Here is a 245,219-nt window from a genome sequence, read left to right on the forward strand (position 1 = left end):
CTGAAAACATATTAACTTCTCCATTTCTTAGGTCTCATCTCCTTCCTCAGATGCCAGAGGGCTCTCTACATCTTCAGAACTTCCAATCTGTGTCCTCGACAGACACAATAAACCAAGACAACAGAGCCAGAGGGTGAGGCAGGGCTTGGTAAGAGACATCAGGACTAACATCAGAGCCACTCAGGAGTGACACTGTCAGCTTCTGCTGCCACTCCAGCATCCCCCTGCTGATTCAATGCCTGCTGAATCCCACCTGGGCTCCTGAGGAGGAGATCCAGCAAGCAGGAGAGATGTGGAGCCTGACAGTCACTGCAGGTACTGAGCCCAGAGGTGCTGGGTGGCAGCAGGGTGGCTGTGGGGTCACACAGGGCAGCCAAGCTGAGGCTGAAGGTGTCCTGCTGGCCTTGCTTGGTTCCCCTGCCAGCAGCAGGAGAGTTGTGGGATCACAGTTGAGATTGTCTTGATGTGAAGTTAATGTGAAACTGGAAGTGGTCCTGAACCTAGGGAGTTCGGGTATGGGTTTGTAGGAAGGATCCCTTCCCTTTTCTACATAGTGTTCATTTTCCTCAGTAGCTGGCAGGTTCAAGTAGGGGCCCAACTCGAGGACACTGTTGCTGTTTTTGCTGTTTGCCCTCTCCTACAGGACCTGACTTCATTCACATCCATCTCTAAAAGCAGAAGTGAATGCCAGCCTATGGCTGTGGCTGGCACTGACTGTGCAGGGAGGCAGGAACGCAATGGCAAAACTCCCCCTGACGTTCCCCCGACCAGAATGTTCCTGTTTGCTGGCTGGAGGCTTTGCAAAGCCTCAATTTGATGGCTCCTGGCTGAGCAGCCCACGCCTACCCTGTACACAAAGTGCCCTTGCCAGAGTGTGTAACAACCTGTTCTTCCCAGGATGGATTTCTCCAGCCATTTTTTGTGCCGAGGCTGTTCCTGCCTCCTCCCACAGGTCAGCTCCTCCATCGTGGATGTGTCCACAGGAACCCTGTGCCAGGGGCAGGAGGAATCCTCTCATCCACCCCAGCACCCAGCTCATCTGCTCTCTGGCCCTTTGTTGGCATTTATGCACCAAGCTCTCAATAACATCAATTTTAATGAGTGCCAGCCTTTTGCATGCATGAAATCACCAATATGCTGTAGTTATTTTTGGTCTGAGGAGGAAAACAGGGAAGAAAGGAAAAAAGAAGGTTTTGTGAGCCAGGTCTAAGGGTACATGAAGAAACAGGTTTCTTCTCACTGCTAAAAATCAATTTATTTTAGTTTCTCTGCAATTGTGCCGGCTCTTCACATTTTCAAGTACAGCTCTGAAGCGCTGATGCAGTGGAGCAAAGGTTTGAAGAGCTTGAATCACAACAGCACTGTGAATAAAATGCCCGATTTTTTTCTTATTGGAAAAATTAAAAGTGACAGCTTCAAAATTGGTTCCACTGCTTTGATTGATTAGACAGAATATTTAGCTCAGAATGATTATGACAAGATTTTCTACAGAGGCTCATGGCTGGGATGGAAATTAATTTGGAGAAAAGGAGAGGAGGAGTTGTTAAAAAGAAATTATTCTGCTAAGGAAACTGTTTATCCCCAGAATCTGAGATGAGTAATCGCTCCATATTCAGCCTGATCTCAATAATTAAATATTCTGTGAGTTTCTATGTGATGACAAAGGATAGGGGGACAGGTAGTGTTAATAAGGCTTCACAGGTGTCTGTCCCCTACTCAGGGCCCAGCAGGTGGCCTGTCTGTAGGGAATATCTGCCTGGAAAACCTGCCCTGGACCAAGGGTTGGGGTTCAGCTGGAGTCCTGCTGGGGCAGGTGGGCTGGAGGTCACCCACTGGAAGCTGAGGGCCCTGAAGGTGCTGTGGCCACAAGGGAAGTTCAGGTAAGAGCTGGACCCGCCTCTCCAGCCCAGGGCCAAGCACAGCTTACAGCAGGCACACACAAGGCTGCTCCAGTGTCTCCAGCTGCTCTCTTGCTCTGGATCCAGCCTGGAATGGGAGAGCTGAGGCCACCTGGGAGGGAGGGGACAGGCAGGCTGGGCTGTCACCCAGGGAGATACCAATAGGAGAATCACAGAATGATTTGGGTTGGAATGGACCTTAAAGCTCATTTTGTTCCACCCCTACCCTAGGCAGGGATACCTTCCACTATCCCAGGTCACTCCAAGCCCATCCAGCCTGGTCTTCCAGGGATGGGGCAGCCACAGCTTCTCTGGACACCCTGTGCCAGGGCCTCAACCCCACACAAGAGGAAGAATTTTTCCCTTCTCATTTAGAAGTGATTTCCCCTTGTCCTGTAACTCCAGGCCCTTTAAAAAAGTTTCTCTCCATCTTTCTTGCAGGCTTCCTTTTCAGGTACTGAAATGCTATAATTAGGTGACTCCAAAGCCTTCTCCTTTCCAGGCTGAACAATCCCAATTTTCAGCCTTATAGCAGAGGTGCTCCATACCTCTGTCCTATCTCATGGCTCTATCCTGCTGCTGGTGTCCTGCCTTTGGCATTTATCCAATTCATCCTTGCTCCTTTCACTAAACAGGCAGAAAAGTGTTTCTACTCTCTTCACTGGCTTATTTTCCTTATTCCATTCTTTATCAGACAAATGCACATTAAAGGGCCCAGCCAAGCCCAGCAGACTCACAGGCTGGAACCTGCACATTGTGCATCCAAGACAGAAACGGGGTCCTTCAGGAGAGGACTCACGCTCCTTGTCCAGCATTTTTAAATTTCAACTTGAAAAATAGTTTGGAGTCTTTGGGTTGTGTGGTGTGGGTTTTTTTTTGTTGTTTTTTGGGTTTTTTTACATTTTAGGTTTTCACATTTCAGACATTCTTCCTCTTAAAATAGGTACATAGTTTATGAACTAAAATATAAAAGGACTGTAACTGCAGAAATGTGAAGTAGGTACTGTATATGGAAGTAATTGAAAGTGCAGTTTATATTTTTCTTTATACAGAAAAGCTCCACTTTGACCAGTATCAGATATGGAACAAGGAAACTGCAGAAATAAAGACAGCCATAGCCACAGGCCACAGCTGCAGCCACAGACCAGCACAGCACTTACAGGATGTTTTTCCATGGGTGTCTCCTGTCTCACACACAGGGAATCCTGGATAATCCCCACATATCTTTTAGGACTGTGTGTTGGCCAGCACATCCTGGTTGGAAAGAGTAATGCAGATGTAACCTGGGTGTTTAATCACATGTAGGAATTTAGGCTGTGCTGGGGCCACATTGCAGCAGCCCCAAGATCACTTTTAGGTAACAATCCACCTAATCCACACTTTCCAGAGACAGGTCACTCTTAGGTAACAATCCACCTGACTCTTCTTGGCCTGGCATCTGTTCTGTCCAGGTGTGTGGGGGCAAGCAGAGCCATGGCTGGGGGAGGCTGTGCCTGCAGCTCCTGGGCTAAATTGAGCTGCATCTTACAGGGACCTCATGTTGTGAGTGACACGCTCATCTCCACACCTGTGCTTCCACTTTGGGTTAAACCTGCCACCAAAACAATGCTGACTGCAGCTGGGGACACGCCTGGAGCCCTGCCAGGTAAGACCTTGGAGGATTTCTCCATGGTGCTGCTCACCTCCATCCTCTCCAGCAGCAGGAAGGACCACAGGAAGGTGGTGCTGCAGTGCTGGGGCCCGATATTGCGCTGGTGCACGGCGATGGATAAAACACACCTAAGGGAAAAAAAAAAATACATATAAAAAGCCTTGCTGGAGAGATGGTTTGCAGCGGATCCAAACCCTCCCTGCAGCCCAGGGCTGGCTGGCCGCGTTCCTCTAGAGGGTGCTGCGGGCTCAGCCTGCGCTGCCCCGGGAGGGGCTGCCCGCTTTGCTGGGAGCCTGCGAGCCCCCACCCCGCTCTGCCAGGTCCTGCAGGTCCCTACAGGTCCCTACAGGTCCCTGCAGGTCCCTACGGCCACAGCCGAGCTGCGGGACGAGGCTGCAGCTAAACCACAGGAGCCCCGCCGGGCCCCGTCCTCCAGCCTGGTCCTGCGGGGTGTCCCCCACATCTGGCCTTGCAGCTGGGGGCTCGCAGGTCGGCATCTCCCCCTCCCTCTGAGCACGGTCACGCTGGGACGTTTTTAAATGAAGTACTACGCGTACCGTGACTTGTCTGGCTTAAATGCATTCCCTGCCGAACGTGTCCTTCCCAGAGGCTGCCTTGGCTCTCCAGTGGCTCGCTGCAATATGTATCTCCACTTTGTTTCCTTGCAGACCATATCTGTATGACATCGATTGTACTGGCTACGAATGCTTACAAACCTATTTCCTGCTGCAGGATGATCACATTATACAAAATTACACACTCTAGGAATTTCTCCTGAGATCCAGCTGGGTACAGGCTGGAGTGGCGGAGGAGCCGGAGCGTGTGCGGAATAATGAATCACTCATTCAAGCTGACTTCAAGCTCTTGGGTTGTGCGAGCATGTGGTGAGCTGCACTAGCTGCTTACTGCTCCAAAAAAAGCCTGAAACACCTAAATCATTCCAAATTTGGTTTCCACTGTGTGTACACTTTCTGGGTCTTGCCATTTCATTATTATTGTTTTTACCATACCAGAAAGGTTTCTGCAGAACTTATTCTAAATGTCACAGCAGGAGAAGTCTCCATGAGCTGAGACATGCTGCTCCAAACAGAGACTATCTCAGCAGGAGCAAAATCCATGCCCACAAGGTTCCTACCCTCGGAAGAGACACAGTATTGCTTGTCCTGTGTCACTAGTAGTGATGGCAGCAGCAGCAGCATTGGATGGATTTGCATTGCAGCACCATGGGACACCTTCCCAGGATGCTGGGATGCCAAGGGATCTAAAACCTCAGCATTTCCCTGGCTTGGAAATCTCACAGCCTAAGATGGGACAGAGCTGCCTGGAAATCATGGAGATGCTGTTTGCCCTCGAGAAGGGCATGCAGAGTTTTTCTCTAAACAAGGAAGCTGATGCTTTTCTTTGACCCACTGCTGGATCTGTCTAGCCAAGCCATGTGCTGTAGTGTCACGGGAGGGACATGGAGATGAGCACGATGAAGCCCCTGATGAGGAGCACAAAGCCCATCAAGCTGTGCTGGCTGTCCCTGAGAGCAGGGCACTGGCACAGCTGCAGTGCCAGGGCTGCAGTGTGGCACACTGCAACACCAAGAAACCTGACCCTCCACCTTCCTCCTCTTCCTGGCCAAGCTGCTCCAGGAGCAGCTCTCTCCTGCCCCACGCTGTTTCCTCTGGCCTGGTGAAACACCTCTTCCCTGGTATCCAGCTATGTTTTATCCACTGTTCCATCATTATCTGCCAGCTCAAAAGGCTGGAGCACGTTTGTTAGCTAAAGATTTCCTTTTAGGGAGCTGGCGGCAGATTATCCTGGCTGTTTCTAGCAATGTGTAATCTAAGCTGTCACCCACATTTCCAAAATTTTACTTCTGGCAAGGCTGCAGCAAGGCTGGAGTGGAGCTGAGGGGTTGGAGAGCCTTCCTCACGCTGGATGGATTGTCTCTTTGACCTGGAACCTCACCAGTCCCATCACCTCCACCCTCAGGTCATCTGAATTTAACTTCAGTTTTTTTAACCTTCTCAGGGATCATATTCTATTGCTTTCCTTAGGCTATGACTTCCAGTTGTTTATTTTAAAATAAGAGCTAAAAGTCATATATGGACACATGGTTCCAAGACCTGCAAAAGTGCTGAATCTTGTGAGAGCTGGGAGAAAAATCAAGCAAGCTGCCTCCACAGAAACACTTCAGACACACCATTTGTAAGACCCACAGTTGCCAAGCAGGCTTGTGTACTCCCCTTTTGTTCATCATAACTTTTGTTTATATCAACTTCTGCAAAGGGAATTTAGCAGAGGATTTACTGGCACAGAATTTTTTTACAATTTTCCCATGTGGCACATCCACACACCCGGGTGTGTTTTAGAAAGTGCCCAGCCTCTTGTGATAATCTGAAGAGACATTTCCCTTCAGTGCCACGTGAGATAACGTCACTTTGACCCCATATGTTTCTTTCTTTCTGACTAAATGGCTGCTGTGCTTAATCTGAACTCAGTATAAAGCTGATGTGCTCGTTATGTTCTCACATTCCTTTATCTACAAAGCCAGGACCTGAAACAAAACCCAGGCAATTCTGTAAGGGCAAACACAACTGTTTTGCATGCCTGGAAGAAATTGTTGTCTTACAGGTTTTTTCATTATTTTAATGGGTAATCCCAGGCCAGCTGCATCTCAGCTCTAATACTAGATCAAGTTAGAGACTGAAAAGTAATGAAAAACCAGGCTGAAAGACAGCCTGCGTGTTTCATGAGCTCAAGTCCTATTTTTCATAAGCAACCTGGGCTTTTAGTAGCCTAACTGCCCTCTACTACCAGCTGGACTAGCTCTTAATGCTCAGTTTTGCAGAGGAAAAGGCTAATTCTCTTTCAGTGAACAGCGTATGTCAGCTACAGCAAATGCAAACCTCAGACTTTGCTGTGCGTGTCCTCTGGTGCTTCTGAGAGCTCACAAAGGGCTAAACCCACCACCTGCCTGTGTGGAGGATGGTGGATTTTCTGTCAGGATATGGCTAACCTGCTTCTTAAGATGTTGTGTAAAGCACTGAAACCTTCTATAACTATTAAATAATTCAGAGAAATTTTGCAGAGAGGTCCTTTGTGGGGTTGTCAGCACCTCCCCTCTGTGCATTTTGGTGAGATGATGTGGTACAGCATGGCTTTATCCCCTCTGTCCAAGCATGTGGTAGAAGGGAACCAACAGGACACAACTCACCACAATCAGCTTTGGTCAAGTAGGACTTGGGAGTGGGCTGGACCACTGACTCATTTTTACATCTCCCTTGGCAAGCACTGGGGAGGACGATTCTTACTGTCAGGACAGGTTGGAGCTCTTCCAGTATCCAAGGGCACAAAAACTCCCCCTGCCTTTGCCACTGTCCCAAGCCTTTCAGCTGACTCCTCGGCAAAGGCTGGGTTAGAAAAGCACCAGTATCAAAGCACCACTAACAGAGCATGTAACAACAATGTGCTTGGTTTTGGGAGATGACTCAGCTTTCCAGAGCCCTGCACTGAACATGGCTGGAACACCACAGTGCCTCGGACAGCAGCAATGGACAAAGAAGTCACTCTTCAGTCGCTGCCATCTGTGGTGTGTCTCTTCCCAGTCATCTCCATGTGCTTTTAGACTCTTGTAACTCTCGGGGGTGGCAAAGGTCTTGGCAACCTCTGTTCAGGCTGCAGTACTGCATGTGCTAGGAGCCACAAACTGAGGAATACAAATTTCTGAGTTAATTAAATATATAATGACATTTTTTTAAGTCTCTCTAATACTGTGGCTGCTTTGAGCCTGTAGGGGACAGAATTTCAAAGGAAATTTTCCAGCTTATCCCTCCCATTCAGAACTGGTGCACAGAGGAACTGGGTCTCAGTCATGTCTTCATCGTTTGGGGTTGATGTAATTTGCTTACCAAGGTTCTCCTGAGTGTCCTGTCTATTCCCAGCTGATGGTTTTCTTGTAGTAACCTACTCATGAGAGCCCAGACTGCAGGCTCAGATGTGGGCAGGGCTTCCCCCTGCTCCGAGGATCAGCCCACTCTTTTCTGCTTTCTTAACTGAAGATGGAGTCACTCCAGTGAACATGCAGAACGCCTTCAATAGATATTTTCAAAACCACACAGTTTCCTGCCTGGTGTTTCGGTAGTTATTCAGAAATCACATGTTAACACTAAAGTCATCAGCTTGTTTAAATGTACCCGTTTTATTTTGATCTATATATCCTCTTGCTGACAGGATATATAGGTCACACAAGTGTGACAGTGCTTTTCCCATCTTGGATGCTCCTTCATTCCCAGGTTCCTACTGACCAGTAGAAGGTCCCCTTGTCCCTTCCTCCTGGGTTTGCCTGCCATGGGTACAGATGTGTCAGTCAGTGTATATGAACTCCACAGGACCCCCTGGCCCAAAGCCAGCCTCCATCCACATCCCTGCGGCAGGAGGCCTTCCATATATAAATCCAGACTCAAGTGCCTCCTCTCTGAGATGGTGAAGTGGTATTTTTGGGTGCTCTGGTAATGATTTTCTCTTTCAGCAAGTCAGAAAAACTTTTTTAAGCTTTTCCTTGTTATGACACGACCTAGAACATCCCCCTCCTTCTTTTTTTTTTTTTTAAACCATTTTCATCTAACTCCAGGAGGAGTGCTTTCATAGACTGCCACATCTCCATGAAGGCATGAGGAAGTAAACACCTCTGAGCAAAGCCTCCCCAGAAAGGCAACAGCAGTTGGCTCAAACTCCGTCTTCCTACTCAAACCTCACACTTTAAGCTCTACTCAGACGATTATTTCAACTTGCTTTAAGTACCTCCAGTTGTTTTCTGACTTGCTTCTGCTTTGAGCCCTGATGATGAGTGGCAAGCATGAAAACACTTGCAAAGTCTATTCTGTAGTTTAACTTTTTACTTTTCTATTTTTTTGTGTGTGTATAAAAGACTTATGCCTTTTGAAGGGGAAAGTGGCAAGTATTCAATGTGCATCCAGCATGGCAGAAGCATCATGTGTTTGTGGCCCTATCTTCTTTGCAGAATAAATCTCACAGCCATTGTGAAGACACTGATAATTAAAAAAAAAAAAAAAAAAAAAAAAAAAAAAAAAAAGGGGAAATCTGGAAAAATATATATGCCCAGGAGGTTCTGGACCTGTATTGCCTCCAGTCTCACAGGTCTCAGAGAGCCCTGTATGCCTGGCTGCCACCAAAGCCCTGTGGGACCTTTGTTGTCAGTACGTTTGCCAACTGCAGCTCCAGTTTCGTAACCCCTTTCCCAAGGAGAGATGTTGAACACTACCCACACCTCAGGATAGATTATAATTTCAAAAAAAAAAAAAAACACCTCACTGATCCTGAAATGTGTCTTAATTAACTCTCAGCAATTTGCATTCGACAAAAGATAGAAGCCAGTTTCTCTTGTTCTGCTGATCTGTGCTTCATGCCAGATGGGGGTGGCTTCGGGTCAGGTGTTTCCCAGACCTGGGGCTGTCTTTGGGATGCAAGGCAACCCAGGAGAGAAAAGGGAAAGAGAAAAAAATAAATACTGGTTTGCTTAGGGTAGCTCAGCTCCAGACTGATCCGCATAAAAAACGTATTGGGATGATAAATAATTTTGATAAAAGGCACTTGACAAATGGAGCAGCTGTTCCACCCCGAGGATGGGGCTGTAAATCCAGTATTTATAGGCAGGGGGCTCCCAAAGGACTTCCCTGCTGTGGCAGGTGGGTTCTGGGGAACATCCCTGTTCTGGCAGCTCATGCATTCTGGATCTTACACATACTAATATCATCCCTGAGATGCAGGGCAAGAAATTAGTATTCCTCAGCAGGACTGTGGGGACGTGGCTTGCTGGGGGCAAGGCCATGTTAGGTTTTCTGCAAGCAGTGCAAAAATGGGGTTTTGATTGGTTTCTAACCAGTCGCAATTGGCACATTTTAAATGACTATAAAAGACCTGACACCCTCCTGAAGAGTAGGGTCGCCCTTTAATGTTTTCTTTTTTCTTTGTAGATGAGGCACAAAGGAAAGAGGTTAATTGACAAAAGGAAGTCCTGCATCAGTAGTGTGAAGTGTTCCCAAATAGCAACCTAAAATCGTATTGCCAAAAGGACATGATAAAGCCCTGATGCTATAGCCAGGCTGAGGAGAGAGACATCAGCTCCTGCTGCATCTGCTGGGGAACCACACACATTTTATTACAAACATCTCTGCTTTAGCTAAAACCTGAAATTTTACATTTAAATTTTAGCATTCTGGTAAATGATACAGAGTGTCTCAAAGGATGTGGGTGCTTGCTACCCTGGAGAAGCCTTCTTCAGCTCAGGCCAGGCACAGAGTGAGTCTGAGCTACATAAACCAGGCACGGGCACAGCAAGCACTCCTGCTGCTTTTGGCAACATACTGGGGGTGGCTTCCAGGCTGGAGTGTCCTTGGTGGCTTTGGTCCACAGTGGCAGTCCTTAAGAGAAGACAAAAGCAATGGCAACAGAAGGGGCATAAAGAAAACCCTGTGCTGGTCCTCAGCATATATTTTGCTCCCTCAAATATTTTGGGGAAGAACCCTGCAGTGCTGTGGGTGAGTTAACCTGGAAGTGAACCATCCCCTGTCTCTTTCCCCGTGGTGTCCCAGGAATTTGCTGTTTGAGTGTACCACTCTGTTTCCTGATAAGAATATGTAGAGGAAGGGTTTTCCAAAGAGCCCTTGTTGATTTTCCATTTACTCCCCAATCACAGAGGTTTGTACTTACACAATGCTTGAGTAAGGGAGTGATGCACTATCTACAGGGGATTTTTCTTTTGTATACAGCTATAGGAAAAATCCTGGCAGCAGGGTTCACTCATGTAGTCCTGCTCTGCTCCAAGGATGCAGTGGAAAAACACTTCTCTCCCTGGAGAGGAACCCTCATCAGCAGGAGGACGAGCAATCAGTAAGTGATAATGAATCAGTTAAAGTGCATTTGAGATCAATAGATGTCGGTTAGGACACATGTAGCCAGTCATTTCTGAGTCTCTTTTATCACAGCTGCATGTTAGCCTAAACCCCAATTATTATGCATTTTATGGAGTATAAATTTTTCAGCATTCTCTGTTTAGTTTGGGCAGAGTCCTTTAAGTACTGTCTTACAAGGGTTAACAGCGGGGCAAACCAGCCTGGACTTAGGACACCAGAAAAACTGGGGCTACATGGTCACAGAATTATTGTGGAATAAATCATATGTTGGTGCCCAAACATGCTTCCCTGTTTGCTTCATTCCTCATCTTGATGATCTTTTGAAGAATGATCCAAAGCCCAAAGCACCTGAAGCTGTTGCTAATTGGGCAAGGGCTTATGTGTCACTTAGATTTATTCATCCTACATACACTCCCTCACAATATAATTAACGGCGATGGCACTGTTAGATAATTAAATTTAGTTTTAGGCAGAGGTCAAATGACCTGGATAGCTTATATGGGGGCTGATGCCCTTCAATGAGTAAATCAAAAATAGTTATTTCAGGGTCCTCCACTGCTGACAGCAGAGCTTTGGGTCATTAAGGTGCTCATTGCTCACCAAGGCCTGTGGGAAATATGGAATTTTCACATGTGCCCACTTTCCAAATGGAAATGAAATCAGAAAAACAATGACCTGTCACAAAATGATCCCAGTATGTGGCAGAAGAAATGGAAATGGAGCTGATAAGGGATGTGGGGACTGAGCTGGGAGGGCTGTGTGCTTCTTCCATGGTTATTGCTTCATGAAGGATGGGGTGTTGTAACTCAGTTCCTTTATTTGGCTTGGTGGTGCCCTGCCCATGCTGCGTCTCACCCACAGCTGTGCCAGCGCTGGCTGGAGCTGGTGTGACACAGCAGGGTCCAGCTGCCATGCCCAGGGGGGACCTGCCAGGTAAAAACTGAATCTTGTGCTGAAATTACTCACGGCAAAATATTTTGAGCCACTTCAGCTGAGTACTTTGTTTTGAGTCACAGTGACTGTAACTGAAAGGTTTCTTTAGACGCTCCTGGCATAAAAAAAACCAACAGTGCACAGAGAGACACAGATAGATTGGTAAATGCATAACTAAAAGAGTAACAAATTGCAAATTTAATTTTTTGATGGAAAAAGCTTCCTGCTCAGTTTAAGCTTTTCCTGCAGCCTGCCTGGGCACCAGTACAGCCCATGTAGCATCCCTGGCATCTCCAGAGGTCACTGGGTGCACATCTCCCCTCCATGGCTCCAATTTTGCCCCAAGCAGCCTGGAAACAGTAGCACTCTCTGGGATTTTCCTGTCACTTCCCTCTATTGCTTTATGCATTTCTTATTTCAGTGATAATAGGAGGGTCCTCTACATTTTTCCCATCTCTATAGGCAGTGGATAGATTGTAATTAAATCACAGCTTAGTTTGGGACTTGGCACTCGTGCTGAGAGATCAGGGCAATCTGTCTATTTGCAGGATTAGACATATCTATCTATATATATGCATATATTAATCCTTATGTTTTTCACAAATAATCCTGTGTGTTCTTGGATGCAAAGCACATTAGAGCAAGCCAGCATCCTCTCTCATCCTGTTTGTTCCTCCCTTCTCTGCCTGAGAACAATGACGGCAGGAGGAAGTCTCGCATTGGTTTGTTACCAGTTTCCAGGCAGTTTTGCTTCCAGCTCCCCAACTACAAGCGCAACATTGCAAATCCTGGGCTGGAACAGACACAGACAACATCTGGTCTAGAAAAACACCACGAAAGATTGGGGAGTTTGTTGAGTTTAGCATTTAGATCAAAATTACCTCTTTATATGTGAGTGAGGGCTATTGACTGTGCACGATATTAAGGAGTGATGATTTGTAGCTTGGGAAAAGGGGTTAAATCCCGGCAGCCTGCCGCCACTGCGGGTGATGTGCAGCCCCGTGCGACTTGGGCAGTTCATCACCAAAAAGAAATCACATTTTGCTGTGCCCTCGCAGCCCGGCAAGCTGAAACGCCGGCGCTGCAATCAGGATTAGTAAGTGATAAGGCAGGGATGCAATCCCCCGGGCAGTGCGGGCTGCCCAGCCAGCCGAGGGCAGCGGCAGCACCAATCCTGATCTTTTCTGCGAGGTTTCAGCAGCTCCTTCTGGCCTTTTTCCCTCCGTGTCCCTCAGTCCTGCCTGGTGAGGCTGCACCTCCCGCACCAGCAGCCTCCCCACAACTGCACGACTCTTTGCAATACCATTTATTATTACTTTTTGGAGCACATCTCCAATCAGAAAGTGTAAGAAAATCCCATCCGCCTGCCAGTTGACTCATGTGTAGGGTTTCCGCTTCCCAGATCTGCATATTGTAAGCTCCTGACACAAGTTGATGTTGTAAGTACAGCTTCCATACGGTTCTCTCAAAGGCAACAGATTTTTTTATACATATATATTTATATACGGCACCTGGTTTGGCAGGAACCACATCCGAAAAGGGGAAATAAGGAAAACTAAAAGCTGACTCTACCTAGCTATTGCTGGCTTGGGAAGCGGTTTGGCCAATTACAAACACAGCATCAATCTCTTATTCCAATTAGGATCAGCCTGGGAGCTGGTAGTGCTGGGATGGCTCTCGAGTGCCGAGGGAACAGCTCGACAACCGGCCAGCAAACCCGGGTGTGACATCCGCATCCATCTGCAAAAGGGCCAGATCCCACTGAGCATCTGAGGAACACCAAGCAGGGGGATGCGTGGCTGCTGCTCTGGCCTCGGCGCTTCCCACCTCCTGCCTGGCAGGATTTGGGCTCAGCACCTGAACCTGGGCAGCTTTTCACCTCCTGCCTGGCAGGATTTGGACTCAGCACCTGAACCTGGGAAGCTTTTCCACCTCCTGCCTGGCAGGATTTGGGCTCAGCACCTGAAACTGGGCAGCTTTTCCATGTTCTGCCTGGCAGGATTTGGGCTCAGCACCTGAACCTGGGCAGCTTTTCACCTCCTGCCTGGCAGGATTTGGGCTCAGCACCTGAACCTGGGCAGCTTTTCCACCTCCTGCCTGGCAGGATTTGGGCTCAGCACCTGAACCTGGGCAGCTTTTCCATGTTCTGCCTGGCAGAATTTGGGCTCAGCACCTGAACCTGGGCAGCTTTTCCACGTCCTGCCTGGCAGGATTTGGGCTCAGCACCTGAACCTGGGCAGGTTGTGGGCAGCTTTTCACCTCCTGCCTGGCAGGATTTGGGCTCAGCACCTGAACCTGGGCAGCTTTTCCACGTCCTGCCTGGCAGGATTTGGGCTCAGCACCTGAACCTGGGCAGCTTTTCCCGGCGCACCTGACAGGCACCGCTGCGGGCTCCTTGTGAGGGGAACCCAGGCGGCCCGGGCGCTGCGCCTGTCAGTGTCGGGGGGGATCTGCGAGCTGCACGAGCCCGTTTGTGCGCCGCTGGGCGCGCACCCCGGAGGGTCCGGACGCCCTGAGGGTCCCTCCGGGTCCCTCCGCGGGTGCCACCACCGCCACCACCCCGGCCGCGTCCCCTCGCCCTCCGCCGCCACCGCCGCGGTCCCGGCGCGGCGCCCGCCCGGCCCTGAGGGGGCTCTGCCCGCCCCCGCGCGGCGCCGCCCCCTGGCGGCGGGTCGGGCGCCGCCCCCGCGGTGACAGACAGGGGCGGCGCGGGGCCGTGCGGGCGCGGTGCGGGGCGGGCGCGGTGCGGGGCGGGCGCGGCGATGCGCCGCCGCCGCCGCCATCCCGGCGCAGCAGCCCGCGGCGAGCCCTGCCTGCCTGGCCGCCGCTAGGCAGCCGCGCTGCGGGCGGAAGGACAGGGGCGGCGGCGGCGGCTTCTCCTTCCCGGCGCCCCGCATGAGGAGAGGCGTTAAATAGCGCCAGCGCCGCGGCGGCCGCCACTGCCCGGTCGGTGGCGGCGGGGCCGCCTGGCCGGCGGCGGAAATATGGCGAGCGACTCTCCGGCGCGGAGCCTGGACGAGATAGACCTCTCGGCGCTGCGGGTGAGGCGCAGGGCCGGGGATCGCGGGGAGGCATGCGGGAGCGGCACCCCTCCCACCCACCCATCCATCTATGCATCCATCCATCCATCCATCCATCCATCCATCCATCCACCCACCCACCCACCTATGCATGCATGCATCCATCCATCCACCTATGCATGCATCCATCCATCCATCCCGCGATGGCGGGGAGATGGGGCTGGGGGTCTGCGGTGCTTGGTGTGTGTGTGTGTGTGTGATGTGCGCCTGCACGTATGTAAATGCGGGTAAGACAACCCGTGTGCGCGTGCATGTGCGTGCCCGCCGCCGCGTGTGCGCGCATCCACACGTGTGTGCATCCGCACATGTGTGCGCGGATCTGCGGGTGTGCGCATCCGCACATGTGTGTGTGTGTGTGTGTGTGTGTGTGTGTGCCCGCCGTGCCCCCGCAGGTGTGTGCGTGTCCGCGGGTCCCACCCGGACACCGCCGCGCTGCGATCCCCCCGTGGGCAGGCGGACACGCGGGGATCGCGGGGCCGGGCTGCGGAGCTGCTCCCCAGAGCCCCGCTTTCCCCGCCCCGGCCCCGCAGCCTCTCTCCATCCCTCTCCCGCGGTGTCCCTGCGCGCTGCCTCCTCCTCACCCCCCTGGAAAATGAAGCCCAGCATGTACCCTTGAAATGTCAGGCTCGTCAGACGTGTCAGCCGCGGCGTGGGCTGTGGCCTGATGTCCCCCCTGGTCCATTTCTCGTGTAACTTTCTTCCTTTTCCCCATCTTCCTGGCCGTAAGAACAGCTCGTTGGGAACGAGCATGGGGAGTCATTGAGAGAAACAGCATTTTTGCGGGAGGCAGCAGCCCGGCTGCTCCTCGTAACCCGCTGCATAGACAAATAAATCAAGCAAAATCCGCTGAAGACTTGAACAAGTGTATTTTTAGCAATGTTATTTGCTTCAGTGCAAGAAAAAAAAAAAAAAGAGAAGTCTATCTTTATTCACTTGCCCTACTTTCTTTCTGGTGAGTTTCTGGTTGATTAATAGTGTAAATGATTGCTCAGCAATACACGGTGTAGATGAGATTGGAATGGGGGAACCATCTGCCTTAAAAACAGACCTGGAGCTGGTTTCCCCTCTTAGGTGGAAGCTGGGAGAGAGGGAGAAAGGTTGCTGAAGCCAGTGGAGTTAATTCAGGAGACCAGTATAATTTAGGGAGCAGAGGGCCCTCTCCTTCTTCCCCACCCTCTGTTTTTTTTTTTTTTTTAATTTTTTTATTTAACATCTGTGCTGGGAATTGTATTTGAACTAGGTTATGATTTCTCTTTAAAGCCGTATCCAGACGTGCTTAAGTTGTTTTGTTTTTTTTTTTTTTGTTTTTTTTTTTTTTTGTTTTTTTTTTTTTTTTGGTTTGTTGTTTTTTTTTTTTTCCCTGTTTGTGGCTTTTTAATAGCAATGTGCACCAGCTACAGTCAGGGTTTTGTTTTCGCTTTAGGAGGAAATGTATATTCCCTTCCTCCCTCCCCCCCGAGACCCAGCGGCAGCTCCTGGTCGGTGAGCAGAGCAGCGCTGGCATTTCAGGGTAACCGGAGACAAGGGGACCCAAAACCCCGACTGACCCCGGGCTGGGACAGCAAACCCTGCTCTCCTGCCCAGCAGTGACTGTTCTGCCAGCACGGGGCTGCTGCCAAATCAGCCCTCTGCCCCCTCCCAGGGGGACAGACCTGCTGTGGCACTTTCCTGTAAATGATGAGAGATGTGGTGGTTTGCAGACGAGACAAGAATAGGAGCTTAATTTGCCAGGGAATAGATCTTCTTCTAAACTAAGCTCCTCCAGCACTTAGAATAATTGTTAAAGGTCGTAAATTCAGCAGATAGGGCACGAAGCGTGAATCATTCCATGGGGTCTGAATCAGAAATCGATAGTAAATTTGCTGCCTGAGCACAAAACATGGCAGGGAGGAGTAATTCCCCAAGCCTTGCAAAATTTTTATGTATCAGAAAAGAAATGTCACTTTGCAGTGGGTTTGTAGATGAGTCTGGGTGTAGGAGATGTTGCTTTTGTGCTGCTTGTGTGTTTAAAGGGGTGAGAGGTGACTCTGTGAAATGCTGGGAGCAGGTAGTGACTCAAAAATCTGGCGATTTGTTCCCAGCAGCAGGGAAAGGAAGCGCTCAGGACACTTATCTCTGAGTTTGAGTCACTGAAATGTTCCAGGAGGCTGAGGCTTACGAGCCACAGGCAAATCTGTGTCAGAAAGGTCAAACTCTGCCTGCCAGTCTGGCCAGTCCTTTGCTTTGGCTTCCCTCCTGCTGTCCCAGGGAAGGGAGGTGTATTTGCAGGATGGCAGCGTGCTGTTGTGAAGGCTGAGCACAAGCAGAACCCTGCACACCATCATTCAGTTCAGTTTGCCACTGCCCAAGGGCTTATGAGGTGGGATTTATAGATCTGGGCTGGAAGGTGACATAGGAGGTGGCAGGAGCTCCCGTTTTTGCCACACTGCAGAGTTTATTTTGGCCACACAGTCGGGCTCCACCGCAGCAGTGCATCTGCTTGATGTGCTGGAGGCTGGGCCAGGAACAAAGCACTGAGTTCTGATTAAAATGCACGGCCTGGTGCATCGAGTAAGTGCACTTGGGGCTGGCTCCTGCCTTCTCTGTGACACGTTTCTATCCATCACTGGGCACCGTGCTCATTGCCGTGGTACCCAGCAGTGCCCCTGTGGGTGCAGAGGACTGAGTGTGCCAGGATAGGAAGGATTCTTAAACCAGAAATTTTCCAGTGGTGGTGCTGGTAATGAGGATCGTTAATGTAGCAGAAAACTGTAATTTAAAACAGTGAGGCCATCGAACAGGTAGCGCTGCATATTATACTGACAAGGGGATAAGATAAATTACATTATAATGTTCTTTTGTGTGGGCAAGGAGATATTTTTGCTAGTCCACTCAGCATGTTTAATAGCCGGATGACCTGGCAGTGCTATTAGCAGAATAATGATGAACATGGGGATTCGCACAGGCTGTTGACAGGCACGTTGGAGAAGCAGATTTTTGCAATAAAATGAGAGAGTGTGAGGAGGGATGCAGTGGGCCATGGTCTGTGGTGGGAAATGCACAGCTGATCCCAATAGGAGAGAGCAGAAAGATGGGGCTGGGTTTGGTGGTTTCTCCCCCCTTTTTTTTTGTCTCAGTGAATGCAAGAGCCTGTCATCTCTTGCTGAAGGCAGTGGCCTTGATCCTTCTCAAATATTCAGGTCAATAGCTTTTCCTCTGCTGCATCCATCTGCAGGGCTGGGCCTCTGGCTGATGTACTCAGCAGTGGCACTGGGCTCTTCTGCAGTAGCTGCCACAGCTGGATTCATCCGAGTTGCTTTGCAAGGTGTGTGGGAGGTTTTAAAAGATCTCAGGGAGGAAAACCTTTCCCAGGGAGCTGATAACCCCTGGGTTGGGTCTGGCTTGGGGCCAGCAATTCCTCTTGCTCACAGCTGCTCCTTGTCTTGCAGGCAGAGGCTCACCTGGGATGTTCAGCTTGGCTGAGGGTTTCCTGCAAGGCAGGGAATTTAGAAAGAGCCTTTTTGAGGATGAAGCAAAGCATCTTCGTGTACCTGGATGTTGCTTTTGTTTTGAACTCATTAACAAACACCAGGCTTTTGTTATTTACTTTGGTGAAGTGCTGACCATGCACTCTCTGGCAACTGTATCCTAAAATCGTTTATTGTTTTGGAAAAGCCTGGCCTTTAATGCTCAGGCTTGGAGAGGAGACAGCACAGAATTTAAGGAGCCAGTGAATATTAGCTGTTGCTGGGAAGAATTGGATGAAACCCAAAAATGTCACTACTCTTCCTTTAGCTTGCTTTGTATAGAAGTGAAGTTTCAGTGGCCCTTTGTTTGCATTAGTTGATCACTGTCAATGAAGATAAAAGCTGACATGTTAAAAACCCACAGAACTCAAACATGCTGGCATTGTCCTGTTTCTAGAACTCTGTCAGTTTATGGCGTATTTCAGCATCATTAAAGATTTAGGAGGAGCTCTATTGTGGGATAAGCGCTGCAAGCCACCACTCAGGAGCATTACTCTGGTAGCATTATTTTAGGTTTCTTCTTCCAGCACCTTTTTAAAAAAATTCTATAGCTCAACAGAATTTGAGCAGCTTTTGTAAAGGTCACCTTCCTAAATAGAAAGAGGAACAAACTTGACTGGAGATTACTTTTAGAGATTAAAAAAAAAAAAAAGATATGAAAAGCTTATTTTGCTGTGTTGTACATGATAATGCTACTTTGCAAAATTTGGGGGAGAGGTTCAACAAATAAATATATACATTCATAGTTCCTGAGGAAAGACACTCTCAAGAGTATTCTATCAAGGACTTAATCTGTCCTCTTCCAGTGTCATTCAGTGCACGTGTAAGATATGGACCATGACAGTATCCATGTGCTTTTTCTATTTTGGAGTCTTTTGAGTTCAAAACCATAAAACTTTGCAGCAGCATACTGGTCTCTGAATCACAGAATCATAGAATAGTTTGGGTTTGAAGGTACCTGAAAGCTTATCTAGTTGCAAAACTCCTGACATGGGCAGTCACACCTTCCTTTAGACCAGGTTGCTCCAAGCACTGTCCAACCTGGCCTTGAACAATTCCAGGGATGAGGCATCCACAGCTTCTCTGGGCTTTATGTTGCAGTACCTTACTACTCTCTGAGAAAATAATTTATTTCTAACATCTAATCTAAATCTTTCCTCTAATTTAAATCATCCCAAAGGGATGGCAATGTCCAACTCCATTCCTTGAGCCATTAGTACAAATGTATCCTTTATGCACCAAATGCATGTTCTTGTGGGTGCTCATGAAAAGTTACAATGGGAAAGGGTCTGTCTTCTGGCAGATCTTTCTCTGGGGTGGATTGTATTCTTTTCTCTGCCTTTTGGAGTTGTGCAGCCCAGCAGTTACTTCAGTTACTCTTCAGCACTGATCTCCCTCACCTTTGCAGTTCTTCCACAACGCAGCAGTGGTGGAAAACACAGTGTATGGTGTTTTTGTAGGCATGGAGAGTTCTCTGTTCCCACTAGTGTTCCTTTGCTGGGCAGCCATAACAATTAATAATTTGGAGTGAATTTATATATATGCTTGAGCAGGCTGAAGTTTGAGCACAAGCACTTTGAAGCAACAAAGAACATTTGATTGGTGTGCATATTTAAAATAAAGGGTCTGTTTTTAATCTATGTGACAAGCAGGAGTTAGAGGAGGTTTTTAACCTTGCTACCTGAAAGTACTTTTTATATGCCAGGCTTGTTGATGTAGTGGTACAGTCTGTATGGAGTGAGGGAGGAAGCAGTTTCCATTTGATCTGAATGTAAATCCCCATGGATGAATCAGCCAGCTGTGGAAGAGATGTCCTTGGAAACCATCATTCATGTGAGGCCAGGTCAGGTGAAAGCTCCTGGGCTCAGGCTCTGAGCTGCTCCCTGCAAACCCTTGCCTGCCTCCTCCTAATGCACCCTTACCCTTTACAAGGGTAATTACAGACACCAGTGGGAGTTCTGTGACTCTGACCTGCAGGCCAAGGACGGGGTATTGATCCCTGTCTCATTTCTTCATGCCTCATCTAAAAAAGGGGTAGAATCCTGCTAGATTTCCCATGCTTCCCCAGGGAAAGCTACCAGCAGGCAGAAGGGTTCATGGTGTGGCAAAACAGCTTTGGCAGAAACTCTTGTGCCGTGGGGTGTGGAGAATGGTGTTGAGGGTTCAGGACCTACCACCTGAAAGCAGCTGCTTGCCCTGGGCTGCCAAGGGAGCACACATGCTGTTTTCCCTTGCTGCCAGCTACAGGAGACCAGGAGCCTCGTGGAGCGAAGGGCAGACTTGCATTTGCTCTCTCAGGACTTTGGCTGCTGGTGGCCTTCTTGGCCCTGACTGCTCTGCAGGTGCAGAACCTCCATCACGTGAGGTTTCTGTTTGCTGATGCTCAGGTGCCTTCTTTGTTACCTTTCACACAGCCATTAAAGCAGGGTGCAGATTGAAACCCACAAGCCTAAGTCATTGGTAGCTCCATTGGGCGAGAGGTTGTGTTTCCCACTTAGAAAGCCAGTAGCTTTAATTTCCTTCTCCCCAGCCTCCTTCCCCCGTCCTGTTTTGTCACTTTGAACTGTGGCTGCACATTGAAAGTGATGGTCACTCTGTTCTGGGCTCAGGAAGACAAGTTATGTAAGTGAGATTTGATGTTTTCCATGTAAATTGTTTATGATTTCTAAAGGAGTGCTGGCCAAGGAACATGGTCCTTGGAAAACGGATACTCCCCCTCTCCCTGTGTTCCTCCTCTGTGGCTGCTTCTAGATGAGCCCTGCAAAGGGTTGAGCATCCCCTTCCTGCTGTGGGATGAGGATGCCCAGCACGTAGGCCCCCAGCCCTGGGGAGCTCCTGCAATGGCTCATGAGTGAAAGGAGAGGAAAAGCCACCAAGGTTGGAAAACACTGATAAGAAGTTTAGTTGGCACTCAGTTCTATCTCTCTGCACACTTGATTTTTATTTTGCAATGGCCAATCAGGAAACCTTTCCCGTTGATCCAGAATGTCACTTTTCTGTGTTAGTTTGCTGCAGTGCTTGCCAAAAGTTCAAGGTTGCGTGTTGGTAATAAATGATGGTGATCAGGAGGGCGGCACTGGAATGGCCAGGTTGGATACATCTCCTGCTTCCCTCCGAGGGGAGCCAGCAGCCTGTCCTGCCCCCACACTCGGAAGCTGAGTTACCCTGGCCAGCAAAGGTGTTCCCTTTGCTCTGCTGTGGGTAACCAGCTCTGCTCTGCCACAGCAGCCCTGTCAGATACTCTTGGCTTTGTGCAAACACCCCCCACTGCCAGTCAGTGAGGTGTCACCTGGGCAGGTGACACGGTCCCATCCTTTCTAGGGATGCACTCAGATGAAAACAGCCCTGCCCTGTGCAGGCACGGTCCCTGCCTGGTTTGTGCTGCTGTGGGCAGTGAGCTGCTCCTCTGAGCAAAGCCTGAGCAGTGCAAGCCCAACATCCTCTTGGTTCTGAGTGCTCCTGCTGCAGCGAGGGTGGGTGTTTCTGCTTGTGTGAGTGCACCTGTGGTTTTCAGCTTCAGAGTGCACAAAACCTTTTGTTACAGTTTTTGCTTGTTCCCTCCAGCAGTGGCATTTCAGGGTGCAGAAAGTGTTTTTTTTTTTTTTTTCAGAACAGCAAATTGTTCTAAAAGCAACGCTCTTTAAAAGCCAGGGATATTGTCTCACATGCATATTCCTTTATAACCTAACAAGAAAAGTAAAAAATTTATGTGGCTGACAGTTTCCCCTCCCTTTCCTTTTAAAAATTCCCTTTTCTCCTAATTTTGAAACTCAGCAGGAAAAAGCCTACTGCCAGCTGAGTCATGTGTTTAGTGCATGACAGAAGTGACTGTTTGGGATCATGCCCTTAATCTGCTGGATGGTGACTTTAGGATACATTGGAGGTGGTAGAGCCTTTGCTGAGGAAAAGATCGCACAGCTTGAGCCTAATAAAATGTGTCTAATAACTGCTGTAGCATGCTATAGAAATACAAGAGATCAAAGCTTCAGAGGCATTTATTTTCATAATTTGTGGGTCAGATCCTTGCAGGACTAATTGGGTGCTGTTTGATGTCCAGGCAACAATAGAAAGCTCCCTGTACATCAGAATATATTTGTCTCTTCCTCTTTCTTTCATACAAAAGCAAAAAAGCTTACTGTAATTTTGAGATAAAGTGGCAAAAGTTAAAGTGCAGGTCTCCTCCCTGCCTCACTGCAGTCTTTCTTAGCAGCATTAAGAGGGTAGTGAGGCACTGGGACAAGTGCCCAGAGAAATGGCAGATGATCCATGCGTGGAAGTGTTCAAGGCCAGGTTGGATGGGGCTTGGAGCAGCCTGGTCTAGTGGGTGGCATCTCTGCCCATGGTGGAGGATGAGCTTAAAGGTCCCTTCCAACCCAAACCATTGTATAGTTCTATTACAATGGGGTCATATAGCTGATATAGTGGCCAAAACAAATGTATCTGCTTGCCAGATGTTGATTGTTTTAATTAACATCAGTGCTTCAGGAGCACTAAGCCTCATGGCTGTTGCCTACCAGGCTACTGTTCCCCAAAACATGAGCCAAGATGAAACCAGAGAATGAGCTTTGATGGTGCAGCTCAGTGCACCGCCCCAGCTGTGGCTCACTAGTTGTGAATCTCTGGTGGTATCTCAGCACTGTGGTTGGTCACCCCCAAAACACAGCTTTGGGCTTTGCAGGGCACTTACAAAGGTCTTTTATTTATATGTATTAAAATAAAGGATACAAATATAAATGAAAATAAGCCTGGCTCTAACTGTTCCCTCTTGAGTGGAACAGGACAGCAGAGTGTGGCTATGAGTGGCACAGCTTGTGTCCCTGTACCTGGCAAGTAGACCTTCTTTAAAACAGGCCAAAATTTTCCAGGCTATTCACCCAGATGAGAGATGCTAAAACAGCCATGAGACGTGGCTGGAAAGGAAGGTGCAGTGCCCTTAAACTTGTGGGGTTTGTGTTTTATGTTCCCACTGAATATTCTTGCTGGGTGTTTGGGGAAGGGGCTTCTCTCAGCTGTCTGCAGGTGCCACCACTTAGGGAGGAAAGAAACATGGGTGTGCAAGGCAAATATTTCTGGAGAAGAACCAGAGGCCAAAGCAACAAAATGAAAAGGACTTTAAATGCATTTTCTGGCCATGCAGACAGGCTGTCTTCAGTGCAATAAATCTTCAGCCTTTATGTATTGATTAGCTTCAGTAAATAGTGTGATGACTCTGCTCTTCCCATTGCTATTCTGTGGGGATCTGTGTGTTAGTATGGCTGAAGAGGCTATAATAGCTAAATGGGATTCCAGTAGTGAGAGCAGTTTACAGATGCTCTCCAAAGTGATCCTCGCAGCCAGTGTGACTGTGTTTGACTGCTGTAAATGTAAACAGAATGCTCCACTGGTGACCAGGCTCATAATGGCCATGTTTTCTAATGGACAAAACTGTTCTCTGAGCCAAATGTTCTTCAGTGACTGTGCCCTGCCCTGGCAGGGATGCTGTCTGCACCCGGTCCCCTGGCTGGGGACCTGTGATGGACATATTCTGAAGAGGAGAGGCTGAAATACGGGGCTGCCTGGCTAGAAAATGGAAAATGGCCAAAAATGCTCCTTTTTACACCAGCCATGTAATAATTTCTTCAATATTCGTATGATGCTGGGCATAATCTGAAGTGATTTTGCTTGTTGAGCTTTGTCCCTGCTCCTGCAGCCAGGTATGTGATATGGCAGCCTGAAGGTGGCTGTTTTTGAGCTCTGGGCAAACCCCAGGGCCCTGGGCATTTGCTACAATAAAGCATGAACACAGCAGGAAGATGGCAGGGGCAGCAGCTCATTGTCCTTGTGGAGCAGGGATGGATGGAGAGCTGCTTTACCTATTAGTTGCCATAGCTGGAAGCCCATCCAGAAGCCTTTCCATTGGCATCTCTCTGTTTTGTGACTACCTGTAACAACATCTTGGTGAAAGAGCTCTTCCAGAAGTAGTTTGGACCACGAGCTGAAATCCCAGGTTGCTCTGGAGACAGTTGAAGGAAAGATAAGATGGAGCAGATGCAAAATTAGCATAACAATACACCTTTAATTCAACTTGAAGGAAATAATTGAAGACTAGTTGTCACTTACATTTGTGACCTCTGCCAAGATGACTCACACTGCAATATAATATGAGTCACTTGTTAATGATGGCCTGTTAAGGAGAAAGTGCCAAATCCTTGTAACTTCTTCACTGTGCTCTGTAAAAGCCAGGATGGGTGTTCAGGATATTATTGCCTAGAAGTAACTGATACTGAAGAGCACTGAAGCATCTTTACTTGCCTCTGGGTGACTCTGGCATGAAAAGGCAAAGGTTCTGAGCAGAAATGCTGCTGCTTCTTTGGCCTTTGTTTAAAAGAGCCACAAAACACCGTGTACCTTTCCTCCCCAGTGCTGCCTTGACATGCTGTTGCCCAAGGGTGGGGACCCTGATAATTTTCCTTCCTGCCAGATGGCTCAGCTGGCTGGCCAGAAGGCAAGTGCCTGCTGGTGGGACAGAGGGTGGGAAGGAGGGAGGTGGGTTAATGGGTGCTCAGCTGTGCATGGAGCATGAAACCTCTTACAGAGCATGGGGAGGGAGGTCTTGGAGGCATCCTGGCTGATGGGAGAATGTGAAGGTAGGAATAAAAGACTCTGTGGGAAGGTCCCTGAGGTACCACTGATGCGGAGCCCTGGGCTGGAGACCTGCAGTCAGGAGCCTGGGGGAGAAGGGTGAAGAGCCTGTGGTCCCTTGCAGGAGGGCTTGGCCAGGCACAGCTTCCCCGTGAACTCCTCGCCTCTGACGTGTGAGAAGTTTTTTATGGCCGTAGGAACTTGTGGTGCTCCTGCAGCAATTGACTTGAGCACTCACTTGTTAATCATCTACTGGCTGTATTAAATGCTTCCTCTTACTGAACTAGTGTTTTTCCTTAATAAATGAGATTTCACAATCCACCAAAGTGAGAGGCTGATGTGGAGGTGCTTGTGACCAGGGGCAGGAGCTCACCAAGAAGTGACCAGCTCCTGTGCTTGGGAAAGGGTTTCTCAATTGACAGAAGCCTCATGATTTTGTCTGCAGTCATGAAATTCTGTGAAGTGCTGACACCAGAAGTTAACTTGAAAGGGGAGTATTTTTCCCTAGATCTCATAATTGTAGAGAAGCATGGAAAAAGGTCTTCCTGAAAGATCATAATCCAAAGGGCAAATAGAAGACTTCAAGTAGTTTATTGAAAATTCAGAAGAAAAAATGGATATAAATGTGTGAGGCTTTGCCTGCCGTCTTCCCCAAGTGATAAAACAGAGATCCCTGAGCTGCTGGTGCCATGTTTTCATTTTGCAGGTGAGAAGCTGCCTTTCCTCTACCATCCCTCTCTTCTGCCACCTGTTCCAATGTACATCTTGCCCTCTGGACTTTGCCTGTTGGCAGTCCAGACAGGACTGGTGTCCATACAGGATCTTGCTGCCTTAGGCAGCACCAGTGTGGGCACAAGGAGGCAGGAGGGTGGTGGTGAAGGGCTGTGGAGGAATGGACCTGAAGCAAGAGAACTTCACAATTGGATGTTCCCGTCAAGGTAGTCTAAGTCAACCAAAGAATGTTGAATGTACGAGTTAGTTGCATGGCAGAAAATTGTGTGTAGTACCTTAGGAGTAGCTCTCTCTGAGGGGTGGAGGAATGTAACTTCCTGAGGAGAAGCTGCCAGCACAGTGGAGCCCAGATCTTGAGCACATCTGTGTTTTGTCTTGCTCATTTGATTATGATCACCCGATTCTTTATCAAGTTCCCACTTTAGCATAGCGCTCCTGCCACTGTGGGAGCTCTCAGGAGCTCTCATCATGCCTCTTGAATAGGCAGAATTTATCATGTGGTTGGACTGGAGGCACACCTTGCAGGTGGGCAGGCCTTACCTCCCCAGAAATGGAGCAATGTGGTTGACCAGTGAGAAAGGGCAGAAGTTCAAAGCTGAGGATGGTTTCTCAAGGCCCTTTCACCATAAATCGTGGACTTGTTTTCGCCTGTTGATGTGACCTCTTCCGTGCTGCTGGGGTAAAGCAAAGTGCCTGCACAGATGAAATGTCCTCGAGAGAAGATGCAAAAGCTCTGCTCATTATCAGAAACGAGTAAAACTGCTCCAAGCTAATATGGCTGCCTAAAAATAGAAGCGGTGTTAGGGGGAGGGGCTGTCTTCTGTGTTCATTTGCCTTTGATTTTCATGACATTTTGCTGCTCTATATTGTGTGTCTTGTTCAGGAGACTGTGTGTCCTGGACACACTGGAGTAATTCACCAGAATGTGTGTTTGTGTCAAAAATCATCATGAGGAGACTGAAGAGCTTGTTGGGGGTTTAGCAGTTAACTGGCAGAATGCAGTTATTCAGGTTTGCTCCCTCTCCTCCTGCCCCTCACGGGTTCACAGTGTGTCCCTTGCTGTGATCTTGAAGCCTCTCCTGAAGGAGTGGGAGGCCTGAAGAAGGGGATGTGACTGGCAGTGAGGCTCTGGGATGGGGTGGATCCCTGGTGCTGTGAGGTGGTGGGAGCAGAGGACATCCATCGTGTGTAAATCTTGCCAGAGAGGACAGTCCTACCTCAGTTGAAGGTTGCAGCATCTTCTTTGCAGCTAAGGAAAAAAAAAAAAAAAAAAAAAAAAAAAAAAAAAAAAAAAAGAAGAAAAAAATTACTTATGAGACTTAATTACTGCATTATTGTTATTCAGTATTTAAAGCCCAAGTTTCATAACTGCCTTGTGATATCAGCATTCATGTTCTTTGTCAGTATTATGCAAGTAGCTCACCTTGTGATCATGAAATACTGAAAAGTGCTTTCTAATGCTCACCCTCGTTTCTCAACGAGTTCATAAAACCTCTTCTGCTTTCCATTAATTATGGAACAATGGGACATTTTCCTCTTAAAAACAGCTGAGCCTTTTTTGTTTTTTCTTCAAGTTCTTAAGCCAGCAGCTCCTCTGAGACCTTTCTGTTCTACATGGCTAGACCAGAGTGGACATACCTTCTGTCCTTCACTGCATTGTCTTTTGCCACTTGGGAGAAAGCAGGAGGTTTGTGGACCAATCTTAGGGGCAGAGGTCTTGCTCTACTGAAGCAGTTCCCGCTGGTGCTTGGCTGTTTCTGGCACTGGTGTGGTTACTGTGATCTGTCTTTAAGGTTAACTGAGGCAGCTGGGAAAGATGGGAGCAAGTCCAGTGGGGATAACTCTATTTCCTTCCCAAAAGAACTGAAATACTAGCTTGCTTGTTGATATTCATTTGTTTTCCAAGTGGGAGTTTGTTTAACACCACAAGAAGCCCTTTCTGTCCTCCAGCAGGAGCTGTGCAGTGAGACCCTGGCAGTGCAGCTCTGTTTTCACCTGTGCCAGGTCTGGATTTTCCCCACCTTCCCAGATTTTGCAGAACACTGAGAGTAGACCTCTAGTTTTCCTCAGTCCAGTTCTGCCACTCAGTGGCATCCAGAGAAAGGCTGGGATGGGGAGGATTGTCCTGGTCTGTGGAGATTACTTGTGAGGTGGTTCTGCAGGTGACTCTCCAGAGGTGGTGGGGTCTCTTGATATTGTTGGGAGAATCTTCAATGATTTCCTTGACTTAAGAGATGCAAAATTTAATCTTTCCTCTGAGCTTTCTCAAGAAAAAGGAAATTATTGTTTTTTCTCTTCCCTGTAGGGGGAAAGGGTTCAGATGTTTCTCTGAGCACAGATGTGGAGTGTGCTGAGCACACTGCAGAGGATGAGTCTCCAGGCTCCCTGGCCAGTGCTGTTTCTCCCCTCCTTCAGACTTTTCCTTATGTACACATCTGGAGATCCATAACTCTTTTCACATGCTAATACGGTCTTTATAGATAAGATCCCCTGTGAGGAAAGGAATGCTAGGACAGTCTCATAGCAGGGGAAATCAAGGTGAGGAGTGGTCAAACATCTTCCTTAGATTCACTTTTGAGCCATGCAGCCCCAGCAGAGCTCAGAGTAGAAGTCAGACCTTTTGGCCTCTCATCTGTGTTGCAGCCATTGAACTATGCTCTCCTAAGATTAGATAGCCTGTGGTTTTAGTGTCTGCAAGTCTAGATGAGCAAATTCCTCTGGATAAATGCTTTTCTTGTATGCTTGCCAACACAGAGTGATGTTTGGGACATGAGGGAAGGGAAATAACTTGCAGGCGTCAATTTTCAGGAGATGAATCAGATGAAGAGATAATACCCAACAGGTTAGAGCTGTTGGAGTGACTCAGTGGTGAGGATCACATTCTGTGTCTCTGGTTTAGACTAAGTGATGTGGGGAACCCAGGGTGCAGCTCTACTGCCAGCAGCCTACCATGAGTTTGGATATTATTGAACAGTCTGGATCTCTGGCAGTGATGAGATATGGCACTGGAGTTTGAGCCTTGGGATGGATGCTGAAGGGATTGGAGTTGCATAAGTACTTGGTGTTACCTGAACAAAAAGTCCATCCTGGCTTTGCATTCCTTGCAGTCTGGGAAAGCTGAGAGTTGAGTTGGTTTCCCTGCATAATGAACACTCCTTTTCAACACAGATCTTCAGAGAAGGAAATTATGGCAAAAGCTTCTTGGTGTTGTAGTAGTTTGTCTTTCTTGCTGTAGCCTGAGGCTGTAAGGTGGACCAGAGCTCAGCTGAGCACATGCTGCTTTTGGCTTACAGTGAGAGTGCAGCTCTCCCCTCCCTTCTGACCAGGAGAGATGGTGATGGGCCAGCTGGGTCTGCAAGGAGGGATGAAGTGATGCTTTCTGAGGATTTAGGGTGGCCTGGCAGAGTTTGTTATACTGTTTATTTTGCTTTCTGTGGTGGTGTGTGTGGATTTGATTTCTGGTTATGAGCATCCTTATCTGCTTCTGTAGCCATTAGCTCTCTGTCTTGCCCATGTGGGAAGCTGTAAGCTACTTCATCCGATAAGGCTTTTCTTATCTGTTCTGCTGTTTATTGTGTAGAATTGAAATTACTCTAGGAACTATAAAAAAGAGGATGGAGCCTGGGAATTGCAGCTGAGGAGTTGTGCTTCTCTTCCATGCACAGACTAACAAGATGTCAATAGAAAGTATGAATGTCTCCATGCATCAGCCAAAGCTCAGTTCTTGGTCACGTATTATTTTAACAACAAAACATATATCCAGAGATTTCCTTTCCTTACTTTGTGCAGCATCCTCACCCTGTTTGGCCTTGTAAACTCATCAGCCTGCTTGTGAAATACTCAGTAAAGTTTAGGCTGAGTTTGCATCACTGTCAGTGGGTTGCATCTTTTTGGAGTGACTTTGATCTTGCTTACTCTGTGCTGAGTAATTTATGGTCCTCTCCCTCTGAGAGTCTGGCCCTTGCAGGCTCTCTTGTGTCTCCTAATCGTCAGCATTTAAATTGTATTAAAGCTGCTTATCCCAGTCTTGTGCTTTCTTAGAGTCATTAACACCTCTGCAAAGAAAGTGTAAAACTCTAGTAAAGTCAGCTGGTAGCCCTTTGCAGTGGTTTGAATGGTTCTAGAGGGAGCAGAGGGCTGGATTTCCTGTACTGAGGAGGGTGTTCGGGAGGGGTGCTGGTGGTGGTGGGGAGCACCCAGGCATGGTGGGTTCACCCTTGGGAGGCGGTGGTCCCCTTCAGCCTGGGGTCAGGGCTCCTTTCTGCGTGTGAGAACCTCACACCCACCTCAGGGTTTTGTTGAGTTGTTGAATTCTTCTCCCACCATAACTCCCTAGAGGCCAGAAGCATCCATCTCTCCGTGTTTGCTGTGCCTCATTCAAGGGCATGTCTCAAATGGGTCAGCAATTTTCTTGTCTATTCTGTTACCTCTACAAAGAGATGTTCAAGGGTGATCCTGCCAGGAAGTCATCCAAGAAAACCCAAAGCTGGCTTTGTTCTTCTCCTTATATATGTTCCTGTGCAGCAGCTGTGCCACAGTGATCTGATCTGCCTGGTGGCCATGGAGAAGTCTCACTCTTTCTCTCATTGCTTGGTCTGTCAAGCCAGTGGAGCTCTGCACTAATTAATGGGAAATTGTCATGACTTAAGTTAGTCTGGTAGGAAAAACTAATAGGGGTGAATAATAGCACAAGCTACATGGGAATCAACGTTTTTCTCCTTGGAGGCTGTAGATGTAATCCACTTAATATTCTGTGGAACACAAGATTAATATTCTTCAGCATAATATATTTGAGGGCTTTTCTTTTTAGTTTGCTGGCAGAGAGGCATTGCTAAAGCTGAGGGCAGGGGATTAGGAGAGGGAGAAGGATGCTGACCCAACTTCCAGAGGATTCAGAAACAGCAAAATCTGGCTAGAGGAGATTAAACTTCTTCCTTGCTAGAAGGACTTATGCAAGAAGTGTGCCTCACACTGGGACAGCCCCTGTTGAAACCTGGTAGGGTGTCTTTCAGCTCTAAATTATTGGGGAATAGATCTGATTTGCTTGGACTGTGTGGTGTGACTCTGCTGGTGGGCTCCCAGTGCAAAGCTGGTGCCTACAGAGTGTGGAAACCAGCTCCAGCCTTGCACTTGTCCTCCTTCACAACATAGTTTTGCCATGATTTTCACTCACAGAACTGCTAAGCTTCATAGAGGTTCCTTTAAAATAATAATAAAGCGAAGCCCCTGTTCTTTTTCTTTCACAGGATGGAAAGAATGCAGTGAGTTGCCAAGCTTAAAGAGGAGTAGATACAGCAGAAATAAATAAATCAAGACCATTTATTTTAAGTTGATTAATCTGATATGTTCATAGTTTTCTAAAATAAAATCTAGCCCCAGAGAGTTTAGCAAATCAAATAACAACAACGGCAATTAATTTAGAAGCAGTTACTAATGTTTCTCATCCTCTTTTCAGATCTTAAACACTCATGATTAATCTCACATCTTATGACTGTGGGCCAAATCCTCGTGGGGATGTGCAGTGTCTCTCTTGGGCTGAAGGAGGTGGTCCTGAAGGGCTGACCCCATTCTTGAGTATGGGGAAGGACTGTGGGCAGGGCTGAGAGGAGTGGCTGGAGGTTGCTGGCACCTTGTGCCTCTAGGAGGAATAGGTCTGACTTGTCAGTTGAAATTCCAATTATTATGGGCTTCCCTGCCTGCTTTGTTTTCCTGTCTTGTACTGGTCTTCAGCAGGCTGCTCCATGTGCTCTTACAGGGCTTGCTGAGCTGCTGTGTGTGTGTTTATATTAATGTTTCCAGCCTGCTTGTGTGAATTAATAAAAATGTGTGGAACTCTGCAAAAAGCCAGGTAATGTCACAGCTGGAACCAAAGCTAGCAGAGAGCTTCCAAGACACAGAGGTGTCACAGGGCTCCAGTTTGACAGGGAGCACAATGGGTCCCATAAAGCAAAATGTGGTGGTTGGATTTATGGCACATCAAGGTGACTTGCAAAGCAAAACCTGCACATCTTCCTGGGACATCTGGGAGAAAGGTCCCTTGCCTTGTTCTCATCCAAAGTTCTGTTGTAATGCAGATATCAAATGAACTAAAGTAAATAATCTGTATGCCCCTGTCAAGTTTAGCGTTTCAGAGCATTGGGGTTTGAAATAAAAAGCATTTCCCTCAATTTCTGAGAACATTTCGCAATATGGGATCCACCAAGAAATACAGAAGACTTGCTATGGGAAATATTTCACACTGGAAAAAAATTCTTGCAAATCACTTCAGCAACTGTGGACCAACCCTGATTTTAGGCTGTTTGTTTGACATGGATCAGGCAGGAGCTTACTTTTTACTGTGGGACCTTGATTTCCACCCAGTTTGAGTGTCTGTCATAACCAACCTTTTGGACTTCTTGCTGGATCTGGCATTACTGGAGACAGCCTGTGAAATGTAGGAGAAAAGGTGAGAAGCTTTCCTTTCCCCTTCCCCACAACTTAACTCTTGGGTAAAACATATATTTCTAAATTAAAACATGCAAATTAGTATATATCTGATAGTATTTTAAATAATTCTGCTGATTTGTCAGGACAATTCAATGTAAAAGTGAGTTTATAATCCAAGATTTTGGCACCTTGTTGGTATAGTTGTGGAGTTTTGGATTTTTCTACAGTCTATCCTGCAGAGTTCTGCTCAATAATTTAAAGTTATTTGTTCCCCCTATTGTCCTTTCTAGAAACTGCTGCCACTGGAGAGTTATCTGCCTTTCTTGCTAGCCAGCCCTTGTAGAGGCACATGTGAGGAGCTGATGACAAGTGACAAGCTGTGGGTAAACTCTTTGAAAAGCACAAAACCAGCAGATAACTCCATCTCCAGATGATTTGTGAAAACTGGGCTGATGTGAGAAGCTCTCAGCTGAATCCAGCAGGGAGGTGGTGTTCTCCAGGCGTGTGTATAGGGACAAGAAAATATGGAAAAGTAATGGCAGCTGCTTTAATCTGGGATTCAGGGATTTCTGGAATGCATGCCTACATGCCTGGCTGTGTGTTGGTTGTTGCACAGATCTCTGCTGTTGAAGGCTGTAGTCCACGGGTTGTTGATGCTACAATCCTTTCATCCCTGACAAGTTTTCTGGTCAGCTCAGCCCACAACCATAACTGAAAAATAGACATAAGAGATGCAAAACCACCTAGTTTAAAAAAGCAAAATGTTTTAAGATTGCTTTTCTGTTCTTGCTCCAAAATGCACCTGAGAGCGAGATATTCTGTTTTAAGCCATCCCTCTGGTCATAACTGACCGCAGGGAGGGAGCGAGGCTGTCATTTCTTGGCAAAGGTGGTCCCAGATGGTGACCCCAGCAGCCTCCTGTGAGGCAGCAGTGCCTCAGGAAGGTGCAGGCTGGCTTCTGTCACCCCTGCAGCCACAATCAGACGAAGCCACAAGCGTGACCTGCTGTTGGAGACTGGATGCTTGCCTGCGTGTCAGGGGGTGCTCCCTTCTCTTGGCACGAGCTTGGCAGCAGCCGTGCTTTGCACAGTGCATCTCCAGGAGTGGGATGTTCAGAGGCTGTAGTTCCCAAAACAGCTGCCTTGGTAAGCAATTAAACCAGCTCCTCCGAGAGCCCATAAACCTTTGACAGCCTTTAGTGGTAGGTAACAATTTCAGCTTGATGCAAACATTTGCTGGCCAAGGTTGAAACTCTCTTTATCAGAGGGGTGAGAGCTAAACATTTAGGAATAATATCTTATTAGTCTGAAACTACATGAATGACTTCCAGTGAGGAGAGTGTCCAGCTGCTGTACTCTAATTGATGTCTGCATCTGAAGGAGTGTGGTACAATGCTGGTAGTGACTTTAGATCTTCTGGGGGCTATAGATGTGATTTATAATTGGCACTGCAGCTTTTTAGAGACACTGAGCTCAGCCAAGCCTTTTATATATTGCCTTGTTGAAGTTGTGTGCTTGAATTAGGCATATGCTGAAGGGGTTGATGGTGCTGAGGCTGCATTCATCTAGCAAGGCATTGAAAACCTTGGGGTTCACTTAGCAGTTGTGCTTTTGCTGATGCTTCTGGTTTGATTGGCTTCTGGCTCTTCTGGATGACCACTCTGCTGTGACCTGGAAGATGGGCTTGTTATGCAGCTGAAACAATTAATGGACTTTGTCCTGGTGATCTGTGGAATGTCCTGTAGAGCTTTAAAAGGCTGAGAGGAATGGCTGCTTTGGAGGGAAACTAACTCCAAATGAAGAATAAGTACAATTGTCTTGTCTTGAGGGTTATTGAATATCTCAGCATTTTCTTACCATGCTGAGACTCACAGAGGCCACATGTTCATTTTCATTAGCCTCAAGTCAAAACTTGCTGCCTTTTGCTTGAATGACATCAGGAAAGTTGAACTCACCTTGTTGCTAACCATGCTTTTGAAGGAGTAGGAAGGAGGCTTGGACCCTTGTTTTGATTAATGTAAATGTGTAGCTTGTGGGTGGCTTTTCCTTGTCCTGGGCTGCTCTGACATGTAACGTTGGAGGAAGGTTAATTTTATATATATCATTGTTGTCCTCTCCTGGTATCACTAGTGCATCTTGGTCTGTGGGACCCACCACTTGCAGTGCTAGAGCAACATCATTTTGGTTGGAGAAAGCCATTTTTTTTCCAGGTCAGAATATGTGTTCCTTATAGGCTTAGAGCTCCCACATTTCATATTTGTGGAGAGGGTACAGAATGGCTGCTTTTACTTTTGACATGCTAGAAAGGAGAAACTAGGTCAGAAGAACTCTAATTTTATGTGTGCAAGTTTCAGTCTGTGAGCAGGAAATCTGGAATACTCGGTTTACTGTAGCTTCAGTGGCTTGGCCTCTGCAGAACCAAGAGGGAATGAACTGTCTATGTGCATAGGGGATTTTGTATTTTTCTTCCCTAAGCACTGGTATTGGCTATTCCTTTGCTGGCTGGGGACTACAAATCTACACTTACATCCTAAATTGAACAGGTAATAGTTGAAGAAGTAATACAGTTTTATTGACTGAAAAGCCCAATGTGGTGATTAGTTCTTATTTAATTTTGCTGCTGCCAGCTATTGGCAGGTCTTAACATTCTGGAAAGGAAAGAGATGCTCACATAGTGGCTGAGCTTTATTGCAGTAAGAAGCTGGAGAGGAGAGTGCTGGAGACATGGGAGAGTGGATTTATGGTTCAGAAAGGGGGAATGGACAGAGCACAGATGTGGCTCTCAGTAGAGCCTGGAAAAGCATCTCCTGGTGAGATGCTGCAGAAAAGTGGTTCAAATAGATTTGTAAACAGACTTCTCAGCTGTCCAACTGAGAAATTTTTCTTCTGCTAATAGCTTAGCCTTGAGAGCAGTTTTTCTTAACGCTGAGTAGTAATGCTGTTTCTTGACTAACATCTTCTTTTAAGTTACGTAGCTGGGTGTTTGGGGGTGAGGGAGGACGAACTGCTTCTCCAAAATGAAAACAAAGCCCTTGGGGAGTTCATTATTACCCTTCCAAGTAGAGCAGCTTGTATTGCTTGAGTAGGCAGGAGGTGCAGTGGTAGATGGCATTGATGATAGCTTGTTTTGTGAGTCTCTGGATGGGTGGGCGAAGGAGGGGAGGGTACCAAAGCTAGCAGGAGAAGGCGTGAGATTAAACAATCCCTGTGAGGGCTGAGTAACATCCAGTAGTCCAGCATGGTTCTGCTTCATTGCTTGGCTTTTATCTCAGAAATACCTGTGCAGCCTTTTGAGGTTTTTTAGTGCTGCTTTAATTAATGGGCAGCCTTAGGGCTATGTCTGTGTGACTGAAACTTGAAAAAGTCATGTCCCCAGCTTCTTTTTTAGAAAGTTCCCAGTGACTCAGTGTTTTGTTGCCTTGGCCTCTGCCTTCCTGCTTTGTTTGCTGCTGTCTGCAGCTATATTAACATTCCTCCCTGGCTTATGTAGTCCATCTTCATATTGCTCATAGGGCTGTTAACTAGAAGTGCCTTGGAGATGGAGACAGCCAGCTGATTACTAAAAAGCAGCTGCGTCTTCGAGTGCTCTTCAAACCCCTCTATTTTTCTGTGAACTGCATGTCGTTTGGGGTAACTTCCCCAAGGTGATCTTGTTTTGTCACACTGCACAAGTGCTTAAATTCCTGCTGTAGAAGCCAGTGCAGAAAAGTGTTGCAAAAGGAGTGAACTGATGCCCCTTCAGAAGGAATAGCAGAGAACTTTGTAAAGCTTGAGGTTACTGGGGTCCTGATGCATGGGAGATTGATGGCTACTTACAGAGTTTCTAAAACTTCCTGCTAACATGAGGGATGGCTTCACAGAGTATGGCCCAGCCAGCATTTGGTCTTGAGGAAATGAAATCTGGGCAGATGTATAGTGTGAGAACAAAAGGCTGCATCCTTGTACTCATTCCTTGCAGTGATGCATAATCGGAACGTTGCCCTGATGATAGGTTTGCCTATTGAAGTCTACTGCTGAAAGGCTTTTCTCTCTCTCCTGCATTCTTTGCAAAACCTTTCTTACATTCTGAATCAATGATCTTTCACTTCTGGTTGGAGCTTGGTAGGGTTGGAAAACCCAACTTTCTCAGGGCATTTGACACCTCGAGACAACCATTTGGGTTGACAGTGCTGCCATGCCAAGCTGTGTGATGCCAGCTGGGATTATGGCTTTCCTAGGCTGTCTGGGCACTGTGGCATTGCCATTAGTTTGCAAGAGCCAGCTTTTTGGGAAGAATGACCCTTAGCTGCTTCCCAGTGCCAAAATTTCACCTTGTGACTGCCAGGACTTGTCTAGGCAGAGGCACCTGCACACAGACAAAGCTCCCTGAGTCTCGTGTTTAGGGTGATGAGTAAATGGCTTTGTAAGCCTGCTTTAGTTTTTGTGGGATCTCCTGTTGAGGCTGTTCTATTATGGAGATGTAAGGCAGAGGTTCATAATACCCTGATGCTTGGGAGCATTAGTTGCACAGGCTTTGTATCTTGGTGGAGATGAAAAAAACTCTTCTCATGCCACAGAGCTGCTTTGGCTGATTCGTGCCTGGGGACACTCCTCTGTTACTGACCCATAACTGCTGCCTCTGGTTACACAGTGCTTTTTCCTTCTCTAGGGTTGTAACATTTGCTTAATGACTGGGTAGCTCCATGGTTTTTGGCTGGAAGTTGTCATTAGCTGCTAGAACTGAGGGACTAAGTGCACAATGATTACAGAGGCTCCAATCTCTGATTTCCCCTCCTGTGCATCCATAGCAGTCATGGTTTAATTGGTGTGCCCCTGGGTTCCCCTCTCTTGAGCATCTTTCCACTGTCTCTTCATGTAACCCTTCCTGTTACATCCCTTTTGTGTGGGCTAGAAGAGAGAAAAATGAGTCTCCTTCAAGGAAAACAAGCAGATTTGGTGTACAAGCTGTGTATAAATATTTCTCATGTTTATGAACACCTGCATGGCAGTATGTAAAGATGGCTAACTTGTGTTGTGCTCACTAACAGCACTTGTGTTGTGTTCACCATAGCCAACACTGATACACACCTGCAGCCCTTGGCCCTTGGGTGACATAGCCCTGGGTGTGGATATTGCTCTCTGAACAGTCTCCTCAAGCAAAGTGTTGGCTCTTTTATGCCTTGGACTTGTTGAGACATTGTGGTATGGGCAAGCACATCTTTCAGCTTTAGTTCTGTGGGTCTGGGTTAGGCAGATGGGAGGGAGCATTTTTAACCAGGAACCTGCCAGCCCCGCTGTGTGCTCCCTGCTGATAAGTCTTCAAAAGGGAGCCCTGTTTTGTTGCTGAAATTTGAATATATCCTGCTTTATCACCCACACACAGAAGTCCTTTTTCTGATAATGCACTAGTTTCAAATACAGTTTATTGAAATAAAGTGGACTTTATTTTCCCTTACCCATTATACTGGTGGAAAGGATGATGCCTCTGTGTTTTTCTGTGTCTTGGACCAGTTTTAGCCACTGAAACGTTAGTACCACTGATTTTCTTGAGAGATTAGTAGAAACATAACAATTTCCCACTTGAATTTGAGCTTGTCCTGGCTTTACCTGTGGCAGCATGGTCATATCCTGGCACAAGAGGCAGGTTGCACCCTAGTCTGCCTGGAGGAGCACTGGGTCTGCACAGCCCTTGCTGCAGGTGCTACTCTGTGAAACATTTCCCATCCCATGGGAAGGTGAAAAGTCCTCTTGAGTGTTTTGCTGCTTCACAGAGAGCCTGAGTTTGCTCCTACATCCCCTGGCACAAGTTCTGAGTAGCAGGGAGAAGGGAGGAACCCTACCTTAGTTTAAGGGATCTTGGCAAAGTCCTGGTGCTACTACAGCTGTACTACTTTCTAGTTGAAGTGAACCTAATGTAGGGCTGAAAATTATTTGTGGCTTTGTCTTAAATGCTGTTTCTCTCCCCCGTTTTAAACAATGCACCTTTTTTGCCTAAATGAACAGCTCACCTCATTCTTTCCATTTATTTGTGGGCTTGTTATTCAGTGTAGCTGTTTCCATTTACACGAGGTACAGTAGTTCTTGTGAAGGCAATCTGGGGTGTGGGAAGAGCACAGCCTCATCACCTGTGTGTCCCTCGTGGATGGAGGAGAGGGCATCAGGATGGAAGCAGCCGTGTGGGATGAGCTTTGCAGCCACCCCCAGCCAAGTGCAGCTCGGTGCTGGTGTGAGCCCTGATCTGCAGCACAGGCTATATTTGGTCTGAGATTATTCCCTGCTTGGCCTGGATTGGTCCTGGTTGGGACTCTGCAGGGTGGATTTCTTTTTCCCCTGGCTAACATCATGCATGCTATGTGCCTTTTTATTTTTCTCCCTCGCTGCCCCCTCCAGCCTGCCTGAGCTGCTCTGGTACCCTCCTGAAGCATCTCAGCAGGGGCTTTGTGGGATGTGCAGGATGTGCCCCTGGTACCAGGGACAGCCTATTCCCCAGCAGCCATTAAGATGCAAATCTCTTTTCTGTGTATGAATTGGTCCAGGGGAGACCAGTGGGAAGCAGGGTTTTTTTTTTCCCTTGCCTCCACCATCCTTTGCTGTGTGTTTTCTGGAAAGGCCATTAATATAATATTATTCCTGGGTTCTAATAGTGGCTCTTGGGGAGAAGCTTTTCCCTTTGACTGCCTGCTGCATGGGCAGAGGGCAGGCTAAGGAGGGCAGTGGGTCTGGGAGGAGAGATCCAGCCCCCTGTGCTCCCTGACAGTGCTGGTGCTCCCAGCGTGTTGCCTGTGCTCAGGTGGAGCTGCCTGGGGCAGCAGTCAGGGGAGCTGGGTCACTCCTGGCTGTGCTGAGAGATGCCCAGATACTTTGGCAATGCTTCTGGAAAAATGCAGGGAGAAAACAGGATGGAGAGGGGACACTGCAGCAGAGAAACTGCCTGGCTGGTGAGAGCCAGGATGGGATGTCAGGAGCAGAAGGTGTGGGTGATGGGAGCCACGGGGGAAAGCCCTGGCTGGCACAGAACTGCCCTGGGCACAGTGACAGCAGAGGCAGGTGTGGGACTGGCATCACAAACTAGTGATGGATGGACTCAGGCAAACCTTTTGGAGCCACAAATGTGATTTTTGCACATGTAAGAGCAGTGAACCTGGGATGGTGGGGTGGGGTGCTCTTGAGTTTTAAGGTTTGTATAAAGAGGTTGGAAAACATATTAAAAAAAGGAGTTATTTTTATCAGAAATGGCCAGCTGCATCTCTGGATATTTCTCCAAACCTCCTAAGCATATGCCCTAGGCACAGCTTTCTTATGCCTTAATTTCCTAGTGAATATTCAAAAATAGATATACTTGTAGCACTGGAAAAGCCTCTTTCAGAGTTGTGTCAGCGCTGACACAGAGAACAACCCTTAGGAAAGAAACTCAAAAAATAAACAGCAGCTGCTGCCATGTTTTCCCTTTCCCTCATCTCCTCACCCAGTGTGGAAACCCGGTGTCAGTTCCCTTTCCCATCCATTCCTGGCATTTCCCTGCCTGGTACCAAAGCAGCAAAACCCAGAGGCTGTGCACACCCTGCTGAGATGCTGCATGCTGGAAACCTGTGTCCAGCCCAAGTGTCTGGGTGCAGGTGTGTGTGCACCAGGGCAGAGGAGTCCTCACTCAGCTTCCCTGCCCTTTGCTGCAGATTGTCCCACTGAAGGCTGAGTGGGCTTCCCACCCTGGAGTACCCCAGAGCTTCCCAGGCAGCCTGAGGAAGCTGCTCATAAATGATGGAGGAAGAGCAGAAGGGGGATGTGGCATTTCTGAATGATCAGAGGGGTTGCTGTCACCCTGCCATGGAGCTGTGCCAAACCCTCACCACTCCATGGCAGCACACGTTCCTGGCTGGGTGGAAAGCTGCCCCAGCCACATCAGGACTCACATTAATTTTGTGACACTGTTACTGGATGAACCTGGCTTCTCAGCTTCTCACAAAAATCCAGTGTTTGTTTGACTTTTGGACCCACAAGCATCTTGAGTTCATGCAGCTTTGTAGTGAATGAAACCTCTGTGTCTGTAACGGGGTGGTGGGTGGGTTCCATCTCCCCTCTCCTCAGGAGTGCTGCTGGCTGATCCTCCTTGGGAGGTATCCCTGGGAGCTGGTATCCCTGGGCTCACTGGGATGCCAAGTCATCCAGCAGCTCAAGTGACTCAAAACCCAGCAGGGAGGATGAGGATGGGTGGTGGTGTGGGAGACAAAGTCGCCCCTTGGCTGGGTGGGCTCAGGGACACACAGACCCCAGGGATGTCAGGATGCCTCCACATCTGCCAGCTTCCAGGGGGATTGTCCTCTCCAAAACTGGAGTGGTGAGTACAGGAAAAGGAGGAGGAGCAGGAGAGTATAAGTGAAGCTTCTGGAAGGGGAGAACCCACCAAGAGAAAACAGCAGCACTGGTTATTCCTTCTTTCTTTCCCCACTCTCCCTCGTACCTCAGTGCTCATGTTGTCTTTGGGCTGTGCTGGTGGGTGCACGTGTGTGTGTGACTTCACTTCCCTTGGCTGGGCACATGCCAAGTGCAGAGTTTCATGCTTTGTTGCCACCTTTACAAAGTATTGTGTGCTCTTATAGCATTGCCTTGGATCTGCTCATCTCAACAGCCAAACGAGGATGTCAACAGCCAGGATGCACCAAACCAAAATTGCCCTTTGGACCGAGTAACACTAATACTGCTGACCTCAGGAACAGACCTGGAAACCCCTGCTTTGAGCCCCAGAATGGCATCTTCCCAGTTAGCTTGTTTTATTCCAAAGCTGATGCATAAGAAAATCTAACTTCTAATAACAAATGTTTGCTCTTGCATTTAAAACATGCACTGAGTGTTCATGGATCAAGCAGATGGCAGTCAAATGGGTGGATGCTCACTCAGAGGCACTTTCCTGGCATCTCCCAGCCCAGGAGCTGGAGCTGGGCAGCTCTGGGCAGGTCTGTGCTGTCCAAAATACTGGGGCTGCCCACACAGGGCTGTCACCTGCACAGTACCAAGCTTCTGCTCATTGTCCCTGTAATTCCCATCCCTGGTCTGCCTGAAAACCTTAAACCACTCAAAACCCTTGTCAGAGAAATGCTGACCTTCATAAAACGTTTATTTTATCAGAAGTCTATAAATATTGCTTATTTTATATTCTTTTTCTTTTCTCCTAGGATCCTGCAGGAATCTTTGAATTAGTAGAGCTCGTTGGCAATGGTACCTACGGGCAGGTCTATAAGGTAAGAGTTCCAGCTGAAGTGATCCTGTTTGCCTTGGCTGTGTGTTGAACATGAAGCATCCCAGCACATCACCTTGACTAGACTTTGACCATTTCAAACCTGACAAGAAGCCTTGCTGAGCTCTGACCTTTTTGGGCTTGTGTGCAAGTACCGTGTAGCACACAGAGCTCTTACAATAAGCAATTCACATTAGTTCTGAAACTGTCACAAGAAAATGAATTGCTTTTTTTTTTCCCCTTTCCCCCCAGTTGCTTTTTATTGATTAGATGATGAGGAGGGAGTGAGAAGTCTGTGCTTTAATAGCTAAATCTCGATCTCGTCTAAGAACTGAGTTTATGGCTGCAATAGGCTGCCAAATGAGTTTGCTACAGTCTAGTGCTCTGCCTGAACACAGGCTGGCTGCCACCCTTTCCACTGGCAGGGACCTGCTACAGGATTAAAAACACTGTTAAAATGTTTTTATTAAAGTGCCTGTGACAGTCAGTAGGATTGCTTTAAATTTTTCTAAACATCTAGGAGCAGCAATCCAGATGAGAATAGTGAAGGGGCTGTGGAGAGCAGGATTTCAAAAGCATGAACTTCTTTACAAGAATATTTAAAAGGCCCCTCTGCTGTATTATGTCATCTGTCTCAAACACTTCTTAGCTTGGGGAATATCCAGATTTTGTTATCTTGGTGAGGTCTTTTTATGGACTGTTCTCGTGCATTTGGGGTGGGATTGAATTATTTCTAAGTCTGGGGTTATCTGTGTTTATATATGGTGGGGAGATGTTTCTTGTCATGGTTGCATGAGGAATTTGCCAACTTTTATGGTTCTGCTGGGAGTCAGTACCTCCTCTGGGCCTCATTCTCCAAGAAACTCCTGTTGTGTGGGCACAAGTGCTGTGTACACGTGTACTCATGCGTGTGTGGGCACACTGAGATCCTGTTTACCCGTCATGCCCATGTTTCATTTTGACTATAGAAAAGAATATACTCATGTGCTCCTACTCTGTGGTTTTGGAGACACAGCTCTTGCTTGTCGTGCTCTAAGAGACAGTGAGCTGCCCCTGCTGAAGAGAATGGTGTTCAAAGAGCCAAGATTCCCCATCCTCCTGCTGCTGTAGACTAATCCTGTCAGTAGAAGGATCAAGGGATTGAAGTGAACCGAAGATGAACTGGAACTTCTGGAGTTTTAGATTTGTGAATTTTTGAACTGAAACAGATTTTTTTTTTTAAATAACAAAAACAATGGAAAAACAGCCCCACCCCAAAGCTGTTCTTATCAAGGTTATATTCCAGGGAGTCTTTCCCTCTGGTATTCATTGTTTTCCCACCATGTGCTCCCTGCCACGGGAGCTCCCTTCTGAACTGTTTTTCTTCTCAGCTGCTAAAATAACGGTGGAAGGTGACCTAATTTTAACTGGTTCATATTTCTAACAATCCATGGAAACTATGTGCCTGTAACGGCCTTTTCAAAGCGTCGTGTTTTTGTGGAGAGCAAAAAAGGGAAATAAGCTGGTGCTGCTGGTTGTGTGGCTCAGCTGATCGGGTTTCCTCTTGCTGGTTTCAATTCTTTCTGTGTGTTACCTCAAAGGGGGAAAAAAACACCCAGAAATGTCCCAAGTGTAGGCTGAATGTTTCTGTGTTCCTTTTTCCCTTGTTGTACGAGGGGAAAATCCTCCTCCTAACTGTTTTTAACGTGCTGGAGTAACTGGATTGTCCTCGGTGTGATTCACGTGGTGCCGGTGCCAGACGGGATGGTGACGGGGGTGGAGGGGAAAATGTTGCTGTCCAAACCAAATTAGTAAGTATTGAGGTATGAGCTCAGGCTAAGCCTGACTTCACAGCTCTCTTAAACTGAAGTCCTGGAGTAGCACACGCTCTGTAAACAAAAGGAGACTTTGATATAAAACATACATAACTGTTTATGGTGTCCCACCCTAAAACCCGGCATGGAAATAAGATCTCTGCAATTCTTTTTCTCCAGATACCACCGCTCTATTTATCTCTTGCAGCAAAACAAATGGATCAACTTTCAAGACACACAGACCTTCTGGCTCCATTCTAAATCAGCCCTTAGAAGTGATCCATACCTAGGAGCAGCGTCCTCTGTAATTAGATGGTTGTTCCACTGCCATTCCAAACCCTTCTCAGGCAGGGCTGGACTGTTCACAGAACCATTCAGTTTGGAAAAGTTCTTTAAGGTTGAGCCCAGACAATAATCCAGCATTGCCAAGCCCACCATGTCCCTAAATGCCACATCCGCACATCTGTTAAATCCCTGCAGGGGTGGTGACCTACCCTGTGTGCTGTGTTACCTGAGGTGCACCATTGCTGCCGTCCTAGAGGCTGTGTGTGCCTCTGGTTGTGTTTTTGGGTTTTGGTGCTGGCTGCCAGCCCAAGCCCTTGTGCTCTCAGCCAGGAGCAGTCACCTGGTGAGCATCACCCCCCCGCACTTCTCATGGCTGATCCCTCTCTGAAGTAAGAAAAGCAACTTTGCTGTTGGAAAGAGGCAGAAGTGAGATGTTTATTCCAGCCAGGGGATGATGTTTTATATCTGTGTGCTGCAGCCTTGATATCTCCCCTAGAAAATCTGATATAGCACCAATGTCTTAACACTGCTACATGGCCACGTTTGTGCTGGAGACTACAGGTGTCCTGGTGATAACCAGCTGGCCTGCCCAGGACCTGGGGGGAAAATGTGCAAGGTGCAAACTTCCCATTGATCCCATGGGATAAAGGGTATAGTTATGTTTTTATATGAATTTGCGGGCCCAAAGTTGGGCAGCTCCTTGGGGGCTCCCCTGGCAGGGAGACCCTCCTGGAGCAGCTCTGTGTCAGGAACAAGAGACAGACACATTGGACTTTTTCTGTCTTCAGCTTCTGTTTATTGTTACCTTATCAAAACTTCAGCATGCTGTCTGCACCAGACTCTGCGTGCAGGAAAAACAGCACAAAAAAATGGCTAACAATCTCTTGTTGCATGGACTTTTAAGTCTAATCAAAAACTAAACTACCCAATTAAAAAGTGACACCTAAATTATTTTCCTTTCCAACCCAATAACTGACCCCTTAAGACCTGCAATGAGGACTTTTCTACCCAATTACAAGATAGCACCTAAACCCAAGAAGGAGAAGGAAGAGGGAGAAAAATTAACTCGAGACAACACCCTATACCCTCCATCTTGAACCTATAACATCTATAACATATTAAAAATGCTAACACCTAAATTTCTCATCAATGTGGTATACTAAAGTACTCTCTACAATCTATTTCACAGTTTTGTGGTTTCTAATTTATCTTGAGGTCTAGGAAACTTTCTCAATGAAAGTCCTGGGGGTCAGGACACTGCAGAGCAGACAGAGAAACATTCCAGGCACCCTGGGTTTCCACATTCTTACAGCTGAATGTTCTCCCAGCCCAGCAGGTTAAGGAGCCTTGAGAAGTGTCTGGGGGTGCCACAGTAACAGGAGCCCTCGGAGAGCAGGGATTCATTCATGGAGCCAGCCTCAGCATCTGCTGTGTTGGAGAGGCTGGGGAGCCCCTGGCACAGCACATCCTTCTCCTTGCTCGTAGGAGGGGAGTCATGCTGGCCAAGCCTGGTGCACCCTGAGAGCTCCCAGGAGGGCACCCACTGCCAGAGCTGCTGCTGCTTTGGTCCTGCTTTCTGGCTCATGGCTTGAAGATCCCTTTCAGGTGGTTCACAGTGTTTCTGTGAATCAAAGCCTTGTTTTCTGAGCCTTGTGCTTGAGGCAAAGGCCACGGGTTCTGTTTGACCTCTGTATTTTCAAGTAAAGGTCTTCCTTTGCTCAGAACAGCAGGTTAAAATATCCCTTTGGTTCTTCCCAGCTCTGGCCATACCCCAGTGACACCTGGGCACTGCAGGAGCCCTCGGCAGCGACCTGCTCTGCTCTCACTTCTCTAACCCCAGCCACAAGCTCTTCACTTTGGAAAATTGCAGAGAGAATAACATTCCTTGTTCACTGCTTAACAATCGCTTGTGAATAGCTCGATTTTTATTTTAATGAGGGACCGCACTGGTGCTCATTTATCTCTCTAATTGAATTGGAAGCTTTTCTTTATTTTCTAATAATCCTGCATCTAATGTTACAGATTGTAAACTGGTTTTGATGAAAGACCGAGAGCTTGCTAGCTTCTGTGCCAGACATTGTTGCAGCAGTGAATTTTTGTGTCCTTGGATTTTATTTTTGTTATAGGTGTTTAAGGAAATGACTATCAGGAATACAATGTGTTGGACCTGGGGAATTAAGCCTTTGCCTTACTGTTTTTTAGCTGATGACTGAAAGCAACTCTAAACACAAAACTCACTAGGACCTTTCAGAGCATTATCTAAACTGTGAGCAAATGCTGCTTTTATGTCCTAGACCATTATTACTGCTGTTTATTTCTACTCTGCATGAGAGCAAACCAGTACTTCTTAAAATACGGTGTGTGCTTAGATTGCCTGGATAGATCAGAGCCACAACCAGTGGGGTGTCCAGCACCAATAAATAGATGGGTTCAAAGGAAAAGGACACTGGGCTACTCAGAAATACCTGCCCAATAGATGGGTGCAAAGCTTGGGGGCACATGCAGTGGGCTACTTACTAAGTAAGTGGAAAACCAGAGCAATCCCCCAGTGTTTTTATCGGCTTAGCCATGGCCATTCACACAGTGGCCCATGGATGGTGTCAGCCAGGAAGGATTTTGATGCAAACCTTCACAGTAATGAGAAAAAAATCCAGGAAATAGATCAGATGGTAACCTTTGTACCTCACATCTTGTGTATTTTACAACATGGAATTAAATGATGTTGAGATTGCATATTCATGTGCTTCTTCCCAACTGTGCCAGGAGGACAGCGGTCATTAGTGCCAAATGCTGCTTTGCCTGCTGCCCTGGGGATGTGGCTCTCCATTTATAGCTTCAGCAAGGTTTTATTTTATAGGGTACAAGATAGAGTATGTGGGCACCTCTGTAACTGCACAATAACTATTGATTGCTTAATTATCTGGTAAATGCCATATAATCACCAAGCTATTACACAGCAATAGTCTGTGCTCTAATTTAGAGCTGTGGATCCACGTGCCACCCGTGTCAGCTGTGGCCCTCCAAGGAGCTCTTTTACCATCACCAGGTGGTGGGGCAGGGCAGGGGAACCACCCCTGGGAGCCACCCCAGGGCAGGCGGAGCACCTCTGCAGGTTCCTGCCCATGTCCTCTGCCAGCCCAAGTGGCAGCTGTTGGGAGAGAACGTGGGTTTTGCAATTGCTTTTTGTTGTACTGTTGTCTGTCCATCTGTCTGGGGTACAATACACGTAGGAAAAGGTTGAAGAAATGCATCCCAAGGTCTTTAGTCAGGACTTATTTATCGCCCAGCTGGTATTTGCCTGAAGTCAGGCCCAATCCACCTGGAGGCAAATGCCCAGGTTTGACCTAGTGGGTGGAGATGTTGATGTGTGGGTATTAGGATGTGACTCAAATATTTGAAATCTAAGTCATCACCTGTTCTGGAGAGCTGGGAGCAGCAGGACTGCTGGGACAGTTTGGTTCCTGAGACAAACCTGGGGGAAATCCCAGGCACCAACCTGTGTTTTGTAGTGTTGTTTTGGAGTTTGCAGATGCCAGAGGAGGAGGGGTAATGCACGTCCTGTTTGTGCACTCCATGCACAGTGACATCCTTCCTCCTGGCATCCCCAGGCATTCTACCAGTGCAGGTAAATATCCTAAAGAAAGACTTTTAGAAGACTCCTTTTTCCTTTAATTTATTTTTGAGGGTAGATATGAGAAAATAAAGTGGAGTCTGTGCCATGTTTAACTTGCCTGACATCTGTCTCAGTCTGGCTGCTGCTGATCAAGTGCTGGGCCCTTGCATCAGTCCTGATGAGAACAGAAACACTACAGGTTCCTGGGTCATTATTAGGAATTCAGATAATTAGCCTGAGTGAAGAATGACAGTAATTGTTTTTAATCATCAGTTGGTTTATTGTCTTCCTTTCTGAAAGGCTGATGGTCAATAGCTCGATAATTAATCACTGTTGCTTTATCCGCGTGGAAGAAGCTACCATGCTGCACACAATTAATATTTCCTGGGGATTGTTGCTGTAAAGAATTAACTGTAGTTTACACACACAGCTTTTATAGCTGCAGACTGACTGCTGTGCCTTGCTTGAGAGGCCAGACTGAACGTGTGCACAGCAGTGCCTGCAGAGCAGTGGTGCTGCCAGCCATCCTTGTCCCAACACCTGGCCTGCAGTGCTGGGTGCTGGTGCTGAGCACACCAAGGGCACCTGGTTCCTTCACTGGCTGCTGAAGGAATTCAGAGCCCATCATCTTGCAGCCTATAGAAGCTACTCTAACCCTGTGATGTTGCGAGGTTGGGTGTGACTTGAGCATTGGTGGTTCTGGTGCTGTATCCTCAGCTTTGGGTCTTTTTTAATGTTTTCAGGCTCTTCAGAAGTTGCTTTTGGTGCAGGGCAGGCTGAGTGTAGCCACATGTGTGTGAACGTGTGTGGCCTTCCCTCCTCATGCTCTGATGGTCACTGCACATGAGGGTTGGTCCCTCTGGTTTGGGAAGCTGCCTGGCTTTCCCCATGGTTTGGTGCTGCTCTCAGAGCCTGCTCCAGGGGTCTGAGGCAGGGAAACACTTTGTGTCTGCCCATTCTGCCCTGTCCCGGGCTCTTCTTTCCACTGGGATGGTTTTGGTGTTGGCTGGAATGCTCACATCCACATCCACACACAGCCCTGGCTGCTCATCACCGTCAAGGTCAGGAATGGTCTGAGTGTGGAATGGATTTACAAGACTTACAAGCTGCTTTATAATCCTTCTTTATTACAAGCACAGTATTAAATATTAAGCCATTGTTTCTGCTGGGATAGCTCCATGTGCCAGCAGAGAGGATGCTGCTGCTGCTGTGTGGGGATGCTCACCAGGGCTGGGGTCTCCACTGCTTCCACAGGCATCACCTCACAGGTGGTGCTGGGCTTTTATCAGCTCTTTCTGGGTTGCAGGAAGGGGCTGGGCTGGAGTACTGGTGTGTGATAACTCCTGTAGCCTTATCAGAAGGAAAACGGGCAGCCTCAATTTATCAGCTTCCCCACGATGTTATAGTAGCTCTGGAGGAGAAGGTCCTTTCCATGCTGACTCAAATGGAGTGTGTGTGTGTGTTTCTGAAATGCAGATTTGGTTTTGCCATGCAGGCAAGGAAGTCTGAGCTGAAAAATGCTTAAAATGATGCTTCATTCTTATTAAAAAAAAAAAAAAAAAAAAAAAAAAGGCAAAAGCTTTGTTACCAGAGCAACTGGTACATCTTGTGCTGCTTCATTTCTCTGAAACACAGAGTGAGCCCTCAGCCCTCCCTCCCCCCCCCGACAAGAAACCAGCCCCCACACACCTACACACCAATATGTCACATTAGCTTTGCTGCTTTCTGAATAATGGAAGGGAAAGGTGCCTTTCCAGTCCTAGAGAATGCAGGTTATAAAAGGTGATTAAAGATGTTTCTGTATTACCTCCCTTTAAATCTGTTCCCTTTCCCTCCCTGCTGAGTTTGTGAAGGGAAAGGGCAGGGTGAAGGTCAGGAGCAGGCTGGTGTGTCTGTGGAGTGACATTTGTCCAGTCTGCCTTGCATTGCTGGATGCTCTGATTCTGTAAATACTGCACAGCTTTGCAGGGCAAAAAAAAAAATATCTGCAATGCCTTAGGGTTAGAAAAGCTGCTTTTGAAGATGCCAAGTAAAGTCAGTGGTGCTGCAAAGCATGGGGAATGTGGTGGTTGGGTCTGCAGTGATGTTTGTGTGGGTGCCAGGCATGGACAGGGACAGAGGGAGAGCCTCCTCCTTGGCCTGTGGGCATTATTGGGAGATGCTTTGTGAAGCAGCTGCTTGTCAGATCATAGGAGCAAGCACCACATCCAGTGCCACATCCTCCTGTCCCAGAGGAATGGCTGGGCTGGGAGCTCAGACTTGCCTTTTGTCAGATCTTTAGTGAGGGCACTGGAAGTCACAGGTGGGGGTGCAGTGTGGGGGAGGTATTGAGAAAAGAGCCAGCTTTCAGAACTGGGGTTACTGGGGGTGTGAAAGCAGCACTCTGTTTGGGGAGGGGTGGCTTCTTGCCTGCTGAAGCTGCCATTGCTCTGCTCACTGGAGTATCTTCCCAGCAGCATTGCACAAGGGTGTGGCTGTGGCTGGTGGCTGAGGTGTGGATGCTGCAAGGCTCGGGTGGGTTACAAGGAACATTTGCTGTTGGGTTATATCCCTCTGATGGGAACCCTGGGCTGCAGGGCACAGGTGGGGAGCCTCTTGCTGGTACCTGCTGTTTTTTGCAGCTGTAAACTTGGATATTTTATTTAAGAAGTAACAGGCTCTTCTGGTGAATTGGAGCCTGGTGCAGTGCACAGGGAGCTGGGGGCCAGGACCTCACTGCTGTGGACTTCTGCAGTGACCTCTGCTAAGTGCCTCCTCTCTTCTCCTTTCCCATCCTTCTTTCCCATCCCTGTCCTTACCCCATTCCCGATATAATCAGAAACAGAGCAAGGCTGGGGTGGTTTGGGGGGCAGAGCTGGGAGCTGCTGGGTGGTACCAGCATTGGAAATGAATCCCTGAGGTGATGGGGAGGCTGGATGCCACTGCACCAGCATTTTGGAAACAATGCTGGGAGCAAGGCTGATTCCCAGGAGCAAGTACAGCAGCTGCTACTAGGTCAGCTGAGGAAAACAACCGAGAGAAGCACTGAAAAATAGGTTTTGGAGCTGGGAGGTGTTTTGTTCCTCCCAGCTCTGAAGGTGCCACTCTCAGCTAGGAAGGCACTTTTTAGAAAGCTTAGAGAAGGGGATGGGAGGAGCAGCAAGCTGTAAACGCTGGTCCAGGCTGTGGATTTGAAGCATTTGCGAATGCTGTGGTGTTTGTCTTCAGAGACGTTTCTTGCTTGTCACTTTTTTCTGTCACTCCAGATTTTGATGCAGCTTGACTTGTGGCTGACCCTGAGGACTTGGAGGCAAGCAGGGAGCCAGCTGGAGCTGTGCAGTTTCTCCTGGTTATGCTCACTGCAGAGAGAATGGTGTCTCTCTTGAAATCTGCCGTTTATTCTTAGGTTTACCTGGGAAGCCCTTTACACTAATTACCTAAAGATGGAAAGTGCCAAGCAAACACAGCCTGCTTCCAAATGTTGTAGGATTTTTTCCCTTTTCTTGCATAGGAATGGCAGATTGGTGTAAATTTTTTTTTTTTGTTTTGTTTAAGTCTTCATATTTTTTGTGTGTCTTTAGGTGTCTTAAATTCTTGTGTTGAAATGTGCACAAGGAAGTGTGTGGCTAGAAGCCCATCCTCACATCCCTTGTCTCCAGCCCATCTGTGTAGGTGGCTGGGAAGGAGGTTACTTTGGGCTGCAAACAGTGCTGCAATTAGCTGGAGAGGGATGTGGGGGAACCTGAGCCTTTGTTAGCACAAGCTGTGGTGATCCAGCCCAGAGAGTCCTGTCAGGTGCCACAGCCATCTCTCCCTGTGCCCAGTGCTTGCTTTTGGGTGTGGAGCATCCCAGCCCATGTGTTTACACAGTCACCTGCCTTGGGCTGGGCTACAGACCTGTGCACTGATGTCCCAGTGATTGTTGTATTCTCAGACTTCCCTCCCCAAGCTGTTTTTGCTCCTCACTGAAGCAGGGCAGTGCTCTTAAAGAAGTGTTGGTAAATGCTCCTTTTTCATGTGTCCCCTTGTTTTTCCCAGCAGAGAGGTTATGATGGGATGCATCTGGGAGACTCAGAAGTGGTCCACAGGCTTGCAAGAGGATGAGAAATTCAAGTGCTGGGTTGGGGCTGGTGGGTTTTCTCTTGGTGTGAATCTCTGATTTAGTAGGGGCTGTAGGATCCTCCTGGGTTGTTGGGCTGTTTTATTTGTGTGGTTGGGGGTTCCACCAAGAGTCACAGCAACATCAGCAGGAGGAGCACCCCGGAGTGGAAGGGATGCTGTTTTGCTCCAGTTTCTAATATTTACAGGGATGTTTGTGACCCATGGCAGTGAGATTAGAAAAAGAATAGCCTTCTGCATGCCTCTTCTTTTTTAACCCACTGTAAAGGTGAACCTGACAATGAATGATACTTGAAATGACCTGGGCATGAAGGGACAAAAAGGGAGAGTGAGGTAATCCAGCCCATTATGTTCAAAAATGGGAGCTGTGGAAGGGAGAGTTTTGTAAAGGACAGAATTGGGTATCAGATGCCTGTAGTTAATTTTACAAAGCTGCCCACAGGCCTGGTCTGGAAGCTGTGCTGGCTTTGTTAGCTCTCCCTGGACCCTAAGATGGAGAGGCAGGAGCACCTTGGCTAGGCAAGTGATGAGCAACTGTCACTGGAGGAGATGCTCCACCTGGGCTGCAGGGAGCAGGTGATGGTCCCATCTCATCTCATTTCAGTGGATGTGGCCTTAGCTTGATGTAATTTTTTCCCCCCAGTTAGTGCTGAGTGGGGATATTGTTTCAATAAGTCTGTTTTATAATAAACAAACGAACAAGTGGTTTTAGTTCCTTACAGTTCTTCTGCTCCCTCGAGAAATGGTTATTAACAGGGTCAGTGTGAAGAAGTGTATTTTATGTTTGCCTGCATGGCATCTAGAGCAAATGAGGTGAGGATTACACAGTAAAACAGCTACATTAAAAAATACTAACTTGTAGATGCCTAATTATTAGTTAAAAGGTGTGATTTGTTCCTCACAGATTGGTATTGTGTTTTCCTTTCTATAACTGCTGTGTGAACTTCAGGGAGGTTCCTTCATCTGGGCAAGCAATCTTGAGGTCTGCAGGGTTTCCTGGTGGGGGCCCTCAAGTTTGGGATGGTATGGGAATCTCTGACACTGACCTCTCAGTTGAGCTCCTCCTCCAGAACCCCTGTTGTAATGGTAAACAGTAGGATGGTTGGAAAGGAAAGCTAGGAATTCATTCCAAGGCTTCTGCTCCCTGTCCTTAACTTTCCTCATGTGTAATGGCCAGGGCATTGGGCTGGTGGGGCTTTGTGCCTGCATTCAGGTCCGTATCTTGTGTGGCAGTGTTGATTTGCATTTAAAAAGCCCCCAACTTATGGTGGCTGTTGCTGAGGAAAGGTTGAACGTGCAAAGGAAGCAGAGGTAAGCAGATGTGCTGGGAGAGACCACCATCTCTTCTGCTCTGGTCTCTGGGGCCAGCAGAGTGAGATGTGGACAGGGAGCCATTTCATCCTTCCAGCTTAACTCTTTTCTTCTTGCTTTCCATCCCCTTTTGAAAAGATGGGAGGTTTTCAGCATATCTTGCTGTTTGTAAGTATTTATGCTAATACTTTCCTTGGTGTTGTAATTTCTTCCTGGGCAAAACCATTATTTGAGAATAAAATGCCTCATTCAATGCCTAACTTGAACATTCAGAAGTCTCCAGCCAACCTCCCCTGTCCCCACCTGGGACATAAAAAGAGTTTGAAACTCTCACGGACAACACGGAAGGCTAGAAATGCATCTTTGTTTTCCAGAGGTAGAAATTCAAAATCAGCAGTGATCAGGGCTTAGGAAAAATTGCAAATTCCACTGGACTTGCCATTAGTCTCCTGTTTTTTTGGAGCAGTTACAGGCTGTAGTTGAAGTGGGCAGCACCAGTGGAAATGCCTTCGCATTCCTGGACTTCAGAGATTTTCCCTTTCACACTTTAATTCTGCAGGTCCAGGATCAAGGCCAAACCTTTTCTTTTCTACATAACTAATAGAAAGACAGCCAATTCAGCAGAATTTCTTTTAACAGCCTGTTCCAGATGAGTTGTGAATTGTGTATGTGAATGCCAATAGGGCTAACACAAGGGGTAGTTTGCCAAAGAAGATGGAAATCTTGTGTTAGAGAAGCAGGCTTCTGAAACACTATGTCAGGTTGCATTTTTGGACTCTGCAGAAACATTGTTTGCTGTAGTCATGAAACTGCCCAAAATACAGGAAAGTCTTGATCCATGGCACTGAAGGACAGCATCCAGTGGGTGAGTGCTGGTCACACAGAAAACACTCAGCATCAGCTGAAAATCCTGCAGCAGCTCAGCAGTGAGCTGGGCCCTTGCATACCTCCTGAAAGAACTCCTTCAGTACTTTTATTTATTTTTTAACTGACAAAAGCCAGCATCTGTTGGGATAGTCATGCTGTGGTTTGGAGGTACTGTGCCTTTAGCATCCACACCGATGTGGGGGCTGGAGGGAGGGGTGGTGGGCATCACAGAGAGGTCAGTCAGCTGGGCAGTGGTCCAGGGCATGGCTGTCCCTCAGCAGTGATGCTGTCCATGCAGTTCAGCCCCAACAGGAGCAGCTGGATTCAAGGTCTGTCACTGTTCACCCATTAAAAGCCACCGTGGATGGAGGGAGTATAGTTCCTTCATGCTGGCTGCCTTGTAACTCCTTGCACTGCAAATGGATTTGCTGAGCTGGCTTGCTGGCTTGTGCAGTCCCAGGAGAGCCAGGTTACAGCTTTCTGCTTGAGGGAGAGGCTGGTTCTCAAGCTATTCGTGTGTCTTTGTCCTGGGCTGACTTGGGCTCTGTGAATCATTGGCATTTATCTTTGTGCAGAGAAGGCACAACACATTTGCTCACCCAAGTTAAGCACTACAGCACCACCTCCATCTTCCAACCTTTTCCTCCCTAAACCAATCTTAGTGGTTTGGTTTGGCTTGGGTGTTTTTTACTTGCATCTGCCCATAGGAGCTAAAAGTTGGCATGGCCAAGGAAGTTTGGTGCTTTCCCCACACTGTTCCACAGCAGATACAGGGGTGCAGAGTGGTGCCAGCAGCTGCAGAGGGCACCTAGAAGGGGATTAGCCAGAGGGCTCACAGAGAGCACAATTTTGGGCTATGCCATGTGTCTAAGATCACTCTTCTTCTTCCAAATCCCTCATCTTTCTTGTAGAAAGAGCCCTAATTGTGTGATACAGTTCCTGGGGTTGTGTTTAGTGAGGACTGACTCTATCAGCAGTTGGATTTAAACCCAGTGGGGGCAGTGTGCTTAACCCTCAGCTGGCTGAACCCTGGCAGTGGAATGTGCCTGCCAGGGAGGGTGCAAGAAGCTCCAGCCAGCTGTGAGGGCATCCCACATCCCTCAGGAGGGGTTGCAGCTCCTGGCATAGCCACAGCAGTGTGTGCCTTTGCCTCTGCTAATTACTGCCTTCAGCACTATTCCAGTGCTAGGGAATGTTCCTTGGGCTCGGGGAGCCCACAGCTGAGTTGCCATGGGGAGAAATCCAGTGACAGGCAAGAGCAAACACTTCTGAAAGCTCCAGCAGATGCTCCCAGTATTGAGTTTTTTTTCTTCCCTCACTGGTGACTGTCTAGAACATCTTTGGGAAGGCACTTGAGAAGAAATAAGGTAATTACATAATTTAATAAGAGGTGTGAGAGTGCCATTCTGAGCACACCAGCAGTGTGGAGGAGCTGGGGCTGGGGAACGTGACTTGTCTTGCACAGGAGAGATTAATCACATCGACTCCTGGGAGTCAGGTCTGCTAGAGAGGTGCTTGTGTTGGATGCACTGTTCATATCACTCAAATTAGGCTGTGTACAAGAACTAATAAAAACAGGAGAAGAGAATTCCAGCAGAAGGGATCAATAACTTGAAAACGTTTTAATTCAAAACTAGAAAAATGAGAGAGGTTATGGACAAGGAGAGTATGTTAATAAAGGAAAATGAGTATTTGTTACTGCTGGTGTGAAATAAGATAATTTAAAGAGATGTTCTAAGTGCCTTTTGTCACAGTTAATGTCTTTTGTTAGTTATCCAAGCAAAATGGAGCCTGTGACTTTCAATTTCAGGGTTCTCAGATGATCAAAATACCGTGGGGCAGCTTGATCATCTCATGCTTTACTGGAATGAGGTCATCAATAACTTTTGCCTGGGTGTGATTTACACAGTTGTCAGTGTCTGAATTGCCATAATATGTCTCTGCCCGGGAAAAATGCTGCATTTGGAGGGGGGGAAAAACCAACAAAGCAGAAGCTCTCTGGGTAGTTGGTTCACTGCTAATAATGGATACAGAAAAGTGATTACTTGTGATCCATTCAAATAGAAGGGCTCAGCCTCTAAAGCTGGAGCTGTGGAAGCTGTTACAAGGTCAAGCAGTGTCCTTTAAGGAGAAATAGGTGGCAAATACTGTCAGTGGCAGATAACACATCTGCAGCATCATGAGAAGTACATCTGAAATTAAGATTAAAGGTGCTTTGCACTCGTATGGAGAGGGGGAAAAGAGAAGATAGAGATGAAAGCAGAAAAAAGAGGATTAGCTTTTGGTGGGTGACAGGCAATAGCTCTGGCCAGGGGGAGATTTAAGCAGCAAAGTGCTCAGTAACCCAGGGAATTATCAAAGGTTTCTGCAGCTGCTTCCAACTGATGGTCTTCAAGAGCCCGAAATTCTTTTTGTTTGAACCTTTGTCTCACCCTAAGCCTGTGTGTTTATGTGCACATGCAAAATCTCATCTGCATCCCCACATGTCAAGCTGGGAATGCAAAGACCAGAGGCCCTGGTCATCCTCACCTGCAGGAGTCTGCTTTAATTTTAGATGTCTTAGTTTACACTGAGGCAAAAGGGGACCTGACCTGCAGCTATGCTGGAAGACCTCATTCTTTTGTTGACTTACACTGTGGGTCAGGGCACCAAGAGCTTCTAAAAATGAAGTCATTGTGTCTTGGCAGATGTTTTCAAGTCTCTGCTTTCATAAGCAGGGTCTCTTGACTGATGGGTATGAGGCAAAGTTAGCTTATTTTAGGTGTTGAAGAGGATGGCACTAAGTTTTCTCAGTCTCATGATGCTGAGAAACCCTGGTTTGTGAAGATGGGTTTTGGCTGTAACCTCTTTGTGGAGTAGAAGGACTTTGACTCTTAAAAACTATGGTATGGCAGTGGCTTCACAGGTAGGAAGTTTGGATTTTTGTTTCCAACTTAAATTTGATCCCAAAGGAAAACACCTTCCCTGAAGCAGGAGAGATATCCAGGACATCAAGTGTGCTTCTCCTGCACCTTGGGAAAACACCACAGCCAACCAAAACCTGTGAGGTTTTCATTCAAAATGGACCCCTCTGTTTCTGCAAAAGCTTTAAAATGTTTGGGATTTATTCCATTGTGGAAAAAAGAATGTGTTTGCAAATCTCAAGCATTTGGGGGAACACTGTTGGTTTTCTGGTGGTGATCAGTGATGCCCAGGGCTGCTGGTCTGCAGTTGTGCTTGATTCCTCTGTGGCATGATGCTCACTGACATCCAGATTATCAGGTCCATAAATACCCAGGCATCTGGGAGGCCTTCCTGGTGTCTGGTCTGTAGCTGACCTTTCATTTTGCTGGCAGAAAACAAAGATTAGCCTTGAGATCAGCAGACTACAGTGAAGATTGCACATCCATGCTGCCAGATAAAAATAGAAACAGAAACTGGAAAAGGGAAATATCATATCTCTTAAAGATCATCTGTGTGCTATTAATGTACCAGTGACCAGGCCTCTCCCTGAGCTTGTGAAAGCTTTACCTGCATAAAAAAGTTGTGTCTGAACTACAACAACCTCCCAAGTTTGTGTCCTTCTTGTACATATGTGGACCTTGCCTCCTCCATTTTCTCAAGTGTCCAACCCAGCCTTATCAAAGGAGCATAGTATTTAATCCAAGGCAAGCCTGAGAAGAATAAACTACTTTGGTTTTCATAGTCTGGTACAAAATTCTTTCTGCATTTCGTGGCACTTAGTTATTAATGAAGCATTTGTTCTGTTTGCTTAAAAACCTCCCAGCAGCCAGCATGTGTGTGCTATGGAAATTATTTGTGGTTTGGTTAAATACTGTTTAACTAGGAAGGGGAATAACTGAAATTAGTAGAGGAAAAATAAGTAACATTAACCCTCTGTAGGCTGTTCCCTTGTTAATTATTTTGGTGATTTGGCTCTTGAACTGAGCGTGTCACTGTTGTAAATGGCAATTTGGGATGTGGACTTGAACAGTCACATACCCCCGAGTGCTTATTTTATGTGGCAGTGGTCCAAAAAACTGCCAGCATCCTAATTAACACACTTTTTCAATGGACAATATTAATATTCATACTATGATAATGTAAAATGAGTAATTTGAATAGACAGAATGCCTTGCACTCTCTTGATCTCTTGTGGATTAACCTACAAAAGGCCACTGGCACTCATCCTTTCAGGCCTTAATGGGTACAAAGGCTTCTAATAAAACTTTGGAGCAGAGGTACCTAGAAATGTGTAGCAGATATAGTGCATGTGGTAAGGATGGTGATAATTTGTTAGAGTGGTGAAGGAAAATGTGAAGGGAAATGGTTGTAATAGATGAGCACCTCCAAATGATGGAGGAGTAAGGCAGCTCTCAGGGGTGACTGGCCCCACAACATCCATCTAAATGATGTCAGCCTGGCAGCAGTGATGCAGGAGTCCCTCAGCTCAGCTGGTGCTTAGAGGAAAATAGTTCTGAGGGGGAGAAGGCAGATATATGTCTGACTGGAAAACAAAAGACTCACAAGGCTGGTTTGTTTTATTGATGTCCGCCATTAGAGGCTACCACAAGATCTACTGCTGAGTTTAGAAAAAGGAATGGAAGTGCAGAGAATGCTGTGAAAGAAAAGGGATTCACACAGGGGAAAAAGCAGAGGTACAACTCTGTGGGAAGCAGGAAAGACTGGATTTAGCAAAGAGGTTGAGGTGAGGATTTTGGGGTGCGTTTGGGTATTACAGAAGGGTCCAGGTTACTTCAGTCACCTGAGATATGTGCCCTGTGTGTGCACAAGGCATCCTATAGCAGACAACCTCTGCCTCTCCCAGGGTCTGACTGACCTTGAGTCCCCAAAGGAAAACTGGCTTTGGGGTCATTATTGAGGGGAAGCTGCTGCTGAAAAAGCCAGACAGGTCTCAGCACATCTTCAGCACTTGGAGCAGAGAAGGTGTTAGCTGGGGGAATGAGCTTTGCACTTGCTCCATCCTAAAGAGCCCTTGCTGGTGCAAAGAGTGGAAAGGAAGGAAGTCCTCTGGTAGCTGCAGGTTTGGCTGTGGTCCCTGCAAGGCTTTGGGATCCTGCAGAGAAGCTGGTCTGTCTTCAGCAGCAGATGAGAAAACCTGTGTGAGTCCAGAATTGATGACAACAAATTTGAGTGGCTCAGTGCAGGAACAAGATCACTTTTAGAAGCATCAGGGGAGACTTTGAAGAATGGATAAAAGGGAGCTGAGTGGGCAGGCAGCTGTGGACACAGATTACCTGCACCCAGGATAGTTTTTAGTGGCGTCACACACAATCTGTGCATTCTCAGGGCCTGGCACTGGTCGTGGTCTCTTCTGGAGGATGCAGACACACCTTAGATCTCAACGGGCCCAAGGCATCTGTGAGGAGCAGTGTTTTTCTACAGAGGAAGGTCATTCTGTAACGCTACAGGATGCACTGTTGTTTGTGTATGTGTAGCTTTGGCTTCTGAATGAAAACTTAACCATGGAAACTGCAGCTGCTCAGTCAGAGCAGCACACCCCTATCTGCAGAGCCTGGCCTGATTCTGCTCTGCTGGTGGCATCTTTGTGTCCGTCTGTGGCCTGTACAAGCTGTTGGAATAGGGCAAACCACTTTTCCTGAAGGTAACTCATCAGCCCCTCTGCCAGCAGCCAAGATGGGGAGACAAGACTGAATTACCCAGCTGACTTCAGGTGCTGCCTTCTGCCTGGGGGTAGGACCTAAAGTGTTTCTAAGTGACTGCCCAGGCTGCATTTCTTGTTTGGTCAAAGATGGGTGGCATCTCCTCTTCTCAAACCCTTTCCAATACCTCTTTCTATGGTTTGTTCAAGATGAATTCTTACCTTTGGTACCACCTGTGGGCTCTTCCCATAACCTGGGATTTGGTGCATCCCATGCAAACCCTGAATATGGACGATTTACACTCCATTGCACTTTCAAACCCCATCATGTTTGTGCCAGCACCAGTGGCTACATTAGCTGTCACTTGGTGAATTGTGTTCCAGCTGGAGCACATGCCCATCTTCATTAAATAATCATCCTGAGAAATGGACTCATAGTACAGAGATCTGCACTGAGCTCTGGTACCTGGAGAACCAGGTCTGTTCCATCTCTGTGAGTCTGTTCCTATCAGCTTCTGGGTAGGCAAGTTCCCATAGATATCAGGAAGACTGCCACTTACTCTTCCTCGCTCTGTTAACTCAGTTTAATATTAATTATGATAGATCTTACTTTGTTTTTTGAGGTGAAAAGAGACAAGAAGTATGTTTTCAGCCTATACCACAGATTACTTGAGTCTCTAAACAAAGGACTCACTGGAAAGGTTGGAGACATCCCATTAGCTGAGAGCTCATGGAAAAATTAGAGGCTTTTAGAGCCCAGGTTAGTATTGTGAATTAAACACTGGAAACCTGTTTTGTTATTACAGCGTTATGTGAACTAGCAAACCTCCTACAAGGAGGTTCTGATTGAATGAGTGGAAAATAAAAGTCCACATCCCAAATGCTTCTCCAGGGTGTCTGTGGGGGCTGGGGCTGGCAGGCTCCCCATCAGCTCTGGCTTTTGCCCTCCCTTGAGCAGAAGATATTTTGGCGAGCAGTGAAACAGCCAGTAAGGCAAAAAAACCCCAAAAACCATAGAAAGGAGAGAGGAATAACAATACATCTAATACTCAAGGCAGTTGGGAGGGGAGGGACGCTGGGCAGAGTGCTGCAGAGCTGTGACTCACAGGCAGCTCCGCTCCCGTGCCGAGCCAGGCGAGCGCAATCCTGCAGCATCTCTGCTGCCAGCCTTGGCAGCTCCTGGACCTACCTCCAGGGCTGCCCTGCTCCCCTCATCCCCCTCCACGCTCCTTTCCAGCCCCTGCCCAGCCATGGGCACAGGGGATGCTGCCCAGGCCAGCCCATGCCTCTGTCCTTTGCTCCAGCGAGATCCAGGAATGGGAATTGTGTGTCTGGGGCGAGGTGCCCGTTGCTGGGCGGCACTGCTGGGCACCCTCCTGCTGGGCACATGCTCTGCTGAGCTGAGCTCCCTCGCTGCTGCTTCCATCTGCCCGTGCCTTTGCTGCCAGGGTTCATAGAAGTACCGAAATCTATTTTCCTGCCCGCGCTTGCTTGTCCTTAGGTGTCCTCTTTTTGTAGAGCGGTTTCATTTAATTGATTATTTTTCAGAACTTTTGGGAAGAAGCCTCAGAGAAGGTCTTAAAATAGAGAAATCATGTAAGTTTAAATATTTTTGAGGAAGGCTGGGAAAATATTCTGCAGCCTGCTCTGTGACCTTTCCATGTCTGCTAGGAGGCTGAGATCAACTTGTTTTTGAATAATCCCCCATTTGCAATGAAAATATGGAAGAACTCATTTGTATAACTGTATGTTTTGCTTCAAGGTGAACAGAAGTCTCAAATGTACTGACTGGTGGCAAGCCAGGGCTGATGCCAGGAGGGTGTGTCCATCAGAACACCAAGGCATGCATAGGGCATGATTTTTATTTTCATTTAATCTCACAAGAAGGCTACAGTTAGCCAAGCCAGGCTTAAGGTCAAGCTCAGCTCCACCTAAACGCTCTCATGGTATTTTATTCAGTTGAGCTTTAGAGGGTTTATTGCTTAATTTTTTAGCCTCAAGCCAGAAATTGTTTTCCCCTTTTTGCAGGAAGGACGTTTTCTCAGAGATCCTTTGCTTTGCTGATGACGGAAGGAAATTCTTCTGAGCCAAAATATTCAAATTATGGTTTCCTTCTAGAAAAAAAATATTCCTTTTTCTTTTTTTTTTTTTTTTTTTTTCTCTTCACTGTAAAATGTATGTATAACACAATACCTGTCTGAGGAATGTGCCCTATTTTTTAAGCTTTGGTTCCCATTCTGGAGTTTTGCTTTGTTTTTAACATGTCTTTGCAGCATGACCTGCTGCTGTTCCAGCTAGCTCTGCTCACTCCACATGGAGACATTTAATGAGAGGTCTTCCAAGGCTCCCCTTTCTCAGCCACATGCCTTTTCCTGCCCTGGCCTGAGGTGAAGCCTGGCTGCTCCTGGAAGATCCCGGAGTGCCCTTTGTGGGAGCAGCTCGTGGCAGCGGCTGCTGAGGTGACAGTGCCCTCCATTCCAGCTGGAGCAAAGCTGTCAGCCAGCAGCCTGAGAGGAGCACAGAAATGAACTCTTTATTTTCTAATTACAGTTATTTTGGCAGATTGTTCTGAAGGGTCTGTAACTGATCTCTGCTGCGGTGACTTTGGCGAAGGGTGGCTCACTCCAGCCTCGCCTGCAGAGCTATGTTGTCCTGCTGCAGCATTCTCAGCCTTTGTCAAAACACTGTTCCTTGCTAATTTTTTGTAATGGTGGAGGTACTTCAAGCTGGGACTGAGCAGACAGTGAAAACTGCAGTGGAGGGATCTGTACGTTCATCCATCCTTCCTTGCCCCCCCAGGCTCCCTGGCTGCCCCAGGCAGTGCAGGTAATAGAGATGCTGTTCTGGAATAGCCACCCTGATGTCAGGGTTAGCCAGGGAGATGTCAAAACACATATTGTTTTGAACAGAATGAGGTATCTGCTTACAAAGCAAATTACTTCTCTTGGTTAGTTGAGTTCCTCACAGCTTTGCAAATTCTGGGCTGTGTAGAGATATGAGGCACCCAGCTTGCTTGGTGTTGCAGTGAGGAGATCACCTCTGTGGTTATTTAAGGATAAATCAATCAATGCTCAGTCTCATCCATATTTGCTCTTAATGTGTTTATTTACGTGCTCAGCCCAGCCATATGAAAGCCTTTTTAGAATTGGGGGAGGAAATGCTCCAATCAAAATAGAAAATTACTTTCCACAGCATTTTATCTTAAATCCAGTCTCACTAACTGCTCCAGGACTAGTTGGGTGTGATGAAGAGCTAGGAGATAGACTATTTCAGTTTCTTTTTTTTTTTTTTTTTTTCCCCCTGAGGAGACAGAGGAGGGGAAAAAAGCTATCAGGGCTCTTACACCAGCATGTGAGAGGGAAGCCCCAAGGAGTTTGCTGCTGCCAGGGTGGAGGCACAGGGGCCCCAGCCCTGCACCTTGGGGTCACATCCTGGCCTGTCAGAGGAAACAATCACTGTTCCTTCACAGGGACAGAGGATGCATGGTGGCAGGACACATCGAGGCAGGCAGCTGAGGCATGGCTGCAGCAAGGGGATGCTTGGGGAGCAGGGTCCATCACCCTGCTGCCCCCCAGAACATCCCTGCCCACCCTGCAGGGCTTCAGATCGGACCCAGCACAGTGGAGCAGGCATCACCTCCAGCAATTAAGTTTTCTTCATTCCCATCATCTTTCAGTTCTGAAGCAGCACTTACATTCATATCCATTTTTTTCCCTGGCTTCTGCTGCATTTGTGCCAGGGGAACCTTTTTGGAGAATGCCTTTGACAGAAATGTGTTTTCTTATCCCTTGAAGCTGAAAGCCATAAAGAAAGAATGAGCTTAATGAACAGACCTTCCCGAATCACCACCTTGAAGCTGCTCATGTGAATCAAAACTGGCTGAAAGTAGGTCATATAGTAAAAATGAATTAGGCTTACTTCACATTTTATTGACTCTGCCAGTTTTTCATTCATAGAGGCTTATAGTTTGGAATGTGTCTTGTCTTTGTAATGCTAGGCTGAGGTAAAAGGGGAGAGTACTGTTCCTTATTCCCTGCCTTTTGCTTCGCAGGTTTCTGGTGGCTGATTATATGATGGCTGGACTTTCTTATTTATTTGTTCTTTTATTCTCCTGCACTCAAGAACTCCTTAAGTGATAATCAAACTCCCATAATACGTTCACAAGTAGGAATTCAGCCTGGTCCCAAAAGTTTGTGTAACACCTAAATTAATCTTAAAGCTTCTGAGAAGGGTTGAAGTGGTGAGGTAGTGTCAGTCTGCAGGCAGAGGGGTTACACTGGAATCTTCTCCTTGGGGCTGGGCAGCAGGATGGCATCGTGTGGGTTAGCACAGGCAGGGATCAGTCCTCTGCTTCCAGCCTCTACCCCTGTGAGAAATCCTGGATTTCGGGGTGGTTGGACCTACCTCACTGTCTGGCAGATGATGGGCTCCACCTGTTAATTCATAGTGTGGCTCAGCTGCATCTTGGGCAGCTTATTCAGCTCAAACTTTTAATTTTGGTGTAAATCCTTCAAGCGTCAGTGGTTCCACTGCTCGACCATCAATCCCTGCTCGTGATTAATTACTCTCACTCATAAATGATGCTCTTTATTTCCCATTAGTCTTTGTCTATTTTCAGTTTGGAGTCATGGTCTTGTGGTCTTTGTCTGCCATTTTCTGCCTCTGTCTGGAATTGTGATTTTTCCTGAAATTTCTGCTGGGATTAAACAAATTGGTCTCAGCTTTAACAAGAAGCTGGGAGAAAGGATGGAGAGAAGGCAGAAACATTGCAGTGGTGGGATCCCTGACTCTGCGCATGCAGTGTTCATTTAAAAGACATTTTTTAAGGGAGACACATAATACACAGTACTGAAGCACATTTTGTCTTGTCTTTAGGATTTCTGTTGTGGCTAATGGCAAAACTGGGAATGAGGGCAGCCTCTGTAATGATGGATGATTTTTTCCTGCCTTCCTGTCTCTGTTGCCTACTCCAGATGGTACATGCTTTAAGGAGGTGAAAAATCCCTACTGATAAATTAGGATTTGTTTGCAACCTTTTCTCTGCAATTACAGCTAACTGCTTTGATCTCAGCTGAAGACCTTTATCCAATGACAGAATATAAATCTTCTCTACCTGTGGTTTCATAACTTTAAGAAATATAGCCAGAAACAGTCTGGGTAGGAAGAGAAAGTCCCTGCTGGTAGCCCTGTACCAGCTGACTGGGGAAGGCACAGCAGCTAGTACAAGTAGCCTCTGTCCTTATAATTACTGCTGGACAATCCACACATTACCTAAAATCCCAGCTTGAAAAAATTAAACTATTTAATCTTGTATAGTACAATGTGAGACATAGATGAAGGCCTGTAAGTAAGCCACTATTCTACACCAGAAAAGACCTTCATTGAGCATTATGTGAACAATAAATCTTCCATTTTCTGTTAAGAAACAGTAATTACAGAATCTTCAGCTGCGATGGGTATCTCCTGCTGACAATAAAAGTCTGTCCTTCAGCACATCATCAGCATCTTGGTGATGGATGCTGTGGACTACACTGTAAAGATAATATAAAATACGGTCTGTAGTATGTGCTGGCAGCCCTTTTTTAAGTCTTGTGAGTACAGATTGGGAAGGTGCTCTATGTATACAGGAATATGTCTTGTTTGTCACACTTTCTGTTTTTAACAGATCCAAGATATTTTTGCTGTTTGGCTGTCTCTTGGTTGCTAGCAAGGAACTCCAAGGAGGAATGCTCTGCTCTTTGGTAGGTAGGAAGCTGCCTCAGCAGACATGGCAGGGAGAGATGACCTCTTTCACTGCTTCAGCAGCAAAATCAAAGTGGAAAGCTGAGTGGATCAATGGAGCCATAATCCAGTTTCCCACCATGGAACTGGGTCATGGGAAGCAAGGGCAGGTTGTGGGCTGAGCTGTGACCAGGAACCTCCTGTGGGTGCAGCTCCAGCACTCAGGGACACCTCAAGGTCACATCCAGCTGCTGTTCCTGTTCAATCTGATGAGCACTGGCTGCCCTACAGTGAGTATTGGTATGGGAAGCAGGTGGGGGGGTCAAACAGGAATTGTTTTCTATATCCATAATCCATCATCATTAGGCTGATCTGGACATTTCTGGAAGGCAAACTTGGAGTCTTTGGCTCGGGATGTACAGCTGGAGGCAGCTCTGCTGCCCAGGCTGTCCCTGGAAGGAGGTTCTGCTGTACAGGAAATCTTGACTCCACATATCATGGACCCAGCAGGACCATAGAGTTCCTTATAGAAGCTGTTGTGATGAGCTGGTCTTGGGCAGAAATGGAAGAATAATTGTGATGAAGTCAACGTGAAAAAGGAAATGTTGCCAAAACCGTGCAAAAGTGTGCTCCTCAGCACTAGCTTGATGACCAGCAGGTTTTGGCTCTGCTTCCAGGCTACTGAGGGCTCTCTGGCTTTAAAGGTGGATTCCATTTTTTTTATGTTGAGGAAGACAAGAGCTAGATGGACTCTGAGCTATTTTAAATTTTCAGACTGTTTCTTGAGAGACTATTTCTTAAAAAGGGTTGCAATCTTATTAAATGGCTGTACATCCAAATTTACTGACAATTTTGAGATTTTTTTTTCTTGTTTATTTCTTTTTTAATGACCTAATGGTTTATAATCCTGCAGGAGTCGGATGGCAGCAGAGACTTGGTCTCTGTTTTGGAGAATGCTCAGGTGGATGTGATTTTCCAGGAATCTCGTTACAGAACCTCTTTGATTCTCCTACAGTTCAGAGCAAATCAGGGTCAGGGTGTCAGGTTGTTGCCTGCTTTGGCTGTAATGTTGCAGCACTGACTTTTTCATGTGCTTGAGACTTGAAACCACCTCCATAAACATTGGGAGGTACATATGTGCCTCCATCAGTGGTGCTGGGGGCTTTGGCCAAGTCCTAGCTGGGGTTCTTTTAAGGAGACTGCAATTAGGCAAGCAGGTGCTGTGCTTTGACCCTCAGTTTTCTCTCTTCTCTTCCATCTCCCAATCTATTCTTAAGCCATGGTGCATCAGGCACATAAGGAACACAATAATGGTTTGAAGAGAGTATATTAAATAGATAAATGGCTAACTTTTGTCTTTAGTAGCTTCATTTCTTTCCCCCCCTTCCCTCCTGTAATGTATTGTTTCTCTGTTATTTCTTCTTTCCCCCATTTCCTCATTTATTTATATCTCTCCCAGACTGAAATTGCCCTAGTTACAGCTGTCACATCCTCACTTTGTGGTGGTCTGATTTGGCAGCCCTGTTCCCTGGTAAAACTTACAGACAAATGAGGGCGTTTAACTCACGGCATCCTCTGGTTGCTCTGTACTGTCACAACAAGATTAGAGCAATTCACATAAAAGTAGAAAACCCAGCTGTCTTCTAGGAGGAAAGTCTATTCCTCCATTCCTTCACAGGGTATGAAGATGGAGGAGTTTGCTGTGGAGAGCTGCAGCCCCTGGAGTTGCATTTCCATGTTTAAGCCATGTTAAGTGTGTGCTGGCTCCTCCTCTTAGTGGTGGTTTCGTGGTGTTCTCTGTCCATCCTCTGCTTGTTTTTTGGAGTTGGAGTCAACTGGGCACCATTTCATTGCTGATGGTTTAAATCCCAGCCTGAGCCATGCTGTTCCTTGGAAATGAGCAGAAATAACTCGCTGCGATGACTGCCTAAGTAATTCACTCTTGGAGGAGCATTCTTTGTGCTCTCTCTGAAGCAGTGATGAGGAAGGAAGCAGAATGCTTCTCCTGCACAGCAGCACTTTGGAAAACATCTCCACTTCTTTTTCAGCGACACGAACAGATTCTGCCGGCCATCTTAATGTTCTGCTACCTCCTGTCCAGTGACTGATGTGATCCATTTCTGATTATACAGTATTTTTCTTCCTGTCAGGAGCAAAATTTGGCCTTGCCTTGTGGCTGGTGACAGAGGAGCTCCTGGCATTTCCTGAGATGACTCATCTCTCACCATGTCTATACATTTGGAATGACTTTGAACTCTGTGGTGCTTTGGTAATTAATTTGGCATCTTCCTGAAAGGGCTTTCAACAGTGACTCCTTGTGACTTCTTTTGCTGTGTAAGTCATTGAGCTGTGGTCATGAGAAACTTTGTGGAAAGGGGAACCTTTTTGGGTTTCCTTGCTGCAGGATTAGTCAGATAACGCCCAGTGGGCTACATCCTGAAAAGGATCAGATGTGTGTGGTCAAAGCACAGGACTGAGATTGAAGAGCTGAATGTTTCTGCTGTGTGACGTGGTTTTGGTATTTTCAGGGCCGCTGTCGACCTTTCTGTGGCTCATCATTGCCATCAGCCCAACAGGGACATTCCTCACTTTGTTACAGTTCTTGGTAACTGATGCCAAAACCACATTTTCTAGCCAGTCCTTCTGACTCCCTAGGGGATGCTGAATGGGCTGGTCAGCCTTGTGAAGCTCTGGGGAGGTCCTTGGTGTAGCCTGTGGGTTGGGAGAGGGGTCATGGGGGACCCAGGTGCTGTGCTGCAGGAAGGCTCCACAGGCATGGATCTCTGCAGGCAGCTATGCCTGTGACTGAGGAGGAGCTTCACAGCCTCCATGGGGCTGTGACCTCTGCGTGCTGGCACTGGCTCTGCATTCCTGTAGCACTGGGGGAGATCACATCCCTCATGGAGGAGAGTCAGTCCTGAGCCTGCTTTTGGCAGTGCATTGAGGGGTTAGGGTACTGCTGCCCTTGCCTTCATGAATTTGTGGCATGTGCCCCACCATGGCATGAGTTTATGAATGTGAATTTATGAATTTATGGCATGTGCCCCACCATGGGAGCAGCTTCTAAAATCTGGGAAGCGTGGTAGTTGGTTGTTTGGGAATACACTTGGTTACAAGAGCAGCCTTGTGCTCTTAAGTGAGCCATCCCATAAAGGAAAGGGTGGGTTGCTGTGATAAAGCACTGTGATCTGGTACAGATATTGCACTTATTTCAACATCTGTTACTCTGTTAGGGACCACACTGCTCAGTAACACTGTGGCCACACAGGGAGAGCACGGGACAGAATGAGCAGGTGAGAGATGAATTTAGCTGGAGGTGGTCCAAGAAGCACCCTTTAAAATATACTGGCATGGATAGAAAAAATTCCTGCTGGTTTTAAAACAAGTGGAACAAGTGGGGACAGAGATCTCCCCGTGCCCTCCAGTTTGTGGGATATGTGTGTCCCCAGGCCAGATCCTGCTCCATCCATACCTGTCTGCATCACAGGCCTCTCAGTATAAGAAAATGAGAGTCCCTTTTCAGAGTGGCTTTGAAAGATGCTGACCAAATACCCGGGACCTAGCTGTGATCTTCACAGAATGACTTTTGTACAGACAGTTTGATATGAACCTCTGCTGTGCCACTATGAAAAAGCTGGGATTTTTACAAAAACTGCTGTTCATGGAAATAATGTAAAAATTTTATTGGTTGTCAATACATGAAAGCCCATGCTGAAAATGAAAACTCATCTTAAAAACTGCTCTCTAAATTATACCCAAGTGGTGTTTGGAACGTTCTGCTCAACCTTTTTAATTAAAGACTAAAGTCTATGAGACAATTGCTTTGCATCCCTCCCCCCATCCTTTGCTTTTTTGGCTGTTTCCTTAAAACATATTCCTTCTGTTGGGAGGAATGACTGGATTCTGTTGTTCCTTCCTCTCCCAAATGTCCAAAGGTATGTTATTTTCTGAGTATATGCAGTGGGATGGGCTTGCTGTAGGAGCAGCAGGACTTGTGGTCCCTTTTTCCCAGAGAGCAGCAAAGCCCAGTGGGTACCATACCCTGACCCCAGCCTGTGGGTGAGTTGCCATGGCCAGATAATGTGTCACCCAAAAAGCCTTGGCTGTTACACACCCTGCCCTTCTGCTTTTACTGGCAAGGTGGTTCCTTTTGGTCCATGGAGAACTGATGGTCACCTCAGGGATGACCATCACAGCATTTTAGTGCCCTGTTGTGCCAGAAACCTCCTCTTTGGCAAGCATAACTTTTTGTATCTTCCTTTGCCTTCTCATCTGTGGCTGTGGGGTTGTCAGTGGTGTTGTACGTCCTGGTGCTCCTGCAAGTGCTGTCAGTGCAGGGAAAGCACTCAGAGGCTTTGATGTGTCAGGTCAGCTGAGCTCAGCATAGCGTGAGGGTTCAGCTGTGCCACCTCAATAAACAGCATTTTACCCAGTCAGCTCTGCTCTTCCTGCCTGCTCTGAGAACAGCCAGAGATGGGGTCTCTGAGAACAAAAAGGCAGCAGGGATGGGGAGAGATGAGGGAGGGACTTCTCTGATAGACAAGTGACCATCACAGAAGGACCTTGCATATTGCTGGTTCCTATTGCCTGTGCAAGGAGCAAAACTCTCTCTGTAATCTGTTCTTTTTCTTCTTAATCTCTTATTGTCTATTTTCTTCATGATACCTTGTGAATAAATGGCATCAGTACTGGGATTAAAGTTCAAATAAGAATCTCCTATAAGATTGAGACCATTTTCTCTTTTGAAGGCTGTGCATCTACACTAAATGGCTTAGGAGTCAGGGAGCAAACGACTGTAATGAAAAAAATTGCTCTCATGAACCACTGTGTTCTCACACCCTGTTACAGGATAATCCCAGAGTGTGTTCAGTGGTGTATTTGCAAGAAATGGATGGGCAGAAGGGACTGTAGGTGGGACAGGTGCTCTTATATCACACAGAAGGAGAGAGCAATCTCATTCTGGCTGTTCAGAGGAGCAGAATGCACCTATATCACAGCAGCAAATTGAAAAGTCGTGGGTAGAAGATTAGGTTTACTAGCTGTAGAATGCCTCCTGGAATTCAGATAGAGCTGTGCCATTAATAGAGCATTAAAATTTGATAGCTCTTGGCTTTGTTAGAATTCTGAATTTACAGCTAGTTACTGGGGTGTGCTGTGGACCTGGAGGAGGGTCACCATGGTGGTTAATGGAGTGTCCACCAGCATTTCTGTGCTGTGGCCCTGCTCCCTCCTGTGGGTCAGCTCCAGAACCTGGGTGGCCATGATCTGTGGTGGCCCTGCTTTGGACAGGGCTTGGAGTAGATGGAGGTCACTTCCAACCCATACCCTTGCACGTTCAAAAAAAAGTCAGGGTGCTGTTTTTGTCTGTGGAGTCAGCAGGTGTGAGGAGCTGGCTGAGCTGAGCAAGTCTTGGTTTAGCTGTGCTGCTTTCTGACTGTCCCCACATGTGAGGTGGGGTGACATCCCCACCAACAGGCCAGATTAATGTCTGATTTCTGCACCATCAGTACCGGGACGTGTGTTCTGTTTGCCTGTGGACAGTGGCTAATCACTGGGGAGCCAAGGGAGCATCACACTGAGCACCGTGACCTTTTCCTGGCAGCACTGGCTGGACACCATTGCTGCTGAATTCAAGGCACTGGTGTTTCCCAGGCAGGGCTGGAGGTGGGAGCAGCAGGGCTGGCAGGGCACACTGCATGCCTGAGCACAGCACACATCATCCCCTCTGCTCGCTTCGGAAGGCTTATTATTTTTAGACGAAGCAGGAGATGGGAATGTGCTGAGCTGGCTCATAAGACCTGCCAAAAAAAGAACATCTTTCAGGACTTTAACTTCCATCCCTGTGTCGACAGAAGAGCAATCTACCTGGAATTGATAAGTGGTATTGCTTAGATTCACTAAGACTTTTGTAACACCTCCATAAGGTATGAAATCTATTACGACTGTTGGAGGAAATCTGTCAGGATAAACATTAGGCTTTAACAATAAGGCAGGTGTTTTGCACCCAGAAAATTTAAGTATTAGACTTTTAATACTAGTGCTAAGAAAGACCTAGGTGCTTTATGGGATAAATCTTGGCAGCCCTGTCTGCACTGGGGCTGTTGGTGCTCCTGGCATGCTGTCAGGCACACAGCCCTCTGGATGAGAAGAGCAGTGGGAAATGCCAGAGTCCTGGTGCAAGGAGAGGCAGAGCTGCTGGCTCTAACATCCATGGGGTTAGGACCCAGTTTCATGAGTTAAATCAATTCTTGAGTTGCTTCATGAGTTTGTAAATTGTCCTCTCCATCTTTCCAAGGTCCTGTGATGCTCTGCAGTGGTCGCAGGTCCTGCTGGGCAGTGGGAGCTCCTGGAGGACACTGGCTGTGGGTGTTTGCCCCTGTCCCAGCACATGCCACAGCCCAGCAGCAACTGCAGAGCAGTTTGTGTGACAGGAGGAATGCGAGGCCTCCCGCATGACGTGCACCTTCAAATATGCTCCTTTATTCTTGGCCCTTGCAACCAGCAGATAAACTCCTGACTTATAGGGTAAAGACAAACAGCAGAAGCACACCCTTGAGTTATCTGGGGTGACATTATTACTGTGACGAAGTACCTTGCAAGGACGTTATCACATTGTTTTGCTCCATTATAAGGTCAGCAATTGAGGGCTGAGTCAAGGAGGGATATGGCATTTTTGTTTTGCACAGTGAGCTTAATAGGGATAACTCATTTTTTTCCCAGTGTGACAAACGGCATTAAAAGTTTTTAAGACCTGTAAAATTAGGAGTCAATTTAAACTGTATGGAGTAGAGGTAGCTTTTTTATTTTAGTCTTTTTGTGTACCTAGTCAGCAAAGCATTTAGAAGTAGTGTTGGCTGTAGCTTCACTGAACCAGGGACAGAAGAACCCCAGGTTTGTAGTGAGAGGTAATGTCTTTTATTAGAACAGCAGTTTTTAGCCAGCCTGGAGGAGCTGCCGTAGCCTTGGGGCATGCTCAGCCCTTTCCTCAGCCTGGGAAAAGACGATGAAAATATTTTCAGCAGACTGTTGACCGTGTTAGGCAGGATCTAAATCAGCTTCCTGGGGCAGTGATTCAGGTAGGGTGGGAAAGGCTGATCCATCTCCATGCAGAATGGGTGGGATTTGTCTGCTGCCGTAAGGAGATCCAAGATCCCTGGGTCAATGGCTGATGCGAAACCCACTGAGATTGATTGGAAGGTGTTAGGGATCACTTGTGTTTGGGGACAGAGCCCAGGCAGCCTTATTTATGTCCCCATCCCATCTGGCTGCTCCCACAGAAGACAACTTGCAGGTGTCCCTGGGAGCGGGAGAGCTGGCTCAGCCAGCTCAGCTTTCTCCTTGGCTATCAGTGCTTTACTTCCATAAGTGAATGTTTTCTGCCAGAAAAATGTTCCCAGCTATATTTTTTCTTTCCACTGGCTTTATTGAAACACTGTGCCTTTCTTCTCCTGGCATCCCAGCTGGTGCCTGCCCTTCCTTTGGTGCATACCAAGTCCTCCCTTTGTCACGGAGAGGGGATGCCCAGATGCTCTTGCTCAAAACTGGTTTACATTAGGAAAAAAAAAATACACTTTTCTGCAAATTAAAAGTTTGCTTTCCATGGAGAGGCTTGAATTTATTTTCACATAGTATCTTGGTGGTTTTTAGGGGGGTTTGTTACGGGGTTTTGAGGGTTTTTAAACTACCTTTACTTGGTGCCAGCCCGGAATTGAGCATGAAAAGGATGATATGCTTTTTAGCTGAATTTTCTGAAGAAATGAAGCTGCTGCCAATGGCATGGTTATCACTGAGTCTCCTCTGTCTCTGAATCAGGGGAATTTCCAACCTCCCAGCTCATGCCAGCCAGATTTAGCAAGAGTAGAGGTCCCTGGGACCAGCGAGTGTCCCTAAGACAGGTAGTTGGAATGAGCAAGAGACCCTGCATGCTGCTGAGGGAACAGCTGCAAACACTGACATTATTGAGCATCCAAGAATTTATATTTATGAGTGGCAAAAAATAGTTTTCATAAACTGCAGCGCCTGTTTTTCTTTTCCTCTTTTTAATGAACAGAATGGCTCGTTTATTCAAGATGCTTAAAGGGCCTTGTGTGCACCACTTATTTAATGGCTTGTAGTGAGCCTTCATGGGAAAGTGACCTAGTTCAAGTCCCCAGAGGCTACTGCAATAAAAATGATTATGAATAAAACTGCTCTTATCACCATATGGCAGTTTCAGGCATTGCACATCCAGCATCTGCAGCGGTTTTGTCCAGAAATGGTGAGCTTTTTCTTAAATAAATCTATCCAGCAAAGGCAGCAGAGGAGGGGTTGCCATTGTTAGTGTTCCTCCCTTGAACCGGCAGCAAAATCCTTGGAGGCTGGAAAGGGGAGGATGGGGTTTGTTCTGCAGCCTGCCCTGGATAATGGGCTTTGGGGAGCTGAAATCCTCCCATGGAACAGAATCCCTTTTGCAGGTGCAGAGCACTCTACTTTTTCCTTATAAGCCCAAGCAGAGATTTAATTGCTGCTCTTCAGAAGTGCAAAACAAGAGAATGTAATAATTAGAGCTGTCAGGGTGTCCTTTCTTTCATGCTGATGCTGACATTAGCTGGTTTAAAGCCTATTTTTAACCTCTGCAACATTGAAGACTGACTGTGTGTTTTCAGTCTGGCTTTATTTGTTTCAAACTTTGTAAATTTTAAGTAGTGTAAAAGGGAAGAAGTGAGGAGAAAGAGGGAAAACTGCATGAAAAAAGAAAGGAAAGAGGAACACCAAATCAAATCAAATGAGAAATGCATTGGTAAATTATGTTCACCTTATAGTGAATTTTTTTTTTTTCTTTTTATGAGCCTGCAAAATTCCTTCTAACTGGAAGTTGAAAAATCTCAAAACATAAAACCACAAGTGCCTGGTAAGATCAATATTGTGTTTAATGTACCTTCAGACAGTGCCCTGGATAAAGCAGGCAGCACAGGGACTGTTTTTCTTCTTCAGTAGTCATGGCTTTATCCAGCTTCATCCCTGACTTCTCTGGGAGTTATCCTGATGAGCCAACAGCAGCAATAGGAAACCATGATGTGCTGATTCAGCACTTTGCATATATTGTCTATAGGTACATACATGTGAGTGGATATCTATGTACATGGATTTAAAAAAAAAATAAATATATATATATGTGATAAGTATTACAAGTGAGCCACTGCTGCCCTACAGCTTCACTGGGGCAATGGGAATCCACTGTTTTTTATTGGAGGCTTACAAAAGGCTGAGCTGGTGAAGATGCACCCATGCAGGGCACTGAGGATTTTGCCATGTTGTACTAACGGGTCTCTCCTTATCCTGGAGAAATAAACCCAAAGAACGCAGTGAAGCTGGGACTTCTTGGGATGTCAGAAAGGTCACAGTCTTTTGGTGCTGGTTAAATCCCTCATTTAAAGTGAGTCAGGGATGGAGGAAGAGCAGTGTGGTTGTGTGGTCTCAGTCTTGCTAAATTAGTGCCAGAATGGGATGTTCAGACAGTCTCACCACATGGCTTCCCATATATATTCTCATATATTTTTCTCTGTCTGGCATTTAATTATTATTTTTTTTGGTACCTGTCACTGCTCCAGCAGTAACTGGAGGCTGTAGGGAGAGGTGGGGATGGTTGTGTGGTGGAGGACTCCTCTTGGATCCATCCAGTGATGCCATGAACTCTGCCACACTGCTCGTTAGATGGTGCAGTCCTGTGGCTGTAGCTGGACAGTCCCAGTGAAGGCAGTGGATGTCTGCACAGAGGTATATGTTAGTTCCCATGTTGTTACAGGAGAGCACAGAACACTGTCCTGGCAGTAGATTTATTGTATTTTTTGGTGTTTCTTGGCATGGATGGCTCATTCCTTACTTGCCCTCTTGGTTCCTTGCAGATGGATTAGAGCGTTGTCGTGCCACTGCTCCTGGCCTCTTTCTTATGCAAGGTATTGACATCCAAAATACAGATTTCTAATCCTAAAATTACAACCTGCTCTTTCATAATGTGAAATCAGTTAATCTCCAAATAGTTCCCCAGCCCCTCGTTAGTCACTTTGCACTGTTAAACTCGGAGGCATTAAAGCACAAATGTTCTGCACACCCACTGGTTCTGAACCTGCTGGCCCCAAATGAGGATGGGGTAGCAAAGGATGGAGCTTTCCAGCTCAAGTGGGCTCAGTGCTGCCCTGAGGAGTTGGTGTCTTCACCTTTCCCTTTCAAAGCCTCTTGGAGTGCATTGTGACACCCAGTGACCCTGACTTTCCTCTTACACTGGGGAAAGTGAGATACTGGAATTGCTGGGAAGTACCGATCTAAATCGAACCTGAGAACTAGGATTGAAAACTTCTTCCTATAAGGCTGGTCCAGCTGTAGTTTGTGTTCTGTAACCAGACCTAAGCCAGAATCTGGCTCCCTCCATAATGAGCTCAGTTACTTGCCCATTGTGAGCTCCATGATTCTAGAAGCTCTTGAGTTTTGGTTTGTTTTCCTGAAAGATCAAACCAGGACTGTGCTGTTAAGATTACTGATCTGTTTTATCCTCCCCCCCCACTCAGTAATCAGGAATGAAATGGGCATTTCTGCAGGCACCAGAACTAATAAACCTTATTTCCGTTGTATTTATGTCTCTTGGTTGATTGAATACTTCCCTAATTAAATTAGGATTCTATTATGTCTGCTTATACCTATAGTCTCTCACTCCCATTACTTTTTTGGCAACACTGAGGCTGCTGTAATTGACTGGAGAAAGGGGCCAGCAGGATTAAAAGCTGTTGGAGATAAACCTCGTGAAAGGCTGCATCCAGCATCTTTTGCCACCCAGCTGCCTGTTGCCATGAAGTTGGCAGAAAATAATTATCTTTGATGTCTTTGAAGTTAGCTAATAGTGTTAAAGCTCCCAAGTGCACACATGCATGCACCCACATGAGTTGAATCCCAGCTTGTTCCTGAGGAAGCTGGGATAAAATGGAGGAGGGATGGTATCTTTTTAGTCCCAGCTGAGCTTGGAGGGTTTTGCTCTGGAAGGTGAGGAATGTACATGGTCGGCACGTTGAGGTGTGGTTTGGCAAGCGTGGAGTGGCACGATGAGTTGTGCACTTGTGCCGTGGTAGCACAGCGTGAGAGGGAAAAATGGGCTTGCAAGTGGACACTGAGGGGTTTTTGTGTAAGCAGCAGCTACTCCCAAATGTGGTCTGTACACAGAAAACCAGGCTGTACCTGGAAAATCATGTGCCAGAGTGCTGGGGTCACTCTTACTGGTTTTGGGACAGGTGGGAGATGGTTGTGCCTGTCTGAAAGAAGAGGTGTTTCTCCAGGAGTGCACGCATCAGTCAGAATAAATGGAGTGGAATAGCCCCTGGAAGGCTCACTGGCCTTATTCCTGCCTGAGAAGGGGTGACATGACACCTCTGAGCCAGGAGACCCTCCAGGCTGGGTCTTTCCATGCAGGAACCCTGCAGCATCCTGGGGTGCATTTCAGGAGCACTGCAAGAGCTTCCCATTCAGGTGTGCCCCAGATATGGCAGTGAGCCCTCTGTCCTGTGACAAGGTTTAGAAAACAAGTTGGTAGGTTGAAAGGTGCTGTGATATCTTCCTCCATATGTTATGAAAATCATGGAATGATGGGAATCCTTGCTGGAAATCCATCTTCAGTCTGAAATGTTTGTGCCAGGTTTAGTAGCATAGAAAATAACGTGAAAATCAAGGCCTTGCATGGCAGATACCCATTTTTGAATGATTACATGGCAGCAGATCTCAATTAACATTTTTTTTTTAAGAAACAAAACATAAATTTGCAGAAACACAACCTTAGGACTGCAGTAAAAAAGCGAGTTACCTGAAAAATGTGAATCTTTGTTTGCCTGTATGATGAAATGTTAATCTCAATGCTAAATACCAGTGTGGCAGCACAGCCGGGTCTTGGAAAAGTAATTACATAAATGAAGAATGTTCTCAGCCCACCTTCCCACCTTTTTTTGCCCTTTTTTAAAAGTATGTATATTCTTCTATGGCATGGAACAATTTTGCAGCCTTGGAATTGCCATTTATTCATTTTCCAGTAACTAAATTAGATGTACTTCTGCTTTTCTGAATTAGCCTGTTTCATTTGCCATGCTTTTAGGTACTTTTAGCTCTAATTTGTGTTGTGTCCAGGTACTACTGTCAGAGAAGAATGGGTGGGGGAAGGAGGAACCCTTCCATCAGTCCTGTCCCTGCACCCTTCTCCAGATGAAACTGTGGGGTCAGTTGCTTTTTACCAAGTTGTTCAGCTTGTATTTGAGATGGATGCCAGGTACCAGGGGGATACGTGGTGTCAGTTGGATGCCTTGCCAGGACTGTAGTGGAAATGAAACAGGGAAAAGCAGAGTGTTAAAAACAGAGGAAAATGGAAAGACTGAAAATAAAGGGGTAAGAGGAGGAAGGAAGTGAGGAGGCAGTAGGGGCTCGTAGGACTTGGATAAGCTGCTGTCAGACGATGCTGCAGAAAGCCTGAACTTGTATTTTTAGGGACACTTGGGTTTATACTTAACTGTAAATAGTGGGTTTGGGGGAGAAGAAGAGAAATGACTGCTCTTCCTGCCACGTGCTCCACTAGGCTTTGTTTCACTTCTGTTTTCCTTCCTTGGAACCACAGCATTTGCAGAGTGAGAGGTGTTGGCATCCTCCCACCCCATGGCTCCTGGGACTTGCCCCAGCACAGCAGAGCACTTCCAGGTGACACATGAGCCAGGGAATCACCGTGTACCACCCACCTTCTGGAAATCTGCTTTTCCCACTCAGTCATTCAATAGCAATTTACCACATTGGCAATCTCTTGTCATCCAGGACCAGGTTTGCTGTATGTTGGAAGATTTTCCCTAAGTGTTTGTGTTTTGAGTGGCTCTGGGCTCAGAGCAGAAGAGCGAGGGCTGGGTAATCTGTGTAAAATCATTGAGGAAAACAGGATGCTTGTTTTGGAAAGACTGAGCTCTCAGAAAGAGGAAATGATACGAGATTTCCTCAAAGGGATTTCAAGCTGTCCAGGAATTTCAGGGGAGACCAAGGTCTGCTTTCCTGTTGTCACATGGGGTGTTTTTCACTTCTCCTTTCTGCCTTGTATTTTCATAGAAATTGAACACATTTGTGCTAAGTCACAACATTGGGCATTACTGATAGTTCTGGCAGGTTTTATGAGCACTTTAGAAAGACTCTTCCCCCATCATCATTGACAGAGGATGACTTTTATTTATCATTAGCATAAGCCCGTTCAGGAGGGAAAGGACCATGGTTTTGTAGCACATTAATAGGCTGCTAGAGATGGCATGTCCTGAGCAGGTGTGAGGAACTCTTCCCAGACTGCAAGTGCTGCTGAAATCTCTCACTCTTAACAACTATCCCCCATGACCACAAAACCCAACTTGCAGTCAGGGGACAGCCTGGCTTGGCCATCATTCAGGACAACTAGTGGTGACTGATCTCCTTGCATGGCTTTGCATCTACATCAAGGCAGTTTATCCTCTCTATATTTACATTTATCTTCAGGGTAGGTTTTATTTGCTGAGCTCCATTTCTTCCTGGTCCAGTACATAAATGCTTTGAGAGCCCGAGAAGACAAGGAAAGATACTGCAATAGAAATTTATTGGGGTGCTTGTGTATGAAAAGGAATAAGATTTATTCTCTGGTTCTTTTTGATCTGGAGAGTACTGGGAACAGCAGCCTTCAGGGAATACTTCAGCTCAGTTCTTTCAGAGACAGAAATTTGGAAACCTGGAGGAAGGAAACAAAATGTTAAAAGCTTAAAAAAGATTAATGGAAAAAAAGAAAGAGACTTGTAGCACAGGTACCTAATCCAGTTGAGATATTTATGTCAGAAGTTTTGATGATGGCTCATTCTTTTGTCTGAAATTACTCATCTTCCTCCTTTGTTTGAAGCACTGGAGGCTCATGGCTTGTAGGCAGCGAGGATGAGTTGTGGCTTCTGCAGTCACCTCCTGTGCAGTCCTGGGGCTACTGCCAGTGACTTCTCAATCACATCATTACTGTGAGCATTAATCACAATTATTCACTTGCAGTTAAATAGCCAGGATGGATTTTAGTGGCCTTGCAGGCTCTCTAGAGTGAGCTTGGTTGGAGGCAACATCTGGAGAACTTGGGGTCAGCAAACCTGCTCAAGTGAAAGGCAGGAGCAGAGTGCAGGAGAGGGGGGGTCTGAGTTATGGGCAGTGTCTGTCTGGGTGTGCTTTTTCCCAGTAAAAAGATTCCTCTCCACATTTCTCTGGCTCATGCAACTTTTAAATCCCCAAATAGTGGGAAGGGGAGGGAGGAGGTTTAAAGGCCAGAGTGATGGGTGGGTGCCAAGCCAAATGCTGAGGAGCACTTCCATCTCTCATGGAAGGACTGAATGTGTTTTAAGGCAGTGCTGCTGGCACTGTGAGCATCTATAGGGGAGGAAATGGCTACATCAGCCAGACAAAGTGGCCCAGTGTTGCAGTGGTGTTCATCCAATCTTTACTGACCTGAGAGCTTTGGGTTTGAGGGAGAGGTGTAAATACCCGGTGCTCAGCTGGGTCCCTGCATCCCATGTGCTTTCTGCTTGTGTTACCCTGACTTCCACCAGAGAGCACTTGATTGGGAAGTCTTGCTCCTGATGTCTTGCCTCTAGAGGGTGATGATCTGAATAGAGACAAGTTGGGCATTGGGAGGGAGCAAAAATGGTCTACCACATTTGTTGTCCCACTGTGTAATCTTACATTTTTGTATGACTGACCAAATGGCAGATGGACTTTGGAGCAGGGGTGTTCTCTATCACACCCTGAACACAGGTTTTCTCTTCAAGAGTGATGCTTGAGTGGCCCTTGGGTCTGGCTCTGGCTGCAGCTCTGCAGTACTTGTGAGAGAAATCTTCCACCCATTTCCTTGTGCTGTTCTTCCATGTTAGTCATGTGTCCTCCTGTTCAGCCAGGACTTTCCTGATACAAAATAAGCTCTTCTCCTGAGGAGCATTTTTGTTCAAAGGGATCTGTGTGTGCTTTTGTGAGGTGAGGGAAGGAGCATCTTTCATCTCTGGAGAGGACCCAGGTGGCAAACACACCCAGGAGAACGACCAGAAGTAGTGACACATCCAGAGGTTTAAGTTCATGACCTCCTTAAGTTCATGCCTTGCTGTGAACATCATCTGCTTCTCACAGTGCTGCTCCTGTCTGAGCAAATGCAGCCCTGGAATTTCATAATCCTCTGGGAGTCTCACAGCTCCCTTCACCCACTCAGGAGTCCCTCAGCTTCACCTGTTGCAGAATATGAGGAGCACTCTCTGCCTCATTTTAGCCCATCACCTGCATCCTTGGGACAAGAGGAAATGGCTTCAAGTTACATCAGGGGAAGTTTAGATTGGCTATTAGGAAAAATTTCTTCACAGAAAAGAGTTGTCAGGCATTGGAACAGGCTGCCTAAGGAAGCAGTTGAGTCACTACCCCTGGAGGGATTTAAAGGATGAGTAGATGTGGTGCTCGGGGATGTGGTTTAGTGCTGGACTTGGCAGGGTAAGGTTTACAGTTGGACTCGTTGGCCTTAAAGGTCTTTTCCAACCTAAACAATTCTGTGATTACTGAAACAACATCAACAACAAAAGAAGGGCCAAGCACATCTTGTAGGTCCCTCTGGGAAATGTGGTGTCCATGGAAAAATTAGAAACTAAATCCCAGGGTGATATTTCTGCAGCCGGTGTGTCCTGCTGAGCTACAGCTGTGGGAGGGATGAGAAATACCAGGCGATCTGACAAGTCAGTTTTCTGCTCCAAAGGCAAAGGAGCAGGTTACATTTATGATGGCATTTGTGCAGAAAAACACATCTGTCCGTGGGCTTTGCATTGTTTTTTAGGGCATTAGAAAAGGGGTTGATCTTTTGCTCTCACAGGCTGCTCATTTCCTCCCTGATGCTGGTCAGAAATTGGGTGATAATAATTGAATTTTATCTTTTACCCTTCACATTTAAGGGAACCTTCCTCTGTTCTCTCATAAAGCTGGCAGCTCACTGTGTACTGATTGGAGACAGTCAGTGCTGCACTGGCAGAGATGGCTGAGGCCAGGGTTGAAGCTGCAGAAGCCTGAGTCATCTTGTGAAGCAGATCAGTTTTTAATTACACTTTTTAAGCAGTCTTGTGGAAATGCTGTGTAGAAGCATTTGAATTAAAAATGTAAAGAAATTTTGTTGGATTTATTTTTCCTTGTTAAGTCTTCTGGTAAAACAAAAGCCCTTTGCTCTAGAAAAAAAATAATTAAGAATTGATAGACTGCTGTTGTTTGAAAGTGTGAATGCAGGGTATGGCTGTGTGAGGAACAATTCCTGATATTCACTAACATGTCTCTGCACTTAGGCAAGGCTTTGGAGGCTTTTTGTAATATGGCATCACCCACTTGCATCATCTTTATGGGGTAACTAGTATTATTTTGCCCATTTTACTGGGGGATAACATTGAGCAGCAGAGAGCCCAGACTCTCACCCAAGGTCAAGAGCACTTGGTGGGGATCCAGGAATAGCATCCCTCTGCTTGCTTTGGCCTTGGCCTTGCATCCCAGGAAATTATCTCACACCACACATCACAGGCTGTGCTTTCTATCCTTTCTTGGACTTTAAGACTCCACAGTGCACTTAAAAATCAGCATTAACTCAATCAAGGCTCCGATGTAAAGGAAATTTATACTCCCTGGTCAGTGTATACCAGAACTTACCCCTGAATGTGTGTTTGAAGGATTGGACAAACTGACAGGTTGGGGTTTTTCCCCATGGGGAAATGCAGGGAGGTCCTTTCCTGTTCTTGCATGGTGGTGGCTTCTACAAATGACCTTTTCCCACCCAGTTAGAGGTGAGCAGTCCCTGAATAGCAAGCAGCAAAACCAAACCTGCATTTTCTCTGACAGCCAGCTCCTACTGAGGGGAAAGACCTTGAAAATGAAAGAGCTTTTTAATATGAATCTGCCTGTAACTATTGGTGATTTCTGGTGCTTAGCAAGCATTGATCCTACTGGGAAAGGGTTAAAAGCCCTGGCAGGAGTGGTGTTGTCCTGGCTGTAGGGAATGGGATTTCTGGGTGGCCTGAGCTGCCTTTAGGTAGGAGCAGGATGCAGCTGGTCCAGAGTGATGCTTCTAAAGCTGTATCTTACCAGTTTCTTTCTCTTAGTACAGCTGAAATTGCAGGTTTGTGGCGTGACTCAGTGCAGTGCCTGGCCTTGGTTCCTTCCTGGCGTGCCTACAGCATGGCATAGTCTGTGTGGATTAGCTGTGGATGAGGTCTCACGCCAAGCTTTTCAGATTTCCACTAAGATCTTTATCCAGTGGAATAAAAGGCCATCACCCCCTGCCCATATGTGTTCTCCCTGCAAAGCTGCAGGCAGCCTTCGTGAGCTGCCCACGTTCCTGCAGGCAGCTTTTTGGGCTGCTTTGAGAGCTTTTTTGGCTGCTTTGTTCCACTTTGCAAATAACTGTGAGTAAAATCCATAGCCTTCAGTCGGTTCCTTCAAACTGTACACCATCGATTTGTGTCTGTACGTGTTATTGCTCTCTAAGCAGGGCCCTTAATGGCTGGAGAGCCCTCCTGCCTTGATAACCACATCAGGCAGTGGCTGCAGTCCCAGAATTGCCAAATAGTGACCTGCTGTGCCAGTGCTGGGCTCGTCCCTCATGTCCCCAAGTGCTGAAGGTGGCAGGGACACACGGTCCTTTCTGGCTTCCTCCCACTCACTCCTGAGCTGTGCTGTTCCCATGCAATCCCTGCTACTGGCTTAACCTTCCCCTGCTAATCCCAACTCCTCCTCCTCTTCTCCCTGCTTTCAAATCCCTGGCTAAAGCCCCTCTCTGCTGTGCTGCCTTGTGGAAAGGATGGATGGGGGTTGTGTGCAGGGCAGGGGAGGGTCTGCTGGTTTGTGGGGTCTTTTAGGGCTCACTCCTTTCCTGGAGGAGCCCTTGCACCACAGTTTCTCTATTTTGCAGGGAAATGCGGACCTGGCTGTCCTGGGAGGAGGGTCCTTTGCCACACACATCAGGTCTGTTTTGCAGGGAAAGGCAGTGACCTGGCTGCCTTACTGCTTCATAGAAAAGCTTTTCCTTGCCAGTGCAAGGGTAGGAAATCCTGCTTGAGAGAGGAGGCTTGGAAATGGAGAAGCTGTAGAAGCAGAGTAGTTTAATCCACTGATCGACGCTGTTGATCCCAGCCCTCAAGGCTGGCTTAGAGGGTGAGCCACAGAGGGGCTGTTCTGCAGCAGAGCCAAAAATCCCATCTTTATCCCAGACAAAGCAGCAAGTGCACATGTCACAGGCAAAGCAAACACAATGGTGAAGGGGTCTGTGTGTCATTCATCAGCCTCCCTTTTCCAATAAGCTGTTCTAAACTTCTGCTACTCAATACCTGACTTGCTTGAAACATTGGACAACGTGAAAGCTTTGATGCCTCCCTGTGCAGCCAAATTAGTATGTATGTCACAGAGGATTGCTCTAGGCATGGCTGGGTCTTTTAAATCAGTGGAACACAGGCACTGCAAAATGTTTATTGACTCCTGACAGTAAGTGACTCGGGGTAGATGGGATGGACAATAAGTTGTCAAGGCTGCTCAGGGCAGACAAAAAGCCTGGAGGCAATTCTGGATGAAAGGCAGTGTGATGTCCATCTGCCTTCAAGTATGTGAGGTCTAAAATTGATATTTGAGCTGACATAGATGGAGAAATGTGCAACACAGGGTCTGCAGTATCTCGAGTTACAAAGTCATTGGGATTAGGGGAGCACCTCAGCCCTCCACAGAAGAAGATCTGGGGTTATTTATGTCATCCTTACACTCATTTTCCTTACACTACGACCTCAATCACCCAAGAGATATATGTGAGACCTTCTGGCAGCTGTGGCATTTCCTCCTAAGCCCCATAAAATGTAAGTACCTTTATCAGCTTGTTTTTGTTACTTCTACCACCCAGAGACAGGGACTTGGAGTCAGCTCACGATTGATGAATGAGTGAAGCCTGAGTGTATGAATTGGCTCAGGTGCCAGTCAGCCTTGCCACGTGGGCCTGAATCAAGGGGATTAGATCTGTGCTGATCCAAGGGTTTGCAGGACTGGAAAGGCTCAAAAAGGCAGGCAGTGGAAGGGTTGTAAGGATGGCTTGCTGAGAAAGTGGTTCAGGGTGCTTGAACCACTGTACATAAATCCTGGTCATGGTGGGCATGTTCAGCTGTTACCATCATTGGGACTGGACCTCAGAAGTCCCCAAATTTCTACTGGATTTGGAGGGTTAGGGTTGGTGCACAGATGAACTTGGTGGATTTGTGTTTAGGCTCCTTTCTACAAGCAGGGAGCCGTGGAACAGGTGGAGGTGACAGAGATGAAAGCCCCACCTGATAACCTCTGCTGAGGTGTCCAGAGAGATCCGTGGTGGGATCTCATCCTGGGCCACCACGTCTGTGGAGAATCAGGGCTGTGGGGGCATGTGGGGTAGCATGGACAGCTACACTGTGCTGTGAGCTGAGATGGAAGAGTTCTGCCCTGCAGTTACATGGAGAAACACAGGGAACAGGAAAAACATGGCTGGGAGAGCAGGCTGGGCTGCTCAGTCAGCTGGGGTGATTCATGGGCACATGGACACGGTTGGTTTGTGCCATTGGCAAGTCAGTGAAATGCAGTGGAATCCCTTAATGAAAAGCCATTGACAGCCATAGACTTACATTTCCTGAATTAAATGGCAAGAAAACACCACAAATATTGGGCTTTCCTTCTCATTCAGTTTTCTTTAAATAGCCACAAAAAAACCTCAAAAAACAAAAAACAAACAGATGCCTCTGTGTTACCTGGTTCCCCTGTTGCTGTCTCCTGCCACCAGTGCTGTCCATCCCTGCTGCCAGAGAGGATGCCAAGCACTCAGGTTCACAGAAAATGGTTCTCCCTTGCTGTTGTTCGTTGAAAAATCACCTTGCACTTCACATACCACCTCCAAAATTGGATCTTGCTACTATGAAACTAGAGCCAAAGTCAAGCAGATGGCACTGCAGAGGTGTTTCCAGAAACTCCATTTTCATCAATGTGTGTAGTGTTTTTTCCAGAAGGGCCATTTTTAAAACTCAGTTTGCAATACAGTTACTGATGTGGGGAATGGCTTAAAGAGCAGGTGACAGTTCAGATGTTCAAAAGCAGCTGTTTAACGTGTGGGACAAATAAATGGGGTACCAAAAACCTGAGGAGACTGAGGGTTACTGTCCACAGGTGTTCTGGGATGGATTGCCACGGGAGGCAGCAGCACACATTTGCAGGCACTAAGCCCTGTCTGCCCTCCAGCAGGGAGCAGGTTAGGAACAATCTCTTTTGAAGGGAATTATTTTTCTTGCAAGTACAGAAGAAATAGCAGCAGCTGCCAAAGCAGACAGTGTTGTATGACCAGACTATGCTGGTGCCCCTGAGCTCTGGGTGCAGCAGCTCGTTCTCATCCTGAGCTTTTGGTCTGAAGTCATGAGCAGCCCCAATCATTACATTACATCCCTGGTGCCCTGGGATGCCTTTTCCTGTGTCCTGCACAGAGCCTGCTTCATCTGTGGTGGGATCTGGTGCCTGAAGATGCTGGGCTCATGCTGGAGTTTGGGTTTGAATGTTGAAGCTGAAGTGGTTGTGGCCACAGTAAAGCCTAGGTGCCCTGGGACCAGGCAGAAATGGGTGGCTGTGTGTTGCAGACAGCAAAAGCGTGTGGAAATGGGGATCTGCCTGGCATTCTGCAGATGTGACAGCTCCCTGCTGCAGCCCAGACCTGGCCAGGTCTGTGGTGGCACTCTCAGATGCCAGGCAGCCGTGCTCTGCTAGGAAGGTGCCAGCTGTGGCTAGCCTGGCCCATTGGAGGAGGCTGGCTCTTCCTTGGGAGCCAGGCATCTCTCTTGAGAGCACTGGGTGGTCCAGGCAGTGCTCCCTGCATGACTCAGTGCTTCCCACTGGGAGGAAACCTGGTGCTGCTCTCAGGACGTGGCCTCTGTGAAAGGGTGCCTCGTGGGTCTCCTAAAGGCAGATTTAATTTTAGTTATGAATTCTGCAGTGTTGAATAGGCAGCGACGTGAAACAGAAGCACAGTGGGGGTGTTAAGGGGTGGTAATAACATGGCTGTCATGAACTCACGTTGTTTGGAACAGGCTGTGCTGCCTCCTTTTAGCTGTGAAAATGTGCACTTGCAGAGGAGCTGGGGCAAAGGGAGGACAGGCTGTGTGGGAGGGGAAGGAGCACCCCAAGGCTGGCTGCTGCCCTCCTTGCCTGATGGGCTGCAGGTGATGGGCTGCTCCCCTTGGCAGAGAGCCGTGGGGATTGCCCCGTGATGGATTTGGGAATGCTCACAGAGGGCCTGGGGAGGCTGCATGGGGCTCAGTGGTAAATGGTGGCATCCCTTTCCTTCATCCCACTGATTACTCTCTCAAATCCTGCTGCCTTCAGTGTGGGACCAACTCAATGAATATTTTCTTGAGACACTGCTTGTCCTTTTGGGTTTTTTTATATATACATTACTCTTGGTCAGGAGCATGTCTGCTCAGTCCTTTGGTGCCTCAGGTTTCCATAGGCTGCTCCTAAAACCCACTTTTGGTGTATATTCTGTTGATGATCTCCATCTCTCTGCTCCCTGCTATGGTGCTCAGCCCCCTCCTCTTCCAGCCTAGACCTGCTCTTGTTGAGGCTTTGACCTCCCTTTCCCTTTCCAGGAACCGTTGTTCCTGGGTTCTGGGAAAGCCCTGACAAGTGCAGAAACACCTTGAAATCTGCTCTTCTGCAGGGTTTACTGTGACCATGAAGAGCAGACCTTCAAAAGCTGCATCTTCAAACACTTGTGAGTAAAATCTGTCACAGTCCTTGGTGTGACCATGGAGGAGATGCACAGCCTGACATGCCCAGTGTGCTGGTGCTGAATGGTGGCACAGAGAGGGGGGACAGGCTTTCTAACCAGTGTTCTTCCCTGGGTGGAAATTAGAAATGGGGCAGGCCATATCTAGAGGAACCATCTGCAGAAGCTTCTGGAAAGATTCAGCTCTCTGATGCTGATTTTGGACTACTTAAGGCAATGGTTTTATCCATGGAAGAGGGAAACCTGCTTCTTCCTGAGCTGGAGGTGGGAGTATCCAGCCTCACTGGAGCTACAAGAGGGATAGAGGATGGAATAAGTACAAGCACTGGCCTAAGAGATGTGTTTCCATTATATAGGGAACATAAAACTGTAGTCTTGCTCACCTATAGGCTGTAGTGCATGTTATTTCTGGAGATGAATAATATGCTAATTTAACAATTTAGTTTGTTAATCTAATAATCCTGCCTTCTTTAACGTCAGAGCTATTGTGGAGCTGCAGTAATGGAATTGCAGCTCTGCGAGCTGCAGGGTCCTGATCAGAGCTTGGATTGATACAGAGGATTGGAAAACACTTCAGTCTAAAGTTCAGCTCTGTTGGGTCAGCACAGAGCATTAGCTTGGCCCTCTGCAATTACAGGCATCTGTGCTAGGAGCAGAGTTAGGCTTTTCCAATGGGAAGCTCTGGTTGTTCAGTCCAAACTGAAATACTAATAAAAATGCCCAGCTAAGCACCAAACAAAGAAAAAAAATCCACTTTGTTTCTCTTTGAGTTTTTTGAATTATTTTCATTATTTTATTCTTCAAAACCTTGGAAAAGATGACAGGTATAAGGGGAGGATTGGCTGTGGGTGAAATTTATGTTTGTCCCTCCCAGTGAAGGGTCTTCTGCTCTCCAGAAATAGCCCAAAGGAGGGTAGCAGGCTGGGCAGGGGTGAAAATCTGTGCTCAAATGAGCAACCAGTGTTCTGCAGGAGAGCAGAGGAGTGACTCTGGAGCCTCACCTGGCCACCAAGCGAGATGTCAAACACTGGATGCAGCTTCTTTTGTTTTTCTTAGCTTTTCCATGTCTGGTGTCAAAGCCTTGGAGTTTCAGGTGTGCCATGTGTATTGGAGGATGCCATTTGCAGAGTGCTGACGTCTGGGGAAAGGGGGGCAGGTTCAAGTGGAGTTTGCCCCAGGTGGAAAGGAACTTCAACAAGTCAGTCATGCTCCTTTAGTGCCTTGGGGCAGTGGGATCACTCTGAAGCTCTGCAAATCTGTTTGTAGCCCAGGAAATGATGGAGAGATGGAAGGGTGAGGAGGGAAGGAAGGAGACTGCTGCTGTGGTCAGCTCCTGCTGTAGTAAAGCAGAGATGGGGCTGAATCCCTGGGCAGGGTGAGGGCTTGGTCCCCAGTCTGCAGGGATGTCCTGAGTCCCCACTGGCTTGAAATCCCCCTCCCAGTCCTGGAGTTAAGTGCAGGCAGCAACAATAAGGTTTGGCCCATGATGGCTCTGTTTTAATCAAAGAGATATGTTACTCTTTGTTAAAATAAACATTTTCCCCATCCTGTTACATGACTCAATTTTTCTTATGCTGGCCTCCAATGTTTTAACTACCTTCTCAGATACATGGATTTATTTCAGATGTATTTGAAGAGATCTGTAAACCAAGTGCAAAGCTTGTGCACGTCATTTTTAGACAGCTTGTTTTGGAGATTGCTGAATTTTCACCCTAAAATAAGCCTATTTTGTATATCAGTAAGTATTTTAGCCCCTCAGACTAGTTGGAGAGAGGATTCTGGCACCCTCAAGATTGCTTTCAATGGGAAACCAAGTACATAAATGTGCCTGTACTCTGTAAAAGCTGAGAACAAATCATTCCAGGTGCTATAAAATGGTGTAATGTACAGCAGGATGGCAGTTCAGCTTCCCAGCTTCTGTCAGAAGGCAGAGCTCTTTCTCCCAGGAAAAATTGCATTTTTCAGTGCATTAGTGCTGAAGTGCCTTCATGCTAAAAATCTTGGACTGAGTCCCTGGATTGCCTTGAACTACAGGAAAACAAGGAACTGGCAGGACCTAGACCATGGAGCTGTGAGAGGTTCTGGCCCATCCCAGGAGATCTTAACTGCAGAAGATCTTGGATGCTGAAGCAGAATCTGGAGGAGCTGAGTCTCACCAGTGGACACCTTGAATGGTGTCATGTGCAGAAGTAGGGCTGGGCAAAGAGTTTTTTGTTGCACTTTACCAAAAATTACACCTGGACACAAAAAAGTGATCTGGTGACTTCTAACCTGGTAAAATCTCTGGTGTCCTGTGCTTGTTGTAGGAAAAATATGCAGGATGTGATGGTGCTGAGGATGTGCTGGTGCTGAGGATGTGCTGGGTTTGGAGGCAGGGGTTGGACAGTAGAAAGGGTGGTGGTTGGGCTGCTGGCACCAGGCTCAGTATTTTAACTGTAACAGAAATGAAATTGAAGAAATTTATTTGGGAGTCTTCTCTGCTGCCGAAGTGTGGTGATATCTGGACTTTTATGAGACTTTTTGTTGTTTGTCCCAGTTCACAGAGATTTCTGTATGAGACACAGTGTTCCTCAGTGGTGAGGGCTGTCAGACCCTGCTGGTCTGGTCCCAGCAGGGCTGTGCATGTGGGAATTTCATCTAATCCCACTAATATTAATATTTACATGCAGCATTACTAAAGGCAGTGCAAAATTGGTTGGATTGTAAGTGTTTTGCTGTGAATCACCGGGCATACAACATGGTTACTCCATTAAGTGGCTGCAGTGGGGATTTTGGATGCATGGGGCATTGGAGGCTGCATGTCCAGGCTGGGAAGTATAAGAGATGTTGCTCTGCCTGGCAAAAGGAAATAGGAGCTCTGCATTTCCCAGCAAAGTGACAATTCTGGTTGTGTCCCACTGGCTGCAGCAGGTGGTGGGTCATTTATTTTGTTGGATGAATAAAAGCCGACAGCACAAGTTAAGTAAATATGATGGAATACATTTCTGGGTACAGAAGCTGCAGTTTTTGCTTAGAGGTGAAATCCATGCTTGTGCAAGGAAAATTTAAAAAAGCAACAATCAATCATCCTCTTTCTGTCCTTAAAATGTGGACTTCAGTTTTGGGCCAGGATATGCTGTTGTTCTCTACAAAGGCTGATATTGAGGCCAGGGTTTATTTATTTAGTAAACATAATGCCTGAGTGCATCAATTGATGTTTAAAAGCATTTACCAATGTTCTGATTGTGTGCTGGTCCATTACACTTTATGGAGTGTGAGGACCACAACCTTTGAAGAAAAAACTCGTGGTGCTTGCTTCATTTGTAGAAATTAGTCTTAATACTTGACATTATCAAGTTAGTGATAGTTGATATAACATTTTGAGAGTAATTAGGAGCATGAATTTATGCTCAGATGGATGTTCAATTAAAAACTGTGGCAGCTTTGAAGATCATGCTTGAATAATCCTGAGGCTGAAATGTGGGTCTGTGCCCATGTGAACATCGACAGCGAATCTGGAGAGGGGGGAATGCTTTAGTAGCTCAGTTTTCCTCTGTATGTTTTATGCCATTGTAGCCATCAGTGTAACTGTGCTGAATTCACGGAGTTGAAGAGCCAGAGGCAGAACCTGCCTTGGGAAAGAGATGCTGGAGGATGTTGGTGTGTTTGGGCCTCTGGGAGCTGTACCCCAGCTGGTGCTGGCAGTGCTGCTGCAAGCCTTGCAGTGCTGACTGTGAACAGCCAGCATGGGGCAACCAAATTCCTTCTGGAGACCTCTTCCCTTCCTCTCCTTGTGTTTCTGGAGGTTCAGTCGCCATCCCACGTGAGTGAGGAGGGAACATTGGGAAAACCCATGGTTGCATCCAAAGCAAAGGTAGTGCTGTGCAGGAGTTGGAGCCCTGCAGCAGGACGGGGGTGGTGGTGGGATGTGGTGGAAGGTTGGTCTTGGGCAGTGATCCTGGTTCCTGTGCACCTCTGGCTCTTCTCTACGAGCAGAGAAGCAGCTCACCACCCACCAGCCACCACCAAGCAGATGTATCCTTTCCAGCATGCCCATGGGGGCACCAAAATGGAGGACTTTTGACAAAGTGGGGATTTTCTTTGAATCACAACACTTCTTGCCTGTTCTGAGCCACATCTTTGGTGTTGAGGAGGCAAAGTTGAGCAGAGGAGCAGGAGTAGGGCTCAGTCTTAAGGTGGTTTTTGGATGGATGGTGGCTGATGGTGTGTGATGGTTTAAAGGAAAAAGACACTGTTGAGGTGGTGGTTTAAAGGAAAAAGCAACAAGTTTTGGGGGTTGGAGGACACACAGGAAGTAAAAGCATCACAACAGAGCTTTTTGGTGCTTTTCTTATATTGACACCCCAGTCCTCTATTTTAGCTTTCTTAGAGCAGCACAAATGAACACTGGACAATTTAACACTTGACATTAATTAATTCCCAGTTTCAGCTTGCCTTGGCTTTGGCAATGGTGGTTCCACTTCCTGATCCAGCTGATAATTTGGAGAGACTGCAGGGGCATGGGTGCTTCTGGACTTGCTTCCAGGCTTTGGGCACAGGCACTGGAATCTGCGTGGCCAAGGTGCTGATGCTGTGAGAGGGGTTTATTGCTCCCATGGCATCTTTTAATAGGTACAGGTTGGATGTTGATTTATTTCCTCTGTTGCATCTCTCACTTCCAGTTCTTGGTGTCTTCCTCCAGCCTGTCTGTATCTTTATTGCAAATTCAAGGACATCTGCAGTAAGGTAATCAACTGGGTTTTCTAGCCTATTTATGAAGGTTTCACAGCTAGTCTCAGTGCTGGGCAGTAGGTTGAATTAAAAGGGATTGTTGACTGGTGAGGAGATGCCTGTTTTCCCCGGATGGCTTCATCTGCCAGGGTGAAGCTCTACAATCCATTACTGTGAACAAACTGTAGAAAAAGCAAACCTTTGCTACAATATCCCAGGGTGAACACTTACTGGTTCTACTCCGCCTGATTTTTGCGTGACTAAGTGCCCCTCATGGCTTACATTAACATATGTTTCCAAGTGGTTTATTTTGTTTTGGTAAATGCTTACACGATATTAAGTTGTTACCATTGTCTGTAAATATTTGGGAGGTGTACAAGGAGGCAGCAGATTCCTGGGAGAAGGATGCTGTGGCCACATAGGGATCCCTTTCCCCCTGGCTGGTACTGAGGGAAGCAGGAGCACTTCACCATGGCAAAGCTGGGGCATTTCCTTAAAATACAAAATCAGGTGGTGATGCATCACATGAAGGCAGGTATAACTCCTAAATCCATGGTTTGGAATGCCCCAGCTTGCTTCTCCCTCCTCCTCCTCCAGCTCACAGGAGATGGGGCATGCCATGGTCCAAGTGTTTACCCTGGTGGTGCTCTGTGGGCTTTAATTAAAGTGTCAGTACATGTGGGGACTTCCTGAGCAAGCCAACAAGGACCAATTTAGGAAGAGGAGGATTTGTTTCTGCAGATCATGCTGTCTAAATAGATGGTGTCTAGCGACGTGCCCCTCCTTCCCGACGGCCACATCCAGGGGATGCTTCAGCCACAGCCTGGGGCTGCTGGGCTGTGGTTTTATAACTTTTTATGTTGCACATTCTTTAAAGTAAAGCTCTTTTTCTGCTGCTAAAACATGGGCTTGCTCAGGACATATAAATTGTGTTAATAAATGAGCGAGGAGCCCTGGTGGGTGAATTGGCTTCCTGGTGAAGTCATAAATTTGGAGAGGATGATGCTGCCTTGCTCCACAGCCGGCGCGTGGGTTTGCTTCCCAGCGCCGTGCCTGGAAACCTGAGGGACCAGGGAGAGGTTCCCATGTCTGGTAATTTAGGGTTCTTGGGCTGAGATGGTGTGAAAGACCATCTCCAGTCTGCAGGAGGGCTGGGAGACCTGACACAAACCCCCGCTCATCAACACACACACTGCTGTGGGGGCAGGAGGAGCCTGCAATTTAGGAAAAGCTTCTATTTTTCCCTGTTTCTGCTGCTGCAGCTTTGACCCCTCTTTGCCTCTGCTGCTGTTTCTGTCCTTGGTGTGTTAATTATCAGTGCTGCAGGGCAGGAGCTGCCATTATCTTTGTGTCTTCCACACCATATCTCACAAGATGGGGCCTTGGGCAGCTCCCATAGTAAATAGGGATATAAAGTGGGAAATAGGGATGCTTCCTTTTGCCTCCCAGCTCTCCTGTTAGGATCAGCATTTGCTGGCTTTCCTGGAGGAAAAACCTCTTTTCCTCAGGCTGCCTGGTTTGGAAGCAGAGCACATGTCCTGCAGTTGGGGGTGGGAATGATGTGATATGAGCATTTTGGATATGAAGTTGTGTGAGCCATTTCTCAGGAAAGGAGGAAAGGCTGGGAATTGACTTGCTTGATAGCAGTTGTGTTGGTTTAAGACCTCATAAATACTTGGAGCTCTTTTATATTTTCACCATCTCTCCCAGGCATTTTCCCATTAGGATTAATGTAGTCGAGCACTGTGCAACAAACAGTTCATTGCAATGATTTGCTGATTTTTTTTTTTCAGTTGCTGAAAACTGTAAAAACCTCTCTAGCATGCTAACCGAGTCTTTCTGAAAATAAATAAATTACTGGCCAGAGTGAAGATGGTGCCCTGCAGGCCAGGGGTCCCTGGTGTGTGCCCAGGTCCATGAGAGCAGGGGGGGGACCTGGCTGGGCTGAAGGCAGTGTGGGTACCCCAGCCAGCACATTCCCATCATCTCAGCTCCAGCAGCCCATTTCCAGCCGAGTCATGCTCTGTGCTCAGGAGAGGCCTCAAGCTGGTTTTTGTGCATGGCTGAGCATTAAAGGGTATTTCCAGCACTTGTTTGCCAGGAAAATACAGCACTGAAGGCCCTGTACTAATTAATTGTAGTGGCAGGAGGAAGGGGAGGGAATTGCTTTCTCATCATGGCTGCTGTGAAGATGCTCTTGAAAAAAACAACTAATAATGTGTGGATGCTGCCAGGGCGAGGAGATTGTTTAAGGATATTGTTCACTGTGAGGAAAACATTACCAAAAACAAATTTCTCCCTTTTCTTTTGCAGGGTCGTCATGTTAAAACAGGCCAGCTTGCTGCTATTAAGGTTATGGACGTCACCGGGGTAATGTATCCTCCTCCTCCTCCTGCATCCTTAAATTACAGATAAGAGAGGAAAGGGGATGGGGTGTGATAATGTGTGGGGGTGGGTGGAAGACTGATGTTCCTGGGATGTAAATTGCCTTTGTCTTAATGTGACACATGCCATTAAGAGGTTTTAGTTTTAATAAATATGTGAGAAAAAAATACATCTGGAAGTGTTTTGGAGATTAAGTACTTCATGCTGAAACAAAGCAGCATCCGGTTCCAGCATTGGCTCTTTCAAATACCTTCCTAAATTCTGAAGAAAATCATAGAATGGATTTGGGTTGGAAGGGACCTTAAAGATCATCCAGTTCCAATCCCTACCATGGGACACCTTCCATTGTCCCAGGCCGCTCTAAGCCCCATCCAACCTGGCCTTGGACGCTTCCAGGGATGGGGCAGTCACAGCTTCTCTGGGCAAACTGTGCCAGCCACACCACCCTCACAGGGAAGAATTTCTTCCCAATATCCCATTTAACCCTGCCCCCTGTCAGTTTGAAGCCATTCCCTCTTGTCCTATTGTACGTGACCTTGTCAAAAGTAGCAACAGGATCGTGTATTCATAACTCGTTTCTGTTTCTCTGCATCCATGATTTTCACTGAAGAGCTTTTGTTCACCAAAAATATGTTGCAATTATTGTAATGAATAACTTCACGAGGCAAGTAGAATAATTCCTGTGCATTCTACTGATAAAAAGGAAAGAATTCACACCACCGTGGTCTCAAAGGTGGCTCTTTTGAAACTTTGTGTCAGACTGAGAACCAAGAATTTACAAATCATTGAATTAATAACAAAACTGAGGGGAAAGGATGGTTTCACCATTTCCCAGTTGTCACGTAAGAAAAAATGAGTTGCTATGATCTAAAAACAGAGGTGTATTTAGGAGTGTGGCATGAAGATGCTTTTTCTGAAGTACTATCCCTCCCAAAGTCCCTGCACTGGAAACAATGCCAAGCTTGGGAGTACAAATATGTTTTGTTGTGCTGTATCTTTGTTTTGTCTTTTTTTTTTACTAGAATAACACATTTCAAAACTAGGACTCAATCACAATCTAGCCACCTTAATTTTTGAGTTAATGTTTTAGTAGCTTTCAGGAGCTCAGCACATACAGAAATTACTCTCTGTGAAAGCAGTCAGCTGGCCTTGGGAATCTGTTTTGAAATACCTTAGATGCTGTGGTGTGGTATTAATAGTTACGGGATCTTCATCCAGGTTTTTTTTTGGTGCTAACAGGTGAATTGGTGTGTGGAAATTAGTCTGTAAACATGGATGAGATTTGTTCCTGTTTACTTGTAGTATCTGCAAATGCCATTTATCTCATTCTCGTGGGAAGCAGGCTCCAAGGGAATAGGCAAACCCACCAAGCATAAACCCATGGCATAAATAGCAGTGAAATTCCCATGGGATGAAATCTGATGTTAGAATGAATTTTAGCTGAGAAATCAAAATATTACTCTGAGGCCAAACACAGTTTGGAATCCACACTTAATTAAGTTGTTCTAAAATACTTCCAAGGAAATATATTTCAGAAAAGTACCTGAAATCTCATACTGCCCAATAATAATTTCATGCACATCTTTAAGTAGATATCCCTGATCTAAGACTTCACCTTGTAAAGCTGGGCCTCATGTCTGAATGTACAGGGTGTAAATCAGATATTTGTTGTGGGATGTGGGTTTTGGATATTTAGTTATTTTCCCCTTAGGCTCCTTTTAGGCAGGGAAGGCTCGTTCAGGGCAGGAGCAGGCTCGGGCAGGATGGGCAGTGACCACAGTGCAGGCAATGCTGACTGTGCTCTGATAAAGGCTGTCTGGGCTTCACAGCTCTGGGTGCTGAAGGCACTTCTAGAGCCTGAAGGAATGGTTTTGGGCATTGCTTCTGGAGGAATTTCTAAAGCTGGTCCCTGCATTGTGCCTACAGCCACGCTTGGCACCTGCTCCAGGCTTAGTGCAAATGCTGCTGCTTAAAACCCAGACTCAGTCCCTGGCCTCCTCCTCACACACAGTTTCAGAGCTGCCACTGCTCATTTGGTCCTGACCTTCCATCCCACCTGTTTTTCCAGCATGTCCCTGATGACAGTGTGGCTTTCAGAAGTCTGCAGAGAACAGAATTAGTGGGCTCATCCCAGCCACAGCCACCTGCAGCTTTTGGAGTGTAAAGCCCAAGCTGGATGAGGCTCTGAGCAGCCTGGTCTAGTGGAAGGTGTCCCTGGCCATGGTGGAGGGTGGAACCAGGTGATCTTTAAGGTCTCTTCCAACCCCCAAACCATGATGATTCTGTGTTCAGTGAGCTTCCAGACAGTATTTCATCCTGACCACGTGCTTCGTGCTAAACCCCAGCAGGCTTCTGACAATGATGCTTCGTTTAACCCATCTCTGCTCTTACTAATTATCTGTTAGGAAAGATTGCAGAATAGAGGTCCTCAAATTGCAGCACTTCATCAGTTTGGGCAGCTGCTCTCTCTGAATTAAGAGTTCAGATTCGTTTTCCATGGGCTGGTCCTGCTGTGTGCTGCATGACCTACATCCAGCGATGGATGTAACAGGACCAGTCGATGGAGGCAAAGTGAACCAGCAAAGCTTGGCCTGTGGCTTTTGTTGGGTTTGGGATTGGAGTAGTTGCAGCAGTTTGCTGTGATGATTCCGTTTTCTTCCTTACCTCTCTGGATTTGCTGGGGATGATCATTCTCAGTAGTCCTGCTTGGAGCAGGAGTTTGTGCTGGAGCCCCTGAGCCTGTCCATGCAGACATGTCCTCTGGTGCCATCCACAGATCTTATGCTTTGGAGGGTTTTTCTACCCATTTTGAGTTCTTCAGCTTGAAGATGGAGTCAAAATAAAACTTCAGACCAAGTGTCCCTCTGGCTTGCCTCCATTTTTTCCTAGAGAGCCAGGCATGTATGGAGGGATGACTGAAAAGCTGGCTGGGTGCTCAGAGAGCTGGAGGGATTTTGTGCTGGGTGCTCCTTCCTGCTCCCAGCAGTGTTGAGCATCCAGCTGCTTTTTAGTTGTTGTTGCAAAGGGCTTCAATTAATAAAATCATCCCTGATAACCTTCATGTTATATGCCCTGGTTTTCTGGACAAATCAAATCAAGGAAAGTTGTGTTGACTGCCTGAACAGAGGTGATAAAGGTTCTTCCAGAACCGTCCCCTGGTTTCCTTTGTAGTGTTTGAGCCTGTTCCACCTCCTCTTTGGTGCTTATACCCTCCATGTTCTTATAAAAAATAAAACTGGAGGTTGTTTATGCAAGCTCCATCCAGATATTTCTTGTACTTGTTCTTCTTGTCTTCACTTTTGCTGTTCTTCCCTGAATGGTATTTTGGGAAGAAAGATGTGTTTCTGTCCGTGTTGTGTGACACCTGGCCAGGGGACACTGCTCCTCAGGAAAAGCTGCTCCTGCAGCTCTGCTGCTCTGTGGGTGCCTTGTCCTTTGTCCATTTGTAAAACTGAGGTCAGGAGAGGCAGGTGAGGGACACGAGGGGAGTACAGGAGAATAAAGAGCAAACAGCCTTCCTTTATAATAAAGCTCATTGACATCAAGGTGCAAAGTGCTTCCTGTGGAAATACAGGGGGCTGGAATTCAGTCAGCTTAAAATAAAACCAGGACACCTTTGATGGGTGTGAGAACAAAGAGGTGGGACGTCAAAACAGGTGTTGGTGTGGCTTCTCTGCCTCTGTTGCTTCAGCTAAAACCACTTTGCAGATGGGACAGAGAGGGGCTGGGACAGCCCATGAGAATGGTGCTTGCCACCAGGACTGGGTTGTTCTGATGGAGTTTGTGGACAGGCAGTGCCTGCCTGCTCCCCATGTGGTGCCACCCCACCAGCAGCAACTCCTGGTGTCTTGTGCTGCTTCCAGGGTGGGCAGGAGAGATGTGCCAGAGAGCTGGGAGCACAGGAGCACTTCTGCCATGCAGTGGTTTGTAGAAAAACACCTTCTTGGGCCTCTGGTGTGTCTGGGAGGGTGTGTTGATGGATCACTGGGGTAACACGGGTATGGTTGAGCCTTAGAGCAACATGAGTCTGCAGTGCAGCTCTCAGGCTCCCAGGATCTGCTGCAAAGTGGCTGTAAAATATGGTGCAAAAAACCTGAGAGGTCAGTCAGGAATGGGGTGCTTGGAAGTTCACCCATGTGCAAAGGCAGCTCGGATCCTGTGAGGTGCAGTTTCTTAATGCCTCTGCTTTTGTCTTCCTTTTCTTTTCACCTCATACCAGGATGAAGAGGAAGAGATCAAACAAGAAATTAACATGCTAAAAAAGTATTCTCATCACCGAAATATTGCTACATACTATGGTGCTTTTATTAAAAAGAACCCACCAGGAATGGATGATCAGCTCTGGGTAAGTTGCTTTCTTTTCTTTAAAATAACTGGGATTTGACAGAGATTTTTTACTCTGAATTGTCCTCTTACCAGCACCCAGCTTACACAGAACCCCTTATTTTGCATTCATCTTTTTCAAAGTCATGGCTTTGATCAGGCTCTTGCTGCTCTGCAAAACACGTCTCCATTTTGCCATAAAATCTTTGCAGGCTGATGGTAAACTAGTTTTTATTCTGAAGTGTCATTAGCAATGTCTTTATTACAACATTCAGTTGGAAATCATTCCATCTTCTCGCATTTGGAGAGAGCTGGGAAATCTCTGGGAAGATGGAGGCTGGGGGTGATCCCTGCCAGCTCTTGGTGGTGCCTCTCTGCTTTACATTTCATGGAGCCTGTGCAGGGAGATGAAGAGGAGGGGGACAGTGAGGGGAGGTCAGGGGGATCTGTGGCTGCTCAGCCACTTTGGTGGAAACTCCTGACTTTGCTGAAGGGCACCGAGCTGCTTTGTGTCCCCAAAAATCCTCATCTGCCTCTTCCTGCTGCTTCCCTTGTCAGGGCCTTCTTGGTTATTAATTCAGCATTCCCAGAGCAGGGAGGATGGAGTTTAAATCTGCTTTATCCCTGGGGAGAGACTGAGCATCAGAGCCCACTCCCTTTGGCAGCAGCTGGTGCTCAAGGGGCCAGGCAGGGCAGTGGCACAGCGAGTCAGGGTTCAGGTCATTGCTGTAAAATTAATTCAAGTTGTTGTGCTGTGTTCTGAGCTTGGCTGTGCTGGTTGGGGTCTCTGGAGCAGCAGCCTGCAGAGCCTCTGGCCATCAGAGCAGCAGTGTAGGACCCTGCTTTCCTTAGAGGTCTCTTGGAGTGAAGGCTCCATTGGAGTTGCCATCAGTACAACGACCTGGATGTTGTCCTGTGGTTGAGAAAGTCTTTATTTCCTCACAGTCTTGTAAATCCAGTAAATTCTGCCTTACCCATGTGTGGTTTTCAAAGCTTTTTTGTGCTTGAGCGAGGTTGCTGCAGCCTAATTTTTCAAGGGTGACAAATATCCATGGTTCTCTTGGGGGACCATGGAGATGCTGAAGAGCAGCAGCACACTCTTCCCTCTACTTTCTGTACCACAGAAGCTTTATTTTAGCAAAATGTTTGGTGACTTTAGCTGTTTGCCCCTGCATCCACATGCCAGAGTATCCAGTGGAAGTCGAGGGATTTGGAGGAGGTTCCTCCCAGGAGAAAACTACAGCTGATAGACTTCTGTGCCAGTTTGTTCCCCAAGACTTTCTGATACACTGAATTATTGGGAAGACTTGGGGGCTTGGATTCCAGGCATGTTCCTAGCCTGGGTGTCCAGGTTATCTTTGGTGGAAACTCTTAAAAACTATGTTCTTTGCAGCTGGCCTGGGATTCAGTGAGGCAAAAGCTGTCAGGCTGAGAAATGCTCTTGCACACCATGAAATGCCATTTGGCTTTGGCTGGTTTATAATTTTTTTTTTTTAAGTGAAATATTAAAACAACCCACAATGTTCTTCCTTATGCTGCAGGAGTGCCTGGAGGGGAAAAAAATCCCACCAACTCTGTGCCAAGCCCCCCAGTATTGAGAGGAGACCTCCCTGGGGCTGGGCTCTGCTCAGTGCCTTTACACTGGTTGGGTCTGGGATTTGTGTGCTCTGACCAGGCAAGAGGGTTTGGTTTTGTTTCTTTCCTCCAGCTCTAGTACAAAGAGCTCTTGGTATGCACAAGTGTTAATAAAAGAACAGTCCAAACTTTCAAAAAGAAAAGCTTCTTGGATTAAGAGGCATGTCCTGAAGAGTGGTGGTGTGGAGCTGTGTCAGGGGAGGTTTAAGGTGGGTTTGAGGAAAGGGTTGTGCACCCAGTGGGTGGCTGGGCACTGGAATAAACTCCTCAGGGAAGTGGTCACAGCACCAAGTCTGACAGAATTCAGAAAGTGTTTGGACAAAGCTCTCAGGCACAGGGTGGAATTCTTGGGGTTTTCCTGTTCAGGATGAGGAGTTGGATTCGATGATCCTTGTGGGATCCCTTCCTACTCAGGATATTCTGTGATTCTTCATCGATCCCCATCACTGTGACACAGCAGAGGAGGCTGTAGGTGCTGTATCACCTTCACATGCCCCAGGTCAGGGCTTTTCCTGGGTTTTCCCTGGTGAATCACCCAGTCATGCAAAGGGACAAGATGGTCACAATCCAGCTATGCTGCTTGTTCTTGGCCCCTGGAAAAGGCAGATTAGATAATCTGAATTATCGACCAGACCACTGCCGCTCCTCTCAATTTGGGGCCTTTCTCATGTATTAGTGAAAAAGATTTTGTCAAAAGCTGCTTTTCTTGCACTGGGGTGTGAGGGAGTTTTTAAGTCAATGCCCAGTGTTGGGACTGGTGGAGGTATTCCTGGGAAAGCTCCCCAGCCCTGGAGGAGAGGTGTGCTGGTGCCACTGTGTTAAATAGCTGCTGTTTCAGGATCTGATTGAATTAGGACTTGTGTGAACTCTATCAGTCTTGCCTCACAGATAAAGGCTTGTTTATTTTTCATTGGCTCTTTGTTGAAATAAAACTGTTTCTGATAATGCCCAAGTAATTCTTTTTATCGACACTCGGGAGGCTGATACGGAAATAAAAAATAGGGAACTCTTTCAGTGGAGATTAAGATCTCTCAGAAACGTGGCAGGCTTCCCACATGAAGTATTGTCAGTGCTGCTGCTCCATTCCACAGCAGCTGACTAAAAAACCCTGTTTTCAGAAATTAGGGAGCTGTGCAGAGGGTGCTATAGCAGATGCATCACAAATCTGCTATGATAGGCAAAAAAAAAGGAAGCAAATGTCATAGGCACAACCTTTATGAAACATTTAAAAAGAAATTTAAAAATATGAGGTAGGTTTATTCTTGTGTTGGATAATGTGTTGCATTCTGGGGTGCTTGGGGAGGGTTTGTGCATCTCTCTAGCTGAGGCGAGGGGGTCCTGCTCTGGTGCAAAGGGACAGGGTGAGGGTGGCCTGCAGAAACTGGGGAAATTCCCAGGGGATGTGAGGATCCAGATAATCAATAAACTGCTGCTTCTCAGAGTTAAACTCACTCAATTCCCCTTGCTCTTCTCAAATCTAAGCTGTGGGATACCTGGCTGTGCATAACCCAGAGAGCTTGTTGAGGTATTTTGGGGTGGGTGGGTGTTTTTTCTTAAATGGTGGGAGGTGAGGCATTCCTTAAGAAGCGAGAGCTGGATGGGGGAGGTGACCCCATCCCAAAGGAGCCCTGCCCTGAGCACTGCTGGAAGCTGCAGGCACTGTGACCCCCATACACTGTGCCCGTGTGCAGGGTCATGGAGATGTCACTCAGCTGGGCACTTGTCATCTGCCCTTGCTGTCCCCTGTGAGCTGAGGCCATGGCCAGAGCAGCCCCCCCAGCATGTGCAGTGGGCACAGGGGCTGTGCAGAGTGTGGGGGCTGAGCAAAGGCTGGCAGAGCCCACCCAGGGCAGGGCAGAGCCCGCGGGGTCCCCAGGGCTGGCGCTGGCTTCGATGGATGGGCTGCCATGGCAACCCTGCCCGCAGCTGCATCTGTCACCAAGGGGGACACATTGCTGATGGGCAGGTTGCCAGATACCCACGTGGTGAGGTGGCCTCTGGGGTGTCCTCTGCAGCAGATTATCTGGGCCAGCGTGGGGGGAAAAAGGAATGAGGGTGATGTGGGAACAGCCCCTCGGTCAGGGCACTGCTGCAGCTGTGCAATGTTGTGATTGCGTAGCTGCAATGTGTTTTTTCACTCTGTTGAGCTCTAGGGCCCCTTTGAATTGCTTTAGGGTGATGTGAACAGAGTCACACCAGGGATCTGGAGAGCAGAAATGGGGCCAGCAAGGCTCTATTGAAAATCGAGCATGAGCTGTCAAAGCACTGGGTTGCACCTGTGCAGCTCTGAGCAGGATTGCTCTTAGTCTGCTTGTATACCCTGAAAAATATTTTTGGGCAGTTGCTGATTCTTTGCATTACAGAAATTAGATCATGAAACATTTGAGAGGGGTCAGTTTTTGATGGAGCTGTATCTCTCTTTATTCTCTCCAAGGTCTGATATCCTGGGGGAGTGTGAGAGGATCAGAGCTGCTCCTCTGGCCCCTGACCAGGAGCTAAGGTTTACCAGAGCAGATTTCTTCTGCTGTCTGGCAGAGGAATCCAGCACTATTTAACTCTCACTGCTCTTCAAAGCAATGTCAGTGCTGTAAACACTGCAGCACTGTGAGCCCAGCTCCTTTTGCTGCCATCCCTAACCCAAAGACATAAGCCTGCTCAAGACCCATGGTGTCAGCTGCCTGCTGCCTCCCCAAGGGGCATGGCTTGCTTGGCTGGGCTTGACATCCAGGGAGATGCAGGCAAGTCATTTATTGAGGAACTCACGTGAGAGCACTTGGATGCTGCTGTTGGAGAGGAGAGAGCAGAGCAGAGCTGGCCCCTGTGCTCCCACCTGGACGTGCAGCTGCAGTGTCAGCCTGCTCCCACCCCAGCACCAACAGAAACAATGAAAACCTGGCCTTGTCTCGCTGCTGAATGTTTTAGTTGCTGCTTAACACCCATTGGATTGCTATTTCTGTTTCTGAAATGGGCTTCAGCTTTTCTCTGATCCACCAAGGGAAGGTCTCTGTGTTTCTGATGCTCCGTCGCTGCCTCCAGGTGCCACGACGTGGGGCATGAGGGTCTCCTCTGCATGGGAGCCAGGCTGAGGGGTGGGATGAGAAACTTGAGTGGCCTGGGCATATGGGACCATGTTGCACCCAAGTTCTGTTTACACACACAGCAGAAGGATTGATTTCCAGCAGCATTTAGCCTGAGGGTGTTGTGTGCTTGTTTTCTGTAACTTCAGAGAAGTCAAATTGTTCCTGAGCTGAGGCATAGGAGCACAGAAGGATTTGTCTTGTGTAATAAAGGATTTGATTTGGGGAGTTCCTCTGGAGAAGCTGGAGCAGTTCACTGCAAGATGAATTGGGGTTGGTGTTCTGGAGATGCTCAGGTTTGAGCTCTTCCAGGTAATACACAGCAGTGATTGGAACAGAGGTCTTGCCATTCCCAAACTGAGGAAAGTAGTGGTTGATCTGAAAACTCAAAATGCTATTTAAACAAAAAATTCATGAGACAGCAGGACACAGAGATTTACAATTGCAGCTTCTGAATTTGCCTTGCTTATGAAGTTTGCTGTCACTCTGGTATGAAGAGCTAAACAAATGCTAAATGAACTGTATTTAAAAATACTTCAATAAATGTCCTTGCAAATTAAATTTCAGAAGATGATCTTACCTTTAGCCCATCTTGATGATAATTTTAATTATGGTTAATATAAATTCAATATCCGTTTCCAGTTTATTGTCTTACTTCATCATGACTTCATCCCTTAAGAAAATTGGTAATGATGCAAGTGTGTGAGTGCAAGCACTCACCCAGAGCTATGAGATTGGTGAGAAAATATTTTAGTATCCAAGTGCCCTTTGAAGCATTTTCTGAGTGTATTAAACTCTGCCCTAAAATGAGCAAGAACTTCTGCTTTTAATTTTTCTCCTGGAAGACTGTTGGTTTCCATCTTAAACATGGAACAATGTTCATAAATTGATTTTATGGTAGTATCTGCATTGTTCTTCTCCCTCTCTGGTGCTTGCCTGTCCTTATTGTTGGCAATATACACAGATAGCCTGTAAGTATTCATTCTCTGCATGGCTGAACAAGCCCTTAGCTGCTCTGAGGAGACCTGGTCATGTTCCTGTACCCACTCCAGTGTGCATTTATTGTTCTTTGGCTCCATCACCCAGCAGGACATCAGTGCTGTGGGTCAGGTCTGACCTGGCCTGTTGGGTGTCTCCTTGGCCTGCCACCATCTGTGGTTCCTCTCCTTGGAGGCTGCACTGTATGAGCTGTGGTTGGGAATTCTGTAGCATCCTTCCTGCTGAGGAGCATGAGAAGCCATGGAAGCAAAAAGGGATCCCAGTGCTGCACACAGCAGCCACCTAAACGTGGGAATGGAGGCTGTTCAAATGAGGTGTCATCAGCTCTCCATCAGGGACAAGGATCCTCAGGTAGCCTTGTCACCTTGCTGCTGCTGGTTTTCTTAGAGAATTCATGGCAAAGCTTTCAAAGTGTTCATGGTGCTCAGCCCCCTTGGGTCTGGAGCCTCTTGGTGCTGGCAGAGATCTGCCAGTGCTGGATATTTCCCTGTGGATGTTATGGGACTATGCATGTCTTAAAAAACTGAGTTGGAAACACCCCTTCTGTGACTTTCTCTTTTTCTCTCTGTTAATTTAATCTCCAGGAGGTTTCACAGTTACAGATTTGGGATACATCAGCAGGTGGCTGTATTATTCCCCTCCTGGTGTGAAGTTAATCTTTGCTCTGTGGAAATCAAGGGCAGGGTAGAGGACCAAGCAAACTGCCAGCTCCATTAAGATAATCTGGCAAATTAATGGATGTACTGTGTACTTTTAATGGGATTTCTTCCATATTCTTTTAAGCATTTTGTTTGCCATGCACAGCATAGTGAGCCCTTCCTCTTCTTCTTGCTCCAAACCCTGGTGAGAGCCTGTGGAAGAGTTTCCATGGAAGAAGACTGGAGGGGGCAGCATTTTGGATTGCAAGATGTTTGTGGCTGGCTCAGCTATCCAGGATTTTCCTTTCCATATTTGCTGCTGTAGTATCCCAGATGTTAGTTTAATCAGACACACATGCAGAGGCTGATATTCCACACGTGTCAATCGTCCAGAGGGAAGAAAGAGGAAAAGCAACTTCAAAACCAGTTGTTCCATTATTCCCCATTCACTGAGCAATGAGCAAGCAGGAGTTTAGGCCATGTCAGTGACCCATCTGGATGGCTTGGCTGCTGCTGGGGTGAAAGAGCTGTAGGTGCGTTCCTTGCCTTTGCACAGGGCAAATTTTGGCCAGTGATTCATCCATTTCTGCTATTTTTCCATTTCTTGAAGACACTTTCATGACTTAACAGGGGTATTCCAAGAATTTTTCAGCACCAGTTCAGGAAGAAAAGAGAAATTTAACATCAAAATTAAAGGTAGCAGCATGGTCAAAGCCAAGTAAGGTATAGTCTGCTCAAATATTTTATTTAGCCTGAAGGTTTATGGCAGTCCTGTGTCTGGATTTTATGATTATTATAATTTATTATAGTCTTAAATCACTGCATTTGTACAATTTGGTCAGGAATAACCCTTCTGCTGTTTTAATTCTCTTCTTGGCCTGTGCTTTTAATAGTGATGTCACTTGTTTGGAGAACGTTAAATGCCATGTAAGCCTCATGTGATAAGAAACTTGAAACATGCACATCGAAGAACCTGGCAAGGGAATATCTTCAAGTAGGAAGATCTAATTGGAAAACATGGTTTCACATCTGAGAGGAAGGCACTTGCACAGGCCTTGGAGGAGGCTTGTTGCACACATGGGCTGTGCTCACTTTCTGGAGCAGGCTGATGGCTCCTGCACACCCTGGGGATCTGCAAAGTCCCAGGGAGTCAGACTCGCATCCCGTGCTATTTTTGTAATGTTTATTTCACAGTTGTTCAATGACAAGATTAAGTTCGGGCTGGGTTAGATCATTACACTTCTATATTTGATATTTTGAAACTTTGGAAATTTCTACCACTTTGGTACAAGTGGTGGTGGCCAGTCATGTTGGAACCAGCCTGAGCAGTAGGACAGCAGCTCTCTCCTGGGAAACCTGACACTGCTTGGCAGCCTTGCCCTCAAAGGAGGTTTCCTGCTCAAAGACATGGTCAGACCTAAAGGTTGTCTGGTTAAATGAAAAATAAAAATTGAAAAGTACACCTTGTTCCTAAATCATAGGAAGCTTTCAAGTATCTGCCTCCATACCTTTGTATTTTCAGATTTGAAGAACTTGCATGCAAGAGGCAGAGTTTTGTTTTATTGCTGTTGATAGAAAACATTGATCAGAAGTATAAAGCAGGGCATGTAGGGGTTGGGTTTGAGATTCTGATCTCCTCCACTGATTTTCAGCACTAGACTGATTCCTGTTTCTTGTTCTCAATCTTCTGGAGGGCCACAAGCCTTTCAAGCCTTCCAGCGTTTTATTGTTTCATTTTATAACAAACCTCAAATGGATTGCAAGGTGATAGGTCCAGGATGATGTTCCAATGGCTCTGTGTAGTAACATGGGGTCCCCACAGAAGCAGTGCCAGTGTCAGGATGCTGCTGCTGGTGTCACTGCACGACGTTTGTGTCATTAATTACATCCCTGTTCCCTTTGGCAGCTGGTGATGGAGTTCTGCGGCGCGGGCTCCGTCACTGACCTCATCAAGAACACGAAGGGGAACACCTTGAAGGAGGAGTGGATTGCCTACATCTGCAGAGAGATTTTGCGGGTACGTGTCCAGGGGGAGCTGAATGCTGTTGGGAACGTGGCAGTTCAGTGCTCAGGGGACACAGGAAGCCTTTGGCTCCACAGATTTCGTGGATGCTGTGCTGCCATGGGCTGAGCCTCTGCGGTGCCGGCAGGCGTGAATGATTCATGTGCCTGTATGATGCATAATAAATAAGCCCTGCTTAATGCCCTTTAGCTTTGTTAGTTGCCTGAATTTTAACCCTCTTTTTCCTTCAACAAAAATATAATCTCCTCTTAGTATTAAAAGGGCAAAGATTTATTTATGTTTAGAATTACATTTTTAGTTAACAGAAAGGTGAGGACTGATAAAGTCTGTGGAAAGAAGAATCTTCATGATTAAAAAGCATCCTCTGTTTTATTAAATCCACATCTGAGTTTAATGAGGATGCTGCAGCTTTTATACTCACGATGTAAATGTTTGACTGAAATGTCTTAAAATGGGCCATGCCAGAATTTCATTTACTGGGAGATGGCAGCTTCAGCAAAGACTTTCCTGCATTTTGCATTGCTGAGATTAGAGGATGGGGTTGGAATGGTTGCCCTACATTAAAATCTATTGCTCTATGAACCAAAGAATTGTTCAAGAGAAAACAGGAATATTTGGCATGTGAAGGAAACCTGTACAAGAGCCATCAAGTGATAGGATAAGAGGAAAAGGCCTCAAGTTGCACTAGGGGAAATTCAGGAAAAATTTCTTCATCAAAGGGGTTGTTAAGCACTGGAACAGGCTGTCCAGGGAAGGATGGATCCCCATCCTTGGGGGGATTTAAAAGAGATGTGGCTGTGCCACTTAGGAACATGGTTTTGTGGGGGCCTTGGCAGTTGTCAAGGTTATGGTTGAACTCTGTGGTCTCATAGTTATTTTCCAACCTAAACAATTGTTTGATTCTATGAAAGAAAATGAGGCAAAATGAGCTCTCCAAATGGATGTGCCTGACACTGAGGCTGCCACGGGTATCCAGAGGTGACACAGCATTTATGCATTGACCCTGAATGCCTCTGTCCACACCAGAGTGATGTGCAGAAGATGCTGGCACTGTAACTCATCAGCTTTTGTAAGGACACTGCTTTCAGTGCCAGGAGGCCACAGTTACATGGGTTTATTTTAAGTGTATGAGCTCCATGAGCCTGCTCCCTAAAATAGTCCCTGGCAGTGACTCACATCCCAGCCTTTAATTCATGTCCCAGGGCCAGCTCTGGGTGTCACCTATTGCATTTTGGCCACACACTGGGGTGGTGGTGGGTGACCTCTGTGGGGTTTGGGTGAGGAAAGGCTTCCAGTTCACACTGCAGAACGTGGCTCAGGCATGGTTCAGACAGTGAGGGACAGCTGGAATTCTAACACGATCCCACAATGTTAAAGGATTTATTGAAATCCTGTGGAATTTTTGTTTTGCCTCGAATGCTCAAAGGTGCCTGTAACCAAGTATAGCTTAAAAAAGGATTCCTATACAGATATAATCTGTTCCACAGTTTTCTCAAGGTAATGAGCATAAAATGACTAATAACTACCAGAAGTGATAGCAGAAATCCTTTTCTTCCTCAAATATGAATGTTTAATGTGAAATGCAAAGCTAGTGCAAAATTAGTTTTTGAAGTAATCCATATTTTTCCTAAGATGGCAATCTGGGTGGATTTTGCTTTAAAACTGAAATAATAAATTAATTAAATAAAAATGTGGGTTGCAAAAAGAAATTAATGAGCTAATAAACCAGCACAACAGCAAAGCTAGTTTACCTTTAGCCTTTGAGATAGGCTTTTCACTTGAGCTATATCTCTATTAGGGATATGTGCAAGTTATAACATTTGTATTTGCATGGTAGCTTTTTTAATACAAGTTTCTCAGTGTACTGAAATCCAATTTATTGGACCAATAAAACAAGAGAATTGTTTTCTTCAGTTTCTGGATGGTGGAAATGGAGAAGGGAGACAAACCCATTCTATTATTTCTGCCACAAAAATGACTCCCTGAGGCAAGGCAACACATGGGGGAAATCATGTCTGGAGTGATGGAAGAATTTGGGTTAATGCAAGTTCCTGCTGGAATGTAAAAGATTGGGTTAAAAACCCTGCAGAATGGACAGGCTCCTCGCCAGGCATCCTCCCAGCATGGGACATGGGACAGTGTTTGCAGCATGGGATAAACAAAAGCATTCTCAAGTGTTTAACTCCAACTGTGAACCTTTCATTTCTGGAGCATAATTGGTTGAGGAGGAAGGTCAGAAAACAACATGCTTTGAACTTGGGTTCCTCTAACCTTTCTCTGAATTCTCCAGGGCTTGAGTCATCTACACCAGCACAAAGTAATTCATCGGGACATCAAGGGCCAGAACGTATTGCTGACAGAAAATGCAGAAGTGAAACTAGGTAAGGGTGGGTTACAGCTCCTGGAAACTGCAGGTGGGCTGGCTGGGGAGAAACAGCAAAACTGGCTCATGCATGATCTGAAGAAAGAGGATGGGTACCAAGAGCTCCTCTGTGTTTTGTTATGTTGGCTTTGATACGTGACCTTGAGTGCTGCCCGAGTGCTGTGCCTCAAACTGCCAGGGGTTGATGGCCAGGCTCTGCTTGCACAGATGCACCTGCAGTGGTGTTTCTGCTCAGACAGCTCTGCCACCGGGTACAGGTTAAGCAAACAACACCAATTTTTCATGTCCTGGATTGAAAATTGCCCTGTGATTACCACCAAATGTTGTCAGTGGCTGTTCCTCCACAGCTGCATAGCAGTGTCCTGGAGAATAATCCATTTTCAGTTTAGCATGACATAATCCAGACTCCTTTTCCAAGCTAACCTGATGGAGGGGTTTAATTTGCAAGAACTACTCTGAATTTTGTGCACTCTGTTAGTCACCCTGGAGAGGAACAGACATTGGTGTGGAGATCATATGGAAGGCAGCAAATCAGTGTAGATGATGTGTTCACATCCTCACTTTTCCAGTATTGATGTTATTGAGGCTGTCCTTGCACAATTAATTTATGCTGGTGATGGAAGATCCCTTACACTGGTCATATGTGGTAAGAGCCTGGTTTTCCCATGCCTCCTCTCTCCCTCTACAGCAGAATAAAACCCTGGCTTAACAGATGGCACCACCAGCTCGTTGGGCTTGATGCTGGTGAGGATTCCTCTCCAAGGAGAAATTCTCCAGGGCAGATCTCTAGGCATTGTGTTGTGCAAAGTGCAGTTAGTGGACTGTAGAGTATTCTCTCATTGGTTTGATTTCATTATTTTTTGCTTCATTTTGCAGCTCTCTGCTTGACATTTCCCATGGGTCTTTGTCCTTGGTCCTTAGTTCCTTGAATCTTTTGCATTTCTGTCATTTGCAGCAAGAATTTAGGTAGAAAAATGAGGCTTCCACCAGTATTTGGCAGGCTTCAATTCAAATGAGCAAGCATAGAACAAAGGCTGCTGCTTATTCATGTTGCTAACCCTGTTTCTCATTAGTATGAGGAGCTGTGATTTCTTTTCATTGCCTCCTGGCAAGGAGGAAAAGGCACAGGGTTTTGTACAAAACCTGGACATCAGATGATCAAGTTTGTCCTTGACTGACCTCTGTTGATGCCAGCAGAGATCAAACAGGAATGTCTTCAGCCACGTCCTCCTTTCCTGGCTGTGCAGGGTTGTTCTGAATGAACAGTGTTTTACATTCAGCAGCAGAGCATTGCTCAGGTTTGTCTCTGACCTCACTTTGCCCCGTTGTCTCCCTGCTCCAGTGGATTTTGGTGTCAGTGCCCAGCTGGACAGGACGGTGGGCAGGAGGAACACCTTCATTGGCACGCCTTACTGGATGGCCCCCGAGGTCATCGCCTGCGACGAAAATCCCGATGCCACTTACGACTTCAAGGTACCTAACCCAGCATCTTCCTGCTCAGGAATTCAGGATATCACTGCAGCACTGAAAAGCACATTGGCAGGCATTGCAGGCTCCTCCTGCTTTCTGGCTGTGGGATTTTGGGATGCCAGTTCAGGTCCAGCCTGAATCTTTGTCGTGCCGTTCACGTATCCGAATTTACTGTGAGAAGTCTTTCCCTGCATGGAGAAAGGTGTCACAACTCAGGCTTCCTACCTGCTACCCTGCTTTTTTGGTGCTGTGTATTTAAATACTCCAGTCAAACAAGCTGTATTTGCTCTATTTACTCTGGAGAGGAGTCAGGTCAGGTTTAGAAAGGGTAAAATCACATCCTGTGGCCTGCAGGCTGATATTCACAGGGAGATGTGAAGGCTGCCACACAATCAGACGTTTAGGGGGCTGACCTACTTTTCACATGTCTCTCCAGCCTGTTTGAAGTTTATTTTTGGATTGGTGGCAGCACAACATCGCTGCTGAGTTAAAATGTGGCACAGAGCCCTGTGCCATGCAGCAGATCCACAGGAAGGAGTCCCACCTGCCCATTCAAACTACAGTGAGGTCTGATGTTTCAAGCAGGGAGAGCTTGTTAGAGTTTATCCTGTTTCTGCTTCACTACAAGTTTCTGGACACACATCTGTAGAAGTATCCCTTGGTTTTTTGTCCCTTGGTTTTTTGAAGTGTCCAGAACTTGAATTTCTAGTTCCAAATCTCCTAAGGTCCACTGAGTGTGTCCAAGAGGAGGGCAGGGTGTTGCCACATGAACTCTGGGGGGAAGCTCAGGCATATGTGAAGCTTGCTGTACTTCTTGTCATGTGCATGCTGAGAGGTCACTTCACCAGGTGATGTTTAAAAAGGACTTTGAGACCCTCTGGTGTGATCTGCTTTCTAAAAGTAGAACACTCCAACGTAACAAGCCACAGCCCACCATTGTGGTACAATTTCGGCTGCAATTACTGATTGTTCAGAGAATTTGTTGAGAAATGAATGATTTTAAAGAAGCCAAATGATACTTTGCTATTGCAGCCATTTAAGTGCATTGGTCAGCTTTTGAACTGAAGGTTTTCTGGAGAGCACCTCTCCAGTATGAGTTCAGACTCTGGGTTACAGAAATTGTTAATGATGAGGACATGTAGAAATAGTTTAATCTCCAGTTACTTATTGCTCTTTGATAAACCAATTACAACAAGCATTTCCTCAGTTCTGCTGAGGGCAGTGCTTCCTGGGGGGGCTGCACCCTGCACTGGCTGTTCTCACCACTGACAGCTGCCTGTGCAATACTCTCATTAATCACAGCTTTTTATTATTATTTTTTTTAAAAGGGCTGATATCTTCATAGGCTGTTCCTACCCTCTGAAATCTCTGAGGATTTTCCTCCTGCCAGAATAACTGGGGCACTTAATATGCTGTGGGCTGATGCACAGTCTCCAGGACCAGAATCCCTCTATTGTCCCCGAGGATCAGATGCTGCAGCGAGCCTCTCTGAAGTTGGCTCTGGCCATTTTCCCGTGGCTGGGGGTGTGGAACAGGAGCTGATTGCTGCTGACACGCTCCATGCAGGGTGCTTTCAGAGCTCCTGGTGATGTGGGAGCCGCTGGACATTAGTCCATACCCCAGATCACATCCTTGCACCTGATGCTCTTGCTTTGAAGTAGGATGGGGAGGATGTAAATTATGATTATTTCTTTTAAAGGGGATGCAAATCAGATGCTCTCAGGTTTAGCTGGCTGGCTTAAAATACTGAGTACAAAAAATGAGATTCATAGGGTGAGAAAAGAAGTTCTCACAGGCTTAATCTCTTGGACAAAAAGCCTCTGATCTCACTGTTTTCTTAGCCAGAAAGAGATGTCTGTGTAATCTATGGAAGGAGGCAGTAAATACCTCCTCACATAAATAAACCACTTTTAAAAAGAACAAATAGAACCCCCCCCCCCATTGTTGAAGTTATTTGTTGTTTTTTCCCCCAGCCAGTCTTCCTTTTTTCTTTAGAGATATCTTGTCAATAAGCTTAGAACCAAAAGGAGGGGGAGAAAGGAGGCTGCTTCCCTTCCCAAGTCAAGGCAATGCAAATACATTAGCACAGCATCCCTTTGCTGGATGGACTGAAAGGCTTTTCAGTCTTAAAAATAAAAACCACTCAAAAAAAAAAAAAATCCTGATTTCCAGATCATTATAAAATGTGTGCTTCCCGCTGAGTTTTCTGCTTTCTCTGCGAGACTTAGAGAGATGATAATCCCTTTCTGTATTCCTCCAGCTTTAAGATCACTTGGCATCTTGCATATAATACTGGGCACCTCAATATGGAAAGACACATTAGGAATTTGGAAGGAGTTCAGTGGCAACCCAGAGAGAAGGGGTCATGTGTGCTGAATCATGTGGAAAGACTGTGATAATTAAGTATGCAGCAGAAATCCCAGCTGACCAGAAACAAAGAATGGATGAGACTGTGCTGTGAAAGGGCTGAAAATAAGATTTGAGAGAGAATTTTTAAGCAGGTACAAAGATGTGTAGCAAGGACAGCATTTGTTGAGGGAGAACTTGAGCTAAAAAATGAGGAAAAGTGCCCGGAAATTGGAAATCTAAGTTGCCTTTCCTGGGGGGTGCATGTGAAAAGGTACTTGTGATTCCTAGAGGCTCTCTCTGGCTCTGGCTGGGCTTTTGGGACTCTTTACTGGGAAAAACAACCTTTCTAACAACAACTAAATGGTATGTTTAGAGGCTTGAGGCAGTTTAGAAAGAGCAGGTCTTGAACTGGAGAGGAGAAAAGTGAAGTGGGACTGCAGGGACGTGGCAGAAAGCAGGGCAAGAGCTGGATGTACCAGAGGAAGGGTGGAAGGCAGAGTCCATCCCTTGCAGCCTTAGGCAGAAGCACCAGCACTGGTCTGAGTCGTGTTCCCAGTCCAGCAGATGGGTTGTTCTCACTTCTCTCACTGGGCACGTCCAGCCTCTGCCTCCTGCACTGCCAGGAGAGCCACTCCATCTCTGGGTTCATTGTCAGGGCTGGGGGTGCAGCCACAGCTCAGAAGTGATGGTGGGGTGGGGGGAGGCACTGGAGGGCAGCTCACTGCTGCTGTCTGGCAGGGAGCTGGGGATTTGGGTGTTGCTGTTGGCAGGGGAGAAGATGGAAGGGAGAGTGTTAGAGGTATGAAATGAAACTTTCCCAGATAGGTGCATTGTCTCTGCTCTGATCCTTCAGGAGACTCAGGGCTGAGCGAGGCTTGGGAACAGGGTAAATAAATGTGTGCATTTCTCCTTGCACTGGCTGTGTCCCTCTGCTTTCTTCCACAGAGTGACTTGTGGTCTCTGGGGATAACAGCCATCGAGATGGCCGAAGGTGCTCCCCGTGAGTAGAGTCCTGCCTCTGTTCATTATCCCTGGGCTGTAAATGCTGGGATGTGCTGGGCTCTGTGCAAGGAACATCACCCCAAAGTTTTCCCTGGGATTGCTGAGGTGGAGCTCACAGCACCCGTGGGGACAAAGCTGCTGGGGCAGCATGGCCCAGGGGGCAGGGTGGGCAGTGAGCAAAGGCAGACCTGTGTGATATATTTTGGAGCACTCTGGGATGTGGTTTCCTCAAATAAAACACAGATGAAGAAGGGGTGGAGGGTTGGAAGCAGGTAAAACACCTCAGAGCTGGGTGCACCTGCACAGGTCACACTGCCACGGTTTTGAGCATTATCCTCAGAGTGTCCTGGCTGGAAAATGCAAATAAATAAAGCAGAGCATCGTGCCACATGGCATGACTGTCCCATGCTCTGGTCCATTGATGGCAGCACCTGGCAGGTGCTGAGGACCTGGAGCTGCAGGAGCAGAGATGTCCCCAGCCAGTCCCTGCAGTGACCCTGGTGGTGCTGGGGACACTTGGTTGGGGACATCAGACCCTGAACTCACAGCCCTTGGTTGGGGACATCAGACCCTGAACTCAGCCCTTGGTTGGGGACATCAGCCCCTGAACTCACAGCCCTTGGATGGGGACATCAGCCCCTGAACTCAGCCCTTGGATGAGCTCTCAGCCCTCACCTGAGCCCCAGGGCTGGGGTTGTCTCTGGGAAGCTGCTGCTGCAGTCATCCTGCCACGAGGGTCTGGCAACCTCAGAGGAAGCTGGGATCTCCCAGCTGGATGTCTGTGCTGTATTTAATGCCTCTTCTTACAAATTGCAGCTCTGTGTGACATGCATCCCATGAGAGCCCTCTTCCTCATCCCCCGCAACCCGGCCCCGAGGTTGAAATCAAAGAAGTGGTGAGTTTCTTTCTCCGTTTTAGGGGCTGTAAAAACATTGCTGGAGCAATATTTTTATGCAGCTGGGCACGCTGAGGGCATGGTGTTGATATTTATGTAGTTTTGGGGATTGGTGATGGTCTCCAGCATCACCCTGGTGAGTGCAGGTTTGGGTCATGGTCTTCCATGGAAAGGAAATTTGTTCTGAGGATTCACCATGGGATGAAGGCCTTCCTTGGTATGCAGAGAGAGCAACACACTCACCCTGCAGAGTTGGCTTTTCCTGGGCAGTTTGTGCAGCCTGAGGTCTGATGACACTTTGCTTGGCTCCCATTTCATTCCAGTCAGGTTCCGCTCTCAAGTGGAAACATGTATCCAGGCCAAAAAAAAACCCAAAAAACAAAAAGGATGGTTTATCTTGAAGGCCCAGGAATGCAGAGATTTGTACTTTGTTTGGGATTTATTTTAAAATTTTTCAGGAAAAGATGCATCACTGTTTTGGGAAAAAAAATAAAAGGAAAGAAAGTGAGGCATGCCAATAAAAACCCACAGGAAAAATATTCCTGAAGCCCTGCCAGATGTTGTTTTGTTACTGTATGTTCTGTATTGATGGAAGTGGAGTCCTTAAAAACACTTGTCTTTGGTTTGTGCTGTTTTCCTGCCCCAGGTTCAGCAGTGGTTTAGTCAGGAAAGATCTGCCACATGTTAGAGAGGCAGCACTGCCCTGATGGGCTGGGCTCACAGGGGGAAGCTTTGCCTTAATCCTTTACATTTTGCTTAATATATTACGGATTGTGCACCAGTAAAAAGAAGAAGAGCCCATGGTGTGTTCTGACAGCACTTAGGGCAAGAGCAGCAAATACTTTATTGCTGCCAGAGGAGTGAGAGGGACTTGGAGTCCTCTGCTTTGGATGCATGGTGCTGGGGTTTTAGGACCAGCCTAAAAACTCACCCAGGCTTTGTTAGGAGGCATATTAGTTTTGTCAGCCTGATCATCAGCTGCTCCAGTACCAAACCAGGAGAGAGACCATTCCCAGCTGGCTCTGCAGAGGGTGTCAGATATTCTTGCTCTCTTTGCATGACCTTTTGAGGATACAGTTAGTCAGCTGAGAAAATAGTGTAGGTGCTTGTTTTCTGCCAGATCACCAGTCTGCTCCTTTGTTATCCTTACTCCTACAGCACAAAAAGGATTGTGAGACTTGAGAGTTTATTTTTCATACAAAAGTGCTGTTTATTCAGCAAAGACTCCCTCAGCCTCCAGGCAGAGAGGAGCTGATGAAAGCAGATTTTGAGCAGAATGTTTCCCTGTGTCCTTAAGGTAAAAATGAAGCTGGGATGGAATTTATATTTTAGTCCTTGCCCTGCCATTGCAGGATGTGCTTAATGCAAGATGACATGTTCCTGGGCACCACCTTCCCACACACATCTGGCAGCTGTCCCAGGTTTGCACATCCTGTGGGGTCTGCCTGGGGTCATTTTTCTCTGCCCAGAGTTGTGCTCTGCCTGTGCCAGGGCTGGCATCCTGGGTGCTTTGATGGAAGATCTCCTGGGAAGCCATCGTGTAATAAAACTCCAGCTCCAGAGGCAGCTTGGTGCTCCCCTGGCCTCTGTTCCCCCTCCATGATCAAGCAGGCATCCCTGGTGTCCATCAGAGTTGGGACATGTGTATCTCAGGTACCTCAGACCTCTGTCCATCTTCCAAGCTGTTGTTGCAGTGGAAAGCTCCAAAGGATCCAGATGAAGCTCAACCAGATCATTGAAATCAAATTTTTACAGCATTTTCAATGTGGCACTGGGCAGATTTGCTGTCCTTGGCTCATTTCTCAGCTGGAGGTTTTTGAGCCTTGCCAGGATGAGTCCTGGAATTCTGCAAGCCCATCCTGGGAAGAGCAGAGATGTTTGACCAGGCTTTTGGGGTGGCTTCCTGGCAGTCAGTGGGCTGGTTTTCACAACCACAGGTCACAGGAGCACAGCAAAATGGAGAAAGGTTCAACTTGAATTTGTCCTTGCTTTTCTGCACAGCAATAAATAAATAAAAGTACACTACATGGGTAGACCATTTTTTCCTTGCATGTAAAAGTAGTGAAGGGACTCCAGCCCCTTTGAGGGTAAATCAGAAAAGCCAAGAGAGAACACTGGCATGGGAGCCTGCCCTCAATTAAAAATTTCAGAGAGGAAAAGAATTTTGTTGCTTGCTAAATCCTCAAACTAGCTTTTGAAACAGTTTTGTGTTCCTATGAAATTAAAGCCTTTGGGGTATTGTTTTCTTTCCCAGTTGAAACCAGTTAGCAATGAAGCTTTATTTTCCTCTTCCCCTGTTTGCAGGCAAAATGAACTCAAACTTTAGTGATTTTGTTCCCATAAACCTTCTCTAGCCCTGCATTGTAAAAGACATGAAACCTCTTTGTTAATGAGTGATATTTGCACTGTGGTACCACTTTTCATCCAAGCAGCTGCAAAGGCTTTGCAAACATTGATTTAAGCTTTACAAACCCCAGGAGCTGGAGGAACGTGTGTGTTCAGGAAGGTGGGCTGACCTGGGCCTGGAGAGGGGATGAAATGTGTGCTGGAGTCCCCCTGGAGCAGAGCCAGGGAGAAAGCACTGGTCTTCAGCTCCAGTGGGGGCTGAACTGTGCCACTGGACAGGCTGGCTTGTTTGAGAGGGGAAGGTTTTGGGAAATGCAGCAGCCTGGGCTGGAAAATGGTTGGGATATCCCTATCCATAGCTGCTCAGGCAGCAGAGGTGTCTTAGGGCATCACAGGGCACTGGGACCTCCATCCCATCACTTCCAGGATAACTTTCCAGCTACTTCACCTGTATTTGCACATGCAAGACTGGAGCCTCTCCAGCTTCACACCAACAAGGGAGAATCATATTTTAAAAGTGTATTTTTTTTTTTTTTTGAGCATCACATTGATTGTGCCTTCTGGGTACACTGAAATACTGTCTTTCTCAAGGCAAGGTGGGAAAGGCAGATTTGCTCATTAGCAGAGCTGGAGGGAAGATTTAATTGGATCCAGTAGCATATTTTATTTTTGCATCTCAATTTGTATGGATTAGCACTTGAAAGATAAATCACTTTTAGTCTGACAGCTTAAAAGTAAAATCCCTGAAAGCTTATTGTTTTACTTCTAATGCAATTCTGTAGTATCTGTTGGCTTCTGACTTTAATTTATATTCATTTTCTTATTTGCTAAAGCAACATAGACTACAGTAGCCTGTCAACATTTTCCTTTCTTGTAGATCCCTGTTCTCTTGAGTTTATAATGTGGTGAAATTATTTCCAGGAAAACTTTGGATATGCAGCACTTGAGACTAAGACAAATTTGTTTATTAAAGATTTGGCTGAAACTGTTTTAGCTGAGATTGACTGTAACTTTGAGGGCAGGGCTCTGTTTCCATCTTTATCAAAAGACCCTGTCCCAGTCTCTCGGATCAGGGGGTCTGGGGCTTGCTGGCCCCCCAGCCCTGGTGGGTTGTGATGCTGCTGAGAGCAGGGAAAGGCTGCAGGCAGCAGCATCACCCAAAGGTTGCCTGAGCTCTACCAAGCCCTGCCATGTTGGGACTAAATAAAAAAAAAAAATTAACCTAGCTTGTCCCACTCACCTTCACGAAGATTAATCTCTTGAAACACTGCCTGGGGTGCTGTAAAATATGAGAAACAATCCACTCAGGCATTGTGTTTATATCTGTCTGGGTTTTATGTCATTTCTGCCTGCAGTTTCACAGGTTCAGAGGGAAGGGAGCAGGAACACTCCCTTGCCTTTTCTTGGGTGCCATTGGTGACATGTTGCTTTGGTGTTTCTCTGGTCATACTGATGGTTCCCAGCGTTCTGGGATAATGAGTGAGAGCTGAAAAAAATCTTCTCAAACACCAACAAGTCTTCTTCACTTTCTAACATGAGAATCGATCCATTTACCTATTATTTCTGTGCCTTTCTTCCCTGTTCTTGACCAGGTCTAAAAAGTTTCAGTCCTTCATTGAGAGCTGCCTAGTGAAGAACCACAGCCAGAGACCAACCACGGAGCAGCTGATGAAGCATCCCTTCATCCGAGACCAGCCCAACGAGAGGCAGGTCCGCATCCAGCTCAAGGACCACATCGACAGGACTAAAAAGAAGCGAGGAGAGAAAGGTCAGTGCAGAAGAGAGGAGGGTTAGTGGAGAGGAAGCAGTGCTGTGAGCAGTCCTTGGCCTCTGCCATGTGCTCAGATATCCCTGTCTGGGACCCTGGCAGACTCTGGACAGAGCCCCCAGAGACACTGTCTGTGATCTCTGTCCACGGAAAAGAGTTTTCAATCTTACAGGATGAATTACCAGCTCTGAGTATTTGATATCAGTAATAATTAAGTGTGGCATGGGTGCAAAAGTAAAATTTTAGGATTCTAGATTAGGGGTTCAAAGGGGACAAGCTGGAGGAAATTGGGTGTGCCATGTCCTTTTTCTCCTTCTTCATGCCCTCCATGTCTCACTGTGGTGTTGGCATTTTTCTGTTGGTTCAGGCTGGGGACACACTGTCCAACGTAGGTGACAGATATTGGCACGTTATTGTAAATGCAGCCCAGGGAGTTTCTGGTATTTAATGTTTGTCACATCCCACTGAGGGCAGAGCCCCACACGCTGCCCTGCAGGACAGAGCTGGGCAGGGCAGCAGAACATGTTAGAGATAAACAGAATAAACAACCTTGAAACAGCACAGACCAATTATGGCTTCTGCTTTGGCAGTGGGGCAGAAAGACAGAGACTTTCTACAATCTCAGAATCATCAATACCCCAGATTCTGACACTCTGCCACGTGCTTGGTGTGCAGACCAGGACACATCCAGGCAGGTGAAGCTTATGGGTAAAAGAGGGAAAACAAAGAGGACTGGGTTGCCCATGGTCTCAGTACCAGTTCCCCTCACTCAGATGGCTGAGTTTGTTTGCAGTCTCGTTAAATTCAATAGGTGAGCGCCTTCATGTGGTTTTGGGGACAGATTGTTTTGTTTGGTTTGATTCCTGAGTCATTGAAATGGAAATAAATACCTGTAACTAAACAATGGGTGTTCATGCAAAGCAGACAGGTGACTGTCATTAGAGTTAATCAGTGTTTTTAAATATTTTTTTTTTTCCCCTAATGAAAAATGATACCTTTTTTTAGTCCAGGTGGTAATTTCCACATGGAACATCTAAGCTTTGATGCATTAAAGCGTGTGTATAAAATTTACGTTTGCATAGATCTGTGCTGGCATGTGGGAGGGTGAAGCTGCTAAGCTGAATTTTCCCCAGCTCACGTATTTCATGCCAAGTGTGTTGATCTAGGTGACATCCCTGCAGCACCAGCGATGAGCAGAGCTGTGCAAACCAACATCCAGATAAGACCCTTGCCCCAAAGCAATTCCACTGACTAGGAATAACCTATTAAACTGAATGTTTTCAGTGAACTCTCCGGGCCCTATCAAAGTCCTCTGCAAGAAAGATCAGATAGCAGAAGAAAGTTGTTAAAGTATTCGGCTGCTTCTGAACTGAATTTTAATTTGAAAGCTCATTTGTAGAATCCAGCAAATTATTATGTTGCTATTTCTCTTCTTATTGGTAGCGGAATTAATTTTTCATGCGTACCTTCCAGCCCCTTGTAATAGATTTCACTACAATCAAAACAATAAAATGGGATCCCAATGAAGTATTAAATGTGTTTAGTCTGGCAAATGAAGGTTGGACCCTAGAGATGGAGAGTAATTGGATAAATGCAAGCCTTTCTTTGACTATAATTCCCTTCATCCGATAAAGATGATATCCCAACAGAAATTGCAGTATGTAACACAACATTGCAGTGAGCTTTTATGTAGATATCTTCATTGCCTGGAAATTACATGGATTTGCATAGGAAGAGCATATGTTTAGGGAAAGAGGAGCTGGTGCCTTCAGAGCCTTGGTTAAATCCCATCTTCCTGCGGCTGTGGCTCCAATAGCTGCTGGTGCACCTTCTGTTGCAGAACCATCCTGAAGAAGGGGGTCACTGTAATGTGGGGATAAATTCTTATTTTGTGGACACTCCCATGTTTACATCAAGGGGCTGTGGTTGTTAGGGCTGTTGCCCCCTGTGCTGGTGCTTCCCTGGCCTTAAAACCACAAAATGCAGAGCAGTAGTGCTGCTTATTCTTGGTCATGCAAGGTAAAGAGAATTGGTTGTTCTGCCTTCAGAGCTCTGGGGTTTTCAGTCACTGGAAAAACAAATGAGTCCAGCAAAGGGCACTGATGAGCAATTCTGTTCCTAGATGAGACAGAGTACGAGTACAGTGGAAGTGAGGAGGAGGAGGAGGAAAACGACTCTGGAGAGCCGAGGTAAGAACCAACATTTCATTTGTGCCCTTACATCCCTTTTAGCTCTGTGTAAAATCAACTTGGATTATGGGCTCATATGAACTGGAAATGGAAAAAGGACACTCTGAGCACAGAGTCCTGTTCCTGGCAGAACAGAGGAAATTCTCACTGCTGGGTGGTGCGTGGGTATAAACTGATGCTCTGGATCACCTTAACCAAAAGCTGGGGAAGAAAACCCCATTGCCTGTGGGATCTGCAGCACAACATGGTGCTGTCATGAGAGTGTGGATATTGGTGTATGGAAAAATGTGAGGTGAAATTTTAAAATTCTTCAAAATGTGGTTCCTTACATCCAAGTGTAACTAACTCCCTGTTCCCATGTAATTTTTCACCATGAAACCTCCCAGGTGCTGCTGCAAGCACCGTGGGGCTGGGACTTTCTTTGCTGACATTTTTCAGAGCCGTTGTAATTAGTATCAGGTTATTCCATTATTTCACTGAGATAATGTAGTATTTTAATAGCTGGCAATGATTCATGCTAAATGTGCTTTGTGCACAGCTAAATATAGTGTGTGCCAGCCACTGCAGCACCAGAGGCTTTGGTTAGAAATTTAATGTAAAGGAAACCTTTCCACTTACAGTGAGTAAATGACCGATGAGCCATGAGCAAAGCTCTGTCACCCTGCCCTGGCACCTGCAGGTCCCCATCCCTCCACCCACTGCTGCCCGAGCTGTGTCGGGTGTTCGGGTGCCGTAGGGATGGAGAGGAGAGGGGCCACGCTGGAAAACCACGCAGGGGCGAGAGGCTCGAGGCTGCAGGGAGGGGATCTGCTCTGATGCTTCTCCTGTGTGCAGCTCCATCCTCAACCTGCCCGGGGAGTCGACGCTGCGGCGGGATTTCCTGCGGCTGCAGCTGGCCAACAAGGAGCGCTCGGAGGCGCTGCGGCGGCAGCAGCTGGAGCAGCAGCAGCGCGAGAACGAGGAGCACAAGCGGCAGTTGTTGGCCGAGCGGCAGAAGCGCATCGAGGAGCAGAAGGAGCAGAGGAGAAGGCTGGAGGAGGTAACAGGGTGGAGCAGCAGGGTTTCTGGTGGCAGGTCCCAAGGGGCTGTTCTCAGCATGGTTTAAGGTGCTGACCTCTCCAGTCTGTAACCCCAAACGTTTTGTTACACTGGTCAAACCCCTCTGCTCATCCTTTTGGTGTAGCCACCTCCAGCCACTCTGTCCACCACAGCAAGTGTTGCCAGCTTTTGTGAAGGTAATAGCACTGCTTTGCTATAAATAAACCCTTGGAATTCCAAACCTAAAGGGCTCCCTGGAACTACTGAGCAGAGTTAGCCCATGGCTGGGGTGACAGCTGTATTCAGTCGAGGTGAGCAATCCAGCATCTGTCAAGCTCATTTTATCGTTATTTGCTCCTGTGGACTGTTTCAGTTGAGAAAAAGTTGAAAAGCTCAATTTGCCCTATCCTCAGATCCATGTGCCATTTGTGTCCCATTTAATCCATACTTTCAACTTCAGTCTTACAGTCCCTGCCAATTACAATTTCTCTATGCAGGGGAGGGGCAGATGCCTGCCTGACTTGTGCAATGATCCATATGTGCCCCGAAGGATAAGATTTCATTACCCTTGTCTTAACATACCAGCCACAAATGCAGTCAGTCTTAAAATTATCCACCCCATTTAAAATCCAGCTGCAGGATTTGACCTTGGGACTTTGGGTGTCCTGAGCTGCTCAGCCTGGCCACATGCTCTGGAGGAAGTGCTTGCTTTTCCTTTAGCTCCTGGGTCTTGTATTGAAGAAGTTCACCAAAAAGTAATGGGCTTTTCCCCATCTCTTAGGGTTTTTGATGGGGTTTTTCAAAAAGACACCCATTGCCTTGCTCTGAACTCCACCCAAGTGACTCATTGAAGGGTTCATACGTTGAGTGTCATTAAATTAGCTTTCTGGAGAGGTCACCAATATGTCTGATAAAAGGATTTTCAGTAAATGGACTAGGAGAGCATCCACCACCTTAATTTGCAGGAGCAAGAGGTCTGTTACTCTGTTCACCAATCTCTCCCTGTACTGGGTAATGCCTCAGGCCAGGGGCACAGACAGGAAGGAATTTCAGGCAGCTGATGTTGCTGATGGTGATGGTATGTCCTCTCTTCGAGGTGGTCTTCTGAGCCCCTCCAGGGCAAAAATCAACACAGGCAAATCCCAGGCAAAGCATTTTTTCAGTCTGGTAAATATGTAGGTCTGTGGTGTTGTCAGAGCACAGAGTGTTCATTATCTTCTAGGTCAGATTCTGCTAGAGCCCTGCACCCCTCCCAAGGCTGGCAAGCTGTTTTGTGGGGGGACAAGGTTTTCATGTAGATGTACCCCAAAATCTCCTGCTCCAGTGTTGGTTGTGAGGACTGTTGTTGCAAGCTGCCTTTGTTCCAGCAGCTGCTTGCTGCAAGCAGTACAGGAGCAGAACAACAGCAGAATAAAAGCAGACACCAGATTAACTGCAATCCTGTAATGAATACAATGCTTGCTGCTGTATTAATATGTTCTCTTCACATTGAAGAAAATTGTTCTCTCTTTGCTGCTTCCCAGTCAGGTTTTGAATGGAGGACTAATCCTTTGCTAAGCTGGAGAGCTCTGCCCTGAGCTACGGAGTTGCTGCCTTGCTGGGCTGGGCTGTGCTCAGTCCCCTGGGCTCTGCTAGTTTCCTTCTGTTGTGTCCTCAAGTCATTAAAAGTTAATGCCACCATAGCCAACATTTAAGCCAAATACCTTTTCTAGTGGCTCAGAACAGCCCTGTTGGACTCTTCACCCACTGCCTTCTTCCCAGCTGCCTTGCAGCTTTTGGACCTCAGTTAAAAGGGAGATGTGATGGAGCAAAGCTGGCCAAGAGGGGTTTGCAAGCTCCTGCAACATGAGAGGAGAGGGGAAAGGCAGGGGGGCTGTAGTTGAAGAGCATCCTCTGCCCTCCTTGATGTGATCTGTCCCACGGGCTCAGCCAGGATCAGGGCAGATGCTGGGGCCAGCTGGCAGCAGGGATAGCCCCAGCATCTTCTCAAGTGCCCATTTCCTCAGGTCCCTCTGGCCAGGTTTAGCTTCACCTGCCACAGAGTAAAATGAGCTCTGCTCTCTATCAGACACCGTTTGTGTGGCGAGCAAGGAGCAGCTGAGTTGCTATGGTGAGGATTAAAGCTGGAGCCCTTGAAAGAGGGACAGACCTTCTGGTGGGTTGTGGCAGTGGTGAGGACAGATGCTCCCCACCTGCAAGGTGCCCTGAATCTGCAAAGCCAGAAAATCTGTAAGTGCAGAGATGAGCAAATAAAGTTTCATGGCTGTTGCAGGGATATAGTTTGGTCTTTGCCCTTCCTGGGTATTTTGGGGTAGGAAACCTCTGATGGGCAGACAGAGGTAGCCACCAGCAGCTGTCACAGTTGTGCTGAGTTTGGTGTGGATGTCCTGAGGCTCCCAGCACACTGCATGGGTGTGGAGTGCTGCTCCAGCCAGGCTGCTGCTCTTGGGCCTCTGCTTTTTCCAACACCAGCTTTGCATTAACTTTTCGTTGATGACTCTTGGCCAGGGATTTATTTTGGTTAATGGGAGCAGGATTTCTTCCATGCTACTTTATGGTCTGACTAAGATGGGGTGTGCCTCCAGCAGGCAGCACTGGTACCAGCAGATCTCTGGGGGAAGAGACCAGTGGAAGACTCAGATTACTGTGTTTTCAAAATAAAATTGACCTTTAAAACACAGTAAAGCAGCCGGGACAAATAAACCCTTGGAGCTGGTGGCTTTTGGGTGTCCTAAGTCAGCCTGTTCAAGCTGCCAAACTTATTACTGTGTTTACAGAAAGAGCTCCTACTCATCATAAGATGGAGGTGTCCAGGCTGAGGGAGTGAGTTGGCATTTGGGACCAAGTGCAGCTCCAAAAGGATTGATGTTAGAAGGATGGCAAGCTCAGAAATGCCTGGAGTTAATTTGTACTGGAGATGCACAGCAAAAGAGCTGAAGAAAGGCCTTAGTAGGATAACTGTCCCATTCCTGTCAGTGCACACCTTCAGGAGGTTTGGTGGTTTTACAATGCTGTCTTTAAATACTGGCAGGGGTAGAGCTCCTACCATTTCTCATGTCTCATTTGACAGACCTCAAAATGAAAGAATCATATTTTTTTGTCACCTTGATCTTCCTAAATGGGGATTTCTGAACCTCTCACAAAGTACCTCCCACATTAGGGCTTTTTTTGGGAAATCCACCATCTCCTGATGCTGCTCTAACAATAACATCAAATGCATATAGAAAAAGCCAAGTGAGGAAGTTTTCTGGCGGTCTCTTTATGACCTTCTTGGTGCCCTTGAGACCTTGCTGCCATGCTTTGCGTGTCTCCTTGCATCTGTTGGACACTTGGGTCTCCTTTTTTCAGGAACTGACCAATTTCCTTCTCTGAGGCTGAATCTTATTCCAGGCAGCCAAAGAGATTTAGATTTGCAGCTGTCTTTAATTGCAGTGGAAGTAAAAATGCCCAAGCCAGCTTTGAAACCGGGACTTTCATGGGAGCAGAGTTGCAGCTTTGTTTTCCCTCATACAGAAAGTTGGTCTCATGAATTCAAAATGTGCACCAGAACTAACCCTCAAATTAGGAAATTAAATATCAATAGATCCAACAGCACTGCAGAAAATGTTTGTGTCATGCAGAAGGGTGAATAGGCTTGAATATATTTTAATTTTTCCCTATATATACATATATTAGATATATATAGTTCCCTAATCAGCCTTCCATTTGTTACTGGCACAGAATGAGCCTTGATGCAGTGGTTTAACCACCAAAACTCCAGCTGAGCTGTAGGAATAACACATGCTGGGGTCAGGAGCTTTAGGGATCCTGCAGGACAAATCTCTGCAGACCCCTTGGCAGCAGTGGGCAGATGGAGTCAGAGAGGCCTTTACATAACCTCATTTTTCTGCCATATTGTGGATTTTTTTCCATTCTAGGTATAAAATGAAGGTCAGATCATTACAGAGAATGTACAAGGCAGATTTAAGCATCTTGCTGGTTTCATTTGAGGCTCCAGTTAGTGCACTTACAGAGCTGGATGTTCAAGGGATAAAAAATTGCTGAAGCTCCTGAAAATGTTAACCAGCAGAACACCATTGACTAGAAGCTCTCACAAAGCAACTAAAAAAAAAATCAGCAATTAGTTATAGGTAAATTTAGGTTATCTAAAATGGTGGTTTGTCATTTTGTTCTGCATGTGCAGGTGCCCTATAGCTTGTAGGAACCTTGTCATGAAGATGGCAGTGCTCTCATAGTTGTGTGGTCCAGGGGGACACTGCAGTGGTCCCAGCAGCTTTCCTGCACCCATTTCCAGGGAGAGCTGTGTTACAGCAGCTCCTGTAGTACAGCTATGAGTTAAACCTCGTGTCTCTCTCATTTTTCTTTGGTCAGAAAGCATGTAGGGCTGATAGTTTCAGAGGCATGAGATTTTTCCTGCATGGGGCATCCCTTCATGGTGATCCTGAGTAAAAGCTCTGCAGTGGTTCAGAGCAAATCAGATCCCTGTTTGCCGTGGTGGGAAGTTCTGACCCAGATTCTCTACCAGTGGGAATCACCTCTCCATGCTCCAGTGCTTGGCATGTCAGAAAAGATGATGTTCCAGCCACAGTCACTCTTTCCCTGGTGGCTCAGATAAATGAGCCTGTCACAACAATGCAACCACCTAGAATATTTGTTTTCATTTGTCACTTGGAATTCCCCTTCCACTTCTTTCCTGGCTCATGCTGGTGTTTGGGAGCAGCAAGCCAGGGTTTCCAGGAGCTTCTTCTTGCAAGTGTCAGTGGCTCTCTGAGCTCACGGGGTTCAAGGGGCAGCTGCAGCTCTCTCGTTGCTCGTAGCCCAGGATGTGTCTGATCTAGCAAAGTGAGCTTGCTCTTTGAAGTCCTTGTTTCATGCCAGGCCTCCAAGGGCCTCCCCACCAGAGGTTTTGCCTTCATGTGTCTTCTCTCATCAATATTTAAAACCTGTCATATCTGGTGCAGTGCAAATAAGATCCTGTTCTGGCTTACAAGTGGCTACATATAGCTTTACCTGCAGAGTTATATAAATGCAGCCCTAATTAATTGGTGCTCTTGCCTTGCATGAATAATGGATCTGGATAGTGTAAATACACACAGTAGTTTCAGGCTTGGAGAAATGTGGGAAGTGTGCTCTTGCAGAGGGAGAGGGAGGTCAGAAAACAGGGAGAAAAGGAGGCAAGGAAAGAGATCTTTGACTCTTTTTTTTTCCTTTTTTTTTCTTTTTTTTTTTTTCTGTTTCTACGTGCACTTGTTCTCAGCTGAATCTCCCTAATCCAAATCCCTCCTTCAAAAATGGTCCCCATCATCCCAGTAACTGGGGAGACTGAGGCTTTGCCCACTGCAGTGCCAGGTCCTCTCCAGATGTTTGCCAGCTGCTGCAGCAGGGCCATACAGGGGAGGCAGCTGATTCAGCCCTGCTCTGCTGGGCTGCAGTGTTCAGCTGAAGGTGCTGGTAATGCTACCGTGCCAAATGACCTGCTTATAATGTGACCTGACAAATGTGCTGTAGAGCTGGAGGGGAGTGCTGCACTCCTGGCCTCCATAAATGTGTGTGTTGGATCCTGCTCAGAGCCTCAGCCCCAAGAGCCTGGCTGCAGCCGGGTGCAGGGGGGCCTTTAAGTATCCAAAAGAGTCCTGGCTTTGAAGGGAAGTGGTGCCTGTGGGCCTCAGTTCTCATTCCTAGAGTTAAATAGGCTTTTAGAAGGCTGGTGGTGAGATGCTGCCTTGAAGGAAAGAGACCAGAAGTGGGGCAAGCTCACTGGGGCACATGGTACCCAGAAAGGATGGTGTGCTACTCCCTCCTTGAGAAAAGTGCTTTTGCCTCCTTCTTTGGAAGGATTTGGATTTGTTTGCCTATTAGATTGGAAATGAAGACCATTTGGGTGATTTTTATTGAAGAAATGGCTGTGATATTCAGGGCCTTGCCTCCTGCCAGCCAAGCCCAGCCTGCACAAGCATTAATGTGCTTTGTTCAGCAGCGTGGTAGTTTAAAAAAGCCAGCCATTAAAACCCACCTCAAAACCAGTGTGACACAGCTGTGACTGGAAGCTCAGGATAACATTTATTCAACACATTAGTCTGAAGATCTGTACTTCAGAGGTCATGGGAGCACTGACCATCACATGAGGAGGTCAAGGGCGCACTGGCAAAGCCAAGAAATCCTGTGTACCACCAGGATGCTGCAGAGTGACCATGTCCTGGTGGGGAGCCCTCTGCAATTTCTAGTGCAGAGTTCCAAAAGCTACACCCAGGCCCACGTTCCCCTGTTGCCTGTGAGGACAGAGTAGCACAGGCATCCCCTGTGTACGTGGGCAGTGCCAGGATTGTGCCTGCCGTGGGACACACCGGTGTCTGGAGCTGGCAGGTTATTTCAGGTTGGATGCAGTTTTTCCTTCTTCCCCGAGGCAAGTGGAGCAGCTCTGATAGATATTGCTGTAGGTGGCACTAAAGCTGTGCTGCAGCTCAAGGAAATCATTGGAGTCCATGTGGATGCTACCTGTGGGTGAAGAGGCAGGAGCAGGACAGGCAGTGGCTCCTGATGGAAATGCTGGAGTCTTTAAGTATTTGTTACGACATCTGTAGATAGATATATCTCCATGGATATCTGTCTGTAAAGATACCCTTAGATGTGTAACTCCACAGAGACACAAATATATAGAACACGGAGGAAAACACAGACAGATACAGATTTTAAGTCAGTCTGTGCAGTGCAGGTTCCTGCAGAGCAGCGGTTTCGCACGGAGGCATCTTGGTCTCTGGAATGCTCAGCCAGCTCTTCAGCTGCTTGTTCCAGCCCTCCCCACGATTCAGAGAATGCATGGCATTGCCAGCTTCTCCCGTGACAGCGTTCCCACTGCAGTCTGCTCAGCCACCGTGTGTCGGCAACGGGAGAGAAAAAAATACAGGGAAAAAAAAAAGGAAAAAAAAGGGCCAGGTTTCTGCTTCAGCGGGTGCCTTGCCGTGGCTGCACCCAGCAGATGATGAAGATGATGGCCAGGGCAGGCAGCTCCAGTGCCAATCCCGGCCTTTGAGTGCCCTCTGCCGATGCTGCATGCGGTGCTGCAGCGAGGGGCCAGCAGCCTGTGCAGCACTGCAGCACTCTGCTGCCAGCCCCTGCTCCCGGCATGGTTTGGGCAACTGCAGGGTTGGCTGGGTTAAAAGCAGGAGTGTGGGGGCTGCAGGTGTGCCCAGGGTGACTCACAGCAGGCTGTTGGTTGTCATCACCCCGAAACTTCCTGGATTGCTGTCTGCAAAGGTGCTACAGAGTGGAGCGGGCAGGGATGCACCCGGGAGGGAGTGGGGCAGGCATGACCTGAGAATAGCAAGGGAAGTCCCATCCTGCTCATTTGGTGCTTCAGAAAGGAAAAACCCTTGGGTTTTGAGTCTTCCTTGTTGGTTTCTGGTCTCAGCAAACATAAAGAGAGATGCATTTCCCTCTCAGTAGGCAATAAGTCCCCTGCCTCTGTCCCTCACCCTCATGGGTGGTTTTGGGGCAGAGATGTGTTATCTGTAGGCGATGGGCTCGTGTAGCTCCCAGGTGTCTGAGGCCCCATTAGCCCCCTGGTTGGCCATGCTGGGACATGGGGACCACGCACTCCCCCATGACTTCATCTGCAATTGGGAGACGAAATTACCTGGTTCTGGCTAGGAGAATGCTGTGGGTTCTCCACAGCCAGTGCCAAACAGCAGAATGTGTGAGGATGGAGTGGGATCAAGGAGTCCCTCTGCCACCCAGATGGACCAGCCTGCTGGCAAGGCATCTCCTTGGATGGGTGGGAACACTGTGGCTCTGTGGGCAAGGGGACACCCCAAAAATGACGAGAGAAAGGACTTCAATCTCCCGGGGAGAGGGATGGGGAAGCTGACCTGTACCCGCTGTCCCCCCCAGCAACAGAGGCGGGAGAAGGAGCTGCGGAAGCAGCAGGAGCGGGAGCAGCGCCGGCACTACGAGGAGCAGATGCGGCGGGAGGAGGAGCGGCGGCGCGCGGAGCACGAGCAGGTAACGGGCTGGGAGTGAGCGGGGCCATCGCCTTCAGCACGGAGTCCTCTGCCTCCAATCAGAGATCTTCTCGTAAACACTCATTTTTTACCACTTGAGAGCAAATTGCTTAATTGTTAACACTGCGTGCGTCGCTTTCACTGCTGTCGTTTATTTCTGTGTGGATCCACTTGCTGGCCCGCAGATGTGAAGGCACTCGGTGCAGGTTTTCCACGCCAGCTTGTTGTTGGAGTCAGATTTTTTTGTTATTCTTGGGTAATGTTTGCCGTTTCCCAGTGGTTTCCATTCTTGTAGAGTGGTGGACACCCTGGGCTCTTTGGGCAGGGATGGAGGGTGCCAGGGCTGATTGATCAGATCACTTGGGCGGGGCGGATGTGGGTGCCCACCTCATTCTCCTTCCTCTCTGGAAATACTGGCTCTTTTACCTTCTCTCTCTTTTTCCTTTGATCCTTGCTGCCCATGCCTCCAGGAGTACATCAGGCGACAGTTAGAGGAGGAGCAGAGACAGTTAGAGATCCTGCAGCAGCAGTTGTTGCAGGAGCAAGCGCTACTTCTGGTAAATGGGAGGCCACGGCCACGCTTGCCGCTTTCTGCTCTTGTCGTGTCCGCATGCGCCCGCGTGCACCCATGTCCCCCCAGTGCCTCCTGACATGCCCAAACGTGGGGGACACCACTGTCACCACCCTTCCTGGAGCCTCCTGACCTGCTCCGTGGCTGCAGCATGCCTGGATCCCCCGTTCTGCTCGGGGCTGGCTGCCCTCATGGTGCACGGCTCTCACTGCGTCCCCTCCGCAGCATTGGGGTGTGTGTGTGTGTGTCCTCCTCAGAGGAGCAGCCCTGGTTGCTGCTGTGAAGTTTTGGAGGCTGTTTGCAGCATGCTGGGGGTGTGTTCGAGCTGTTGCGTGTCTGCATCCATCAAACCCACCCTGCCTTGCTGTTCTTCGTGTTCTGAGTGAAGGCTTTTGTTTCAGTTTCCTCACAGGAACACTGTCTATTCCCTTGTGTGCTGTTTGCATTCTAGATGTCCTCTTTTTTATTTCATTTGGATTTGAGTTATCCTTTTTACTGCTGGTAACTGTCTGTTACTCTTAATGCATTTTATTTTAATCTACACGGTTGGGGTTTTTTTTTGTCTTGCTATTTTATTTAGGAAAAACAAAAGCCCTCACACAAGCCATTATCTTTTAAAAGGACTTCTCAAAATTATTTACTCCTTTAAACCCATAGAGCTGTAGGGATTCAGAAAGATCACACAGTCCTTGCAGTCTGGCTCTTCCCAGGATCAATTAATTGGTCCTACATAGGAGTCGGCTTCAGTTGGGTTTTGTCTGACCATAAAATCATGAAATGGTTTGGGTTGGAAGGACATTAAAGACTATCTCTTTCCAACCCCCTACCATGGGCAGGGACACCTTACACTAGACCAGTTTACCCTGATCCCCATCTTGACCAGGTGATGTTAGGTACCTCATTGAATTGATCCCTCATTTTTTTATCCAGAAAAACCTGGGCAAAGTCAGTGGTAATTCCTAAGCAAACATCAGCCCTCAGTGGGTCTTGCAGGGTTTCCCTGACGAGGCAGCACTGACATCCCCCATTCCTACCAAACGAGGCAGTTCAGTGGCTGCAAAGCATCACTGGCAGAGTCACAACTCTGAATTTGCTGGCTTTGCTGTCTCTCCTTGGGGATGCTTTACAGCTCTGTCCCCAAAGTCTTCCAAATCAGCGAGCTCTGCCAGAAAACAACCTTTCAGATGCTCAGGCCCTGTTGTTGACCCAAACAGATAAATCTGCAGGCTGGCTGGGCACCTTGTCACTGTGTTTTCTCCTGGGCAGGAGTACAAGCGCAAGCAGCTGGAGGAGCAGCGGCAGGCGGAGAGGCTGCAGAGGCAGCTCCAGCAGGAGCGGGACTACCTGGTGTCCCTGCAGCAGCAGCAGCAGCAGCAGAGGCAGGACCAGAGGCCAGCAGAGAAGAAACCCCTCTACCACTACAAAGAAGGGATAAATGCCAGCGAGAAGCCAGCGTGGGCCAAGGAGGTAAGGGAGAGCAGGGAGGATGATGGTGCTCGTGTGCATCTGCAGGGCTGGGTCTGAAATGCACAGAGCAGGTTGTGCTGCACAGGGTGAGGGCACAGGAGATGCCATCAGCTGTGCTGGGAACACCCCCAGCTTGGTGCAGTGTGTCTGTGTTTGTACAAACAGGGAGGTTTTTCCATGAGGCCATGTGAAAAGGAGAATGGATACCTCCTGGAGGGGTTCAGCCTGGCTGGGGGCTTGTGGACACAGAATCATAGAATTCAATTGGAATGGACCTTGAAGGTCATCTCCTCATTCTCCTTCCTGGCATGTTCACAAGTCTGCAGGGGTCAGGGGTGAATGCAGAGGGTCATGGTTGTGAATTTCTTTGCTGAGCCCTAATTTCACATAGGTAGGGGTTAGACAGCTTTCCCCCCCAGGCTCAGGGCTATATCCCTTGGGGTTGCTCTTTGCTGATTTTTTCTCTGAGACAAAATGAGAGGATTGAAATAGTTGTGAGATCTTGAATATTAATTATTGCTAGTCTGAATAGTCTTGAAAAGATGAAGACATGCATTGTCTGCAGTGCAGATTCAGGATCATGTGCAGACTCTTTCTCCTTAATCTCTTTGTGGTGACTCCAGTAAGATTGATGCCTGCTTTTGCTATTAATTTTTCTAAAGTTCTTTCTTGTTTACTTTTATTACCATTATCCTGGGCAGAAAGATACTTTAATAACTTCCCTATTCTTCCTACTAAGCAGGAGCACTGCTTGGCATCCTTTATTCCTGGCAGACATGTGGTGTGCATCCAAGATACAGCTCTTCTTTCCTCTTGACAGTCCTCAGCTGCATCCACAATACCTGCAAGCATTGAATGCTCAAGGAGTTCAGCCACCAGTTGCTAAGAAAAGACCAGTGGCCTTTCTGAACCATCACAGGGATAGATCTGGGTGTCTAAAATTCTTTTCACCTCTACACACTCACTTGGACTTTTCATTTATTACCTTCCAGTTCACTCTTCAGTATCTTTTGGTGGCAGTGCACCAGATGATAGATTTACATGGAGTTGCATCATCATTCTCCAGCCCTTTCAGTGAAAGAAGAGGTTTGATAAGTGGGATTGCAGATGAGGTGTTCCAGATGTGCTGAGCTGCCTCTGATGAGAGAGGCTTCCACCTGGGTGGTGCCTCTGCAGCTTTGTGAAGAGCTGGGTCGCTCTTGTCCATCTGCTGGAGTGCTGGGAATAGGTAGTGGGCAGGGAAAAGTGAATAAACTGTCTTTTATTGCCTGGTTTTAAGTAAACCCTGTAGAACAGTGCTTAAGTACTTCTGGCACTGTCTGCAAAACTTTAGCAAAGATATGTAAAAAGGAGTATTATTTTTTTATCTGGGGTGAAGGAGAAAAGTGCTGGATTTAGCTTTCCCTTTCAAACACAAAGGCCCATTTCTTCTGTTTCATGGGGCTGGCATATTTTTGATGCTGTCACTGGAAGCAGGACATTGGGAGCTGCACAATGTTAATAAGAGCAGCAGAACGTGGCCTCTTGCCCTTTGCCAAAATCATAGGGAAGATGAGGTTTCCTGTTGTTGGGGAACTTCTCCAGCTTCTACCAATTAGCTCTCCAAACCATTTATTCCTTACCTGTGTCACTCTGTCTGGTTTCTAATTAAATGCTCCAAGCTGTGGCATCTTTCTGCTGTTGGGAGCAGTATTTGATGTACTGCCTCAGCAAAGCACCTTGGGAATCTCCCAGAATGACTTCTCTTGCCTCCATCCTGTTTTATCTTCTGTTTAGTCCTGCTTTTAACACAATACAGGTACTTTGCTGCATATATTGAAGGCCCACCTTTGCTGGCTCTACAGATAGATTTGTGCTGATACTTAATGAGCCACCATGGTTTTTGTTATAGTTTAGCAATTTCCATACCCAACCCATGCATGCTAATTTAACAGAAATATTGAGACTTTGTTTTCCTGTGGGAACAATGAAAAGACAAGTCTGGTGCTCAGCCTACAGTTTCTGGAGGCTGTGCAAAGCTTATTTGGATATTTCTTGAGGATTTTGCATTATATCCCATACTGCCCTTGTTTTTGTGCTGTTTTGATCTCGAGTCTTCTCTCGTAGGAGCTTGATCAGCACAGCTGAGCCCTCCTCTTTAATTTTCACACCTCTTCTTTATGTATACATTTTCCCACCTCACTGGTTTTCACAGGGTGACCCAAGGCCCTGCAGGAGTGGGGTAAAGCATCAAGGTGAGGCTGTGGCCACTCACCTTGTGGTTGTTTCCCTGCATCCCCTAGTTAAGAGACTGGCCTGTTGGTGATGACAAAGCTCTGGGTGAGGAACCAGCCTGTGCTGCATCTCTCACAGCTTCCCCAGAGCACAGTCAAAGATTTCTCTTGATGCTGAATGAAACAGTCTGAGCAGATAGTCCTGCCAAAATGCATGGATGCACATTCCCTTCTGCTGCCCCTTCTACTCATCTTCTTGTTACTCAGGATTATCCACTAGAAGCTAACTTGGGATGTAGCTTGGGTGCTGTGCTACATCTGCCCTGTTTTTCCAGGCACATCTCTTAAAATTATGGACTGTTTGGATCTTTTTGAAGATCACGTTGGGACCCTCTGTGATCCAGCCAGGGATGTGGCATTAGCACTCTGAGCTGTGGTCGTGTAATTAGCAGCTCTCTTTATTACTGAATTTTCTGTTATGGATCAGTATTTGCAAAACAAGGTGTTGCAGATAGGGAAAAGCTTGGTCAGCTGAAGTTTGGGTTTGGGCAGGAATATAGCACACATGATTGTGCAGAAAGGAGGGGACAGGTGTCCACATTTTCCACATGGTGCCTGGCCCCTGTGGTGCTTTCCCACTGTTCAGAGCTTCCCTGGGAGAACTCAGGGCTCAGCTGTGCATCACGAGCTGTTCAGTTCTCTGCAGCAGCCAACACTCACAATCAGCTCCTCCTTCAGTCCCCGTGGCTTTTATCCTGCTCTCACTTTGAACTGATGTAGTAAAACATTAGCAGCCTTCTACTGGGACTGCATAGGCACTGCTAAGATTTTTCCTGTTTTGGGGAATCTTGAGTTCAATTAGAGATGGTCTGTACTTGAGCAATGATGAACTCCTGAAGGGTTTTGCTGCCCTTCCCCCCTTTCTGCCTAATAGTGAATCGGTGGGGCCCCACCAAGCACAGCTGGAGAGTCCCAAGAGCATCTTCTGCTGTGCTGGGACCACAAGGTGCAAGTGAGGAGATACTGGCAGTGGGAAATCAAACACCTTTCTCCTTCCCAGCACCCAGACATCCCCATTTGATCTTTCCTGCCTTCTCCACAGCAGCCTGGACATGCTCCACGATCAGCTGCACATCAGGGCCTGGCATTGTGCCGGGAGCAGCTCGGTGGCGGCTCCATCTCTGCCTGTCGCTGCCAAGGCTTGGCTGAGGAGGAGCTGGACTGGAGCAGCCTGTGACCCAGCGCTTGGGCTGCTGCTCCCTTTCAGAGGGAGTTCTCCTTCCCACCCTGCTCCCCTTCACATCCCTGTGTCCCCATTCTTGGGCACTGCTGAGCAGAGCTTTGCACAGCCTCTGCGCCCTGGTGGGCCTGGGGAAGTTGTGGTGACCTTCTAGGACACAGCAGTAGGCCAGGTGGCCCCTCATGAACTCAAAATCAAACAGTCCATAACATACATTTCTTACCTATATTTTACTCTGTCTCATGCTCAGTGTCTGAAAAGGATTAATTTTTATTCATACAATGGTTCTTTTGTTTCATGAGTATTTACTTAAAGAAGAGCTGTGGTTCTTTCCAAGCAGACGTGTTGTAAAGATTGCCTTTTAGCATGGCATCATCCACAGTGGAATTGAGACATGCTGGGGGTATTTAACACTTTAATGACACATAAATAAAATACACATCAGATCTGGAGGTATCAAAAATTCTGCATAGCATATGCTGCCTGAATATCAATGCACAGCCTAACTACAGGATGGCACGGCTGGGTGAGCTGAAACCACCGTGTTCCCATCAAGGGGAGCTGAAAGCAGTGGCCTTTGGGTTGATGTTCTCTCTCAGTAAAAGAGGTTTTTCCCCTCCCATACATGACAAGGTGCCAGACTCAGTAAATTCAGATCAAAGCAAACAGTTTTCCGGCTGCCATGTTTATTCTTTTATTCAGATCAAACAAAACTACCTGTTGTGGTGTTTATAACAGTGAAGGAAAATGGTCCCCTTGATTAGAGATCCATTTGAGAAGAAGCCAGAGCTTCTCAGGAGTCATCTTCTAGTAACATCTCTCTGAGGTGTGCTGCCTTTTCTTTATTTTTTCTTTTTCGTTTCTTAATTTTTCCATTTCATATTCAGAAATTAATTAAGCATATAAATTCAAGCAGTCCTTTTCATGTCTTTAAAACACATTTATTGCACAGTTTGCAATAACAGGATAACTTGGATTCCATGATCACAGAATCACTTAGGCTGGGAAACACCGCCAAGATCATCAAGTCCAGCCTGTGACTGATCACCACCTTGATCAAACAATAGATATGATATACCTATGTGGATGCCAGCCTGGTCAGGGAGAGAGAAACAGCAATCGTTTCTCACAGTGGCTTGTGAGAATTTTTAGGGAGTTGTAGGAATGTGGTAATTTGTTAGCATAAACAATCTGCAGGTGGTGCTTTTCCACCTTGCTCTTCTGTTTCTCTCAAGGATGGTGTGTGAGAAAGATGTTTCTATTAACTAACCAGTCAAATAGAATGTATCATATCAGTCTATTTAAGCTGAAATTTCCTTTCCATTAAGGCCTTCTTTTCTTCCTTTTTACGCTGCGTCCTCATCTGTTCTTGTGTCATTCTTGGCACAAGGGTGGCATACCTAAAGAGAAGGGAGCTGATGTTCCCCCCCTCGCACAGCCCCCTGAATATCAGGCTAGCCCAGAGATCTGAGGCTGTGAGGGGAAGAATATCAGGGAGATGGCAAAGATTTCCAAAAGAGGCTCTTACCCCAAAATACTTGGCTTAACTCTCTTTATTCTGTGGTGTCCATGTAGAGAATGGAGCAAAAGAGCATGAACAGGAAATGTCAGGGGTCTATATAGACTTTGGGCAGGGTGGGCTTCCCTGGCTCTCCACCAGTTGGGGCAGGAAGGAGGGGTCCAGGGTTATCTGATCAGAGTCACAGGGTCCCGGGAAAGGGGAAATAGTGCCCATGAGCTCACTGTGACAGGGAGCTTTCTGTATGTTTATGCATACCTTGGCTTTCCATTGGAAATGGGTTCCTGGGGGCGCTGACCCCTCTCCCCGTGTCCCACAGGTGGAGGAGCGCTCCCGGCTCAATCGCCAGAGCTCGCCGGCCATGCCCCATAAGGTGGCCAACAGGATCTCTGACCCCAACCTGCCTCCTCGGTCCGAGTCCTTCAGCATCAGCGGCGTGCAGCCAGCCCGGACCCCACCCCTGCTCCGACCCGTGGACCCGCAGGTAATGGTGCTCCCCCGTTGCCAGGAGGCTGGGGGTGCTGGCAAGGAAACAAGGAAGAGTGGATGAAGGGAAATAGCACCTGGCTCCCTGGTTTCTCAGCCTTAAGCATATTCATCAGTAAGAGCAGCATCTACATGCATGAGTGTATTCCTCTTGTCACCTCCATGTGTTAGCAACATCACGCTGGTTTATACCTTCCTTTGAAGCATCACGTACTGGTTACTGCTAGAAACAAGCTGGAGGACCAGGAGGAACTGCTGCTCTGGTCCAGTGCAGCTGTTGCTCTGATCCTCTTTGGATCTGGTTTATGTAAAGGATTAAAACCACAAAGCCTGGTACAAAAGACCCGGGATGCTTTGATGCTGAGGATCATCAGAAAGAGGTTTTGCTTTCTTTGCCGCTTTATATTCAAGGTTTTGTTTTGGTTTTCCATTGAGTTGACATCAGTCACAATCACATCTGGAGAGGGCATAGATCACCATGACTGTCACAGAGGAGGGGCATCGTTATTTTAGAAGTTTCTCCCAGACATGAGGTCTGCAAGTATCTGCTACTAAAAGCTGTAGGAGTGTCGGTGCTGGCTCTGGTCCAGCCTTGGAATTGCTCCCACAGATCCACAGAGTCCAGCAGGGATTTCGGAGGGAAGTACAAAGCCTTTGCTCCAAGTTCAGCTGGGCTTTCTATGGAATATGTGCCAACTAAGTGCCAGCCACGTGTGGCACCTCCAGTACGGGAGCCAGCTTTAAACAAAAATGTGCAGGAAAGCCCTGAAACATACTTTCTTTGTATGCATTTGGAAAGTGGGCAAAACCCCACTTCACTGTCATCCCTCTGACTGACCAAATAATTTTCAGTGACCTTCTTGGCACCCTGTACCATCAGCAGCTACAAAGACTTTTTTTTCGCAATAAAATACTCAGGAAAGAATTGCTTGAAGCCCAGAGCCCTGTGTCAGTGTGTGTGTGCATACTTGTGTACCCGTGAGATATGGACACGTACAGAGATCTGTATGTAGAAATTTTAAATAAAAGTCACAACCCTGTTGTATCAAAGGAGTGCAGCTTCACAGAGTCTGGGGAAGAAGCTCTGATTTCCCAAACTGTAACCTTGTGATTTTCACAGATTTCCCAGAACAGATGTCAATATTCCTTAAACTTGCAACCTGTAGGGCAAGTCCATGGGAGCCACCAAGACCTGTAGAAGCTCATACCTCAAGATATTTTTTAAGCCATCTATGCCTCAGAATTCCTGACGATTTTTTTAATCAATTATTATTTATTATCGTTTCCTTCTTTTTGTTTTTTTTTTCATTTTTAACATGGAAAATCCATGCCAAACCTCATTAGTACAACCACAGAGGTGCAGGTGTAGGAGCTGGACTTTGGGCCAGCAGCAGCAGAGCCTGGGGCGGGCACAGCGTGTGCGGGAGTGTGATTTTTAACAGATCTTGCCTTGAAGTGATGTAAGTCAGAAGTTCCTGAAACCAAGGCAGTGCTGATCTCAGACCAAGGGGGCTTTTCAGTGCATCCAAAGTGCTAATCAAAAAAAAATTTTTTTAAATCAAATTTTTAAATTCTTTTTTATTCTTTTGGTTTTTTTTTAACCCTCCATTTTGACTGATAGTTCTGTTTTGACTTGGTGCTTAGATTCCACATCTGGTCACTGTGAAATCCCAAGGAAGCTCCTTGTCTGGGTCTCAGTCACTGCATGAACAGCCTGCAAAGGGACTGGCTGGGTTTCAGGAGGCTCTGACGGTGACCTCTCACCGCACTGAGATGCCAAGGCAGAACTCGGACCCCACCTCAGAAAACCCTCCTCTGCCCCCTCGCATTGAAAAGTTTGACCGAAGTTCTTGGTTACGGCAGGAGGAAGACATTCCACCAAAGGTAACACAATTGCTCCTCGCTTTCAGCACGTCAGAGGCAATCCCAGAGCTGAGTCCCTCTGGCAAAGCAGAGTGGGCAGGACTGAGCCCACCCCGAGGCTCTGCAGTGGGGCCTGACCTGCCCAGGGGCTGCATTTCCTCAGGCAGGGTTTGCAGGACATGCTGGGAGCTGCTCTTGGCTGCAAAAAATAGCTGCAAAACAGCACTGCCCTCCAGCAAAGAAAGTTCTCGAGCTCAGACAGAGGCCAAAACAAATTAATCTCTTCTTTCCCTTGGATAAAAAACAACCTTCTGCTTAAATAGAATTATAGGAACATAAAATTTGTCATACTCAATAAGACGGGTCCTTTTTAGTCCAGTACTATGCCTCCAGTTACGATCAATATTGATGGAAGACTTGTAAGGGCTCCAGCAGCTTTATACATTCATTGACATTTTGGCAGTGTCTGGCAGTACCTCTTTAATTAGGATTCTTCTGGACCAGTATTTCGATTGTGTTGTTTATATACCTTCACTTTGGAAGAATTATAACTTAGCCATTAAAGTTCCCCTTACAGTGAATCAGTGCTCAGCCGGGAGGATTTTTACAGAGGAGAAATGATTATAAATTGATTAGTGACAGGGAGGCAGTATTTGTCCCTGATTGAGAGGCAATTTTTCTATGTATTTGCAATGTGAGTGACTTGCCTTTTTAAGAGCAAAGTCGCAATCACCAGGTAAGCCTCCCTTTGCAAGGGATCTGTGGTGGTGTCATGGGTGTTTAGAATGTTCCTATTTCTGCTGTCACCAAGCAAGAGGAGACATCAGTGCTCTGCTGAAGGCAACAGCAAGCCAAGAGCTCCTGGAACTGTCTGTGTGCTTGGCTCCTTCATAGTGCAGGAGGGTGGCTGCCTGGTTTTAACCTAATTAAGAAAAAGCCCCTGCAATTTAATACTGGCTTTTGCCATGAGTCCTTTGAGAAGGACGCTCGGCTGCAGTGAAGCCCTGCGTGGTGAGACCGTGGCTGCTGGGAGAAAAGCTGTTCTCCAGCACTGTGCAGTATTTTCCCCCTTGGCTGGGGGGAAGTGGACTCTGGAAAGGATCCCACCAGATCACATTTAGGGCTGTTGTGTTGGCAGCACCACCCATGAGGAGCCTGACTTCACACTGGACTGCCCAAGGTGGGTTTGAGGTGTTTGCAAGCAGGAGCAAAAGGACTGCCCCCAGGGGCAGGACCAGCTGTCTCCATGGTCCAGGGTCTTGTTTCTGCCAGTGCTTATGGCTGGATGCTTCAGAGGAAGGTGGAAAACTCCCCAAGTCCTGACTGCAGAGTACCCTACCTGGAGGGGAGACTGCTTTGTACTGGGACATGCTGCAGCTGGTGATGCTGCAGTCCAGGCTCTCTATATCTTCTCTTATCTTGCCTAATGCAACCGTGTGTTTATTCTTTAAAAAAGCCAAGCCTAATCCTTTTTCTTGCTAATCCTGACAAGCCCTTGGCCTTTCTGTTACCTGGTGCAAGGTATTGAACGGTGAGTATTGTCTTGCCTCTCCACATCACCTGAGGTGCTGGGGGATGAGGCCACTGCACCTGTGGCCACGCAGTGATGCCTGAGCTCCCACGGGATGGGGCAGAGTTCCAGGGTTACCTGTCACTGCCCCTGTAGGCTGTGGTTGGCTTTGGGTGTTGATGCTGAGCCATTCTGCCAGCAGCAGTGGCATCTGAAGCTCAGTGAAGGTCACAGTGTTTAATCTCAGTGTTAGGTGGGTCAGTCTGGATCTTCCCTCTGTCAACCCTCTTGTTTGTCCAAGTCAACACCTTCTGTCTGCTGGCGTGTGTCATATCTGAGCTAGATACAAAACCTCCGTTGTGGCTGTTGAAATGCACTTCAGTCTGAATTGTATTTTAAAAATTACATTTATGGGTTTTGTTAGATTTAAACTATATATATATTTGTGTGTATGTGCATACATTTCTTTTAGAAGTAAGTGTCCTGTTTGGTGGTAGCCAGGCTGCTCTGGGGGCTCCTGTGCCAGGAGCATCCCTGAGAGCACCACTGCAGCTTGCTGCTGCCTCACACTCCAGTGATTCCTTCTAAAAGCTGAGAGCCTTGTATTTTATAATTGCCCTAAATCTGCCTTTCTCTCAGTGGGAAATCAGCTGTAAATCAGCCTTAAGGCAGAGCTGGAAGGTGGTGTTGTGTGATGGCTCAGGCGAGCGAGTGGCCCAGCCTGGCTGACTGCAGATGTCTCCATTCCTTTCCAGGTGCCTCAACGAACCACTTCCATATCCCCTGCCCTGGCAAGGAAGAACTCCCCAGGCAATGGCAGCGCCCTGGGGCCCCGCCTGGGCTCCCAGCCCATTCGGGCAAGGTGAGGACAGGGAGGGGATGGGCAGGAGTGATCCTGGTGTGCCACTGCTGCACTGCCCCAGCATTGCCCAGCTGGGAGCCCAGACACGAGCTGCAGTCCAGCCCTGCTTTAGCTGACTGAACACCACATTTGCAAGGCTTCTCTTGAGTCGGGGATGAATTTTTGCATCCAACAGAGATTTGTGCTGACAAGGCTTGGAGCACTGGAATCCCTGGAGGCTTTGCTTCCTTGGCTGAATGCATTCCTGGGCATTGCAGGGTTTGGAGGTGGATGCTGCATTTGCTGCTGTGGAATCAAACAGGATTTTGGGTGCTTCTCTTAGTGGAATTAGGTCCTGGTTCTCACCTCTTGCACATCAGTGGATCCCTATAAGCCAGTGGGGAGGTCTCAGTGGTACATTCCATACATTTTCACAGATAATGACTAAAGAATGTGCTGCAGGACAGACACTCATACAGCTTGCTGAGATCTTCCCTAGATGTAGATCAAGGATTGAATTCCTTTCAGCTTTCTGGGGCTGGGCCTTTAGCTTAGCCAGGTCCAGCTCTGGCACAGCAGTGAGCTCCTGGGAAGGTGCTGTGCCATCGCCATGCTCCCATCTCTGCTGTGTCACAGCTGTCCCTGGGCATGTTTAAAACGAGCAGGGAAGCTGACAGGCTCTGCTCAGAGCTGGATGGGAAAAACACAGCTTAGTCATGCAAGAGCTTGTCTCTGCTGCACAGAACGAGACCTCAGACAGGGCAGATCCCGGGAGAAATGCGAGTTCCAATTAGCCTTGCTTGGCTGCTTCTTCCTGCCTTGTCCTCAGAGGGTGAGGTCAAAAAGTGAATGTGGGGATGTTCATGGTGTGTGCTGTCACCAGTGTCAGCATACGCCTCCCTCTCCAGCCCAGTGCCCCCTCTGTGCTTCGGCAAACGCACGGGCAGCAGCCCCAAGTCACTGGCAGGGACAGCAGTAGGAGGAAGAGTATTTTTTGTTGGGGTTTTTTTGGGGTTTTTTTTTGTTTTAATTAGAGAAAAAGCATGTCATGGTTTGTTGCTCTTCTTTGCCAAAGGCTGAAACATTTTGAATTCTTGAAAATGTTGTTCTTTTAATTAGCTGTTGCTTGAAGGACAGTTTAAAATGCAGAGGGATGTTGGACTGTGTAGTCTTTATCAGTGATGGTATGGAAAGTAAAAAGGATAATGGAAATCTGGGATTCAAATTCAAGGTTGCCCAGTGTTTCCTGCACCCTCACTGTCCCAGTCCTGGTCAGTGCAGGTAAATACATCATTTGCCAAAGTTTTCAAACATACTTCATCAATTAATTTAGCTAAGGATGTCAGCCATACAGCATGAAGTGGAAGCTTTCAGTTTGATGAAAATTGGAAATTACTATGATACTTCCACATGTCTGTTAAACTTAAGTTTTCATTGAAATTATTTAATCCTTTATTTCTCTCACAGTAATGTCATATTATTCCTTTTTCCCATGTTTTCCCTATTCGTTCTTGATTCTCCTCATGCATAAATGCAAATATTACAAAAATACCCCTTATTTTATTTGTCACCTGTTATGACAAATGAGGGAGTATTTTCTATATATTTTAAAGTGGACTTTGAATAAGATCTCTTCCAGAAACATTGTATAAAATCAAATTGCCTAACTCTGCATTAACATCTCTTCTGATGTCATTTCAGTGCCAAGTAAGAATTAATTTCCTAAAGGCATCTGATACCCAGAGAGATATTAGTCACTCTTTGTGTACCAAGGGCACTTTTTATTCTAGATTTATCTGTGTTCACAAGGGTGAGAAAAGTCAAGGAGGAAAAGTGGATATCTGATGCAAGTTTGAAGTGAAGCCATGAAAACTGGGAACTGTGAATTAAGTGGTACAAGAGGTCTGCAGCCTTGCTGCAAATTTGAGATCCTTGCTTTGCTGAAGTCTTTGTCTAACAGCACATCACAAATTCTGGCTTTTATGAAGAATTTTGGTGGCTAATTAGGTAACTCAAGCTTTGCAAATCTACAGACAGGGGATCGAGAGCAAAGAATCTTTTAGTGGTTGCCAAATTCTACCAAGTAAGAGCAGAAAGCTTCTCCAGGCAATTTTTTTTTTGTTGTTGTGGTCATAGTGCACCCATAATTGGTGACCTCAGCCCTGTCTCCTCCAGCTGAGGAGGCCTTTGCAGCCACTCCTGTCAGTGTGGGAAGGGTCTGGAGCCCTGGGGGTGGGTGTGACCCTGGCTGATGGTGCTCTTTTGTTTTGTCCTCCTGCAGCAACCCAGACTTGCGGAGGACAGAGACCATCGTGGAGAGCCCCTTGCAGAGGACCAGCAGTGGCAGCTCCTCCAGCTCCAGCACTCCCAGCTCCCAGCCCAGCTCCCAGGGTGGATCCCAGCCTGGCTCCCAGGCTGGCTCCAGCGAGCGCAACAGAGTCAGAGGTGAGCTCGGGAGCATCCCTCAGCACCCGGCACACCTGGGGAGGCTTCCTGACAAGCAGCAAGGGCAAAGGCCTGTGATCTCATGCTTGCTTTTTAAAAACTTTTAAAAAATCAGAGGATCCATCATTTCTGATGTGTTTTTGTGACCTGCTGGCCTTGCAGACAGAGTTGCCAACAGCCCCATTTCCCTGGAGGCTGATATAAGATGACCACAGCATCTCACTGCCAAGTAGCCTTGGCAAAAGGAGATGGGAGTTATGCTTTAGGGTAAACAAAGGAAACAACCAGTGTGCTTCCTGTCTTCACCCACCCTGGAGTGCCTCTCCTGATGTGGCTTCTTTGGGAGTGTGTTTTACTTTTAATTGATATATATTTTTGGGGGTTCATCTTTGTGCCCGAGATGGGATCAGTGGAGTGGCATAACCTGTAAGAAGCTTTCTCTCAAATGCTTTCACCAGGCAGCCGTGCTGATAGGGGTTTATGTGTGTAGCCAGATTGTTCTCTCTCATCCTGAAGCCTCTCTTAAAGCTACTCCATTCCCCTGTTTAATGGCAACGGAGTAGTGGAGTTGCCATAGCCCATACACCCACACATCTGCATTCTGGCACAGCCCCACGCTTCCATCCCCCAGGGCTGAAGAGCATTGAGACAAATGCTGCCTCCATGTGTTGAATATTTTATGACTTGGCCATAAGGTGATGGTGTCTGTTGTTGGAACCATCAGTCCTCTAGGTAGTCAATAAAAGGAGTTTGTAACCCATTGTCATTTCAGGTCTGGTTTTGTTTTTACTAATGAGGAATCCTGTGACAAATATTGTCCTAGTGGTGTCAGATGCTGCAGAGCTTTTCATTTATCACATGCCCTGCTCTTCTGCAAAGTAAATTTGTTTCTTTAGTAGAAAAGGAGCAGTAACTCTGTGAGAGGGCTGGGCAGGATTATGGTTTGTCTTGCTCTGTTGGTGGAGGAGCAAAAAGGAGCCAGGAGTGTTTGTCAGGACGGCAGAAGCAAAGTGATGATGAAGCCCCTGTTCCCACCTGTCCCAGGTGTCACGATGCAGTGATGCTTTTGGCAGCATTTTAATTCCCACTCTCTCCACCTGCCTTTCACCAGGGAACACCAAGCCCGAAGGGTCCCCTGTGCTCTCCCATGAGCCCGCCAAGGTCAAGCAGGAGGACAACAGGGACGTGACACGACCGAGCCGACCCGCTGTGAGTCCTCAATTCCTTCCCGAGGGAATGCTGCCAGCTGGCTTGGCCACGTTTCCCTTCGGTGCGGTGGCACAACCGCGGGGACCCCAAAAACCAGGCTAGTACTGCTGCTGCTCCAGCAGGGAGACTGGAAAGCAGCAGTACAGCGAGAGCCCCTGGGAGATTTGAATGCTTAAGAGAGTGCATGAGTTTTTACCAGGAGCCCAAGCCTAGGGGAAAGCACTTAAGCCTGTGTTTCCAGGTGAAGCAGATGCTTAAGGGCTTTGCTAGCTTGGGCGCGGCGGTGGCCGATGGCACCTTGTTGTGTTCCGTGCTGCATGTCCCCCGCAGCACCCAGCAGGGGGATGCTCTGCTCATGAAGGCTGGGGAACCAACCAGCCCCCTACAGCCTTCCCAGCTTAAACCCCACCTGGTAGTGGTCTCTGTACACTCCCCTTCTATTTTTCTGAGCAAAATCTCATCCGAAGTGTTTCCTCCTGGTTTAATGCTGTTGATATTTGTATCTTAAAACTGCAGAGTTGGCCTAAAAACTATATGAATTTCCACTGCTTCTCTATTTTAATGTGTATTAATGTTTTGTTGATGATGTTTTTTTTCTCTACACTCCACAGCGTTGAGCTAACAATTGTAATTTTATTTCTAACCTGCTTGCCCTTCCTCTGGCTTTTTCCTGTCCCGATCTGTTTCCTCTGATGCTGATTATTCTTCCTTTACCCACAGAGCTATAAGAAAGCTATAGATGAGGTTAGTGATATCTTTTCTCAGTGGGTCATGCCTATGCAAGGTTGACTAGTTAGTGCTTAATTCCGAGCTGGGTTTTCTTGGTGCTGGCGTTGATAAAGGTGGCGATGCAATCTCGGGTCGGACGGGAGAGCGAACCGGTGGCGCCCGCGGGGAGGGGACAGCACTGCTGGTGTGCTCTGCTCAGCCCTGGGCTGCCCAAAACCTGCTGGCCACACCACTTGCATGGAGGCCAGGGCACAGGCATCCCTTCACGTGGGGGAGCAGGTGGTGCTGTTATTGTTCAGCGTGTTGGAAAGAGAAGGAGCGAGAGTGGAGGATTCTCGTGCCGGTGGAGGAGGTCGGGGAGCCTGGACCCCTCACCACATTCTGCTCTCAGCCACAGCCCCTGGCCACCTGCTGATTTCAGTGGGGCCATCAAGTACTTTTTGAAATGGGTTCTAAGTCTAATTCAAAAAAAGGCACTTGAAAAACAGAGCAGTGGGTTGTTCATTCTCACTTGCAAAGGTAGAGTCAGCAGAGCCACCTTGGGTGCTGATGGCAGTGCTGGTCCTCATTCATCCTCTTAAAAAATGAGAGTCCTGAAGTACACCTTTTTCACTTAGGATAATATTTTAAATGTGCATCTGGCAGTGGTGAATGTTCAAACATTCATGGGCACAGACCCAGCGTTCCTGCTTTAACATTTAACTTGCCTCACACACGCATCACTGTGCACACTGCAGAAACTGGTAACTGCAGGGCTGTAGCAGAAAGCACTGGTTTCAGCAGCCTTTTTTGCAGCCTCTTTCCTCTAAAAATAGATGATAGGAAAGAAGGAAGATGTGCTGGTTAGTTAACTTGTTCTCTTGGATAAAATATGAGCAATACATTTTGTTTAATGAGGTGCTTTGTTAAGAAAAAAGCACATAAATCAGTGTCTAAATAGAGGCAGTGTGTGTGCTGAATTCAAGCTCAAGGAGCAATGTCATTTTGGAATCCAATCTGACTTGATTCCAGCAAATATTAAATATAAAGAAGGCTTTGTAATTAAAAATAATTAAAGAGCACTGACACCACGAACTTATGTATTATGTCACCCTCAGTAATAACACTTGGAACATGTGTGGAACTACAGAGCACTTTCTCTCTAGTTGTCAGATTGTTTTTGGTCCAGGAGCAACTTGGTGAAATTGTTTAATCCTACAAAGTGCTCATTACTCAAACAAAATGATAGCATCAAAGAATTAACCATCCCGAGGCAAAGCTTTAACTAGGAAATATGAGTTATCTGATTATATTGTCTGGGAGTATTACTGCTCTTATAACTTTCAAATTAGTTATTAAAAAGTAATTAAGCTGATTTTTAAAATACTTGACTATCTTCTAGTGATGGCCAAAAAAGGCTGATAGGGTGCCTTGAAACACGTTAGAAGTGGAAGGTGCAAAAAAAAAAAGTCATTTTCACAGTCCAGTGCTGTGACAGGGAGGAGTTCAGTGCTAGTCCTGTGCTGCAGAAGTCCAGCTGCAGTTTTAAGAGGCTCTTACACAGTCCTAAAATCCCTTTTAAAGTGAGAGGCTCTAATTCAATTCAAAGGCAAGTGCTCAGTAAAGAGCATGTTTGATACTCGAAATGGAAAGCATTGTTAAGCTGCTCAAATTGCTGCCGATTCTTATTTAGGAAAAGAAGCAGTCGTATCATAGAAGCTGCTTCAGCACTAATTAAAATAATTAGTTGTCGTGACTGCAGATTTGACTCTATTTCAATCCCAAACATGTTGGCATTGAAAAGGAGCTCTTGAAATACCACAATCTCTATTTAATCATGGTAAAGAGCCATTCCTTAAAGGTACAGAGATCATTTGGAGGGATACAGAACTACAGAATCAGAAAATGGCTTGGGTTGGAAGGGACCTTAAAGTGTTCCCCTCCACCCTGTCCATAAGGAGGGACACCTTCCACTATCCCAGGTCACTCCAAGCCCCATCCATCCTGGCCTTGAACATTTCCAGGGACAGGGCAGCCACAGCTTCCCTTGGCCACCTGTGCCAGGGCCTCACCACAGTCTAAATAAAGAATTTCTTCCCAATATCTAATCTAAACCTACTCTCTGTCAGTTTGAAGCCATTCCTCCTTGTCCTGTCACTCCATACCCTTGTCCAAAGTCCCTCTACAACCCTACTGGAGCTTCTTTAGGTGCTGGAAAATGCTCTGAGGTGTCCCTGTGAGGCTTTCTCTTCTCCAGGCTGAACAACCCATATACAACCCATCACAAGTACCTGCTGTGAAACAGGGATTGATCAATTAAAAAAAAAAAAAAAATTAAAAAAAAAAAAAAAGGCCTTTTTTGCCTTTTTTGGGATGCTTATACTTCTGGGTCTGATGCAAAGCTCTCCACTGTCCAGGGGAGTCTCTGTGTCAGAGCCTGGGCAGGGCAGACCTGGGAGCAGAATGTGTGGCTGTCACCGGTGGGAGCCCGCCGGGAGGTGTGGGCTCAGCTTGCTTACCAAACATTCCTACCTCACCATTAAAAAACAAGCTGGGTTTGCATCTCAGCCATAGAGCTTCTCCATCCTTTTCTTCACGTGTCGACAGGATAGATTTTAAGAGCTCCTTTTGCAACAATAATTAATATTGCCGTAGTCGCCCTGCTGGAACGGTAAACTGGAAATGCAGTAAATGAGAGTGTGGCCGTAAGAGAATTGTGGAATTTAGTCTTTTTCAATGAGTTTCTTTCTCCCTAATCCTTTATCTCTGACCGAATGCACTGATGCCTACCTCGGTCACTAATATAGGGAGAAATGGTAAGACTGACAATTGCAATGCTTTGTTCGTCATGTGCATGTCTTGTGCAACAGAGTTCTCTAACCCATTCTAATTCGAGCTCTCATGCTTTTCTGCCCTACTGCTTCCCCCTGCATTGCTATAAAAGCATGTAAGATAACAAAAAGTCTCTTTTCTACACGGTGCCTGCCATGTTCCTTGTTTTGAAATAGCAGTGTCTATTTTATATGACTGTCGGGTCTGAGACCTCATCAAAGTCATGGTAAACTGAAAAATTATGACTAGGCTTTGGGACTGCTCCTATCTTTTTTCTTGTTTCAAGGCTTTTTGGGTTTTTTTTTTTTTGTTTTTTTTTAGTTTTCTTTCTCCCTTAGCTTGTAGCCTGCCACATTTCACATAAAGTGCTTAATGGGTCCTGCTGAGGGATTTTTTTTTTATTATTATTATTATTATTTTTTGATCATGTGGCTGACTCAGAGCTGTGACTCCAAAGTCTGGCTGAGCTGGGCGCTTCTCCTCGTGCTCCTCACCGCCTCTCGGCAGCCGCCCGACAGCGGAGACTCACCATGGAAGCAGCTCTTGACGTGGGGATTGCACCACTCCATGGGAGATGCTGTCATTGCTTCCTTCCCAAATGCATTTATTACAGAATAAATACCATTACGGGGTCTCTTTGAGAAGTTTGAAAGAAGAGAAAACCCTGCAGGAGAAATTCTCCGAGCCAATCTTTGAAGTGACGTTGTTTTCCAGTTTACTATGATGGTGACTGAACTTCACCTTTTCCAACAAATATAATTTTGTCGTGTATATACATATAAGTGTGTGTATATATATGCACATACACGTTCCAAAGAGAAAAAGAAGAGGTTGGCTATTGACTTTTCAGTGAGCGTAAATCAGTTTTGTTTTGTTTAATAAATGCTACATGCTACAAACATTGTCTTACGTTTGTCTCATGTTTGTAACGACTCTGTAAAGCTATTTCTCGTTGCTCGTGCTGTTAGCATTGGCTTTTGGAGAGATGTGTGTGACGTTCTCCTCGCTCTGAATGTAACAGCCATTGCTTCCTTGTTTCCTTGCCCCCATCCCCTCTAGGATCTGACGGCTTTGGCCAAAGAGTTGAGGGAGCTGCGCATCGAGGAAACCAACCGGCCCCTGAAGAAGGTGACAGACTACTCCTCCTCCAGCGAGGAGTCGGAGAGCAGCGAGGAGGAGGAGGAGGATGGGGAGAACGAGACACACGATGGGACTGTGCCTGTCAGTGACATCCCACGGCTCATGTGAGGAACGCTTTCTTTTGAAGGGGCAGAGCACGAAACCCCAGTCTTTGTTTTTCTGGAGGTGAAACCCCAGCATGTCTTGGCCTGGAGGAGAAACCCTGGCCTGGAGGAGCAGTAGCTGGGATAAAGGACAAGTCCAAAGCGTGTCCATATTTGATGTCTGGCACTGGGAACGGTGTTGTGGTTGCAAGGGATGATGTACTCACCTGAGTGTTTTTCCTGTTCCAAACTAGAGAGAATTAATGGGCAAAACTGAGCTATTTCTGCTGCATATTCAGTGAATGTTGGCTCAAAGCTGATGGAGCTGTACCTGCTGATGAGCCAGGCAGGTTTTTGGCCAGAGTGGGCACAGCTGACCTCATCCACACCATGGGTCCTGCCCATGGGATGGATGTGTTAAAACTCTGCCTGGTCTTGAGCCTGGTCTTACCCCAAATTAAGCCATGCTAAAGTGTCACTACTTGGTGTCCAGCCCAGTGCCAGCTGGTGGAGCCAGGATTATAATAATCCTGCATCTTTGTTTTGGATTTCTGCCCTTGGCACAGTCAGTGTTGGTGGGTTGAAGTGGTAAAATGAAGAGCTCAGAGCACAACAGACTGTTGTGTCCCATGGGACACTTGTGCATTTGAGTCTCTCCAGAGCAGGGCAGCACAGCTTCAACACTCACAGGGAGCTGTTGCCATTCAGAGAGAGTTCCTGTTCAGGCTTCCCACCCAGTGCTTTGCAGGGGCATTTCTGGAGGTCTCTGCCTGGCATCAGGATCTGAATCCTGCCCCTTTTAATTCACAGAGGAGCAGTAGGAAAGTTTCAGGGGATTATTTGTGTTTTAATCAGTTCCTTTCCATTTTCCCTGCTAAATGAGTTATAGTTGATACAGGCATACCTGGCTTCAGGAGCATGGTTTAGCAGTGAACATGATGGTGCTCGGTGGTTGGTTGGACTCGAGGAATTTAGAGGTGTTTTCCAAGCTAAACAATTTGATTCTCAGATTCATGGTGGTGGGGCACGGAGCAGCACAGAAGCCCTCTAAATGGCAGGGAGACCATGTCTCCTTGGGTCCATGTTATTCAGAGTGCCAAGCTCCTGGGCTGGAGCTTCCTTCCAGCAGAAGAATTAAAATCAGAGCTCTTGAGTTGGTTGGAGCAAGTCAGGAGGCAGAGGGATGGCTCTGAATGTGCAACATGGGATGGGCAGTCAGGCGTGCCAGAAGGGGCCTCAAGCTGCTCATGGAAGAGGAGTTTAATCAGGAGTGGTTAATTTGTGCTGACATCCTTCTTCAGACACCTTGGGTTTGACACAGCACTTCCCAGTGGGTAAATATCTCAGTGGATGCCTTGCAGCCAGTGTGGGATGACAGGCACAGCAGTGAGCTGGATGCCCCCAGCCCCTGCCAGCCCAATGCCACATGTCCCATAATGTCCTGTCTCTGAGTGTCCCAGAGACAGAGGGTGGGGATGCAGGGGTGTCTGCAGGCAGAGCTGCACTGCCCCATGTCTGGGGGAAAAAGAAAGCAAATCCTCTTGAGTTAAACCCTTATTTCACAAAAGGGACCTTAGCTCGAGTTCAGCCTCAATGTACTTAGGTGTTTTTCTAACAGATTTATTCTCCTGTGTTCAGCATTTGTCATTGGAAAGTGGGGCCAAGAGAGATAATCTCATCTTTTGCTGCACCTTCTGAGTGATCTTTGTGTAACCCATGTTTAAACTTCCCTGGGTATCCTCCCTGAGCTCTTCATTCCAGCTCTCTTCTGCTGCAGGATGAACTTATCCACTGCTCTGTGTCCCAGTGGGTAGGAGGGACTGATAATCCCATACACCTCTGGAGACAGCATTTCTCCATCTGAAAACTCTGATGACTCCCTTCAGCTCCCTCTCCTTAAGCTGTGCAAGCCAGCTCTTGCCCATGGCCAGGGAATTCTTGCAGGATGACATGGAAGCTGTGCACTGATGAAATCTGGGACCTCAGGGCTACCTCAGCCATTCATTCACTGGCTGTACAGTCTCAAAATTAACATAACCTCCTCTGGCCCTGTTTTCTTACTTTAAAATTCAAATAACTGCTATTTTCTCATCCTTTGGTCAAGAGCTAATGGTGGGGAGGTGTGAGCACCTCACATGAAAGGTGCTATAGGAGTGTGGTGGGCTGTGTCTGGAGTGCCTGTGATGCCTGTCCAGTTGAAGGTTTGATGCGATGCAGGCATGGAGCCAATCCCACCCAGGTCCCCAGGGCTCAGATCCCACCTTGGACCAGGTACCCCATGATAAATCCAGGCTGTTTTGGCTTTTCACCGACCAGGCTTCCTCACAAGCCTCCAGGCTTGTTGGTGTGCACAGAAGTTAAAGGTTGTATTGCCTCACACTGCTGGAAGCAATTGGTCTGTGAGGCTTTTAAATGCAAAGTAACAGGTCTGATCATCCAGGGGTGCTTGTCGCTTGCTTGTGGATTTGTTCCAGTTATATTTAAGCAGCCAGGCTGCCAAGAGAAGTAATGGAGGCTGCTCAGCACCTGTGACATCCAATCTCAGGCAGTCCTAAAATTTAATAAATTCCAGCTCTCTTCTTCAAATTGGATTGTGGAAATTTCAAGGTGAAAACCACAGGTTAGGAGTACATTTTCACCTGGAAAACAGCAGAAAGCTACAGGACACAACTTGTCCTGCTGACCACACCTTCTCCAGACCCCATCCCCTCTGTTATTATTTGCCATCAGTTGCTCTGGTGTTTCCTTTTTGGGGGTTGAGATGGGAATTAAAGGGAGTAAATTTTGGTTTTCTGCAGCTTTTTTAGGTAGAAAAAAATTATGTAAAGTAGAGCAGGAATGCTACTCCTTGTTACCCATTCATCAGTGCCCCTCTCAGGACACCTTGGGATTAGAAAGAGAATGGTCTCTCTCTTTGGTATTTGTAGTTGATCAACCTGACCCTGGCCCTGTATTTCTGGCAGCATCTATCATTTCCCCATAAATCTAAGTGGATATATTTTTCTAACTTTTCTTCCTGTGAGGTAGAGCCTGACCCTTATTGAAATAATAGTGTACTAGAGTTTTTTTCACCTAGTTTAACAAAGGGAATATTCACCGTTAATGCTTTTCCCCTCTGTCCCCAGACCAACAGGAATTCCTGGAAGCAACGAGCCATACAACCTGGGAATGGTGACAACCCACGGGCTCGAGACTTCCCACGCAGATACGTTTAGCAATATTTCAAGGGAAGGGACTTTAATGGTGAGGGAGGTAAGTTGTAAAACAAACACTTCCATGGAGCATCTTCAGGAGGTTTTGCCCATGTAAGCACAAAAACTAACAGTGCTGTGTGTCCGGAACACAAAATGAGGAGTAAACTGTGCTCCTTGGCGCTCTCCTTAAAGCAATTTACCAATGTGACAAGTGCAAATGTTTCTCAGAACTCCAAACAGCAGTGAATGGCAGTGCCAGGGGAGGCTCCTGCAGACGGCTCTGCTGTGACCCCCACCATTGCTCCAGGCAGCAGGAGTTATCTTTAATTTACAGCATTTTGTTAAGTCACTTGGAACTGGCCCAAAATTTCCCCTCTTCTTCCCAGCCTTTGCCACCTTGGGACTGGTAGAGCTGTGCAGTGTTTGTAGAGCATTTGGGGGCTTTTAGCAGAGGCTGGTCCTGCTCAGAGCCTGCTGGGGGAGGCACTGGGCATCCCAGATGGATGTGAGCCCTCATCCCCAGGGCTGAAGAGGTGAGGCTGTGGTGGGAGCAATGCTGAGGGACGGTTCTGCAGCAGTGAGGCAGAGGAGGCACCTTCAGTGGCTGTGGAAGATCTCCCTCGGTGTTTCTCAATTTCCCAGCTGCTGGAACCTTCTGGTGATGCTGGTGGAAGTTCAGATGGGTGGCTGGACTCCTGGTGAGCTGGACTCCTGGTGGTCAGGGAACAGGGGAGTCATTCTCCCACCAGCACATCAGGGAGCTGGATGGGAGAAGAGAAGGAGGGAGGGGAGCTTGGAGTCTGCAATTGTAGAGGGATTTTTAGATCACATGTAAACAAGACTTGAGCTGCATTTCAGTTCTTAATTCCATTTATCTAATGCCTTCACATACGAAGGAAAAAGATGAATGCAACTTTGAAAGAGAGGAATGAGTTAGCAAAGGAAGTCGCAGCATGTTTGCTGCCTTTCTCCATCAGTTTTGGAGGGGGTAGTAATACAGTCCACCCCATCCCTCACTGGGCTGGAGCTGTTCAGAGCAGGGATCCCCACAGCTCTGCACATCCCTAAATCAGGGAGGATGATGTGGGTGAGTGGGAGAACAAGTCCCTGTGTAACAGGCAGCTGTTCCAGAAATGAGCTTGTGTTCAGCATCACAACAGTAAAACCAGTGCTGTGCCAGCAGGGCTGTGTGAGAATCGGGATGCAGAAAGTTTTAAAAGGTGTGGGCAAGACAAGCAGCTGGAAAACCCCACTGAGAGGAGAAAGCATGATAAGAAATCCAAAGTGTTGCATTGTGCTGGGTGCTTACTGCTTCCCCCCCACCACTATAGCCATCAGAAGATGGCCTCACTGAGGTCAGTGGTCTTTGGGCAAAGAGCTTTTCACTCTTTAGTGGGATGGCAAGGTGTGGTTGAAGGTGATGGTTATGAGCAATCAAAAGATAAATGTCATCAGGACTAGTCAGGGGCTTGGTGAGCCCAGTTAAAGTTTCCACAAATCCCAGTAAATGGGTAAATCTGTAACAATCTCATTGATGTGCTCCAGGTAGGTGAGATTCATCAAAATGGCAAAATAAATGAGGAAGGGAGGAACTTCCCAATACCTACCTTGCACAGAGAGGGGATGGAAAGGAAGGGGAACCCCATGGAAACCCAAGGAACCTCGTGTGCAGGGCAAGCTGCTGGTGGTTCTGCCCCTCCTCTGCCACCGCTGCTGCTGTTCACTGCTGGTTTGGGTCACAGAAACATGGGACAGGGCTGTGCTGGCACTTGCAGTCAGGCTGCTCTTTGCCATTGCTGTGCAAAGCTGTCCAGGCTAACGCTGATTGAGGGCTCAGATTCTGCTGTCACCAGTTGCCAGTGGCTTTTTGGGAGGAGAGCTGGCCATGGGGTTTGCACCCATGGGGGCAAGCGCAGAATCTGCCCTACGTTCCTCGTCTCCAACCAACAGTGGCCAGGCTTCTCTCGCTGTTTCGTGGCTAATTACTCTATATTGACTTTGTCATTAATCCTGTCTTTAATTCTCTGGAGTGGGGGGTTTGGTTTGCTGCTTGCCAGACTGCATGGGGATGGAACAGAGAGGGTCCTTCTCCTGTGCTTGCTCTGGGAACCGGGGGACTGCCGACAACTTCGTTTTGTTTGGGTTTTTTTCTCTTCTTTTTCTCTTCCCTCCCCCCTCCCTTCTCTTTCTTCCTCATGCCTTGTGTCTCTGCAGACCTCTGGTGAAAAAAAGCGTTCTGGCCACGCAGCCAGCAATGGCTTTGCAGGTCACATCAATCTGCCTGACCTGGTGCAGCAAAGCCACTCGCCGGCGGGCACGCCGACCGAGGCCCTGGGGCGAGTCTCCACGCATGCGCAGGACATGGACTCGGTGCCTGAAGTAGGTGGTGGGGGGCTCCTCTTTCTCCTTTGCATCGCTTTTAAATCAAATATTAACATCTCTGCCCCCTGGCAGGGCTCTCCTGCTTTCCTCCCTGCCTTTCTTGGCTCTTACCTCTCTCTGTTTCTGGTCCCCATGGGCGAGTGTAGCAGAAATACAAGGGAATCTGATGGGTACTGCTATAGGGGTCTGAGCCTGATGGGAGAAGGATTTATTAGGTCTTTCAAGCCCACCAGCTGGAGTTCTGGTGGTGTGACACGAGTGCTGCCAACTGATAAGAAAGCCCCATTTTTTTTTTTGACACTTGGATATAAAAGGAAATGGTGAGAGCCGCTGATGCCATCAGCTTCAGCTGGGCCTAGCTTCTATCTGTATGACCTCTGATAATTATCATGACTGAAAAGGTTACCAAAAACCAAAGCCAACAAAATTCCAGATTGTTCTTCAGAGTAGAAGAAACCTGCACACTTTTAAAGTCGCGTGTTTCCTGTCATGGTAAAATGTTTCTCTCTACTAGATGTTTTATAGGCACATGATTGAATTAAAATTGAATAAAGTGTAAAAAGTCTTAGTACAAGATGTGACAAATAAACCAAGGGAGTTGATGTGTCCAGCTTACCATCCCTAGATGTGGGAACCAAAGAGTTCATTTTTCCCATGAGAAATCAACCCATTCGGTGCTTATTAAGCTATTGTATTGAATGTTTTTGTTTCATTTGGTGGGTTGTACATCAAAAGTTCTGCCATCCTATGTTCTTTCATAGAAATGATGTTCTCACTTTATGGTGTAATTTTACTAGCAGTACAAAAATAAAAATTTCTTGGAATTGGGCATTGATAAAACGTAAGAACAGATGGTGCCTGACTTGACCTCAAGTTTTTATCTGTTTCCTCATTGGCATTAAAAGCAGCAATGAGAGAGTCGATCCTGAAAGTAACACCTTCCACAGTCATCCTGGGGCTGCTGAAATGCAGCCTGGGATTGGGTTTGAATGTATTCATTTATGGAATATCAACCAAAAAGATCTTCTCCATTTCTAAAATTGTATTTTTAGAGTTGACTGAGCAGGGAGTGGGTGTGAGTGGAAACTTGGGGATTTTGTTCACAGGCTTCCAGGTGACTCATGCAAGCACGACCTCAGCCTGCAGCTTGATGCTCTTTGTAAGCCACCACACAGGTTTATGGGCTGTTGAACAGGACCTGGGGGAAGAGGAAGTCTTAATATTTAAATATCAGCCTTGGAAGCTATTAAAATGTCACCTTCTGAGGAGAATAACTGAATGTGAGCAAGGAAAAATGCTCAGTGCATTGGGATGAGGGGTTTCTTCATAATTCATTTGCTGGAAAGCACCTGGCTCTCAGCTGGAAATCCCTGCAAAAACCGAAATCCTCTCTTCCTTAAATTACTATTGTTTTATGGGAAAGACATTCAGCACAGAGAAAGAGTCTGTGTATTTCTTGGATAGGGAACAAGCACAAAGCAGAGGTATCTGTGCCCACAGCCTTCCCTGCTGCAGGCTGTTAACTCCTTCAGTTACCATGTTCTGTTTGGAAATCCATCCTGTTTCTATGGAAACAGCCAGGCTGTCAGGGAACAGGGCTGGGAGGGAAGCAGGATGCTCAGCCTGATTTTGGCATGGATGCTGCCTCACCCATGGATGCCAGCCCCAAAATGCTTGGAAAAGTCACGAAGCTGCTCCTACACCTGTTTTTTTGTGCCCTTGAATCCTTTTATGGCTCAGTGGAGGACAGGCACAGGCCCAGCCTGGTTTCAGTGGGATGTGCCAGGGTGCTGGTGTTCCCCATGGCACCTCTCCCCAGGCATGGGGGACTTGTCCCCATGGCAGCTGTCACACAGGGACGGTGGCAGTGGGCACGGGGAGCAGCTGGGGCTTGGTGACTGGGTGGAAGCTGGGGAAGGTTTATTGCAGAAGAAGGACAATGTCCCAGAGAAGAAAAACGTGAGCTGTAGTGGTGCTGCAGAGTCAGCTGGGTTTGGCTGCTGCTGCAGCTCTAAACTGAGCTCATCCATTACCCATCCAAAGCCTGTCCTGGGTAAATGCTGGAGTAGGAAGGATAAGCTGCTCAAAGAAATGGGGAATTCACTCATTTTGACTCCAAAGGCAAGGATTTCCTTTTGCCTGGAAGGAGGTCTTAGCCTCGTTTTTTGCCTTAAAGCAATTTTTAAAAAGAAAGCAGCGTGACACTGCAGTTTGTTCATCCCCACACTCCCTCAGCAAAGCATTGGCTCTGACATTTCCTGCGATACCCTCAGGTTAAGTTTTGTTAACTAAGAAATGCCCTCTTCTGCAATTCCACTTGAAGTGCTGGGGATAATTTAAAACTGTGCCAGCTGCCCCAGGGCTTCACAGGGACTCCCAACACCACCGTGCTAACCTCAGCAGGAATGGGAAAGTGGGAAAAGCAAACCTTCACCTGCCTGACATCCCAGACAAGGTTTAAGACATGTGTGTGACATGCAGATAAGTAAACAGGTGGATTGATGAACTTAAAGGTCAGCTCCAGTCTAAATGATTCTGTGATTCTGGGTTGGATTTTATCTGCATTGGCTTCTGCCTCTGGCCCTGTGGCTTCTCTGCTGACTGTCCTCATGGCTGTGCTTCTGCCTGTGAGGAGAGAGCAGAGCCAGGCCCTGCTCCTCCCATTTTCTGTTGCTGACAAACACACAGAAATACAGTTTAATGTTTGTTTCTGATTACTTACGGGGAGGAGGAGCAGATGTTCATAGAGGGCTCAGAAAGGGCACTGCAGAGGCAGGCACCATTTGCTAATTAGAAAGTCTTAGATGTACACAGGTGTTATTTCTGTGTGCTGAGCTCTCTCTTGTTCATTTTCTAGTATGGTATGGGAAGTAGCACCAAAGCCTCTTTCACTCCCTTTGTGGACACCAGAGTGTATCAGACCTCGCCTACTGATGAAGATGAAGATGAGGATGAAGAGTCATCTGCTAATCGTAAGATCCAATGTGGCCAGTTTGAGATGGGAGGGTTTTGTGGAAAGCAGGTCAGGGAGCCTGAATAACCCCAGTGAACCTCTCACATTTCACTTGCTCCAGACATAGCTGGTGTCTGTATCCTTGCCCTCTCCAGCTGCCATCCAACCTCTCCCCCACCAACAAAATACCACCAGAAAGATCTGGGAGGAAACAGGGAGCAGCAGAAATCCACCCTGCTGTCTGCACGGGCAAACCAGTAACACAGTGACGATTCCCCCATCGAGAAATAAACCATATATTGTCATTGACTCAAAAAAGAGCCGACAGAATATTTAACCCCTCCCTGTGCTCGTGTGTTCCCTTGCCAGCCCTGTTCACCAGCGAGCTGCTCAGGCAGGAGCAGGCCAAGCTGAACGAGGCGCGCAAGATCTCGGTGGTGAACGTGAACCCCACCAACATCCGTCCCCACAGCGACACCCCCGAGATCCGCAAGTACAAGAAGCGCTTCAACTCGGAGATCCTCTGTGCTGCTCTGTGGGGTAAGGCCGGGCACGCCCTGCCCTCCCTGTGGCTCCAGATTGTCAAAGTCTCTGTCTGTCAGCCCCACTGCCAAAGCAGAAGCCATAATTGGTCTGTGCTGGTTCCCAGGTTGTTTATTCTGTTTATCTCTCACATGTTCTGCTGCCCTGCCCAGCTCTGTCCTGCAGGGCAGCGTGTGGGGCTCTGCCCTCAGTGGGATGTGACAAACATTAAACACCAGAAACTCCCTGGGCTGGATTTACAATAACGTGCCAATATCTGTCACCTACGTTGGACAGTTTGTCCCCAGCCTGAACCAACAGAAAAATGCCAACACCACAGTGAGACATGGAGGGCATGAAGAAGGAGAAAAAGGACAAGGCACACCCAATTTCCTCCATCTTGTCCCCTTTGGTCCCCTAATGTATAATCCTAAAATTTTACTTTTGCACCCATGCCACACTTAATGATTACTTATGTCAAACACTCAGAGCTGGTAATTCATCCTGTAAGATTGAAAACTCTTTTCCATGGACAGAGATCACAGACAGTGTCTGTGGGGGCTCTGTCCAGGGGGTTCCTGACCCCTGCCAGGGTCCCAGACCTGCCAGGGCAGCCAGAGGGAAGCCCTGGATTCCATAGGGTGGGAATGTCACTGCAGCACCAGGGGCTTGGCCCCTTCCCCATCCCTCGAGGTCGTGTGAGTGACCCCTCCTGTCCATGGGAAGGTCCCAGCCTCAGCTGGGTCGGTCACGCTTCTGGTGGCAGCAGAGATGAGCTCGGGGTGCTGTCCTTGGGAGCAGCCGTGGCTCCTGGCACCATGGCACCCTCTCCTCTGCTCTCTTCTCCAGGTGTGAATCTGCTGGTGGGCACGGAGAACGGCCTGATGCTGCTGGATCGGAGTGGGCAGGGCAAGGTCTACAACCTCATCAACAGGCGGCGGTTCCAGCAGATGGACGTCCTCGAGGGCCTCAATGTCCTCGTGACAATATCAGGTGCTCCTCTCCTGCTTCCACCCCACCATTCACCTGCTCAGCCACAAGCCCTGAGCAGTTCCAGCTCAGACAGAGCCTGCTCATTGGTGTCAGAGGGAAGCTCCCAGGCAAGCTGGAGGTGGTTTCTTCTGGAATCAAATCAGTTAAATCTGCTTTCAACAGTTTGCTTCCTTCACCAGCTGACTGCACTTCATCTCCAGTCTCCTTGAGCAGGGAAGGGGAGGTGCAGGGTACAGGCAGGTGGCCCAGCAAAGGAGATAGTCACAGCCTGAGAGGGCAGAGAGCTCTGCTTTTGGGTCTGTTTGGCTCTGGCTGGGGGAGCTGTGATCCATGGCTTTAGATTTCCAGTTCAGACCACAGAGGTGCTTGGGCTGTCCCAAGCACTGAGGACCACGGGCATTTCACTGTCCCCAAGTTTAGCTGGGAGCTCCAGAGTGCTCATATCAGATTCATGGGGTGATTTCTGGCAAAAAAACCTCAAAACCTCTGTAGTCCATTCTCCAAGGAGAGCATCCAGCATCCTCCTGCAGAACAGCCCCGAGGAGAACGTGGGTGACAGCCAGGGCAGAGCTTTCTCCTGCTGATGCCTGTCACACAAAGCTCACAGAGGGCAGCAGGAGAAGTGCTCATTAGGAAATTGTTTGATACATCCTTCTTTTTCCTTTCACATTGTTAAGACCCTCTGGCCTTGCTCTGCATTCACCTGCAAATTCCTGCTCCCCCCATTCAGCCAGGGCTCCAAACTCACTGCTCCATCCTTTACCTGGTCTCCAGCTCCTCTGTGGGTTTGGGATCCAGCTGTAGGGATAAGGGGTTTAATACAGCTGGAATGGGAATAGCACCAAACTCCAAGATGATGCTGAGAATGAGTCCTGGGGACTTGTGGAAACCTGTGAGCAGACAGGGTTTATCCTTTGGGTCCTGCCTCACCAGGCTCAGGTGAGCTGTGCCTGTAATGGAGGTTCTGCAGTCACAGGGATTTATTTAGCAGCCTTGTCACAGCCATCCAAGAGCAGGCAGCTGTGCAGAAATTTGGCAGCCCCTCAGCACTGCAGAGCCCAGCACCCGGCTTGCTGGCAAACAGCAGTGCCTGTCGCAGGCCAAGGAGCTCCTGTCTCATCTCCAGTGTGGAATTAATGTTGTATGAAGGAGAGGGAAGGAAAGAAACCCAGGAGTTAAGTGATTGGATAAGATTTGAGCTGTAGGAGCATTGGGATCACTGTCCCACTCAGCCCTACTGTCTCTCTGTGAACACTGATTTATAGGAAAAGGAATATTTCCAGCCAGTGGGAAGCAAAAGCCTGGCTTTTCCAGGGTCTGCCTGCAGCCTGCAAGGCAGAGGTCTGGGCTTCACTTTCCATATATTTCTTCCCAAGGAAAAACCCAACACAACAACTAAATTACTATTTTCAATTACTATTTATATTCCTTTTATCATGAAATGCCTTAAATTCTATAATCCCGTGATTGAAAATAAGCACTGAGACCTCAAGATGATCCATGCAAACGTGCTCTGCTCTGACAGGGACATTTCCTTTGCCAACAGGAAAGAAGAATAAGCTGCGTGTGTACTACCTGTCCTGGCTGAGAAACAGGATTTTACACAATGACCCTGAGGTGGAGAAGAAACAGGGCTGGATCACAGTTGGGGACCTGGAGGGATGCATCCACTACAAAGTTGGTGAGTGGAAATAAATGTCTGAACAGATGCAGTTTTGTTCTCTGGTCTTAGGTCTGACCTGACAATTTGATATTAAAAGTATGGGTAGACCATAGCCACAAGTAAATTTGGAATTCATCTTTATGCATTAGGTGAACTCTGTGTAATGAGAATGAACAGAGAAATGGCCTGAGAAGCTGTTCCTGGAGATCTGTTGGAAAGAGAGCGAATGTTTTTAAAATTGGGTTTGTTTTTATTTTAGTGAAATATGAAAGAATTAAGTTCTTGGTGATTGCCTTAAAGAACGCTGTAGAGATCTACGCTTGGGCTCCTAAACCATATCACAAGTTTATGGCATTTAAGGTACGTTTGTCTTTTACACTCTGTAATTGTAAATGCATGGAATTTCTGTACTCTGAAGAGCAGAAAAGCATCTTGCTTATGTAGCTGAGCTTCTCAGGATGCCTGGCAGGCATGGGAGATGGGATCCTTGCTGGCTGAGGAGATTGGATATGTTCTGCTTTCAGCCAACAATGAAGTGTTATTATTAGTCTGTGCTAGCAGGCTTTGCTTGAGGAATTTGCAGAAAGCTGATCAGATGAGTAAAATTGAGTTGGGGATTTTGGTGGGTGTTTTTTGTGAGCTTTTTGTGTTTGGTGGTTCTTTTTCCCTCTGACTAATGTTTAACATACAGAACAAAAATAGGCTGGCATGATTTTCTATTTTCATTTTGCAGGGTCCTCTCCCCTTCTGCAATTTGAATTCTGTTTCAAGACAGAAAATTTGGGAGAGTGACCCACTCTTTCACTCTTTTTTCCTCTCTTTTCACCTCTCTTGGTTTCCTCAGTGAGACCTTCCTCCTTTCCAACCTGCCAGTGGGTGTTTTGTGCTTAGTCCTTCAGAGCACTTTTCATCCCGTGCTGTGTGCAGAGAAGAGTCACAAGGGGCAATGCCTTGTGGAGATGTTCATGCTGAGAGTAATCTCATTTTACATCTTTCCAACACAAATGGACTTATGCAGTATTAGGTCACGTTTGCTTTTTCTGAACAAAATCCAGAGTAAATGGGCCCAGTGACATGGAGAGTTCAGCAGCATCAAAATCGTGTGGGATCCAACTTCCCACAGGTGTTTGTTTCACTCTCCTGCTGAGCACCTTAGCTGTGGTGCTTGATCTGGACATGGCTGGGGGTTTGTCCCAGCCTTGCTGCAGCAGGTTGGATGGAGCAGGGATAAGTAGGTCTTTGCTAAACTGACTCATTTCAGCTGCCCAAACCAGAGCAGTGATCCCTGCCAAGAGAGGAGGCGGGTGCTCACGGATCTGTGCTGAGAGAGGCTGAACACATGCTCATGTAAAATTGAGCTGTCTCCTTCCTTTAGAGACCAAATCCTTGTGTTAGTCTTGGGCTCCTGTGAGAGAGACCTGGCCTTGGCAAGGGTGGGCACTTATCTGCTGGGATGACTGAATACCCTCTGAGGCATCTGACAGGGGAACAGAGAGGCAGGAGTATAAATAGCCACATATTTAGTAGGAAACACAGTCGAACCAATATGATTTCAAAGCCATATCAGGCTGCTGCAAGGGGGATTTGTTGGTTTTCTGTGATGCTCATGGAAGGGATTATAAAAGTCTTTTGCAGATCTCCAGCACAAGCCGTTGCTCGTGGATCTCACTGTAGAAGAAGGTCAGAGGCTGAAGGTTATCTTTGGATCCCACACTGGTTTCCATGTGATTGATGTAGATTCTGGGAACTCCTATGATATCTATATACCATCTCACGTGAGTACATGCTGCTGAGGAACACAGGTCACCAGTGAGGTTTGGGCAGGCTCCCAGGGACTCACAACTGGGGACCAGTGGCAGGTGTGACATTCCCCAGTGCTGCACTGGCTTAAGGAGGAGTCAGAGCTGCCACATACTTCATGTTCATCTGCACAGGCTACTTCTGTCCTCGTGCAGGAGCAGTAAAGTTTAAAGTAAAGGTTTTTTTATGTCCCATAAAAGGACAGTCTGTCTGTACACTGCATGGAGCAGTAATGGAGCTCCCTGTATGATTTTCTCGATAGGTCATTTAAACTCCATCTATACTGTTGGCCCACAGTAAACTGGTCTAGGAGAACTGTGTCACTAAACAAATGCAGGAATTTTTGCATCTGATCCAAGCAGGAATCTCCTCTGCAAGAACTAGCAAGAGCAGAGGGAGAAATACTGGGGCAGTTTGGGATGGTTTTGTGTTGTCTTAGCTGTGGAAGGGCAGACATGGGTGGAAAGTCAATGCAGCTGCCCTTGGAGCTAGAGGATGATTGCTGAAAAATAGGATATTTCCTCCCTAGGGCTGCCTGTAAAATTCTGAGTTTATTTACCTTGATTTGAACTGGTGATGGATTCATTGGCTCAGTCACTTATTTGTGTTCCAGCCAAGTGTCAGCCATCAGTCTTGGGGGCGTGTAAGTTGTGATCTGTCTGTAATTGCTGAACCTGTTTATCCTTGCTGTGTCAGACAGCTTTGATGCTAGGGTAAACATGACAGTTTATTCCCCTTCAGGCTTATCTCTGAAACCCAATGCCTGTGTAGGGAATGGAGGGAGGGCTTTGTTCTCTGGCTGGTTTGGGTTTTTTTCCTGCAGTGCTCTGCTCCCTTCCCCTTTCTCCATTCAGTGTAATTCTGACTCTCAGGGTCTGTTTGACCTGCAGATTCAGGGCAATATTACTCCCCACGCCATTGTCATCCTGCCCAAGACAGATGGGATGGAGATGCTGGTGTGCTATGAGGACGAGGGGGTCTATGTGAACACCTACGGACGGATAACTAAAGACGTGGTGCTCCAGTGGGGAGAAATGCCTACTTCCGTGGGTAGGTCAACCCTTCCTCTTCACCTGCTTAAAATACTAGCCACAAGTAAGATGAGGAGTTGGAAATGCTGAGATGGAGTCATTTGGGATGAAGGGGATTTCCTTCTTTTATCAAAAGGGATTTCCCTTAGCCAGCTATGAGATGTAATTGCCAAATTTCTGCAGTTTGGTCCTCCATAATAAAAGCAAGAAATTTCTTGAAGATTTGAACTTTTTGAGTGTAAGATAAGTATAAGATAATGCAAGCTGTTCCTCTGCTGGGCTACTGTGTTGAGTGGAGGGGTCTGGGTGTGGAGCTGGGAACCCTTGAGTTGCTCTTCTGGCTCTGCTGTCATGGAGGCAAAACACTGCCCAGCTCCTCACCTTGCAAAACCGGAAGAAGTGATGCTGCTTCTGTTTAAATTTCTCAGCAATTTCTGGATGAAAAATGCTCTGAAAAGGCTCCTGTCCCTGCAGGCCATCAGAGCTCTGCCTTGATCTGCTTAGGCTTTGAGTAACAGCTTAAGAGAGCTTTTCTGCCCATCGCATAATATTTAACTCAACATAAGTTGTAACACCTGCCAAATGCTTCCTTTTGACAGCCTACATTCATTCCAATCAAATAATGGGCTGGGGAGAGAAAGCTATTGAAATCCGGTCAGTGGAGACAGGACATTTGGATGGAGTATTTATGCACAAGAGAGCTCAAAGGTTGAAGTTTCTATGTGAAAGAAATGATAAGGTAAGTCCACTTCAAAGCTTGTATCTGTGCTGTGAGCTACAAGGTGCTTTTAGAGCTTACGTCTGGTTTGTCTTGAGATTAATAATTAATCTGAAGGTTCTGTTTAATAAGCAGTGCTTTAAGGTTATTCCCAGTTAATTTTCTCCAGTGGATGGAGACCTCAGCCTGCAGGATCTCTTCTCCATCTAGCTGAGATCTGCATTGACTTGGCTTGACTTTCTCCCAGTTCTTTCATCTGAACATTAAATTGAGGCTGCCAAGTGAGCTCTAAAAGTTGAGTATTAGCAAGGCTGTGTAAGTTGACTCTGGTTTGTGCTCTGATGCAGAAACATTTTGATGCATCTTCTGATGCATTTTGGTGAATCTTAAATTATTTTCCTCTTACACCCTCATCCATTTCTGTGGACAGCAGTGATAGATACTGCTCTGGAGGGTCCCCAGAGTTGCATGGCTGTCATGTAGATGCCCCCTGCCACAGGTGTTGCAAGGGGGACTGGGAATGAGGAGAAATTGCTGGAGGAAAAGGCATTTTTGTGTGGAAGAGATGGTTGAATGCCGAGGTCTTTCTGCAGGTGGTGTTCCCTCTTCTCAGAAGGTTTCACCAAGATAAATCAGCAGGGAAATCTTTCATAATGGACACGATCACAAAGCCAGTGAAGAAACCAGTTGTGTCTCCAGAGCAGGATTTAATAATGTGCAGTAAATTATCTTTGAGGCCATGATCACTGTAGTAAACAGCTGCAGGAGCTAGGCTGAAGCTCTGCAGGAAAATGTATCCTAACTTTGCAGTTGAGTATGTTACAAGCAGCTGCCCAAGAAGCTGAATTTAAGTTTAATTTAAGTGTAATCTAATTCTAACAAAGCTGGGAAAAAAACACCTTGATCTTTGTAAAAAAAGTGGAACCAACTGATCACCGATGGATTTGAAATACTAAACCTAGATGTTTCTCTTTCTGGAGAACTGGTTAAACTGGTAAGATTGAGTATTTTTTGTTTTTTTTAAGGACAAAGGCTTCAGATTGTTCCCTTCAATATTTGCAAATTATAACTTACTTGTTTTTAAGACTCCCCTTGGAATCAAATGCTGGTGGATCCTGCCAGAAGCAGCAAAACCCCTGTTCTTCATACAGAATCCTGATATGTTTCTGCAATTTGAGCATGTTGAAGGGAAGTCATTTTTCTGGGCTTTACTTTCAGGAATAGCTGAAATACCAGGAGTAACTTTTACAAAAAAAAGCCATTTCATACTGAGGCAGTTATCGACCAAATGGTGAATGTTTAGCAAGATCCAAACCACTAACAGCAGTTTTTTGTTAGTACTTCTTAATAAATGATGCTGTGGCAGTAAAATGTGATAAACCTGGTATTTTCAATGCATTCCAAACTCTTTTTGGTAGTGAGGGAGAAGGAGGTTTAATAATTACTGCATTTACTAAAGAGTGGCTCTATTTAATCCCAGTCTAGCATGGGTTAGCTCCATCCCCTGAGTATTAATAAGTGCTTTTTCCTTCCAAACAGGTATTTTTTGCATCGGTGAGATCCGGAGGAAGCAGCCAAGTGTTTTTCATGACCCTCAACAGAAACTCCATGATGAACTGGTAACAGAAGAGCACTTGGCACTCACCGCCATGGCATTATTTCTAATTTAAAGGACATTAAACTCGTGGACTAACACTGTAGAGGCAGGTGCGGAGGGCGCCGAGGAACCCCCTCCCCACGCTCCCCCGGCGCCGCCAGCCCCGGGGCAGGGACTGCAGCCAGGGATGGACTTTCACGCTTGGAACCCCCCGAGGTCTCCTGATTACGCTGTGTTATAGTGGGTTATGAGTTTTCCTTTATTTTATTTTATTTTATTTTTTAGTTTTACTTTTTCTTTGTCCCCCTACTTTGTAAGAACGGGGAAAGAAACAGTGTCAAAAAGTCTGTTTTTAATTCTGTCTGCCTGCTAGCATCAAATATATAGTATGTTGTAAAGTTACCAATTAAATCTGGTGAGAGACAGCACAATAAATGTACCTTTTATCTTTGTGATGAAGGCCATAACCATATAGCTGGGTAATTTTAGAAATCTTTTGCCTTCACCAACATTTACATGTTGCTTTTGGCAGCAACGGCTTAATGGATTTTTAAAGAAGAGAAAAAATAATAGGTTTTTTTCCCCTCTTTTGGGAAATGGATTTTAAATGGCTAAACTACTAGCCTTAGACTAATAAAAATCAGCTACCATTTTTGTCAAGTCTGTCAATCCATATTTCTATATGGATCTTCACATAATGGTGTGTCTTGATAGGGACAGAGGTGCCATTTCTTGTTGCTCCGGAGGTGCCCGCCCTGCCCCAGGGCTTGGCCACGGGCACCGGGACAGGGGATCGGAGGAGGAGAGGACAGGGGAGCGGTCAGAGGAGCCCCGTGCTTGCCCCCGAGGGGGATTTGTGACTGCAGAGGGCCCCGGGGTGCTGTGGGCACCAGACCCTGCTGCTGAAGCCGGTGCAGGTTGTGGGTGTTGGTTCCCCCGAGTCCGGAGCCGGGCACTGGCGAGCGGGAGCAGCCGGCACAGGGATGGGGACCACGGAACAAGCTGCCTGTCCCCCGTGTTCTGGATTGGGCTTGTAAAGAGCTTAAAAAAATATATATATGTGTGGTTTCTTCGGCCAAGGGTCTGAATCTACTCGTTTTCCACCCCCTCCACTCCCTAGGAATTACCCAACATACAGTGAAAGACAACATCTGTGCCGAACCGTGTGTGTGTGTTTAGTTCAGGTTGAATCGTGTCCTTATAAACTTTGCTCAGTTGATTTCTGTTTTCAGTGCGTATCTGGGGTTTTCTTTCTCAGTAGCTGCAAGCATGGCCGCCTGTGGTGTTGGGGTGTCGCATAACAAGGTCTGTGTTGCTGGTTTTAACCTACCTCGTTTTGGTTGGGGTTTGTTTTTTGGTTTTGTTTAGTTTTATTTTTTTTCCGTTCCGCTGTCGATCACAGCGCTGTTACCTCCAGCGACATATAGAGAGCTTAACTGGCAATCTTGGTGTACTCAGTAACGATGGCTTTATTAAAAAATGATTAAATCAACAGGACTTGGTCAAACTCGAATCTTTATCAAGGGTAAGAGGTGATGTGGGGAGGTGGGGATGGGATGGGCCGGGCCACCCTCACCTGAAGCGCTCTGTGGGCAGGGTGTCAGGGTTGGTACCGCAGGGATTGCCAGCAGTGGGACTCCCAGGATGTGGAGTTCAGAGAAAAACAGGTGGGATGGGCTTTGTGGTGCTTTCTTGAGCACCAGACACCCTCCTGTTGGGCTGGTGCAGCCTGGAGAGTGTAGGGATGGCCACAGGATTAGATAATGGTATTCAAATCCCATCACAAGCACTGATTGCCACCAGCTCTTTGTATTTTCATTGTGGTTAAAATAAAAAACAAATAAAGCCCAGAGCTTTTATTGTGTTGCAAACTGATAACTGTTTTGGGGTGTTTTTTGTTCTACTTCAAGTGACAAATGCACAGCTTTGGATGATTTTTGTTATTACTGGTTTTTGCATACAGTGATGAAATAGCAGGCAGTCATTGAGTTCAAACGACTCAGGTGGTTTGTGAATGTATTTTTTTAAATCTCAGAATAATTTGAAACAAAAATCACAGAAGCCAATATTACTACAGTCTTGTCTGTGGCATGTGTGTATGGAGATAACACAGAGCAAATGCTTTTCTGGTGCCAACCACAATAAAACACAAAACTTCACCATTAAGCCATGCCTTTTATGTTTGGATGAATAAAAACTGGGGTATTGGAGGACATGGAGGTAAAGGGGATTTTCAGGGCTCCCAGTCACAATGCTCTTTGTCTGGAGACTCTTGGGAAGGTGGTTTTGGAACAGGATGAATGCAGGGAGGTGGGACATGTCCTTTGTAATGCTGGCCAGCAGTGAGCAGTGGCCAAGGGATATTTTGATGGACCATCACCACCTGAAAACTCCTCTTCTACCAGATCAACCCATGGCTATTATAAAGACATTTCCCCTCCAAATGTTACTAACTTTGATTTGCTTTTCTTTTGCTGTTAGTAAAATGTGTTTATGGTTGATATATGCTCTCAGAAACTACTTATTAGTAGTGTTTGAAGAAATAAAACCTGCAGCTCATTTTAAAATCCTGTTTCTGGGACTTTTTGCCCAGGAAAGGAAATGTGTTCAGCTGTGCAGTGTCGCAGGAGGAAAAAGCAGTAATGTCTGTGCATGCAGGGGTTGCTTGAACCTGTTGCAGATTCAGTTATTTATAGAGTTGCTATGAAATTGTATAACTTCAGGGATGAGTCATGGTAAATGGAAGAAAAGCCCTGGGAGCTGGCATGAGGCCATGCAGGGGCCATGGTTAGCTCCACCACCCTGGGGAGATGCTGGGTACCACTGCCAGGTGAAGGATGCTCAGAGGTAAGGCTGTAGCAGCTACTCGTGGGAATTTAATCTTTTCAAACCTGTTTCAGAATGATTATCAAATGGCCTTTTTCTTGTGCAGTGGTTTGGGGGTTGGTACTACGTATTTTGGGACAGAACAGGGATGCTCCAGGTGACACTGGCCCCAACCCCAAAGCTGGACTGGTTGCTGGACATGGTTAAAGTTAAGCTGCAGTTCATTGTCTCAATGTGAGCCCACTTAAGGTCTGCTTGTGCAACAATTTGATGCTCTGTACTTGGGGCCAGCGTGAGCATCGTGCAGGCCAGCAGGGACTGAACCTGCCTGTTCCCAAAGGAGTGGGCTGGAGCTCCACATCACACCCTGCCTGTGTCTGGGCTAAGCCACCCACCCAGCAGGGCTCTGAGGAGATCCAGCAGAGATTCCTCAGCAATCAGGATGCATTTCCTGGCACAGGATGCCTGTCACAGCAGCTGCTGCCCTGCAGCATCTGTGTCCTGTGCTGCAGTTGGGACCTGCAGCTGGAGAGGTTTGCTGGGTTTGATTCCCAGTTTTTCTCTTCTGGGAGATGCTGCACCACCCAGAGCTGGGGGGTGGGAAGGGGCTCATTAACCTCTGGTATCTTTACAGCAGTGCTGTAAATGCACCAAATTCTCTCTCTTAAATGTGTTTTATCAGCCTCAGCTGCTGTCTCACATGTGGCCCCAGCACTGGTGCTTGCTCCAGCTGATGTGCTTAGAGAGATGAGTGAACATAATTTTGGTTTTGTGCCAGCCACTGATGTGCTACATCAGCCTGCTCTTAGAGAGCCAGCGTCTTGCAGACCAGATCTGCCTTTTTGGTTTGGTTTGGTTTGGCTTATGGCATACTTTTCCTCTTTTTTTTTAAGATCAAAGCTGTCTTTGAATGACCCAGAGCAGTAAAATGGATGTGCAAATTGCCCCAGCACCTGGGGATAGCCTCAGAGCCCCTCTGGAATCTTTGAATTCCTTGCACTGAGGTGACAAGAGTGTTCAGCTGTTCAAAAGCAGAACCCCACCATAAACTTTAGCCCATTGCTTTTATCACACATAGATATCAACACTACCAATTACACTACACACAACACAGAGCAGGCAATAACCGTGGCAATTCTGTCTAACATTATGCACAGTTCTTGCACTTTATTATTTAAATAAAGCATTAGCAATAGTGCAGACCCTGTTGTTTGTCCATCACCTAAACACTGCCTGGCCAGGCTCACCTGTTGCTTTGGGCTGTGCTGTGGCACTCTGCACCCTCTGGACTGTGATCACAACTGGCTGTCAGATGCACAAGAGATTTGATGGGTAGGTCATTCATCCTGGTGGAGCCAGGCCTGGTTCTTTATCCTGTAGGAACACTGCTTCTCACTACCAAGCTGACAATCAGCCACTTTGGAAAGTGATTGCAGTGAGAGGAAGATTTACTCACCAACCTTTCCCATGTGTGAGCCTCGGGACCAGCCTAAAGCTAGCTCTGCTAGTCACCACATCCACATCCAGCCCCCTGTTCAGAGAATCACAGAGTCTGGAGTCTGTTAGTGCCACTGAGAGTTCAATATGTTAAACACTAAATTGCCTGGGGCCAAGCTGTGGAGGAGTGTGTCACAGCCCAGCTGGCACCAGCCAGGGGCTGAAAGGCAGAGGTGAGGCAGCCCTGGCACTGGGTTGCAGCATCTTGCCTGACAGGGAGGGTAAGAGGGGCCAGGGAGGGGTGGGAAAACCCCAGGATAACTCCTTCCTTTTGCCAGCAGACCTGGCCAAGGCATATGTGTGGCTGCAGGGCTTCCAGCCTTTGGCATCCAAAGTTTTCATGGAAGTCGAAGGGCTGCTCCTGGGGAGGTGAGTGATGTTCACCCATGCCTCCCAGCACTGCCCAGCTGCTCCACACCCCGTCCCCAGGAAGCCAGATTATGGGAAGGTTCTGCTCTAAGCAGCAGTGGGCATGGAAAGGCCACCCTGCTCCTTGGTGGCCTTTGCTCTCTCCTGTTCCAGTAATCTGGGAAGAATAGGGAGGGAAAGCATCACCCTCTTTGTGCCAGGCACCTGCAATAGGATGGGGATCCCTGAGGGGTACATGGGAATCTTGGAGGGGGACATCTGTCCTGCCAAGGTTTTCACAGTGCCTGAAGGTTTGGTCTTGGGTCAGGGCCCCCATTTGTTTTCTGATTCCAGCTTTAGCAGCCTGGTAGTTGTCAAATCCTGACAGTCCCATTGTGAAGGTATTTAACTGCAATGCAAAGAAACTGCTTGTAAATGCCTGGGTATCCACACACAGCGAGCAAACAAGCACCATTGGCAAAGATCTCAGCAGGAAGGACAAACATTAGGGAAAACTAAAAAGCTCAGCCTTGGGGCCCTTCCTGTCACAACTACACCAGGCTTGGAGGGGAATGCAGGTGCTGTGGCTGGAATCAAAGCCTGCTTAATGTAATGAACTTTCCTCTCCCAGTTAAAGTTTTACTTTACTGGAGACCAGTGCAAAGATTAGTGGTCTTACAGTCTCTTTGTTGTTTTTTCCCTTGCTCTTCTTCTGTAGAAAGTACATTTTGTGCCCATGTGAAGCCTGGCTGACTGAGAGCATCATCCAATAAGTGCTGTAGCCTGGCTGCCGGACACATCAGGGGCTGATCTGGAAGATAATGACTTTAATCAGCATTAATCACCTTCCAGGCTGACTCAGACTTTGGCACGGTCTGCTGTCGCTAAGGATGCCACTGTCCCCCCGCCCACCCCGGCCCTGCAGCTCCTCTCTCTGACCACGTCAAGGACAGCAAATCCCAAGCCTGAGCAAGACCAGCTCAGACCAGCCTGTGCAGATGTGCAAAGTTCGTGAAAGCCGTGTGAGCTAACGCAAAAATATTTGGCAGCAGCAGTAGTATTCGGCAGCATTGGCAGTATTTCCCGGAATCCACAATATTTGGATACCAGCCACAGCCATCAGCTGGTGGTGCTGAAAGGTTCACTGTTCACACCACTGTAGGATTTTTAATGAAAGCCTCTTTTACTGTAACATTCTGGGTAATTTTGTTGTGTTCTATGTCCATATACACACACAGCAATCTGCTCTGATAGGTGTGTACAGGCATTAGAGCTGCCTGCTGAGGGGACTCTGTGTATGCAGGTGTCTGTGTATGGCTACACAGAGAGACCTGCACACATCTGTGTTTATATGAGGCTCCCTATGTGATATACACACAGGAATATATATTAAAGCAGGTGCTAAATGCTATTTAAATAAAACTCTTAGTCATTTTCTTGTTGCTTTGCTACATGTGCTGGAGAGGTTTCTTCTCCCCGGTTCAGCAAGAGGATTGTGATGTGACATGCACACCCCTCACAGAAGCCAAGGTAGGTGTTGGGCATCTCAAAACAGGCTCAAGCCCCTGGCACGTCCCATTCCCAACTGTTCAGCTGAGGGACAGCCCCAGACCAGCCCTGCAGCTGGATAATTTGAATTTTCCAGACCCAATCTACGTCTTTGCAGGTCTCTCATTGTTTCGTGTGTGTCCCAAACACGGGGATTGGTGGGGCCTGCTTTGAGCTGAGCAGTGGCCAAATAATGCGTGGAAGACTTGGGTTTCTCATTAACTCCAGAGTTGATATAGTCCCATCTCTCCAAGCACCAGCCCGTTTTCCTGCCTCCATCCCAGCTCTGCTGTCCTTCCTTCCCTGCCCTCACCTTGCTCTGCAGCCCAGGACAGTGGCTGTTCCCAGAAGGAGAGCGGAGGAGCTGCAGGGTGGATGAGAAAAGGAATATGCAGACAGAGAAGGTAATCATGGCTCTCTGATATTCTTGCACTAGACTTTCTAGTGAAATTATTAGAATTTCTGCAGGACCCTAGCACTGAGAAATCCCTTGCCAAAACAGGAGCAAAGGGGAAAAGAGTCAAGGGGCTATTTTTATTTTTAAGAGCTCTGTTGGCTCATTGGATAACTTTAACTGTGATGGAAGGAAGAAATGCTTTAAGCAGCACTGCTGAAAAACACCCTTTTGATGTTTTTTTCCCAGCTGTTGTGCTCCAGAGATGAGGATGGGGAACAACACACTGCTGCTGCTCTGTTTCTTGCACTGCTCTACTGGGCAGAGCTTTGGCTCCCACGAGCTCCAGGGCCAGGGTGGGCAGTGGAGCAGGGAGAGCTGGACTGCCATCGCAGGGCAACACCACTCTGCCCTGGGGGCCTGATCTTGCCTGTGCCCATGGGCTTTCCTTCTCCTTTGGAGCAAGCCAACCACCTGTGCTGCTGCAGCAGCATCCCTGGATGCCACTGTCCCAGCCAGCTGGGCAGAGGAGTCCCCTGGGATCGGGGTGGGATGCAGCCCTCCCCCAGTTTTGGCACTGCTAGGACAGTATGATGAGGTTGTTCTCTGCTTCCTGCCCCAGCACCTCACGGGAACATTGGTCCTCTCCGTCTTCACTGCAGTGTTGGGCTTCTTTCAGTATGGCTACAGCCTGGGGGTCATTAACGCCCCCCAGAAGGTAAGTTGAGTTCTCAAGCTGTGCATGGCCAAGGAACTACGGCCTCGGGGCAGCCAGGGCGTTTGTCCTTTGCAGAAGCCCTCTGGAGGACTCTGTCCCTTCCCAGGCAGTTTCTCCCACAGAACAAAGCCCCCACAACAGGGCAGTGGGGTGAGAACACAGCCAGGACCCTCCATTGACACTTCCCCAGGGAAAGAAGTGGGGTTCTGCACATAATGGAGCTGTCCCCACTGCAACATGGTCCCTGTGCCCAAGCCAAGGGGCTGCACCCCTCCGCAAATCCGGTGCCAAATTCAAACACCCTGCTCAGCCCAGCCCGGGTCGGGGAATGCTTTGTGCCTGCCCTTGTGGCCCCTCCCTGCTGGGGTCTGGGTGTCGTGGAGCTGAGGGACCCCAAGATTTTATCCCTGCAGAGCCTGCAATGCAAATCTTTTTCTGAGGCAGAATAAAATCCAAAACAGGGGTTGGGGTGGTTATAGATCTGAGCTGATGGTGTTTTTCTTCTTTACCTGTCACAGGTGATAGAAGCACACTACGGGCGCGTGCTGGGCATTGTCTCCCCGGACACATACACCACCAATGCCTCTGGGGAGGATGGCACGTTCCTCCAGGCTGGCACAGAGGGCACATTCCCACCCCCAGCTGGCATCAGCGAGGACCCTGCTACCTCCCCACACATCCTCACCATGTACTGGTCCCTGTCCGTGTCCGTGTTCGCCATCGGTGGCATGGTCTCCTCCTTCACCGTGGGCTGGATCGGCGACCGCGTCGGGAGGTGAGAGGCTCGTGTGTGCTCTGACTGTGCCACAGCCCAAACCTTCCCATAGAACTGTTTCCTCCCTCTAGAAATACAATTTGTGTTGTTTTCAGCAATTTAGGACAAAAAGGAAAAATAACCCTCCCAATTTCCAAAATGCTGTTTCAACCATCACAGAGGTTGGGCTTTTTAAAATCCTGTTACAAATCGGACATTTTATTGCAACTTCAGTATTTCAGACAGCAGCTAATGAGCAGCCTTGATTAAGTACTGAATTCCCCCTTTTCTTTCCATGGCAAAGGGAAGAGGAAGACATCTGCATGGTATTTGCACAGGATGTAAAGTATCATTTATAATATAATTTTAACTACTTTGATTGTTCCCTGGTCCCTGTATTTTGCAGTGCCTGCTATCATTGTTTTTCCCTGTAGTACTGATTAAGTGACTTCACAGTTCCTCTTGTGTGTTACAATGGCTGCTTTGGCTGAGTGAGGTGCCAGAGGAGCTGTGCTGCTGCTGCCTTGCAGAGTGAAAGCCATGCTGGTGGTGAACATCCTCTCCATTGCTGGGAACCTTCTCATGGGGCTGGCGAAATTTGGGCCATCCCACATCCTCATCATCTCTGGGAGAGCAGTCACGGGGCTGTACTGCGGTGAGTCCAGCCTGGGTCAGCCACTGAAAGCAGCTCCTTGGTAGTCTGTCCAGGGCTGCAGTTCAGAGTTTCCCTTTTTCTTAAATCCTTTTCTTAGTTCAGAAAGGGTTTCACAGGTGGGAATTTCCCTCTTCTTTCTATGTCTGCCCTTCTTGATCTAGGATCTTTCCCAGAAGTGTTTGGGTTGGCTCTATCATATCTTCATTTTACACATCCTGAAAGGAGCAGGTCCCTCTGTATCTCGAGGATGGATCTTGCTGGTGGCTGTTGTAAGAGCGCACCACTAGCCAGGCTGGTTAACAGATTCCCTAGACAGAGAGCACAGGACCACTCTGCCCACAAAAAGAATATAGCCAGCAAATAATTGAGAATTACATTTGAATCAGCTTGGAAATAACAGCTTTTTATACTGTTACTGGTATGAAAATACAATACTCCACTCTGAGGTTTCAAGGCAAGTTTTAAAAAGGCTCTTTGCCCTGTGATAACTTCTCCCAGCAGATAATCCCTGCTCTGTGCTCTGACATGTGTGTTCAAGCAGAAAGGTTCCCCAATGCAGGGACATCCCGGCACCTTTCCAAGGTGCAGGTGGTTCCCAGCCAGGCGTGAGGGGCTTGGTGGGGTGTGGGTGCAGCACACAGGCTCCATCTTCCTTTCCCATTTGGGAAGTGGTTTCTGCTGGTTGCTGAGCCTTGTCTAGAAGAGGTGACACCCACGTGTGCTCGGTGCAGGGCTCTCCTCTGGACTCGTGCCCATGTATGTCAGCGAGGTCTCTCCCACCGCCCTTCGAGGAGCGCTGGGGACGCTGCACCAGCTCGCGATCGTCACGGGTATCCTCTTCAGCCAGGTAAGCAGGAAAACACACACATCCAGAGAGGGTGTTTCAGAAAATAGGAAGACCATAATGATATACTGAGCTATTATTCACCGTTCCACCCCAAAACTGAAGGAGTGTGCAAACCAATCTGTTTTAATGGGGTTAAACCCCTGCCTTCAGTAAGAGGTGTCTTAACAAAGACAGCTCCCCAAGAAATAAGATACTTCTGCAAACAATTTCTTATCTCCCTGAAGAATTGTTTTCAGCACCTCATCAGTGTCAGGCTGGATCCTGAACCTGATAATCAGGTTCTCAAAGATAGCTTCATCAGGGAAGTAGGGAGCCCAAAGCCCCTACCAGTATTGCCCACCATGGAAGTCCCAGTTACACAACAGATGGGCACATAAGTATACAGAAAACCAACATCCAGAAAAAGTGTTGGTATTTGCCTCTAGTTTTTCCCCAGCTTGTCACTTCAGAACACCACAGTGGTCAATTGCTTTCTCTTCTTAGGGTGCAAAATTATCCATTCAAATATGCCTCAATTATTCCAGATCCTTGGACTAGACTTTCTTCTGGGCAATGACGAGATGTGGCCCCTGCTCCTTGGTCTGTCTGGCGTGGCTGCCCTGCTGCAGTTCTTCCTGCTCTTACTGTGCCCTGAGAGCCCCCGATATCTTTACATCAAACTGGGGAAGGTGGAGGAAGCTAAAAAAAGTAAGGAAGATATTCTGGGCTTGCCTAGGGTTGCTTTTATACTTTACATAGTGCAAAACAGAGAAGGAAAAGCCTGGTTGAGGACTCACGTGTGACTGTGGTTGTTCCATCTCATGCTCTGAGCTGCTAAGATACAAACTAGCTCTGGATCAAAAACTATTGAGACATTTGCATGGGACCAAGAGCACTGCTGAGAGATGAGGCTTGAGAGTGATCTCAGGGCTGTTGCAGAGTGATGTGCTGCTGCCCCTAAGCAGATGCACCCTGCTGCATCCTCAGATGTGCCATAGGAACCCTCAGAGCAAGAGGATGCAGCTGTCCATGTGCTTGGCTTACCTTGAGTTTTGCCTAAAGAGATTCTTGTCCATACACATACAACTTACCTACTATTGAAAATAAAATGTCAATCTTTTTTTTTACCTAAGATTTGAAAAGGCTTAGAGGAAACTGTGATCCAATGAAAGAGATTGAAGAGATGGAAAAGGAAAAGCAAGAAGCTGCTAGTGAAAAGAAAGTCTCCATAAGACAGCTTTTCACCTCTTCCAAGTACAGGCAAGCTGTCATCGTGGCACTGATGGTGCAAATATCCCAGCAGTTCTCGGGAATCAATGCGGTGAGTCTCCCCAAAATGTTTGTCTCTCAAGTGATCCATGCTGAGTATGAAAAGGCAGCTTTGGCTCCATCCAAGCCATGCAGACATAGAAGAACACTTTCCCATGGCTGCTGTGGGCTCCTGGGTCCCTGCCAAGCTGACTCTGGGAGGGCAGGAGGGGAGAAGGGTGGGAGGGAGTCCAGCACAAAACCAGCAGGCCCATGCTGAGCCCTCCCATGGCCCTCCCCTACCCAAGTCTGTCAGCAGTTTGCTCTCTTTAATGACATCATGCTCATCCCAGAATCACTATTTCCTAGCTGGTTTTAGCTAAACAATTTTTGTATCACCTCCTGGAATACTAGAAATCACAATTTGACACCCAGAAGCATTAAGGAGCACACAGGGATGCCCAGCCTACCTGGCTCCAGACCATGCCCACCCCATCCACCAGCCACCCTTGACCTCCTGTCCTTAACTCTCACCAGAAAGGAATCACCTTATTCTTGGAGAGAAGAAAGAAATAGGAGTCATTGCAATGAGAATATTTTAAAATTAATGTAAAACTCGACCATACTAAGATATCTTGAGTGCTCAGTGCTGGTGATCTGGATTTTAAGATTAAACATAGACTACATAGAAGAAAACAGATTTAATGTGCAAATGCAGTAGCTCAAGAGGGGAATTTCAACAGAATTTTTAACTCCCTCAGGCTCCTATGAAATGTTCAGCTTTAATTATTATAACAAGCCATTAAAAGTTGAAAAATTAATCATAATTAAATTACGCCACATCTCAGCCAAGCAAGTGCAACTCTTCCCTCATCAGAACAAAAAGTTTCAACAGCCCTGTTGCCTAATCCTTCATCCTGATGTATTCTGATAGATCTTTTACTACTCCACAAACATTTTCGAGAGAGCTGGAGTTGACCAACCAGTTTATGCAACCATCGGTGTTGGAGTGGTGAACACAGTCTTCACTGTTATCTCTGTAAGTAAATACTTCTGCCCCCTGGACTACAAAGACACATAAGGTACAGTGTGGTTTTGAAACATGATTTTATCCTGGAGCTGGGATTTGCAGTATTGCAGGACACCTTACAGGGAAAAATCATTCCCTGGGCAAGTTTAATTCGAAAATTCAAGCCTTGACATAGAGCACGTGGCTATTGATCAGCACTGCTAAATGCCTTGTGAGTGGAAACTGCACCACTGTGTTCAGGGCAGCTTTGAAAACCCTGCATTTCCCCCCAAAAGAAAAGTTACCCTCAAGACTGCAATTCTGCAGGTCCTATTTCCCCAGGGAGCTGGCAGGGGATGGGGGCTCTGGTGGGGAAGTCACCAGCTCCCAGTCTGCTCTTACCTGTTATCTTTCAAACAGTTTTCTGTGTGTACATAGCACCTGCACAAGTGATATACAAAGACTATTCCACAGTAATAAAAGTAATCCAGCACCTATCCTCATCCTACCTATGCAGGGCTCTGCAGCAATAAAAGGGTGGTTCTGTTTCCACAGGCCTTCCCTTCATTTGTCTCTCTCCTGAGAGGATTAACACAATTCCCATCAGCTGGCAATTAGTTTTTTAAAGTGGCCATTAATATAAGATCAGGAAATGCCAGGCCTATTTCCCTCATATCTCTCTAGAGATTTAGGGAGTAAAGAACTTTCACCAACATGATGCAGGACTGCAAGGCAGAAATACACAGCTCCAAGAGATTTAGGACAAGGAGACAATTTTAAACTGACAGAGAGGAGGATTTTATTAGATATTATAAAGAAATTCTTGTCTGTGAGGGTGGTGAGGCACTGGCACAGGTTTTTTAGAGAGGTTGTGGATGCCCCATCCCTGACTGTCCAAGACCAGGTTTGGTTTTGTGGAAGGTGTCTTTGCCTATGACAGGGGGCTGAAATTGCATTATTTTTAAGGTCTCTTCCAACCTAAACCACTTGTTCTCCAGTATGTGTGAGAGAGGACATCTTGGAGTAAACCTGCCTTAGGGAAAGCCCGTTGTAGGTCCCATGAGGAGAAAATGTGATGTTTATTGTGAAATGAAGCACAGAGGTGTGCAGCTGGAAGAAGCCTTTCTTCAGCATGGAGGGTGTCCTGCAATTCGATCTCCACCCCAAGGCTGTGGTACTTGCAGCCTTGGGCATTTGCTCTTGGCTTCTTTTGTCCATGAGCACTTAAAAATTACCTGCTTTTGTCAATGAATGACAGACCCCGATCAAAAGGCAGAAGTGCTGAGAGCTGGGTGGACCTTGGCAAGGGGAGAAGGGAGCAGAGACTCATCCTCTGCAACTTCACATGTCAGCACATGAACTGCCTCCAGCAAAAGATGGTCTCTGGGAAGTGTAAATCGTGGCTGTAATGGCAGCAAAGCTGGAGCTGCTGGTGTCCTTTCAAGCAGAGGGGAAGGAGTGGGCAGCCTCAGAGACTGCTGCATGGCTAGGCCAGGACAGCTGTACTGTCCTCTGGAGGCAACTACAGCTCCCCACCGGGTCAGGTGTCTGGTACAGACTCAGGTATCTGTTAGAAACTGGGTGACATGACTGGAGTCCACCAAGAGGAGCTGAGAAGGAGTAAACTAAGCTTTGTGGCTACCAGTAAAACAAAACGAGTCTGGGAGTGATTGGACAAAAAAATCCCGACTGCAGCTGCTACACAACTATCCCTGCTTTAGGACAGGCAAGGTGCAATGGCCCATGACATGACCTGAATTGTGCTACATTTTGAAACCTGATTTCAAACGAATGCAGACCTAGTAAGTTTTTAGTTCCTGGAGGAAAAAAAGAAAGGGGAGAGAAAGTCCACAGTCAGCAATTCATGTGTAGGAATGGTGGGAAGTCCTGAGAGCTTGGAAATGCATGGGCTCTGAGTGTGTATGCCTTTGCCTTGCCCTTGGCAGGGTGACTGCTCAGTCAAGCTCCCCAGCAGCTGCCAGCAGAGTTTCTGACACTTGGAAATCAGCACATAAATCTGTACCACTAGAGCTAAAAGAGCCAAAGAACAAAAGAGCAAAAGTGTGGCAGTGGTAACAGGTCAGTTATGGCTAATGGACCTGATCCTGAGAGTGGTGGTGCTGGACACTGAGCTGCTGCATGTGTTTCTACAGGTCTTTCTGGTGGAGAAGGCGGGCAGGCGGTCCCTGTTCCTGGCAGGTTTGATGGGCATGTTAATCAGCGCCGTGGCCATGACAGTTGGGCTTGTGCTCCTGGTAAGGATTTCTCTCCATTTTTTCTCCCTGGTTTGAAAACAAAAGAAGATCCCATCAAAGTCAGCCCAAACCATTGCTGCAAGCCCCTGTCAAGATTAAAAAGCAAATAAGGTGTGGACTCCTTTGCTGAACACCCTGGTTATTAAAGGGTGGCATTCTGCATCATTTGGCTGAGCTGCAGGTAAGGAGAGGGCTCAAAGTAACAGCTGAGCTGATTGCTGTGAACTCCTCCAGGCAGCAATGCTGGCACCAAATGTCCAGCCAGTACCTGGCACAAGAGTTTAAAACCTTAATTATTCATGTCCAGCTCCCCTTTGTCTGAATAGAAAGGAATTTATGAAAAAGAAGCCTAAATAAAGTAATTATTGATACAGAGCCAGTTTGCCTGGATGAGCTATGTCAGCATGGTTGCAATCTTCCTCTTCGTCATCTTCTTCGAAGTGGGGCCTGGGCCCATCCCCTGGTTTATCGTAGCTGAACTGTTCAGCCAGGGCCCACGCCCTGCCGCCATCGCTGTCGCCGGCTTCTGCAACTGGGCCTGCAACTTCATCGTGGGAATGTGTTTCCAGTACATAGCAGTAAGAATCCTCTTAAATCATACAAATAAATGACTGGCACGATCCCATGTGAATGTGCCTCCCAGATCTCCATGCCCTAGTCTGGCTGGGCACCTCAGCCAGCCAGGGTAGGAAGGGGAAGCCATCCCTGTGGTGCTGATGGTGGGTCTCCCCATTCTCACTCTCCCACTGCAGGATCTGTGTGGACCATATGTGTTTGCAATCTTTGCGGGTTTGCTCCTCATCTTCTTCCTGTTTGCACACTTCAAAGTACCGGAGACGAAAGGAAAGTCCTTTGAGGAGATTGCAGCTGTGTTCCGCCGCAAGAAGCTCTCGGCCAAAGCCATGACTGAGCTGCAAGACCTGCGACGCAGCGAGGAGGCATAGACATTCATGCACCCAGAAAGGAGGGACGGGGCATGCACCTCCTTCAGGCACCATGGGAAGAATGTTGGGCAAAAGTCTCATTTCACAAAAACCTTGCAGCTGGCAGACCAAGAGGACCCATCCATTGGATTTCTTCTGGCTGCTGTGGTTCACACCACCCTGCCACAGGTGCTAACCTGGAATTTTCCTCTGAGACACTTGGGACAGCTGGGCTGCAGGAAGACCTAGGGAAGGGACAGGAGGAGTACGGTACATGCCCATCTCAATGCCCTTCTGGAAGAGCCCAGTGGGACAGTGATCTTACCAGATGGCATTGAGCAGGGCTGTCTCTTAGCTGAAATGAAGGAAAGAGGGGCTGGCTGATGCTGCAGCCTCATGTTTTCACTTTTTTATTCCCATCTCTCTGCTTCATTTTGCTGAGTGACCTGGTGCCTTTAAAATCCAACTGCTCATGCAGTTGTGCTACCAGCACACAGCACTGATCACCTCAGGTGCTAAGGAAAACAGGTGGAGCAAACACCCCCTTACTCTTGGTTCTACAGAGGAAGAGGTGGATCCCACCTGAACTGGTTGGGATGTACTTTCCCATGCTTTGCTATCTGTGCATTATGGAAATGCTGTCTGATCTCGTAAGATTTTACTCAGTTGCAATAATTTTTTTGAGAATCTTAGAAACTGCGGCTGGGCTGATGGGCACTTTTCCTACATTTAAGCCAAATTATTTAGTTCTCTCTTTCCTCCCAGGAAGCCTCTCCCCCTTCTCCCAGCTGCAACACAAGGCACAGCACAACACTGACCACACAAAAGGCCTGGGCACTCTTGGCCTCCATGTAAGGAGACTTGAGCCCTGCTGCTACCCCTTCCATGGTGTGACCATTGCCAGGGCACCTCCTTCCCCATCTGTACCTTCCTTCCCTTCCTTTCATACAGTGTTCAAGACCTACAGGCTCCAGGTCCAGCCAAAGGCTCAGGCTGCTCATTGAGTAACAATTAATGATGACTGAAAGAAGAAATGGGTATTGGAAGGTTAACTGGAAGGTGCCACTTACCTAACTCCCATTTTGCATCACTTAGCATTTTGCTGGCTGGATGTGTTCAGTCAAGATAGTGTGCAAGCAGGAGGTCATGCCATTTCCACAGTCTTGTTTGTGTTCCTTTTGCTTCTTTATGAGACATTTTTATGTGGCAGAATCAAACTCCAAGGATTCTTCTTCCTCTTTTGGGGGCATATTTTGGAACCATTGTAAAGGCCTGTTCTCTGCTTAAGATTTGCATGTTCCTTGTTGTGATACCAGGTTACTTTTTAGCAACTTTCTCAGGGTAGAAACCCATTATTTATTTACAGGTGAAACACTGGCATTGCTTGGTCACTGTGTGCTCACCGTGGCTGCTGGTGAAGCAGTAGCCAAAATGTAACAGGATAGAGCATAATGAAAAGCACAAAATAGATGATCTGAGGAGGATCACAGTGCTGCTATGGGTTTGGTTTTAGGGGAGGTTCATGCTCCTTTCTATGTGCCTGAACTTTTTTTCCTGTGTAGAATTTACTGTCTTGGTATTAAGACCCTACAGCACACTCTGGTCTCTTCCAAGTGATGGGAAGTGCAGCCACAAGGTCCACTGGCAGAAATGCCTGTGTGCACTGAAGCAGTAAGATTGCACCAAAGGCTTTGCTGGAGTGACTGCTGGGATTTAACTAGAGGAGAACTGGGTCAGTGCTGTCATGTGCTGCAGTGGTGGGTGACCTGGTTCTGACACGGGGCGTGCAGGGCTGCTGGAACCAGATCCCAGGCTAGGGATGGGAAGAGAGCAGCAGAGCTGGGGCACAGGTCTGTGTCGAGCTGTCCCTCTGTGTGCTGCACACAGGTCCCCCCAGGTGACACCAACAGCCACGGCAGGCTCAGGAGCTCTCCACTGGCTATGTTTACCATAAGTTAAATATAATGGATCATCTGAATGTACAAAAAGGATTAAAAAAGAGGATTCTTGCTATTCAGCATTGTTATCTAGGTCTGTTAGATAAAAGATGAACAACATCTATGGCATGAGATGGCTTGTGCTGCTGTTTTTCCCTCCCTGTACATCTCAGACATACGTCCAATACCAGATGGGAGCTATTTCTCGAGCAGGACACATTTGCTCCACAGGTGGTAAAAGCTGTGCAAGCCCTCAGCTAAATCCCTTTGAAACAGGTGGTCCAGAGCTGAGACTTGGGGTTGGAGGTAGCCCTGGAGCCGGTGGCAGCTGGCTTTGGGCTGGATGAACCCTGACTGGAGGGGTGCCAGTGTCTGGCCCCAGCTGTCCACACTGCCCACTTCACTCCCACTGTGAAGCACCTCTGCTTGCATGGGGCTGGTGCAGCCTAAAACCTGGTGCTGGGGCCTCTGTAGGCACGAGAGACAGGAGGAGCATTTGGGGAGAAGCGAGGTTCAAAGCAGATTTGCTGCTGCTCTGAGGGTCCAGTCAGGCTGGATTCCCTGTGATCATACAGGGCGTATAAATTTATTTCCTAAAATTCTGCTAAGTTTTTTGCTATTGGAGGGGGGGCATCAGTGACTCTGCCAGCAGCTCAGCAGTGAGGGGCCTTATTGATCAACATTGAGCAGTCAGTCCTGGTTTTCCTGTGTCACTGGTGAATGACAATAGAAAGCCCAGTTCAGTTACTATAGTGCAACACATAAATCAGTTTAACAAAGCCCACAATATTAATATTGCCCACGGTTACAACACTGAACTTCCTGGAAGAGCCGTCTGGGGGTTCAAAGGCACCTAAGGAAAATGGAGTCTCAACCTGTGTTTCCTTGCAGCAGCTGCTATGTGGAAGGTAAGGGAGTTTATTCCTTTCAGCCTGGGACAGAGTAAGGCATTGCTGGCCCTTTGTCCTTCCCATGGCTGCAGTGAAGGATCAAGCTGGGCTTTACTGTTACAAGAGCACTTTAACCATATGCCAGCATAGGATGGGGTCATTAGAGTTAGTTAAATCTGACTATATGTTTACTTTTGTCTCGTCCCATCAGGCTGATAATTAGGACTGTACACTTTATCTGTCCTTGCTACATCCAAGTTCCAGTTAAAACTTGTTCTTGAGACACAGCTTGTTGAATCATTATTTTTATCTCTCACCATTACAGTTTTACTAAGTTGCTAATCATTAAGAAAATTTAAAAGACCAAGTCAAACTTATTAGCTAAATGGTCATTGCATTTTAGTAACATGCTAAACATGTTTTCATACCATGCCTGGCTAATAATGCAATATAATTAATAATCCCTGAGAAAGCATCTTGTCAGCAAGAGCTTTGACAGTGTTTTCCTAATGTGCTGAGACAACAGCCATTAGGACTTTTCTGTTGTGCCAACAGTATCTAGTCTCCCACTCTCTAGGTTTAATTTTAAAATTAGTTTGACTTCCCTAATTCAATAAACTCAGGACATTTGGCCCCATTAATGCTCTCCACACTAATTTATCACAGGTTTTTCTGCCTCACTTCAACTTGTTTTCCATCACTGAGAAGCACTACCCTCTATCTCTGTAGTCAAACAGCTGATAATGATGAAGCTAACCCAAGTACTACTTATGCAGGGATAAGTTCTTTGAGGTATGATAAATATTCTGAGGTGTTCAATGTCCTTATCTTTCACTGGAAATCTCTGTGAGCTGAGGAATTTCAAGGTAGGATATCAGGATACAGCAAAATGTGTAAGCATCAGATTAAACTAGGGTAACTGAATGTGTTCAAATATTTCACTAAATCCTGAAGCAACACTGGCAAATTTCACCCAGAGGCACAGCCTGAGTAGCTGTGCTGAAAGGGCAGGAATCTCCTCCCCAGCACTGGGGCAATAAATCCTGGCTGCAGATCAGCAGTCCTTAAATTTTACAGGCTGTAGATACAACTGCAGACCCGAGGCTTGGGGAGTGTCCAGCGTTTTGCCTCCCTGCACTCTGTTCAGGAGAGTGGCTCTGTGACTCTGATAAACTTCAGGACCCCGCAGGTCAGGGTGGAACATCACTGCTCCAGCACTGTTGCAGCCCCAGGAGGAGGGAACAGCTGGAGTTACTTTGTGCTTTCCTTCTTCCCTGTGAGGAAGTTACAATTACAGTGGTTCCTGCTAGCTCACAGTGTCACTGCACTGTCACCGCTTGCCTCTGATCCCCAGCGTGTGGCTCAGCATGGGCTCAGCACGGGAAGCAGACGGAGAACTGCAGGACTAAAGCAGTGCCCGGAGCAGAGTGGGTGCCTATGGCAAGGACACTACAGAGGGTCCCTGACCCCACTCCTGCAACACAGACACACTGTACCGAGGAGCTCCGAGGGCCTGCTGAGCGTGGCATTGTCCTGTGGAGTGGGATCACTGACCCACAGCTTCTCTCAGGTCCCCCTGCTCAAGGCTGTGCCCACAAGCCAGTGTGAAGCCTCACCCCAACTGTCAGGACACGGTGGGATCCCAGGGAAGTCAGCTCAGCAGCTGAAACAGGCTCTGCTCAGGTTGGAACAGGGTTGTTTACACCACTCTGCTCATGACCTGGTATTTCTAATCGTGTGACCTGACCCCACGGCCCAGGGGTGTAAACACCACCTCCTGCCTTTCAAGGGCCAGCTGGAAACAGGTGAGATGTTTCGGGAAACAAGGTGGAATGCTTACCCCAGCACTGGCTGAAATGCATATTCTCGAGGCTGGGCTTTGATGAGGCACTTTATGGCATCAGACACTTCTCCAGGACACAACTGAGAACAGACACAGCTCACTAAGTTTAAATCTTCCAGAAGTTTTCTAGTCCCTCTTCACTTCTTAAAGACACAGATAGGAGAAGAAAAATTTGATAACATTCTGTTCCTACTTGAGAGAAAAGGTGTGTGATCCAGCTGTGCAATACTGGAAAAAAACACCTTTAAATGTGAAAGGCCAAGGCATTTTATTTGCAAATATGTTTTGAATCAGGTTGCTCTTCTTGTATAGAAAAGTGGGATAATCACATTAATACTATCAAGAACTGCACTTTAGAAAATTAATGTTGATCTAGACAAAGGAACGATACCTGCAGGCAATAACTGATGGATTGGATTTCCAATGTTTTTTATTGAATCCCAAATAAAGGCTGTCTTGGAATATTTGTTTTGGGTCTGAAAAAATAAATATCCTCTGCAGCGCTCTTTAGTAAAAACACTTGATTTAGCCCAGAAGATCTCTCAAGTAATTAAAAGTTAATCTGTTAATTGTGGGAAACCAGCCAAATTTATCAACTGATACTTGAGGGAAAAGAAGTCATTAGTAATGCTTAGCCCCAGGCTAAGCCCCGGTTTGTGTTCAGAACAGTTGGTCGTTTTCTCATAAAGTGTTTTTTTAGAAGATAAAAAGCCCTAGAGCATGTGCAAATGGTCACACAATTTGCAGGTAAACAAGCACACACTGCACATGTTAAAACACTTAACAGGATGTCCCAGGTTCTGCTTATCAACTGAGCCAGCAGTAAAACGGGCAGGATAAAGGGTATCATCTCCAGAGCAGGCTGGGTGAGGCAGCATCCAGGGAAAGCCCAAGTCAAGGAGAGAGTCGATGCTGGGACCTCATGAAGTGGCCCCATATAAATGAGAGCCAAACGTGACCCCTTGGCTGTACAATTTGGAGTGTGTAACCAAGAGTGGGACCACAGGCAAGCAAGTAATAAAAATTAACAGAGATTAAATAAAACATCTCATGGTGAACCATTAAAAAATGTGATGTTAACTTGTGTAGTTACCCCATCAGAGCACAGATGACAAAGTCAGGGTCTCAGGGCAAAAAAATGTAGAACAGCACACAGCAGCTGTGGTGGTGATGGCTGAGGCAGGTGCTGCCACTGCTGCCACTGAATTCCTGCATTTTCCTGGTTTTGTTGTATTTACAGGCGATCTGCAGGGCACCCTACAGCAGCTCACAGGAAAGCTCCTGGTGAATTTGTTCAAACAGCTCAAAGTATTATGACATCTGATTAGGAGGGATTTAGTAAAAACAGTCCTTTGGCCTCGGGACCCCCTGATCAGGCTTCCATGGCCACAGGCCTGTCCTGAGACAGTGCAGGGAACGGTTGTTGGAAGGATGAGGGCTGTTTAGAATAGTTTAGAATACTTTTGATTGGAAAATCTCTTTAAAGAGCATCTATTCCAAACCCCTACCATGGGTACAGATATGATCAGATTGCACTAGATCAGATTGCTCCAAACCCCATCCAATCTATTCTGGCCTGGAACACTTCCAAGGATGGGACATCCACAAGTTTTTCTGAACACGGTTTTTTCAAACCCTCTTTTCAGTTTGAAACCATTGGCTCTTGTCCTATCACTATAGGCCCCAGTAAAAAGTCTCTATTTAACACATGATACTCCATTATATGTGGAAATACTGAAACAAGGCCTCCCTGGAACCTTCTCTTCTCCAGGCTGAACAACCCCAATTCTGACTTTCTTAACAGAGGATCATCTTCATGGTCCTCCCCTGGATCTGCTCCAACAGATCAATTTATTTCTTACGGTGAGAGCTGGCCACAGTATCCCAGTATTAATAATCCCACCACTATTAGAATATCGAACAGAAGCCCCGGGTAAGGATCTCAGCCATCTCCGTCCCTTTAGGCTGATTACAATGCTTTCAAAACGCTCGTTTCTGATCACTCTGAGTGGGGGCACACGAGTCAGCCGAAGGCGATTTGTGTGTGCACTCACACACGGCTCACACGGCTCTGGGGACATTTTGGGGACACACGTTCCCCCCACGATCATCCAGCCCCACCGCCGCACCCACGGCCGCCTCAGCCGCCCAAGATGGCGGCGCGGCGTGTGGGCAGCGGGGAGGCGCCCCCTGGCGGCCGACGGGCGGCGCCTCCGCAGCGCCCGGCGCGCCCGGGAGGGGGCGTGGCCAGCGCGCGCGAGTGGGCGGGCGCGGGAAGCGCCGCCGGCGCGTGGCTCGGGGGAGGGGCTGGAAGACCACGCCCCCCCCACTCGGCCCCGCGGAATCGCCGCGGGCCAATCAGCGGCGGCGGAAGGGGCGGGGCGGGGCCGGAGCGTGCGCGCGCCGCCCGCGCCGCCCCTTCCCGCCCGCCGCCGCAGTGGTGTCGGGCGCGAGTGCGCCGCGCCCGCCGCTCCCGCCCCGCTCCCCCGGCACCGCCGCCACCCCCGGCACCCCCCGATCCTCCTCGCAAGGTAACGGGGGCCGCGGGGACGGAAGGGAGGGGGGGACGAAGCAGGCCCCGGGGGCGGGAGGCTGGGGGCCCGCGGCACGTGGCGGGTCTCGCCCGCCGCGCACGTGTGCGGGGCGGGGGAGCCCGGCCCGCGCTCCCCGCGGTGCGTGGTTGGGTCCGTGTCCGCCCCCCTCTCCCCTTCTCGCCGCCGGGGCTCCGAGCCGACCCTCTCTCGTTGTCACGCAGCCCCCCCGCCGCCAGTCCTCCCCCTCGCACCGCCATGGCCGACGAGCTCGACTTCACCACGGGCGATGCCGGCGCCTCCTCCACCTACCCCATGCAGTGCTCGGCGCTGCGCAAGAACGGCTTCGTGGTGCTCAAGGGGCGCCCCTGCAAGATCGTGGAGATGTCCACCTCCAAGACGGGCAAGCACGGCCACGCCAAGGTGAGCGCTGCCGGCCCGGCTGTCGCACAGCCCGCAGTGTGCGCTCCTGCGGCTCCGGGCTGGCCGGCAGGGAAGGGTGTAGCGTTTCATTTGGCTCCGTGTCCCGCCTTTGCCTTTCTCGCAGCGGTGTCTCATCGCTCCAGAGCTGGCTCGAGGGGTTTCGGTCCTGTAAAGCAGGAAGCGTTGATGATGGGGAGGGGTTTGGTTTTTTTCTCCCAATTTTAACTCGCTAACGCTTGAATAAAAAAAAGTTTTAACTCTCACAGTGACACAATCAGTTTCTATAGTGGGGGTAGAGTAAGCTCTGGAAGGGGGGGCTGATGAAATCACTAGGGCGTGGTTGGGTTGTGCCGTCGCTACCCACCAGAGCACTTCTGTATCTGCCCGTGCCGGCAGAGTTTTACTATTGCAGTGTTAGCCCAGGAGTGCCCGTGCTGTGTTACATAATCCAGAGCTCGGCCGACACGCGTTACTCTCTGGGCCTGCTCTGGCCCTGTTCTGCTGCCTTTGCCTTGCAGCTTCTTTCCTTACTCCAGCACTGAGAGGAGTGCCCGTGTCCCAGCAGGGACCTGTCTGGGGCTGCAGCCCTGCTGCCCAAGCAGTTGACTCATGCAGCTGAGCTTGGAGCAAGGCTGAAATCTCCATTCATTCAGCCACACTTTAGGGTGGCTTAAAGACTGATCTGTTACAACCACAGAGAGATTAGTAACTTTCCACAACCTTATGTGATATGTGTAGGGAAGTAGAGTATTTGGGTTTGTCCAAGCTAGAATAGACCAAGCTCTTCCTAGTTTTTTCCTTCCTCTTTCCCCCTTTTTTATGGCTTGTTTTAATAGACAGATCCAAATTTCTTGAATACAGAAACAGCTGTCAGACGGAAAGGATGTGAAAATAACTGGTTGAACTGGTCATCTAAGCTCTAGCTTCAGAGTGCAGCTGGCATAAAGGGAGGTGGGAGCTGCTGTGATCTCTGTGCATGACCACCCATTTTCCCTTAACTGCCTGTTTCTTAGAACATGTTCTTAACCACTGTGAACTCCTAGCTTGCTGCTGTAAATCTACAGAAGGCAGTGGAAGATAACAGTGGCTGGTCTTGCTCTCATGTAGGGTTTCTGTAGTGTGCTGTGGAAGGGAAGAGAGGCCCTCTCTTGATGTGAGGGATGTTTTCATACCACAAGCAAAGGGTTTGCACATGATCTCATAGGAAACTGAGTGGAACCAGCAATACTGATGGCAATAACATCGTGTTTCTCTAGGACTAACAGTAACTGAAGCTATTTTTCTGCTCTTACAGGTCCATTTGGTTGGTATTGATATCTTCACTGGTAAAAAATATGAAGATATTTGCCCATCAACTCATAACATGGATGTCCCAAATATCAAGAGGAATGATTACCAGGTGAGTTAAGTCATAGGAGGTTTTATACTCTTAGTACCACACACAAACTCTCTTCATCCCCAGATTTGCTTCTCAGTAAAGTACTGTTGTCAGACTTAATGGGTCTTGCCTGTCTAGACATGACATAGGTGAACTCATGGCATTTACTGAATTGCTAAAGCTGATGAAACTAACTGATGAAGAGAGAGCTCCTTAGCTCAGGTCAGAGTAGCAGTCTTTAAGTATGACAGTTAATAGACATAATTCATACCATGCTTTTTCTGGGTATTGTTATAAGGCCACTTCTGGATTCTTTGTGGTACTGGGATACTTTAGAATATAGAGTGGTTTTCCTTGCTAATAAGTTAATATTAGTTAAAGGAGAACTAAGATATCACATAATTAAATTTGTATCCAAGTATAAATTGTTATTTATAGTTTCACTCTTACATGGGGTAGATGAATCCCCAAAACAGTCCTAAATAGCATCTGATGTGAATTCTAACTTGCCAAAGTTTCTGCTCCTTATGGGGAAAATGGCTTTCAGTGATGTCAAATAGTTTTGAAGTTCCTGAACTCTGCACTGAAATACATGTATGAAAGGAGCAACTTCTGTAATGCCTTTTGTGATATGGTTGGTGTGCTCTTAATAGCACAGTTCAGGTTGAGTTGTAAAACATTTGCTGTGTTCTCATTGCATGGGGAATAGTTTTGGTCAGGAGCTGACACATCCCCATAATCTGGAAAGCTGCAATTGCTTGACAAAGGCCAAGTTGAGTGTTTTAGCAAACAGTCTTCAGTGTCTTCAGGACAGCTGATGCTGTTGGAGTAAAGTGTGACCAGCCTGTCTTAAGGGCTCAGACCTTCCAAGAAATTCTTGCTGTTATCTTGGTTCTGGGATTCTAATTTTTTGGATTTACTGTTATGTGGTCCAAATTCCCCAACTGCTGTCAAAATAGCCAGGCTTTTTGGTTAGGCTGAAAACAGCATTATAAAAGTGGCCCAGGGCTTGGTGGATGTCCCCCAATTTATTAGTGTTTAATGTAAAAGATAGTATCTCACTGGAGAGATGCAGGTAGAGAAGTGTATGGTTACACTGTTGCATGTTTTGTACATTTTATACGAGCAGTGCTGTTGAGTGAATACCATTCCAGTTGTTGTTTCTAATTCAGTGATGAAGAAAGCTGAACCACTGACCTGGAAGCAGTACATTTCCTAAATCACACATATGGGGTTTCTAGTGTCTCGCCTACCAGGAAGTAACCAGCAGAATTCTGTTGGTTCTTGATAGCAGAATGCCTTTTGCTACAGTTGCCCTGACTCTCAGCCCACTGAACTTCTGTTATAAATGGATTTAAGTAAGATTTTTAACTGTTACAGAGTGCTGAAGAATTACTGTAACAGGTGGAGTTCACTGCCTTCTGTTTACATTGAGCTACTACCTGCTGGTGACTGATGATATTAAACTTCTAAAAATGAACCTCTCTTTGCAGCTGATAGGAATTCAGGATGGCTATCTCTCCCTGCTGACAGAAAGTGGTGAAGTTCGTGAGGATCTAAAGTTGCCAGAAGGGGATCTTGGCAAAGAAATAGAAGGAAAATTCAATGCCAATGAAGATGTGCAGGTAAGTAGGGAGGGCAGACAAGAGCAGTTATGGTTGATCCCACTTGATGATACAGTGAAGAAGTCTTACTCTGATATTGACACTTGTGTCTCTTTGGGAAGGCTGGGCTTGAGGGGTGGGTGGGGATTGGTCCATTGAGATGCAGGAGGATATTTGGACTGGAGCACTCAAAGGAGATAGGACAGATAGGAAAATGTGAAAAAGTTTGTACCTTCTAGGAGCACTTCTGTGCCCTGGGCTGGAGCTCACCTCTGTGTCTTCTCTTCCAGATATCTGTCATAAGTGCAATGAATGAAGAATGTGCTGTAGCCATAAAGCCTTGCAAGTAAAGAAGATTGCCAGGCTCGGGCAGCTGCTCAGGTCTGGAGAAACCACAGATCTATAAATTTGGTCCTTATTGTCACCAAAGCTCTGGCCTTCACAAGCAACCTCATTTCCTTTTTGAATTGTTAAAAAGCAGTGCTGGATTCTGGATTAGTGTTGCAGGCTAACTGGCAGTTTTCAAAATCACTGAGATTTTAATTCCTTAATTGTAACTATTTTAACATTCCTGTGGGTTTCAGCTATGGATCTAAGAAACCAATCAGGTGTTACTAGTGGATATATTTTTATTTGCTTGAGCAAAACAGTGTTTGTCTGTATGAACAGACAAAATACAGTATTCAGGGGCTTTTAGATAAGCTGGTAGGTATCTAGGATTATAAAGTGACCTAGAGCACAAATAGTATTTTTCTTGACATCTTTAGGTAGAACTGACAATAAAAGTAGCTTTTTTTTTTTCCCTTTTTTTAAAGCTTAAGTACTTTGTGGATTGGGACTCTTGCAGAACTGTAGGTGCCAATCACAACTTTTAGACCAAGAAACTCAAGTGATCAGAAATGCCAGCTGGCTTGACCAAGCCCCAGTGGCCATGTGCAACTAAACTGTATTACCTCTGTTTTCTTCTTTGCCAACTTGTTGGCTTATTGTAACGATAAAATGGTTTAAAAAAAAGCCTACCTGTGGTTTAGGCAGGTCATTGGAATATTGAGTAGATAAGACATAGATAGGTCAAGGGAACACAAAGGTGAGAATGGATGTTAAAGCTATAGACTTTCACTCGAGGCCTTTGTCAGACTTGAAAAATAAAACAGAAAAACGCAGTTCAATTGCTTTCCTTTATTATATTTATCTTAAACTATAAAAGGGTGACAAACTCCATGGGAATCTGTTGCAGTGCTTCCAGCTTTAGGTTTTAACGTTCAGGTTCAGACCATATTTTTGTAGCACAGGGACCACACGTTTTTCAGAAAGTGGGACAAACTGTAGCATTGACCCTAAACTAAATGCATGTGATTATTTTTTTTTTTAAATAAAACTATTGTATTTTCAAAACATAAACTTGACAGACGATACCGAACAACCACGGCTTCACTATAAAAGTAAATAACTTGCTGCCTAGTTAGGGAAGCTGGCTCCTGTCCTGGGGAGTTCTGAGTCATAGCAACATGCATGCATGCCTCTAACTATTTAGTAGCTTAACAAGGCTTCACAGCAATAGTTATGGAAGGATAACTAGCCTGCTCCTAGCTAAGGTGTTCAACTTGAATTCTGAAACTTGGTGACTCTTCATGAGTGTGGAAACTTCCTTAGTCCATGGCTCAGACCTCTCTTCACAGCTGATAAATTGTTTCATGAACTTGCCTTAATGCTCAGTGGCTGATGGAGGATGACACAGAAGCTGCCCCGGACAGCACGCACAATTCACACTACTTGGCAGCCAGAGTTGGACTCCATGCTGCTCTTAGCTGCTTAAAATGTCTTCAGCTTCATAGTTTGTACTCTCTAGTCCCCAAAGGGCTCGTGGCAACTGTCCTGAGCTGCCCTTGGCCACACTGGGGCAGGGCTAAGCAAACCTTGGAGGTGTAATGCAGGTGGCAAAAGCATTCGTTGTCCACAGACTTCCCATGCCAGGGAGAGCAGTACCAGTGAAGGTAAAGACAGCAATAAATACACTCTGGAAATAAAGCACAGCTGCCTGGGACACCTGGCAGAGGTAGGACCTGCCACATGCTCTTGCCTAGCACAAAACATGTTGCAGGTGAGCTCTATAAATAGCACCTTGACTGAAATGGCAAAGCTTCTTTTAAAAGAAGCTCTAGATTGAAATGCTTCCAGAATAGTTGTGAAGTGGATGAGGAATAGTTCAGGCTAGTCTGCTCTGTGCTCCCTTCCGCCTCTCCATCAAGCTGGTACCTGGAAGTCAGGCTTTGTTGGCTTTGGAGGTGACTGTAACCATTGCTGGTGATGCTGACAGCAAGCTGAGCTGTGTGGTGCCACATGGGAGGCCACAGGTTGCTGTGTCAAACTAATGCAAGTTCACCATATTACAAATACTTCCAATATGCTTGAAGACTACAAGACTTGAATTTGTCCTTGCTCTGGCAGTGCTTTAGTCTATTTTCAGGTTCCTGTCTGTCCTCTAAAACCTTGTTGGAAGACAGGTTCCTGATGTCACTGGCCCACAATCTGAGCAGTTGCTCGGACTAAGCTTCTGGGACCAGGGCTGGCTTAAGCCCTGCTCCTCCAAGTGGAGTCCTGGCCTGACTGGAGTTTTCAGGTACTACAGCAATCTGAGGAGAGAGGTTTCCTGACCTCCAGCTTGCTGGAAGAGCACTCCTCAGGACTTTCAGATGTCCTTCTATTGCAACCTTCAGTTCTGCAAGATTTAAATTATTAAGTACTTCATTATAGGTTTATTCTTATATACTTAGTTGTCTTTGTGAAGCACTTCAGACACCATGGAAGTGCAGAGCATCATGCATGAAGTTTCCCATAGGTACATAAGCATGTCTTAAAGCATAATCTCCAAGTTTCAGTAAGGTTAAAAGTTGCTTCTAAATGAAAACATGTATTTGAAGAATTTTTTTTTTCCAAACTAAGATGCTTCAGTTTCCTGTCGGAATCGTTGCAACAAACTTTGTGATCAGTAGTCCATAGAGATGTGTATTTTTAATATCCATAACCAAGTGCTTAGGGAAGTACTTTCATAGCTTTATTTTAAAACAGATCTTACCAGTGTATTTGTTCTGTATTACTGTCTTAACACTTAAAATGTGTCAAAACCATAAACTTATAGCTGATGGCAATTGCTTAGAGTAAAGCCTGTGAACACAGGGAGGTGGTGAGAGGTATTTCCACTCCAAGTAATGAGTTTTTTTATGCCTCCTGTTCATTGAGTTTCTCTTACTACTTCACACAATTGGAAAGACTGCAGTGTTTTCTGCCTCAAATGTTGGCAAGTAATACTTTGAGAATTCAATATATCCTTCTAATTTTTGCTTATAATGGTGGTTTTTCAACTGGGCTCTTGCTGGTTGAGCCATGTTCTCAGGGTTGTTTTTTTTTAAGCTGAAGTTCATTGTTTCTCTTGCAGGTTTTTCTAATCTGAAGTGTACCCAGAAACGGTGCACGGTCTGTAGTTTCACAATACAGATAATTTTACATAATCTGTAAAGAAGTCAAGTCTGTTGACAGTTCTAACTCTTATGGTTACTGCAGGTCAGTCTCGCAGAATTCAAAATTCAATAAATCCCACTATTTTATTTTTTTTTTCGGTTGAGTAATTAGAACGTAGTTTGTTACAGTAGAACTAAACTTCAGGCTATAAAGAGACCTTGTTCGGGATATTTCGAGTATCCGCTGGGAATGTTACTGAAGGTGAGGATCCTGGAGGCTTCGGCACGAGGTGGTCGGAGGCTCTTCAGCTCCCGCACTGTGGCCCTGCAGTATTTGGCATCCGAGAGTGACTTGGTTCGTTGAGCTCCAAGGAAATGTTTGCTGTGCTTTGCTGTATCGCAGAACCCCTTTTGTCCTGTGCTGTGTGTTGTAAGCAAACCTGGCTGCTCGTGGGACAAACCCGACCCTGTAACCGGCCCCGGCCGGGCGTGGCGGCAGCTCCGGTGTCTGTTTTGGGAAGCTCTGTTACTGTTCTCAACACCATGGAAACGATCAGGGGAAAAGATTTGTACGCGTGTGTGTGTGTGTTTTGCTCCAGAAATAATAAAGGTGTCAGTGCTGTGGGGAGATGGTGCTGGTTACAGTGACGGGAGCGCGGTGGGGCTGCCGGGGGGGGTTCGCAGACACTTCTAGGGGCGGGGGCGGGTGGTTGCGGTTGTGTGGGAAGAGGAGGAAGAAGGCGTGCGGGAATAACGCTGGGAACGCCACACGGCCCTCCCTCACGCCAGCCGCCATCTTCCCGGCTGCGCCTCCCGGCGTGCACCGCGCGCCGGCGCGGTGACGTCACCGCGGGGCTATAAAAGCGCGGCGTGGCCGAGCGCGCTTCCTTTCTGCGGGAGCGGCGCGGCGGGAGCGCCATGGCGCCGGTGAGAGCGGGAGGAAGGCGGCGTTTTAAATAAAATCGGGGAGCCGGCCGGGGCAGCCGTGGGGCGGGTGAGGAGCCGGCGGCCGCCCGGTGCGAGTGGGGCTTTCCCGAGAGGGTTTCGTGTGGGAGGCGGCCGGGCCGGGCCGGGCCGGCTGCAGGGAGCCACGCTGGCCGGGAGGTGGCGCTCCCGCTGCCGTGTTTACGGCTCGGTTGGTTAATGGTGAAAAATCCTTCGGCGTTGGTTAATGGTGAGGAATTCTTTGGTGTTGGGTTAATAGTGAGGGATGTGTTGGTGTTGGGTTAATGGGGAGGGATTCTTTGGTGTTAGTGTTGGGTTAATGGTGAGGGATTCTTTGCTGTTGGTTTAATGGTGAGGGATTCTTCGGTGTGTTTTCAGCAAAAGGACCGAAAATCCAAAAAGTCAACCTGGAAGTTTTGCCTCGACCTGACCCATCCTGTGGAAGATGGAATCTTTGATTCCGGGAATTTTGTAAGTCGTGGTTTTGCTCATAGTTGTGACGCATAGTATAATAAATGCTTTAGTGTGGTAACTGAGTTACAGTTGAAAAGCTACATTCTAAATGAGTTAAATCATCTGCTGTTCTTTAAACTATGGTTATTAAAAAAAATATCAGTTTTATAGCATGCTTCATACTTGTCTGTAAATAGAGCTGTTTTAAATTAATTTCTGCTTTAACACGGGGGTGTTTTCTTAATAATTACATGCTATAAAATATTTTTGTGTTCTAAATGTTTGTCAGAACATAAGTAAATGGTGGTTTTTAATGTTGCTTCCTGACTAGGGTCCCTTCCCTAGTTCATACCTAGGGTGCCATTCCCTAGTGTTCTATTTCTTTAATGTTGAAACAGGAACAGTTCCTAAAGGAGAAGGTTAAGGTCAATGGGAAAACTGGAAACTTGGGCAACACTGTTCACATTGAACGTCTGAAGAACAAGATCACAGTGACATCTGAGAAGCAGTTTTCTAAAAGGTTGGCATGGGTGTCATTCTGTTGTGTTTGTGGGGTTTGAACTGTGGGATGTTGAACATAAAACCAGAGTAATTTAGCTTGGAAGAGATCCTTACAATCACCAAGTCCAGCCGTAAACCTGACACTGCTAAATCTGTCACTAATCCATGTCCTATAAACACACATTAATATTCAGCTCTTGCCTGCAAAATGAATTCCAATTAGTGCACTTGTGATACTTGGAGAGGTATTAGCTCTAACCTTCATAGCACTTGTAAATATTAGTGAAACATTTAATTGAAACAGATTTATTATATCAGATATTTAAAAATCACTTTTTAAAACTCAAGGCTTGATTGCTAATTAATGTTGACTCTGAGGATATTAATAGAGATACTTTATATAGGTCCTTAGCAGTGTATCAGTGGAAGATGGACCTTTAAAATAACACTGTATTAACATAGTGGGTGGCTGTTTGATTATTTAATTGGTCGTACTATAACGAATGTGAGCATAATGTGGGTTGTTGTTAACAAGCCATTCTAGCCTTAAGCTGTTCAGTTTGTTAGGACAAACAAGAGCTGAGTGCACTGATGGGAGGTACAGATCCTTCCCTGCATCCTCCCTTTGTTTGCTGGTACAGGTGCAACAGAATCTGTTGTGTTAGATCAAGGTTTAGAACCAGTTACCAGTGTTTTCTGGTTACTGGCATTTTGCTATGTAGTCAAATGAATAATAAATTCCTATGTATCTGTAGTGAAAATGGGCTTTTATTGCCTGCTTATATTGCCTGGGTATCATTACTGTGTACTGCCCTGCTCAAGAAAGACATTGTCTTGGGTAGAGTGCAGACAGCATCAGGGGGTGTCCAGTGAGAAGGCTTCTAAGGTGCAATTCCTGGTTTTCAGGTACCTGAAATACCTGACCAAGAAGTACCTCAAGAAGAACAACCTGCGGGACTGGCTGCGCGTCGTCGCGTCCGACAAGGAGACGTACGAGCTGCGCTACTTCCAGATCAGCCAGGACGAGGAGGGCTCCGAGTCCGAGGGGTAACTGAGCCTGGCTTCATGCTCAGTGCAGAGTACAAAAGACTAGAACATCTATTTATATCTTTAACTTATTGGTGAATAAAGATTTTGTACCCTGTTGGACGGAGCATGGTTGGGGTTTCTGGTATTTTTCTTAAATTCTAATTAGAAAACAGCACGGGAATTGTTTGAGTTGCAGTTTTCCTTCCACTGCCAGGAGTCAGCTGTTCAGTTGGCACCAGTGAAAATTCCAGTAGGAAAAAAACTGAGCCCTTTGCCCAGTAGGACAGTTAAGTCAATTTTTAATCACATTGGTACAAATAGTTCTAGAACTTGTGACTGAAAGTACCAGCTCCTGTGAATTTATGTGAAGGTAATGGCAAAATATTTAATACAAGTTTATTTATAGTTTCTTAAAATAGGCTTGCAGATGGTAAATATTTTTTTCCTGTGTGATATACCTCATTCTCCAATGGCTTGTGGTATTCCTGTGTGTAACCACAGGTAAGCTGAGGACAACAAAGATCTTACAGGTTTATATTAGATTGATAAATAAGGAGGTGGAGACAAACCTGATTACCAGCAATCAGCTAAAACATCTTAAAGAAAGGACTGAGATATCCTTCAATATTGAGAGTGCCTGAATCCCATAAAATCTCTGCAGATGTTTCTCTTTTTATGGTGTATTTTACAGTTCTTGCATTAGACTTCTGGGATTCTTTCTTTAAAACAGGTATTTTCTCTAGTACAAGTGGGAGTTCTTCACTGAAATAATTCTGTGACTATGAACTAGTTCTTCATAGAATATTAAGAGAGATTTGTGTTTTCATTATGAAAAAAGTGTGAGACTGCACTTGCAGTAACTTGCATTTAGATGCTTTACAGTGCCATGTGGTGTCCTCTGTATGTGATTAATCAGAATATTTACTCAGGTTCCAGTGTGCTGGTGAACTCTGGAATAGATAGTGCCATATTTGTTCAATATCATAAACCAGGGATACATCTAGACTCTCATACTGAACTTTGTGCTTGAGCAAGTCTGGTAGTTGAGGCTGAAGTGTGCCTGCTAAATTGTTGAATCTCCTGATGGTTTTTGTTAAAAATTCTGTCAGCATTGTTTTTGCTGGCAAACCTCTCAGAATTTAGAGACATGACAAAGCACAAAACAATGCTTTACAGTCAAATGATTCTCACTTTTGTTACCTAAATGTAAATGAGAATTACAGAAGGGGAAATTTAATTTTGTCTACAGGCTTTTGGGTATCATTTGTCATTTTCCAATGTGTTTGAGCAGCTGGTCCTGCAGCAGTGGAGTAACAGTTACTTGGCCATGTCTGTCTCAATGGTGGTTTCATTTTACTCTTCAGAGGTAGCAAAAGGAAGGGAGCAGTGTGTGTAACTGGCTGCAAGACAGTCTGTGTTGGACTTTATATCTTCAGTGGAAATAAAACAGAGCACAGTTCCCGCCCCAGTCTGGGGCACTGTGTAGTGCTGCCTTGGAATTTCCCAATGGAGGAAAACCAAGCAGTGGTGAAGCAGCAATTATGGGTGTTATCTTCTTTTTCTGAAAATCCCAAAGATCACTAATGCGGCTACAAAACATTTACAGTAATTATTACGGTGTTGAACAAGCCACGTTTTTCATGGTAAAGCTGCAAGTATTTCTAAAACTCGTTGGTTTCCTTTGCTGCAGGAAGTTAAGCAGAGGGCCTGACTTTACAGTTCCATTTCAAAACCCAGCCCCACCTGGTGTTTCAGAGCTTTGCTTTTATGTGACAACATATCCTTTACACCACACTGACACAACAAACCTGTTGTGATTAAATGGAACAAGCACCAACAAAAATCGGAGCTAATGGGATCACACTGCCTTGTTATCCTTCCTTTCAAAGCAGGCTGGCAGCCGTGTGTGTGTGTGTGTGTGTACAGCCTAGCAGACATAGATTGTCACCAGTCAGAGGAAAACAAGGCCTGGGATTGCAAGAAAAAGCAACTTATTTCAGAGCTGGGTTTGGAGGAAAACCACCAAAGGGCTCCTGCATGTTTGTATTACTCCCTGAGTTCAACTGCAGTGGGAATGGAGGGCAGGAATTCCTATTTCCAATGCTTGAAAATGTTAAACTTTGAAAAAGCAAAATTCTGTTAACTGTAGGTCTAGAGTACTTAATAAATGTACTACAATTTTCCTTTAGATCCAGCCATGCATTTTTATGTCCTGGTGTTGCTGCCCAAGCTCCACTGGGCATACCCAGAGCTTTCCTTCCTGAGTGTGGGTGCTTTTACAGCTCTTCTGCAGGTAGGACTTTTATCAGGTCATGGTGCATGTATGTAATGGGCATAGAAATCACAAAAGGGGGTTTTAAATGTAAATGGAGCTTTTACAATATTATTGTTTAATGGGGAAAATAGCTGGAGTCTACAAATGAGACTCCAAGCAATATGTCAGAAAAAATATGATTTTTCCATAATATGTTTTTGCAGCTGAAGTGACCAGGTGTGATGCAGGTGGCAGGCAGGAAAGAAAGCATGTTATTGTTCAGATGTAAATTTATGCAAATTACCCAGATTCGAGTTGAAGCAAGGTTTTTTAAAAGCCAGAGGTCAGTATTTCTGTGATTTTAGGCAGGCAGTAACTCAGCCAAGTGCCTGCTTTGCCAGTTGTTTCTTCCCACCAGAAGCTGCTGTGAAGTCACCAGTTTTGTTCACGTTTGTTTTGAAAGTTTAAAGACCCCAAAGAGCTTGATCACGCACAGGATTGACTGTTGGAATTTTCCATGTTTAGTGCTGGACAAGAGCCCAGAAAAGCCCTGCTCGTGTGAGGGCTGGGCTCTCCTCAGAGCAGCAGGGATGTGCTCCTGTGTCAGCCATGGGATGAAGCTGTTGGGACCAATAATGCACCCACAGCACTGAGGCTGCACAGGTGCCAGCAGCTGCACAGGTGCCAGCAGCTGCACAGGTGCCAGCAGCTGCTGCCACGTTTGGTGGCCACAGAAACACCCCAGTCCCAGATGATGCTCAGGTTGTTTTAGGATTTCCAGAAGGTAAGCACAAAATCCAGCAGGAGTGAGTGCTCCAGGAGCACCACTTTGCCTCTATCCAGCTGCGAGTCCTAGTCCATCAAGTCACAGGTTTAATTTAGGAAGAGGAATAATCATTGCATGTTGAGTCTTAAATTATTTTTGCCAAGGATGGGATTAAATGTGTGAGATGGTAGTTCTTGTTGGGACTCAGATGTTTATTAGTTCTTACCTATATTACAGTCTCACAAACTGGGGTTCTACAGCACTTTAACAAACTAAAAATGGAGCTGTGTCTTCTCTCTCTCCAAGGCCTTTTAAGGATAAACTGTCCAATTAAGAAATGACACATAAATTATTTTTACTTTTAACCCAATAACCAACCACCCATGGCCTGCAATGCAGACCTTTTTATCAAATTGCACAAAACCACCCAAACCCACAGAGAAGAAGGTGAAGAAGGACCAGCCTCTGCCCTAAAACCTCCATCTTGCTTTATATATATTACTACATTCTAAAACCTTAAACTCTAATTTTTCCACTATGTGATATCACACACTTCTATTCAAGCTATACACCCATAATCCCAGTTCTATCATTCCATTTTGGAAGCCTTCTCCAAAGCCTCAGGTCAATGCAGTGTTCTCCTGGGGGTCAGTGCCTGTCAGCACAGAAAATGTGAAATTCTCAGTAACCAGGGTTCCAACAATTACAAAGCATCAATTACACTGGTAGCACAGCAGATGGGCCAGGGCCAGCTCAGGGCTCAGGAGGGCAATGGCACCATAACTCTTAAAAGGTTTTAATACAGCAGAGATACATAAATCTATTTTATAAATATATAAATAAAATATCAGATATGTTCTTCCCTTTTCAATAGTTTTCCCCTTCATTTCACAAAAAATGGTTTCGCTGCTGTATTCCAAATAAAATCAGTTTATGAGAGACATCCCACACATGTGAAATTCTGATGTCTGTCAAATAAGAAGAAACAGATTTTAAGCACAAGTGGCTGTTGCCAGAGCAGCAGTAGCAGCACCACATAGGCTATTTATGTGTGAGCATACGGAGATATTATTTTTCTGCACCGCCAGTCTTTTATCACTTTTGCTGCAGCGAAACTTTCACTGTCTTCCATTTAAAAAAAGAGCAACAAACCTCACAAGATTTCACAGATTTTAAGCATCACTAATAAAGTTACCTCTAATGTATTTGTATGCTTTCTGTCTGCTTGTCCTCCTGGCCAATAACCCCATCAGAAAACAGTTTCATTAAATATCCAGGAATAGTATGATCAGAAATAAAGAGGTAAATAATAGCAGGAAATAGCTGAAAATGTGTTGTTTACAATATACTCAGCATGTGGCAGGTACTAAAGGTGGTGCAGACTCAACACTGTCACATAATATCAGCACAAAGTAATTAGAAACAGAGAGGCCCGTGGAAAAATAAATACTCAATAATTGCTTGTATGTACCCAGCAGCAGGAAATGAGGTTCAGTGGTGGAGGGATCTGATTACACCAAATATAGACAAAAAAAAAAGGAACAATTCTTGCTTCTTTTTACAGGCAAAAACAAAGCAAAGGCTTCTTGGACAGAACAGAAGGAATCAAGTTACCTCCTCATTTTGCATAATATAATATTTACATATACTCTACATAGGTATCTATTTTATTTACCCATTATGTATTGTTGGGCTCTGGGGCTGCCTCAGGTGTCCTGGTGGGGCTTGGCAGGGATTCATGGCAGCACCATCCTATTACAGCAACTCAATCCACCCAGCCCATCCTGCTGCTTCTGATTGCTGTCCTGCAGACACAGGAATAACTGAATTCCTGTGGGATGTGCATTTTTGTCAGGGTGCTGGCATGAAACTCCTTTTGGGCTTGCCTTGGCACTGGGGCTGCTATTTGAGCTCTAACTCGTGCTGGCTGGGAGGAGTGACCTGGGGTAACTGGGACAGTGGCTGTAACATGCCCCAAATTTGATGCAGCTGGATCCCAGGAAGTCCTCATGGAGGAGATTAGATAGATAGATAGATAGATAGATAGATAGATTCCAAGGGTTTCTGGGCGGATTTCTGTGACCACTCTGAGCCTGGAAACTGCCCTGAGCAGCATTTTGTACCTGGAATCCCTTTGGTCTGGGCATAAATAAACTCACAAAGCACTAAGGAGCCAAGAGCCAGGAAAGATTTTTCCATTGCTGTCCATCTATTTTGGATTTATATGAGAAAATAAGAGAGAAATTCTTTACTAGGTTATTAACAAATTTCTTTTTTTTTTTTAATTCTATAGCTTAATGTATCAAGGCAGTTCAAACACCCCATCCCAGCAAGCATTAAAACATGATTTAAGCCTCACATTTGTTACATGTTTTTTGCTGTCAGGTTGGGGGTTTAGCAGGGATTTTAAATAGGAACATGGAACAACAGGATTTTTTTTTTTTTCAGTGGGCACTGTGGCTCAATCATGACGCTGATGTTCCCTGCACACAATTAGGATGCTCTGAGCCTGACCTCCAGGTGCCAAAGCCCAGACCAGCATCAGCATCTTCTTAATCACTGGCACAGGGGACAGGGAAAGGACAGAAGGCACTGAAAAATAAACACAGCAAAGTGCACAAACAGCAGAATTGAAAGCAAATAGCTAAAACTCATCAGTTTGATACAGAAGAGTAAAATGCTTCTGGGATCTCTGCTGCCAATGAGTCAGGCTGGGGAGAGCCCAGTTATCCCTCACTTCTTGTCCAGGACAGATAAGGGAGTGTTCAGCCATCCCTGTTCCCAACCTGATAACATTTTCCAGCAAAACTGCATTCATCAGTCTTCCTCCTTCCAGCTCATTTAGAAATTATTTACACTGTTGGCAGATAAGGGTCCTGAGATAAGGGATGGTTTTGCTGACACAAGAGGCTGGGAGCCATAAAGCCTCTGTGCTTCTGCCCCAGCAGCTGTTCCAGGCTTCCTCCTCCTGCCCCAGCCTGCCATGCTGAGACCCCCGGGGGAAAAGACCCCCCCACAGCCCCAGCTGCAATGGGGCACAGTGTGGGGCTGGCAGGAGCAACTTGCAGAGCCTGAGGATGGATGGGCAGCAAGGAGCAGCTATGCTGGGGTGAGGAACCTGAAACCCAAAGCAGGACAAACTGTCTCTCTATAAATATGTATAATTCCCAGGGAAAATGCCTCTCAGGGGACAGGGATCACAGCAGCAGGTGCTGACAGTGCTGCCCCCCATCTCAGCCTGCACTGAGTACATTAGGATATCTCTATAATTACACTCTGCAGCCATAGAAGTATTTGGTGAGTATCTCAGTGAATATTCGGTGTCAATCCTGAGCACCAGGGACTGGGATGAGCTGGATAGTTAGGTTAGCAGGGAGAGGAAATCTGCTTATTCTCAGTGACTTCTGACCTTCAAATCCACCCTGGAAAGCTCAGGAGGGCTCCTTTTCCTCTCACCCCACACACAGTAAAGAGACACGAAGCAACCAGTGTTTTTGCAGGTGCAGAATTATCTTTTGGGAGAACAAAGTGCAGAGATTGTGACATAAAGCTGCAACTTTCCCGCTCACCTTTAGCAGGGACCCTGTTTCTAACATCAGCCCAGTAACAAAAAAAAAAAAAAAAAAAAAAAAAGCAAAGCAACCAAACAAAAAAAATCAAAGTCCATGAAATCAGAAACCAGGCAGAACCCTGGGCTTTTGTTCCAGAATCTTTTGGGGATCTTGTCTGTCAGTGCCAGTGGCCGGGGTGTCCCCCTGCCCAGCTCTGATGCTCTTTGCCAGGGTGGGATTGCTGGAGCCTGTACAGAAAGGGAATTGTGCTACTGTACACAAAACCTCAGGGAGGTTTTTGCTTGCAGGTTAAGAAGCTTCTGCTGTTGCTTGCCTGATTCCTCTGGGTGTTTTGTATTGCACACAGCCAAGTAAAAAGTGTTATGATTATAAGAGTATTTATGTGTGCTGTCCTGAGCTTTGCTAAGCCCCAGCAGCAGCTGGGATGCCCAATTCCCTCTGAAACAAATGGCATACCTGTGTCAGACCTTTCAAGATGGTTTTACAAATCAACCTTAGAGATATGAGATCAAAAATGAGTCTTTCAGGGTGGCTGCATCCAGCACTGTGACTCAAAGGTACAAGGGAAGATATTAGTCAGAATCAGGGCTGACATCAGGCCAGGATTGGACTGACAGAGTCAACACAGGGTGCAATCAAAATCCTTCCCAGCTTGCCCATTTTTGACAGTCTTGTTTGCAGGGAAATGCCTTGCTGAAACCCAAGGGCTGCTGCAACATCATATCAGCCTTGGTCTGGGCTGCAAATGGAGCAAGGTGGTGGGGAACTGGTCACAAACACCCTGTGAGCTCTTGCTGAAGTGCTGGAGGGAATAATACCCAGACAGTGCACTTGGAGAGCTGCACGAGCAATCCACATGAGGCAGCAGGGACTGTCCACTCATTATTGACCCAACACCTGGGACAGCTCTGTGGTTTATTCTTCTAATTTGAAATTCACTGCACGAGTGTTTATCTGGACTTGGAAGCAGAGGTTCAACAATGCTGCACTGATTTTTCATAAAGCTTCCCCAGGGTGTGACAGGGTATCAGATCCATTGCTCATGTCAGGGGGTGATAACAGGAGAGCTCGCTTCCAAAATGGAAATACAGCAGCAAACTCCACCTCAGCTGCACAGGGGAAAGATGGAGGCAGAAGATCATATTTGCCTCAAATAGGTGTAGCTGTTCTGCCCAGGACCCCCCACTGCAGGCAGGACATGAGCCAGGACATGGCTCAGCTCCAGCCTGGGTGGGCAGCAGCAGCCAGGGGCTGAAGGTCCAGGCTGAGTCAGGATTATTTTGTGTTCTGTCACACAGTCTGGAAATTTGAGTTGAGTAATTAAAAGTTCTAAGGTGAGTTCAGGATTATGGAAAAGCTTGCCCAGCTGGTGCACAACATTCCAGCTGATGCACAATTCGGCTGCACTCATTATCCACAACCAATTTTACAAATTTTACATTTCCTTGGGTATTTTTCTCAATGAACTTCAAGAATCAACATGTTGGCATGCTCATGCACATCCACATCCACTTTCAGATTCCTCCTTTGGTTTTACTTCTAAGGCAGTGCATTAATGTCACTATTTAGGTACTATTTACAATATCCTGGAGACCAAAAATTGAAGCTAAAATGCTCAAAGACTACTATCAATGGAACCACGCTGTGATGCACTGCAGATGCAAAACAACAACCAAACAGGCAAGAGAGGAGCAGAGCTGGGGTGCAAGTCATGGGATGTGGGTCTATTGGCTGTGACAGCCCTGGCTAACACAGGCAGAACCACAACTACCTCATGCCAAGCCTCTAAAAACATGGAATCATCTGGAAGGGATGAGATATAGGAAAGCTAGATCCCAAGGGACATTGGAAACTTGTGGTCTAGATCTGAGAAAAAATGCTTACTGAGAACAGGCTGATGGGATGCTCCAAATCACTTGCTGAAGTAGCTGCCAAAAATTATTACACTTATGTGAAAATACACACTAGTACAGCCCAGGAGCAAACAGTGGATTTTCAGGAACAAGAGTTGGGGGTAATTATTGCCAGATTAGTTCTTGGTTGATTAGCCAAAATAAAACCATTTAGAAACCCATTGATTTGGGTAAAATGTTTGCTAGGTCTGGAAGATCTTCTCCAGTATGTTTCCATTGGCAGTTTCTCTCACTGACTGGCAATGAGTATTCTTCCTAAAATTTTAAAGACCCAGCAGACATGGGATTGAAGGTGACTCCTGGGAGCAAAGAGAAGGAAAGGAAAGAATTGTGACCCAGAGAGGCTGCTCTGACTCCAGCTACATCCTGGCCATCTGCTAGACTCACATACCCAGCCAGAATAATGCATGGGGATTTTGTTGTGCTGTCTGGCAGACTAAATGCCTTGAAAAAGCCACAATCAGGTCACACCAGTTCTGTTTGCCACCTCTCCAGCACAGACCTGCTGACATTCTGTGCCAGCTGCTGTCCAAAGGGGAGCACAGATGCCAGAAGTTGCTTCATCCCCCACTGGGGCAGTTTTTGCATCCCTGCTGTTTGTCCACAGCCCCAGGACCAAGAGAGTGTCACGTGGCAGTGACAAGAAGCAGTCCTGGCTGGCAGGCAGTAGCCTTGAGGGCAGCACAAATTCTTGTCTCTCCCCACCTCAAAGTGGTGCAGAGGCTTCCTCACACAGGTCCATGGTCATGCAGGGGAGCTGTGTCCAGCAAACACCATCATGTCCAGCTGGGATACTTCTGGCTCCCCAAAGTCAGGCAAGATCCACCAAGAAAGCCCCTTGACTTTGTTCTGGGAAATAATTGAACACCAGCTTTTGTTCACAGTAGGAATATCAGAAGATCATCATTTCATGAAAGAGATGAAAGAAATTCTTCCCTATGAGGGTGGTGAGGCCCTGGCACAGGGTGCCCAGAGAAGCTGTGGCTGCCCCATCCCTGGGAGTGTCCAAGGCTGGGTTGGATGGGGCTGGGAGCAGCCTGGGATGGTGGAAGGTGTCCCTGCCCATGGCAGGGGGTGGAACTAAATTATCTTCAAGGTCTCTTCCAACCCAAACCCCTCTAGGATTCTATGATTTTACTCTCGTGCCTCTCTCCTTTGATCCTGAATCAGAAGAATCAGGACAAATGAAAGTTGATCACCAAACAGAGGAAATTTCCTAATGACTCCCTTCAAGATCTCTGCCAGCACAATTTAGATGGATGCATCAACATGTACAAGCTAAAATGCACTGTGAATTAAGAAGCATTACCCTGATGAGGGAATATTTGTTGTAATTTGTTTTGCAGGCACTTAGGAAAAACAGAATAAGAAGAAACAGGGAGAACACCCAACAAAGTAATATAAAAATGGAGCCCCTGGCAGCCTCTGAAGTGCACACTTTTAATGCAATTAGAGCATGGACTGGATGAGGGACCCCACACACAAAGTAGCCAAACTCTAGGTCTGAGCACAGTCTGTTCTACAAGTGACTGGAAAATACTTTACAGCTGTGAGGAAAATGGATTTTTCTTTTCTTCTAAACCTACTGTGAAATATGAATTGGGAATTCATTAGCTATGAGCTGCTGCAAAGTAACATTATTCTTAAAATAGTCTCCTGGTTCCAGAGGACCTTGGTTAACTGCAGACAGAGAACAGGGGTCTTTCATTTCACAAAATGTCCTGGGAAGGATCATTAGAAATTACTTACAGATTCTTTCAGAGGCTTTTTAATTTCCATTTGCAGACTCTAAGTGATGACAAAGCAGAAAGGCTTTAAGCTGGAAGAGAGTGGATTTAGATTAGCTTCTTCCCAATGAGGGTGGTGAGACTGGCACAGGTTGCCCAGAGAAGCTGTGGCTGCCCTGGAAGTGTCCAAGGCTGGGTTGGATGAGGCTTGGAGCAACCTGGGATAGTGGAAAGTGTCCCTGCAGGGGGTTGGAACTGGATGAGCTTTGAAGTCTCTTCAAACCCAAACCATTCTCTGCTTCTGTGTGAACAGTGAAATCTGCAGCTGTTGAGTGGTGAAGGAGAGGCTGCCACAGGCTCTGCTGCTCACAAAGACAGGAGTGGGGAGCAGAAGGAAGAGCACTGGGCAAAGCAGGCTGTGGCTGTGGTTTATCCATGTCCCAGCACCCCCCGTGGGATGCTCAACAGTTTTGGATGCACTGAGCAGCATCGGTCCTTGGCTTCCTGCAGCTCCACCCAAGCTCCATGCAAGGACAGGCACAGCTGGGACACTGTCAGAGCTGTGGGGCCTTTGCCCCAGATGTGTGCGCCCAGCTGGGCTGGGCTCCATCACTGCAACATCTGAGCAAGGGTTTGGAGGTAGCAGGACCACCAGAACCCACCAATGATGGACACAGGCAGCAGGGGTGGGATGGATGTCCTGAAACTCTAAAGCCTTCTTGGTAGCAGAAGAGCTTGATTTCCATGGCCTCAGCAACATTTGATATCCTGCCAAGAGACCACTCATCATGCTGAAGGCTGCATTTCAACAAATGAAGAAGAGTCCTGTTCCCTCAAGGTCTATACATCTCTCTGCTCTGCCCAAAGCTGGGGCATGATCTGCCTTCGTGGTCAGGTCCCACAAAGGCAGATCAGCTACATTCATTATCCATAACCAGTTTTACAAATTTTACATTTGCCTGAGTATTTTTGTCAATGAGCTTCAAGAGTCTCTGCTTTGCTATGCTTCATGATTCTATGCTTTGATTCCAAAATGCCCAGGAGGACCAGGCCCAGGGCTTTGGCTCAGGCCCCTCCCAGTCCCCGTGTCAGAGAGCAGTGGGGCTGTTATCAGAGAGCCCAGTGGATGTGGTGGGCAGCCTTCCAGCACCATCATGCAGCTCTAGTTAAACAGCCAGGCCATGAAAGTGCATCCTGCAGGAGTAACTCCACACCACCAGAGTGGGAGCAGCTTTTGAAGCCAGCACTTAATCACCTCAGCCCGTCACCTGCACGATTAAACCTTTCTTCCCCCACAAAACAGGAGATGCCAACACAAACAGCTCCCTGCTAATCATTGAACAAACCCACTACAAAGGTGACCCCAAGCCCTTGGGGAGCAGGGGACAGGGATGCTCTGGGGGATCTCAGAGGGGAGGGAAGTCTGTGCTCTGTGGGAATGGCTGTGCTGTGCTCTGCAAATGAAGGGAAACAGTGGCTTGTCCACACTGGCACAGGCAAAGGTCCTCTGGTGCATCCCCCTGCCTGGGCTGCCCCCCTCCCACCACTCCTCTAACAGGTTTGGAACCATTTGCCAGCGTTACTCCACGTTTGGTGTGGCAGATTTGTGGTGATGCTCTCAGAGTGCTGCATTTGCTCAGGTTTCAAGAAAGTGAGGGAGGAGGCAGGGAAATGGAGAGAGGCAAGAGCACCTCCTGCTTGAGGTCCCTGATGGCACTGGGGACACAATGGGAGCACTGGGGACCCATGGGGACCTGGACAGAGGACTGTGAATTAAGAAGCATTACCCTGATGAGGGAATATTTGTTGTAATTTGTTTTGCAGGCACTTAGGAAAAACAGAATAAGAAGAAACAGGGAGAACACCCAACAAAGTAATATAAAAATGGAGGCCCTGGCAGCCTCTGAAATGCCCACCTTTAATGCAATTAGAGCATGGACTGGATGAGGGACCCCACACCCCAGCTTGTCTGCTCATGGAACAATCCATTTTCAAGGGTTTTGAATGAAAACTCGGAAGAATAACATGATGGTTTTACAAGTACCTAAAAGAGGAGCTGAAATCTCCATTCTCCTGGCTGCAGGCACGTTGATTTTCCTTGAGGTTTAGAGGCAGAACGTCTTTGATGTCCAGAACCTCTCGACAAGCAAGAAGCCACAGGCTGAGAATTAGGAAAAAGAATTGTGTGAGGTCTTCTTCAAAGCCAGAAATATCCTCAAGGCTATAAAGACAAGATCTTCTTGAACAAAAGAGTCATTTCCATCTCCACTGTCTCTCTTACCTGACCTTTTCATTTGTCTGGAGAGCTGATAAAATTTACATGGCAAGATATGCCTGGAGAAAAATCCTTGCTTACAGTTTTTTGGTAGAAAAAAATATGCTTCTCCCCCCAAAAAATCGAATCCAACCAATTAAAAAGAGGTCTCAAAAGAATACAAAAGCAGTATGAATTTTGGTTGCCCAGTTTTTCCATTCCATTCCACAAGGAAAATACCTAAGTAAGATATCAACTCCTATCAATATGGATGTTTATTTCTGCTGGTATGGTACCTTCATGTCAGTCATTTGAAAGTGGTGAATAAAGCCCTGCCTGGAGAGCTTACAGTGAGAAAAGTGAGAGCCTGAAGAAAGAACTGACAGCAGATAACAATAAAAACAACAATCACTTTTTTTCCCCCTGCTCTGGAACTGACATTTTCCTGTGGAAATGTGAAATGAAAGATGTCTTGTTCAGTGGGAAAGCAACTCAAGACAGGCAGTCCCTGCCAAGATCCATCCCACCCTGAAGCAGAGTAGGTAGAGGTACTCAGCCACCCAGCCCAGCTTTGCTGCCTCCCCATCCCTTTTCTTTTTTCTCCCTATTTTTTTTTTCCTATTTCCACCATTTCTCCCAGGAGAAGTACCATTTTACAGCAGCATGCTGATAGCTATTAAAGTCCCACCAGGCACCTCCTTGCCAGCAACCATCACAGATCATCCAGCACCGGGACCATCCCACTCCCCCTGCAGAGCCCTGGGATGCCTCTGAGCTCTCTGGAGCCCCAGCACCAACCCCCTCATGTGCTCACAGCTTTCCTGCAAGGCTTTTCTCCAGATTCTCCCTGGGTTCAGTTTTCCCAGTGGTTTCACTTGGATGTAAAATGCTTTGTTTCCCACCTCTCCCACTGCCAGGCTCCAGGGACCACCATGGCACCGAGCTCTGCTCCCCCCTGGGCACTCTGCATCCCTGCTCGTGAACAACTTGAGATTAACCATGGTGTCACAGTGAGCTCATGGGCACTCTGTGCCCCCTTCCCCGGGACCCTGTGACTCTGATCAGATAACCTTGGACCCCTCCTTCCTGCCCCAACAGGGCTCGCAGAGAGCCAGGGAAGCCCACCCTGTCCAAAGTCTGTATAGACCCCTGACATTTCCTGTTCATCCTCTTTTGCCCCACTCTCCACTTGGACATCACAGAATAAAGAGAGCTGAACCAACATATATTGGGGTAAGAGCCTCTTTTGGAAATCTTTGCCATCTTCTGATATTCCTCCCCTCAAAGCCTCGGATCTCTGGGCTAGTCTGATAATTTAGGGGCTGAGAGGGGGGGAATATCAGTTGGCCCCCAATGTGTGCTGCCATCAGCCCACGAAGGAGCTGGAGGCTCTATTTCAGAGGATCTGGATTGCTTTTTTGGACAGTCAACTGCCCCATTACTCTAGCTGCCTCTAAAGGCTTTGAGTGACAGGGAAAGGTTGGGGACCTGCCTGAGCACCCTCAGGTGAGCTGGCTGGAGACAGATGCTGCAGTTCCCATCACACCCAGCCAGAGGAAGGTCCCAGCAGCAGCTCTGAGTCCCCAGATGCCAGCACAGAGGTGACTCCTGCTCGCTGCCCCAGCCAGGAGGGATGATGGATTTTACACTGTCACAGCCAGATCAGCTGTCACAGACAGCAGCTCTGGGCAAGGCTTCTCTGCCAGCTCCTTGGGAGCTTTGAAAGATCCGTAGCAATTATTTTTCCTGAAGAAAACAGATTAATTAATCCTTCTGCTAGGGTTGCGGTTAGTTTTTTCCCTAATGATTTAAAATAGCTTTTTTCTAAAGATTTCAGAAGGCAAACAAGGCTGCCTAGCACCGTTTTTCAAAATCATTCCCTGTCGTGCAGTTCAAACACGCCATCAGATTTGCAGCAGAAAACAGATCAGATTTCTGAAGTGCTCAGTGGGTGCTGCTGCCTGCTACAAAACTGGGGACGTTGTCTCGTGCCTCAGAAGAGAGCAGCAGATTTGGCACAGATCTCACACGCTGGAGATGGATGCCAAATACGTGATCTCCCTGAGTTTTAGCTCTTTTCTGAAGTGATTCATTTGTAGCCTTCAAATATGAAATAGAGATAATCCAGGAGAGACAACAGGGGAATCCAGCAATGGATGCGGTTCCTGTGCACGGTCTTGCTCCTCATGCTAGCATAAGCCCCAAGAAAAGATGTTAAAACCCTAACTTTTGCAACTTGGACACCTCATGACACAGCTAAGAAGGTTTGCTGAAGGGGTTTGATGAGGCACCCAAGGAAAAAATCTTATTTTTTCAGGTGGAATTGCCTTCTGTGAAAAGTACTGGAGAAGTAGCCCTCAGAAAATTCACTCCAATTTCATACAATTTGCTGTAAATTAGTTTCATCAGTGGCAATTAAGCAGAAATGCCACCTGAAGGACCTCTAACCTTTGAATGTCAGACTTGGACATCAGCAATGCAGATGGCTCTTCCCTGCAACTGCTCTTAGATAATCACAGAACCATCAAATGTTTTGGGTTGGAAGGGACCTTAAAGACCATCTTATTCCAACCCCCTGCCATTGGCAAGGACAATTTCCACCAGACCAGTTGCTCAATTAAACAGTCAAACCTTCTTTTCTGTAGCTATACATAAATAACCCCCACTTAAAAATCATTTTATTTATCAAGCTCCTCTGTATTACTTTACAAACACATTTGGCAAGGGAGGTGGTGATCGTGTTAAAATCAGTGGAGGTTTGTTCAGAAGCATTTCACCTGCTGAGCAAAGATTAACTGGGACAGGTGATCAGGATCCCAACTGGGTCTTTGTTTATGGATTTAATAATTTTTTGACCTGAAATAAGAAAGCACAACTTTTTGAGAATAGAGAATTTTGGCTTACTTAGCTGAGAAAAAAAGAGGCAGGTTGAGAGAGGATACAACTGCTGTTTATAAGTAAATAAGGAATATCAGCAGGAAAACAAAATAATTAGGCTAACAACCCTTAGTTAGAACTAGTGGGAATGAGCTGGCCATAAATTATTCAGGATGGAAATGAGAAGTTTCACCCCATTAAAGAAATCTTCATAACAACATCAATTCTTGCCTCCAGTTAGTCTAAAATATGGAGATGGAAGAGGGGGGGCAGAGGGGAGAACTTACCAGAATTTCATTCTGAAAGGGAAGAACAGCAGCAGCAGAAGGGAAAAAGCCCCTTTACACAGGGCAGAAAATACACAACCACAATCCAACACAAATATACACACTACAGATTACCTAACAGTCTTGGGGAAGAAATGGCCAATATCCCTGGCACCTCCTAGTTCATGATTTCTTTATTATTGCCATTAAGAACCTTTTTGGCATTTTATAGGATGGTCTGAATGCAAATTGCGGGAAGGTCAGTGGAAAAACACATTTGTTAAATAAACGAGTATTTTCTTAAACTTTCTTGTGAAAAGAAATGTCTCTGTGGATCTTTAATGAGGCAGCACTGTGGCCCTTGTCTGAACCCAGGGTCAGGGCATGAGAAAGACTGGGCTGGCTAATTGCAGTCTGAGTCTTCTTTAACTCCCCAAAATAGAAGAAAACTCTTGGGGAGTGAAGAGTTCATTAATATTTTTTGCTCTCACCATCTTGAAAGCAAGAAGTGATGGTGACCTGTGATCTTCTGACCAGAGAAAATTCATAGAAAGCTAAAAATAAGCATAATTGTCAGGTAGAGGGTAGTTTTGAGCAACACCCCTTCTGCCATAGTGCCATGGGCGTGACATTGTCCCCTCCCAGGACAGAGGGGACATCCCCTGCACTCCCAGGGGCCTGAATCCTGCCAGGGGCACGGACAGACTCATCTCTCTCTGATCTCCAGCATCTGAGGGACAAGCACCACCAACCCCCAATGCATTCCCAAGCTGGCTGGTTGCAATTCCTTGAACTTGCAGTTTGTCTTTAACTGAAACACTCATTAAAGCTGTTTATAGCCATTAACTCTCCCAAAGCCCTCACTGGGCTGTAACACCCAGCAAAAAGCAAAGCAGGCAGAGATTAACTGATCACCAGGAGAATCCCTGACCTGACCCAGGTCACTGCTGGTTTATAGCAAAAAATAAGAGGAAAATCACTCCAGGCTAGGCCCGAAGTGTGTGCTGTGTCAAAGTGCTGAGTGCCACCAGCTCTGCTGTGCCACCAGCTCATGGGCACTCAGCATCACTACCTCCCAGGGGGACACTGCAAAAGGCAGAGGTGCAACGTGAGACAGGAAAATCCATCTCCAAACTTTTGGAGCTCTCTCTGCCTCTTTCTGAGGTGGTTTGTTCCTAGTAAGTCCTAACAAGCAGCTCCTGGTTTGGTGTCCTAGCAAGTAATTGTGACCCCTTGGGTGTCCCCAAGGACCTGGGGTCTCCCTGGGCACTCCCTCCTTACCACCACCATGAACTCCCCTCTAAAGCCAGGTGCCACCAGATGAGCCCACCAGCTTCTCCACACAGAAAACACAGCAGGACCACATTTCTCTACAGCCACCCCCCACCCCAAATTTAGAGTGCCAGGGTTACAGGGCATGTCCCATTCCCACCTGCCACTGATGCTTGACCGTGGAACTTTCACTGATGAGAAATCCCTCCTCACACACCTGGATCATCCTTTAATGAGCTGCCATGGATCATCCCCAGTCTGGGGTTGTCCAGGTCTGGCTAATCCCAAGCTTGGCAGAGCCACCTTCACCCACTCGATGTCAGAGCTGGCCCAGGCTTGCTTAGCTCAACACATCCCTTATCAAGAAGGACACTCCTCACTGTGCTTTCTGTTCCTCTTGCCTCAACAAGAAACATCTCTGTGCAAGGCAGGGGCTGTGCTGGGAGAGGCAATCCCAGCCTGCAGATAACACAGATACAGCTGCCTGTGCTCCCTGGGAAAGCTGCTGAGGGCAGGGAGGGTCCCACAGGGGAGCTGCTCTGTGGGGCCATCCAAAATGATGTTGCTGATGGTTGGATACGAGGTGGTGTGGGCCAGGCTGGCTTTCCCAGAGTGCTGGAGCAGCAGGGAGCCAGAGTTTTGTGCTGCTCCAGGCAGGGTTTATCTCAGGAAAAGGCACCAAGGATGCAGCCACGCAGGGATGGCAGGAGGAGAACAGCCAAGCACGGTGAGATCACAGCTCTGAGTCATTAGCTGCAGCTCAGAGCTCTGCCCGGGGTAAGAGACAAGGGGTTGTAAATAGATACCATGAATAAATGCCAGGAGAAAAAGGAGCTTCCATTTTACTGAGGAGACTATTGCTGATTAACTATTTTGCAGCTTGGTCTATGCTGAGGGCCAGATCTGAACAACAAAATCTTTAAATAGTTTCTATGCCAAGCATGGGCAGCTAGGGAAGCTTGAACTGCTCAACAGAGATCTCACCCCCCTGCAAGGCTTTAGTGCCCTGATGCTGCTCAGCATCTCTCAGGACTGGGGTTGAATTGTTTTCTACACCAGAGAAAGTAAAGGCACACATTATACATTGACAGGAGCTAATTAGTTCTACATATACACCCTCCTTCAGAAGATATCCAAAATTATTAGTGATTTTTTATAGCTAAATGGTTTTGACAGGCTTTTCAAAATGATGGAAATCTGTTTAACTGAGGAGTAAACACATTCATGCAGATCCAAGGATAGAAGGCTGATGATGCATCCTAAAGATGAGCTCCTCTGCAAACTCAGACCCTGAAAGTTCCAGAACCCATCAAACAGCAATAAAGGAGTAAATAATAAAAGTAATAATCCATAGAGCAAAGTGCTGCATTGCCTCTCTATAACAGCCCTGGTGCCCAGCTTGCTGTGCCATGGTAGCTGAGCATGATTTCTGCTAAACACACACATCTCTCCCTCCTTAGGTACCACACACCGTGACGTTCTCTCCAAATCATTTTCCCTGAGCATTGCTTAGCAACTCATTTCTGGTTATCTAACTCCAAGTAGTTCATCCTAATGACCATGCTGGGTTTTGCTTTTTTTTTTTTTTTTTTGCAGCTCTTCTCATGTTTCTTCTAGTAAGGAACTGCAAGTGGCAGCAATTTGAGAGTTCTGGGCAGGGAAGGCCGTGGTGCCTGCTCTCCTTCCTGGGAGTGATGCTCCTACAGGATGCTCCTGGCAGCCAGCACAGCTCCAAAATGCACAAAAGGCACCTTTAAAGCTCTTCTTCTGCATCTCTCCATCTTGAAATATACAATCCTTTTAATCTTTTATAAAAATTGTTTGAGCACTAAATGCTAAAACATGCCTTGCTGGTGGAATCAAAGGTTGCAAAATGAGATTTCTCTGGCTGACATCCCCCCACAGCCCAAGGTGCTGGAAGAACTGCCCTGTAGTGCAGGCAGCAGGTCTTCCCCCTCCCACCTCTGAGGAAGGTTTGCTTCGTAGGCTTCTACATTTTTCCCTTCTATACCAGGCATTAATTAATGTGCACAGCAAATTATGCTGGAGAATTGTGTGAGAAGAGACTGTCATCCCAAATAGAAGGAAAAGTAGGAGATGTCTGTAATTACATACATTTATTCCATCGAAGTGTGCTTCTGGTCAGATCATTAACTGCAAAGCACCACTCAGAGTGCAATCTGATATTTGGAGGAGTCAAATGTCTCGTGCCTTCTCGTGCCAGAGGAATATTTCAGCTCCTGCATCAATCTCTCTTTCACCTTTCTCGTCACCACTGCGGTGACAAGTCCCTTTTCCTGGCTTGTAGCATCTTGCCAGCTTCCTCAGGCAGAAAATCTCCCTTTCTGAGTCACTGTAGAATTTCTCAGGCAGCAGAGCAGCCAAAGCCTCCCCCCACTCTGTGACTCGCTGTAGAATTTGACAAAATCTTTACCCCAGCCTGAGGACAGAGCTGCAGCCCCATAAACAGCCTGAACATTGGGAGATGTCTGCTAAACCCTGAGCTTTGCAAACTGCAGGTGAATTTATCTACATGCTGCTGGTCAGAGGCAGCTGCAGAGACCAAGGCAGGTCACGGGGGCTGTGACCACCCTTTGGTGGTGGACATCTCACTCAGTGGCCTGCAGGTGTGGAGGACACAACTGTAGCTCAAATGTTGAATTTCAGGATGGATCTAAGGTCCTCTGAAGCAGAACATCTCCATCCTGAAGCTCAAAGTTTACACACAAAGCCACTGCTAAAATTCTATTTCACTGGGACTGATAGATAAAACAAACCCTACTTGTTTTAGAATGTCCCTTCCTAAAACCCCCAGGGATGTGGTGGATAAAGGCTGACTTTCCTGGGCAGGAATATTGTGGCATCAAGCAAAAAAGGGCTATACCAGACCTTCCATCCTGCCCAGTCTGAGTGACCTGCTCCAACCTGGGCAGCCTCAGCATCCCAGGGGAGCCTGTGCTGTGCAATAATGGTGCTTGGAGAATAAACCCAGTGGCACATGGCTGATAAAACAACGTTGGGAGATTCCACACAGCCCAGCACCACATGACTGGAGTGGTGAAAGCTGGAGATTTCCTTCCTGTGCATGATCAGGCTCCACTGTGGCATTAAAATCAGGGCATAACATGGAAAGGAGGGTGAGGGGACCTGGCAGGTCACACTCCAGCATCAGCAGCTGCTGCTCCTGCCCTGCCCAGCCTTGACCTGCACCATTGTTTAGAGGCAATGATTCCTAGGCAGGATCTGGGGTCCAATGGCTGTGCAATCTGAGGCAAAGACTTGGTTTTCATGTTTTCAATACACCAGCTTCTTGTATAAATCAGAGATATTTTGAAGATGAAGGTAGGAGAAGGACCCTTGAGGAATATAAGGAGTCTGGTACCCACTTCCCACTGGTACTTAAGTATAGCTGATATCTGCAGAGAACAGAAGAGAGGAAAACAGCTAAAATTTATCTAAAATTATCCCTTTCTCCTTTAAATAGCATATTTCCTTGGTTTGGTGGGTTTTTTTGTTTTAGTTGGGTTTTTTTGTGCAGATACCTTGCAGCAGTGCCCCCATCACCTGGCTGGCAGCAAACAGGGTCACAGCCAGGACCACAAACACCAACCCCTAGAGAAGGAGGCCAAAATACAGGTGAAAACCTGCAGCCATTTGGTGAGTGGCTGCAGTTTGTGGTTTTATCAGCTAATAAAATTGTAATCCTCTCAATGACTGATCCAAAAATAGGTTAAGATTTTGGTGAGAGACAAAAAAAGGTTTCAGGCTGCTGCTGGGGTCGTTCCCTGCCCTGCAGCTCACTCTGCTTTCCAAAATAAGGAGCTCTGCTGTCAGTGCAGGGCTGCAGAAGCTGGGCTGGAAGGGAATGAGGGCAGGACACAAATGTGCGTGGAGGGTGTGGGTCCCCTGCCACCAGGGGCATCCCGGGACAAGGCATCTTTTAGTACAGAACTATTCCTGCAGTCGCTCAGATCCGCAGCTTAGTGGAATAAAGTCTCTCCCGGGCTGAGCACTGGCAGATGTGCAGCAGCTAAATGGGTTCTGCAGCCTGAAGCAGCCACCCAAACAGCCACAGGGAAAATAAATTTGCCTCCAGCATGAGGGGAATGTGGGGGCAGCAGCAGAGCCCAGCCTGGGAGGCTGGAGTGGGTGTGGGAGCAGCAGTGATCCCACTTCCCTTCATCCCAACCTTTTGGGTAGGGTTCCCTGCCCCTTTCCAGGCAAGGGTGTTTCTCTTTTTCATCCTCATCTCCTCGCTGGCAGAAAAAATATGTAGTGAAAATGCCTTACCCTGATGAATTTATTTTACATTTCTGCAAATTAAGTAAATTCCAGCAGGATGAAGAACATGAAACAAACCTTGAGCACAGAAGGTATTTCAGGATCACAGCATTTCCTGTGTGTGAGGACCCCAAACACTGACCCTGCACCCCCACATGCCCCTGGTTTAGGCAGTGAAACACCCAGGCCTGTGTCTCACCCTTCTCGTTGCCTCAGGCTTGAGAGGGCTCAGCCAGTTTAAGGTCAGGAAAGGATTTAATGCAAGCAAAGAGTATCTCAGAGAGACTCAAAATAACAGCAACAACATTATCCAAAAATGTTATATTCATTAATTGATTAAATCATACAACAGTGTAATAATTCATTTTAACTGTAAGCTATAGGACAGTGCCTAGATTGCCAAGCCAACACTTCTTTTCCAGTCTCAAAAGAACCCTTTCTACAGTAGGTATTGGCATCAGCACAGAACTTAAGACTGATAATGCAGCTGTTAAAGGCTCCCCATGGACAGCCCATTCCTGAGAGTGCTCAAGGCCAGGCTGGATGGGGCTCTGAGCAACCTGGTCTAGTTGAAGGTGTGCTGCCCATGGCAGAGGGTAAATGAGATGTTCTTTAAGGCTCCTGCCAACCCAAACCCTTCTGATTCTGTATTCCCCTCTCAACACCATCCAGCTTTTGCATTTTAACTGGGGCCCATCAGCCCACGAGAGTTGTGTGTTCCACTCCTGGTGCTCAAAGCAGGCACTTCTCAGCCACACCATTGCAAAGGGACCCTGGAAGCTGCCAGAGTTTCCAGAGACACTGAAAGGAGCAGAGGTGGAAGGAGAGGGCAAAGAGCTGAATCCCATGGGAAAAAACTTAGCAACAGCAGGAGCAGCATCAGCTGCTTCCTGACAGTGGGTACAGAATAATGACATATAAAACTACATTTCAAGCCAGTGTGGGGCACCAAATAGAGAAGAAACACTTCAGATAGTGAATAAAAACATCTTGTTTTTCTCCAATAAATTTGTTTTCTCTGAGGACTGCAGAGGTTACAAGCACAGCCACACTTCAATACAAGTCCCTCACCTAGCCAGGCACAGAGGGGCTACTTGCCAGCTAGTTTTTCAGGTCCTTTTGTGAGTCTAATTAGAGCTTTCCAATTTTTTTTTTTTTTAATGTGAGAAGCAGAGCTGCTAATTAACTGCTGAAGATTATACTGAGGATCCAGTATCTGCTGTGCAGCTACCTTAGTGCTCATCAGCTTCCCAGGGTGAGGGAAGCAGCAGCAGCAGAGATGCAGAGGGGATGGGGGGAAAAAGATCCAGTAACTTTTGTAAACAGTGGTGGATTGGAAACGCCTTTAACCTGAACTTCACAAGAAGCAATAATAAAAAATTTATATCTATATATAAAGGTTGGATATCTACAGTAGAGTGCCAACCCACTAAGCATTATCCTCTCTTTGCATCTTTTCCAAATGCACAGGGGACCATTCCCATTTTTCCTGATTCCCTGCAACTATTTTTCATAAAAATTAATAACGAAAAAAATAAATCAGATGCTAAAAGCACTTTTTGTTCCCTGCCCCTTCAATGTGTGATGGATCCTGACATGGAGGAAGAGGATCACTTTATATGACATGAGAGCCATCCTGTTTGCAAGTATTCATGAAAAGCTGGGACTAGGAGTCTTTATTTCTGATTCAAGGGATTATTTCATAAAAAATCCCCGTGGGAGTATAGGAAATACCCCCAAAATCCCTGTGGAGCACAGGACAGCATGCAATGGCATCTGGCCCCTGAAAATGTGCTGCATTTATATGATTTGTGTTAATTTGTCATCTTAAATAGACCTGGCCACCAGGAGAAGATGGGGCCAGGAGGTAGCTAATAGCACATGAAGTGCTCTTGCTTGAGGAGCATTTCAGGGAGAGCTGCAGCCAGGCTGGGGGGTGCTTTTAATTAAGAGATAACCTAAAAAGGCTTTTTTTGGATGAAATTCCAAAGGCAGAAGCACTAGAGAATGATTTGGGCAGTGTCTAACCAATGGAAATGATTTAATGAATTGCCCTTAAACCAGCAACAGAGCTACTGAGATGTTTTTCAGGTATCAGCAGAAAGGATGATTGCACTAAAATCTTGATTTTTCTTTTCCCCTGGCTCTGATGACCCCTCTGGAAATCCCTATGCATTCTCCCCTGCAGCCTGAAGAGCCAAACCTACCAACAAATCTCCCTCTTGCCCCTTGGAGAGGAGCCACTGATCCTTCCCTTCAGAAGATGTTTCCTGGTGCTCCTTGTGGGTGCATTTCACAGGAGATTTGGATAACAGAAGTGAGAACGTCTGACCATGGCTAAATATAATAATAGTAATAATAATAGTAATAGTAATAATAATAATAATAATAATAATAATAATATTAGTAATATAATCTGCCCGAGCAGCAGCTCAATGCAGAGCATCCCTCTGTAACTCTGAGAGAAGCCCAGACACTTCAGAGTGGTGTGAAGGGCTTCAGGATGGTCTTCCAAGGACAAAGCAAGCCTTTTCCTACTCATGGCTGAGCTGGAGGGGTTAAACACTGCCCAGCTGTGCTTGCCGAGCTGTTACATGTTGTTTGTGCTTTGCCCACTGAGTGGAGCTGGGGCCTCTCCATCCTTCCCCTGCGGGGATGGTGGCAATGGTTTCTTTCCCTGCCTGGACCAAGGGACAGGTTGTCTGCGGGTGTGGCTGCAGTTCTCACAGGCAGACCTGCTGGTGATGCCACATCACTCAAATTTGAGTTTCCCCCCCACTTTCTACAGAGAGATGGAGCTTTTGACCCCAACTGATGAAGCCTTGTGCAGGACTGGAGCATCCACACCTTTGGAAGGTGAGGGATGACAAAGCTTCCTCCTTCAACACTCTTCTGATTCAGCTTTTTCACAAATTCCACTCATTCACCTCTCAAATATAGACAGGTACTAACAGAAATGTCTGGTAACAGAGGGTTTTCAGGAACCTCCTCATAAAATGTTCCCTGCTGTGTTTTTTACACCTGCTTTATAGAAACCACCTAAAAATACCAATAGATGATACAGCAAATCAGCAACAAAAATATTCCCATCATCTGCCATGAGGATAAATTCAACCATTAAAACAAATTATTTAAGAGAACATCCAACACCTGTACAAGTTTATGCATTCTCAGCAAAAATTCCCTGGGAACCTGGGAGAGCAGCTGACAATGGATGAATCCATCCATCCACCACCACCTTTCCTGCTGGCAAAGATCACGTCAGAAATAACCTCAGAGGAAAACAGAGCACGTCTCTAGGGAAAATAGAGGACATGGAAATAAACCAGGGTAAAATTACAGCTCTACAAAACTCATTGCATTACCCTGCAATGGAAGGATAATTAGGAAATTGGTTTTGTACTAATGATTCATATCTAGCTGGGCAGGAGCTATGTCAGGAACAAGACTTTAATTTAACCTAATACTGCAGTACAAAACATGGCTTGCAATATTTTTATGCCCAGATCCTCCCAGTGTTGCTGCCTCTCCTCTCCCATCCCTTTTCCCCAAATCACTGTCCCAGACAATGACATTTGGGGATCACCTGCACAGCCCAAAGAGCAGCTGACTGTCCTTGATGTTCTTGCAATAAGCCAGGCTCAGAAATGGCCGGGCTGGTGGGATTGTTTTCCATGAACCTGATTATGATTTCTGACAGTCAATTTATTACCAAATGTTCTTCTAATTGGTGAGGCTGGATAAAATCCATGAGATCACCTTATCCTAAGACTGGCCCACATGATGCTCCTTAAAAAAAAAAAATATCTCTATGTCACATTCCATGAAGTCAAGATTTTAGAATATGTTCAAGCCTTCCTATTCAACTACAACAAATTTTTCCTTGTGTTAAAAGAAATCATTCTATTCAAATTTTGTCAGCACATTGTCAGTGTTGACTGAAATAATCATAACTTGCAAAAACAGTGCATTTATGCAGCATATATATTAAGGTTGCCTCTTACAAGGGTTTTTCTTTGCAGACAAAAAATATTTGCCTGACAAAACTTTAGTTTCTCATGGAAGCATTATCCATGGAAACCATACTACTGATATGCAATGAGACACAAATGTCACCCACCCCTGCACAATAATCTGTGGATGAGGAGTAGATTGTTCTGAGTTAAAGTCAGATATTCTGAGTTCTTCAGTTTGTGAAAAAAAGTCTACAAGTCCTTCACTGATCACTCTACATTTATGTGGGAAACAATGAGTTCTCTTTGGTGTGTAATTAATTTAATCAATATAGAAGTATTTAATGAATGGTAGATTTCATCTTTCCCCTTTTTCTTTTCATCCCAGACTTCAGAGTAACTCAATATGTGTTCCAAATTTATAATGGAAGCTTCTTTCTCAATAGTGGCCTTGAGGCACAAGAATATACTGAATTTTATGTACTTACATAAAGTAAAATAGAAATATCCTATTAGTCAATTCCTTTTAATATAAGAGAAAAGGATTTCATAGCATGAAAATTTTTCTAATATATTGAACCATATTACCATTATTGCTTTATTGCCTGTTATCATAGGATTCTTATCAGCACATCCTGCTGGTAAATGAATAAACCCTTTCACAGCACAGCTCTGCCACAAATGGCAACCCTGGGATGGAACAATGGGGACAGAGGAGTCTTGTCCTGCCCTAGGGACCCACCACTCATCCCAAGGGCAGCACTGCTGTCCTTGGAGGCTTTGCACAGAGCAGAGATTTGGTGATTTAAAGACAAACAGGACCATGCCCAACTCCTACACCCTTCCCCATTCAGCCAAAACCTCAGCAGGAGCTGGTGCCCCACCAGTCACTGCTGGGGGAGGCAGAGGGGACCCCCAGTGCTGGTTCTGCTCTCAGGAACCAATAATTTCTTGGGTAGAATTGGCCTTTGAGGGATTATTTCAGTGAGTGTCTCACTCCAGAGAGGACTTCACCCATTACTGAGTTAAAACACTGAATAAACACTGATGAGAGTGTCACAGCATGCAGATGCTCTGCTGGTGGGGGTGGGCTGTATTTTGGTGAATATATGTGAGAAAAAAAAACATTTGCTGACCCTTCCAAGATGCCTGAATGGGATCCTCCCAGTTAAATCTCTGCCTCTTTCACTCATACAAATAAAACCAAAACACAGGTCTAAACTTTCACTGTGAAGCCAGTTCTGTGCCAAGTGACCAAAAAATCACTTCACTGCATCAGTTTTCTAATTATTTACAGGCAGACTGGTGCTACCTTTCCTGTTAGATAGGGTTCCCATAGCAACATTACTTTTATCACATAAGAGGATTTACCAGATTAAAACAGACGCCTTCAGGTAATTAAAATACATGAAATTTCTTTGTTATTTACATTTCTGCTAGTGAAGAACCACAATACTCAATTCAAACCAGGATGCTGAGGATCTTTGGGACTGAACAAACAAGAAATAAAGCTGTCAGTGTTTGTCTAGTACAAAATGGGGCCACGCCAGCTGCAGGAGGCATTGCACACAAAAAGCCTCCCAGTTTGGAGCATGCAATGCTGAGAAGAGCAGGCTGTGCAACCTGGTATTTGCATTTGGAGACAGTGCCAGAAGGTTGGGATGAATGGCCTGGTTTATTTTCTGGAGTCAGTTTTCAAGAGAAGACACAATGCTTTGGATGCATAGGAGCTTTAACCCTGGGCTCAATGATGGTGAGGGGTGGATTTGAAGGTGGTCACCTGTTTCCCAGGTGATTGAAGCTGGAGATGCCATTTTCCACCTCTGTCTTGCAAGGTGTCAGACCTCCAGTTTATAAGAGACTGTGCAACACTCATTCTTCCCAAAGCTGCAAAATTTGAGTTCCAGATAAAAGAGCTCAAGGATCAAAACCAAAGCATCTAATCATTTGCATCTTTCTCCAAAGGGTTTGCATTTTGGGTTTTGCTAAAGGGGCAACTCTTTAGCACTTCCAAAGGCTCTCTCCCATCTTTGCACTTGTGATGCTCCTAGATGCCCCAGCCTGTTGCAGGTGAAGGCAGAGACAGGGTTCAATATCTCCTGTGGGGATTGGAGCAGCTCTGGGAGCTCTACCCCTAGAGTTGGAGCAAAAAAAGAAAAGAGCAGGGAAAGTCAGACCTGGAAAAAAATCCCCGCCTTTCTTTGGGAGATGAAGGGCATTTTGCACAGAGGAGTTGCTGCTGCTGATGCTGTGGCCATCAGATAAATCCTGGGAGGTTGGAAGCAGGTGTTTGACTCCAGCCAGTGAAAACACTTTGAGTTAGAGGACTGGAAGAACCTGCACATCAGTAACAGTGAAGACAGGTCATCCAGAAAGCTGAATCTCAAGCTGCTTCACTGTGAAACTACATCCCACAGCACAGTATATTTGCATGGCTTCCAGTAAACTGAACTGCAGAAACTCCCTCTTGAATTAAATCTGTCATGGGTGTATTTTAAGATCTTTGTTTCTAATTAATGTACAATATGAGTAACTGCTGTGGAAAGTTTTCTTGTTTGAAAGTATTGGGAGCATTAAATTCAATGTTGTTCTTCACTGTGTGCTGAACTACACTGCTTATTTACTCCACAGCTAAAGTCTGGAGGAGTGAGGACTTAAATCACTCCATGTAGGAGGCATCTTCAACTTTAGCAGCAGAGGCAGTTCAGACTTCCAGCCTTCTTCATGCCTACTTTGAGAGCTTCAGGAGGAATTTTGTGCCTGTTGTCTAACCCTTGGGAGGCCTCAACTCCTCCCAGCAGCCACCTCTGCACAGACCAGAGGTGGATGAAAGCAAAAAGTCATTTAAATGCAGACGAGGATGTCCTCATAATTTTCTCAGAGTCTCGTAACAGTTTCTCATGGGATTGAACAGAGCAATCACCCTCTCAGAAGTGAGATTTGCAGTCCCCACAATCCACACAGACCCACCACACTGAGTCACATTTCAAGCTTCTTTGCCAGACATTATAACTAGGAATTTTTTCTTAAGTTACAAAAGAAGAGCCAAGTTCCATTATTTGGTTAAACACCATGTCCAGCTTTACATGACAAAAACTTCAATTAAAACCTGACTGCTCTGATGACAGGCAGAAGAGAGTAACTTGTAGCTGGAACTACATCAGGCTCTGGAAGTGCAGTTTAGCCCCTGGAAATCCAATCTAATTCTGTCTCAGATATTTCCATTGCAAATGGCTCATGAAGCCCATATGTGACATCGTTGTGGCCTTGCAGTGTTCTTTTAATTGTTCTGGCATGACTTCAAAAAGATATGTTTGTTTTCAGGAAGATGAAATGGAAATAATTTTTAATGGAAAATGAGTACAGAAGTGATTACACAGAAGGAAATTAAACCAACACTGTTATGCCTGGCAAGTCCCCTCCCATCTTTGAATAATCTGGTTAACTTGATTTAAAAAAACACAAAGAACTAGAAGACACGACAGTAAAGCAAAGCTGTAAACCCAGCCAACACCTTCACCAATTTAATGTGGGGTTATTTGGAGCAGATTTTGGTGCTACGATGGAGAATTAATTATGCCAACACTGCAGAGTAACCCAGTGCGCTCCTCAGCAGCTCCTTGGGTTTGCACTGACTGAACTCTTTGTGTTTTTTTTGTTTTTTTTTTTTTTTTTTGTTTTTTTTTGTTTTTTTTTTTTTTTTTTTTTTTTTTTTTGTTTTGTTTTTGTTTTTTTTTTTTTTTTCGTGGCTTTATTTTATTCCTGAGAGCTGCAGAAAAAATAATCAAGCACCAAAGCAAACAGCTCACGTGGCAACCCATGGGCTCAGATGGCCACCTGAACTCAGGAAAGATTTCTAAATGAACACAAAGGGACAAAATGCTGCTTTTGGAGGATGATGAAGATGCCAGGCACATTCAGTTCCTCACTGCCCTAAGACCTGAGGGTCATCCATAAATCCTCTGAGGAGGCTCTCACAACATTTCACTCTCTTACAGCAGTGTTACACAAATGCCCAGGAGCTCCAGCCTAAAGTTATCACAAAGATAAGATGACATATTCCTACAGTCTGAGTGCAGGATGCTCACAGAGCCACCCACAGAGGTGATGGTTCTGCTCTGGATGGTAAATTAACCAGCTTCTGAGCTCTGAGTCTTTTCTAGCTGTCCCTAAAGCATTCACCTAGCTGAGGGCTCAGCCTTCCTAATCTTTACAGCACAAACATTACCTGCTTGGACTTACTTGGATTAAAATTGCAAACCGCTTATTTTCTAGACATTAAATTTTAGTATAAAGTTTCAAACCCCATTGTGAGCACTCTCCATTCCCTGTTGTAGCCAAGCAGCAGCCACTAATGCTGCTGGCACACACTCTTGCCAGGCTACACCTCATCACTGCCTGCTGAGCCGTGGCACAGGTACAAGAGCAGGAATTAACAGAGCTGTTGTAGATCACAAGTGTGATCTGCTGAGAACTCACTGAAAAAAGGAACTGTAAAACGTGCAATTGTCAGAGAATTTGGAAGGGCTGGTGCCTGTACTCTGGTGGTCCTTCAGCAGAGGTGGTCTCTGGACTTCAGTACAGTTTGCCCCAAGGGTTGGTCCCAGCCCTGCCACCAGATTCATCTCTGCTTGGGCACAGAGTGATGTAGACCCATGGAATCCCCTAAGCTGGAATTCTAGGATCACAGAGTCCAGCCACGAATCTAACACTGCCAAGTCCACCAGTTTCAGGGTGGCTTCACATCCTAACATGCCAAATGTGGCTGCCTGGAGGGTTCCTGGCTGGTCTGAGGTCTCACCCAAGTCCTCCACAGCCAGCAAGGGATGGAAGCACTTCAGGAGGACAAGGTATCTCACCTTCCCAGACATCTGTTCAGGAGCCCCAGGGATCTTCTCAGACATATCTTGGATTAGACATGACTCATGGAGTGATTCAAGTACCTGTGACTCAGCTTTCAATTGATTGTTGTGGTCATAGCCCGGCTGGTAAAATCTAATGTGAAGGTCATCTGAATGAAATGAAACAGGCATCTTCCTAAGGATCATTTACTGGCTTTGACTCTTCCCTATGGATTTTCTAATTTCAGAAAAAAGAGTGACAGTGTACAATCTCTTCCATCCAAAGCCTGACTCATTTATCCACACAAACACAACAGAGGCAGGGGGGTTAAAACAGTGATTTCTTCCATGCCTTGGCTTTTCCCTTGGGCACAGCCAGTCTGTTCCTGTGATCCTGCTTCTCATGCCCCTGGTTTGTGTGTGTTCCTGCTTTCCTCTAGACTGTCTGGACAGCAGCTGTCTTGTTTAAAGTCAAATTTTCAAATAATACAATTTCTCATCTTCCATAAATCCTCTACCTGGAAAGAGTCATCCATAAGTTAAGCGACAGTGGAAAGGAAATCCCAGGATAACTTTGTGTTATCTTGCAGCAAGCCACATCACTGTCAGCAAGCATTACACCACACTGTGGTCCTGAACTTATGACAAATATTTTCCTTTATTTTTTAAAATGAAATACGAACCAAAACAATGAATGCTCCAGTTGTGAAAGAAATCCCTGTAAACAGCAGTTCAACTGGGCCTTCCCCAAGAGACAACTGATTTTATGCTTCATCAGAAAGAACACATTTTACTTCCAAGAATAATTTTAATCCTTTCCCTAGTTCGCATACATTAACACACAGAGGTGATTAGAGTTGCAAGACATGAAGTAATCAAGTTTAAGCACCGTACATAACAGTCAGCAGTTTCTGCAAAAGGTAGAACATACCCTCAACAAATTTATTAACAGAGTTGCCCTTTCAAGAACTATCTGAGGATTCTCTGTTGACAAAAATATTTCCTTTATTCCAACAGTATTTGCCTAAAGAATTCCCTGAAACACCAAAAGTACAGGACAATAAAGAAGTTGCATTCATAACTCTTCATACACAATTTATGGTTTGTGTGGGGCCCTCTGAGCTTTTTTTTTTTTTTTTTTTTTTGCTTGGCTTTTTGACTCATCTGAACTAATTTACTTTGGGTCAAATCCAGAAGCCTTTTTTGAGGCAAAGATTCATCACCTTCAAATGACCAAATCTTGGAAGAAGCTTCAGTCCCAGAAATAAAACCAATTCTATCAGGCTGCCTCTCTGCTAATAAATTAAATAGGTTTGGGAGCATTCTCTCCGATATTGGCCAGCTGGCACAGGATGATCTCTGTCCATAATGCTTAACTCTTCCAATCTGCAGAATAAAAAGTTTTGTAAAAAATTTCCTGTGGGGAGCATTGACCCATCCTGATGCACCATGATCCCATCTCGTCCCATCTGCACCATGCCTGGGGAGTGCCATGGACATCTCTAAAAACTGAATGCTATCAAGGACTGACCTCCTGCAGCAGGAAGTGAGACCCCAGAGTCCTTGAACAAGAGCACAAATGTAGCCTCAAACTCCACCTTGGGTCAGCACTTGTTGCTGGGTTTGCACAGTTCTTTACCACAGAAAATATCAGTGAATCCAAATGTAAAACCTGAGCCAAGGCTCCTGAACTTAGCAAAACATGGCACTCTTTGGGTTCATCTTAGAATCTTGAACTTGCAGTTTTCCAGTTAAAATGCCTTCCTGATACAGCTGATAGGAAAACCTGGATAATCCTTGTACAATCCACTGCATTACTGTATTTCTCCACTTAATCCCTCATGGATAAGAGTGAGAAGAATTATTAAGAGAACAGGATGGATTGACACTGTTGACAGACCAATGTTGTGAAATATGCTCAGCACTGAACATATTGCTGCCCTTGAGCAGCAGCAGGGGAGGTCTGGGCTTTGGCTGCCTTGGCAGTGCACAGAAACCACGGTGTGATGCTTTACTCTGCTTTTTTCCTCCTCCTCAGGCAGGGCTCTTGCCTAGGGAATGACTAATGCCAAACTCAATTTCCTAAACATGGCTTATACTGCAATGGAAATTGATACTGGAGTCTGAGCAGAGGAAACTTGCTCTGAAGGGAGGGGAAGGACAGCCAGAGCCAGAGCCAGGGGGATGCTTGGGCTCCCCACCAGCTTAGTGCTTGTGGCTCAGGAGTCACCCTCCCTCCAGGGCACCACTGTCCTATTCAAGGGACCACTCTTCATTTAAGCAAATTATTTCAAAGGTTTTGCTGCTTGCTCCAGTGTCTGCTTTCTCCAGAGGTCTCAGAACAAAGCAAAGGGAAACCCTAAGATTGGAACCTGAGCTGTGTTTTGCACTCATCCTCTGTGTCCAGTCCTTCCTTTCTTCAGGCCAAGCCTGAGGCTAAAGGATATCTCAAAAACTCTGAGAATGTTTTTTCTTCTCTATTGCTTGAAATGCATTTAAAAAAAAAGGTTAAATACCTTTCATTGTCTGTGTAATTCAGGCAGCATCTCTGTTTCACGTTCAGGGATAGAGAGGCAGGAAGCACTTGCATACCCAAGGAAAGGCTATCAAATTAAATGGAACAGTGGGGAAAAAAAACCCATCCTGTAACCTAGTTTGTGTTCCTACACTGTTTATGGTGATACGAAAGTGCTACTTGATCAAAGAACAATTTCCAGGCTATTGTACAGTCAATTAGATTTTTCTTGGATACTGAGCTGTTTCCCAGTTCCCAAAGATATTTAACCTGGAAACACTGCAGCAGCCAGAGCAGAGGAGTTGGAAACTGTGTGCAGATGCACTAAATGCTCATCCATGGCTTCCCACGTGCTCGCTGCCCTCCCACCCAGCCCGTGGGATGTGCCCTGTGCGTGGCACTGCGCTGCACGTCCCACAGGGCCTGGCCAGGCTGACAAAGGAAAAGGTGAGAGGAGGCCAACAGCACCAAAGATGGAGGCAGGGAAACATCCACGGTAGTGTGGGATAAGGAGGGACCCAACACCCCAGTTCCCCAAAGCTGACATGCTGTTTGCCCATCCTCCCAGCAGCAAAGCTCCGTGGCAGGAAGAGAAGCAGTTCAGTCCCTCGCCCCCAGACACCAGCACAGGATCACACAGTGTGCTGCAACTTCAGCATTAACATGAGAATCTCATCTACCCCCAGCTCTTTTCAACTACAAGGGAAAAAAAAGAAAAGATGTTATAGAAGAGTGGGCTGGGCAAACCATGAGTATATGAGTATGTGAGTAATAATTCCTGACCCCATGCTGAGGTTGTTAGTTATAAGGAAAAGGTTCATTCTCTCCTCCTTTACCTATTTTAAGTGCTTTAAAGTTCTTCATTCCTCTCATAATCTCAGAGTTATTTTACCAACCTCCAGAACACTCCTAGCACAGCACAGCATGGTGTTGTTGCAAGCCCTCAACAACAGCTTTGTGTGAGCACCAGGTGGGCCAGGGGCTGCTGCAGGCTGGTCCTCCCAGGCATCAGCAGAGCTTGCAAGGCCTGGGATATTCTGAATTGATATCAGTCAGGTCTTTTACAATGTAAAGTAAGAAAAGAAAAATAAAGAAAGTAAATTACTGCACTGTCAGGTAAAAAAAACATAACTCCAGGAGAAAGCAGCAAGGCAGTCAAATATTCCATCCTAACATCTCAAAAAGCAAGCACTGGCTATTTCTGACAGTACTATTACTATCACTAAATTTGTATTATTATTTCAGAATATTAAGTCCATGCCCCAAAAGTGTCTCTGACCAGAGTCCAATAGACTGCAAAGAGAGTGATTAGGACAGCAAAGTGTTTTGTAAAATGCCTTCTGCCATCTGCCAGTCCTGTGCTGCTTTCCAGCACTCAGATATCACTGATAATTTCCCATCTGCAAATCCCCAGTCTTGCTTCCAGCCACTCCATGAACATTTTTTGGTTTCCACTGCCCTACAGTCCTTCTGCATTTAGTTACTCCTGTGATTATGAGAAGCACATGGAAAAGCATCACCCAGCCCTCCTGTTCCAAACCTGTGGTTATAGATGAGACTTCATCTCCAGTGCTACCCAGCAGAGCCCCTTTACCTACAAGAGAGGACTCTTAGCACAGCCCTGACAGCCTGAGGGTTTCATTGACACAGGACTGGACAGGGATGGGAAGTAAAGCAATTGCATTAGACCATTAGACAAGAAACACAGAAATTTTTCTTCTTTCTTTCTTTCTTTTTTTTTTTTTTTTTTTTTTTTGGTGCACTCAATAGAAGAAAAATAACTGCAGGGAGAGACTGTGAGACTGTGGGTGAGTGATGGGTTCTCAGCTTAGCAATATCTCCAGAAGAAATTCTGTATCATTACATTTTGCTCTTGAGAGCAGTGATGGACGAGCTCTTCTCCTTCACATCTTCCCACAGTTAAACAGAGCAGATTTTCACCCAGCTGGCTTTGTCTTGCCTTGACCTTTTGGGAAAGAACAGGGTAAATCTGTCTGGGGATTCACAGCAGGCTGTGCAGACTGGGAAATGCCAGTGTATCCCCAGCTTCTCTGGGCAACCTCTGCCAGGGCCTCACCACCCTCTGAATAAGGAATTGCTTCCTAACATTTAATATCAATCTCTCCTCTTTTAGTTTGAAGCCATTCCCCCTTGTCCTATCACTATCTGCCTGTATAAAATGAGAAATGTTCAGCTGAAAAACACAGAAATGAGAAATGTTCAGGTGGCAAAAATCACAGGGGAAGGTGAAGGTTAAATAACCAGACAAGAAAAACCAACAAAATTGTTCTCATAATACAAAATCTGAAATGGGGACAGAGCACATCCCACTGCTCTGCTATCACACACTGCAAATAAATCGTTTCTGCAAGAGAAATAGATATTTTCTGAGCAAGGAGAAAAAAAAAACAGAGCAGCAACTAATAAAATTCAGTGCTCCTCAGCAGTGTTAAGTCTAATGCCTCCCACTCCAATGCCATTCCAATAACTTGAAAAGAGAAGTAAAACCTTTAATGTCTAATTTGCTTTTCTTGTAGCTGTTTTAAGGACCAGAGGATCTCAGTGTATCAGTATCACAAACATTCCTGAGTCCACCTCCAAACCCCCCTAAGTAAAAAGCTCATCATGAAGGTGGGTCATTATGTGATGGTGGCACAGAAGGTCTGGGGTCAGCTTCAGAAATCAGAAGTGTTTTGCCCTCCCCAGAGCAAAGTTTTGACCAAACACTTGTTCCCAGCTCAAGCTGATGGAATGAAAGCTCCGATTTCCTTGGCTACTGGAAAAGGCCTGGAACTCCCTGGCAGCTGCAGGCAGGGAAGAGATATTTTCATATTTTCAACCACAGATGTCAAAATGCCACTTTATCAGATTCATCAATCAATGTGATAATTAAATAAACAACCCCAAACTCAGAGGTTATTTTTTTTTTTCATTCCAATCTGCACTTATTGCTTCTCTTTCCTTCATTTCTGCCCAATGTTTGGCTGAAGTTTAATCCATCTGAATCACATGATTTCCATGGATCAGCCTCCCGTGAGGCAGTGGAAAACATGCATCCAGATCCAGGTCATGAGTTTGCATGCCCAAAAAGCATTTTGCACATTTTTAGGATATATCTGGCCCTCACTGTTTAGAGCTCTCCTTTTAGCTCATCCACTGGGTACTCATGTGGGAGACCAGCAATAACATTAGTTTTAAGAAAATTAATGAAACTGTTCAATATTCTGAAATGTTGAAGCTGGGAGGAGAATTAAAATCAAAACAACACCGCCCTTCCATACAGAAGAAATTACCACTGTCTAGCCATCATTTATATTTTAAATTTTATAAATTTCCCTTTGCTATTAATGATTATTTGTACTGCCAAAAACCGATTTATCTTTGCCAGCTCTTTCTTGTAGTCTACAGTCTCCTTTTTCCTATGGAGACAAAGCCATAGTGAATAATAGCGCTGCAGATTTACCAGATAAAAAACAAAAGAAATATTACTATACACTCTAGACTTTGCCTTGAAAACATCAAGTAGAGGTGTATTTCCAGCAATAAAAAAAAAAAAGGCAAAAAGAAAAAAAAGCATTTCTTTGACTAGACATGACTTTGAATTATAAAATACAAGTTAACTCTTGCTCATGATGGTGCTGGACTGGCATGGAGGGGGCTCTGCTCAGTTTTTCTCGTACATCTACAAATGAACCAAAGATTTCTTCTAGGAAAACCCCCATCTCTAAGGAAAATGATAAAAGGGGTTGGTAAATCTTTGTGAGGTTCCTGAGTGCCAACAAAAGAACAAACCTGAGCCATTCCTTCAGAGGGATTTGATGATGGCAATGTCTACCCTGGGAATGCTGCTGAGCTGGATCCCTTCCCCAGCACATTTCACACCAACCACAAAAGCCAATATTTGCTTACAAAGCAATTGTTACAGAGCCAGCTCCTGACTTTTTCATTTACTGAATATTTGTTCCCCTTGACCAAAACTCCAGCAATCTTTCTGCCAGAGCTAATATTTTAAATCGCGTGCTTTAACATAATTTGAATAACTTTTTCAAAACACGTTATCTCTGTCCACGTCCTCCTTATTTTACATCCTGTCTAATCCCAAGGTCAAAGAACTCAAGAGAGGCTGCTTGATTTTTCTGAGCTTTGGACGAGGATTTGCAGACCCAACAAGAGCATTCTGCCAGCAAAGTGCTGCATTTGCCACGGGCTCTCTCTGGTGTGCAATGGACACTTTACAGCAAGACCCCTCTTGGTTTGTTTTTATTCACTTTCTGCTATGTATTTTAAACTTTTGTCCTTGCTTCAAAAGCCAACAGTTGTACTTGCAACATTCTTTTGTAAGGTCTTCTGTGGCTACCACAAAACTCTTCGACCAAAACCAGAGTAACAGCTAAAATTCATCTTTTCTAAAAATTCTTTTCCATCTTTAGTATTGTTATTATGAAAAAGTTTGGGTTGGTGCACATCTGCTGTCCACACAACCAAACAGGAATGTTTATCACAATGACAAATTGACCTATTTTGGTTTAAATAGGTCCATTTGCAGTCTGTTCTATAATAACATCATTTTTATATAAAGTTCTTGGAGTAGATGGGTGACAAGAGTTACAACTAGTAGCAGATATATATGAAGCTATTTTGCATCCCATGTTACACAATGACTGCTGTATCCACACTGATATTTTCAATGGTTGCACTCTGTCCTGACATTTTCTTCATGCAAGAATCTCTTGTTTTTCACTTCAGGGGGGCAACAGGACTGAGGCTGTTTCCCATCAGCACCAAACAGCACATTTGACAACCAACCCAACACAAAGGCAAAGGAAATTCTATTTCTATATTAATACCAAAAAAAAAAAAAAATAGCATTTTTGATTGGTGATAGCTTAGCTGAGAGCTTCCTTCTGAGTCACACCCCATCTCCTGTACAGGGAGGTGCTGTGAGCCCCGAGGAAAGCACAGCACTCTGTAGGTGCCTTTAGTTCAGTTGGGTCTCCAGCCTGCCAGAAGCAATTTCTCCAGGAGAGGATTATTGACTCTGAGCTGCATCACCCGTGGGATGCAGCAAACTGATGAGATTTAGAGGATGGGAAGGAAAACACAGAACCCAGCTGAAAGAGCAAGGAAAATTGAGAAGTGTGTGGACTAAACACATTGAAGGAATTGAAAAGCAACAGTGACATACTGATAAAATAAATAAAAGTAGGAATCTTCCTCAAAACAGCTGCCTGAAATATTGGTTTTTACTTGGTTTTCTCTGCATTCTGACTTTCATCCTCATTCTTAATCCTTATAAATAAAATTAATTTTATAGAAAGCACTTTCTTCATCTAATGCAAGATATTTTGAACTGAAGGAGAGAAGAAGAAATTTGCCCTCCCAAGCTGCTGGACAAGGAGGATACCATCCATCCTACTGGGATACACTGAGAACTATTAACAGAAAGGTCTCCGAGGTGAACACCCCCCCCTTCCAGCTGCCTTCTGTGACAGCTCTTCAATCTGTCCCTGCCAGGGCCGGCGGGACAGGGAGGATGGCTGCTGGGGGATGACCGAGTTCCCGAGGACTGTAATTACATGGGATTAAAATGCAGAGCTCTGCAGTTGCATTTTGACAGAAATTACAACCTCAACACGGGGAAAAGTCAGGGAAGGGCACCAGTAATGCAGAACAAGCAGGCAAATCCAACTCTGATTTAAGCACGTCTCTGCTGCCAGATTTGGCTACTTGGCACCCACTGACAGCTGTGTATTACCCAGTGATCCTTCCTACCAGAGGCAGAAATCACAAATTTCCTTAGGGATTGCTAAAATGGCTCTAGATTTCTGCATCAGTGTTGGGTAGCATTTCTTTCCTTCCCGCAGATATCCATGCTTTTCTGGCTGAGAGGAGCCAGTGATGTGTTCCCCTGCCTGCTCTGGGCTGCCCATCCCTGCTCCCCCCTGCCTTCAAGAATCATTAATTATCCTAAGGGAGAACATTTCCTTTAACTGCACAATGTCAAAGGACTCTTCAATTGAAGTGCTCGTCCGTTTTCATCAATCCAGGGCTGAGCTGCCGTGCTGCTCTGTGACGAGGCCCACTGGTGGTATTCAACTTTTGAGCATGCTCTGGCTGGGAAATACTCAGACAATCCAACTGCCAGCAGGAAATAATATCTTGTAAGTCATGGAAAAGCCAGCAAAATAAAAATTAAAATAGAGGGATAGGCTTGGATAAGTCTTACAGATAGGGAATTGTGAAGGTGGGAAGGGGCTGACACTGGTTACCTTTGAGGAGCCCATTAGGCTGAACATCTTTATTTCCAAGCAGGACTAAACTCCATCAGGAGACAGGTTTTGCTCTGATGCTGTTTTAATATTTAATTTATTCAGAATAATTTAGTCTCATTTGGGGAGTTGCAAATGAACTGTTACTTGTTCCGTGTCAACAAATCACTAGGGTTTCTTGCTTAGAAAAATAAAAAGGAAAACAGATATATTGACAAAGCCAATGCTGCTCGTTCATTATCCACCTTTCTGAAGAACAGCTGGTGGAGAGAGACAAGGGATAAGTCACTCAGCAGTGGCCAGTGATGCTCCACAGCAACTCTGTTGAGGCACAGCACCAATGGCCAGCAGGAAAAGGCAAATTTCACTCCTAGACTGCTATTTCCAGAGTGAGCATTGGAAAGAATGGAATACCCACCAAACCACACCTTCCTGAGTCCCCTCCTGTATGCTTGAACACCAGAAACTCCATACAAGCCCCAGGATAAATTGACTTTCTGATTTGGTGTGGGCACAAGAGGATACCAAATGCCTGCAGGTGTGTCCATCTGTAATGTGTTTAAGGACCTGGTGGTGTCAGGCACTGTGTGTGGCACAGGGCATCAGGCAGCTCGTGCTCCCCAGTGAGTGGGAAACTGGGAATTCAAGCTGGGTGAAGCCTCTTTATACATACATAAGTGTGGGGTGGTGGAGGTTAAATAATTGTCTCACACTACAATATGTGCTGTCCTACAGCGAAATTTCATTATGCACAACTTTTCTTATTCCTATTTGTGTAATAAAAGCACCTCAGGAAATTCTGTAATGTTAAAATCAGTGGCCAAGTCTCCATTCAGATCTCAAACTAGAAATCATGCTGTGTCAGCACAATGAAGTTGTTAACAGAAGACCAATTTAAATTCCTCCTTAAAACACAGATCCTGGGTGTAAGATCCCTTCTTCTGCCATCAGTGCTCCTGCTCCTCCTGCTGTGGGGCTGTTCCTGTGCAGGAAGGTCCCCACTGTCCCCTGGGGTGACCAGTGCCACCACACAGGAGCAGCTTCTGGGTCAGCAGCCACTGGTCACCATTCCCAAGGAGACAGAGCAGCTTTGTCCTGGTCCCTCAGTTTGATCCTTCCTGGTGGGAAAGACCTAGAGTTTATTCCCTGTTCTCAGTGCTGCACCCATCAGCCCAGTGCCAGCACAAACAGAATGGCAATAAGAAATGGGGATTAAAACCATGTTTTTATTAGGCTGGCGAGAAAACACCGAAGCATTAGCATTTTTTAATTAGCTGTGATGCTGTGAATGTAAAAGATGACAACGATGAACTCTGCACTGAGGGTTTCTCCTCCTTCCCTTTGTAGTGCTCTGTGATTCCTCTGCTGCTTAGGTTTGTTTGCTGCTTTTCTCAGGCTCTTGTTTGGTTAACAGCTACCTCTCATTAGCTTTGCCACTGTGCCAAACCCCCAGCATGTCTGGGGCACCTGGGGTCCCTGTTGTCCCCAGGGAGGCCATGGAGCTGTGGCACATCCCTGGCCCTGCAGCACGGCACTGAGCCCTGGCTGGTGGCTCCGTGCAGGTCACCCAAACGCAGCTCAAAGCTGTGTTTTACACAGAGCAAGTCCAACACAGCACCCCTGAGACAGCAGCACAGCCAGGATGGAAATGCCATCTCCAGCCCTGGCTGGTGAGGAGCACTGAAGGTTCACATCCCCCTCAAGGAGCTGGAGGGGGGTGGAAGGAGGGGATTTCCCTCGCCCCCTCCCCTGACTGCCACAGGCAGCCTTTCCTAACCAGGAGCTGTATCAACCAGGAGAAACGAGTGGATCAGGTGCTTCAGACTCCCTGCTGGTCTCTGTTCTCATAAATCAAGAAGGTAAATATAGATCAGTCACTGCCTGGGTTTTTCAGGGTGTATTTGAGCAGACGCTGGGCTGTCGATGCTTTATGTGAGGATACACCCTGAGCATTAATCTGGTTTGTCTAATTGATGTGGTTGTTTCTCTTTTGCTGAGTGGATACATTAAGAAATGGTTAATTCACTCCTCCTGGTTTTTTTATTGAAATCAACCTAACTGTGCCCAAAAGCATGAAACAATGCAAATCATTTCATTTTCCCTTGTGCCCTGCACAGAAGCAGCAACTTCTGCTTCAGCTCTTGTTTCCAGCTCTACTCACTGCTGGTTTTATGAGACTGTAAACATCACCTCACATTAGGTAAATCTTTTCATAAAAGCCATTAATTCCTTTGTGGAAAAAGCCCAGTGGATTTTTCCATGAGATGTAATTTCTAAAAGCCTGTCTTTATAAATGAACAACATCAAAGGCCAGGAAAATAACAATAAATTTAAAAAAAGAAAGCAGCAGAATGGGTCAATGCAAGCAGCATTTTATTTATGTACATTCCACCTGATTTCAAGAGCTACATCATGTCTGTATCTGGCCCACTCCAGAACCAATTCATCAAAACATGTACTTTTAGATTTCATAGAACCAGAGAATAAAACAGTATTTGCTTTCCACTGATCAACAGGGTTTTTTCAATGAAAAACATTTTTTCCCCCTTAATTTTCTAGTCCTTTTCCTGCACTATGAGTCTTTTGCATGCTAGCTGGCACATCAGTGATGAAAAACACACTGTCCTAATATCCTCCTCCAGCTCTACAGAAGCTTGCTTGAAACCTATTTACTGCTGGGATGTGCATATTAATGTCTTGTCTTGTTTGCCTCAACAAACAGAAAGGAGCTATTTTAAGTTAGTAGAAGATACACAAACTATTGAAAGTCCAATCTTTGTTTTCTAGAGAAGCTATCTGGCACCTGTTCCCTCTTTTGCATTGGTTTTAAAGCTTCTCTGGGGTATGGACAGCACCTCCCTGTGTATCAACAACAGGTCAATAAGGGATGGTTGTCCAGGGCATGGACCTGTGCCAGGGACCTGACACAGGGCAAGGCATGGCACCAAAGCCAGGGGATGGGGCAGCCACACGCTGAGATCCAGCTGGTAATCGAGCCAGGACCCTGATCACTGATAGGGCTATCATGAATACCAAACTAAAACCTAAAACTGTGCTACCCCAGGTTGGGATCTTATCAACCTCCCCAGAAAGCTGAGCTGCACCAGCCCCTGCTGGTCTTGAATAGGAGATTTCAACTAAAATGCTGCAGGTAATTCAATCTGTACCTCTCTGCTCTTCCAAGCAGCACTCAGCCAAGGCTGCATTACAATATTAAATCCACAGTGACTTCAGAGGTGTAGGCTTTGGCTCCTTGTCCTTCAGCTGACATGCAAAATCAGGTTAAACAGACCTGGAATGGCCCAGCTGAAATATCTTGGCGGAGCTTCAAGTGAGAAGCTGTGTTTAGTCAGAGGCAAACTGCACTGTGGTGCACATCTGGATAAGGTTTTGCCTTCAGTGCTGACCCTTCCCAGGACTGGCCTTTGGCTTTAGCAGTAAGGAATCATCAGGGAAGAGAAGATCAATAGAAATGTCAATGACAACCAACTATCAGGTCAATACCATCCTCTCTTTGTGCTGTTGGTTCCAGAGCAGATGTGCAGTGCTCTCCTGCTGAACAGCTGATGCTACTGAGCTTCAAACCCTGGGATGTTTCTAAACCTTCCCTTTCCTGCAGGGCCTGCTCCTGACACAGCAGCAGTTATTCTGAACATGCAAAAAGCTGCACTTTTGTAAAACACAAACAACAGACAATAAACCCTCTTATTTGCATGCAAAGCAAATGCACTCACAGAAACAGCAGCCTCTCATCAAACCTGGGGATGGGCAAAGCCCTGTCCATTATTATTAGCAAAATGGATAAATCACACAGCCAGCTATGATGCCCAAGAAGCATTCACATATCTTTTTTAATTCCCCAGAATTGCCCTGTGACAACTCTGTATCCAGCCCGTGTGTGATCTCCAAATGGATCCACTGAATGTCCCTGCACTGGTATCATCTTTGTGCTGCTACTTTGTTTGCTACTCTCAAAACAGACAACTAAGACCAAATCCTACCATCAGCTTCACCCTGTGACTTTATCAAAATCTAGATGAGCCAAACCCACTTGCAGAACAGCAGGAACTGATCAGGTATCACTTGATTAATCTGTAATCATCACAGCATACATGGTGAGACCTGGATGGATTGGTCCCAGCCCAAGACATTCATATTAACCCATGAGAGGAAGAAGCTGATAAGGCAACAAAAATAAGACTTCTGTCTGGTTTAGTTGTTAAAAGCAGACTTCTCTGAATAAGAAAAAAAAATAGTGTGTGGTCCTTTAAATAAGGCAGCAGTCTCCAAACAGGAATCATTTAATCCCCTCTCGAGGCAGCTGCTTTATCCCAGCCTCCCCCCGGGAGCCCCAGGACAGCCCTGCTGGGGCCTGCAGCTCCCAAAGGTGGGGTGTCCCCACGGTGTCCCCACCCCACGCAGCCCCCAGCCCCATCACAAGGTTCTCCCTGTGTCTGTGCTGAGGTTAAGGCTGCTGCTCCCCTTTGGGCATGGTGGTGGCACAACCAAAGGGCATCACTTCTGCATGCTCCAGTGACAGCCTCCAGCCAGGGGAGAGGCCACAGCTCATGCTGGAGCCAGGCTTGGACTGTGTGTTTGCATGGGGATTTGAAAGGGATTTATTTAATGCTCCATCACCCTGTGTGTCTCTGAACAGTGAATGTGTCTGATGGATGCATTACCCATCTTCTCTGCTCAACCTGGCATGGATGACACAGAGAAAGAAAGAAAGGGGCTAGGGGAAATTTTAGCTGGATAACATCAAAAAAAAAAAAAAAAAAAAAAAAAAAAAAAAAAAAAAAAAAGCACTCCCAGGGTTTGCTGTGCTGGGATTTCACCCATTTCTGTTTATGCCCACGAAAGCACCTGATATGGGTTTATGAGAAACAACCATGTGGATGTTTCCTTTCACCCTGTCCAAGATGCCTCTTAGCAATGCAGAATAACTCCAGAATAATCATTTCCATTGCCTTAAGCATAAATTAAACCCATGGCCAGCTCCCCTGCAGACAAGTCATATAAATAATGAAGAGGGTACCCTGTGAGTGCTGGGCTCATCCCCTGCCCAGCAGGGTCAGGGCTGCAGCCCTGTGCATCAGGGTAAGAGGGGGTCAGGGAGGAGGCAGGCCCAGCTCACCACTCCAGGCACTTTCTCTCACCTGCCCAGCTAATTGCAAGTGAATTCCCCCAGCTGAACTGCCCCACGGAGGTCCCATAAAGAAAGCAGAGATAATCCCTCACCAAGAGAAATTACAGCCTGTGCAGCCAGCTCACTCCCTGAGACTGGGCAGCACTTCCAAGGTAGTTTCATATGACTGGGGTACAGAGAACTCTGGAACTCTCCCAGAACTCCTACTGCAGAACCAGAAACTCCAGTGATATTTTACAAGTCTCAAGTCAGGGCTTTAATAATGGGACTGCCCTTCCTCATGCTGGTATTCATCATGGCACAAGCCATCAGATGAGACAGCAAGATTAATCCTTCTTCTTATCCTCCTACATGGATGCTTCCAATCACTCTGACCCCTACAGGTACTCACTGAGGTTCCAACTAATGCAAAAAGAGGAAAAAGTGAGGCCAAGCATCCTGGCAATGTTTCTAAAAATACCAGTACTTCTGCAGGGCTCCACCGGGTCTCTGCTCAGAGACACTGTCAGCTGAACTTTGCAGTGGATGTCTGGGAGCCACTGCTGTTCTGGGAGATGGCTTGGGATGCTACAGACCAAATCAAAGACAGAACTGTTGGCATCTGAGCTATTGATGATTCCCAGATTGTAGAAAGTCTCTGTCTTTCTGCCCCGCTGCCAAAGCAGAAGCCATAATTGGTCTGTGCTGGTTCCAAGGTTGTTTATTCTGTTTATCTCTCACATGTTCTGCTGCCCTGCCCAGCTCTGTCCTGCAGGGCAGCGTGTGGGGCTCTGCCCTCAGTGGGATGTGACAAACATTCAATACCAGAAACTCCCTGGGCTGGATTTACAAGAACGTGCCAATATCTGTCACCTACGTTGAACAGTGTGTCCCCAGCCTGAACCAACAGAAAAATGCCAACACCACAGTGAGACATGGAGGGCATGAAGAAGGAGAAAAAGGACAAGACACACCCAATTTCCTCCAGCTTGTCCCCTTTTGATCCCTTATCTAGAATCCTAAAATTTTACTTTTGCACCCATGCCACACTTAATTATTACTGATATCAAACACTCAGAGCTGGTAATTCATCCTGTAAGATTGAAAACTCTTTTCCATGGCCAGAGATCACAGACAGTGTCTCTGGGGGCTCTATCCAGGGAGGTTCCTGACCTCTGCCAGGGTCCCAGACCTGCCAGGGCAGCCAGAGGGAAGCCCTGGATTCCCACAGAGAACACTTGTCAAGCCATGGACATGAGCCACTGGACATGCAGAGCAGGTGCAGGGGTAACCAGCTCCCACCACTGCAGCCCAGTGGCTGCTTTCTGTGATGTCCCTGTGCAGCCTGGTGCCTGCAGACAGAAGTGCTGTTCTGTGCAGGCTCAGCTGTTCCTAACAGGCAGCTGACCCTCTCCAGCCATCTTCACTGAATGAGGAGTGGGATGTGCTGTGCCTTCAGCCCTGTTTGTCCTACAGAGACTGCTGCAGGGATAGCAGCCAGCACAACCAGACACACAAATGTACAGGAAAGGTGCTGCAGCTTCCACCTCTTAGTTTCAAATAATTTTTTCCTTTGGAAACATAACCCAATTCAGTGCACTTTTTGTAAGACTGACAAAAATGTTTTGGGGTGATCAAGCACACACATTGGAACCCCAATGCAAATCCAAGGGGAACCCCAAGCTGTTTATCTGGAACATTCTATTAGTCATTTTTGATGATGTCAAAACATATTGGGAAACGGCACTGAAGAAAACTCATCAAACCAATGGAATTGGGAATGAGACTTTCCTCTCTGAGGAGTTTTCATGTGGGGAGAGGGAGCACATAAGGTGGGGATGCTGGAAGACCTACAAGAATCTAGGGGTCAAGAGATATTGACTGTTTTATTATGAAGCTGTGCAGATAAAGAGATAACCCAGGAAAGCAGGAACTGTGGTATTTAAATGGCATGATTAATTAGTCATGGATGAGACAAGTATGAGGGGATTATGAGAGGTAAACAAACATTTTAATAAGAGTAAGAAAGAAAGTTAATAGGGCAGCTTTTCCTGACTTCTTCTCTCTGTGTATTTAGAGTCACAAAAAAAGGAAATTATGTCCCATGAAATTGGAATGGCCAAATTTGATGGTGAGAGGAAAAATAGCCAAGATAATGAGACAGCAGCTGGTGGAGATCCCTGCTACAAGGTGTTATTAAGGCGAAATTCAAATTTCACCTTAATCTGAGGGTGACCTCATTGATGGGACTTGTTGAGAGGGTAACTTGTCCTCTTTGAGTTCTTCATCACCATTTAATTAACCTGAAGAGAAACATTGGAGGGGTAGCTGTAAAAATTCAAGATTCAATTCCTGCACGATTGGAAGTTACAAAACTCATGAGAACAGGGTAAAGATTAATGAGAAAGAGTTTAAGTGATCCTCTGACAAAACATTTGCGGCATTTATTACTCAAGGTGGCAGCAGGTTGTTGTGCATAGCTAACAGCAGGTGCCACTGGGTAAAACAGAAGAAATCTTATAAAAAGGAGATTAAGGCTGGGATAAAACAGGGTCTAGAAAGACACTGAACAGCAAAATCCTCTGAAGAAAGATCTCTGAGCAGTAGAGGGAAGGTGGAAGATGGAGGTGGTATCATAGTACTGCACAATGATTGTTAAGAAGACAAAAAAGCCCCTCTCTGCTGTTACCAACCAAACTGCCCATGCTCTGGTACACCAGCCCCAGTTATAAATATGAATCAAATTATTCTGAAGCCACACATTTAAAGAAATCCCCCTAAAACTTGGCCACACTGCCAATCCTTTCAGAAACACACCAGCCCATGCCCTTTACTCACACACTCTACAAGCACCAAGGAGTTGGGTGTGAGCACAAAAGGCTGGTGGTGCTGTCAGCTGGAGTTCACCATGATCTTAAAAGTGATGCAAAACAAGAGGGGATAACAAATGGAGAAGGTTTTCTCTTTTGCACAGATGCAGCCCAAGGGAAGCTCCTGTTATCAGCCATCCACAGCTCCATCCAGTGTCCAGGGACTGAGTGAAGCAG

The 245,219-nt window shown here is 46.7% G+C and overlaps 4 protein-coding genes across 6 annotated transcripts; all 4 read left to right on the plus strand.

Moving 5' to 3' along the window:
* The first annotated feature begins 14,184 nt into the window (after window positions 1-14,184).
* Window positions 14,185-168,450, plus strand: TNIK (TRAF2 and NCK interacting kinase). 2 transcript variants are annotated; one of them, XM_021548188.3, is made up of 32 exons: window positions 14,185-14,446; window positions 40,919-40,984; window positions 93,108-93,164; window positions 97,399-97,524; window positions 105,758-105,868; window positions 108,165-108,255; window positions 109,600-109,730; window positions 113,022-113,076; window positions 113,895-113,973; window positions 117,912-118,087; window positions 120,210-120,276; window positions 121,111-121,315; window positions 129,202-129,312; window positions 129,782-129,868; window positions 131,149-131,349; window positions 136,641-136,805; window positions 138,452-138,691; window positions 140,936-141,042; window positions 143,303-143,466; window positions 144,578-144,675; window positions 149,275-149,459; window positions 152,564-152,690; window positions 154,847-155,011; window positions 157,872-157,986; window positions 158,337-158,507; window positions 159,339-159,482; window positions 161,029-161,163; window positions 161,405-161,505; window positions 162,771-162,920; window positions 163,836-163,995; window positions 164,576-164,715; window positions 166,234-168,450. In XM_021548188.3, the coding sequence occupies exons 1-32, from the start codon at window positions 14,390-14,392 to the stop codon at window positions 166,315-166,317; spliced, it is 4,071 nt and encodes a 1,356-aa protein (XP_021403863.2). In that variant the 5' UTR covers window positions 14,185-14,389; the 3' UTR covers window positions 166,318-168,450. The 2 variants fall into 2 exon arrangements, with proteins under 2 accessions (XP_021403863.2, XP_077641862.1); XM_077785736.1 differs by lacking the exon at window positions 138,452-138,691.
* A 4,371-nt stretch (window positions 168,451-172,821) lies between these two features.
* SLC2A2 (solute carrier family 2 member 2) lies at window positions 172,822-182,579 on the plus strand. Its single transcript, XM_021548212.3, has 11 exons — window positions 172,822-172,914; window positions 173,527-173,622; window positions 174,141-174,397; window positions 174,907-175,031; window positions 175,763-175,878; window positions 176,403-176,565; window positions 176,991-177,178; window positions 178,040-178,144; window positions 180,268-180,369; window positions 180,744-180,947; window positions 181,122-182,579. The coding sequence occupies exons 1-11, from the start codon at window positions 172,900-172,902 to the stop codon at window positions 181,311-181,313; spliced, it is 1,563 nt and encodes a 520-aa protein (XP_021403887.2). The 5' UTR covers window positions 172,822-172,899; the 3' UTR covers window positions 181,314-182,579.
* A 6,138-nt stretch (window positions 182,580-188,717) lies between these two features.
* EIF5A2 (eukaryotic translation initiation factor 5A2) lies at window positions 188,718-195,984 on the plus strand. Its single transcript, XM_021548208.2, has 4 exons — window positions 188,718-188,916; window positions 190,211-190,315; window positions 191,788-191,919; window positions 192,189-195,984. The coding sequence occupies exons 1-4, from the start codon at window positions 188,752-188,754 to the stop codon at window positions 192,246-192,248; spliced, it is 462 nt and encodes a 153-aa protein (XP_021403883.1). The 5' UTR covers window positions 188,718-188,751; the 3' UTR covers window positions 192,249-195,984.
* Window positions 195,985-196,191: 207 nt separating this feature from the next.
* Window positions 196,192-198,409, plus strand: RPL22L1 (ribosomal protein L22 like 1). Of its 2 annotated transcripts, none has more exons than XM_021548213.3 (4): window positions 196,192-196,283; window positions 196,680-196,772; window positions 197,153-197,274; window positions 198,162-198,409. In XM_021548213.3, the coding sequence occupies exons 1-4, from the start codon at window positions 196,275-196,277 to the stop codon at window positions 198,304-198,306; spliced, it is 369 nt and encodes a 122-aa protein (XP_021403888.1). In that variant the 5' UTR covers window positions 196,192-196,274; the 3' UTR covers window positions 198,307-198,409. The 2 variants fall into 2 exon arrangements, with proteins under 2 accessions (XP_021403888.1, XP_021403889.1); XM_021548214.3 differs by lacking the exon at window positions 196,192-196,283 and adding an exon at window positions 196,483-196,530.
* The last annotated feature ends 46,810 nt before the right edge of the window (window positions 198,410-245,219 follow it).

The sequence above is a fragment of the Lonchura striata genome, chromosome 10 (assembly GCF_046129695.1).
Source record: "Lonchura striata isolate bLonStr1 chromosome 10, bLonStr1.mat, whole genome shotgun sequence".
Lineage (NCBI taxonomy): Eukaryota > Metazoa > Chordata > Aves > Passeriformes > Estrildidae > Lonchura > Lonchura striata.

Coding starts and splice junctions, on each gene's coding strand:
- EIF5A2 (XM_021548208.2), top strand. CDS start 188,752: ATGGCCGACGAGCTCGACTTCACCACGGGCGATGCCGGCGCCTCCTCC. Junction 188,917..190,210: donor GCAAGCACGGCCACGCCAAG/GTGAGCGCTGCC, acceptor CTGCTCTTACAG/GTCCATTTGGTTGGTATTGA. Junction 191,920..192,188: donor ATGCCAATGAAGATGTGCAG/GTAAGTAGGGAG, acceptor CTTCTCTTCCAG/ATATCTGTCATAAGTGCAAT.
- SLC2A2 (XM_021548212.3), top strand. Junction 173,623..174,140: donor TCATTAACGCCCCCCAGAAG/GTAAGTTGAGTT, acceptor TACCTGTCACAG/GTGATAGAAGCACACTACGG. Junction 174,398..174,906: donor ATCGGCGACCGCGTCGGGAG/GTGAGAGGCTCG, acceptor GCTGCCTTGCAG/AGTGAAAGCCATGCTGGTGG.
- TNIK (XM_021548188.3), top strand. CDS start 14,390: ATGGCGAGCGACTCTCCGGCGCGGAGCCTGGACGAGATAGACCTCTCG. Junction 14,447..40,918: donor TAGACCTCTCGGCGCTGCGG/GTGAGGCGCAGG, acceptor CTTTTCTCCTAG/GATCCTGCAGGAATCTTTGA. Junction 141,043..143,302: donor TCCCAGCCCATTCGGGCAAG/GTGAGGACAGGG, acceptor GTCCTCCTGCAG/CAACCCAGACTTGCGGAGGA.
- RPL22L1 (XM_021548213.3), top strand. Junction 196,773..197,152: donor TCTTTGATTCCGGGAATTTT/GTAAGTCGTGGT, acceptor ATGTTGAAACAG/GAACAGTTCCTAAAGGAGAA. Junction 197,275..198,161: donor GAGAAGCAGTTTTCTAAAAG/GTTGGCATGGGT, acceptor CCTGGTTTTCAG/GTACCTGAAATACCTGACCA.